At 41.1% G+C, this 275,386-nt stretch overlaps 22 protein-coding genes and 1 long non-coding RNA gene across 35 annotated transcripts; 11 read left to right on the top strand and 12 right to left on the bottom strand.

Moving 5' to 3' along the window:
* Positions 1 to 33,034: 33,034 nt before the first annotated feature.
* LOC6534261 (ecdysone-induced protein 75B, isoforms C/D) lies at positions 33,035 to 137,961 on the bottom strand. Of its 4 annotated transcripts, XM_015195044.2 has the most exons (7): positions 136,594 to 137,961; positions 134,342 to 136,472; positions 76,759 to 76,847; positions 52,802 to 52,946; positions 41,655 to 41,893; positions 37,341 to 38,352; positions 33,035 to 37,203 (listed from the first exon to the last, which is right to left on the bottom strand). In XM_015195044.2, the coding sequence occupies exons 2-7, from the start codon at positions 135,759 to 135,761 to the stop codon at positions 35,795 to 35,797; spliced, it is 4,314 nt and encodes a 1,437-aa protein (XP_015050530.1). In that variant the 5' UTR covers positions 135,762 to 136,472; positions 136,594 to 137,961; the 3' UTR covers positions 33,035 to 35,794. The 4 variants fall into 4 exon arrangements, with proteins under 4 accessions (XP_015050530.1, XP_015050532.1, XP_015050531.1 ...); XM_015195046.3 differs by lacking the exons at positions 134,342 to 136,472; positions 136,594 to 137,961 and adding an exon at positions 82,455 to 83,493; XM_015195045.2 differs by lacking the exons at positions 76,759 to 76,847; positions 134,342 to 136,472; positions 136,594 to 137,961 and adding an exon at positions 53,065 to 54,643.
* LOC6534255 lies at positions 125,343 to 126,777 on the top strand. Its single transcript, XM_002094901.3, has 5 exons — positions 125,343 to 125,761; positions 125,868 to 125,949; positions 126,008 to 126,187; positions 126,244 to 126,427; positions 126,574 to 126,777. The coding sequence occupies exons 1-3, from the start codon at positions 125,492 to 125,494 to the stop codon at positions 126,064 to 126,066; spliced, it is 411 nt and encodes a 136-aa protein (XP_002094937.1). The 5' UTR covers positions 125,343 to 125,491; the 3' UTR covers positions 126,067 to 126,187; positions 126,244 to 126,427; positions 126,574 to 126,777.
* On the top strand, positions 127,802 to 129,222 carry LOC26536016. Its single transcript, XM_015195048.3, has 6 exons — positions 127,802 to 128,187; positions 128,258 to 128,339; positions 128,416 to 128,605; positions 128,666 to 128,815; positions 128,881 to 129,013; positions 129,076 to 129,222. Exons 1-3 carry the CDS (start codon positions 127,921 to 127,923, stop codon positions 128,472 to 128,474), a joined length of 408 nt encoding a protein of 135 aa, XP_015050534.1. The 5' UTR covers positions 127,802 to 127,920; the 3' UTR covers positions 128,475 to 128,605; positions 128,666 to 128,815; positions 128,881 to 129,013; positions 129,076 to 129,222.
* A 7,369-nt stretch (positions 137,962 to 145,330) lies between the features above and the next one.
* LOC6534252 lies at positions 145,331 to 146,760 on the bottom strand. The gene is made up of 3 exons (XM_002094898.3): positions 146,222 to 146,760; positions 145,537 to 146,099; positions 145,331 to 145,483 (listed from the first exon to the last, which is right to left on the bottom strand). Exons 1-3 carry the CDS (start codon positions 146,718 to 146,720, stop codon positions 145,421 to 145,423), a joined length of 1,125 nt encoding a protein of 374 aa, XP_002094934.2. The 5' UTR covers positions 146,721 to 146,760; the 3' UTR covers positions 145,331 to 145,420.
* A 298-nt stretch (positions 146,761 to 147,058) lies between these two features.
* On the bottom strand, positions 147,059 to 148,970 carry LOC6534251. 5 transcript variants are annotated; one of them, XM_039373980.2, is made up of 4 exons: positions 148,424 to 148,969; positions 147,673 to 147,800; positions 147,238 to 147,594; positions 147,059 to 147,173 (listed from the first exon to the last, which is right to left on the bottom strand). In XM_039373980.2, the coding sequence occupies exons 1-4, from the start codon at positions 148,914 to 148,916 to the stop codon at positions 147,117 to 147,119; spliced, it is 1,035 nt and encodes a 344-aa protein (XP_039229914.1). In that variant the 5' UTR covers positions 148,917 to 148,969; the 3' UTR covers positions 147,059 to 147,116. The 5 variants fall into 5 exon arrangements, with proteins under 5 accessions (XP_039229914.1, XP_039229915.1, XP_015050528.1 ...); XM_039373981.1 differs by lacking the exon at positions 148,424 to 148,969 and adding an exon at positions 148,195 to 148,261 and having other exon boundaries at positions 147,238 to 147,575; XM_015195042.3 differs by having other exon boundaries at positions 147,238 to 147,800.
* A 101-nt stretch (positions 148,971 to 149,071) lies between these two features.
* LOC6534250 lies at positions 149,072 to 152,188 on the bottom strand. 2 transcript variants are annotated; one of them, XM_015195039.3, is made up of 3 exons: positions 151,661 to 152,188; positions 151,004 to 151,560; positions 149,072 to 149,268 (listed from the first exon to the last, which is right to left on the bottom strand). In XM_015195039.3, the coding sequence occupies exons 1-3, from the start codon at positions 152,154 to 152,156 to the stop codon at positions 149,197 to 149,199; spliced, it is 1,125 nt and encodes a 374-aa protein (XP_015050525.1). In that variant the 5' UTR covers positions 152,157 to 152,188; the 3' UTR covers positions 149,072 to 149,196. The 2 variants fall into 2 exon arrangements, with proteins under 2 accessions (XP_015050525.1, XP_002094932.1); XM_002094896.4 differs by lacking the exon at positions 149,072 to 149,268 and adding an exon at positions 150,808 to 150,937.
* A 2,438-nt stretch (positions 152,189 to 154,626) lies between these two features.
* Positions 154,627 to 162,756, top strand: LOC120321435. The gene is made up of 3 exons (XM_039373855.2): positions 154,627 to 154,689; positions 158,862 to 159,118; positions 162,628 to 162,756. Exons 1-3 carry the CDS (start codon positions 154,627 to 154,629, stop codon positions 162,653 to 162,655), a joined length of 348 nt encoding a protein of 115 aa, XP_039229789.1. The 3' UTR covers positions 162,656 to 162,756.
* A 1,833-nt stretch (positions 162,757 to 164,589) lies between these two features.
* On the bottom strand, positions 164,590 to 165,256 carry LOC6534247. The gene is made up of 2 exons (XM_002094893.3): positions 165,027 to 165,256; positions 164,590 to 164,880 (listed from the first exon to the last, which is right to left on the bottom strand). The coding sequence occupies exons 1-2, from the start codon at positions 165,097 to 165,099 to the stop codon at positions 164,612 to 164,614; spliced, it is 342 nt and encodes a 113-aa protein (XP_002094929.1). The 5' UTR covers positions 165,100 to 165,256; the 3' UTR covers positions 164,590 to 164,611.
* A 698-nt stretch (positions 165,257 to 165,954) lies between these two features.
* On the bottom strand, positions 165,955 to 184,693 carry LOC6534246. 2 transcript variants are annotated; one of them, XM_015195035.3, is made up of 7 exons: positions 184,133 to 184,693; positions 177,560 to 177,621; positions 167,942 to 168,104; positions 167,772 to 167,879; positions 167,539 to 167,703; positions 167,373 to 167,473; positions 165,955 to 167,137 (listed from the first exon to the last, which is right to left on the bottom strand). In XM_015195035.3, exons 3-7 carry the CDS (start codon positions 168,054 to 168,056, stop codon positions 166,676 to 166,678), a joined length of 951 nt encoding a protein of 316 aa, XP_015050521.1. In that variant the 5' UTR covers positions 168,057 to 168,104; positions 177,560 to 177,621; positions 184,133 to 184,693; the 3' UTR covers positions 165,955 to 166,675. The 2 variants fall into 2 exon arrangements, with proteins under 2 accessions (XP_015050521.1, XP_002094928.1); XM_002094892.4 differs by lacking the exon at positions 177,560 to 177,621.
* Positions 184,694 to 185,007: 314 nt separating this feature from the next.
* On the top strand, positions 185,008 to 185,889 carry LOC6534245 (probable 28S ribosomal protein S26, mitochondrial). The gene is made up of 2 exons (XM_002094891.4): positions 185,008 to 185,298; positions 185,375 to 185,889. The coding sequence occupies exons 1-2, from the start codon at positions 185,090 to 185,092 to the stop codon at positions 185,841 to 185,843; spliced, it is 678 nt and encodes a 225-aa protein (XP_002094927.1). The 5' UTR covers positions 185,008 to 185,089; the 3' UTR covers positions 185,844 to 185,889.
* Positions 185,890 to 186,023: 134 nt separating this feature from the next.
* Positions 186,024 to 187,751, bottom strand: LOC6534244 (DNA-directed RNA polymerase III subunit RPC4). The gene is made up of 4 exons (XM_002094890.4): positions 187,337 to 187,751; positions 186,898 to 187,277; positions 186,755 to 186,823; positions 186,024 to 186,702 (listed from the first exon to the last, which is right to left on the bottom strand). Exons 1-4 carry the CDS (start codon positions 187,567 to 187,569, stop codon positions 186,137 to 186,139), a joined length of 1,248 nt encoding a protein of 415 aa, XP_002094926.1. The 5' UTR covers positions 187,570 to 187,751; the 3' UTR covers positions 186,024 to 186,136.
* Positions 187,752 to 187,988: 237 nt separating this feature from the next.
* LOC6534243 (ATR-interacting protein mus304) lies at positions 187,989 to 191,062 on the top strand. Its single transcript, XM_002094889.3, has 4 exons — positions 187,989 to 188,758; positions 188,821 to 190,321; positions 190,421 to 190,600; positions 190,666 to 191,062. The coding sequence occupies exons 1-4, from the start codon at positions 188,114 to 188,116 to the stop codon at positions 190,887 to 190,889; spliced, it is 2,550 nt and encodes an 849-aa protein (XP_002094925.1). The 5' UTR covers positions 187,989 to 188,113; the 3' UTR covers positions 190,890 to 191,062.
* A 141-nt stretch (positions 191,063 to 191,203) lies between these two features.
* LOC6534240 lies at positions 191,204 to 201,929 on the top strand. Its single transcript, XM_002094886.3, has 2 exons — positions 191,204 to 191,347; positions 200,752 to 201,929. Exon 2 carries the CDS (start codon positions 200,778 to 200,780, stop codon positions 201,849 to 201,851), a length of 1,074 nt encoding a protein of 357 aa, XP_002094922.1. The 5' UTR covers positions 191,204 to 191,347; positions 200,752 to 200,777; the 3' UTR covers positions 201,852 to 201,929.
* On the top strand, positions 192,538 to 194,380 carry LOC6534242. Of its 2 annotated transcripts, XM_039375001.2 has the most exons (4): positions 192,538 to 193,106; positions 193,182 to 193,638; positions 193,702 to 194,098; positions 194,155 to 194,380. In XM_039375001.2, the coding sequence occupies exons 1-4, from the start codon at positions 192,676 to 192,678 to the stop codon at positions 194,196 to 194,198; spliced, it is 1,329 nt and encodes a 442-aa protein (XP_039230935.1). In that variant the 5' UTR covers positions 192,538 to 192,675; the 3' UTR covers positions 194,199 to 194,380. The 2 variants fall into 2 exon arrangements, with proteins under 2 accessions (XP_039230935.1, XP_002094924.2); XM_002094888.4 differs by having other exon boundaries at positions 192,543 to 193,106; positions 193,702 to 194,380.
* On the top strand, positions 194,977 to 196,593 carry LOC6534241. The gene is made up of 3 exons (XM_002094887.3): positions 194,977 to 195,367; positions 195,467 to 195,923; positions 195,987 to 196,593. Exons 1-3 carry the CDS (start codon positions 195,036 to 195,038, stop codon positions 196,401 to 196,403), a joined length of 1,206 nt encoding a protein of 401 aa, XP_002094923.1. The 5' UTR covers positions 194,977 to 195,035; the 3' UTR covers positions 196,404 to 196,593.
* A 36-nt stretch (positions 201,930 to 201,965) lies between the features above and the next one.
* Positions 201,966 to 203,157, bottom strand: LOC26535374. The gene is made up of 2 exons (XM_015195033.2): positions 202,571 to 203,157; positions 201,966 to 202,514 (listed from the first exon to the last, which is right to left on the bottom strand). The coding sequence occupies exons 1-2, from the start codon at positions 203,058 to 203,060 to the stop codon at positions 202,093 to 202,095; spliced, it is 912 nt and encodes a 303-aa protein (XP_015050519.1). The 5' UTR covers positions 203,061 to 203,157; the 3' UTR covers positions 201,966 to 202,092.
* Positions 203,158 to 205,508: 2,351 nt separating this feature from the next.
* LOC6534239 (neprilysin-4) lies at positions 205,509 to 207,828 on the top strand. Its single transcript, XM_002094885.3, has one exon. It carries the CDS (start codon positions 205,557 to 205,559, stop codon positions 207,648 to 207,650), a length of 2,094 nt encoding a protein of 697 aa, XP_002094921.3. The 5' UTR covers positions 205,509 to 205,556; the 3' UTR covers positions 207,651 to 207,828.
* A 7,489-nt stretch (positions 207,829 to 215,317) lies between these two features.
* On the bottom strand, positions 215,318 to 217,518 carry LOC6534238 (probable cytochrome P450 312a1). The gene is made up of 3 exons (XM_002094884.4): positions 216,620 to 217,518; positions 215,797 to 216,356; positions 215,318 to 215,726 (listed from the first exon to the last, which is right to left on the bottom strand). Exons 1-3 carry the CDS (start codon positions 217,246 to 217,248, stop codon positions 215,383 to 215,385), a joined length of 1,533 nt encoding a protein of 510 aa, XP_002094920.1. The 5' UTR covers positions 217,249 to 217,518; the 3' UTR covers positions 215,318 to 215,382.
* Positions 217,519 to 224,780: 7,262 nt separating this feature from the next.
* Positions 224,781 to 230,927, top strand: LOC6534237. 2 transcript variants are annotated; one of them, XM_015195032.3, is made up of 3 exons: positions 224,781 to 225,396; positions 228,891 to 229,065; positions 230,405 to 230,927. In XM_015195032.3, exons 1-3 carry the CDS (start codon positions 225,165 to 225,167, stop codon positions 230,589 to 230,591), a joined length of 594 nt encoding a protein of 197 aa, XP_015050518.1. In that variant the 5' UTR covers positions 224,781 to 225,164; the 3' UTR covers positions 230,592 to 230,927. The 2 variants fall into 2 exon arrangements, with proteins under 2 accessions (XP_015050518.1, XP_002094919.1); XM_002094883.4 differs by having other exon boundaries at positions 228,864 to 229,065.
* LOC120321473 lies at positions 227,479 to 228,857 on the bottom strand. Its single transcript, XR_005561103.1, has 2 exons — positions 227,799 to 228,857; positions 227,479 to 227,730 (listed from the first exon to the last, which is right to left on the bottom strand). It is a non-coding gene; the product is annotated as an uncharacterized LOC120321473 (long non-coding RNA).
* A 3,806-nt stretch (positions 230,928 to 234,733) lies between the features above and the next one.
* On the top strand, positions 234,734 to 239,404 carry LOC6534236. Its single transcript, XM_002094882.3, has 3 exons — positions 234,734 to 235,081; positions 236,346 to 236,559; positions 238,963 to 239,404. The coding sequence occupies exons 1-3, from the start codon at positions 234,874 to 234,876 to the stop codon at positions 239,120 to 239,122; spliced, it is 582 nt and encodes a 193-aa protein (XP_002094918.1). The 5' UTR covers positions 234,734 to 234,873; the 3' UTR covers positions 239,123 to 239,404.
* Positions 239,405 to 240,700: 1,296 nt separating this feature from the next.
* Positions 240,701 to 248,410, bottom strand: LOC6534235. 2 transcript variants are annotated; one of them, XM_039374357.2, is made up of 6 exons: positions 248,302 to 248,410; positions 245,756 to 245,956; positions 244,581 to 245,478; positions 243,828 to 244,402; positions 242,613 to 242,733; positions 240,701 to 242,463 (listed from the first exon to the last, which is right to left on the bottom strand). In XM_039374357.2, the coding sequence occupies exons 2-6, from the start codon at positions 245,851 to 245,853 to the stop codon at positions 240,961 to 240,963; spliced, it is 3,195 nt and encodes a 1,064-aa protein (XP_039230291.1). In that variant the 5' UTR covers positions 245,854 to 245,956; positions 248,302 to 248,410; the 3' UTR covers positions 240,701 to 240,960. The 2 variants fall into 2 exon arrangements, with proteins under 2 accessions (XP_039230291.1, XP_039230292.1); XM_039374358.2 differs by having other exon boundaries at positions 248,306 to 248,410.
* A 5,293-nt stretch (positions 248,411 to 253,703) lies between these two features.
* On the bottom strand, positions 253,704 to 272,101 carry LOC6534234 (cell death protein hid). Its single transcript, XM_002094880.3, has 4 exons — positions 271,222 to 272,101; positions 259,264 to 259,780; positions 258,276 to 258,594; positions 253,704 to 256,138 (listed from the first exon to the last, which is right to left on the bottom strand). The coding sequence occupies exons 1-4, from the start codon at positions 271,556 to 271,558 to the stop codon at positions 256,058 to 256,060; spliced, it is 1,254 nt and encodes a 417-aa protein (XP_002094916.1). The 5' UTR covers positions 271,559 to 272,101; the 3' UTR covers positions 253,704 to 256,057.
* Between the last annotated feature and the right edge of the window lie 3,285 nt (positions 272,102 to 275,386).

The following is a 275,386-nucleotide window of genomic DNA, read 5'->3' as shown; positions in this document are numbered from 1 at the left end:
CGCTCTGTCGACGACTGCCCCTCTCTGTCGCTCCGCTGTTGCCGTCTCTTTCTGGGCAATGTCCCTCCTGTTTTCGCCCTGTGCATTTTGAGTTATTTGCGTCGCTGCTGGCGTTTTTGAGTTTAGCGGCCTGCCGCATTTTCAAGGACGCCGCTCGCTTTTGTTTTGTTATTGTCTGGAGTAACTCGGTACCTTATAAAATCACAAAATAATATATATATAATAAAAAGCAAAATACAAAAAAAAAGTGCATTGAAATCAGAGAGTCAGACATTGGCACGGAATTTTAAATATCATTTTTTCCAACCAAATGTACTCGAACTTTGCATTCAGCTGTATGTTTATTTTCCAATTTTATTTCCACAAACTGAATTACTTTGCGACGTTTGTTTTTGCCTCGCAGCTTATTTACTTAGAATTTTATGGGCTAACTGATTTATTTGGCAAAATATTAGCAAATAACAGCAAGGTGAAGGTCGGCATGGAAAGTCCCCCGGCCCGGTACCAAACAACACATTTCTATTTATCTAATTAACAAAATTAAAATCAACAAATGCCACACTGAATAATAAGCGATAATTTAGCAAACAGCAAAAGCAGTCGGCAAACAGAAACTGGCATAAAAAACCGCCTCGAAAACAGCTTTGAAAAGAAAGAAGCACATAGGGAACAAAGTGAAGCTCACAATTCGGGTTTATGGCCAAGGTCAAGGACGCCCCATGACAATCAGAAAAATACGAGTATAGTACTCTGAGTCGGAGGAGTCCAATGAATAAGCGAACTCAACTGACCTGAAATGAAATCAAACTGATTATGGGCCAGTCTGACGTCTGACAGAATGTCGAAAGCGAGCGAAAGCCGAAAGAAAGCAGTGGAACTTTTTGGGGGATAAGAACTCTTCCACATTCTACACTTCAGAACTTGAAGATGGTAAGGTGTGCGATTCTCAGGACAAGCATTTGAAAATTAATAGTTATATTAATTTAATAAAAATATTAATATTTAATATATATATTCTTAAATTTCAATTGTATTTATATGCCACTGAATTCTTATCATAAGCAATCAGAAGAATGCACATGATACACATATGATATTGAAATAGTTTAGGGTGCAGCTCACTGAATGGCACTATATTATTTTATAACAATAAATAACTAAAATGTTTCGAGTTTGTAACTTTCAATTTGACAGATTTCGTGTGTGGCAGAAGTATTCGAAACACCTCCATTTAGTCACGACTCACGGGCATTGCTCATGCGTCTTGAGCTGCGAACTTGACATTTTCCAGATCAGATGCCGCCATTCCGAGCAGAATCCGCAGATTAGGCCGTGGCTCTTGGCCATTTAAGCCCGTTCAGCAGGGCGCCAACGTGCGGCAGACAGAGACGGGGATGGAGCATCAGAGTGTGAGAGTGAGAGGGTCGTTTCCAATCACACAGCGAGTCATAAAATAAAAGATCTGAATAATCAGCGCTGGGGGCTCGCTCGTGCTTTTAATTAATGAGCTGAACTTGGATGGCGGTGAGTAGTTTTTGTATCTGTTTTATTTTTGTTTTTTATTTTCCAAAGTCGTTGCAAAGCGGAAGCCAAAAACGCTTGACCAGCAGCTGTCGCTTATCGTTAATCGCTGTGCCGATGATCTCTTCTTTAGCCCCCCTTTGCCCCTCTGCCCCTCTGCCCCTTTGGCCTTTTGCCTTTTTGGCTTTTTGGCGCCAAGGGAAGTGGGCGCTACTGGGGGGCTTAATTGAAAGTGCAGACAGCGCTGGCTAAAGAGCAGATTCTAAAATAAAATCCAGCAGCGAGACACAGTAAAAAGGCATTAAAATGTATACAAAAGAAAAAGCAAAAAGCGCACAAAAAGCAAACAAAAAGCAAAGCCAGAGACAACAAAAATCAAATACACTGTTCAAGGTTAGGTTATCACATTGCCAAGATCAAGGTTACGTTTTTTTCTTTTTTTTTTTTTTTCCTTTTTTGTGAGACGGACGTTTGTCGATAGGTGTGTGTGTGTGCGTGTGTGTGTGCCTGCGAGTCCAATTGTGCGTCTGTGGGTGTGAGTATCTGTGTGCGCAGTGGTTGCCGTGCCAGACAGAACGTCGATAAATTCGCGAACCTGCAAAAAGCTTCTCAAGTGAAAACTGGCTCAGACTTAAGCAATAATTATAATTGGCTGCTGCTCTATGAAGGCCTCCTTTCTGCTGGATTCTAACATTTAGGCTCTTGGGATAAATACATCACTAATACTCTAATGGATACCTAATACCCTATAACCTAATGAAATATTTTTTAATGGATATCTAATACCCTATAACCTAATGGAGTATTCAGCCATATTTTTAATTTTTATTCCATTTTATATTACGTTATTCCAAGTTATTTTTAAAATGATCTATATCTAATGATTATATATCCAAATACTGCAAATTAGTTAAACATTTTCTTAGTTAGATAAATTTTAATAAGACAATTAAATCAGTATTTAACGGAATTAATGCAAATCTAATTGCAATGGTAATAGCCTTCTTATTAAAATAATAAACAAGTACGCACACAATATGTTTGTAAACTGAGCTGATTTAATTGTTGCTAAATATTTCGTCATACATATAAAAAGAAAAACAGAATATTTTCAGTTCATCCACACGGAGATAATGAAACTGATCATCTGGGTTTCACCTTTAAACAAGGAATATATAATAAATAATATTTACTCACTTCAATGCTCAAAATTAAAGTAACTTTTTGGTATTTTATTTAGCTAATTGAGCTTCTTTATATTTCATTAAATATATAGAAAAATAAAATTATTTAGAATTCTTTAGTACACATTTAAGTACACATTAACTTAAAAAACAATAATGGTTTTAAACTTAATACAATTTTGGAAAATTATCGAATTAAGGTGTTATCTGCAAACGAATTTGGCAAATCCAATCTGCGGCACTAAATCACTTAGCGCTTTTTGCCGATTATGTTAACGCTTTTAGGGGGCTAATAAATAATTTCGCTGGTTTGGCTGTGATTAATTGGTGGAGTCGTTGAGGAAGTTGGCCGCGATAGATGGGCTGTCCCCACCATCTGAAACTAAGGCTGTCACTTGTCATTGGGGGCCGAGGAAAACTGAAACTGATCGGAATCGGAATCGTAAATCGCGCTGATAAACAAACAAGCGACTCGAAATCGGAAGTGGCTGTATAACGGTGTACGGTGCATATCCATATGAATGAATGGCCGGCCGATCGAGAGGCGAATCATTGAGATATGCGAAGGAAAACTGGTTCCGATCATATCGAATCGGATTGGATCGGAATGGATTGGATCCGTGGGTCGGCCGTGATTCGTTTATGCGGGCGACTCTCGAATGCTTCTTGGCTCGCTTTTCCCATCTCGGCCAGCCTTCTGAGCCGATCTAGCCGATCTAGCCGCTCAAGTTCAAGCGCCCAACCCAAATCCGTTGGATCTCCGAGTTGGCTAGTTGGCCAGATAGTTAGATAGTCAGATGGCAGATAGATGGACATAAAGACCGAGGGACAGACCTAAGGTCAGTCGGAGTGAAGCCGAAATCGCTGCGGCTGTTTAGCAACGCCCAGATCCAAATATTGACGCTCTAAATACCCGCAGAGCCCTCGCAGTGCGGAAAAACCTTCGACAACACCTTGACTTCAATTTTCGGTGCGCCGTTGTTTGCCGTTGCTTGCTCTTGGTTGTTGGCAAAGTTGTTGCTGCAAGTATCGTTGTTTCTTGTTGCTGCTGTAGTTGTAGTTGTAGTTGTTTGTGGCAGTTCGTTTTCTTCTGCCGAATTCGTGGCCCCACCAAACTTGACCCAATTCCACGGCGCTCTTCATTGTGCGGCTTCAAGTGCCATAAATACGTGACCCTGACCCAAGTCTGGATCGGTCCACCAGACTGGGCACATTGATGGTTTGGGAGTGGGAGAGGTTTCACATATGTATTTCATTTGTAATTCTGGACAGGAGGCTGAAAAATATTTGCATATTTTTACAACTAGTTGTGTAACTTATATTCTCATAAAGTCTAAAGTAAAAGAAAGATCCATCTTAAGATATGAAAAAGGAACTATATCTGCTCTCATGATCACTAAGCTTAAACTTATGTGAATTTTACTTTTACAATGCAAAGTAATTTTCTATGTATAAGAGTCCTTCTTTATTTAAATTTAGTAATACCTTCAATATAATAAAATATATTTGCTATCTAAATATAGTTTAAATCATTATTTTCTGGAATGAAATTGATTCTTTCTCGTTCTGAAATGAACACAATGGCCCGCCCTTAAGTAAATAAGTAAATTTCCTAAAGATAAGCCCGGCAATTGATATCCCCTTCCCTGAGCAATGGATCAGATTTCAACTGAACTCATTTCCTGTCCCCAGTCCAGGAGTTGCTATCTCAGCCTGGGCTGGAGCAGAGGCTCCCCATCCAGAGGCTCTCCAGAATCTGCGATTCGATGGGCTGAGATCAACAAACCGCAGGCGTTCATTCCACCCAGCTGCCGTAAACAAGAGTTGACAACTCCGACCGGCGGGCGAGGGCTAACGTGTTTATTATTTTTATTTTATAATTGCCGCCAAGTGGCCGATAAGGGGCCGCTGAAATGGCAAAATGGCAAAACAGAAATGTGCAGTAAACAGAAACCGGCGGGCTAACCAATAGTAAACAAAGGGAGCTCCAGCTTCCTGGGGAGTCAATGGACCAACCCGAGATGAATTAGCTACTCGGCGGACACAAAGAAAATAGAATCGCTGGCAAGTCGTTTTCTATTTATGGCAGCTGAGGAAAATGGGTTCAATGCCTGCTTACAATTCCAGTTTGAGGGGAACTGCATAAGCGAAATCTGCATAAGCCCGAGGAATTATGCGGCATGAGGGGGAGCTCTGAATTCAGAATTCTGATTCCAGGTCCCATATCCCATATCCCAATGTCTGTCCCTGTAATTGCCCGAATAATTCTCATCTCAGCGCTGGAAAGAAAGAAGACGTGATGCGCATTCGAATTTCGAATCGCACTCAAGCCAAACGCAACATGCTCAACTGCTGAAGTGCTGAGTTGTTTTCATAACTCATCGCAAAGCCGCCGTAAATCACGCCCCAAAAAGAAGGGACCCCCCGGAGGACCACAAGTGCGGGGTTCCAAAGAAGAGGATTCGCCCAGATGAGCTGGTCTGATATCCTCGCCGATTCGTGCCAAGGCCAAGTGCCTCATGTCTCATCGCCGAGTGGCTCATCTGGCTGAAGTGCAGGAGAAACAATGTCTAGTACTTCTAACGATCAGTACGAGTAAATCCTGACTTATATATTTGTCTATATATCTATAAAAGGTATTTTAAACCAAGGGTAATTATATGCCAATATGACATATGTAAGAGTATAGATATTCTTTGTATTCCCTGTCTTATATACTTAGGTGCTTACATATACAGATAAGATTTCTGGCTGAAGTGCAGGAGAAACAATGTCTAGTAAATACTTCATCAGTACATTACATTCTTTTCACTTTTTGGTTGAGTTTCAACTTAAGTTAGGAATATCCAGCCCATCCAGCTTCCTTAGATTATTTTTGGCTGAATCCATAACAATGATGTTACATGGCAGAGTACCGAAATCTGACCACAATCTGAATAGCCTACGCATTTTGGGGCCGCCAAGGACAACTTGATTGAGTCGCCAACGTATTTCCGGCCGACTTTTGTCTTTTCTCTGCACTTATTAGCCGCTTCCTCTGCACCAGTCTCAAAAGGAAAAAAAATAAGTAAAATTTCAAAAAAAACGACCGCAAACAAAAGAAAGATCTTGGAAAATCAGAGGAGCAGAGCAGCTGGCAGACCATGAACTTTGTCGCTGACGTTGGCATTGCAATTCCCCATATTTCTTTCCCAGATTCCCTTTATTCTTTGTCGCCGATGCACTTGAAAGTTTGCCTGCTACCCCGGAGTTGAGTTTATTCTGTCTTGAATTCAGCGGGGGAATCAATGATTGTATGCAGTATCAGGAGTAATGATCGTATGCAGTACCAGGAATGTGAGATAGTCGTGAGTTGAATTTCTTCTCGTACTGGTTATATTACTAAAAAAGTAAGTAAGAGTCAATATATATTTAACATATCTAAACAAAAACATTACATCAATCCCTGCAATGAATTCAGATGAAAAGAAATTAGCTAAGATTACAGATATGTTTTGTTTATTAATATCAAACCGAAGGGCTTCTCGAATACCCCTAATCCATGAACGTCAACCGCAGAGCTGGAGGTCCCCGGGGATGATGGAATGATGGGATGTTGGGATGTCGGGATCCGCACCCTTGAACTGCCCATTGACCGCTTAATTAGGGCGAGTAAGTACTTTGTTCCGTCATGATCGCGAGTGCCCGCTTCCTCTGGAGATCCCTCGGCTCGCTTTATGGAGGACAATGCCCGTGGCGATCGGCATCTCGATGGTCTCTCCATCGGTCTATGACCTGACACGAGCGTTCACATTTTAATTGTGCTCTGCATATCATTTGATATTAAATATATACCCATTCCTATATGAATGTGTGTACATATGCGGTACAAAGAACTCAGCCATATGTATATGTATACATGAATCGCTGTGATTCCTCGGCCTTTTTCTTTGCCCCTGATTAAATTCAGCTCGATGATTAAACTTCCACGTATGCGCAAACTTTGCTCATTTCGCTTATTCATAAGAGTTCTACGAAGGTTCTTAAGAAGCTTTGCTGCCTAGAACAACGAGATGTGTTGGGGTTTTTTTAGGGGTTGAATGACTGACTCACCCCCTTATCTCCCATTCATGGTTATGTGAAGACTTTGAAAAGGCAACGCAATTTGAATAAAAATTGAGACATCACTTTTGTTCCAACCTAATTCTTCTAAAAGTCGGGATGAATTGGATATCAAATTATAAATTAAATAGAATTTCAGCTTTATGAAACCATAAAATGTGTTGTAACAAATTTGATTTTGCCCCAAAAGTTATAAAACTCCTTTATTCGAATATTCTTATATAATTAGCATTTGGAGGCAAACCAAATTCAATAAGTTATGGCTATAAACTATTGACTTTAGGGTATATGTATAAAGGTTAAAGAAATACAGTCACCATCTTCGATTTCCCATTACAACTCATTGATATTCAACTGATTTTCCCTGCGCCTCATTCGCTAAGCAAATGGAAAACTCAAAGTCACCCATGAAAACCCTATGGGCACCCCGGCGTCTTCCCAAGTGGTGCGCCCAGAAGTGGCGCTTCACTAATTTGATTCATTCTTATTACGCAGTCAGCACTCGACTGCACTTGACCCTCGGCAATTTGCGTCAATGTCAACGCCCACCCCCCCTCGCTTTGCCCACCCCCTCCTCACCACCTCGACGTCGATGGGCAATTACCGTTGTGGGGCAACGATTTCCACGATTGCCACGATTGCCGGCTGCAGCAATGACCTTGAACATCCAGCGCCAAACGAATGACCTTTCAATGCAGCGCACACTTGCCGTCCCTTTCTGGGGTTTCCACCCAACTGAACCTGTTACTAAAAATAAGCTCGTTGGAAAAGCTCGCCGGCTGAAGGTCAAAAAACCCACCCGGCTGTGGATGGCCACCCTCCCCATTTTCATTCTGTTGAAAGGGGCACATGCAGCGGCCGCGTGCGCAGGTTCAAGTGCAAGGACTCTTGCACCGCGAACCACCCCATCCTCCACCCCTTTTCCACCCCTCTTCCCAGCCACTCGGCCAGCTGTGACCTTGCCACACACCTCGCTGCATTGACGTACCGGCCACGGTCACGGCCATGGCCACGGTCACCATCGCTGGGGGCTGTGCTGCCAACTATGGAACTCGAAAAGCTGGCTACAGCTAGCGGTTTGGGAAGATAGTCGTAAAAGTGTAAAGATACTTAATACAGATTATCTATATATTATTACTTAATGTTTAATAATAATAAATAATATATAAATAAATAATTTAACAATAAAATTTATTACTTTAGCACTTGAAAAGCTGGCTACAGCTAGCGTCTTGGGAAGATACTTTTAAAAGGGTAAAGATACTTAACACTTTTGAGTGATATGCACAGTTTATCTATATAATATTACTAAGCTATTAATCGTAATTGTTTAATAAAGTCAAATTTATAACTATGACACTCGAAAAGCTGGCTGCAGCTTGCGTTTTAGTATGATACTCATACAACTGCAAAGATACTTAATGCTTTTTATATCTAATGTTACTAAACTATTTATAAAGTCAAATCTATGAAGCTTATAAATCTGCAAATGGTCGTTAATATCATCTAGAGGTCTTTTGTAATATAATTATGTAGTTCACCGCAGTTCGCAAACAGTTTAGAAAACTATTGCTCTATAATTATTGATGAGAAAACAATTTGCGAAAATATGATTTGATAGATTTCAAACAGATAAATTTATAGTAATAAAAAAGGATGTCCTACAACTTTTGAGACATCTCATAGAAAAGCAATTAGTTTATAACTCAGTTTTGGCTTGAGAAGAGCTATCGTGGAAACACTGCCCATCCAGCACCTCTTGAATCATCAGCAGCACCACTTTCTAATGGAATCTTGAGCCGGCCGGCCGCTTTGGGAAAGCTTTCTCATGGTCACCGGTGGTCGGCAGTGGCCTGGAACTATTTTTAAGCATTTTCCCTGCCCATTTTCCACCTCCACCTCCGCAGAACAACGGTTATCCACGTCTGTTGGCCAACTTGGGCAATTTATTTGATTTTAATTGAAACCCAACGAACTGTTCTGGAAAAAAACTCCTGTTGAATAAATGGTTTGACTTGTGGGCGTGAAAAATTGCCTATGATTTTCGGAACGTGGCGTATACTTAATTAATTGTTTTAGGGTAAATGCGGTACATTGAATGGAAGAAGCCGGAAAACAAATTAAACTATATAGCTATGTTTTATAGGTAGAAGAACGATTAAGTTTGAATTAGGTTTCTTATAAGATGTTGAATATATAATTTAAAAATATAAGCCATTAAATAAAATGAAAGTGGAAACATTCTTCACAGGAATTGTCCTAATCACCTAAACAGAACTTTGTAAAATTATACAAAATTAAATTATATAAAGGAATCATTGTTACAGTATTGATGAACCTTCAACTGAGAACGACTCTTACGCAATAAAGTCAAGAGCATCTGGGATTTTCGCCCACTACCACCACTTCACCTTCGCCCCCAAATTCCGGGCACTTATTTCCAAGAAGACAAGTTAATAAAACAAACTTTGACGACGACACGTGGCTTAATTGCATTAAAGGAATATAACTTTGTTGGCATTTTCCACACCAGATTCATCGGCCCTCTCCCCCCGCTTCCCCCTCTCCCCCGCTGATGGTGATAAAAAGCAGCCAAAGCGTCGTCCTTTTGTTGACCTTTAACGATGCCAAAACCTGGGCTAGATGGCCAAAAGAGAGTGGAGCTGCTAAAAGAATCATTTAAAAATCAAATCAAAGTCACGCGCCGCAATGTAATCAGCGGCCAGGAGGTGTGCGAGCGGGATGGCAGTGATGGAGTGCGACAGAGATGGGAAGCAGCAGCAGCACAAGGTCAAATGTCAGGTTGGCAGCAGGTGCGTAAGAAAGGTCCAGCTGCCTTCGACAATAAGCATCTCCACGCGCCGCAAAGTATGCAAAGACAACGGGGCTAGAGGCATAGGTGTGCGTGTGTGAGTGTGTGTGTGAGTGGGTGGGTGGGTGGCTTGCTATTGGCATTGGCAATGTCAAAGGCAAGGCGCGAAAGAGACAACAGCCTTTAACCTTGAACTTCACCGTTGCCAAGGCAGAAGCTTTCTGACGTCTCCCTCTCGCCGTTGAAGCTTTTACGCTAACCTTGCGATGAAAAGTCCTTGAACGTAGCGTAATGTGAGTGGAAATTTTTTACCACTTATAGGGCGGGGGATGGAAGCCACCCCTGTTAAGCTTGCGAAAAGAGAGAGTTCTCCCTTAAGGGGAGTGGCTTCTGGGGAAAAGCTTCGCTTGGGTTGACTGTACCTCGCTGGCATTGGGCAGCTTTCGCCTTGGCATTGCACGCTTTTGAACTTTTACCTTGCCGAGGCTCTCTTTCTGCGGGGTTACTGGCTCTCTTTTGCACTCTGCGAAGGCCGAGCGGCAAGTTTGTTGTCATTTCCCGTGGGTGGATGTGTGGCTAGTGGCTAGTGGGTGGTGTGGGTGTTGTGGGTGTTGTGGGTGGTGGCTGGTAAAGCTCCGTTTTCTGTTGCGCATTTCCAAAGTTCGTCATTCACCCCAGTCCCTTTCTCCCGAAAGTGGCACACGCAAATTCAATTTGCATTTCGAAATAAATGGTTGGGGCCAACTATTCTGCAAATGGAAACCTATTTGAACTATAGCCTACTAACCACAGTTTTAAACGTGGTTTTAATCTTCCTTTCACGCCATTTTGTTCCATTTTGAGAGCTTGCCTGTATCTTGAAGCTATTTGATAACCGATTTTTATGACTCCGCGATGGGCTGTTTTGTGAATGAACTGGGGAAAAAGCTGGAAAATTTGTTGGCCCAGTCAGTGACTGGAAGTTTAAGGGCGCAAGTGGTGGCAAGCCGGAACCCGGCCTAGGAAAACTTCCGCACAGAGCCACAAAGTCAGACAGGGCTATTTATAGTCCTGTAGCCCCTAACTCTCCTTTTTCGGAACCTTTTCCCCAGCTCGTTTTATTTGCACTTGTCAACTTGTTTAGTGGCCCTGCTGGAAGTTTCTAATTATTACGAAAGCCAAACCACAAAACTGTTGTCACGCGAATGGAGAAGCTCAACCTTGACCACCCATAACCTTGGGTGGTTTTCGGTGCTTTTGCCAGGGTGGAGTTCCAACTGCCTCGAACTAGTTCTCCATAGTCACTAGCCGGGGGGCGAGAAATTCTTATGATACTATCAGGCAGGTAAATGCTTTGTGGCACATTTTTGGAAGATGGTTATAATAGAATTTGCTTCCAATCTTAAGTTAAATATGATAAATACTAATTTGTTTAACAATTGGCTAGCTACTAAGTACTGAAAGTATATATTATAGTCATGGTAAGGCACTACTTGCAAGATGTAGTGATTTATGATATGGTACGTCTTCATAAAGTTTCAAAATTGATTGGAATGTAATTAGATGGGCTTTTCTTCATTATCCTACAATGCCAAGGAGCATTTTGAGAACCATAAATCTGCCTTCCTGCGCTGACTCTTCAGCTGGAAAACAGTTCGCCGAGGAATCATTAGCCAAGCAGCAAGACAAACATTTACATAAGACAGTGCGCTGTGGCATTAGCTTTCCGCATTTTCCGCTTTTCCTTGCCCTCTTGGGCGAAAAGTTAGCCGCATTTGGCAAGTATTATTTTTGGAAATTTGAACTTATTATCGATTCAATGTCAAGTGTTTGCCCTGAACTTCGGGTGCACTTGTGTGGATTCTGATTCTGATTCGGCTTCGTTGCCACCGAAGTCACCCCATTTTCCAGCTTCCTTCTCTCGTTCCAACACGTGTCCTGGCTTGGCGCTTCCGCATCCTGCTGGTGGTGGGGCATGGAATGCGAGGAGCTGGCACCGGAAAATGGGAGCGGGACTAGGTTCAGATTTTTGGATGCTGCGCAGTTTGTTGTTGCGGGTGGGTGGATGGCTTTCACCGCCCGCGCAACTTCAAGGTTAACTTCCGGTCCTCAACTTGCCCAATTTTCCTGGGCTTGTGCGGGCGCCACATTGTCCTGACTGCGGCATTATGTAATCCATTTCGGGGTTCCAGCTCCACCAGCTCCATCAGCTCCACCAGCGCCTACTGTTTTTCCTGTTTTCCTGCTTCCCTAAGTTCATTCAACTCGCGCTGCGGTCATAAATCTCTCATTTTCGCCCAGCGAATGGCACATCCTGCTGGGTCAACGACTGCTGGGTCGTTGCCTTCCATACATGTCCTGTTTTTGCTCCACCATCTCCACCAGCTCCTCCTTGTTTTCCATTTTCTACTCCCTATTTCACTTTGCTTTTCCACTGATTATTACTTTCTGGCGTGCTGTTCCCGTCCTCATGTCCTTGCCATTAAATTGATGAATTAGCGTTTACATATTGGCCAAAGCTTTCGAAATCCTCCACCACCTCCACCCCCTCAAGTCCTTTTCCATTAACATTAACTCGGAAGTTGGAGCTGTCTTTATTATTTCTATGTAAATGTGTGGGCTAGTATTCATGCAAATTGTTCAACTCTAGAAGAGCTCTTGGAACTGGGTAGGTGGATAACATTTGGTTATGTTTTGACCTTTGGGGTGACAGGTTATTGACAAATGTGGGTAGATAAGGTTTATGAGGCAGTGAACATTAACAAATTAAAATACATTTGTGTTTGACCATAGGCACTACAATAGGTTTTGCCCTAGAGCTGAAATATGACAACATTTCCAAGCATTTTTGATGATATTTCGATAGCAAACAGATCTTTGCCTCCACTTTTTTTCAACTTTTAGAATCTATCATTAGATTAGAATGATCATATTAAAGCCAACCTCCATTCAAAACTATATATGAGTTTTTATATAAAATGTTCTTATCCTTTTCTTCTCTCCTAGAACCTTGCCTGCCAATTCTTTTACATTGTTCACAGGTGTAAATAATCAAGAATTTGAATCTGAAATACCATTAATCAAAGAACTTATAATAAATGGTAATTTATATCTAATGATTACAAACTAAAAGAAGTACGAAAAGAATAGGTTCCGTGGCAGTGAAAATGAAATTTCAATGTCAGCACTAGAATTGTGTAGCCACTACCGAGTGATTCTAGCCGAAAGGTCAGGGTGAGCAAATGGAGCAAATAGAATCGCATATGGAAAGCGAAACAAAGTAGTGCTGAATGTTTACAAAGAGCGCTGAATTCAAATGGTGGAAGACCACACAATCAATGACCACATGGGACCTGGGAGCAGCCCTACCAATTCCCCCTGCCCACAGCTAATTGCGACTCAATTGTTCTCCGTCCCCTGGAAATTGTTTTGGGTCATTTGCCTGACCCGTGAGCACCGCTCGGCGTATTTAGCAGTTCTGGGTGCGTCATCATTAGCGCAGCAATTGTCTCAGTCGCAACTTGGGCGGACATCGGACATCGGACATCAGACATCGGACATTGGTAGGCGGTCATCGGTCGCTGGTCAATGGTCATTGCTCTGCCCCCTCCCAGAACCTTCCCAGAACCTCCCCTCCCTCCCCCTCTGGATACCGCCCTTCAAGTGCCCGCATAATGAGACTATATAGCCACTGGGTAATGTGGGTAATGGTCGCCCTGTCAGCTATTTTCGCTGAACTTGAAACGCCGTCATGCATTGAAGACGTGCAGCGGACTCGTTACAATAATACACAAAGCTCAATATATTCTAGGGAAATGCTCTTTCAAAAAGTATTGCAGTTTTGCTTTCATTATAGAAAACATATGTGCTTGGAGAAAACAAAATATATTATTATATATGGTAATGACTAATATTACTATTTGAAAATATTACAAAAAACTTGAACATAAAATTTCATTTAGTTAAACATATTTATTGTAATTTTTTAAAGCGCTTCAAATATGTAACAAGTATGAACTATGTACATATGTACCTAAAAGATACAATTTGTGATGTAAAATATATATGTATATCAAATTTCCTTTTGGCATTACTTCCGTGTGCTATGTATGAATAATGTATCAACAAATTAAGATTTACACATAGTTTAATATTTCTAAGAATATATTTATAATATAATATTTAATATATAATGTTTAATATTTCCCCTTAAGCCATTATTCTTTTATGTACATTTGTATTTATATACCTAGGATCGAATAATCCTTTAATAAAAAGCTGTACTTAAGTAGAATACATTTTCATAAATTACGGCTTGACATTGGAAATCTACTGGATGGTTATTTCTTAAAAGGGTGTCTCGAAATAATTCTTTCAAAAATCTTACATATTCATTTATTTATGTATTTAAAACTGGTGTTTGTTTACTCCAGATCTTCCCCATATATAACGAGACTTCCAGGAAACCAGTCCCGTTGTGTCTGCCGCATTTGGATAATTGCTGAAGCCTTGAAAAATCCACGCGGCAAACCGAGCGCGAATTACATAAAACTTTATTATGACCAGATAAACGCAAGCTTTGCTTCATTTAAGCGAATAAAAAACACACTCAAGTGGAGCTGCTCACAAAAAACAGACAAGGAAATGGTGAAGTAAACATTTTCGCCGGGTTCTGGTCATGTGCTCGCTGTGTGGTTGGTTCCCAGTTCCCGGTAATATGACGAACTTAACACTTGGTCAGTCCATTGGCCCATGTGCAGCGTGGGAAATGTGGAGGCATTTCGTAGTCGGGAATGAATTGAAATGTGGGTCAAATTCGGATTCATTAGAACTTGCCAGTGTCGCTGGCGATCGAGTTGTGTAGATAGGAAGTATCCAAATGAATACGACTTCCTTATACGAGAAAGATGGAGTTCCACTGAAAGTGAAACAGGTAAAACTAAAGTTAATCTCTGTGGCCAACATGCATATGTAGGTATTGTAGATGCAAGATTTTCAAAGGAGAGTTACATGGCTTTTATAAACAAGAATCATCATTTGTTGTTTAGGAATTCAAAGCATGTTTTATTCACTTTGCAAGAAAACCTTTTAAAATCTAAGCCTTATATTTTACAATATTTAAATTGCTTCAAAAAACATAAGTCATAGCATTCTTGCAAACATTTCTTGATCAACCCAATAATCTACTATTCAGTTCCCTTCGCCTGTTTTCAAAGTTCATGGCCGTGCCGATACTCATCTGAAGTGAGTAACCCGATACATTTTGGTCTCAAAAATGCAAGTCCAATCAAAATTTGAAGCCTAACTCCTGCACCTTGACTTTTCAGGCATCTGTTGCCGCTCTTGTGGTCTCAATTGGCTTGTTATCCGATACCAGCCCATGCCCTTTTCACCCTGCTTTGGAGATTTTCTCCGGCAAACGTTCACTGACCTCTTTCGGAGGCCGGAGATCCGAAGAAAGTTTTTAGCCCGAAAATGCGTCACTGCCCAAACAGAAAACAAGCGAGTGTGCCACGAAACTGTGAAGAGTGTTTCATAGAAAAATGATACATCATGATCGGCGGCCGATAAAGATCTTCATTAGTCTGGAAACACGGAGCCGAGCCCCAACTCCGAATGGAGACGGAGACTGGTGACTGCTGACTGGGTGACTGGGTGACCCCAATAGGCATTCAAATCTCTCGCTTTGCCTCCGCGGCCCAACTCTCACTTTTCGCCGATCGCAGCTGTCGGTGAAAATCATTCAAATTCGGAATATACATACATATGTTGAAGAGTCGGGGCCAGTTCAACAAACCCCATTGAACTCAATCCGGAGCAATGACACCTCGCCGGACCCTACAATCCGCACTCAAGCTCACTTTCTTTTACGTGCATATGTCCATCCCTGTCGTCCAAACATCTCCCTCTCGCTCTCCCTCCCTTTCGCCTTTCCGGGGCTTACGATTGGCTTATAGAGCTGTTGCCATTGTTGCAACATTTTTCACTTTCTTTTCGGGGATTGGCATGTAAATGCCTTTCTTTGGCGGGGTATCGCAAAGCCAACAAACCACCTATTCTAAGAAACTGTTCTATTTTATTCACAAAACAATATTGAGTTCATCCAAATCTTTAATCAATTAATATTATTTCGGATGTTTTAGGTTACACTATATATGATCCAATATTACTTACTACTAAGCTTAAATGGTTTAAGCTGCATATGGTTTTCAAACTGATTTCTCAAGTACTGAATGATATTGTATGAATTATTTTGTGTGCTTTAGGTTGGATTATAAAATATTATTTGCTTTTAAATATTTTATCAGTACCAAAACTTTGTTAATTTATACATTTAGTTATCTCTTTACAGAAGGATATTTTCCAATAAATCATAAACTTGCTCATATAGAGAGAGTACTTTACCTTCGATGATCTTGAGTTTGTCCCAGCTCTCGAGCTCCGTTAAGAGTTGTGATCGACATGTTATAGTTTTCTGATTGCTGGCAGCCGAAACGAGAGTTTGAACTTGCCACTGTTTGACAATGCCCCCAACGTCGCCGCCCCGAAGAAAGGAAAAGAAAGTGTTGAACTTTCGTTGGCTATGTCTCAACTTCTCGAGTCGAGTGGAGTGGAGTTCGGTTTCGTTTATTCGGTTCGTGCTTATTGTAGCAAACATTAAATCGCTTTTAATGGAGAGATGCAAAGATTTGGGATTATTCGGTTATTTTCTATTTTCGGCAGCGTGGCATGGCGTGGAAAATGAAAGCGAGGAAAATTGTCTTCGACAGCTGATTGGACTGTTAATCGGCATGGGTTAATTGCTGGCCTGGACAGCTGCCAGAACGCGATCCTAAAACTTAATGTCGCTTTAAATGTCTAGATACTTAAGCTACCTGCATGTCGGAGCGGAGCCAGTGAACTTTAACTGCCGCTCATCGATGACCGCGAGGGTCATTAAGAAAGTTGCCGGCTGCTCTGGGATAATGCAGATGGGGCATCTGGGATCTTGGATCTCGGAGGGAACCTCAAGGGCGTTAAGCGGGGAACAGGATGTCGGGACATCTTCATTTCCGTATCGGTGTCTCGGTTTTTATGGCCATCCTTTTGGGCCAACAGCAGTTGCAGTTTTTATGCGCTTGCATAAAGGCCTTTTGCTGTCGTCTTGCTTGTTGGCCAAGTTAAGCAACGTGTCACTGCAGTTTCTGGGTCAGCAACGAGTGAAAGTCACTGCAATCCACAAGGTGTTTTGCATAGCTGGTGAAAGGAGAGAGGGGCTGGGAAAATAATGTCCAAGTTAATCATGCCAATGGGATTAAACCAGATTAAATACTTAAAAAAACTCACAAGCTTTACAAGTGAGTACATTGGTTATACTAAGCTATAAGCTAATATTTTAATTATAAGCTTATAAGTTTAATATAAACTATAGATAAATACTATTTCACCGTACCTATATTCCTATAATGGGAGTGATTTAATTATAAAAATGAATGAAAACATTCCTCTTGGCGCAGATATGAATTTTCTTGAAATTATAATTACTTTCTGCTAAAACATTTCGGGTATCCAGTGCAATGCAATACTTAAAGGTTCTCGCTTGCCTGGTTCTTAAAATATTTCCCCAAATTAGCATTTCGCACTCGGCTCTTTGCAACCCCATTACCCTGAGTATTAATTAACCCAGGGAAAGGGCGAAATGAAGTACACTTTTACCAGGCGAATTACAAATTCTTGGTCTGCTTACTCCGCTCACAAATGAAGAAACAAAAGTGAAATGGAAATAAAAATAACTCCCCATATAACACCATTCCAAGCAACCACTTCTGGCATAATTAACTCAATTAATGGCAGAGCCAAAAGTCGGCTGAAAAGAAACTCTTATTTGCTTCTCCATCTCCCTTAATATTTTTATTTTTATTAAAGAATTCTGCAGCACTTTCCTTGGCTCCAAACGCTGATTTTCAGCTCGATTGTGAGTTTCTTTGCTTGCCGTTAAACTCTTGAACTTTTGGAGCTGCCAAAAAGGAGGTCATCACCAATCGCTGGGAATGAAAATTTCACTCTCATTATTGAGATGTCTTTGGTGATGGCTTTCATCAATTGTTGTCTAACAAATTGTCATAATTAATGATCGGGCTGAAAAAAAGCATTCAATATGGTTAAAAGTGAAAACAGTTGACAAAACGAAAGAAATTTGAAGAATTGTGGCCGGTAGAGTGAGCCAAAAGGAAAAAGACAAAAGTAATAGAAGAGAAAGAAAGAAATACACTTTCGCTTTTGCTTTCAATTTCATTTCAAACGGCGCCTCTGCCATCTCTTTCTCTTTCTCCAGCTCCATCTCTTTCCTGCTCTGATTGCCGGTCGCGCATGCGCAGAAACTTAATGCGCGGCACGAGTTTCCTACAGCTACATATATGCATATATGTACATCTGCATACATTATGTATACATTATACATCCGATCGGTCTGAAATGATATTTTCCCTCGTCTGCTTGCTCGGTCAATTGGGCTATGTAATGAACGTTGATTGCCCGCTTGAAAAGCGCGCTTCACGAGCATTTTAAAGACTAGATATACCAAGATGGGTCAATGAACTGGGAATATACATACATATGTAACTATTAAGAGCCAACTATAAAAAAAATGTATATGAATTTTAAACATGTACTTGAACAAGCTGCTTAAAATTATAGGAGTGGTGGACAATTTATGTCTGATTAGAACCAATTTTTTGGCTGGCTTAATTCAATTAAAGTCTGCAATAAGTGAGTTGTTAATGCCAAATATTTAACAAGAAAAAACACAATTCTATTTAAAGTTTACTATACTCCCAATATAGTATATTACAAATGTGTAATCAGAATCTACAACATATTTACGAACACTATGCTAATATCATACCATATGTAAAACTAGAAAGTTTTGGTAATGCAAGATTTTACTAAAAAAAAAAGGAAATACGACTTAAAAAAATTCTTAGTATTTCCGTTTCTAGGCCAGCAAGCGATCTATTTAGCCAATCTTTGGGAGCCAGCCGTTTTAGCCAAGACCTTTTGCCTGATCTTGCCGAAAGGCTAGCAGCACAACAAATTGTTTCATGTTCATGTTGATTTTCATGTTCGTGAACAGCAAACGCTTTTCAGTACGCGTGCATTTGAGGTTAATTCGCATAACTCATTGCAAAGACCCTCGGCGGCAATTATGAGGTTATTCAAGCACACACAGATCGCCGTTTTGTCGTTGTTGGTTTGTCGCGCTCGCTGGGCATTGAGCTTGGGACTTGGAGCTCATGGAACATGGCCAATGGCGCCGACTTGGCCCGGAGGAGCCGGCGGAGTGGGGCACTGCCGGAGTGGGTGTTTGCCCGCCTCGAACGTCACTTGCTAATTGTCTCTGACCTTTTTTGGCATTTTTTTCAGTAGCAAGGCACGCCGAGCGCATAAAAAATCGCTGCCAAATCAGCGAAACTAAAAGGAAATACACGTACGCAAAAATTCAAAAATTCAAAAACTCAACCAAAGAAGTCCAAAGCAGCCCAAAGAAACTGAAACCAAAAGTTGTCCCTCAATTGGGTTAGCAGACGGCGCTTTCGTTTCCAGCGTTCATTGACATTTTTCCCCATTCCCAGTACAGCATTTCAACTCTTACATATTTCTGCATGCAGCCCGTCGAGTGCAGCATGTGAAAAGAAAGTACAAATTTTGGTTCCGCTCCAGTTACGCGCAGTGGGGCTACTTATGGGCCCAGTGGAGCTAGTGGGGCTGGTGGGGCTGTTGGGGCTTGAGGGCCCTCGCCTTCTCTCTCCTCGCGAAGTTCAAAAACCCCGAAAGAGTTTCACTTTCGCTGTCTGCCGTTGCGCAGGCGCGCAGATACAGCTGGCTTATGTTGGGGCATTTTGAGTTTTTTGGAGCCAGGAGAAACTTTTGGGGCTGCGAAGCGCAGGTTATTGACTCCCCGAAATAGCCTCACGTGAGGCTGTGAATTAAAAATACAAACATTTATAATTGCTGTTCACTAACCGGCCGAAAAGCGGCCTAAAGCACCAAGTCAATTGGAGGCCAGCCGAATGAGCCGAGGATGAGTGCACTGCGAAAAAGATTACTAACCACTATAGGGATAGCTTAAAACTAGTTTCTGATATAAAAAATAATTTTACTAAAATGGAAAATTAAATAAATATTTATTAGGCGCATCAAATTAGTTTAAATCAATCTGTAAGCAGACCGAGTACTATTATTTCGTACATTTAACATACTTTGGCTTTAAACTACACATTAGTCTAGGATACTAGGATACATTAGTAAGCATACTTAGTATTTTGCAGTGTGATGACTGATCGCCCTGAACTTCTGTCATCGATGACTGCCAAATACAATAAGTACCGACTGAAGTTCAGTCGACAAGCAAATGTCGCCACAACTAATTCACAAATGGCTGGGCAGTTAACTGAAATAGGTTTCGCCTTGATTTAAGGTTAGTGCAAAGCAAAAATCATTTACAGTTTCGGTCTCGATTTCAGTTGCGTTTTGCTCGCTTCGATTTTGACATAAACAGAGACTAAACATGGCAGATTTTATGTGGGAAACCTCCAAAATATTTATGGCCGGCTGGCTCACAATTTTTTTTGTATTTGTATTTTTATTTCGCTTTCAATGTTTGCGATATGGAAATGGGGTCAGTTGCAAAAAGTCGCGTGCTCAGTGCGTTTTTCAGGGGCGCAAAAACGCGCGCGATTTTCAGCCGCTTTTTCTGCTCAGGGCTGACAAATTTCTCCTTCATTTCACTGGTGTTTCGGTTTCTGTTGCTGTTTCGGTTTCGGTTTCGTTTTCGGTTTTCTTGCAAAGTCCGTTGACTTTCGTTTTCATAAGCGAAAGTGTACTCCATTTATTTTAAACTTGCCTTGTTTTTGTTGCATTTCTTTCGGGCCAAACGGGTTTTTGCGCCGTTTTGCGTTTTCTGGGTCAGCGAAGAGTTTGAGTGTGGAAAGTGCTTTTTGTGGGGGAAATGGAAGCGAATGTCAATTATTTGATATTTGGACATTTGAATTATCGCTAGAGGAAAGGGAGTTCGAGTTGAGTGAACTCTGGGCGAGAGAAACTCCGGCTCGAATGCAAAGAAAGTGAATTTCAGTTGCGATCTGCACACACAGAAATTGGGTCGTACCAACCTGGTTTTGCTTTTTACCCCTCCCCTTCTTGCCTTCCACCTATTGGTGTAACAAATTGATGGCGCTTAGAGCCGGTTAATGTCGTTTATTTTCGGTCTCAGCTTTTTGTTTCTTTCAGTTTGCCGGTGTGTTGGACGTGGCACAGCGAAAAGTGAAATTATCTTATTTATGAGCGTTCAATTTGATTTTCATGCACTCGCGCTTAAATTATCGTACGCTTTTTCGTGTATTTATTGGCCTGGCCGCAATAGTTAATGGCTAAATTTGACAATCCCCCCTACTAGTACTCATAAATGTTGGGTTTCTCTTTTGAACTGATCAGATATTATTTCTAATGTTATTAAGATTTAAACGTATACTGTTTGGAAACATTACCACATTTGTTTTATTTCCTATTTATGTGGCTAGCTTAAGTAATCTTTTTCTCTGCTTTGTCAAACTTAAGGTGGCTGCCCAATCCTTTCTTTATTACTTCATGATGACAAGTGCAGGGACTTGATAAATGGTAAGCTTTATGGGATGAGCGATGGCCACCATTTACTGCCAAAATCCGGCTCGGGTTTCCACTCCTCGCGTCCCAGAAGGCGACCTCAATTCACGCATAAAATCTGCAATCAAATGTAAATAGGAAAAGCTTATAAGCTCGCCGGGCTTCAATATTGGGGATATAAAAAACGCCGAGCTTTGCTCAGGACCCAAAAGGAATGTATTTGCGGCAGGCTCACATCATCGGGGGTGGTTTCACTGGGACAAAATGGTGCCAAGGATGGGGAGTGTTGAAGACATTGTCACGTATACGCCGCGTATGCCAGCAATTATGTATGTAAACGAGGGCATTTCGGTGGGCCGCATTCGAGTTAAACAAAATAAACCGAAGGTTACTGCGCCTAATAACATAAAGAGCGCCTTGTGGCAGGAGTTGGAGGAACACTGGAGTTGCCCGATGCGCAATTTCATCAGTTGATGAGTCAGTTGATGGGCTGGGGCCCCACCATTATGTTGGGTGGCTTGGGCGTTGCCCTTCGAAGAACCCCGCCCACTGCTTATGAGCGCGTGGGCTAAAATATGCAGCCTAATATCAGGTAAAGAAAGGTTATTATTTCGGTGCGCCCCACCACTTAACCACCTTACCACCCAACCACCCACCCATCAATCAATTTTCTGGCCACCCAGCACCCACCCACTTGTGTCCATTGTCTGTCTGCCTCTTACTACCCACTCGCTCGCAGTTCAAGGTCGTCGGTATCCTCATTACCCGGAAAATTAGTTGGGCTGCGCCCAGTGCCTTTCCCTAAATGCGTCGCAGTCCAGAATGCCTCAATTCGGCTTGGGTCAATTTTCCACCACATATTTCTCCACACAAAAAAGTTGTGTTTTGCATAAGTACTTATGTTATATATATAAATTCCGCTGGCAAATACATATTTTATTGCGGAGGCCATCTCACACATTTTGTGTACTTGCGAGTCCCTCGAAAAGCGCATGTTATGATTTGTGCCACAGTAATTTCGTTTAAATGGTTTACTATGTGGCTGAATGGCCATTATAGTTTTATATTTTCTCGCTGTGCACTGCTCGACTAGCTGATAGTCTGTAATTATTTAGCGTAGGCGTTTACAATGTTTACGGCGCCATCATATTGTTGTGGGTGTTTTCAGTTTGTGCTCGGTTCTTTTCGGTTTTGGACTGTCATTATGGAGGCCCCATTAAAATTCCTGTGCGCCAATTGCCACTTCTCCCGAAATGTCTGATGCATTTTTAAGGCGCAATGGGTTGGGCTGCCACGCCCCTCCAAGGGAAGACGCCTCCGACACACTCGAAAATGGGTTTATTATGTTGACAGGCAATGCAATTTTCACTTTCCGCAAGACGACGAGCAGTTCGCTATATATACTTTGGTTTATTGCTTGTTTAAATAATAGATCATTGTGGTTGTCGTTCTGAACGGCAGCTTAGAACCTGATCCTTATGATATCTATGTAAATTCTATTAAGATATTCTATATTTCATCACCATATAGGTATTTGTTGCCTTCATATCGATTAATAATTGAAAACTCATGAACTTTCCGCCCTATAATCACGACCGACTCTTTTCATGTTTATTTTGGTTATGTGCAGGTATTAATTTGAATAAACCGAAGAAAATCTGAAGGATGTCAGACCCCAGTAAACTCCTCCGACAGGCTATGGCCTTATAAATAAACCCATTCGTCCTTGAGCTCCTCGAGCTTAGGGCGCCGCCCTCTTTTATGGCTGCTCCCACTTACCTCCCCCGCCGCCCTTTTCAGAGGGACATTCGAGAATAGAGGATGGCAACCAACTGTTGCCACCGATAAATGACTGGCGACAGCCGACACTTGGGGCTGCCTTTTGGGGCTGGGCAGATAGGAATTGGGGATGGGGATACGGCGCCGCCTGTCTCCGATCTGCGCTACTTGCCAAGGACATTGGAGCAATAAAAAATGCGCATACTATTTGACAGACTGAGGCTTCAAATATAGAAATGGAAAAGGAAAAGGGGCTTGAAAGAAACAAAAAAAAAACTGTAAAAAAGGGGAGAAATATAGTAAGTAGGTGGGTGTTTGGCCCAACGCCGCTATTAGCAATGCAAAGCTATGGCAAACATTTTCAATGTCATGGGTCTTCCATTTCTTACCCATTCAGGAAGTGCTGTTCAATATGCCAACGTCACCCCTTCTATCCAAAATGCCTCGCAGCGACATTGAATAAAATGAATATAGCGATCACTTGATCCCCTAGAAGTGTTTAATGCATTCGAAGATCGAGTGCGACAGGAAACAGTCAATGAAAAAAATAAAATGAAACAGTTACGTATAATAAATAGAGTTTAATTTATACCCCCTGCCAACAGGGCGGTGCGGAATAATGTGGAATTTATTGTACAGCCGAGGACTGATTTGCAATCGATTGAATGGAGCTGAAAATAAAATAAAATATTCGATTTCATCAAGGAGCTGAAGCAATTGTCCTAGGTCCGATGAAAGTGCTTATACTAATGACTTTTATCTTCCTACAAATTCACTAATTACTCATTTTTGCTAGCACGGAAAAATGATTCAAACCTCTTCTAATTCCCTATAACAAAGGTTAGTCACTGCAGAAATTTGTATATTCCCTCCAGAACAGATTTCCCAATTACTTTCCGACTTTTTCCACACAAGTGTTCCTACACAACTTGGCATACAACTCACGTCGCCAGATGATCATAAAGTGTCTTCATTTATCAAGGCAACCAAAGCAAACAAAATCCCCCACCTTCGCAGCGAATCAATAATCACCGTCAAAGTATCGAACGTAATAAGAGACTCGAGTGGCCGAGCGGCGAATTTAAATATTTATCCCAGCAACCTCAGATGAAATGTATCTGATCCCCCACTCGATGCTTCGTTCGTTCGCTCATGAACTGAGATTTTATGCGTAATTTGATTTATTTTACATAGCCGGAATATAGAACTATAATTTCGCATTTTGCCATGTGCCAGTTCAGAACCGAGACATAAGTGGCCTTCGCGTTGCATAAGTTGCAACGAAGGTCTCGCGCTGGAAGTTACAACAAGAGAGAACGCTGTAGTCGAGTTTCTCGACTATCTGATACCCGTTACTCGGACGGGAACTCGACTATAGCGTTCTCTCTTGTTTTTATCAATTTTTTTGCGGGGTGCGGGGTGCTGGGTGCTGGGTGCAGGGTGCAGGGTGCGGGGTGCGGGGTGCGGGGAGTTCATATGATTAAATAAATCAAATCAAATAAATCAAAACAATTTTCAAAAGTGTGGGCGTGGCAACATGGATCGACAAACTTGCGCTGCTTCTATGTCTCTGGAGTCTGTATGCTTAATCTTTCTCGACGTTCATACGAACAGACACACGGAGAGACGGACAGAGGGACGGACAGACGGACATGGCCAGATCGACTCGGCTATTGATCCTGATCAAGAATATATATACTTTATATGGTCGGAAACGCTTCCTTCTGCCTGTTACATACTTTTCAACGAATCTAGTATACCCTTTTACTCTACGAGTAACGGGTATAAAAATACATTTTGAACATTAAAACATTTTGCATTTGGCCTGAGCGGATTTCTGCCTTCATTACCAGCACATGCAGATGATATAGTGAGTTCCTAAACTTATACAAGTAAAGTTTCTAACAGCTCCTCCTTTATCCCTGTTTAACCCTTATCAATAAAAGGGTCCCTAGACTTCACATTTGTAGTATAAAACTGTAAAAACTTTGTATTGTTATACCCGTTACTCGTAAAGAAAAAGGGTATACTATACTCGTTTAAAAGTATGAAACAGGCAGAAGAAAGCGTTTCCGACAATATAAAGTATGTATATTCTTGATCTGGCCATGTCCGTTTGTCCGCTCGTCTGTCCGTCCGTCTGTCCGTATGAACGCCTCGATCTCAGGAACTATACAATCTAGAATGTTGGGACTAAGCATGCAGCTTCCATTTGCTTCCAAGAAAAATGTTTTCATATTTTTTTAATTTTTAATAAGTCTTGTAAATTTCTATCGATTTGTCAAATAGGTATTTGCTACGCCCACAAGCAGCCCAAAACTAAAACTAAACCAATTTTTTTGTTTTTATTTAATTTTTTTTTACCGATATTCCAGAATATGATAAAATTTTTCGTTAGCACTTCCACTACCTGAGTATCGGGTATCTGAGAGTCGGGGAACTCGACTTTAGCATTCTCTCTTATTTTTTAATTATCAGAGAGCACATTGTCAAATTGTGGTAAGTGTGTATATTCTGTATGTGCCAGAAATCCCCATTTCCCTAAAAGTGAGGAGGGGGATTTTTAAGCAGCCCTGATATTCTAATTTTATTGCCTAACAACTACTATAAAGTACAACATCAGCAGATTCGTCACTCATTTGTTTCGTTACATTGACTTGAGTGATAAAATACTATAGAAAGTGAAGAGGGATTGTGAAGAGGGATTCCGTGCTATAATTCTTTAAAGTTTTAAAAATACTTTAAAAAAAATATTTCTGACATTTAATTTAATAAATGAATAAAAGCTTCTAATAAATTGATTGGTCTTAAGAAATTTTAACTTATTGTTTGGTAAACTAATATTTTATCTGCTTAGCTATGTTCTTAAATTTCAGGCATTATTTTCCCGATTTTTTTTTTTTGGATGGACGTTGTTTCATCATTCGCCTTTTGCTTTTATGGCCAGCTCTCAACTTTGACCTTGAGTCCTCGAATTAAAATGGAGCTCTGTGGCGATGGACTCGCCCAGTCCGGGATTCCTCGACCAAATGCGACTCTCGTAAAATGCCCTCCACAAAATTCCCGACGCAATTTTTATATCTACGGAGGAACAGAGGGCGAGCTGTAATTGTAATTGTGTAAATAGCAAACCGCTCCGGGTTATTGGCTTGTGTGGGTTTCCGTGGGGCTGGAGCTCGTGTGTTTTGCTTTTGCTGCTTTTCCATGCGGTTGTTTGCCTTGGCAGCCGACCCCCCAAAAAGGGGGGATGTTTGCGCGCGGCGCCCATGTTTGCTTAATATTTGTAAAATTAACTGGAATCGCCGCAAGGGGCAAGTCCAACAGGACTGGCCACTTGGTGTGGAATTGTTATTAACTGCACTCCGGCGGGCAGCTGAAGGAAGGACGAAGGAGAACTTCAGTGGCTCTTGCCCAACAATGGCTCTTTAATTGGAGCTTACTTTATTAGCAGTATTTCTAGCAAAGAAATCCGTTCAACAATTAGGAAGACCAATATTTTCCATTCGAATATGATATTGAGTAAAATTTAAAAATATTTCCTTGCTATTATTATCTAATGCAGACAATGTAAGCCCAACTCCAAAACATTTTGCTTTCTTCTTTCAGATAGGACCAATTCATAACCAATGTCCACGCTTGGGACTCCAGGACGGGTATTGTTGAATGAGCGTAGGAGTCGCATCCACCGCAAACGCAAGAAACCAGAAAAGGAAGGGGCCGAGCTGAGGTCTCGAATTCCCGAATGTGCGCCACGTGTAAATAAGCAATCAAGCAAGTCAAGCACCACCGCCCACCCATCCTGCGCCCACGTGGCAGGATGCCACGTGGCAGATAGCGGGACAGGAGCGGGACAGTGGCGAGAATAGGTATGTGGCAGTGTGGCAGTGTTCGGGCTTGAGTCCCGGTCTGGGGACTGCCGGAGGGTCCCAGCTGAAACCGCCAGGCATGCAATGTTATTGTCAAGGACATTTCAATACAAACCACGCGTCGTATCTCGTCGTCGCAGTCGTCGAACCCCGAAAGCCCTTCGCCCAATTTGTTTGCCAAGCACTGGGTGTCCTTTTCTCCTCGCTTCTGCTCTCCCAGGATGCTGCGGCATTGCCTTTGACCTTTCTGAAGGAGATTTCCCGAGCACTCGATGTGGCTGCTCTGCTGATTGCACAAGGATGAATGAAATATCCACGGGGGATAAATTGGGCTAATCGCTGGAAATAGAAACCTAACATCTTGAACGGAAAAAACCTCTAATCGAATTCAGTTGATTATTTAGCAAAGTAAATGTTTCATATTAATGAACTTTCTTTATTTACTAAATATATAACTAAGCTTTAAACTATAGAAAATATAATAAAATTTATGTTAACTCCTATTTGGATGCCTTAAATGTTATCAGTGATGCAAACATATATGTATATATATTTCATTCTTTTGTACTTTTGAGCTCAGCTGCAAATAAGGAAACTCTGCACCGCAACACTTTTCGATTTAGTGGAAATTGCCATTCGGTTGACACAGAGGCGCAAACATTTTGAAAAAGCCAAGGAATATCGGGAGGATTCCTAATTCTGTTTACACTACTCAGCAAGCAGCGAAAACAAATCGAGGGAAGTGTCTCAAAATAAATTTGCATAGAATCAGAAATCACTTAGCCACCACACACGCCGCCCAAGGAGTAAATGTGGGCATATAAAAAGGAGCGCGTGTCGGTAATAAAGTGCGAAGCAGAATAAGATGAAAAACCGGGCGATGGAAATGATGGGGAGGGGGGGGGAGGGGCGAGGGAATGAGGCATGAAAAGTAAATGGAAAACTCGGCCCAGGGCGGGAGGACCTTTGACCCCGTGGGCAGGCGCGTGCAACACTTGTCAGCGTGACCTTGCCAGCTGTCAATGCCATTCGGGCTCCACTCGTGCTCCACTCGTGTGGAGTGCTCCATCCACCGTGATCCTGTTTTGTGTAATTTGCGCGCTTAGCATATTTTAAGGCACTCCAAAGTTTTTGGCACATTTATTGTGTTTGCCTCATCCCCTTCCCCTGATTTTACGACCATCCCCAGCGGAGGCCATCAAATGCTTACGCGGGCAACAAAGGGTTAACTTGGCCTGCTGTCGATGGCAGGCTGCTTTTGGGATCAAGTGGGGTTCATAGAGGGGTTCAAGAGGATGTTCATGGCAACCTGTAACGTTATTTTAAAGTACAGCATTGGTACTCAGGGTGAACAATAGTCCGATTTTCCTCATTACACATATTGCCTACTTTCGGCTTATCACATCTCTTTAAATGCATCTAGAAAGTTAATCGGAATCGGTGTTTTAGAGCAATATATTTTTTTTTTGTGGTAAGCGGTATATAAAAGAATCGCTTTAAATGTAAATATTATAATAACGAATTTAAAGCTCTCAATAATCGCAGTCTGCATGACGTAAAATCGCATGTTCTTCAGGACCACAGAAATTTAAACTCCAGGCCTGTTAATTTTCTTCTTAATTTTTCCTAGTTCGATAAGCTTAGCAGAAAACGATAAGCTTTGCAGGAAATTCAATAATATATATTACAAATCATTATAATTTCCTTTAAAGTAACCCACTAGTTTGCCCTTTCCTGCCTATATGAGCTCATTTTAAAAATCGCCTGATAATCTAAGGTCAACTGAATATATTTCATACTTTTAATTCAGTCCCTGTGAATCAGTTTATAAAGAAAGCAAATTACTCATACGCCACCGATACCGCTGCTGTTTTCCTCCGCTCCTCACTCTCTCTCTCCCTCTCTCCCTCCCTCTCTCTCTCTCTCGCTCTGTCTGGCCATCCGCTGTCCCGCTTTTCTGGTAACTTGTGTTTGCAATTTCCATTATGGTTTGCACGGGTGGCATTGTTGTTGCGGCCGTCGTTGACGCTGGAATAGTTTAAGCACAATTTAGGTACAGTTTACGTAAAGTTGAGATACAGTTTATGTAAAGTTTAAGAACCGTTTAGGTAAAGTTAAGGTACAGCTTAGGTATAGTTTTGGTATAGTTTTGGTACAGATTACATACAGTTAACATGCAGTTTAGGTATAGTTAAGGTACAGTTTAGGTACAGTTAACGTGCAGTTTAGGTACAGTTTAGTTAAAGTTTAGTTGTAGTTTAGGTAAAGTTCAGGTACAGTTTAGGGCAGTTTAGGTACAGTTTAGATATAGTATAGGTATAGATAATATATTCAAAGGTGGAGTCCCAGAAGTTTATCTGACCCCGAAAAGTACTATTTTATCTGTATTGCTGTCTGCTCGATGTACAGCTATAAACTATTAGGGTGTGAAGATCAGGGAGATAGTATCGAGTGGACATCCAACGGACTGTAAAGGGTGAATGAACTCTGGGACTTAAAATACGTAACACTTATAGCCCTAGTTGTGGTTTCGCGCCATTAGCGTGCCTGCCAGCCTACGGAACTATTAAGTTACCCCTCCCTCTCTCCTCCCAGATCGATTCCACGCACCGTAATCTACGAACCTTTCGCAGTGGAAAAAAAGCACTGTCGCCAGGCTGGGGAATACATAAATCGCCATATTTACGCACCCAGAGCCCAGTAGAATCGGGCACGAAGCAAAGTCCCCCGGCAAGTTCACAGGCTGGCCCCTCAAGGACAACTCGCGCATAATTCCAAATAAAATGTATAACCATTAGGGCGATCCGTAGGGGGGAGGAGGAGGCAGGGGGCAGGGGGCGAGCGGTTGGTGCTGAGCACGCGGCACATAAATGAAATTTATTATATGCTGCGCAAAAATGCTCCATACATTTGCCATCGAATTTGCCATCCGTTGGCGGGAATTTTCGCCGCCTTCTGTTCAAGGCTCTTGTTTTTGCTATTTGCTATTTAGTCTATTTATTTGGTGCGAGTGTGTCGCCGTCTCTGTCCCACTCAGGCTGCTCCCTAATGCCCCCACGGGAATTTATCAGCAAAGGCTTAGCGCCAAAAAAAAAAATACGCGAAAATCCAATAAGAGTGCGTAGACTAAGGTTTAGCGACTGAAACCGGTAATACCCTGGATGTGTTCTTAATACTTCACTTTTTTGATGGCTTCAAGAACAAGGTACTACCACTGCATTTTTCACTATGGGAATAATACTACTACTTACTTTTGAGGAAATCTTGTTCTATTTAAAAATTAAATTAAAAAGATGAATTTTTTTTCTGTAAGAAATTTATTTCCTTTTTTGTAGTCAAAAATAAAACAAGAGAGAACGCTATAGTCGAGTTCCCCGACTATCTGATACCCGTTACTCAGCTAGTGTAAGTGCGAAGGACAGGTTTCGCGGTTTGTGGGCGTTAGAGTGGGTGTGGCCAAAAGTTTTTTGGCGAATAGATAGAAATTTACAAGACTAATACAAAAATGAAAAAATATCAAAACATTTTTCAAAAGTGTGGCCGTGGCAGCTTTGGGCGGTTTGTGGGCGTTAGAGTGGGCGTGGCAAAAAGTTTTTTTGCAAATCGATAGAAATTTTCAAGACCAATACAAAAATGAAAAAATATTAAAACATTTTTCAAAAGTGTGGGCGTGGCAGTTTTGGGCGGTTTGTGGGCGTTAGAGTGGGCGTGGCAACATGAATCGACAAACTTGCGCTGCGTCTATGTCTCTGGAGTCTGTGTGCTTAGTCTCAACTTTCTAGCTTTTGTAGTTCCTGAGATCTCGACGTTCATACGGACAGACAGACGGACGGACAGACGGACAGACGGACAGACGGACAGACGGACGGACAGACGGACATGGCCAAATCGACTCGGCTATTGATCCTGATCAAGAATATATATACTTTATATGGTCGGAAACGCTTCCTTCTGCCTGTTACATACTTTTCAACGAATCTAGTATACCCTTTTACTCTACGAGTAACGGGTATAAATATTATTTTAGATATGTGGAGATATATAGTATTAAATGTGCTGAAAATCTGAGAAAATAGTGTTAAACTGAACCGAAAATGTTAAAAAGCAATAAATTATTTAGTTGATTGACTAGGACAGTTAGAGTTGGATTTAAAATTAATAAATCAATTAATTATTTAGTTGATTACCCAAAAACACAGAAACAAGCAATTAGCGTTGGATTTAAAACTCTTTTTAGTGAAAACTCGAATGTGGATGTGGTCGTATATACCCGAAAAGGTAGAACATTTGGAAAAATGCCTAAAACCAAAGGCCTACGCTGACGACAATGGTTATGTGGAGTGCTATGGGGAGTGATAGAGAGAGAGAGAGAGAGAGAGAGAGAGGTGCGGGTGGTGCGAGCGAGAGGAGCCAACAATCAGATGCGTACGCACGCGTACAGTTCGTGGGGAAAGGGGGTGTGCGTGAGGGAGCGGCTAGGGGGGGGCGGAAACGCGTTGAGTGAGTTTTTTTATTTCAGCGCGTGCTCTCATCAAGCGGTACCCCCACCGCCGCCCCCCGCAAAGCCGCCAGCCCCTCGCCCGTTCAATCATCTGCTAGAACTTTGCTAATTTCGTCTAATCAGCTAACCTTGAATATTTGTTTTATTCCTTTTGCCCCTCTTCCATCCCGCGGGTGTGTTTATTCTCGTTTTATTCTTTTATGTTTTTGCTCTTTCTGTTTCGTTAGTTGTTGTTGTTGTTGTTGTTGTTGTTTCCTTTCTTTTGTTGGAATTTGCTCTCTGGCGCTGCTTCTTCTACGCGCGAGTTGTTATGGCCGCCGTTGTTTGTGCCTTAATTTATTTAAGGCTTGTTTTATTTCAAGGTGAAATATGCGCAAATAAAAATTGCCGCACAATATATCGAAAGAAAATTGCCAAAAATATCAGGCGAAAGGTGGTTTGGTTCTTGTCGAACGGCAACGAATGCAGCACACCCTATAATTTTCGAACGAAAGTGTACCTTCTCTGAACTTTGAGCAAGGAACATGATCAATGTAAGTTTAAGGATATAGAAAAAGTTATAAGTACTTGGATAACTTGTTTTAGTTCCTAGATTAAATAAATATATCTTAAAGATTATTATTAGCTCCTTATTGGCACAAAACCTGTTTGTAGAGTATCAACGAGTTGACTGCTAGATTGGAGAAGAAGGGGAGCATCAAATGACTGACCCCCCAGTGTCGCACACACCCCCAGAAACCACCCCTCCGCCTTTCGCCCCCCGGAATGCAGTGCATTGCAGTGCTTCCTGCTTGTCACTTGTCGTCTGTCACTCGTTACTCATACGCCACCGGGCGCACACTAAGTAAATCTGTTGTGCTCTTTCTGTTTCCTTAGCTTGTTCTTTTTCTAAATCAAATTCCGCCCCGTCTCGCTGGCTCCCCCCCCCCCCCCCCCCCTTCGCTGCCACCTCTCAGTTGGCTTTGACATTGACTTTGAAGATAACGAGCCGTGTGTCTGTATGTCAGTGTGTGTGTGTGCTCAAGTGGCTCTCGCTCACACGCTTAAAATTAGACTACACTCACACTTCTCAGCTGCTCTTATCGCTGCTTTGGGGTGGTGGGGCGGTGGGAGGCGAGCGGGATGAGTGTCTGCCTATCGCTGGCATCGACCATTGTTATCTACACGCGGCACTCACGCTGCCCAGACGCGTTAACCAGCTAGAACCCCTCCCTGGCAACCCCTTTGGCCAACAACTACAACAGCGCTGATTTGATTATTTCGGCAAATTCATTTCGCGACTCTTATCGCCTCAAGGTCACGGGCAAAATTCCAAAACACACACACACACTTGCCGCCGCCAACAAAGGCCTAGGACAGACAGGCGCGACATTGAAAATAATCGCTATTCTCGGCAGCCGCAAAAAACGTGTCTGTGTGCGTGATAAGCTATTGGCGCCTACGGATATACTAATGAACGATCGCCAAACGATGAGTGTTTCCAAGGGTTATAAGAATGGCTGACATTGTACTTGGCCCTTGGTGATAGTGGTGAAGAGCTCGGCAATTTGCCCATTTTCTAAATAAATAAAGTTAAAGGGGTCCAACGTATTAACTTGCAACTTACGTTTCTGCAAAAAACATTACCAAAGTCAAATGAGAACACAAGCGATTGGTTTTTCATAATTTTTGTTGATATATTTTAAATACTTATTTTCAATATTTTATTCACATATTCCATTCTGGGGGGTTTTCATTGTGTTTCCATTTAAAACAAACTGTAATATTATGTTATTTCACAAATACAAATTTTCTGTCAATTTTCATTTTTATGGAGATTTCATCAATTTTCGGAACATTTCCTCATCCTTTCGTCTCATTCTTCACATATTTTTTCGATTTTTGCCAAATTCTCATGTTTAAAAACTCTTTTTTTGCCGCAATTTGATTTGTGACTGTCCTTGAAAATATATTCATGTGTATATATATATATATATATTAATAGATATTACTCATACGGTATTTCATATGCCTCAGCTGGAGTTGCCTCAAAGTTGCATTATTCTTCTCAATGTTTTAGTTTCTATTACTTTACGTTAAACTCTTACGGCTGTTTACGGATACGTTTTACATATACTTTACGTTACGTTACGCTTAATTGTCGCAATTTCATTGTTTCAGTTGTCGCTGCCGTCGTTCGGTTGGATTTCCCTATCAGAATCCATCACCAATTATCATTATCATCATCATCGTGATCATCATAAACACCCATCTGCATCATCGCCCAATGCTGAGATAGTTTTTACATAAAATATTCACTTTTAGTTACACAATTACAATATTCTGCTGTCGTTTTTCTGGCTAAAAGTTACGGACAATGTTACATACACCTACATACTCGTACATACATACACTCAGACACCAAAATCGTTTCATCTACGTACATATGCTGGCGTGTATATATAAAGTCAATTATTGAAGTGTGATATCTTTGTTAATTTCGTGGTTTTTGGTGGAACCATCGCTTCCTTACGCTGCATAAATTTTAAAAGAATATAATATATCTTGTAGATTTCCCCTTCTCTTTGCATTTTTTTTTTTATTTTTTGCCAACGTTGACGGTTTTTGCTTTTACACATTTTCCTCAGTGGCTCGTCTATACACATAAAATTGTTGTTTATTTAATTGTGATATAAATACTTTCGATATAATTACGTAAATTTTTTACAGCACGATAGTCAAATGGAAAATGAAATCAAGTGAAACCGAAAATCTTACCATTCCAAAAGCAAAGTAACGTAAAACTGAAAATTTTAGGAAAAAGTGTTCAACTGAAAAAAAGAAATTGAAATGAAAAAACTTAAGAGGCTTTTCTTTTGAAATTTTTAAACAAATTTTTTATTGATTTGACAATACAAATTTCTGCGCCAGTGTAATTTTTTGCTTGTTTTTTGTTTTTTTTTTAATTGTTTTTGCATCTTTGTTTTTTGTTGTTGGTTTGTCTAAGCATAAAAATCGTAATTAATTAATCATAATAATTAATAATCATAATAGTACAGCATAATTAAAATGTAATTAATATAATAGTTTTGTTGCTACCGCAAGTTTTCTCTTTTCTTTTTTCTGTAATATAAAGGTATACTTTACTTTTAAATAATATATCATAATTTTTGTTTCTTGTTTTTTTTTTGTATTTTTCGCTTGGTTTTCTAAGATGCCAATCAAACATTGAATCTTTTAAGCATAGGTTTCTTCATTAATAATTATGTGTATTTATATGTACTTTAAATATGTTTTTGTGTTTAATTTAACATTTAACTATGTACACAACAGATATATTTAACGTTGGGCTTCTCTTCTTCATCGTCGTTTTACTGCTTGCTGCTAAAACTTTAAGCATTTTGTTTGATTTTCAATTACTTCGTGTTTATTTTAATCGTATTTTTTGTGGTAGTTTTAAAATTAGAAAACAATATCTATTCCACTTGATTCTTTAGCATAGAGAAGAGCTTTGTGCCAAAGGAGAACTCAGGAATACGGATAGCTAGTTGGTCAGATAGAAAGTTCGATAGGATGGAGGGAGGGGGGTGGTGGAAAACTATAACAAATTCATAAAATTAGTTAAATTCATAAAAAATGAATCGTTATCAACTTAATCGTAGTTAAAATTTGTTGCAAACTGCACTTCAATTCTGCTTGGAGATCGCACAATAAAAAATTTCACACACATTGTTTTTGTTTTTAGGTATTTAAAAATTTAATAATAATAATTTGCAGTTTTTTCAAAAAACATCCAAAAAAGCAAAGTAGTTTTGCTCCAACTACAACTAAAGCGCTAAACATAGTTACCAATAAACGTAATTAATATGTACAACAAGAGCTTAAAACTTATAAAACAATCAGGGGTCCAAAAACGTGTGGGGGGTGAGAGGGGGTTTGAGGGGTGGGGGGGGGGGGGGCGTGGGGGCGTTTTCGGTAGCAGCTGAAGAAAAGTTAATGCAAAATCAGAGCGCTGCCTTGGGTTTGTTGGTTTCTTGCTACGTTAAAGTTTAACTGCTAAAATATATTTATGTTTTTTCTCTTTTTCTGTTTTTCTTTTTCTTTTGTAATACCATTCAAGCTTGGGTTTTTTGTTGTTTGTTTGTTTGTTTGTTGGTTTTTTCTTTTTTAAATTAATAACTTGTAGTTGTTTTGTTTGTTGTTGCTTTAAATATTAGTTTTAAATTGCATGCATGTTGGTTTTGCTTTCAAACTTTGTACACGGCTCAATTAAAAGGTAAAATAATTTAATTCAACTCCTGCCGATCCTTAATTGATCCTGCTTCCTGCTTGCTGCTTGCTGCTTTCTGCATCGCTAAACTGCCACTGCCACACCCAGTCTCTGTCTCTGTCTCTCCCACTGCTCCGACCTTCCACCTACCTCCGCCCGCTCTTACGCCTCCAGCATGACCTTGTGCACGGCGGCGTTCAGGCCGGGATTGGGTGAGGCCACACTCGCCGGCGGACTGCTGCTGGGCGCCGGACTGGCCACCGCCGACGGAGGACCGCCATTGGAGGCGGTCACAGTGACGTCGGCGGACAGCGTGGGATAGCGCTGAACGGCATTGGCGGCGGCCACCAGAGCGTGCAGCTTGCTGGGCGGCGGCGTGGGCGACTTCTTGGACAAATTGAGCGGCTGCGCCGAGTCGGCAATGTCCACCTGCAGTTCCAGCAGGGGCGTGGCGCTGCTCGATCCCGAACTGGAGCTCGCCGGCGCACTGGTGCCGTTGCTGGTGGAGTGCGGCGACTGGAAATACTGACAGCTGCTGGCCGAGCTGGAGCTGCAGTTGGAGGATGTGGAGGAGGAGGACGAACTGGAGCTGGAGCTGGAGCTCGAACTGGAGCTGGAGCCATTGCTGTGCGGCGACACGGACTGCTGGCGCTGCTGGCAGGTGGTGGTGATCACCGAGCTGCTGCCCCACCGCTGCTGACTCTGCACCGCCGATGGCGGCGGTGTGGAGCTGCTGCTGGGACTGCGGTTGCCCACGCCATTGGTGGTGCTGCTGGCGGCCGTGCTGTTCTCGCGCTTCAAGTAGTTCTGGATAATGTCGCTGCGCTTCATCTGCTCGGGCGTCATGCGCGGCTCGGCCATGAGGGACTTGGCCAGCACCGAGTGCGAGCTGGCCATCGAGGCCTTGGGGCTGCTGCGGGTCAGGTGCATGTGCAGCTGGCTCTGGGCGGGATTACCTGCGGCGGCACTGCTCGCCGTTGGCGGGGGCGTGGCCACACTGTTCGGCACTGGACTCTGCCGCGGACTGCCGGCACTCAGGCTATTCGAGCCGGATGTGGAACTGCTGGCATCCGCCTCGGCGGTCTCGAACTCGCGATGCCGCAGGGCCCGGAACTTCTTGTGCGGCTTGTAGGCCTCGTCCATCAGCGAGTTGGTGTCGTACAGTGGCGGCGCCTGCAGCACGCGCTTCAGCACGGGCATGTCCTCCACAATCTGCCGCTTCAGGTGGCTGCTGGTGGAGGGCTGGGGCGAGCGTACTGGTGACACGGCCACCACACTCAGCTGCGGATGCTGCACCACCTGGCTGTGATTGGCGGCGGCATCGCTGCAGTCCAGCGCATCGTCGACACTGGAGCGCGGACTGGAGCACGAGGAACTGCCCCCCGAACTCACCGCCTTGCACTCGTTCTTCTCGTTGCCCGACTCAATGCCCGAATCCGTGGGCGAATCCAGCTTCCTGTAGCGCGCAGCTCCGGCGGTCAAGTGGTGGTGCAGTTGTGGGTGCTGCTGCTGCTGCTGGCACATCGCGTGTGCGCCGTTCAAGTTGCGGGAATGCGCATTGCTGAGTATTCCTGCAAGAAATCAAAAAAAATAATTTCAAATTAAAAGGGGAGTTATAAAAACGTATCTCTACTGTTAACTTTTCATTATACTGAGAGCAATATTACTACTGATTCGATTGTATATATTCCATCAAAAGATTACTCACCGATCTGCTGCTGCTGTTGCTGCTGCTGCTGCTGGTGCCGCACAATCGGCGTGATTGTCAGCCCGTTCTGGGTGAGATGTGCGTGCGAGCCCACGATGTCCATGTCAGCTGCTCCGGAGTCGCCGCTGGAGCCGGAGTTGGCCCGGTTGCGCAGCGGACATCCACCGGAGAGGGTGGCCGCCAGCAGAGGAGCCGAGCTGGCCAAAGCCGAGGGCTGTTGCTGCGGCGGCGAGGGCAGGGACACGCCCTGTGGCTGTGAGCTGCTCGGACTGCCGTAGTCGAGATCGGCGGACTCACTGCTGGAAACCGAGCCCAGCGGACTCTTGGCCGCCTCCACGTCCATGGCGTCCGCCCAGCTGCCCGAGGGCGACTTGTTCTGCTGGCCATCGCTGTTGTTGCCGTCCTCCATGGACCACATCTGCTGGCGCAGCAGCTCCTTGTGCTCGGTGCGGAATACGACCAGTTTCTCGGTGTGCAGGGTGCTCAGGGTGCGCAGATCGGGCATCGTCTCCAGCAACTTGGCCAGGAACTCCGGCTGATCGGGCCTATTCTGGGCCACAATGTACTGCAGGCAGCCCTTGAGCCGCGAGTACATCTTCTCAATGAGCTCCAGGTTGCGCAGACCGGGGCGATCTGGCGTGATCAGAACGATGGCGCAGAACAGGCCGATCTCGGCATCTGTCAGGTTCATCGAGTTCATGCGCTCCGCAAAATTGAAGGTGGAGTCCACCAGGAAGCGGGCATTGGCACCGTTCTGGATCGCATCCCGTCGCATCACCTGGCCATTCAGGCAGATGATCGAGTTTATCGACGAGTCGAACATGCAGATCAGGCGCACAAACAGTGCATCAAAGAGTCCCGCCTTCAGCAGCGTGAACTTGTCGTCCTGGGTGAGCAGCTGGAAGCCGGGTATCATGCCGGCAAAGTCGATCACGCCGCGAATAACGTGCGCGAAACGCTGCGAGAACTCCTGCTCCGATTGCAGTTCGGGGGCGGGGTTCAGCGGACAGGCCTGCAAGTGGAGGAATCAAAGGGTTAAGGGTTAGAAACTAGCTAGTTTAAACTGTCAAAAATGCAGTAACCTACAGTGACTATCCTAGAAGTTGTCACAAACTTTTCCTATAACTGTTGCTTTCCCCGCACCCCATCACCATCACGTCATCGCTTATTTCACACGCGAAGGTCAGCGAACCTCCCCTCCCCCTCCCGGCCCACTCATTTAAATCAATAACAATAACTATTTGTACTTCCGCACGCCCACCACGCCAGCTATCTGCCATCTCTCTCTGTCACTCTCTGTCTCTCTCTCTCTCTCTGCGAATGTCGCATTTCCTTAAACGCCGCTGGAAGCTTTCAAAAACATAGAAAATAGAGGGAAAGCTTCGCCTACGTCAGCTGGCCGGGTTAGTTTTTCTGGTTTTAGTTTCTAGGGGCTGCTCTCCCGTTATTCCCACCCCCCATCCCCCACCCCCTCTGTTGGCTACATCCCCTCTGTAGCCAAGAGCTTTTGCCGCTGACATTAGCAGCCAAGGTCGACGAACTAGAGTTCAAGGTTCCGCATTGTGTGCTGTTACTACTCGTACATGCTTGTTTTTCTTTTTCCTGCTTTCGGCGCGTGTTTTTCTATTTCGCCAGCGGAATGGGGTGGTGCTGGATGGGGGGTGCTGGATGGGGGGGTGGTAAGTGGGAAGTGGGAAGTGGGAGGTGCTCCGCGTCTAAGCCGAGCGAATGTTCATGTTATTTCGCCATTTGGCTTTCCGGGTTTTGAGTTACACGAACATGCGCCAAGTGCCCCAGACAGCGAACGTGCCACCCCACCCCACACCCATCCACCCACCCACTCCCCCTTCCCTCCCACCATGCGCACTATCATCATCTACACACCATTGTTTTCAGCGACTTGGATTTGAATTTACGTTTGATTTCATGTGTGCCACTGCTACTCGCTTTTTATTTGCTACGTTCTGTTTCAATAAGCACACGATGTGCTGTCTGCCGCCAAATCTTTTTTCTCATTCCGATTTTCATTTGATTGACCTTGAAAATGTGTTTTCTTCGCGCTAAAGGCTATAGAAATTGGCTCGCACGCAAGAGAGAGGGAAAATAGCAGCCGGCAACCGGCAAGCCAAGCGATTTTCGCCACATTTTCTTTTTGCCGGCGCTTTGACGTCGTCGTATCATTTGATTTTCCGCCACGAAAAAATATTTCTCGTCTGCGCAAAAGCGGAAATAGTTTGCGAAAATACTAATGACTATGTGTGTGGGGGCTATTTATGAATCGACTCCCTCTGCCCGAATTTCCTTTCCATATCACAAGATCACATACCATACTATACCATACCATATACCATCCCATCCCAACCGATTCGATTCGATTCGCTTCGACCTTCAATTGGCGTTAGTGTGGCCTTGTGTTTTTGCCAAAAATAATTCGCAGAACTCTTGTACCGACTGATATGGGCGGCCAGATTGAATAATCTCTAGGGCTAATCGTTGTGCTAGAGGAATTTCTATTTTGGTTCCGAATTCTGAATTCTAAATTCTAAATTCCGGATTTGAAATTTCGCCGAGATCGTAGCGCCTCAACCTCACCTTGCACCGCCGGCGAATCTTCCGCCTTCCGTCATAAACTGAATTGCTGACATTTTGCATATTACGACGCTGTCTAATGAACCACCTGACAATTTTACAGATTGCTCTCACTGTATCTGTATCTGTATCTGTATCTCAATCTCTAAATGTATCTGTGCATATGTAGATACATTGCAGTTTTGTGACGCCGTTTGTCTGGCATTCGCTTCCTCATACTCATGACATTTTATGCATATTTTGTTGTGCCATTATTGTTTACTCATATATAGTGGAAAATATGAACTGCAAACAGCGAGAGAGGGAAAGAGGGAAGCGGATCCGCTCATTTCGTTCACTCCAAGGTTAAAAAATAACTCGCTACAAGGTCGCTGTTCTGTACTATAGAACACAGGTACATATATAGTACTTCTGAAACTCATTTCGATCGCATTTGATTTCTTTTCTTTCTCTCTTTTCTCCTCGAAACACCAAATCGAATTTTAACTTTTTTAGCCTTGTACTTGACTCTGACTTTGTGTTTTTGCCATTTCTTTTCGTTGTGCTCGTGTCGCTTTTAAATATTTTAATAATAATTTATTTAAATGGACAACGCATGTGTCTGGCCCGCTCTCGCCCTCTCGCTCTAATCCTGTGCTATCCCACTCTTTCCCACACTGATAGCAGCCCGTGTCTATATGTGTGTGTGTGTGTGTGTGCTTTCATTAATAATGACGCTACGCTTGACCTTGAGCTTTAGAACTTTGTTTGTGTACTTTGTTGTTGCCGAGAGCCGGGACACGTTTTTTATATAGCACTTTTCTTTATCGCATTCGGCTGTGGTATGTGAAATGATTTTTTCGGGCTATTATTTACAGCGCCGCATCTGTACTTCTACTTCCTCTATCTACACATGTATTTTCCCCCACCCCCCCGGTGACGACGTCGTTTTGTAAAATAAACAAACTGCGGAATTTACAAAGTAAGCACAAATACAAACGCTGGCTAGCATTCATCATTCGGCTGTCAGGGGAAACGTCATAAATCTGACATTGACGCGCTGCTTTTCGTCAAGAACTTGACCCCAAACTTGCCACTTCAATGGCCACGTTTGGAGGCCCCGCAAGAATCGCCGAAGACCAAAGACTATGAAAGAGTCTGAAAGAGTCGTTTGTAGACGCGTCTACGTGTGGCGTGCAATTTCCTGGTTTAGAATCGTGCAAACAGGTTCACCTTGGCGCATGACTAACGCCGGCAGTAGGCAGTAACCAGTAAGCCAGTAAGCCAGTAAGCCAGTAAGCAGTAACCAGTAAGCCAAGTTGCCAGTTGCCAAGTTGCCAGTTGCCATTTGGCAGTGAGCTTAAGGCAAAAAGCAGTTACTAGCTAGTTGATATTGTTTTGCTGATCGATCTATGCATGTCAACAGAAGTCGGCGGCCCGGAAATGTGACTTCGCCTACGCCGTAACCTTTGGCGGTCTATTAATAATTATGTACTATTTATTATACGATACGATACGATAGTCGACATAGGGCAGCAGCTAGACATTTTCATAATTTTATGGCCAATGCTTATTTACGATGGTGTCTGTAGATGGAGTTGTAAAATCGCTATGCTTGTTTGTTCTACTTGGTAATAAATTAAAAACACTATAAACCATATTGTAATGATTTGTTTGATTTTCCTACTAGCTCTTTAGTAAATTCTATCTACACTTCCCATTTTAAGAACTTGAAGTAAGACTCACCAGAAGTGTGGGCATGGAGTAGGAGGGGCAATCCCGCGCCCGCTGCCGCATCGCGGAGACCTTCTCCTTGGTGAACTCGCAGGTCTCGAGGTGGGCGCGCAGCACGGCGGCGAGGAGGCGTGGCTGGTCATCCAGTTCGGTGGCAAGGGCTCGCTGCTGGCCGCGATTCTGGGTGCTCTGTTGCATGGCCGCCAGGATGCGCGCCTTTTCGCGCTTCGGCACGCGTCCAAAACGCACAGCTGCAATGGGAAAAAAAGAGGACATATTCGTTTAGTTTTCGGCCTTGTAAGCGGTGCTTAAACCTAGACTTGAGCATACAATTATGTGCCCCATCAATTACACACTTCACTGCGCTGCACTGTGCAGCAGGTGCAACGACCAGCTGTTGTCCTGCTGTCCTGTTGTCACGCAGGAAGTTCCCCGTCTGCCCCTGCAACTCACAGCCCTTCGAAGTGGGTCAATGCCTCAGCTGCCTCTGCGTTTCTTCAGTCTGTCAGTCTTCGGTGTTCAGTCTGCAGTGCTCAGTCTTCAGTCTTCAGTCTACAGTCTTCTCTCCCCTGTTACACTTTCTCTTTTTTTAGATTTTTAATTTCTGCCTTTGGCCGCAGCCGAAAAATTTGTATGTGGGTGAACTTTCACATTTCACCAGCGAGAGGAGAAGAAAAAAGGAAAATAACAGGCACATTTGCGGTCACGTTTTTCGCACTAGAACCAAAAGGGAATCAAAGGGGAGTGCAGATCGATAAAAGTCGGTCGAATTGTGGCTAATCAGGAGAGACAAAGACCTACTTAACGTGTGATTTGTTCATTTAACAAGTTTAAGCTACTTCTTTTTCTAACATTTCATTTTTTAGAGTGCCACTTAAGCCACTGGCCATTTGCGAGCAGCAAACAAAAAATCTGACAAATGTTTGGCCAACTTTTCAATGTCAAAAGAAATTTGCACTCGCACAGTTTCACTCCGGCTTGCTGGCAAAAGTGAAACAGCAACTCAGCTCGGCTCTTTAAGTGATTTTTCACCGCTTTTTCCAGCAGCCAGCGAGAGAGTGTGACCCACTTGCCGTGCAGCGAAATCCAGGCCAAACGAAATGGAAAATGAAGTCTGCGCAGGCGCAGCGACGAACTGCGCGTAGAAATTAGAGCGACGCGCCGCAACGTCCAACTTTCCCGTGCGGAGAGACCGAAAAAGTTGGTCAAACATGCGATATTGTTGCTCCGCTCTTTCGGCTCTTTTTCTTGTTGTTTTTTTCCTATTTTGTTGTTTTTTTTTTTCATTTAGAAAATAGCAACGCAACGCTGCCTTCGCCGCAGTTTCGATTCAAGTTTAAAGCTCTTCCGCGGCAAAGAAAAAAAAAATTGTTGTATGTTTTTAAACGAGGTCAGCACTTCAATGGCGCTCGCTTTTGGTTGATGCTATTTGTTTGGAGGCATCGACAAGAAAGGTAAAAAAAAAAAAGGTAAACACAAAGCGAATCAAAAGTGGGGAATCTCAGAACGCCAGCCTGCATTTCTCTGGGAGTTTGGAGTTTGTTCGACTTGATCTTTTTTGAAAACCGAAAGCTGCTGGGTGTTATTTTAATCTTGTTCAACTCTTTTGCTGGCCAAATCGGTGTCAGTTGGCTTAGGGAAATTTGCTGTTTGCTGTTTGCTGTTTGCTGTTTGGCTCTTTCACTTTCTAACTTGAAGTTTTGTGCGACTTTCGGTTTGGATAACTTACGCGCATTGTGATAGTTGACGTTGCCTTTAAGTATGCCCTTCAATATCGGGAGTTCTTCGCCCATTTTTGTGTTTTCTGTGTTTGATTTGACAAAATATCTTGACTTGGTCACTTTTCCCTTGGGGGGCACATCAACCACTCAGTTGAGCTTGCTCATTAAATATTTTGTATATATTTTTTTTGGATAATTCTTCTTGTGGTTTTTTGGTTTTTGGCACACACACAGCTTTTTTTTTTTTTGGTTGGTACTCAGGTACATGTGTACATATGGATGTTTGCTTGAGAAACTTGTTATCTTCTTTGCACTTTATCTCGGTTAAATATTTTAATTAACTGCTGTTTTGTTGTGAGAGGAACTTTGTTTGCTTGCTTTTCACATTGATTGAATTTTTTTGGAATATTTAGCAAATAAATTAGTTGTTGGTTTGGTTTAATTTGTGTGTTTGGGCGCGTAATCCAGAAAGACGAGTGTGTAGTGGTGGTTGGGGAGACTTGGTCGACTTTTCTTCACATTAACAATTGCCTTTAACATTCGTTGGCATTAATCAGCATTTTGTTTCATTTAATTCATTTAATTAATTTTAATTAATATAAATATTGTTGAAGTTGTTACTGCTGGCAACTGCCGCACTCGCGTTGTGATTCTTGGCTTATTTCGGATCCCGCGGATCGCTGGCTAACATGACAAAACTCGACAAGGTCTCGAACGCGACTAACTGTAAAAGCCAAAGCGCGTTACGAATATACCCAGAGTGCGGAGCGGTACGCTATGCTATGCTATATGGTATATGGTGTATGGTATCGGATTTGCCCGAAATCGAGGAGAGCGAACCTCAACTGCGGCGACTGCGACGGCGACTGAGCTTCGGTCTCAAAACAGAAACGGAAAACTGAAAACGCCGCACAAAACACAGAAACACACAAAAGCCGCAGAGGCAACGACCAACGGAGCGGAGCAGTCGTAAGAGAGCCAAAGAGCGGACTTAAGAGTTGCAAAAGCTCTCTGTCAGCCCTTGTTTTCATTCTCCTAGTGTTACTGGTGATAAGATGTGTAGCTCTTGCAATAACTAAGATTAATTCTGAGTTTAACCGATAAATTCTTTAAAATAATATTATAACGTTATAATATTTGGTGCCATTACCATTTGCTCAACGTTTGAATTATAAAATTTGTGTATTTGCAATATAATATGACTTTCTCAATACCTTTTGTAATATGCACATTTCCTAATTGCTCTTCAATGTATCGAAACAATGACCCACCCCACGCACAAAGCAAGTTCAAGCGCTGATAAGCTTTATGTGATAAGCTTGCCCCAACAGCTCCTCTTCATCTTTTTTATCGCGGCAAATATCTCATTTGCTGCGGCACAAAAGTTCAACAAACCCGAAGAGAAAAATGTAAGAGCAACACTGACTCTCTTTGGAACTCTTGAGCTTCGCAGAGCTTTTCACCACACAAGAGCAAATGCAAGCTTTCGGCGAGCTTTTTTCGCACTTGTAATATTTCGCACACTGTCATTGTACACACTGCGTATGAGTGATGTGTGTGGAACATTGCGCATACGTCTCGTTGGCAGGTGGAAATTCTAGGATGGAGGCTGAGGCCAGTAATGAGTTTGTTAAATCAAGCTTGATGACTTCGCGCCTGAGTGGATAATTTACGACGCCACTGGCCCCGTCTGCCAGTCGAGGGTTAAGCATTGAGTTTGCATTTAAATGCAGATATTTTTTCTACTCTCATAGCTGACTCACTGCGCTGATCATCGGCCACTGACGTAAGTGTTCCAGATTGTTTGTTTATTCAAACTCTGGCTTTGTCATCGAGTCGGTTCGGTTTACCCCAGCACACACACTGGTCAATGAACTTAGCGGCCCGAATGAGGCCACAAAAACGTAACGAACAACGAGCAACATTTAATAATCATTCCGGCGATGCGACGAAAGTAAAAGTGAAAGTTGTTTGCCTCTTTTTCGGGTAGAAATTTTCGTGCGTGCCGTGGAAATGCAAGCAACTGGATTGGTCAACAGTTTTGGGTAGGCCTACAATGGTTGCATAACGCCCCGAAGGTTGGGGCTAAACATCGAACCCACCAGAAGGCGGAAGGGCGGAAGAAGGAGAGACAACTGGATTGCAGTGGGGCGAAGGTGGCCCAAAAAAACGAAACGATTGCGATGTGATAACAGGCCGGTAATTTAATGGGCTTATTTATAATTACATCCATTGTTTCGCCATGCTCAAACTGGGACTTTTTTCTTTCTTGTCTTGTAATGTAAAAATTTGCTTTTAAATGAATAGTAGAGTAAGCTCCACTTCTGAATCTCTCATCTTTCATTTACAATGCAAAACTTATATAAGCGTCTGCTGCGGCTCGAACGGAAACCAGTTCAATAGCATCGCCGTGGTCATAATTGACATTCACAATAATGTTGGCAATTAAAAGCCAATTAACAAGTTTCACTTTCACTGCGACAAGACGCGACGTCAGCCCCATTTAGCGCCGTGCCATCCCAAGTGCCTTGTATCAAGTTGCTTTCTAAACGCCAGTTGTTTATGCTTTCTTGTTACTGTTTGGGCATTTGCGCGGCTCACTTCCTGAATTACGGGGAAATAATGATAATAAACGAAAGCCGAATACCGAAAACCAAACTTGTTGTTTACGAGACACTCGAGTTCATTGCACCCACCGAGCGGAGAAAGAGCGAGAAGAGAGTGCGGTGGGTTAGGCCTACTTTCGGCTGGGGAGGAAGGTGATTCACAGACACCTTTTGGATGGCTTTACGTAAAGTCACATAAGCGACACAATTGTTGTTGCTTTGGTTTCTTGGTTTTTCGTTTTTGGTTTTTGGTTTTTGGCTTTTGGTTTGCTTGCGTAAGTTGTTTACAACGCGATCGAAGTGGAAGCGTGTGGAAAGAGCCACACGGACAAACAAAGGGGGGCACTCACAAAAGGAATGATATATACGAAAGAAAGCAAAGGGGCCGCAGCGAACCCCCAAATAATAATATTAATAACAACAATAATAATAACGAAGCCATCATGCGTTTGTTTTGAAGTTTCTCGAAAATCTCCCAAGACAAAGAAAGCCCCCGCATAAGCAAGCATTTTATTTTCATTTTTATTTTCGGTTTGGAGCCTTCGTTGTCGCCGCCTTTTGTGGGTCATGAAAAATGCCTCAATGAAAATCGCCGGGGAGGTCGCCGCCGCCTATAGCGGCGCACAGCATATGGCGCATAGCACTTGACATCGCTCGGATCGCTCAGGGTAGAGCAGACCCTGTGCCATATTATTAATTTTACATGAAACACGAAAAGGTCGTGCCTCGCAACTCATTTCTCATCGATGACGATGACGGCGAACAAAAGGCGAAACTCGAACAAAAGGCATACAAAAGCGGGCTCATTAAATGATTGTGTTTTTTGCATTATCACATTACGTATTAACTAACTGATACCTATTTTAGCGATTGCATTCTATAAAATCTACTCAAGTAAACGGATTGAAAGTTTGAAAAGTAGCCAGCATAATATGCATATATTTCCCAATAAATAGCTTTCCTTTCCCATCCCTGACCTCTACAATTTCGCTCAGTAAACAGCCAGCTTGTGTACAAGTTCAGAAATTCCGAAATTATACCCCAACCCCCGCGCGCGAGTAATTGAAATTGGGTCAAGCTGATCTGCATCTACGCGCATTTCAAGCGAACGGACTTCAAACGCATACGCAAAAATAATTCCATTTCGTGTCTAATCATTTTCGAATAAATGCGCCCCAATGCCGTCGCAGTCGCCGCTGCGGCAGAGGCGAATGACCGTGCCTGACCCAAATAGAAGTCGCTGCACTCGGCGACAAACTGCAAGCCCCCTCCCCCCCCCTCTTCACTGCCCATCAAGCAGCAGTTTGAAACATTCGCGTTTCGCTCAGCCTCTGACGTCGTGCAAAAATTGCAGCCGAACGAAACGAAACGAGGCCGAGTGCAATGAACAGCATTCAGCACACGCGCGAAAGAGAGGGGCATACGCTGGCAGAGAGAGCGAGAAAGAGAGGGAGAGCGAGAGAGAGAGAGAGAGAGACGGCATGCAAATGCAGCTACGACTTCGAACAAGTTGCGACTGCTCGCTGCTGGATGTTGCAATGCGAAACCTTCGAGAAATTTTACAAGAGTCGTTGAACTCTGCGGCTCGGTCGCTTAACTGTGGCCCAAACGTAGCAGCAGCAGCAGCAGCAGCAGCAGCAGCAGCAGCAGCAGCAGCAGCAGCAGTGGCAGCAGCAAGAGCAGCAGCAGCAGTGGCAGCAGCAACTGCAACTGCAACACCAGCAATATTGCTGCAACATTGCTCTCTCGCAGCAACTCTCCGCATTTGAGAGCTGGAAAACTAGTTTTTGGCGCCGAGGCATTGAAAAAAGCGAAAGTACATTTTTTATTTCGCCCGCTCCTCCGCGGCAAAAAATCTACAGATGCAGATAGATGTGTGTGTGTGTGTGTGTGTATGTGTATATACATATGTGTGTGTAAAGCTCGGCTCGTTCGCCAGACGAACGCTCTTCGTGGCGCGAGGTAAATGAACCTTTTGAAGGTTCAGCTTGCGTAGTAGGCGACGCCAGCGTCTCGTGTAAAACAAGTTTGTTACGTTCGCCGTTGGCAGTTAACTCTTTTTCTTTTTCTCTTTCTCTTTCTTTTTATTTTTCTTTTCGCCTCTTGCCAGCCTTGTTGTTTTCTCAGCCTTTCGTTGCGTTGCGTTTCGTTTCTTTCTTCGATTCGCTGCTTTTGGCGCTCTTTTCTTCGCAATTTCACCGTTAACAACTTTTTGTGGCTGCCTTTCGTGCGGCAGGTGAAGGCAGGCAGGCAACGACTTTATGTAACCAAAGCCAAAAGCCAGGAAAAAAGCAAGCAAAAGCAGCGTCATCAGGCGGCCAAAAGGCAAGTTGTCAAGCAGCTGCCGTTGCCGAAGTATTTCAAAGTATTTATTCGCTGCTGTATCCTCCCTTTTTCGGTGATGGATGCCACGCGTGAAATGATTTCACTTACGAATAGTGGGTAATTGTATAAGCAACGCAGTAATTGGAAGCAAAGAAAATTCCAGAAAGTGCTACCTTAATGAAAAAAGGTTACCAGCAGTGCTAAATAAAGTATATGTTTTGTTTGATCAAGAGCTAATTATAGTGCCAAACATCTAGAGGACTCACTATGTTAGGTAGTTATTATAGTTATTAGGCTTTACCCTTTCGATTGCATTCACCAGCTGCAGAGTACCAAAGTAGCCGACCCCACCAACTCAATGCAGAACCTCACCCACAACGTCATCATTAGCATTTTGTACTTGAAGCTGTGAACTGTGAGCTGTTCGCTGTTTGCTGTTCCAGCGCCGCCCACTCACGCGCCCACTCTCATGAGTCGAGTCGAAGGCTCCTTGAACTGCTCCAAGTGTTCAACTCCTACCAGAGGCCCAACCCCAAAAGCCCCAACCCCTTTGGTCTCTGGTCTCTGGTCTTTAGTATCTAGTATCTGGTCTCTGGTCTCCTTGTCCGCCTTGTTCTCGTTGTTATTGTGAATTTCGTGTAGCCTCCAATATTATTTTAGTCAACAGCTTGCCATGAGTATCTGTGTGTGTAGCACTGGCACTTTAATGTATTTGTAATTGACCTGAATAAAGTTCAAAACACTCGCAGCGGCGAGGCAAGGCGAAATCTACATGCATGCTGTTGCTGTTGTTGCTGTGTGTGTGTGTGTGTGTGTGTGTAGCCTCAAAATAATAATGATTGCGACAACAACAGCAACAACGAGCGTGTCGTAGCTGCCCGTTTATATATATATGTATATATAAATTCATGTGTGTGTCTATATGGAATAAATGCTGTGCCTTCGATAATTGACAATTGTTTGATTATTTTATGTGCCTTGGAACACAGCAGCAACTAATTGCTGGTACGAGTAGGTGCGGTTATCTATTTGCTTCACGCTTAGTTGTCAGGCAGCGATTTTGATCGGCATATATGCAAGATATACAAGATACACAATACAGTAGCGCAGTTAGCTAGTTATGTATATTTATTATTCTAATCTCCAAACATTTTGCGATCGACCTCCAGCCCAGTTTTTTCGCGGGCTTTGGGCTTTTGGCTTTATCGCGATTCTCGTTCGTGTCGCATATTTACTTTCAATTTGCCTAACCTCGCGCTAATTTAAGTTCATTTCAATTAAAAGCCAGCATGTGTGCATGTGCATGTGCATTTGCCAGCTAGCGAAGAAAACTAAACGGCGACCACAAATAAATATATATGCAATATATACGGAATATGAGCGTATGGCGAGAAAAATCCAGCGATTTATTGTTTCTACTTTTGTTTTTGTTTTTTTGCTGCCATTGGACAGCCCACGGCGAACTAATAAATTTCCAAGCAAATCCGCCAAATCAAATGCAAAACAAGAGAGAACGCTATAGTCGAGTTCCCCGACTATCTGATACCCGTTACTCAGCTAGTGTAAGTGCGAAGGACAGTTTTTGGCGGTTTGTGGGCGTTAGAGTGGGCGTGGCCAAAAGTTTTTTGGCAAATAGATAGAAATTTACAAGACTAATACAAAAATGAAAAAATATCAAAACATTTTTCAAAAGTGTGGGCGTGGCAGCTTTGGGCGGTTTGTGGGCGTTAGAGTGGGCGTGGCCAAAAGTTTTTTAGCAAATAGATAGAAATTTACAAGACTAATACAAATATGAAAAAATATCGAAACATTTTTCAAAAGTGTGGGCGTGGCAGCTTTGGGCGGTTTGTGGGCGTTAGAGTGGGCGTGGCAAAAAGTTTTTTTGCAAATCGATAGAAATTTACAAGACCAATACAAAAATGAAAAAATATTAAAACATTTTTCAAAAATGTGGGCGTGGCAGTTTTGGGCGGTTTGTGGGCGTTAGAGTGGGCGTGGCAACCTGAATCGACAAACTTGCGCTGCGTCTATGTCCCTGGAGTCTGTATACTTAATCTCAACTTTCTAGCTTTTGTAGTTCCTGAGATCTCGACGTTCATACGGACAGACGGACAGACGGACAGACGGACGGACAGACGGACATGGCCAGATCGACTCGGCTACTGATCCTGATCAAGAATATATATACTTTATATGGTCGGAAACGCTTCCTTCTGCCTGTTACATACTTTTCAACGAATCTAGTATACCCTTTTACTCTACGAGTAACGGGTATAATGAGCAGCGAAATTCAGTCAACGACGAGTGTTGTCTTGTCTTGTGTTGTGCACATTGTTCGCTGTTTACTATCGGCACTCGCACACACACACGGATACGAATCACGCACACAGGCGCAACCACCTTCACTGCCGAGCGCTGCCACTGCGCTGCGACTGCGCTGCCCATGGTGACCCAGTTTCGCTGCACGTCAGCGGCGGTCAATGAACTGAGCTGAGCTGAGTTGGGACGTATTTTATTTGACTTTTTCGAGGGCGAGGGGGGCGGGCGCTTGTGTGCGCTAAATTTCGGTTTCGGTTTCGTTTTCATTTCTTGCGTTATTTTCGTGTCTTTGCAATACCAAAAGGGAAAAACAAAAAAGCCAAAAATACAACAACAAAAATACAAAAAAACAACACGAACAGCAACAAAATGGCGCCTATTACTGGCGAAGAAATTATGAAAGCAGGCGAAATGTAACGAAGTGAAAAAGAAAGTGTTTCGAAATGGCTTCCAATTATATTTTGGTTTTTTCCAAAAAAGTGAAAGTATGCAACGTTTTCTGCGTGATTTTTAATAAACAAAAAATAAATTATTATTTCGTGGCGTTTTCTAGGTCAGTCCCTCTTGTCTTATAACTGTAAATTGTTCATGTTTTTTTTCTGTTTCTGTTTTTGTTTTCTGTGCTTTTCTGCGTGTGTGCGTTTTATTTTAATTTTCCTTGAGAGATAAGGCAACCGGCAGCGCAGTCGCAGTCGCAGTCGCAGTCGGCGTCGCTTAAATAGCACACGGTCATTTTTATTATAAACAATTCGAAATTTGTTGCTTTGCCTTTTCACATTGTTTTTCTTTCATTTTTTCGATTTCATTTCATTTTATTTCATTTCATTTTATTTCATTTCGTTTCATTTCAGTGCTGTTGCCGAGTTCGAGTTTGCTGTTTATTTGGTTGACGGTCGAATTTTTGTTCGGTTCACATGGCTTATTTTTGGCACTAGCAGAACTAGTTCAAGGATTTGCTAAAAAATTATTGCGCTCAGCTCTAGGTTAGTGGCTATTTAGTGGCTATTTAATGATGGCATTAAAATGGTGACAGCAGCCAGACCGCATTAATGTTTGTTGCTTGTAAACAAGAGCATAAAACAAGTAGTCAAAATTGATGGGGGTATGATTTAGGATATGATTTCTTCATAAGCAGGCGTTGCTAAACAAAACATACAAGTCAAAATGATGTAAATAGCTTATTATTTTGACCATACTGCATATTTGTGTCTGCCTAGATTTCACTTTCCCATTGCCTCACACGCGCGCTCCACATTCGAAAAAATGTCAAAATCTAATCCATCAATTACAACATCGAAGGCAACAACAAATACTACATATTTTACACAAAGGCCGCGTCTGCGTGCTGCCTACAAAACGGCGTATCCCCCTCTCCCTCTTCCTCTGCCACGCTAACCCCATCTTTTTCTCTCGCACACACACACATACGCATGAGCCACTTTCGTTTTCGTTTTCACTGCAAACAGCAAACATGGCCGCCCAGCGAGAAGTCAATGAACGTGGAAAAGAGTGCGAGAGAGTTCGAGCGTATGTGTGTGTGTGTGTGTGTGTGATGTGCTTTCATAATCGCTGGCTATTTCCTGTAAATATTTTCCGGGCTGTGAGCTTAATTTAAACAAATTATTACAAAACTCAATAATAACAAATGCAGTCAGCGTAACGAGAGGAGCGTAAGAGAGAGAGAAAGATTGACAGAGGAGAGCCCGGGGGGAAAGAGATGGCGCTAGCGCGAGAGACACGATGGCCTCGCTCTGCTGTCTCCATTATGGATTTGGGTTAAGTGCGTTCATTCAACTTTTAACACCATTTCGAAATGGCGCACACTTCTCACTCGCCGTCAGCCTGCACTCAATTCATCATGCGGGTGGCTTTTGCTGCTGCGCGGGGAAATTGTTTAAACAAAATAGACAACTTTTACTTTGCCGTGAAATCGCGCCAAGCGAAATGTTGCAATACAGCCACACTCACACACACACACACACACACTCACATTCATTTCGTTCATGGCTGGTCAATGAACTCAGCGCAGCCGAAGGCACTTCGTGTGGCACTCGGCTGCGCTCGTGCAAAGGTGGCTGCTTGAGTTTGCATGGGTTTGAGCTTGATTTCATTTGGCCCATACTATCAGCTCTCCCGCAACCCCCTCCCCCACTTGATATTTGCATAGAAAAGGTGGCAAGGTACTCACCATCGCGACTCATGCCCACGGCAATGCACTTTTTCAGGCGGCAGTACTGACAGCGATTGCGATTGATGCGCAGAATGCTGCACTGCTGGTTCTTGGTGCACGGGCGATACTGGATCTTTTGCTGGATGGAGCGGCGGAAGAATCCCTGTAAAGATGCAAAAAAACAGTACACATTAGCCACTGATAGTCATTAATAATACATCTTTATAACCATATACTAAGAGTAAGAGTAAGTAAACTATAATCCCCCACTCGCAACCTACATCGGCATCTTCGTTGGCTGAAACGGCGGGCGTGCTCCTCCCCGTGGCACTGGCACTGCCACTGCTGTTGCTCAGCGCCGTGTCCAGTTTCTCGTCGAACTTCTGGCACAGGTAGTTCAGCTGCGAGGAGTCCAGGCGCTGGTGATGCTGCTCGCACAGCTCATCGTCGCAGCCCGAGTCCTGGGCCTCGTCCATCTCCTCCAGCTGCTGGTCTTCGCCAGCGTTGCAGGTGCAACAATTGCCCGCACTGGAGTTGCTCGAGTTGCTCATCAGCGAGCAGTTGCTGTCGGAGCTATCCCTTCGCTGCTGCTGATGCTGATGTTGCAGCTGTTGCTGCTGTTGTTGCTGCTGTTGCTGCTGCGTGGCCACAACCTGTTGTTGCTGGGACTGTTGGCGCAGGAGATTGGCGATTTCCTTGTGGGTCTGCGCCGAAAAGGGACTATCACAGTGCAGCTGCTTCATGTTGCTAGTGGGCATGGCAGCTGGCTTCGCCTCAACTTGCTGCTGCTGCGCGTTGCTGCCACCGGTGGTCTGCTGCTGCTCCAACTCGCGCTGCTTGAGCTCCCGCGCATAGCGTATCTTCTTCCAGGGGCACTGATACTGCTCGTAGCTGCTGTCCTCGAGCGATGTGGCCGCCGGGTTGGCATTGGGGCAATCCTCATCGCTGTTGGGGCAGTCCTCGTCGATGCCCGACTCGCTGTCATTTTTGGCGCTCAGATCGGCACATGGCTTTGGTGTTGCTGCTGCGGGTGGCTGCTGCTGATGTTGCAGTTGCTGCAACACTATCTGATGCTGCTGCTGCTGTTGCTGCTGACTAATACTATTTGTTGTCTGGGTGTTGTTGTTGCTGTTGCTGGTGGTTGTCTTTACTAGTGTTGCAGGTGTTTGTTGTTGCTGTTGTACGATTGCTGCTTCGTTTTTCAGTCTTTTGCGTTGCGGTTGCTGTTGCTGCTGTTGTTGCTGCTGCTGTTGCTGCTGCAGGTAAACAATTTGCTTGGGCGTCTGCTGTTGCTGCTTGATGGGCGCCGACTCCAGCAACTTGACCAGCGCCGAGTGTTGCTGCTTCAGCTGTTGGCTCTTGGCCTGCTGCTGATGCGGATGCTGATGCTGATGCTGCTGCTGTTGCAGCTGATGCATCGGCTGATGTTGCTGCGATGTGGCGACAATGTGCAGATTACCGCCGCCATTGCCCGTCAGCAGCACTATCGTTGTTGCATGTTGCTGCTGTGACTGCTGCTGCTGCTGTTGCTGCTGCTGTTGTTGCTGCTGCTGCTGCTGCTGCACGGCGGCAACCTCTTGCATTGCACAAACCATATTTGATTTAGAGATTTAGCTTTTTGGCTTCGAAATGACACTTGAACTCTCGATTGTTGGTTGCTCTACGATTTGCTAATAAGGAACATTGCACACTTCACTTTGATCTCACTTCACTGGCACCAACAAAAATATGCGATATTGCTATTTGCTATTGAACATTTGTTGCTTTCGCTGTTGGCTCTGCTCTCTATCTCTTTCGCTCGATGCTTGATCCAGCTGTATTACTTTTTTGCTTGATTTTTCGCGCGCTTTTCTTGCTCTGCACAACCGCTGCCAACGACGAGCAATTTGCGAATGAAAGCAGCGTCCACCAGCAACACAAAACGACCCAGAGCAACACAAGCTGAAGGCAGCCGAAGTGGCTTTTTGGGCCTCGTGTTGCTTCGGCTCGCTCTCTTGCTCTCTCGGCCTCCACTCCCCACCAGTGTTCCCCGTCTACCCCTCCTTTCGCCCACTCCCACTGATGTTGCTGCTGTCGTTTTGTGTTTTTGTGTGCCAACTGAGGACGTTCACTCCAAAGCGTCGACAGCGACGCCAGCGTCTAACAATAGATGTTGCTGCGGGGATTGTCGCTGCTGTTGCTGCTGTTGTTGCTGCTGCAGTGGGGGCGCCTGGTAAACAATTCTTCGAACACCCACGCGACACTCTGATTTCTCAGGTAGCTCAGGTATCTCAGGTAGTTGCTGCCACTGCCACCTGACTGATCAGCATTGTTTGATAACAAAACAGAGGCGGGCTACATAGTTCGTTCGTTCGATTGTGCCCCATAGATTCTGAGCGCGCGTATTGTGTTTGCTCATGTTTTGATAAATGAGTGACAAATAAGATTAATTGATATGGGGGCTGGCTGAGCCATCAAAGCGAGCATGACAGGCCTAAGAGGATCTCAGATCTGGAACAATATTCCCGAGCGCTTACGCTTTTTGGGGTCAGCTAAAACCGACGAGGGGATGGGGTAGAATTTCCAGAACATTCTCAAATGCTCGAGATAAAGTTGTGCGATAGTTGTGTGACTATTTAGTTGGACTATTTAGTTTGACTATTTAGTTTGACTATTTGTAGTATGAAAGCAAAACACCCAATTTATATAAAGTGTGCAAAGAGTTATAATGTAGGAAATTTGGGATATTTTTAGTGGGCGTTCAACTACACTTGCTGATTAACAAGAAATGTGCAATTATTTGTTAGCTTAAGAACTGACAAAATAAGACTAAGCATAACAATACTTGTATTCCATTTACTTGTGTGCTAAATAAATGTCTGAGCAGCTGTTTCTCCCAGTTCTTAGATACTCTGCAAATATGACCCATTTGGGGCGGCACTCCCCGCCTAATTAACGAAGTGCAAACAATTTGCTTGAGTAAATATTTTTGCCGCATTGAAAATCGCATATGTCAATCGCTGGCAGTTCGATGAACTCGACACTTTCCAACCAGATGATTAAACAATTATATGATGTATTAAATAATATTTTGTGCGCCTTCAGATTTTTTGGGGCCAAAAAATGCACACAACTTGTGTGTCGCAGTCCCTCTCGCTCGCACACGAGCTACGTAACCGAAAAGCCCCAAAACGTTAACGACGTCAGCAGAGGCAGAGGCAAAGCAGCGAGCGCGGGAGCGACTGCGACTGCGACAGCGACAGCGACTGCGGCGGTGGTTCAGTTCAACGAACCCCGCCATTGTCGTGACCCACATTTCGGTCAGCCACCTTCGAATGTGGAGCTGCGAGTGAGAGGCCAATGTGTGCGGGAGCGGGATGGCGAGCGAGCCGAACGGAAAGGCCGAAGCCGAACGAACTCGAACCCGATCCCGAACGAAGTTAAGAGAGTGAGCGAGCTGTGCTCTCAATGCATTTTGCATGCAAATTCGCTTGCAGTTCGGCCAGATATATGTATGTATATGTACCTTGGTATGTCTGTAGGTTTGTGCGATTTTTGAGCTCTGGCGGTCGGTCAACGACACAGAAACCTCAGGTGGGCCTGGCTTTAGCAAGGGGGGAGGAGGGAGGTGGTTGAGTATGCACACATGTATATAAAACTGTCGAAATGCGTTCAAGGAAATATTTGGCAATTAAAAATTTGCACAAATTTTTCGCAAATTTTTTGAGCAGAGCCTGCAATCTAAGCTGCAAAATCAGGGGTCATTGCACTTGGGTTGGGGGTGCTAAGAGATTTGCGCTCATTTTCGTACGCGTTCGTTTCCCCTCCCCTTCTGCCACTCCAACTCCCGCTCCTTCGCTCTCTTTCTCTCTCTCTCTTCCCGTGGCGTGGCCAAATGTGAATGAACTCTGCTCGCAAAGCGAATAACAAGTTTCAAAAGAAAGTGAGAGCACTTCGACAAACACACATAGCCATAGCCTGCTCTCTCTCTCCCTCTCTCTTCCCACTGTGCTCCCCGTCCCATCGCACCCCCCTCTTTCTGGCCGCCCCCCTTTTTTTTGATCCGCAACGTCACTTTATAATTCACTCTTTGTTTGTTTGTTGGATAATTTCTTTTTCGGCTCTGCTTTGGCACATTTTTGCTGCTGCTGTTATTTCTTGTTATTTGTTGTTAATTTTTGTTTTTAATTTTTTTTGTCGGTGGGCTCGAGTTGATTTCATGAATGGTTCTATGCCGCGGGGGGTTTCTTGCCGTTTTTGTTTATCTTCCTGCCAGTGTTTTTTGCTGAAGCCGCCTACCTGTTGGCACGATCGCCGCCTCGAAAACTGCTTGACCAAGATTTCTGTTCTGTTTCGGTTCTTTGTTTTGCTTGGGGTGTATTCCTTCTCTTTGGGGAGGGTGCTACCGTCGGAACTTGACATCAATTCGATCGTTCGATGGATCGATGATGGATCGATTGGTCGCCCCAGAAGAGCTGTTGAGCAGGTCCAAAAAAGCTCGGCCACTTGATGGTTGCCAGGAGAAAACGGAGGAAAATGGAACGATATCGTGGCTGGAATTAGCTCAAGATACTTTTGTATCTACGGGCCGATTGAATGTTCAAGGGACTTTAAAGTGATGTTTCATAGGAAAATTAAAGCAGTTCTTTTGTATTTAGGTTATCGTCTCAACTGATCTCTACTAAAATAGGTATCCCCAATCAATAAAATCCCTCAAACATAAACAAGACATTCCATTCCACAAACTTCCCCGAAAACCATTTGGTAACTTCCCGAAAGATCTCCACTTCCTTTTGCTCTTTCTCCCCCATTTTTTATGTTCTGAGCTGCGTCAACCGCCCACACATATTATTAAAAAACAACTCACACCGCCACATAAAATGACTCTACCTAATCTCCTGTCATAACGTCGATCGTTTGTTGGGCTTTCAGAACTCCGTCGACCGCTTTTCTCCCAGCCCCCACCACCCCTTCTTCCCTTTTGGGGACTCATGCGATGCGTCAGCAATTAGCACGTGCCCGGGTCTTCAGACTTCAGTCTTTAGGCTTCAGTCTTCAGTCTTCAGACTGGCACTTCAAATACGATCCGGAACTTTATGGCGCTTCGCAGTTCATTCAACGCTCGTTCGTCAAGCTCGTTTTGAAGTTTATTCGACAGGGGCTCATAATTCAGAGAAAGATTAACAGGCAAACATTACTAATGCGAACTATTCTGGGTATGGAAGGGGACATTTCAGATTTGAGGGGCTTTAGTGCTTAAATGCCAATTAGTAATCAAATCGACCAGATTCATTAGCTGTAAAAAAGCCAAACTCGATTTAATTGAATATATTTTAAGTTAACTATATCTGAGTTAAGGAGGCAACTTTATCCAGAAAACTCAAAAAATGTTTTCCAAATTATGCAAACAGTGATTATTTTTTTACGAATTTTCGTTTTTAAAGCATACTTTTTACGGTTACTATTTAGCATTACTTAAAAGGGCAAAATCTAATTGATGAAATCAACATTTGCAGAAATTAAAGCAGTTGAGAAGCTGCCAAAAATGTTAAATGATGTGTAAATAAATGATGTTCGAATTACAACTGTGCGACCTGCGCCTGGCCACCCATTCAGGTCAGGGGTCAACGCTCCCAGCCACCAAGGATAATGCCGCCTCTCTCTCTCACTCACTCTCCCTCTTCCTATGGCCTCTCTTTCTCTCCTTCTGGCGTTATCCTGCTGTTCTAGTAGTAAAAGCAACACGAGGTCAGCCGCACGTAGGCAAAAGGGAGTACTCTCACCCTCTCGCTTGCACTTGCAATCCTCCCCCACAGAACACCCCAACTCACACACACACACACACACTCAAACACTGTGGCCTCGCGCTCATTGACGTCACTTCTGCAGTCGCTGGCTCTGCTGCGGCGCTGCTGGCGCTCAGTTCGTTCAACCCGCTGCCTTCATGGTCGCCTTGCAATAGTTGTTATTGTGGGGCACGTTGCTGTTGCTGCTGTTGCTGCTGCTGTTGCTGCTGCTGCTGCTTTTGCTGCCAGTCTTTGTGTTTGCATTTGTATTTGCATTTGTTCTTGTATTTGGGGCGGAATGTGGGGGTGGTTTGGGCGGCAGTCTAAGAGGTATGAGGGGTATGAGGAGGTTGCGTGGCCAGGAACACGTTTAGTTAATTCTAGAACAAGCATGGCCAATCGAATACATGTCCTGATTTATTGAACTAACAGGCGATCATTATGAATGTCACAAAGAACGGAACATTAAGCAATACATTACAAATTTATTATATATTAATTTTTATATACAATAGCTAATGTTTTAACATATATTTTTGTAGTATAAGCTAGCTTAAATCATTAGAAGGCACTACCTCTTCCCTTTGAATAGATATAATTAGCAAGTAGATCGATAAATTCTCATTAGGTCGTAATCCCTGCACGTAAATCAACATAATTAAGGCATTTCGTGTGGCCCAAAGTAATCCAGATTACATTCGATTTCCAGCTAACCATATTTAATGTGTTCCCACACGGGCAAATAAACCACAAATGATGACAAATCAGAAGTCAACAATGTAAACCAATATTGGAGCTCCGGAATCGGAGCCACGACAATAAAACGGAAATACCTTTCACATTTCACATTTTGCGCCAGCGAAGGGCAACTGCTGCCGAAAGAGAGGCACATAGAGGCGTAGAAAGAGACGGGGCGAGTGCGAGTGTAAGGGACATTGCGACAGCATCTGAGCTCCCGAAAAAGGCAACGAGAAAAGCAAAACACCAAGGCGACCGACAATTGAGGACATTGCACTGCAATAACCTTAAAGAAAATGGTATCAACAGAGCGGGAGAGCGTGAGAAAGAGGAGAGGTGGGGGAATCGGAGAAAGAGAGCGCTCTCTTGACTTGGCGCTCAGCAAAATGGTTCTTTTTTGCATAGGCAATCTGCATATGTATGCGGGGGTGGGGGTGGAGGGGATTTCTATTTGTGTGCCTAGGAACAGCTGCCCGCTGAGAAGAGGGCTCTGCGAAGAAGAAGAAGTAGAAGAAGGAGAAGAAGAAGAGGCGGAGAGGAAGTGACCTCAGGAAGGAAATGCATTGCATTTAATTGGTCGAAATGGCCAGGTGCTTACACGACCACCTGGTTGCCATAGAAATTGGCCAAAAGCAATATGAGTCAGAAGCTTGTCAGGAAATAAAAAAAAGTACATAACTTTTTAGTGCATATAATGTACCTAGATATCTAAGGTTAAATGAAAGAATTATCTACTAAACCAAAAATCCTTCCATGAAAACCATAAATTACGAAAGTAAAAGCACTGTACATGTGCCTATACCAAAGGGTTCGGTGATCCTGCGACTCACTGATTAAAAACTCGTCAAAGGACTCTGTGGCAACTCAAAGGCAATGCAACTCCTCTCGCTTTTGCAGTGATTAGTTTTCCACTGAAGCATTCTGAGGCCGAAGTGGAGCTCTGTCCTTTAACCAGGCCAATGAACTCAAGGCGAAAAATTGGCGCGCACTCTCTGCACAGAGGGAAAAGGGAAAAGCGGGAAAAGCGGACTGCTGTTGTGTGGAATGAAATGGAAGACACCTGTGCCCTGTCAGACGACAGAATGCTGCCCACACAGACCCAGCCCACTTTTCACTTTTCCCGTGTTTTCGGGGGTGGTTGGGTGGTACGGGTGGTTGGGTGGTTGGGTGGTTGGGTGTACGGTTGATTTCAGCAGTGTCTCGGTTTTGCTTTGACCCACTTTCAGTGCGTTCAACTCTCGTGTAGCTGGGGCCAAGAATCGAGGCGAGAACCGAGCAAAAAACCGAACCGGATGCACGGGTTCGGGGGTTGATTGTGGAAGTACACGAAAATTTTTAGGGGTTACGCTCCGGGTGCAACGAAAGTGTTTGCCACCCGCCCTCTTCGCCCGGAAGGTGGGTCATGTGACTCCGTTTCTCTGACTGCTCCGGTGGCTCTGGGGGCCTTCGGATTCCGGATTCCGCAGCTGGAGCAATGACCGCAGCTAGCCAAAGTTGAAGGATAAATGCCGCAGAGGCAGAGAGAGAGAGCACGATGGCCAGGACAGGAAGTGTCCGTGTCCCCCAGCTCATCATCGCTCCATCTTTTGTTAAATAAGTTTCGGGCATCGGTGCTCCACATTCGCTGCTTCTCATATCTATATATTCGAATATTTATAACCACACATTTCCCGCTTTTGCCGCGGCTAGTTCTGTAGTTTTTTCTCACTACTTGTTATTTTTTCGGTACTTGTCTCCCATCCATGTATGTATTCAGACGTGCGTCACGGTGTGCGAGAGGGACGGCGAGTGCGAGCAGTTCAATGAACTCGCCGCAATTATTTTGCAATTACTTTTGTGTGGTTTGGCCTTTGATCCGATCCATCGATAGATAAGCTCTAAGCATTAGAACACGCCTGGTTAAGCTTCAAATCAATTTTGCTCGGGGGAGGTGTCGAATCTGGGATACCATGGCTGCTAATGTACATACATCTGTACATACATACATATGTACAAATGAAGTTATGAGGTTGCGAAATCATGATTATTCACCACCTTTGTATTTGAACATCAATTTTCACATGGTGAAGATAAATCTTTTCAGTGTAACTTTGTAGTTCTGCTACAAAATATCATTCTATATTTTCTATTATTGTGAAGGGTTTAAAAGTCACTCATTGAAATGAATTAGAAGGTGTGATGATTACTTTGATTACTTCTGAGCGACAGCATTATTAAGCACTTTGTTTAGCAAAATGAATTTAAATTTACCCCATCAAAGTTCCCTCATTACCCACTCATTTGGGGCCAAGTTGTTCTGCAATTGACGCAAGTGGAAACACTTTTCGGCGCTCAAAACAATTATCTAGCATTATTGCGCGATTGTTATTTGGGTCTGGTAGCAGGCAAACAAAGGTAATCATATACATATACACAAAAATAGAAAAAATAGAAAAATAAAAAAATATCCAACAAAAAAATAGACAAATAATAATGCCAAAAAGCTCAAATCTAATCCAAGACAAGTCAGGCAATTGCGGCAAATATTAAAACAGTTGACCAAACAAACACTCGCACATGGGGCATGAAACCCGTTTCGGAGACCCACGAAAAAAAAGAGAGAGGCAAGGTCTTTTGCGTGCGACTGCAACAGCAGCAGCAGCAGTGCGAATCTAACTGCAGTTCTGCGCAGGTCGTTGCCATTTGGCAGAGCGCGAAAGAGACGGGGCTAGGCTGGCTGAGCGAGACGGGGCTATCAGGTGATGACGGCCTCAAGCTGACCAAAAGTGCACTGAACTCTGAACGAAGTCGAAGCTGAAGCTGAAGTCAAAGCTGAAGCCGAAGCCAAAGCCAAAGCTGAAGCCCCTGATTCTACCCGTCCCTGTCGCCCACTCTTGCGTCCCACTCGCACTCCCACTCACGCCCCGTCTCTTTCTGGTTCCTTTAATGGCCCGTATTAATGTAATTTCAATCATTGTTTTCGCCTTTTTCGGCTGCCTGCGCTGTCATATAAATTCTTCAGCGCCGTTTGGCGGCTCTTTTAATGACTCACCCGAAATCCAGGCTTCCAAAAATGATCAAAACCAGCCAAAACGTAAGCTCACGTGCTGTATTTGGGCGTGCGTCGTTTTCTTTCTTTTTTTTTTCGAGTGTGCTTTGATTTTGTTTCAGTTGCAACGCATTGAGATCACTATCGCCATCTCACTCGGCTAAGTGGGCGCTTTAAATGCCTCCACTTGGAGAAAATATTGGCATAACATTTATAAAGATAATGTATAGCATCAGCTAATAACTTTTGTCTACATCGTACAAATCAATAAAGCTAATAATAATACTCCAAACATAACTTATTTATTTTTAAATAGCCAAAGTGAAGTCTATAAATTGAACTTTAAATCTTAATTAATTTATTTTAATTTAATGAGGTCAGCTTTAAAAGTGGTTAGTTTTTTCTCTATGTGTACCAGCGCACAGCTGCAGCTTTGACTTGGATTATGCAACAGCTTTGAACAATTTATGACAAAAGTCATTGCAAATTATTTTCAATATTGAGTCATATATGTGAGAGACTGCCGCCGCCGCTGCAAAAATGCAAAAACCAAAATCGCACTGCAGGAAGTGGGCGTGGCCCGAGTTGATTACGGTCTATAATTGAAATATTGAGTTCAGAGTTCTAGGCAGTTGGGAATATAGTAATTTTTGCCGCACAGCCGTTCATCGAGATTCGATCTTTATCGATGAGATTTCGGTGTCTGAGCAAATTATATGGAATTAATCAAATTCGCCCGGTTCACCAAAAAATTTCGGTTGAAAAACAATGGCCAACTGACTTTATTAGGAAATATTGCAATGGCCGCATAAGTTGAATATAATATTTAAGAAATATTACATTTTAGGAATATGAGTGTGGATTTGATAGTGCAGACGGCGCCTGCACATTTGTCCAACTTGTTGAGCAATAATAACTCGGTTGTTTTTAACCAAATATTATACTTGTATGTACATAAGTGCACCTTAACCAGTCTACTTCTGTACCCAAGTCCGAACCACACAATCGCTTTACAAGTGGGCGAGATGGCCAAGTTTTCCAAAATTTCGAGAACCGAAATGCGAAATGTGGCCAACAAGATTATCACAGGCAAAAGCGCTGACAGCGCTTGTCCAATGGCAATAATTTATTTGATTAATTTATAAATTGCGTTTGCCCGACAAGAGCAACAAGAAAATTGCCCAGCAATCTAATGTGTGTTGCTGTGCACAGTGCTTGCCTATGTGTGTGTGTGTGTTGTGTGTGTGTGTTTGTGTGTGGACATGTGTCTTGATGTGAGTGCGATGCAAAGTGAGGTCGCTGCCGTTCAATAACCTCGAGTGTCTGCGGAGAGCCTCTCTACGCAATTGCAATTGCAGCCAACGAAGTCAACGAGCATGGCAACAACTCTACTACACACAGCTCACCATAGTGCCCCATAGAAGAGTGTGGCACACGCACACAGGCGCACTCGAGGCGCTTGGCAACACACAGATACGCACGCACACTCTCGAAGGAGGAGCACTAATCGCTCGAGTCCGTTCGTCTGCAATTTGGTTTTTTTTTGGCTTTTTGGTCGCTTGTTTGCGCGTTGCAGTTGGTATCTAAAGTGGGTGGTATCCCAAGAATGCATTCCCATTTCAATAACTTACTCAGGTGACTTATACTTCTACTTAAACAGATAACACATCGCTCAAAGGGAGTGTGGAACATACCTGGAAATACAAAAGAAGAACACACCATTAGAGTCAATCGATTTAAAGTATTACAAAGTATTTAGCAAGGGCAATAAAATACAAAGGAATAAATGATTAGATAGTGAATTTCAGTTTAATCTCTCTTCATCTAAAGGCACTAAAATTAGGTTAGAGTCCCCAGAAACTGCCGGAATCATCCAACTAACCAATTAAACGAAACTGAATACAAGAAAATGCAATTCAAGCTAACCCAGCCCATCCAAAGCTGAGCTGAATTCATATGCAACTAGCCTAGTTAGGATCTTTAGAAATGAAAAAACCACAGAAAACACAGAGCCCAATTAACAACGGGCAATCTTATCCGCACCATCTCGAGCCATTTCCACCATTTCCACCATTTGAGGTACTCAATCATAGAGAACCCGCCACTTATCAGAACTCCCATCAAAAGCGAGAAGCCACTGGAACTCCGCACGGAACCCTACAGAAGTGGAGAATTAGAGAACTAGAGAAGTGCCCAGCCATGGAACTCTGATTCCGAGCTGCACTGGGAACCCTCTCGACAGGCTGGCACCACTTCACCTGCCCATTTCCAAGCCAAACTCTTTGCCACATCCCCGCGATTCCTTGGGCAATTAAAGCAAATCAAAGCCCACAAAAGCAACAAGAGCTGCGGCAGCAACTTCATATGCACTACGCTCGTTTGGTGTTAGTCAGCGTTGGTCGTTATCGCATTTCACAATTTTAGAACAAGCACACGCGCACACTTGCACACTTGCACACACAGATACGCGCGCACTCGCACACAGATGCACAGTTACGGCACACAGATACGAAAACGCAGCAGGCGGCGAGTAACTAACCTAACCCAAGCTAACCTACGCTAACCCAATTCGGCGGGTTCAATAAACCCCACCGCAAACGAGCAGGCGGGGGGAGTGAGGGGGGGGGGGGGGAACGGGTTTGCTTGGGAGGGGGGAGAGGGGGGTGCGGTTGGGGAGGGGCATGGTTCTTGGATTAGGGTACGCCCCCGTCCACGAGCACATTTCTAAAATATAGATTAGCTGTAAATCCTCAAGCCTAATCAGTGGGCATTCAAATAGAAATGCACCGCAAGAATCGTGTGCTCAAGACCAAGAATCCTTCTGCAAATAAGCTGTTTCTGCTTATCTTATATAAATATATTTATTTAGTTTAACTGATAATATTCCTAACTTGTTCAAATACCTATCACTATGCTTTTGCATTCATGAACTTCCTACACATGATTTTCTACAATATAAATATTTTCTGCTTAGCATGCCGCTGCTCGTATGCTCAGATTAGTTTCTTTTTGCTATTCTTATTGCTTCAATTATTTTTTGCAGTGTGCCAGCGATATTTCTAGACTTCTATAATGACATGCATGCTCTGTTTTTGGTCTGGGCCCGAGTTCTCCTCCTCAGTCTCAGTCTCAGTTCTGCGTTCTTTGGTGGCCTGCCTCAACTAGAACTTGCTTGACTTCGCTGTTTTGCCTTGCTTTTGCTGTGCTTTTGCCGTGCTTTTGCTTTGCTTGGCTTTTCAGTTGAGTTCTGTGCTGTTTTCTGCTGTGCTGTGCTGTTCTGTTGTCGTTTTTCCAGCGCTGTTTTGTCGTCGCTTTTGAGCGGCAGCAGAGTTTTCCGCTGGCGGCGGCGCCCCCCAAAGTTCAATGCACTTGGTATAGCGGCATATTTTGCATTCGTCTCTCTCCCTCTCTCTCTCTCTCTCGCTCTGTCTCTTTCCTTGGCTTTTCTTGCGACTGCCTTTTACTTGGCAGCCGTTTTCTTATCTACTTCGGATGTTCTGTGTGACCCACAACACAGGCGAAAATGCGAATGCATTTGCCGAAAAAAAGACTCCTTTGCATTTCGCTCGTTTTTCCCCTTTTTTTTCTCTTTTTGCCACTTTTTTCTGGCACATTTGTGCTGTCGAAATAATTGCATTAATGACACACTCGCACACACACTGGCACGCACACTTGCAGCGAGAATTATTATGCTTGTCACTTAAAATTTTGTAGGTTCTGTTAATTAAAAGCAATTAAAAATAGTCTTCGCCTCTCAAGCGGATTCCTGACAACGTCGCGTCGTTCTATTCATTTATTTTTCATTTTTTGGCACTTTTTCTGACAGCTCTCTGACGGAAACACGAATTTTAGGCATTTGAAAAACGATTTGTCGCTGCACTTTTATTATTAGATGAAATTCGTGTTGGAAAACTAGGGAAAACCAGAAAACAAGTGACACAAACTTATTGGCGGAGTATTTCTGTGGGCTTTACAAAAAAAAATGGGTTAGCCGACAAATTGATTGTTATGCGATTGTCTGGCGGAGAAAAGGGATTAGGAATTTCTGAAATATATATATCTACTTGATAAACCCATAAAAATAAGATCAAGTCATAATGGAATAAACTTTATTTCCTAAGAACAATTAAACACCCATTCAATAGTGAAAACACCTTAATAACTCAACTGGAAGCCGAGTTAATAGAGTCAATCAAATAATTGGAGTGCTTTGATATGTTGTTGATATGTTTGCATCGCATCGCAACGACTTCAATGAATTAATTGCGCTCAGGCTCAAGTTGAATGACTCGTTGCATGTGTCACCCACTTGAGAGCGCCGCTTGATTTTTCAATTTGTTGTCGAAAAATACAAATTTTCTTCGAACTAATGCCTATGGATTGGTGTCGGCTCGAAATTCAAATATCAAACGTAACAGACGAAGCCCCAGCGAAATCAATTGCGATTTTCCAATTTGAATTGTAAAGAGCGGCGCGGAGGCGAACAACGCGATCTTAATGCCTGTGCCTGGCCAGAATCGACGTGGTACGGGGTTCAGTGTGGTTCGCTTAGGCCTGGGCCCATTAAATGCAATTCCATCTACTTGACTGCGGTCCGCCATTGCAGCGAGTCACGTTTTCCCATTTCCACGAGGGGGAAGGGGGAAGGGGGGTGGCTCTGAATGTGGGGGCCTTTTGGACAACTCTGTTGAGGTGATTGTACGGGCTGGCTAACAAGGTACGTGCTGCGGATTTCTGAAGGCTGCCGAACGAGTTTCGCACAGCGCGGAGTACCGGAGTACCGAAAAAAAATCTATCTCAAATTGTCTTACATTCGATTTTTTCAGAGTCAACATAAATTACCACAGCAGGCTTGATCTTATTCTGCTTATTCTGCTCCGCAAGCTGCAACACTCCACTCGACTTGACATTTTGGCTAGGATTTTTTTGTGTTCAGTCTGTTGCATGTTTGAGGTTATGACAACAGCCCCTGACTGACATGAGGCGACTCCAATTCGACTCGATTCCATTCGATTCGACACGACACGACACCATTAAATGAGGCAAGGTGTTGTTTTCAAATCGAGCCTTAAGGGTCTCCAAGTAAGGAGCTATTTAGCTGCTAACTGGGAACTGAAGACTGGAGAAACAGTCAGGGAAAAATGCCAAACGTCGCCGAATGACATAATCGTGTGTAAGGACAATAGGGCCTCTTTAAAAATAATGAGCCGAAATATGGCTTTTTAATGATTGCACAACAGCACGAACTTTCCAAAACAAAGGACAGCTTTTTGCGCAAATCACTCGCCTTAACTAGCTAATACTATTATGCTGCAGTTAATAAATGCAACAAATATTATTTCCCGCCAACAATAGCATTGGAAAGCAATAAATAAGTTGAAGTTCCATGGCTCCTAGATTCCCTTTCGAGCCCCGAGTTCTGATTAAATGCCTCTAAACACAATATTACTCATACGCACTGTGTGCACGCCTCCGCTTGGCACGCCCATATGTGGCATACGGATGCCTCGGTAAAGCCAGCGAAATTATAAGCCAGCCCAGCCACACATTGTGAGCAAGGCAAGAGCTAAAATTCTATACGGGGCAGGGCAAATATGAGATTACTCATACGCAGCGTTGACCAGGCCAAAACAGCCTGTTCCACATTAAATGCCATAAAAATAGTGGCACCCAAAGGGGCGGGCCGACTGCACATACACATGCAAACACATTCATAGAATTTGTGACGGAAATGAGTTAGTGCCATTTGGCATGCCCCCAACCCACGGGGGGGGATGGTTAGAGGGGCGGGGCAGGGGGGATTGCAGTGCACACGCATGCAACGAAAGCGCGTGCAACGACTACGAAATCAGGAGAGTTGAGGGGGAAAATGGAAAATTCGAGGTGGTTCAAGGGGGCGGGGTTGCCCCGTGGCTCGTTGCTGATGTTTTTTGGCCTGCAGCACACAGCCGGGTTGCATAATTATCATGCAACATGCGGCAGTCGGCAGTCGGCAATCGGCGTGGAGTGCCTGAGATTTGTGGCCAAAACAAAACGTTGTTTAACGCCTGAGAGGGTTTTGGCCTCAGCGCCCCCCACCTCTCCAGCACTTTTCCAGCGGCAAACGGGAAAGATAGGCTTAGTCACGCACTTTACGCACAATTTTCCACGGGTCGGAGCCAGGAGTTTTCAATAAAATACAAAAGCGGACTTAGGTGGTGGAAGTGAGGCGTAATAAAAGTCTTTTTGGGTGGTTAAAAGTGATCATAAATCAGCGAAGATGGGAAGGGAAATATTTTATTGGTAAGTTTTGTAAGCGTAATAATGGGCATATAAATCAAATATTTGTTAAGGATATAATCAATATGGTATAACCTTAGGGAGTAAGTAAGAACTTCAAAGAACATCTAGTTCTTATTAAAAAATCTGAATTATGACCAATATATTTTCTACTATATATTTGTTCATCTATTAATTTAAAATGTACCTAATTCTTTGAATATATTTATTTATTATTAATTTCAAGTGTACCTATTTCTTTGAATATATTATTTCTATCATTACCTAATAATACTGTTATTTAGCTTGTTACTGCTCTAAGTACTTGTGCACCCGACAACTTCTTGATCCGCCCTCCATCTCCTTAACTGATTGCTCATTTCGTGCCACAAAACCCCACCCCCCCTAGCTTTCCCCCCTCGCTTTCCCAGGCTACTTTGTGGTCTGCCCGTGGGCCTTGGCTGCCTGGCAACTGGAAACTCACAGCGAAACGTGCGTGGCATGACCATTGCTATCAAAACCTGGCCAAAACAGTGAGTGGGAAGGGGCACTTAAGGTAGGGTGAGGGGTGGGGAAGGCAGGGCAGCAGCTGCGCTACTGGGAGGCAGTTGGAGCGGTCTTTGACCGCGGCCAGTAACAGTAACCGTTAGGTAGCCAGGTAGCCAGGTAGCCAGAAGGATTACGAGCTGCGGCGCAACGTTTGGCCGCTTGTGCGAGGTTAGTACACAAGCGGCGGAAAAAATTAAACAAAAAACCAGAAAATAAAAAAGAAAAAGAGGCAGCAGCGAAATCAGTTAAAGCTAAACGCCTGCCGGCCAGTTGCAAGGTTTTTCATTTTCTTTGTGGCTCTTTTTCGACTACCAAACAACAAACCGTTGCGAACTTCATTCCCCATTCGCTTCGCGTGCTCAAGCAACTTGCATTGTTACTACCGCGGATTCCGATTTGGATTCGGATTCGGATTCGGATTGGATTGCATTGGAGCGCTGCTTGACTTGGAGGTTGGAGATTGGAGGTTGGCTTTTGGCTGTGGGGCATGCTTCGTGCTGCTTATCGCGCCTCAAACTGCGGCGGCCACATAAATCAATTAGTTGGGGAGGAAGGGCGCACATTTTGTTTTAGGGATAATTGAAGGCCTCTGCAGGGCGGTACTTACAGTGAAAAGTGGGGGAATTGAGCGGAGTGAATCAAAATCAAAAGCTTACCTGCAAAGGAAAGAAGAAATTGGTTAGCAAAAATGTTGTACCACTTGGTAGGCTACTTTAGACTAAGCTGCTCCTACTGTTTAAAGTATCTATCTTGTAGAAGGGTTTGATTTACCTTTATTCCACCTTCTTTATAGTTAATTACCTGCAACTAAAATAAGCCCAACCCCGAAACTTAAATACCAATCATTTGCCGCCGAATTTCCCATGCCAAAAGTTCAATTAAACAAGCAAATTAAGTGGTAGCAACAATCCTCTGCTCCCTTAAACTTAATTGCGGCCCAAAAGAACGATTCCCTTGGCGGGCAATTAACGAATCGTGAGCCATTCCCACGCCCAGCAATCCTGGCCAAGATGGCACGCCCCTCACACACACACATAAGCACATAAATAAGGCGAAAACGGAGCGCGCAGAAACCACATAAAACTGTCAACGGCAAAATGTCAGATGGATTTTTGACTTATGACATAAGACAATTATAGCCAAGGTGCAGCCGTCGAGCATTGAACCCGCTAGCCGCCGATGTTGCAGTTGCAGCAAGCATCTAGACCTGCCTAGATGACTACTTGCCACTCGCCACTTGCCACTTGCAACATGTGATCGGGGTTCGCGTCTCGGCTAGCGCGGGTTTTTCCGCGCGAAAAGTGCATTCAACCCGGGCTGACTGACGTCAACGTTTTGGCTTGGCAAAGAAAGCAGAGTCAATGCACTTTGTTGCAACCACTCAGCCTTTCTCCCTCTCTCTCTCGCTGTCTCTCTCTCTCTTTCTCTCTAGTCAGCGCTGTGTGAGTTGCGGTACTTTCATTGCTCACACAGCTAGCAAAAATAAAGCAAAGCTGCAGAAAAACTCGTTGCGTTTGTGGCAAGTTCGTTGACGTTCTGTTCTTCTGCCCCTCTGTGTGTGTGCCACACAGAGTGTTCTAGAATGTTGCCAACCAACTGGGAAATTTCCAGCTAGATTGCAGCGGAGAAAGAGAAAGCAACAGCTAGTGCATGTGCATGTGCAACATGTAGCAAGCCAAACAAAAAGGCTGGCCAAATGTGACAACGGATGGCAAGCGATTACGCAACAGAAGTGCAGTTCTGCACAGAGTGTGGGAAAATAGAACAGTTTGTTTTTTAAATTAATTTGAGTAAAAAATGTTTATGAGTGCCTACTTTATAAAATGAAGAGCAGCATAAATCTTATGACATTCTAAGGCGCAAGAAAGTGACATAATTTATGGGGGTTTCATTTGTTTGCAAGAGTCATAATTTGCCGAATATTTCTGCCTAATATTTCAGCTTTTCAATTAGTCGCAAACTGAGAACTGAGACCATCCTTGAACATTTCAACATTTCAAGCTGTGCCTCCTCCTTTGGGCCCACAAATTCCAGTCTAAACAAACACAATATTTTGGGGCACCAACAAAAGGAGCAACAGAAGGAGCAGCAGCTGTGGAAAAGTGAAACAAGCTGAGCCGCAAGCCAAACAGCACCCCCGAAACCAAAAAAGGGGTAAGTAACCTCGAGTGAAAGCAGCGACTTTTGCCAAGAACTCGAGGCGGGCGAAAAGCGCGGCACGTGGCACGTGGCACGAGAGTCGGGGCGAACGACTTATAACTGGGTCAGCAAAAGTGGCTGCTGTCCTCCACTTTGGGGGTGGTTCAGGTATATGTGGTATATATGTACATATATATCCATTTATACATATGTATATCTGTGTTTGCTCAGCCACTCAAGCAAACACACACATAACACACACTCGCCTCGCATTTTACTATCGCTCGTAACAGAAGGGAGCTGAAAATTGCATTTAGCACAGCTCGTAGTGGAGTTGCAGTTGCAGCTGCTGTTGCAGTGGCAGTTGCAGTTGCACGTTCTCTTTGCCAGAAAAGATAAGGCCAAAGCCCAAAGGCCGCAGAGTGGTGGGCGTGGCAGCGGCATTAATTTGCTCGCCATTTGATTCTGATTTCAGCGTTAATTACTCATTCGCCGGAGCAAGTAAACGAATTCGATTTGGCCTTGGCTGAGCATATTTACTAGTCGAGTAGTAGTCGAATAATTAGTCATTTGCATTTTAATGGCTGTTTTAAGTGCGCCTCTGTGTTCTTGGCAGCTTTTTATATCGCTGTTTCGAATTGCACAATATTTTCGGAGGGAAATGCTGTTTTTAAGAACTTTGCTCAACCTTGCATAAAACTATTTCGAATAGCTTTGTAATGCTGTTATGTGACCCAAATCCTTTCGCTTGGTTACTTATTTTTTTTCAACTAGAATGTGTTACTATATTCATTTTAATTTGTTATTTAAAACAAAAAACAATTTCGCGTTCGGCAGCGCACTTTCAAAAGCTCGCAGCTACAAGTCTGAAATATTTCGTTGCATACTTTTGTGCTTGAAAAGCGCACAGCTCGATCGTAAGATAGACACCTGACGCTAGATGGCGCCAATCGCATGTGTAGACACAGATGTAAAATGTATATAAGTGCGCAATGTAAAATATTCAAATGATCTGGCTGCGAAAACTTGATGATGGTGATTTATACTAATGCTAAATCTTAATGATAATGAAAATGATTTTAGTGCCAAATCATTAGTCCCTGAAGTATATTTCGACTTTACTATGCTAAGTATGTCCTATTTTAAAGATAGCTATTTTAAAGTGTTTACTAGCCATTTAATATGTCAGGATTATTGTTCGCTAATATGACTGCATATGCACATATCTACTATCTATCTAGCACATGGAATCGCCGTCTTTGAGCTGCCGTGTAACCCAAATAGGCTGAGGTTGTTGACCCAATTTCTGCAAGGTGCATTGAACTTTTTGTGGGCAGAAATGCGGACCACAAAACGTCACTAGCGATGCGTAAGCGAAAGAGAAAGAGAACGGGAACGAAAAAGAGAGTGGGAGAGTGTTTTTGCATCGTTCATTTTGCACGAGTGTTGGTTGCAATAGTTGTAAAGTGGAAATGTGTGGGAAATCTGGAGCTTCGTTTTAGCACAGTTATGCGGTTGAAAAGGAAGCAAAGCGAATGAAGAAATTGTTCATATCCACTAGTAATGCATTTTCAATAAATAAATATTATTGTTTGCGTGCAAATGAAATTATTACATTATCTTAGGGTCTTTGACATGAAAAACTTCAATTTTAGACATAAGAGCAACATTTTGATAATAAAAACTGTGTTAAATACTAGTTCCAATTAGAGAAAAATGAACATGCCAAGTTAACTTTTAACAATTCGAAGAATAAATATTTTTGTGTTGCTGTATCCAATCTAAGACCCATTCGAAAAGGAAATGCATTTTCTAGAAATTTCCCTGGAGAGGCGCAACCTAAATACGAATAAATAGCGCCTCCCACCCCAACTCCGCATCCCCGTCCCCGTTCTCCACCTCCTCTCCTTTTCGTTTATTCACCCTCGCCACACCTCGTGCTCACTCGCACACACACACATTCACACGCCTAGACGAATTCATGCAACGCTGCGTCGCTGTTGGCGTCGCTGCCGACGACGACTGCGACTGCAGTCAGTCGTTCAAGTGCATTTCAGAGCATTAACCTTTGTGTCACTGTGTGAGTGCTGTGTGTCCTAGCCCAACAATCACAAACGGAATCACCGCTCTCTTACTCTCTCTCTCTGTCTCTCCTGTTTTCCCTGGCTTTTCCTTTGGTTTCCCAATTTGAAGTGCAGGCAAGTGAAAAACCTCGAAGCCAAATGAGAATGAGAATTGAGGTCTCCCGTGATAAAATCTTGGAAATGACCAGAATATGGGTATAAAGAATCTTTCTCCCCTGATAAGACCATCCAAATGAAATGTCTTCTGTTTATTTGGGGAGTTTGCTTTTCTTCCCTTCTTCTTGCCTTTCTTTCTTCGAGATTATCAAGTGCATTTGGTGTTTGCTCATACAACAATCATTATCTGATGAGTGCTCTGAAATTGGTGCAGGTTAGGGTCTATGAAAAATTAGAAACATCGGTGGAGGGAGTAAGAAAGGGGGGTGGAGAAGAAGGGAACGGCTAATAAGCCTCTTCACATATAAATATAATAATAATACAAATGCTATGCCCAACATTTACTGATTATTACGCTCTCTCTCTCTCTCGATTAAATGCAATGAAAATCCGACGAGAGAGAGCGCGAGAGTAATGCTCTCTTCTTTCTCCGCCTCTCCCTCCGCTGCTTTCGCGTGGCCTATGCTGCGTACGCTGCTTCTGTTTCTGCTTTGACATTGAACGAGTTCATTCACATTTGCTGCACGCACACAGCTGCAGCGCCACACACACAGATACTCGCACGAAAAACTACACGAAGCATACACAACAACCGCCGAGGCGAAATGGAAACAGAAAAATAAAACGAGAGCCACAGCCAAAGGCAGCAAAAAAATGGAAAAAAAAATAAAGAAAAAGGAAAAAATAACACACAAAATTGTATGCCTGAGTGTGGGTAAATAAATAAATATGCTAAATAATGTGGAAGGAATAACAAACAAGTTAGATAATAGGCCCAGAATCAGAAATAAAGAAAGCTGACCACCACGACAAAAAGTCCCCCGGCATTTTATTGAAAATTAACATCCATTTGACTATTCCTCTTCGCACGCTCCTTCGTCGTGGTCCCTCAAAAAAATATAAATAATATCACCTGCCCTCTATTATTTTTTTAGTTACGAAATCGGGAATTGGGTCATTAAGGCAGCAGGCAACCAAAGTGTGAAACTAGTTGGCCAAGGATAATGGAGTGGGCTCAGAAGAGGTGTGAGTCGTGTTACCCATTTTCGTATCTTTTCTAGAAGAAGGTATGTGTATTTTTACTATTCGCCACAAAGTGTGGAGCTACAGGGAAGTGTATAACTATCAACCGATAAGTACTCTCTCTCCCAATTAGCTATATACATGTATATCATGAAAATGCAATAATGGATATATTTTTTAAAAGTTCTCACCTTGAAAGCAATAAAACCGTAGACCTAAGAAACCTAAAAATATACAACATGCTCTTTGTCAAACCTTTTCCGCCATAATTAATCAGCGCGTAGAACCCTTAAGCGGCTCCAAAACTATTGTATAAAATGCGACCAAGAACAAACGAGTTCCAAATAGAGACTCAGTTGCCAGGTCGCCAAATGAGTCAGTTGGCAACGAATGAAGTCATTCGTCAAGCTCAAAACGCAAAAAGCTCTAAAACAAAAAGGAGAACACGAAATCCAAGAATCTGTCTCTGAAATAGAGGTCAATAGACAAGACGAAGGTCCACCGCGCAGATCAGGTAGGCACACAAGTCTCAAATCCACAAGCCACAAATGGACGGGGCGGAAATATCAGCCAAAATCAAGCCGACGCACCACGCGGCGTATGAGCAATGCGCGAAACTGGCTTCCTCAAAGGCAGCGAGCGAGCGGGATGGCAACATGCGTGTGAGCTGGAGGGAGCGAGAGGGCGTCTGTGGGATAACCTTGAACTTCAAAAAATGCGCGAGGGAAACACAAATTCGTAGGCCTAGCTATTCGGTTAAGCATATATTTACATTCACATAATAAACATATAAATTAGCACACAACAAAAGAAGTTCCAAGAAATTCGAAAGGCCGAAAAAACTGGTCCAAAGTCAATGAACCTCTGCCTCTTCCTTTGCAGATCCACTCGAGGTGGACATACAGTGAACATTCTACAAGTTAAATAAAACATTTATCTTTAAAGTTTAAGATTAGAAATGTTATATATTTCTTGTAAGTAAAACTAGAGCGAGCTTCACAGTTTTTTCCTACAAAATTGATTTAGTTTGAACTATTTTCCTAACACCTTTGACTTTCTTCTAAGAGTGTCAGTTTTGGAGGGATCACTGTGCTGATAATGTAATATTTTAGCAACGTTTGAAATTTCAGACGCGCAGACAGTTTAAACTTTCGAGGCAAAAGCAAATACAAGGACCGCCGAGGGCCAGACGTGCAGAAAGGGACGGCAGATGGAGTGAGGGAGCGAGAACGAGAACGGGAACGAGAAGGAGAAGGAACCTCGGCTGGCTGTTAACCCAATTCAAGGACGTCATTGAGACATTAAACCCGACTCGCTTGCGAAAGCCCGAGTGCCGGCGAATATAAGGGAATAGGGCAAACTACTTTGCCAAGGTTGTGCAGAGTGGATATAGTGATGATCGCGTGACACGATCCCCTAGAGCAACTCTGCCTAATTGAGATGCCCTCATGCGAGACACTCATCTCTGGGATGGAGGGAACAATCACTGGAACGATCACTGGACTCTGTCCAGAGCCGCAACTCTTTGGGCGAATGAACTGGCCGGCATTTTCAATGTCACAGACGACAAAGGGCGGCAAGGCAGGCTTTAAAAGCAGCAGGAGCCCAAGGAGAACACTGCACAAAATATTCCAAATATTTAATTATATATCCCTATCCATAACTTGGTTAAGCTTAGCTTTATACTTAGCTATATTGTATCAAACAAAATAAACTATATTTATATCTATTGAAGTATCTATTGAAAGAAAGTCTGATCCTTAAAATTCAATAAGCAACGCATTGCATTGATCGGTAATTTGATTTTGCAGTGCAGAATGAACAGAATCGCTCACAAAAGCAGCTTTGAAGGTTTCGTTCTGGTTTGGTGGTTGCTTTATTTTATTTTTTTATACTTTCTGTGTCTCATTTGTTGTGCCCAGGACCGTGTTGTTGTACATTTTGATTTATTTTATTGCGACGCAATTTAATGCAAGGACAATTCGCCAGACGACGCAGGTTTTTGTGAAGGGCATTGGGCCTGTTGCTGGCAGAAAAACAACCCTGGTAGTGAGTACGTAATTCCTGATCCCTTTTTTCCCTGCCAAGGAGGTCAATCGAGTTCAATGTCAGAGCCGAAGTTTGGTGGTTGAGCATCAAGTTGCACGTGGCGAGCACACTTTTGAATTGCCACCCCCGCCGGTGCAGACAACCCCTCTGTTCCCACATCAAAGGATAAATTTCTGGCGAACTTACCTTGCAACCCTCGCAGGAATGCACGCCGTAATGGAAACCGGAGGCCTTATCCCCGCAAACGCGGCACAGCACTGTGGTGCCATCGAATTCTGCAAAGAGAAGATGGCAATTTGCGATTAATACCCAGAAAATAGCATAAAAGATACTGAAATGTGGAGTAATGGTGGGGTAATTGTGGTGGAAAATGAATTTCAGAGTATTGAATATATAAAAGGGGAACACAGCAAGTTTTTTAAAAATATCTTTCTATATTTGTTAATTGTAACTGAAGTGTTGAATATATATTTAATCTTCATTTGTTTTAAAGAATCAAAAAAAAGTTAGAATAAATGTATTATCCTTGGCAGACAAACATTCAACAACTTTCATTATCACTCCCATTTCATAATCGCACACCATAAACAACCAGAAGAAAGTGGCCGCAAAGTGTACGTAATACTTTCTTCAAATAAAGACGAGGCAATGCCAATGCCAAGACGAAGAAAGCAGCAAAACGAAATGGGCAAGACAACGAAAACTTGTTGCTGAACTTGAGCTCGTTCTTGGCCAGAGAAATGTTACGTAACTTTCACCGGCGCGCCAGGTAAACAAGAAAGGAAACAGGCGATCAGACCAGAAGAAAGTAAACAAGAGAGAGAGCACAAGAGCACCAGAGAATAAGCGGCGGAGAAAGACTTTCTTTTGGGCGGAAACAAGTTCTGGCGGCCGAGAGAAAGACTTTCTTTAAACAGGTTTTGTTTTGGTTCCTTCTTCATGTTGAGGAAGCTCCAAAGAAAGTCTTTCTCTCGCCAGTAGAATATCTCCCTCTCTCTCTCTCTTGTTCGTATCTCATTTTGTTCTTTAGTACTTCCTCTTTTTCTATAGCAATCAGACGCGCCACGCTTTGTAAACAATTGTAAATGGCAAACAATGTTCATGATCTTCACGCTGCCATGGCCATCATCGTCATGATCATGATCACGATCATGAGCAACTTGTATCTGTATCTGTTACTTGCGTTTTGCTATTTCTGTGCCACACTCACACACACACACACAGCCAGCATCTACACGGCTGCAATGCCGCCAAGTTCACTGACATTTTGCTGTGCAGATCGTTGCACTTTTGCATCGTGCAGCCACAACAAAAAACAGGCTGCGAGGAGGAAAGAAGAAAAGGGGTTGCGTGTTGCACTGATCTCTGGCACGCCACTGACTGAGTTTGCCTCAAGTTTCTAGACCGAAAGATCGCTGCATGCTGATAGCCGATACATTTGCGTTCAACAAAGAGTGCAGATGCGTGGTGGTCTACATTTATGTTTGCCAACTAATTAACCTGCACATGAAGGGGTCTGTAATTCTATGATCAAATAAGATCCAAAAGATATTTAAACTCTAATTGATTTTGATTTTAAAACCAGATCATTTACCACTCCGTCGTATCTGCTAGTCACTCAAATAGGAAGCAAAACACGAAAACATCTCATTCATAAGCGCGTGTCTTCCGTATAGATAAAGATACAAAACTATCTGTAGGACAAGCAGCCGCAATTGAAGTTCTTATCGCAGAGGAAAGCTAAAAAAGGTGAAAAACAATCACAGCTGGCATGTTTATTTGAACTTGAAAAGAACCATCCCACATTTTGTCTTTATTTAATAAAATATTGTGCTTGTGCTCGGACTTCCTTTGTGATGATTGTTTTGTATTTTGGGGATTGTTTTTTTTTTTTGGGGAATTTCGTGGCACACATTTAAAAATAATTCATTGCGGGCGTTAAGAGAATAAAGAATGCCACGTACTGTTCCTATCTCCCTCGGACTCTGTCTGTGTTTCTGTGTTTTTTTCCTAATTCGGAACCCATTTGAATTCGGAATCGCTTGGCTTACGTCATTGGCACATTGTGATTTATATAAATTTAGTTTTTTTTTGGCAAGAACTTGCATTCGTAATAGATTCGCTCACGGATTACCAAAATTCTCTGTTCTGTAAACAAAGGCAGCAAGGTCAGTTCTCCTCCCTATCGCTGTCTCGCTTCTGGCCCCTCTGACCCTCTCTTTCTCCTCCTCTATCGCTGTCTCATCGCCTTGGGAACTTTGAGTGAGTGTTTGGTTGGTTGGTTGGCATTCGCATTCGCTAATCGGCGACACGTGTAATGCCTGATAAATATTATTATTCTGTTTTTTCGGTGTAACAATAACCCATATGAGGAAGGGAATAGTTAGGGATAGTTCCCTACGATTAAGGCATGTGTTCTAGTCGAGCTCTTCTTCGCAGTGATTCAGAGGGGAATATGAAGTATATAAAAGTTGAATTTTATAGTTTTTACTGTCCACATATGATTTGAACTGTGTGATTCAGACGGACAAGAATTTTAATAACACTTTAAATATGCCTGAAAAGTTTAACAATTGCTTATTTTTATTAAAAATCGGCGATCTGCGGAATTCTAGCTAACTGAATAATCAGACTGCCAAATCCATGGGAATTATCTAATACGCACCGCTCACACGCACACCAATGCGCGCAGGCGACCTTGAAAGTTTCATTCACTCCACACGCACACAGATGCGGCAAGGGGCGGGCGTTTTGGGGGCGGGGGGTGTCTGCCTGCGAAGAGGTGGAACGGGCACTATCAGCGAAATGCTAGAAATAAGCCAAACAAATGGCAGCTCCCCTCACAAAAAAACACACACCCCACAAAAAAGCACACACACTCACAGTCAAATTTTCGACTACTCAAAATATTTATTAGCACGGGAGAGAGCGAGAGGCAGGATCGCAGAAGATAGAGAGCGAGAGATATTGCCATATTGCCAATGTTCTGTTTCTGTTTCTGTTTCTGTGTGGGTAACACAGAAGAAAAAAAAACTACTAAATTAAAATTTGACATTGAAATTTTTGCCGCTCTCGTTCGCTCTCTTTCGCGCTCAATCAATAAAAGTTTTGCGCGTGCAGGAGGAAGCGAGAGGAAGCGAGAGGGGGCGAGAGAAGCGTTCTCGCTCTGCCCACAAACTTCAATGCGGAAATGTACGGACAGGTTTTTCGGTGTTTCGGCGTTTCAGTTGCCTTATTTTAGCGCCAGTTCAATGTATCGTTCAATCAAGTCGAGAATAAAAAAAAATTTTATTCAACTTTTTCGTCAAGTTCAAAAAACGCCACTGAGGTCAGCCCAAAATGAGGGATACACCTTGTAAAGTGGGCGCGTTTTTAGTCACCTTCGCTGGCAGCTCATTGAATTAACAACTGCCGCCTAAAATTGCTATTATGCAATGAGATATTTTCTGTATTTTCTGTTATTTTTTGTTTTTGGCGGGACTGGAAATTAATGACCTCCCAATGAAACAGAATTTTTTGAAAAATGCCTTGCACCAAGTGCATTGATCTGCGTGCTTGTTTTGCTTTCGAGTGCCTTGTACTTCGTGAATTTATTGAACTTTTCGGGGTTACTGATCGAAGGCGTGGGAACATTTACTTCAAAATGAAAGTATTTAAAATTGTTATATTAAACATAAAAAAAAACCTTTAAAAATTCCATCCTAAATGTCTACACCAATTAGCCAAAAGTAAAAGTCCAATAAAAATGGGCAAACAAATTATTGGCCCACAAATAAAATGCAAAAAGAAACACAAAATTCGTTACTTTCGATTTGCGGATGGTTTTCACTTTCAGGTCTTTGGCCGCTTAATAAATTTCTAAAATGCACAAATAATTGTGCCAATAAAAATAAACACGATCGGAGCGAAAATCAAATGAAATGAAAATGAAAATCAAATAAAATAATACAAATAAAAATAAACATACAAATAAAAATAAAAATCGAATAGACTAAACTTTCCAAGTGAGCAAAAGTTCAAGAGCCGCCTACGATATTCGAAAAGCGCCTGCGAAAAGCGAAGTAAGAAAAAAATGAAGCACAAGACAAATAAATTGCGGCAAGGCGAACTTTTCTTTTGGACAATTGTAGCGTTGCAGCTTGACTTTCACCGACATTCGAAAGGGGCGCAGGGGCGCGGGGGGTGGTGGTGGCACAGTGGAGTCATTAACCCGCTGCTATGTAAAAATGTCAAAGAGACTTAGACCCGGTTTTGTATTTATTTTTTCCATTTTTTTTCTTTTTTTTTTATTTTTTTTTGCCCGTAAATTGGCCGCGCATGCGCAGTCGCCGCGGTGAAAAGTGAATTTGGCTCTGACTTTGGCCAAGTTAAGCTGCAGTTGGCTTTTCACTTTCGTTTGGCTGCAATTGAAACGCGAAACTTGGCAAGCGGATGCACATCGACCCGGCCAAAAGCGAGCAAAAACACCAACTAATTCATTTGCGAATGCGAAAAGAAATCCACCGATATAGCGATCCAACGATCCGCGATCCAGCTATCCAACGATCCACAGGGTAGCAATGAACTTGGAAACCGACTTTGTCATCGCGCCATCTCCTTCGCCCAGTTTTTCACTTAGTGAAATGCAATGCCAACACACAAACGCATAAATAAATAAATATCGGTGGCATGGGGAAAACACACACTTTTGCTAAGTAAAGCAAATAATGGCAACGGCAGTGGGTGAGCAATGGTGGGGGATTGGAAATTGGAGACATAATCGAGACACATATAAATATCGTTTTGGTTTTCACTTTCGGCTCGACTCTCCTGCTAGTAAGTGTGAAATTCAATTTATTCGAGGCGTGTTGCGGCTTAAGCCGTGAATATGGATATCACACATTTATTGGGACTTATGAGTATGTTATAAAATCATTATGTTTAAGCCTTAAGATCCCAACATATTTTCATCTTTATATATATGATTATGAGGCATATGAAATTTACCATAATTCGTATAAGAAGCATACCCATTTCTTCCATGGCCTTCAACACCTTGGGATCGCCTAACACCAAGACCTCAAATAATCCCCGTCTACTTTTTTTTAAAATCCATTAAAAAAGATTAAACGACAATCAATACGATGCCCTCTATAGGAAGAACTACCTTGACTCGATATATTGACTCGAATCTCTATGCGGACTTGAACCGGTTGCTCATAAGTGCATTAACTTCCTTTAGTCATAAAACAAAAGCCTGACATTGCCACTACAGTTATAATTTCGGTGAAACAAAAAAAAAAAAAATAATAAATAAATAAAGTGAGAAAACCCGATGGCGAGCGCTCAAGTTAATTGAACTTACTTGAACTCGGTGCTTAAACAGTGAATGATTTCGGATGCGGAACGACCTTGGTGACTAAAACTGACTCGACTAAACGGCGATCAACGCACTGATATAGATAATTACGTTGATAATGATGGTCACACGATTGCTGGACTTGTGTGACGTCACAGTAATTTGATCAGGCGCCACCTCGCAAATTTCCGCCTTGCCAGGCCAATATTCCAAATGCTAATTGGCGGGGGAAGGTCAAAATCGAATCAGATCGGTAAACAGGAGATCGGATTTTCTCTCTTTCTCGCTCAGATCGAATATACTTCATTTTTTTTCTAGATATAGTATGTATACCGGCGTTTTATGGTTTGCATACTTTTGGTTTTCAAGGTTTCTCGTTCCGGCAAACGGAAGCCAAGCATAAGAGTGCTTTACTTAACGAGATCGATACGGGTTTCTTATTGGATTCTGATTCAAATGAGTTAAAATGTATTTCTTTTTAACTTTAATTGATATCCTGAGACACATCCAGTAATCCCTAACTTTACTAACTCATAGAACTCACCTATGTTGAGTTCTGGTTCCCCCTTCACCGAACTAGCCACAGTTGTATCCATAACTGGGTAGGACTTGATGTACTCCGGAGTCTGGGGCCGCGAATCCGCCGGCACCACCGCAATGCCACCCGGGTGGTGCAGACTGGCCTGCGGATATCCGTGCGGATACATCGCATGCGGATGTGGGTGGTGCTGCAGGTGATGCTGCTGCTGCTGCTGTTGCTGGTGTTCCTGTTGTGGGTGGTGGTGGGGCAGGGACTCAAAGTGCTGGGGCATTTGCTGCTGCTGTGGTTGCTGCTGCTGCTGCTGCTGCACCACTACAGTGGAACCATCGGTGGTGCTGACGGCACTCGATTTGCTGACAAAGATCACGCCGCTGTGGGGCAGCTTGACGGAGGAGTTGGGAGAATTCGAAGAACTGGCCATGGTCACACCTGTGGGTGGCACAGTATCCAGATCTGTGACAGGTGCTACCAGGCTCCTGAATTCCGGACTGTAGCTCTGGGCCATGCCCAGTTTGCTGTTGTGCTGATAGTACGCCGAAACGCTGGTGTTTGGCGGCAGTTTCAGGGCATTTTCCAGGTGAGAACGACCTGTTACGCCCAATATGGGTGGTGCTGTGGTGCTGGGCTGCTCTGGAGCCGGTGGTGCGAGCATGCTGGCACTAACTGTGCTGCAGATCACTGAAGTCTTGGCGCTATCCGAACTGTCCGCGGACATTAACATTTTGCTTGCTTGGGGGCGTTTTGGCAACACTTTTCAGGGGCAATATATTTTTGGAATATTTCTGGCAAATTTTTCAATTGAAATTTCCAGCCTTAGGCATAGTTTTGGTTTTTCAAGCACTGGTAAGATATTATTTTATCCTTCGCATTGAAGCTTTGTATCTTTGTATCTTTTTTCAAGCTCTACTTGGGCCAAGTTTACATGTTTTATTCACACTGTTAAAAACTATTGGAATCACTTAATGGGTTATCCTTTTCCAAAGGGCACTCACTACACTGCTAAAAACTCGCGACTCAAAGTAGATCGAACGAAACGAATCAAAACGAAACGAAACGAAGCGAGGCAAACGAAACGGAACGGAACAAGCGGAGCCGACGATCTGCGCGCTGCGAGTGGCAGTTAGTCAATGAAAGGAAAATCAACATTCGCGGCGGATCTTGTTCAGTTTTTTCGGCCAGCCGAGCGTCGACGTCGGCGCTCTCCGCGTCGCACTCTCTCTCGCACTTGAAACATGTGCTGCCATCCAGCCAGCGAGTGCGAGCGGGAGCGCGCGATCCCACAGATACGGCGATTATGGGCAGACCAGTTCACGAACTCAGTTCATGAACTTGCTGTGTGCTCTTGAATGGTTATGCTTATGTTTATGCTCTCTTATTTAGATAATAGTTTAACATAAATTTGTTGCCAAATTCTTCGCTTTTCGATTATAGATTATAGATATAGATTAGATTAGAAAAGACACTATCAAGCACTCCATGAACTGATTTCACGAAATGGGGCCCCGCATAAACGCACAATAGTAGTGGTGTGAGCCAGTGAGGGTGAACAACAGCTGTGAGAGAAACACATGTCGCTCGAGCGGAGAGCCAAAAAGAGTCCAATCCACCCCCTCACCCGCTCACCATACCCCTCCCGCACACGCTCCGAAAAACCCCTTGGATGGAGTTCAATAAAACTTCGACGGAGTGAAAATTTATGAAATTACATGCAATTAAAAATTATATCACTCACAGTAATGAAGAATTCGGATCCGCGCATAGGATCGTTGACACTCAGTCGTTGACACTGGGCGGAACACATGTAAATCAAATATTTACACGGCCAAAAGGCAATAAACCCTGCTGAATGCTGAATAAACTTCGCCTAGGTCAATGCTAAATTGATTTCCTGGATCGTTGAGCCACGTGTGGTTGAATTAGGAGGCCCCCCGATAACCCCGCCCCTTCCCTCCCTGCTCCAACACCACCAACCCACACCACACACCCCACATTTGACCCATTCAAGGCTAGACACTCGCCATCTCACTCGTCCGTTCCAAAAATAATCTTTGACTGAGTTTTCCTTGTTTCCATTTTCATTTCAATTTTTCTACTTTTCGGCACATTTGTCGGCGGGGGAAAATTTAACACATTTTCCTCGGCAGGCGGGAGGGTTTTGTTTTTCTTTTTGGAATACGACATGTTTTTCTCCAAACAAAAACAGAAAGATATTCCTATTTTCTCATTCTTTATGGGGGTATTTTTGTGGGAATGTGGAAATTGTTTTGGATAAATTAGCTGTTAATACCCCTGTTTATTGAACGCAATTGACAATGCATCTAACACTAGTTATATATACATACATAGGGGAGGAAGTAATACTAAGACGATCTCTAGCTATCTTCAATTGCCATCTTGATAATGAGCAGATTGTTTGAGAACTACTGGGTGCACAGAACTTCAATAGACTGTATATGATACAAATGCGGATCATGCTTTTTTTGGATTACCACCCACCTCCGTCACCCTTGAATCGAGGGTCTAATTACCTTTATCCCTCGGCTCTTCGATCACTTTCACATCGGTTTGCTGACGTTGATCGTTGATCGGCCACCGGACTCCGTAATCAGAGACTCGAGCGGCATAATAATAACAACAAAAGCACATTTTCCTTCAGCCGCCAGACCCAAACAAAAATAAACATTGAACTTCCTTATTAATGCAATTTCAATAATGACAACAGTCCAAGGCAGCTCAAGAGTCAAGTCCCCGGATCCGCGAGTTCGAGTCTGGAGATGCGATGGTATATATGTAAGTAGTATAGTATATAAACGAGCAGACAAAACGAAAGTGGAACCTCCGAGGAGTTCAGATCCCCAGCCAGGGGTTCAAGTGGGGGTCAAGTTCAATGAGGGTGAACTCTCCGAAAAAAATGTATTATTATCAATATTCGGGAGATGCTATTCTCTTTTATTAGTCTTCAAGGGACTCTGAAGTACGTCTGCGTTGTATGAAATATGTACGTATATACTCGAATATATATATTTTCTTATCAGCATCATGGGAATGCCCGACTGACTGAATTTACATTTTCGTCTAAAGGCAAAGGGGACAGGCCCTCTCTCTTATTTGAATATTACGTTCTCAATGATTCATGGTTTATCTGTTATGATGCAGGTATTGGAAAATTCCATCTTTAAACGAGGAAGCACTGGGGTTTTTAAGAGATACATCATTCGAACCACCAACCTGACCATGTTTCTAATGACTACATTTTTTCTGCCAATTTCCAGAGAGTTTCGCCATGTCATGATCTGGCCCGCGATCACTGCTCGCGATCGTGGGGCGAGTGAACTCCTTGGAAATGTCATTGGCTTTCTCCCCATCCCATCTCGCCCCATCAATCCCCACCCCCATCCCCATTCCGAGTTGTATCTCGTCGCTCTCCCGTTTTATGTTGCGAATTTCAGTCCGTTTATCAGTATGGTGTATGGTATATGAGGCCTGGCTGGCTGTTACTTAGTCACTTAGTCACGACAGCTGGATCAAAGTACTCCGATAAAGAAGTGTCCCTGACGCAAAACTCGCCTTCAACTCTCCGGCGAACGGCGTACGGCGTACAATTGACCGATAAATTGAGAATGAGGGCCGCACGCACATGCCAGAGAAATGGATCAATGTGTGCGGCATCAAATTTATATTATTTTACTTATTTTATTGTGCTACGAGCACGATAATCATTGACAACTGTTAATCGGTTGACGGAGAGGTTGAAGGCTTTCATGCTACTGTGATACGAGCTCCCCTGATCAAGTTGAACGACTCTTTTATAAATGTTTCCTTGTGCACTTTGTCGCTGGCTTTAATTTGCCAAAAAAAAACTCGAGCTCGCCATTGCGGGGGTAAAGTAAATACGACAAAAAAATAAAAAATAAATAAAAAAGAAACTTCCCCGATAAGTTGTTAACAATTTGGGCAAGTAGATTTCAGAACTCCGAAACCAGTTCCGAATTGCGTAACTCCCCATTCTGTCTGTCTATCTAACCGTCTATCCGTCTATCGCTCTTTGGTTTATCTATGTGTTTGAGTATCTGTATCTATATAATTAACGCACAATGAGAAGGTGCGTGAGTCCGTCCGTCCGTCCGCGTTCATGAACTCGGTCAATTTGAAGGCCAACCATTTTGCGGCTTACGCATTGAAAATGTGTGTATTCCGTCTGTGTATTGTTGTTTTTTCCCTTTTTTTTCGCTTCAGCTCTGCCGAATTTTTTCATAGTGATTTTTCGTACTCGAGCAATTTAATTTTTTTGCGTGGCTTCTTTTTTCCGGCACTGTTGTTCTGGTAGGATTGTGTCGTTGATTACGCATACTTTTTGGGCCCGTTCATGATGTCATGGCGAAGGGGCGATGGGTACAAGAACGATCCGAATGTATGCATGATATGTATTCTGAAGGTTGCCCCCAGTGGAGGCAACAAGGGATCCTAACCCTATCGCGATCGAAATTGGCGGCAAAATTGGACTGGCAAAAATATCTGATTTGATAGTACACAGCAAAAGTATCTAAGTAGCTCAATTACGACAAAAGTTGAAAGTAAAATAAAGTTTATATAATTTAAGTTTGCACTTAATGGTTAGGATTATACATTTCTCCCAAGGCTCTTCACAAATATAGTGCAATAATACGCTATCTTATCGCAGGGTTCCACGTAACATTTCCCAGACAGTTTCCCCTTCGATTACCAGGTAACTCCCATTAGCCTGTGTAAGTACAGTACAACCCCCTTAAGTTCCTCGTTCACGTGTAAAAGTGATATACACTGCAATACGTAATATTTTTGGGGCAGAGCCTATGCCATAATGGTCACTAATCAGACCGTGTGTGTGAGAATTACGAGTACAGTGGAACAACATGCGCCTTATCGACGTAACCAGCGAGCAAACTTAAATAATAATAATAATAATAAACCCTCACACACACACTAATGCCGAAGCAGTGACAGTTAGTCTCTTATCGGTGAGTCTTTGTTATCAGCGTCGAAACCGAAATGAAGGTCAGCAGCACAAATTCCTGGGCCCAGAGTGCTCTTATCTCTGTTCCTATATGTCCGTCTCTCTTGCACTCTCTATCTGCGTCTCTTTCTCTGCGCTTTGTTCCTCCGCGTCACTTTTCCGAATACCCTTTGCAAGGAGGGTACCATGCATATATGGTGTATATTTATATTGTTAAAAAAATTAAATTAAAAAAAGTGTTTTAATGCTTAAATTTTAAGCGTATGTATAGAAAGACATATTCTTTTTAAATAATAATAGAAGGGTATATTTCGTATGAAAAATACTTATTGACTCAGAACCATATATGTTGCCCATGTTGTGCCTGATAAAAATAGCTAATAGAACAAGTAACAGTGTGTGGGTGGCAAGGGGGGGCAGCGGGTGAACAGGTGTGCTTATCAGCAGTTGATTTCTATTTATTCCGGACTCGCAGTATTTTCGTAGTTTTTGCAAAAGGTTAAGATTCGATAAGGGTTTTCAAGGTCCACGACAGCTGATAGTTCGGGTACAGTTACATAATCTATGCAATGCTTTCCCTGCCCACGCTTTTTATTAGCCAAGGTCGTCAGCATTTTTGCCCAGAATTTTTGCCCAGAATTTTTGCTGGTGTGGTGTTCTATGTGTCTTTATCGCGGGTTGGGAACTGCCAAATTCGAAATATTATAGCCACATCTTGACCATGGCCTGGTCTCAGTTTGTTGAACTGCTTTCCACCATTTCCACTGCCACTTCCTCTTGTTTGCACGAACCGAGCAATAGTTATTAGTTTTTGTTTGCTGCATAAACAATTGGAGCCGAGTGCCAAAAAATATCAAAGGAACGATATGTGTTTAGACTTGCAAAATTTCCATGCGCTGTGAAAAGTTCACGAATGCTGAGGGGAAGGTCGAGAGGTCAAGCTTTGTAGTATATAGAACTGGAGAAAATGTTATATTCAATAATATTCAAAATGTACTTGGCAGATATCTAAAATTTGCGTTTACTTAAATCGAATAAAAATGAAATGACAACCAGCACTAACTCGTATTTTCCATTTAGCCTGATCTCTTTGGGTTTCCTGGTTGCCGCTCCAAGGAATTTTCCAGAAAATGCTCCACCGCCTGATGCTCCACAGCATTTTCCATTTCCCCATTAAATCCTGTATACATTTTTCCACTCCCTCTCGTTTCTTTTCTGGTTCTGGGATTGTACTTGAACTCGTTTCCAGACCTCGTCTTCTGCTGCTTCTTGTGGTTTATCTGCTTCGTGAGAGATTCGAGTCGGTTCTTTTCGGTGGTTTTCTAATGCCGCCTCGCCTGGCCTCAGCTTTTCCCCATTTTCCCCATTTTCCACTTCCCATTGTTATTGCCTGCCGACATGCAAGGGCAGGAAACGCGTTGCCTTATCGGCGCAGGGCGGGGTGCAGTGGAAATTAATCAAAAGTGCCTTGGGCCAGACGCCTCCACTTCAGCGATCCATCCGATGCGATGATCACTCAACTCAACTCAACTCGAACTCGAACCTCGACTCGCTTCAATCAAGGCGCATTGAACGTTCAATGATCTATCCCAATAGCAACGCGCTCATGCCCGGCTTTAAAAAGTGAACTCGACATTGAAAAAAAATATAAAACCGACACACACACACACACACACAAAGCAGGCCACATCGATAGTTACATAGACCCACCAGCAAGACAGGGAAAAGAGGAGCAAAGGCATGGACGTTTGAAGTACCCTCTAAAAAGTTATAGAAATAAACACAATATTTATTTTATGCTTATCAACAGCTTGGTAAAAGTTGTTAGATAGATTTTGCATCATTAAAATTATTTGAGTGGAATAGAATTTTATTTATAGCCTGTCTTATAACAGTATAAGTTGGATTTGTATGAAAGTAGTTCCTATGTCTAAACAAACTTGAATTAAACATTTGCAATTTAAAAAAGAATATACATATTTGTATCATCCAGTGCACCATCTCAATGTTCTACCTTAAAAGGTACAAGGCAAAGGCAAAACCATACTACCCCATAGGTACAGGTACAACAGACGTTGGCGTAGAAAAAGAGAGCCATGGAAAGAGATAGAGCGTGCGGCGAGCGAAAGAGAGAGCTGAATCTGTGTGAAGTTCAAAGCCACTGCACCGAGGCTGAGATTGCCACGATCCCCTCCCCGGTGCTCCCCATGCCCCCCATTCCCCCCGGTTGTCCCCATGCCAGCCACTTTCCAGCGATGTTGATGTAGGTTCGTTTCGGTTGGCATTGTTTTTCTTCTCTCCTCTGGGGAGGCTGCACTTTTGCTTTCCCGCTGCACAGATTTTCGCCGCCGTTGTGTGTGTGTGAGTGTGGATCTTCGGATTTTTCCACTCGCAGCGGATCGCTCATTGAGGGTCTTTAACCCTTCGGGCAGTGCAATGCACTTTTCCCCTCCCCACCGCCTCTCGCACTCCCCATCCCCTATCTCCTTGCCGACCGTACGTCTTGTGTGCAATTTTTTTCTTCTTGCACATTCTTCTCTGGTCGCCGTGGCTTTCGCATTCGCAGTTGCAGTTGCAGTCGTAGTCGCATTGGTATCTATGCCTAGTTGCGTGCATTGACTCCACACACAGATACGCACGCACACACCCAACTGAAAAGTGCAGCGGGGTGGGCGGGGGAATGGCTTTACGACTGCTTACAGTTTTGTAACTGTTATTGAGGGTTACTCGCACTCCAGTAATGCCGCCAAACTGTGGAGTTGCACTTTCGAATATTATTCATATTATTACAAATTATTTGATTAAGGCGTCTAATGGCGCACAAAATGATATATGGTTATTTCAATCTTTGCAATTGGCATACATAAAGTAGTAGAGTTTAGAGCGCTTATTTGATGATATCATAATAATATCAATCATAATAAATATTTTATATTTTTCAGATCTTATGTATATTTTGCATATATTTCGTTTATTTTTAAGGTTTCGTAAGCTTAGATCTTATATCGTTTTATAGCTTCAAGCCCTGTTTTGGTGGGAAAATAGCCAGGCCAACAGCTCCGCTTTCGCACCCCGCAGCTGCAGTTTTAGTTCTGCGCCACTCCCCTCCTCCCTCCCCCCTCCACCGATCGTGCTTAGTTTGTCTGATAAGCTGCGCAGTTTATTGACTTGTCTCGTGGCCTCTCACTCTAACGCGCGCCACGCATGCGCACAGTTGGCCAAGTTGAATGCACTTTTGGCCATGTTTTGCGAAAATTGGTAATTGCCGCACGTGCTTTCTACGATTATGCCAGAGAAACAAAACCTTAACCCCGGCTATCTCTCTTTTCTTTTCCCAATCAACCTCTATCTCTCTGCCATCTATTCGCATTTTCCACTACTGATGTTTAATTGGCAATTTGCACTTGGTCGGCTCGCTGGTAATAAGCACTTGCACAGGCCTTGAATTATGGCTTTGCATTCGATATACAGATAGATTCGAACGGTAGTTGATTGGAATAGATACTTGGACACTTGGCAGCAGAGATACACAGATGCCTAATGGCCCACCAGAGGGTTCAAATATGGCGCAGAATTTCATATTAAGCGATGATTTATGAACGACTGCAAAGCAAAAATGGTGGTTTAGCCTTTTATATACTGCCTAAAGGTAGGAAACATATGGCAAGCAAAGTAAATTATTAATAACATAAAAAAAGAAACCTTAAGTAGTTCAACTCATTTCATAAGAGTTTTATATAGGATATGAATCATGTTATCATGTTATGTGGTGAAATAAGACTTTACATTTATACTATGTTCCTTAAACCCCATATGATTTGTCCAGTTTTAGATGAGAACTTCAGAACCCAGACAGAAAGTTCTCGACTTAGAAACCCTTTCAGTCTCTTTCCTTTCTCTGTAACGAATCTTTTTTCTTTGGGCGCTAAGCCTTCGCCACTTGACCAAATCGAATCGAGCCGAAAGGAAACCGATCAGACCACATTATTTGATCAAACCACTTTTTGGTCAATAGGCTGGCAGCTGCCGCAGACCGTGGCATAAAAACAGCGCACACAGATTGATATCTCAGTCGGTAATAAGTGCAGAAAAGCCATAAAAATAACATACCCACACAAAAAAATAAAAAAAAAATACGAAAAGAAAAGAAAACAAACTCGAGAACAACGAAAATCAAAAGTCAGGCACAGGCACAGAATGTATATATATAAACCGATGTATATTTGGGAACGTAATAAGATTATGCGATATATGGCGGGTAAGATGAAACTTGGACTTGGACTTGACTCCAGTGGAGAAACAATTCGTGCGAAAGTGAATGACCTCCATTAACCGAAGACTTCGCTTGTCTTCTGTAGAATTGTGCGTTCTTCGCCGCCGCGTCTTCCCACTTCTTACTTCTCATTTCTCAATTCTCACTTCTCGTTTCTTTCGGAAATTCGCAACCCTTTTTGGCTGTCTCTCTGCGCTTTTTGGCCTTAGCATAATAATTAGTGAGACAAAAAGAATATACAGGTATACGAGTATAATAAGAAACTGGGTTCCTGGACGTAGAGAGTACGCATAAGACCCGAAATTGGTCTGCGGTTCGGGGTTTGTCGGGGAATTTGAAACCTGTTTGAGCACCAGCACATACGCCTCAAACGTGTTTAGCATAATTTTTTCGTATCGCTTTTTTTTTTTTTTTTTTTTTCTGCGCCTGCTGACTGATAATTTATGAATGCGATGCGATGCGATGCGATGAGCGCCAGTGCCCCCTTCCCCTTCCCTCGCAAACACAAGGAAGTGGAGTTTAATGTACTATCTGGCGGTCATAGAACACGCCTGAAAGGTATAACCAAGTGGAGCTGTGGATAGAATCAGGTGGCAAATCGATAGCCTAGCGCTTCTGGTTTCTGATTAGATTATGGCCAAGCAGGAAGAGGCGAGAGGTCGAGAGACCCTTGGGGCTTTTGAGGTCGAGTGTTTGGAACTCCGACCATTATGATTATCACGAGAAGTCAAGGCAGTTCAGGGGGTTCGCTGATCGCTGGAGAAGAAGGAAGGGTGACAAGTTGATCGGCAGGCGATTAGTGAGGCAGTGGGTTTAGATCGGCAGTGCGAAGAATTCGCATAGAATGTAGAATTCTGCTCATCGCTTAGCCAGAAGAATGCTCTGGAAACCTTGACGCTTCATCCGGTTTGCTAAATACGATACAACCAATCTGGGCAATATAACTAGTATTTATATTTACACTCAGAAGAGTGTACCTGTTTTAGAAACTAAAATCAATCGTGATTTTTAATAGCTTTAGGTGTTGCTTATATTTATTTGTTTGAATTGCAAATTAAAGGTGATCTCTTCAGGGAACCCAGTTATATTCGAGCACTTGAACCAAAGATATCTTCTATCCACCAACTGAACGCTCCACTGAGTGATCTTCCCCCAATTACCTGCTTAGTGCCCAGGTCGCATTCCCCGACGCCCCACCTCCCCCTGGACTTTCGATCGGCGGTGCGGTGCCAGGCACAGAAGTCAAACACCCCGACGACCAGTGTCGAGATTGTTCAGAGAGTTCGTTATACTATGCCAGTGCATTGGCGCTTTCTACCACATGCACCCCCCTCCACCTGCCCCCTTTTTCCACGAGTCGGTTTCCCCTTTGCAGCCAGCGATCGCATGCAAAATAGCGCGAAAAAACTGGTATGCAACTGCAATTTGCTGGGGGAAGGGGTCGCAAGGGGGGTAAGGGGATAGGGGGTAGGGGGTAGACGTCAGCTGATGACGTTGCCAAGTCAAAGAGAAACCCCCGTCCACAAACGCCCCACCTGCACCCCCTTTGGCAATTCCCATCCATGATTCAGTATGCGGTGAGTGTTGTTGACTCGGTCGACGATCGCAGGTCGCTGCACTCCCTTCCCCTCTCACTGCGATTTACCATGCCCCTCTCCCACTGCGCTGCACTGCGAGAAAATTATATTCAATCAATTTAAGCCATGCAAATTGCTTAGCTCATATGAAGTGCATAGTTAGTGCACACGAATGTAATACACACTTTAGCTATTTTCCATTTACTTGTTTTACTTAAACTCAAAACGACTTTTGTTTTGTTTACAGTGCACTAAAACTCATTGGAGCATTCGAGTGAGTTTGGTGGGCAACTATGCTAGTGATACACAGCAGCAAATTGGAACTGGGAACTTGCAACTTGCAACGGGCGACTAGCAACTAGCAACTAGCAACATGCAGCATGCAACGACTGCCACGAAAGTTGACTGACACCTCGATGGCAGGACTTTAACCCACAGCAACCCAAACAAAGTGAAAATGCTGCTCGGAGTCGAAGTTGAAACTGGGAAATTGGGAAAAGGGGGGAGAGATGCATTTTCCACGTGTTGCACGAACAGCGGCGCAAAATTGGCTTAGTTGCATTTTTTTGTGAAAGTTTTTTTCGGCATTTTCTTCGATGGTTTTTTGATAGTAATTTATAGTTTATTAACTTTATGTACCGAGTGCATTGACTGGAAATTCATGTGGGGGCCCAGGAAAATCTACGGCACTCTCTTGCGTTTTTCTTCTTTTGGAGGTCATTCAAATGCCGTGGGTGGCAGTGAAAGTCGGCTAACGCTGGACAGGATTGATGGGTTGACTGACTTGTGGGCAGCTGGAAAAAGTGGAGCTGGCTGGCATCCTAAAAGGGAGAGGAAATGGACGGAATGCCAAGTGGGTGGTTGCCAAGTGGGTGTGGAAATGAAGGCGAGATCTGCAGTCTTTTATAAATTAAATGTATAAAAATTTGGTAAAGGCAGAAATCAAACAAGGATGTGAGATTAATAATGTCTAATTGGCATAGTGACCAACAATTTGATAGTTTAATCAATTGAAGTAAATAGTAAATAGTTGTAAATGGTAAAGGTTGCTTTGCATAAATGGAATAGATTTAAATGAGACTTTAAGATCTTGGATTAATTATTTTAAAAGATATCTTAAAATTCCATATACATACATATGTTAGCTAGACTTTTAAGTCTTTTAGACTTTTAATCTTTTTTTAACAAGCTCTAGAAGAATTTGTACTATGAAGTTTGTGCCTTTTTCCAACATTTTCACGATCACTTAATGCGCGTGATATTTTATTAGCCACTTCACATTATGAGCGTTCTGTGGTCAAGTGACTCAATCTGGTCAAAGAACTTGTTGAACTGCCAGATTCTAGGAAAAATCATATGACAGTAGCATAAACCCCCAAAAGCCGAAAACCCCCCCAAGCCCCTCACTTTTAATCCATTCCCATTGACATCGACACCTTTTTGGCGTAGAAAGAAAACAAGGTGAATAACAAAGAAATGAGAACTACGCAATACGAAGACGGGGGAGCGGAGAAAGGCCGATACAGAGGGGGGGGGGGAGAAGGGGGAGAACGGTGGGTAGAGAGAGGAGCAAACATGGTTGCCCCACCACCGAGTTTGGACCGTTTGGAATTTTGTTTATTTGGGACAAGTTCACTGTCGGCCAGAAGAATCCAGAAGAATTCAGAAGACTGATGACTGGTGGGCTGAGGGGACGGGAAGAGGGGCGGGGTGCAGTACCCCTTTTACATCAACTCCCGTCCCGTAACGTCCCGTTTTTCGTTTTCCTTTACGCTCATATTTGTTTACAACTTTTGATTTTTTTCGTTCTTTCGTTCTTTCTTTTTTCCGGTTTCTGTTTCTCTTTTCGCGGCACTTTGCTTACCTAATGACTTTCTACTTTTTTTTCCTCCTTATTTTTTTTTTGGGAATAGTTTGGGAATGGGGCTTATGTAATGGTCTATTCTTTTATTGTTGTTTTGACGGCCGCTGTCTTCGGCATTTCGGAATTACTACGCCTGTTGATGTTGACTCTTCTGACTGTTGACTGCGTTTTCGTTCCACACTCGATTTTTTCGTAAACAAAACTTGGCCAGAAAAGGGAAGCGCGAAAAGAAATTGTCCATTAACGGTATTTAGCTAGAGAGGCTTAAAGAACTGCGCAAAATACTAAGAGGGCAACTTTTGCCTTAGGTGGCCAATTAAGACCATAGTTTACCTGCAAATTATGCCAGGGTGTTCGATTCAAAGTGGCGAATTAATATAGCGGAACAGCCAAGTCTGTAACTCAATTGCAAAAGTATTCTTACTTATATATTATGGTATTATATAGTCCTTTAAAATCAGAAAACCAACCAATAATCTAATTAATCCAACAAAATGCATGCCATTTCAGTGCGAAAACTCGGTTTCAGATTGAAATAAGTTCTAAGTAGTTAAGAGACCCTTTTTAACCATTCACTTGTAATTCTTTCAAATTAATGGGAGGCTTCTTCTTGGGCTTTGAAGGGACAGCTGCAGTTTCTTTACAAAATATACAAGCGGATGCAATTTGGATCTTATCGCCGGTACGCCGCTTTTGGCAACCCAATTAAATGTGCGTGTGTGCCCCTCCCCAGAAAAAGAAGCTTCTGCTTCGAAAAGCAAACGGGGCCAGGAGTAACAAACAAACAAAAAGCACCAGCTAACTCCCAAAATATTGCTTCCTTTATATGCTTTATGTATCATTATCATCAGCGCGAAAAACGCGCAATAACAATGAGCTGCTCCAAAGGCAGCGCAACAAGTTCAAAAGTATCTTTTGTTTCTTTTTTGGGGCTCTTATTTTTGTATCTTTTTCGCTTTATTTTTCTCGCGTTTTGCATTCAGAACAACACGGAAAGCGTTTAAGCAAGCGACACAATTTGTGTTGCAAAACGTCACAGCAGAAAAAGTGACGAATACGCCAGATAAGCCGAAAGAGTTGGCGAACTGCAGTCTTCTGGCAGAATCAGTTTGTAGAATCAGTCGTTTGGCAAAGGGGATCTATAATAACTATGTAGAATCAGTTGTTTGGCAAAGGGATCGGTATAATACTTGTGTAGAAAGTCGTTTGTTAAAAGGGGTTCTATAATAATTATGTAGAATCAGTTGTTTGGCAAAGAGATCTTGTGTAGAATCAGTTAAAGGGGTCTCTAAAACACTTGTATATCTTGGTAGTATATTGGGGTGTAAACTCCTCCAGCTGCACTCAAAATATCCCCCCTCAGAAATCGCCGCCCCTGCACTTTCTCTGTTTGTTTTCGAGTTGCACTCGGCGATTGTTGTTTGCCTTTCAGCACTGCGCTCTTTCGCCTGCTTTGCACATGTTGCGGATTCATTCGTAAACGGGGTGAATGTCATCAGGATTGTGATTGTATATTTTCCCCAACCCGGGTCAATTGCCTCTTGGGTAACTCATGGCACTTCATTCGCCAGTTGGCGGCAGTTGAACTGCTGACGAATGCGATACAAATTCAGACATTTAGTAGTGGCTAATGTATGTATTTATTGCTGATTGTACAATCGTGACGGTTCACAATTGCGAATCGAGAACGAATGTAAGCCAATGCGATAATTATTACGATTGCGGTGGGATATTTTGCTCTGATTAATATCCCAGCCCCACGCCGATTGAATTTCGCATTTTGGTTTCTGGAGATAATCTTATGAAATGTGTGGAGTTAGAGAGTTCACTGACAACGTGAAGGGACAAAATGAATCGATCGACACAGTTAATGTCTGGAGAAGTTCACGAACCGATCCCAATCCCGATCCCAATCCCGATCTCGAGTGAGTCACAATGGGAAGTCAGGTTGTTGACATTGTTTGTGGAAAGTGACTGCGGCGATGAGTATGTGTATCTTTAGATTGAAGTGCAATATGTTTGCATAGGATTATGAAAGTAGCTAAAGTGAAAGATTAAAGATTCTTTTCTCCAAAAGAGTCATATCATTTCTAGCGTTTCATTTCTTACTCGAAAAAAAACAAATGCTTTTCAACCATAAATTTCCATTTCACGCAACATTAAAATCCTTGTGAAAATTGCTAGTCCATCCAGTATATTAGCATATATAAAATAATAAACAACTGAATCAAAAGCCATCCAATTTGGATTTTCCTCTCTGCTTTTCCAATTTTCAAAATTTCCCCTGCGGCTCAAACTGTGTTTTCTCTGCGTCGAACAAAAACACAAACAGCTAACTGCAATCAACAACTCAGAAGCCACAGTCAAAACAACAACAACTATAACAACAACAACAACAACAACTTGATGGGACGGACAGCCATTTGTAAGTCAACGAACCAAGAGGATAGGCTATAACAACAACTCGAACAACTTCAGCTGCAAACTTGAGCCGCAGAGTATTTATCTATCGTTTAGTCATCTCATTTTATTTGATTTTCTTTTCGCACATGGGCGAATGTGCGAGTGAATGGCCCATCAGTGTACGTAGATTTATAAGAGCCATACATACGTACATATGTACGTACATTTTCACAACACCCATACATTTTCACCGAAGACAACGTCCTTGCTTCAGTTAACAACAACGACAGCGACAACGACAACGTTGTTGGCAAAATGACGCTGCAAAACTTGTTGTCGCTCGTCGTGTTGTCATTTCGACGATATTGTATGGTATACGGTGTATGGGTATGGTGTGGTGGTATGCCTCGTTGCTGGGTTAGTTACCCCCAGCGCAATGGCAATGAACCAGAGAACCATTGACCGACCGGAGAAAGACAGACGATGCCGATCCGCTGCGCTGCAACTTGCAACACGAAGTCGACGCTGCGCGCGATCGTTTCCAGTTTGGCGAGTTCGCCACTGCAGTGAAACTGGTTCTTTCGCAGTCAACACACAATTTGCAACACGACGACCGCAGACGACGCAAAGTGCAATGATCGCAGCGAGGCTGCAGATCGCAAGTCGCCGATCGCAGATCGCAGATCGAGTGGCTTTTGCCAAGTGGAGGTGGCCATCTGGTGGGGATCTCAGGGGGGATCTCCAAAGTGAATGCCGGATTCAGTGGGCAGTGACGATGACGTTGGTGGGACAAACAAACAAACAAACAAAATGCTTGGAAGGGGAATAAGTAATATGCGTCACTGGTGGCGTGGGATTCTGTGTGTTTTTTGCAACCAGACAAGCCTTTAAATAGTCAAATATGGAAAAAGGAGATCGCCACAGGCGGTTGTAAAAGGTTGGCAGGAGAAAGGAAGTTGCAAGTCTTGGGTGGAAAGTGTGGGAGAAATTCAAAGTCAATTTATAGTGATACATGTTTATATATAAATTACTTTCATAGCAACGACAGAAACTATTCAATGCTTACTCAACTGCTGGCACTATTTGCTTTTTATAATTTAAAATATTTAAAATATTTGGAATATGTTTATATGCTATGTGTATAGAAGCGACTGTTGCATTTCCACCTTTTCTAATACCCATATAGTATTAAGTACAGCAAATTTAGCTTAATTTGATTTTACTTTTTGGCTTGATCTTGATTCTTGTGTCTGAGTATTCGACTTACAAGTATTATTGCCTAACCCAATCGCTTTTGGCTTGGAGCTGCGATCACTTCTTAGACTGCCAAATCTACATAAACCAACTGATGTTGAAAAGCATACATATATGGATATCTTCTTGCCAGATCAGCAGTTTGCTAGCTCGGTCAGTCAGTCACTCAGTTTCAGGGAGCAGCAGAAAATGCTTTTGGCCAACTCAGCTCATAAGCCAAACCAGAAAAGCGAAAACCGGGCTGAAAAGAAACCGCCAACAGAAAAGTCTCTACCAAGTGCTATGCATCCCACTCTATACCTCCTATACCTCACATTGTGGCCGTCTCTTTCTGGACGCTTGTGGTCGTGCCGAAATTTGGCAATGAACTTGAAACACGTGTAAGAGGTATGAATAATTTGGCCAAGACAAAGAAACGAAGGAGCGCTCAACGCAAAGAGTTGGCCAAAAAGTTACGGGGAAGGGCGAGAAGGGAAGAACGTCTTTTGTAACAATTTTGCATGATTTACGAAATTTCAGGGAGTCTCTTTCGTTCCGCCCCGTTTTCGTTCTTTTCTCGCTGTCCGGGGTTTATTGTATTTTTAATTATTTTCGGCGTAATAACCTAGATTCGTGGCATCGACCGCCAGCAGTTCGGAGTCCGAGTCCAATTCCAAGTCACTTGGTCATATAATTTTTACCTTTTCCCCCATAATGCTTGTTTTTCTTCAGTTCGCCTTTTTTTATCTACGTTTTGCATTTTTTTCTTTTTGGTTCTTAACTTAACAGGGAATGAAATGTTTTGGTGTTGCAGAGCTCTTTATAAACAAAATATCACGCTGAAGAATTATGCTAATATCTACAAATAATTCCATTTGTAGTTCATACTCCCAAAGTGGTGCCCCAACTCAATTTCAAACGAAATTCAACCACAAACTCTGTAAAATGTCATGAAGCAATGGGACTCGTTCCAAACCCACAACAGGTACCAATAAAATTATAAACGTGGAAAGCGGGGTAAATTGCGGCAAGGCTATCGACTGACAGTTCATTCATCAACCAAGCCCACTGAGTAGAACCTTTTGAGGGCTACGCCTACCGTCTTCTACCTGCCTCAAAACCCTGCCTCTTCGAACTGGGAAACCATAACCTAGCGCACTTAGAAAACAGGCTCGCACACATCCCAGATACTTCCAATCAGAATAGAACGGTACCTGGCCCACAGGCACCTGTGGCACACGAAATTAATGATTCCACCGACCACTCCTCGGATTCGAGTTTGGATTTGGATTCGGATGCGTTGGCATACCAAGTGAGCTCCTCGACTTGCCACTAAAGGGTAGCACTTAGTTTCGGGGTTTGTGTCACTCACCTGAAATGAAAGGAAACGGAGGAGATTTATTAGCCAACAATTATCGAATAGTACAATGTGAGGGTAATGAAAAAACACGCTGTTATCAAACCCATTCCAAGGGCTAACCCCACTCCTGGTTTTGGATCATTTCCGCGTTTTTTGGTATGTATGTATGTATGTTACTTCTGATTCGGAATAGGTATAGGTATATGACCGCTCCAGGGGCAACAAATATAGCCAAGTGCGCAAAAAGCCCTTGCCAGAGTTCAGCGAGCCCAGCTGTGTATGTACATAGTACATACATATATCCGTGTATGAATATATTTACAAATGTACATATGTCTAATTTCCAACAGGTTAAATATAACTAGCCTTATCTTATCATTGAAATACACGTGAACGAAATAGATAAACATAATCGTTTGGATATGCGCTAATATCGGGTAGTGTTTTGTACCATGTGCTAGGTGGATAAGTCGTAAAAAGTTTATAGTACTGAAATTTAAATTTATATTTCACTTAAAAATATAATTGTCGAATTTATAAGATTTTAAAGTGGGTTATGAGTTATATCTGCTGAACTAAATACCTTTTATCTTTTATGTAAAAACTTGGTATATATTAGATAGAAAATAAATATGGACATAATGGAATAAGTGGACATAATTTCGACAGGAGGAAAAATCGCCAGCATCCAAGGCTAAATCGAATGGACGCCGACAGATGGCGCTGCGGGGGCAAACGGCTAATCGCGTGGCCATGAGATACAATTCCTTATTTTTAGCCTCTCAGATACAAATTGCGTTTGTGCGTTCGCCGAGTTCACTCCACTAGAAAAACATTGAAAATATTCAGACGGACAAAGTTCTGCTTTTAAGTGCGCGCACAACAATTGTTTCGGGCAGGCCAAAAAAAAAAAAGACATTTAGCTCTCTATTTTAAAATGCGTGTGCGGGGTTTTTTTTTTGTTTCGGTGCATATGTATGCGTGTGTGCGTGATGGTCTCATTTTCGGTGTACATACACAGAAAATTATTTCGAAGTTCAAGGTCAGTAAACTTGCTACGCACACGCACAATGGGCAACGAAGCGAAATAAAATAAAATAAAATGGAACGAAACGAAAAACACGAAACGAAACACGAAGTGCGGGCAGCACCCGAACACCAATACAATTACCAAATGATCTCTCTCTCTCACTAACACACGCAGCGTAACCATCTCTCTCGATCGCTCTCTTTGCGGTTTAATGAAACTAGAACGATTTTCGAATGAGCTGCTCTCAGGAAGCGAGATGGAGATGGAAAGGGAGACAGAGAATCCAAGAGGGGATCAAATGGAAAGAAGGAAGGAAGGTGAGAAACGCAAGCCCCACATCCCAAAATAAGATATAAGATATAGAATGTATCTACGAACCTTTACCACTTTAAAAAAAATCGTATAATAGAATAAGATAAATTATATAATAGATATTTCTAAATAAAAACCGAAAACCAATAAAAATTCCTGTTGTTTTAATAAAAATAATATTCAATTCAAACAAATATCTACGACCTTATTGTTTTCTTTACAATTCCTTTTCTTTGTACAACTTTCCTTTTGTTGAACTAAATTCGTATTTATCCTTTCCATGTTCTTTGTATCCTTTATAAGCATTGTGCCCCAGCTGATATGCCCCCAAAAGGGTATTACGATCACTTGAGTATAGGAAATAGTTTGAAACGATTGGAAACTTGTGCGGGTGTTAAAACGATATGATTTGTTTGAGGCCCGAAATGATCTCTGATGATCTTATGCGCGAAGAACCAGTTTCGACTCTCGTTAATTAACGAAATAATCTGCTGGAAACTTGTTCAAACAAAACTTCTGTCGATGATCGAAGAGTGGAGGCAAAGGCCACACAATAATTTGGCATCGAGAAGGGTCAAAACTCGCTGGGAAGGTCAGATTTAAATGGTGGCTGGAATCATTTCCTATCACGATCTCTTTCGCATTCTTTTTCAATTCCAATTCGAATTATAATTATAATGTATACTGGCACAAAAAAAAAACGGAAAGTTGTTCAACGACTTTTTCTTTTTTCAGTTTGGTTACTTTATGCCATTACTGATAGCATCTCTGCTCTCCGAAAAATTAGAAGTAACACTTGAAAACTAAGCAACAAACCAAATACATCATGGGTTCTTCTTTGGTGATGCTGAAATCAAAAGTTGGGATCGCAGTAAGAACTCACTTCCTCTTTGCTTTCTTTCCCCAGCTATTGCTTTCTTCGGTTGTGCTCTCTCGTTCTTTCTCTTTGCTACTTTCTTCGCCTTTCATTCGGTTACATAACGTGGCCATGGCCTGCTTTCTTTATTTGGCCAGCGTCTTGGTCAAGTGAAATGGGTTAATGGGCATTGGCATTTCACTGGGATTGTTTGTTTTGGTTTTTGAGGAAAGTGAGATGGGAAAGTACGTTTTCAAGTGCATTCTGTAGTCATTCTTTGGTCTAGTTTTTGAGCTCTTTGGTGTTTAGGTGATTTGTAATATTTTCTAAAAGATTTTCTATTTTCTTTAATTTTTCTATACAAAGTATGAGAGTTATTCAAGATATTATCTCATTTCCAATTTTAACATTATTCTTAGGGAAGTGTGTAGATACTAAGAAAACACAGTACAATACATAAGTTCTACAAAAGTATGGGCTCAAAATCCACTTTTGTATCAAAGTTCCTCTCAAAATTTAGGCAAAATGCTGGCGAATCTCGTTTTAGAATTTGTTAGGCTCTCAGTTCTAATGATAGTTGTTAGATGGTTTATTGCTAATTATGCGAGTGCGTGTGCTTTGCCATGATTAATATGATTAGGAGAGTCTGAACTGATGACTGGTGATGTCATTTGGCCAACCGCTTTTGGAGTTAAAAGGTTCCAAACTGCCAAACTGGCAAAAGCCTATTAAAAATTATGAGAATTTTCGCAGAGTCACATTTGAGGCTCGGTTTTGGTCGAAGTTAGACAATCGTAATTCGCGCAATTAGGCGAGTTCAAGTAACTTTTGCTTAGTGCTTGGCTTTGGCCATGTCATGGCTCAGTTGCCAAGGGGCCAAAAGCGGCTCCAACACCCCTCTTTCACGCTCAGCTGTGCGTTTGGCATATTCAAGTGTCAATTACAATTGCCTCAGGGGCGCAAACGAATAAAAAAAAATTAAATCCGAGAATTTAAATGATTATACACGGCGCGAACGCAGGCAGCATTTAAAATGCGTAGAACGAACTTGAACTTCAGCACAAAAGAAGGAGGAAGTCGGCCCGAAATATCTACGAGTTATTACCTAGCGCGAAACTGAGAACTCTAAACCCAAAACCCAAAACGCAAGCAGAACCCAACCCAGCTCGATTTCAAAGTCAAGGGCTAAGGGGCGAACGTGTCCAAAATGCTAAAATGCCCTGCACAGATATGTTGTATGTATAGGTAACCAACAAAATAGTGCCCTAGAAACCGGGTAGGGGGTTTTGGGTTTTGGGGGAGTTACATACGTGGCTCGTGTCACGTTGGGCGCCATTTTGTTGGTTTGTAGGAAGCTCGGAAAAAAACTAAGGAGAAATGAAAGAGCACTGAGCAAACCGCTTTGGATCAACTCGAATTTTATGCGGGCAACATTAGCAAAATAAAAAGAAATTATAAAAAAAAAAATAAAAACACACACACAAAGAACCACAAGAAAAAGCATAGGGAGAAGAATACGCACCAAAAAACGAACAAGAGGAAGACAGTGCAAAACCGAAAACCAAACTTTTTTGGCATAAGAAGAGAACTCACCAAATAATAAAAATGTCAATGTCCGAACAACCTTGAAAGAAGCCAAAGGAGAAAAGCTGCCACACGAAGAACAGAGATATTCGGCGGGGGGAAAAAGAGGGCGGAAGGAGAAAAGAGAAGGGTGGAAGGAGAGCCAAAGGTAGAGCGTATCGCATTGAGAATCACTTAAGTGTAAGGGCCCAAACGGAATTTGCAATGCGCATAAAGTTCCCATCCAACCCTAAAAAAAATTAAAAACATCCAATCCAAATAAAGGGTTTATGCATCGCCTTCGATCAAGGCAATTAGAATTTGAGATCACTTTGACGGATCGCCACGCAATTGAATAGAAAAGTCTAGCATATATAAAAGAGATTGCTAATGTTAAAAAAACAAAAGGAACCTTAATCAAATCAATATTCTAAAAAAATTATATTGGTACAAATACAAGAAGTAAATATTAATTACATATTCAGCTTAAACTATTGTAGCTTATAAATAAAATCAAATGTGGTCATAAAATTTGATACAATATGACAAAGAAAGATTACTTTACTTTATTATTGTTTTATATTCTGTTTTTTTTTTTATACCAAACAATTTATTTTTAGTTAAACTGCATTAATTTTCAAAATCTAATTAACGAACATTTCATAAAGCTTTTTTGAAATCAGTGCTGGCGCCCCAAGCGGACGGTATCAGCAACTCGAAGCTTTCTGAAGAAGATAAGTATCCGCCAACAACCGCCAGATGGCGCCGCCTGCTAACCATCTAGTTCAGTTGAGTTCAAGTATAAATTCGTTTTACTATACAAAATGACTTGGATTTTCAAAAATAAATAAGTTTGTTTGATTAGCAGAAAAATAATGACTTCAGCTTTAGCTGGCTTACTACAGCCCGTAGAGCAAAAAGCTCGAGAAAAAATATTTACAGTTGCTCTTTGACGTCACTGCAGATTTGAAGGAAAACCGAAATTGAGTTCATGAACGTTTGTCGACTTCAATTTGTGCGCTATGCTGGGCGAACAAAAAAATATATATAATATGCACATGGCGGGAGAGGGACTGAGAGAGGCAGAGAGAGGGGGGTAACAGTCGCCACATGCAACGAGGTCACGTGCAGTTTGCTTGGCAATATGGCGCTCTACACTCACAACCTCACGACGCGATAGCGAGCGGCTCTATGAAAATGCACTGCAAGGTTGCACCCCCCTCTCTGGCCCACCGAAACACCCCGCAGCCCCCACACCATCCCCTTTTGCCACCTAATTGTTAGACAGGGCGAATGAACTGAACTGACCCGCTTCGCAGTAACCTCTAAAAGTACTCTCTGTGTATTTGTGCGACTTTTTTGTCTGCTACATTTGAGATTCTATTGAAAAACTACGTTCAGCCTGTGTGGGCGGTTGGCTTTTGTTAGCTGAGTTTGGCTTGTAATAATTAAAAGTATTTATGGATTATGATTTGGGCGTATTGAGGAATTGTAAATTTTTAATTGGATTTAGCCATTGATTTTATTTGTCTGATTCGCTAATTGTCTTGTTTTATGCCAACAAATTAAATATTTTTTTAAAAATAATATGTTACTCAAATTAAGTTAACATTCTGATTTAATGTTAAAAAAGATATTAATAGATCTTTTTAATTTAGCAATATTTGGTATTGAAATTGTTTTTAAAATATTTATTAATAGCATATTGATAGTTAAGTCATATTTTAAATATTTTCGAAAACAAAAATTGGAGTTTTGCAATATTTGACAATATCTGTTGATAGAGTTGATCGCAGTCTAGCAAATATTGTTTTGAAAATAATTTTATATTAAAATAATGTATTGATTTTATTTTAAAATAAAATAAATAGTATAAGGTTATAGTGAATTTGGATCAAGGGATCTGCTTGCTTTAATCCTTCAGTTCTAGGTGTGAGAAAGAGATAGCTGCATAGCTCTAGCTCGCTCTTTTGCTGCCATTTCCGTTCGCCATAGCCAAAAAAGCTTTACGCTCTAAGCTTTTCCCGCTTGTGAGTGTGTGTGTGAGCGACACACAAATTGAGTGCAAGTTCAACACACACACACACACACACACAGTCGCGCATCTATGACAAAATCCGTAGCTGCAGTTTGCTGCCCGAGTGTGCGTGTGTATCTGTGTGTAAATTTAGATCGAGGCTATTGCTTCACAATGCTGCTGGTGCATTCAACTCGCTGCGCAGCTCGGACAAAGCGAAAGGGGGGTTGGGGGGGTGGCACAAACGACATTAAGAAAAATTATGTTGAATTTATTTATTGCATAGAGCGCAGCGCTGGCCTCTCTCTCGATTCAATTGCAAAATGCAAAATGTAAAATGCAAATCGTGTGGGACTGAGGCTCGAATGTACATCGGACATGGCACCGTATTCCGCAGCCGCGCACATTTATTTTTATGAGTTATTTGACTCAGTTTCAGCGGTGGCAAGGTTGTGGCCCACTAGAAACACTGGGGACAGGTGAAGAACCTCCGATGACATTCGACTCGACTCGACTCGATCGAGCGTTTGATATTGTGAGCTGGGACTCAGTATCGCCTAGCTAATTTGTTACAACTTACATGAGCGGCGTGAGCCGAGGAATTAGAAGCGTGATTGATCGATCGCAGTTGACTTACCTGAAAGTAAAATAAATATTTGATAAGTAATTGAAAATAGTTTCAAGGGCTGTTTATATATTTAGAGACTTAAGTAGCTCAAAATCAAGTCTTGTCGATTTATAAATTATTATTTTAATAATCCTCTATTAAGACGTAATTTAAAGGCTGTTTTCAAAGGACAGTCAGGATATAGTACCTTTACTTAAAACTTATTCCATACAATTAATCTTTGATATATATATATATATATATATATATATATATATATATAAGATACAGCGAGCACCCGAAGTTCATTTACTTATGCTAAAACTTATCCCATCCAATTAATCTTTGATCTTCAATGCAACCGCCTCATAAATCAAGCATTTCCCAACACGTTTAGCCTTCGCAGCGGCAAGCTGAAAACTTTTAAGCCATCCGCTCACTCTTGGCCAGCGATGAAAACAGTTAAGCAAATTTTCATTCAGGGGCATTCGTACACTGGCACAATGGGAGCACAGCAGCCGCGAATGCAGCGCGAACAGGAGCGGATCAAGGTGCAACGGTGGCAGCAGCAACGCTGCGGTGGTGCCCCAACTGGGCGCAAGAACCGGGCCAAATTGAAGGCCGGACATAGGCCCAATGCGACCGATGCATTTACCCCACAAAACTGCGGCCCGAGAGCGAAAACTGAGGTACATACACTCCCTCTCCCTCTCTCTCTCTCTCTCTCTCTCTCTCTTAGTGGTGTCCACGTTGCGTATGAGTAATACGAGTTTTTATCCCACTCTCTCATGCTGTCAGCATCAAATGTTCTTCTGTCTGCTGCGGCTGACAAGCAAATGTGATTTCTCAGCAAACTACCATATGCACCTTGAAAGGATATGGAACAGAAGTTGTTATAAAATCAATTGTATTAATTACTTAAACAATTAGCGAGAATTATACAATTATATGAAATTACCATCAAGTATACGCAGTGTTTACAAACGAACTCATATCAAAACCTATAGAATCGTGCCCCAAAACTGAAATTGGACCCGCCTGGCGCCCTTGACACCCCCAACCCCTCGCCATCTGTGTGATCCCCCCAGCAAACGCAAACGCAAATGTTGGCTGAGTGAAAAATAAAGCACAACAGCAGAAATTTATTAGGTCATATGGCTGGCATCATATCGCCGCGTACATCGGCGGTAGCGATAACAGAACTAAGCACACACGCGCACCACAATCACACTCACACACACACAGGCACGCACACACACACAAAACATAGTTACAGATAGGGGCAGCAATGAAAAAACAAACCCGAGCTGAGGCAGGTCAATGAACGCCATGGCAGTTCCAAGGCCAAAGCCACAATGCCTAGAACCCCAGACCGAAAAATAGAGAGGGAGTGCGATAGGCGAGAAATCGGAGCGAAGCGTGGAGGAAATGAGAGAGCAAGTATTGGGGAAAGCGGTGGGAGCAGATGGGAAATGCCAATGGGTTTTCCACACATTAATTGATTAGCGTACGTATAGGGAACTAACTCATAAAGGAAATTCAATTATCCCAGCGTTTGGAATCATTTGAAATAGTTTGGAGAGCGGAGAGGCAGTTGCAAAAAGAGGCCAAATAAACTTTTACTACGCCGGCAACTGTCGGCACGCTTATCTAATCTGCAGTAAAACTTAGACACATTGCAAAAAATAAATGAATAAAGAGCGCTAAAATCTTATTTCAAGCACGGAAAAGCCTAGACTTTAATAATCAAAGAATAACTTTGTAAGATTAAAGGAAGGCTATTGCCCTAGTTTGAACTGATCAACTTGTAAAATATACATATAAATATATATTATGCTTAAATGTTGTTAGTTTAAATAAATCAAATAAGTATTCTCAAAAAGCTGCATAAAACTTTAGTTTGCTTCCATCGCATTTACAAAGCACCATACAAATATCAGAAGTCACAAGACAATCCCATTTGTTCACAAAAAAATTGTCACCCAAGCGATTTGTTCAAACGCAAAAACCTAATATTGTCAGTCATAAATCTCTAACTGGCAACCGACAGAGCCGAAAAAAAAGAGCGGAAAATATATAAATTCAGCAGAATAAATGCCACAAAATGTCAACAAATGGCCCAAATACTTGTGATACTTGTGGCACGTGCATGTGTCTGTCTAAGACACCGAAGCCATTCACTTGCACCAGTTAGTTGCAAATGAAATAAGCAACATTTAGGAGCTTCAAAACTAAGTGCCAGCCCGCAATCTTTGTGCTTTTTATGAGCGCTATCAATTGAAAGCGAAATTCACTTTCATGGCTCCCGGTTCCCCCTCTCCCCTCGGCGCAATGTGCCCCCACTTTTGGCCAAGTTCAACGACCGCACGAGTCCCTGGCCTAGATTTTCCAACATCAACGACAGCAACAGACATTGCTGATATTGCTAGTGTGCTTTTACTTTCGGTCACTGTCGGATTCGTTCGGCTTTTTGCGCTGCTTTCGGCTTCAGTTTGATTGGCGCTCATGGAATAGGCTGCCTCACTCAACGCGTTCATGCTTTGGAATTTGAGATAATGGGAATAGCTCCAGAATACAAAAACTTGTTAAAATAACAAATTATTAACAAAAGGTGAACTATTTACAAAACATATAGGTGCTCTGGAGCTGCCAGCTAATGTCAGTTATATACCAAACATAGCCTACTTTTAAGGGTACAATTCTGAGATTTCCAAGGTATTGCGCAGCAGTTTTGAAAACACAAAATAATTTACTAAAATGTAACAATAAGTATAGCTGCGTTTATATATTTTTATGTAATATTTATAATATATTTTTAAAATACTTTTATAATTTTTGGTACAAATATATGTATACATAAGTAGTATACTGACCTATTACTACATATACATATTTGTTATGTACTATTGAAAATAGAAACTATTAATACTTTCTCGTTCTAAATTAATATAAAAAAAATTTTAAAAATTATTTTATTGTCTTATATAGCATAATAGTTAATATTTAATTTTTCTCGCAAAGGTTTCCTTTAAGTTTTCGACAAAACTTCTTGTTACGATAATAACAAGCATCGCATAAACGCTTATTCGTTCATCAAGATTCTCTGCTACGCATTTTGATGCCCAGCATGAATATGTAATCTAATTGTGCGGCACGTATTAATCATAATTTGCAAATGCATAAAGAAATCAGCTCATGATGTGGCCAGCCAATAAGCCAATAAAGTTCTTATTGCTCAAAGTCTGGAGAAAAATCCCCTGGCTAAGATAGTGAAAAGGCAGCCCACAAATGCGATTTGCTATCGTCATGACGAACCTGCCTCTTGTTTCCCCCACTCAGATTGTTGCGTTTGCTTTTTGTTTTTGCACACAAGGAAAATTTAGGTTAATGAGTTCAACGACCGCTGAGGAAGCGCCAAAAATACGCGCAGTACATGGAGCCAATAGAAAAGATAGACAGAAAGTGAAATCATGTTGTTCGGGACTGGGAAATTCGTTGCCGCTTGTGGATGAGCAAGAAATGGGAAGAGACTTTCGACATTCAAGAGGTCGCTTTTTATGTGATTCTAAGTAATTAAATAAGTTAGCTTTTATGTAAGTTAAGCTTAACTATTATTCTTCCTAATGCAAGGATGAAATGAAGCTCATACATATTTAATTTAGAACCATTTGAAAGATATATTTGATATTAAAAACGTATTTCATAAATAAAGATATTCGATCCTGCAAGATTCTAAGTTTGTCAAATTCCCTAACTAATTTGGAAATCAAAAGAATTACTACCTACAAAAACCTGTGCAAATCTTCTACACTCATTTGCACTGCCTGTACATCACCATACAGATATATTCATTATATCTAAGGATGATTCATTCACTCACCAGCTAAGACTCGTCCGATCAGACGTTCAGTATCGTCAATGTGTTTTGCCTGGGCAAAGAGATCCTCCCGACTGCCCACTGTCATTATGTTTGATTGCCGTTGAAGAGGAGCTTGGCTCGATGTGTTTGAATGTTCTCGATTAAGTTTGATTTACAAATATTTGATTGGAATTGATTGATTGATCTATAAATTTGCTAGGATTTGTACTAGTTATTTTATTTAGTTTTATTTTAATCTATTTAAGGCTTTTATGGCACCTTTGTGAGTGTACAATTCGTTTAGCTAACTAGTCTAGTTTTGGCTATCAACTTGCTGTTGTTTTTAGTTTTAGCATTAAAAAACTTTGATTAAATTTCTTATGGAATATTCGTGTGCACAGATATATCACAAAGTAGCAACCAGAGCAGCGATGATGTAGGATTTTTTACGTGTTTTATTTTTGGCCAAGTCTTTATGCATTTTCATCTAATAAATGCCACCATTTGTTTAAGCATTCTCTAACTATTTAACATTTAGAAAGACTTATCACTCTCTCTCTATTTTTATGACACTCGGTTAATTCTCAAAAAAATGGATATATTTTTGATTTGTGCTTTGGCCGTTCAGAATTCACGTGGAAATGCCGAAAAGTTTGGAAAGAGATTTTTGAGCGCCGGGCACAGTCTCAGTGTTCAGAATTCGGTATTCGCGCAGCGAGCGAAGAACGCAGAATAATAAGCAAAACAACAAACGCGGGGCGCCAAAGCCGAAATGCAGAAGCAGAAAATCGCAAGTTTCGCTCAGCTGTTCGTTCGTTCGGTTTGTTTTTTGCTTTTTTGGGGCCGGCCATGTGGCTACAGTTTGTCGCACTGCTTGCTTGGAGCTTTACACTGCTTGCATGTGGTGATATGGAAGCTTTGGCGCGTGGATTTAAAACTCAGTACATAATATTGCCAAAAAATGCCTTTTTATATTGAGTTTGTGAATCGATCTTGATCAACTTTGATAGCAGCATAAGTACAAGAAATCACTACTTTTTCTGCATATAAAATAATGCTAATGAAAATCTTGTTTTCTAACTTAATATATTTATTAGAGTCACAAGCAAATAAATTGGTTAACGTGTGAGTAAAATTCTTTTGCACCCATTTTTATAGATTATTTTATTCAAACGAGTTTGCAAATGGTTATTCTAAAGTTGTTTTATTTTGTGCTCATTTCAGCTCCAATCAAATTAACTCATTCTGTTGAACCCCATTGATGACGAACGTTCAACCAAATGCGAAACTATCAGATTGTGGCCGCCAGAACCAACAAGCGATTTGGGGAATGCAGCAGATAAAATCCTCGCTTGGTAACAGAAGCTCCAAAAACGTTGTCCTGCCTCACGAGGGCCCAAAAGCAGAAACAGCAGCAAAAGCAGAGCGGGCCAAAGTTAAATGAACTGTGAAAATGCCAATGACAGAAGAATTATTCAAGGCCGCACTGACGAACAGCGATACGAGCCAAAAACGAGGCGTGAGAAAGGCTTCGGCGATGGCCAGTAGCAACAGCAACAACAGCCACAACAGCAACAACATCAATACCAACAACAATGGCAACAAAGGCAAGTAGAACTACAGCGGAAACCACTCAAAAAGTTTCCTGAGAGCCGCAACAGAAATGCCTGAAACCCAACTTGCGCTTTCAAAGGAAGCCCAATTAAAAATAAAAATTAAATGATGCTTTCGTCTGCATAAACTAAAATAAAACCTTAAATCAATGCACAATTATAAGTTGAGAAATTGACTATCTAAAAATTTAAAATACACACAGAAGGGATTTTAGCAACAGCAATAAATAAGAATAATTACAATACATATAAACTCTTTGGTATCTAATTATTGTTTAATGGCTTGAGATACTTCAAATTGTTATTTGAACTATTACTGAAAAAAGAGCAAATATTATGACATAAGACATAGAGCTACAATTAAAATTGCTTAGCCAGACTGAACAGCAATAGAAAGTAATAAATGCAGGAGGCACACTAGCAACATAAACTGCATTCAAGACAAATAGAATAGGTAAGTGAGCGTCTGTGGCTTGTGCAACGCGAATGCGACAGAATCCTTGAGCTACATAGGGATTGTCCTAGCAGCAGCTAAGCCACCTCCATTTTCCGGCAAGCCGCGTTTTCCTCCTTGGGTTTTCCAGCCACCCAAGAGTGGCATTGGGCACTGTAGCAAAATGTCAGCGAACGCATTTGAACTTTTCATTGCAACCGAAACGGTCCACGTAAGTCGAGGGAGCGAACGGGGGGGGGGTGCCATTATATCCGCCCACTGAGGCCGTGCCTCTGGGTCTGCCCTCAATTCGGATTCGGCTGCCATGTTGCACAATCCCGGCCAACAGCCAACAGCCGCAGCCAGCGATTCTGTGTCGTTGCACGGGTTCAGGGTCACTTCGCGTTGCACTCACTTGCCCAGCGGCAGAAACTGGGTGTGGGCTGAACCACTTGGGCTGCTGCGCACTGAGAGAAATATTCGAAAGTAACCGGTTCAATTTATCTGCAAACTGTGCAAGCTGGCAGCCAGTTCATTAGAAAGATAAAGATATATTTTATTTATCATAAATGAGGTTCAAGCGTTCATTTGCTATGACTTATAAATGGGTCCTTTGTTTTAAATTAAAAGAGTTTTTAAAATAATCCAACTTAGCTAATATCTCTGGTGTTTTAGAAATACTTAAAACAAGTACGCCAAAAGTATGCTATAAATATATTACATATTATTGCATACTTATGGTAAGCAAAGTCCTGAGATTATTGCAATGCATTGCAATGATTACTCATTATCAAGTTGAAAAACAATTCAAGCCTTTGAATAGTGGAACCAATGTTTAGGTTTTCTAAATGCAGACTTTGCATAAGTTGTTTAAATTTGTATCTGTGTAAATTGGCCGCCACTAGTGCTCCATTAAACGTGTTAGGCGCCAAACGGTGTGAAAATAAAAAGCACTTAACCCACCAGCAATTCGCCGCTGATTCGATTAGGCCAACACCGTTGAGAACTGAGAATCGAGTGGAGAAGGGGTTTATTTTGATGGAGAAACGCACTTTTGCTGGAGAATGGAAGGTTGCACGCTGTGCAATGTAAAACAGGCAGCGAAAGGCAAACTTTTAATTAAATATAAAAGTGTAACTAATTAGTTTAAGAAACTTTTAAAGGGCAACATGTAACTGCTATGATTTCAAGTGATCAGATATTATTGCACTGAGTTCAACCCAATTAAATTAATTTTAATTTGTGGTAAAGACAGGATAATTGCCTTCGCATAGAACTTTCCCTGATGGCCCAGACTCAGAAATTAACCGCAACCACACACAAGTCTTCTGATCCGCTGACGTTGTTTCCCATGCACTCAACCTCTCACGAAGCTCAGCAAGTCATGCATATACATTTATAGAGCGCATAACCTTCAATGTCTATTCAACTCTCGGGGAAATTCGTCCAAGGACATGAACTGTGCTCACCCCCCAAAGCAATTCGACTTCATGCAAATGGCACAGAAGGCGCCGATAAATGGTGACCCACCGTTTTATCACCCAAAAACCCCCTTTTCCCAGTCCTTGCCACCTACTAAACGATGTCAAAGTGGAAAAAACGAAGGAAAGATAATAGTAAAATTTTAATTAAAACCGAAAAAACAGCAATGCAAATGGCTTCACAAATGGCCATCCGATGGTGCTTTCAATATGTGTGTAAGGATTCGTTGCTGCTTCGTGTGTGTTTGTGTGCCATGTCATTGTCCTGGATAAAGTGCAACGACTTTGGCCCTTCAAAACGTCACGAAAATGCGTGAAAAGCTCAGCAAAGCTTTGAGGTGACTGAAAAGCTAAGAGTCTTTGTTTATCAGGAATTTAGATATAATATAATAAAATCAATAATATATTATATGAACTAAGATAATGTTTGTGAAGAATGTAAATAATAAGAACAGAAAGGACATTTTTAATAATTAATTTGATATGATATATTGATCATTAGGCTAACAAATTAGATCTCAGATATTATGAATCTGTGAAATGAAAACATTTAATTACTTTTTTTTTCATTTATCATTCTATAAGCAATATATATAAAACTTAAAATTAGAATTAATAAATCAAAAAATCCCCACAGATATAATTTATTAAATGCTCCATTAATTATTAGTAAATAAGAGTTGAAATAAACGATGCATCCACTTCGTTAGAAGAACTTTGATTTAAATAGATACATGTGTTACTATTCATTGTAATAATTCTGATAGGAAACGAAACGCATAACTATAGTCTCGATTCTCCAAGCGGCAGACAACAAAAGCGGGCGACAAAAGTTGTTCACACTCGCAACCACAAAGAGAGAGAAAGAGCGAGCAATATGGGATAGGGGGTGGCTGTGGGCGAGAGTGTGAGAAAGAGAGTGCGTGAGTGTGTACGGCACTCTCAGATACAAACGCACAAACACATATACACACTGGCACACAGGCACACATACCACCGCACACTGGGACAGCACTTGGCCCAGATTATTTTGAAGGTCGCGTATTATCGACGGTCGTTCACCTATTTACTCGGCAAACAACAACAAAAGTAACAAATACGAAAGCGACGCCGACGTCGACGTCGACTGCGGGTGGGCTTTTTGGCTGTTTTTCTCTGCGTCTGCTTCTTTCTTTCACATGTATACACTATGTTTGTAAATTGATAAATGTACTGGTATATACAGTGAAAGCCTAGAAGAAATGTCGTTATAATTGCCATTTAAATCTCCTAAAAATCAAATGCTCACTAAATACGTAACAAAAGATTCCATTAAACCAAGGTACTTATGCAGTAGATTAACTTTGACTTCGAAATATTTTTAAAACTTAAAATGGACAAAACTAATTTAAGAAGAATTTGCTAAACATATTTATAGCCTTTAAAGAATGTGCATATTTGTGTACTAATTTGATATCAATGTTGTTATTATGAAAATGCTTTCATTAAGTCTAAATATTGTTGATAAACTGAGTGTTTTTTATTTTCTGCTTCTAGAGCATCTACTGTAAATATTTCGGCTTGCTTTATGTATATCGGTGTGTACATATTTTCAACGCCAGCACTCTCACATTATGTGTATATTTAATCAGCAGTTTCCACGAGTGTGGTTGCTTTTGTTGTTGCCGCAGCGCGTGCGACATTTGTTGCCGTGTTTATTGGGAAAGCTCTCCGAAAGGAAGCGGGAAAATTATGCGGAAAAGCTTTGCGAGGAAGTATTGAGGCAGTCCACAAACATTTCCACACACACACACACACGAATATGATATTTCTAATTTTCGTGTGTATTTTTTTTTCCTGCTAATGCGCATTAGGTGAGCCAGCGAAAAATAAACAAAACGCCCCACAAATACCAATACACTTGGATTGTTGGTTTTCAATAAGCTAAAACATATGTGGCACCTTAAAATTTTAAGTGTAATGTGGTCGTTGGGTGGAAAATCTGGGGGTGGCTGAAATATGTCTGTGGGGGCGCTTATGTATCTTCCATTTGCAAAGTAGGCCGACGAAAGCTTGTATACAGCTAGGTCATTAGGTCACAACTGTGTGAGCGAGATGGGGATTTTACAGAAAATGGAAAGTTGAGAGCGGCATTCAGTTTAAGCAGGAAGTGTGAGAACACAAGGATAACAAGATACAAATATATTATTGACATTAATAGAATATACTATGTATGTATTTACAATATAAAAATTCCTTACATCAATAAAAGATAATCTCTAAACAAAATAATAATAATAACAAAGGTCAAAGGCTTCCAAGCTCTTAATGAAATATAATATCAAAATAATATAAACCAAATAGTTAGAAATAGAATAACATATTTTGTATTATTTTATTAGGATTTACAAAAAGTATTAGGCGGAAAGCAAAGCTAAGCTCTATATAAAATAATAATAATAATTATAACGAAATATAATTTAATAGTCCTATAAGCCAAATATAATTGGAAATATAATAACATATTTAGATTATTATGATTTACAGGAAAATATTAAGCGGAAAGCAAAGCTAAGTCAAAACGTATGTTGTATTCAGGACACCTTTTTAAAAAAAGCAAAAATTGACAAAGTATTTGATATGCAAAAATATGTATATCTGCTACAAGTATATAATTTTTGAAAAAGTGAATGACAGACAGAGTTTCCAAGAAACTTGGAGCCTGGCGGACAGTAAGCCCCACTCATTGATTCAGGCATAGAGCCAACTTTTCCATCGGACCCATAATAATAAGAGTCCTACAAGTATTTCCTTAGCAGAGGAACAAAGTGCTTTCATTGGAGAAAGTCGAGAAAGGAGGAGAGGAAAATAAAACAAGTGAGAGAAAAAAGGTCTCGGTGGGCCAAAGAGGCGTATAAGTTATTTTTAGCACAAGCCAGGAGAAAGGGCCTAGCCCAATAGGCTCAAACTTGAGGCTGTGAGTGGGAGGGATTTGAGTGGGTGGTTGGGGGGGAGTGGGTGGACAGCCCAACAAACAAAGCGGCTTATGTAGGGGGTTTCGACTTCGCCTGAGGGGATTTGACACATTGACCATGAATTTGCTTTCACCATGAATTTGGAGTGGTATGAAAAGGATGTAGGTGTAATGTAATGTAACAAAGTTATGCCATACATATAAAGTAAAATAACTTTTAGATAAGCATATTATTTAATACATTATTTTTCACAGTGTTAATGTAGCTGGAATTTCTGCGCACGTGGGTAAAAGAAAATTTGTATATCCTGTCGCTGGGAAATGCTTTCCGCATAAAATCATTTATCATAATTTTAAAGCAAGCAAACAGCTCAAAGTCCTGTCAATGCAAACAGCAAATTCAATTAAGTCAAGAAAAGTGAGCTATGAATGAAAACCATTTGAAACAGAGAGAGACAGAGAGAGCGAGCACAGCGAGCAATTTCCACGAATTGCTCCATTAATAACACTAGAATTAACCGAAAGGTTACTAAAAGTCAAGGCCACCAACGAAATTCGACACATGCCCAAAAAAAGCGAAAGAAAAGCGCAGAATGGCTGGAATGAGACGGAGATGTGGGGGCTGCAAGAGCGATAGAGATGGCAAGCTGCCACATTGACAAAGTGCTAATGCGTGTGAGAGTTATGTGCCGAATTTATAGGCCTCCTTCTCGTGGAGGTGGCGGCCATCAACTTGGCTAACAGCTCACCACCAGGCCAGAACCGAACTTAATGGCTGTGAGGAAACATTCCGAGCCATAAGCAAGCGGAAAAGCCGAGGAAAAACGAGCAGAAGTTCACGAGAAATATTTCAATTTTTGTTTCGGCCCAGTAAACGGTTAATTAAATGTGTTGCTACCCGCAAATTCATACAGAAATAAAGTTTGGAAGCGAAGCCGAATATAAACAAGAACTAATGGTGTAACTTGCTCAAGGTTAAGGTCGCTTCTGCTATTTAACGAGTGTGGCTGGCAATCCATTTGAATGAGGCGCTATTTGCTGGGGATTATGCTGGATTAACAGCAAAGTAAATGAGGCTTGCATTCTATGCTACATTCTAAAAGATGTTAAGGAAAAAACGGAGATAAATTAACCATTAGTAGAAAGGTCGTGTTATAAATATTTCATGAGTAATCGTTAGTAACTACCAATCGTATGTTACAGCATTTTCTCTAACCATCTCATGGAAGGTTATTAAATCTTTTTAAATATTTCAGTCTAGCTTTTTAATTTTAGGTACGATATCGTAAGAACCTATTAATGTCGAATAAAACATAAAAAAATAATGTATAAATCTGTTGATTAAAATCTAATCTTGCCCTTAAAAAAAGAAAGAAAACGTCGTTTTTAAAACCCAACCGATCTAGTTCAATTTCCTATCTACATGCCTGCTGCCATCTATTGCCAGATGGTGGAACCACAACAATTTTGAAAAATGCAACGAGGAAAAGCTTTGGCGCACAATTTTCCAGTTGCATTAGACAAAAGTTTTTTTGCCAGAAAATCGTAAAAGTCCGAAACTGCAGCGGAAGCTTTGCTGATGCGCTTGGGTTGCATTCGCAGCTAAAGTTCGCGAACGAAAGCTCTACAAAATACGTAAATGCAACTATTAGAATTAATACTACAAACTAAAGGCAACCCTGCAATTAGTGAGAGATGACAGGCAGAGAGACTTGGAGCCAGAGATGAGAGCTTTCTGCACTTCTCTGCAGGTGAAAAGCCACAAGTTGCCGCCAGGAAGTGCAACAGTTGCGGCTGCAAACAGCTGTTTTAGTGGAGAGTGTACAAGTAGTTTAAATCAATATTTAAAAATTCTAAAAAGCAACAAAATTGTTATTTTCTTTAAAGAACGAAAAATATGAAATGTGGTAGTAGCGAAGAATTAAGAACTAATATTAACAACAAAACTAAGCTGAATGAATAATATCCGCGTTGATATGCTTGAAATTCTTTTAAGCCCTTAAAGACTTAGGAAATAATATATAACAATGTTTATATTGAAATAGAGTATAGAGAGAATGTGTCACAATGCCCTTGTATGTGCTACACGTGCAGTGCAGCCACATCCTTCGCCAAGGATCCGACATTGGGCTGCCCTTGATCGCCAGTAACCTTCGGCGCAGGCGAGAGAGCTTTTGCCCTCGGAATGCAAACTGAAAAGTGTGGAAATGTAAAATGTAGAATGGGCAAGGAGCAGGTCCTTGCCCAGGGGCAAATCTAATTGGCTGGGAGGCAAGACGGCAAAGGTAAGACCTGGCTTAATTGCCAGTTAATTGACTTTGAGTGGCATTAACCGGCATCCGAGAAGGACTTACATTTAATTGGACTTGGCAGTGGAAACACGAGGCGTTTTTGGTACATACCTGCAAAGAGAGGAGATGGAATACGAGATTAGTGGTAAATATTAAATGTGGGTCAGTTTATGGGGTCAGTTTATGGTGGGTTGTCTTCGGTTCGGTCCTCTAAGATTGGCAGACAGAATGAATGCGCCGAGAGTTCCCCAACTTTTATCCGCTTGTTTTGCACATTTTTCCCCATTTCTGCGCCCGGTTTTTTGTGTTTTTATTGCGCAAAGCGCACATGCCAACGACCTTGACCATCACAATTTATTTTCATTTTACTTTTGCCTCCCTCTCTCGCCTGCGCGTGTGTGTGTGTGCCTGTGTGTGTGTGAGCGAGAGTGTGGAGCAAGTGACACACATTACGTAGGTCCCATTTAGTCGCTTACACAAGACCTCAGGCAAGGCCAGCCTCCTCCTCCCACCGCCCCCACCCAATAGTTCCCTATCTTTTTGCGGCTGTTTTGTTATTATAATAATTTCTGATGATGCCCCCAAGTCACGCTGGTTGGCAGTATCTAAAATGCGATTTTAGATTGGGCCAGTAATTATCGGGCTTATTTTGGTTGACTTCTAAACATTATTTTTAGTTGCTACTCGGAAAAAGTAAATAATAAAATAAAAAAAAAAATTTTAAAGAATAAAAAATGAAAAAAATAAAAGATGAGGGTTTTAAATATTGATTATATTCTTATATATTCTTGATTAAATTCTTAAAACATATGTTGGGCCCACTAATATTAACTACAAAAATTGACTTAAAAGTTCATAGGACTGTGTTCAATTTGAATAAACCAATATATTAATGAATGAATACATCTTATAACCCGCTTAGAAAACAATTCGCATGATAAATCTGCTGTCAATTAATTATTTGTAGCTAATTCTATTGAGATTTTGCTTTCCCCAAGCGTGCACCTGTAATCCCAGCTGCCCACCTGCGCCAAAGTCCCTCAATTATATTAGAATACTTAGTGCGGAAACTGGCGGTCACCTAACCAACAACGGCATATCGAATTGTTCGATATGCCCCGTGCCCAGACACAAAAATATTCATTTTCAATGTCGCAGAGCAGACGACGAGTGGGGAAGTCTATGTATACACATATGAAATAGAGTAATGTAATGTGGCTGATGTCAATACAGAGCTAAGGGTATAAGCTACGTCAGAGCACAATTGATGATTGACTTAGTGAGTGAGTGAGTGAGTTTGCGGTGGCAACTCTGGCAGCACAGTGGGCAACCTGCCAAGGAAATTACTCAAGGCACGGAAGTGAGCCAAGGCTTCTCATCGAGTATTTGCCCCAAGCGAAATTTCGCCATAATAAATGCGATAGACGATAGAAGGAGAAATTATGAAAGAGCTTTATATAGATTCAAGCCAACTGAGACGGATTGAATGCGAAAAGCCGTGGAGCATTGCCTTAGTATAAGTACTAGAGTAAATCCTGAGGATGCACGGTAGGAAAAATCAATGTTTATTGCTACGAGTGCTGGTAATTGAAGGAAAATGGCAATTATAAGTTGACATTGACATTGCTTATCACACAAAAAACACGCACACCCATTGAGCAAAAGGAGGCGAGGAGTGGAAGCCAGTCGCTTTTGTCCTTATCCTCGTCCTTGTGCGTTCATTATACAATCCGAAGAGCACGCGCCCAGGCCGTTGTTGCTGTTTTTGTAGTTGTCAACGCATGCACATTTCATTGCCATCTTGCAGTCTACACACACACACACATACACAAGTAACGGAAAACCCCACCACCCACATCTACACACAACCCACAACACGGCCTTGACCACCAACAAGGACTTGTCAATTTCAGCAGCCGCAAACGCAAAATGTAGGTGGGAATAAAGGAAAAACAAACGTTTTCACAACAAGGAATAAACTATTTGAACAACATTTAACGACACCTAACAAATAAGCCATTAGCCAGTATTAGCAGCTGGTTATATTAAATTATTAATATGATTTTATATTGTTATTAAATTACAAACTCTTCACTTCCCCGAAATTGAGTGCAGCTAAATTGCATTTGGGAGAGGAAAAGTTTTTGTCTGCTGGCACAGTTTATAAACTTAATTTTGATTCCAAGTTACGAAAGGAAAACTCTTAAAACTAAACTAACTATTTATAATTTAGGATTCTTAGAAAATCAAGCGACTTAGCTTAATTCGTTTATTATCAAATGAATTTTATAAAAGAATATAATAAAACATATTTTTAAAAACCAGGCAAAGCACACATACGTAAGTACAACTTTCCCATTAAAATTGAAAAAGCATTCCATTATTCATCAGAAATCGAGTTGCAATCAAATCGGTCTAGTTTATTTCCATTTCACATGTGGTTCAATGACACCTGTGTGGTATCTCAACCGGACTCAACCGATGCGATATTGTTTATAAGAAATATCCAATCCAAGTTTGGCGTGACACACTAACCCATATATATGGGGCGAAAGTCTGGGGAGCTGTAATATTTATGATCCCGTGGCAGGGGCAGAAATGTCAAGTGCTTTGGCCCTGACCTGACCTCCGGCACAACGTCGCTTGCCCACGCCATAACCCCTATAGCCCAGCCCCTAACTATTCAGAATCGAGAACGAGAACCCGGCAAAGCAACGCAACAATGTATAGTGGAAAGCCATCAAAAATGCCAGCCCCCATTCACCTGGGAGATTTTAAGTTCCCTTTCTCCCGCTGCCGGTAAGCCCCCTATTCGCCCTCTCTTTCTGCGCTGCACTTGCTCTCTCGCTCGCTCTCGGAAGTAGTTCGGAAAATTTCATTGCCAGCACATTCAATGTCAGGTTCATGCGCATCGCCTCCAAATGCAAGGCAAAGGTTATGCAGCAGCACTTGCAGTCCACCGAAGGGCGCACGAGGTTTGGAATTGGGTGGGAAATGGGGGGTGAATTGGGGGGCACAGGGTGTCAAATGGGGGGTGGTGATGGGCACTGGGTGGTGCCCCGTTCGCCTGTTCTAAGGTCACTGTCAAGTGGCAATGGCAATGGCAATGGCATGTCCAAGGATGTGCCATTTAAGTGGCGACGTGTGCGGTCTTTAGGTATTTGTTTGGGTTAATAAGGTTCTAGATGCCCGCTTATCAGCGGACTTCAAGAGGCTCTGCATTGGAAAACAATCGATTGAAACTGGTAACTGAGCTAAATACTTGGTTTATATACCATTAAATGCCAATAACCCTTACCAGCATGCTGTGCTAACAAAATTTAATGAAAGTGTTGCATTTTTGCTTGGATCTAGTGCTGAAAGAGAATGGTTTCTTAATTGATTGTGATTGATAAGACACGCAAATAATGCGAACTATTAAATTTCGAAATAAAAAGAACCAACAGTATTAAGTTTTGATTGATTTTTCGTATTAAGACCAGTCTTTTGCATAACTAAAGGACTCTGTGCGCGGCATATAATTAACTTCCATAAATCATATGTTGTTTTTAACCCAGTTATACCCTCCAGATTGCACTTCGTACCGATAATGCCAGGGCCAAGAGCTAGCCAAAGACCCGAAGAACAACAACAATAACAAGAAGAACTAGTAGAAGAACGACAACAAATCGTGTTATTGACCTAAGTCAAGGGCACTGCACTTGAGCTATATCTCCCGGGTCGGAGCGAGATGGCAATAGCATATATAGCATATAGCATATGGAAGGGAATGCAGATTGCAGATTGCAGTTTGCAGATTCGAGTACAGCCGCGAAGCGAATCGCAGCTAGTTGTTGCAAGTTGCAAGTTTCGGGGTGGCAGAGGCGATCGAAGGGGCTAAACAGAAACTGAGAACGTTTTTAGGCGCGCATATAAACAAAAAGCAGATCACAAGAGGGAAAATGTATAAATAGCGCCCCCAAGTCCCAAGCGTGACGCTATATAGACCCCTCCATTTCCCCTTTTCCTTCGGGCCAACCCCGCTCCTTTGGTATTTTATTTTTAAATTTTTGCAGTCGGTGATGTTGTTGTTTTTGTTGCTTTTGTTGTTGTTGTTATTGTTGTTTGGGTGAAGTCATGTCGTTGACAATATCAAGGCCAGCCCACCTACCAAACCAAAGTTCCCTTGCACAGTAAGAAAAAGATTTTGTATAATTATCTCAAAAAAAAGGGCAACAAAGATCTACAGAGTTATTCATTAACATATGAACTTTTGAACCTTTTGTTTAGTTCGCCTATAATTACAACTAATTAGTTTATAATCTTTTGAGTAGTAATACAAGTAATACCCCTCAACAAAGATCTATGAACTATGATCAATATTTAATTAGATTTATTTTAGATTTCCTATAGGGCAGGTTTTGCTGTGCACTTCCTCTTTCCCTTTCCTGACTCATGTGCTGACTCTTTCTGCACCCCGTATCGCCTTCTCTTTACCCCTCGCTTGCGTTCCTCGCGATCCACAAGAAGCCAACGACTTTTGCTTGTAGGTCAATGGCACTTGCCTGAGAAACTTCTTCGTGGGCTCCCCATGCAACCAGTTTATATACTATACTTTGCCGATCCGATCCTGCTAATAACCAGACGCAACCGTCGCTGTTCCCCTCTCTTTTCGCTGTTGCCGTCCTTCTCTGTCTGCCCTACATTGGACCTTTGGTTTGGTCTGCTTGATTTAATGCTCTGCGATGGTTCTGTGGCCCCTTCCCTCCACCTCGATTTTGATCTTTCCAGGCTCATTTCTTCTGGCTCGGACTGTTCTGCATGCCTTTGTTGTTACCAAAGTTCAAGGTCTTCGATTTATCGTTTCTGTCTCTCAGTTCTTGTTCTCGCGATACTTGTTCTTGAAACAGCGCTGATTCGAAGGCGAAGATGCAGGATATGAGTGGTTCAATAAAGTTTTCTACAAACCTCAATATAAATTTCATAATAAGTGCTTCTTAATGGGTCGATAGAGAAACAAAGACATATTAAGTAATCCAAGTGCTCTATTTATACAATATGCAATTCTTCAAATTAAATAAATTCCTAAAAATAATAGTTTAAAATTTAATCAGAAAGCTATTTTTATTGACTCTTCGCTTGCAGGGTATTATTTATATATTTTATATGCGGCCCTTTGTCAGCCGATTTTCCCTCTCTCTCTCTCAGCAGCTTAGCTATCTCGCTCATTCCCTTCCTGTTGTTCTGCTTTACTGGCCAGCTTAATTATTTAACTTGATTCGAGTTTTTTATGTATGCAATACTCTGCTGTCTGCGCCTTTTTTCGCCTCTTTTTTTTGCACTTTTGATTTTTCTTGTTCACTCTGCGTTCTGTACTTTTGTGGTGCATTTAAATTGACTTTGAGCTTCACTTACTTCATGTAATTAAGACGTTTCCGGTTCATGACCTAAATGTGCAATTCAGGGCAACTGCCTGGTTGCCCCCCAGGGATTTTTGGGTTTTAATGGACTGGTGTTGATATTTGCATAAATATTGGAGATGCCTAGTCAGTTCGTATGGAAAATTCCAGAGGGAAACTTAAAGTTAAAATCATTTTTATAATATTACTAATAACAATCAATTCTGTATATTCAAGTTCTCACATAATGTTGTTTTATCACCGGAAACTAAGAGCCTTCATGCAATAGAAAGAGCTATGTTTTGAGCTATGCTAATGATTCACTCTAAAAGAGTTTTCTGCGAAGCCCAAACAAAATCGACCTCAAATTCTACGTTACCTTGAAAAAACACTCCGATTAACGTCTGAGAAACCGTCTTCTAACCACGCAGAGATGATTCAGATCAGATTCAGTTATGGGAAATTAAAAGCTTTGCGCCAACTGACCAACTGACTCAGACTTTGAAATGTTCACAACGTGACAATGTAATAATGTGGAGAGGCCATTAGTTGAACGGTAAAAGTGAAACCAATACTAACAAGGTTGAACAGGTTGTAAAAATAACTGAAATATACTTGTAACTTTTCCCAGTTTAACTGCACTCTATTGCATTTCAAAGATAAATGCTGTCTAAATAGTAATGCTTATGTTACAATAATACAACCAACTTTGTATACTTTGTATATTAGCTACTTTAGGGATCGAAGTGAACTTATTTTTATCATTCGTTTCGACACAAATTACACATTTTTCAGATCAGTGTAGTCCTTGAAGTTGTGTTCAATAGAGTTCATTGTTCAATACAGTACATAACGAGTCGGTCGGTCCAAATTCTTACTCACAAAACAAAATTCTACAGTATTTTCTTCCAAAATAATTTTGAAAATTTTCAACTAGCTTTACGATGTGTTGTAAGTCGTGTGAGGAACAACCAGCTTCATGCTGCTCGATGTTCTATGCATTTTTCTGCATGGGAGTTGGTTTATTTACGGGTAGCTTTGCGATGCACAATGTAATCGTATCGGAACAGTCTATTACACTTATGGATTGGTTTCTGCATATGCATGACGCTGATTTTACGGAAACCCATCTTACGATCATATACTCTTTCGATTTTGTTTTTGCCCTTTCGTATGCCATCGCAGGAGTTTGTTTAGCGTGGGGATTAAAAAGGGTAAGCTCAGGTCGAGCCAATAATATTACTATTAGAACCATTTAAGTAATATTAGAAATATATATAGTAGAAATATATATAATATAACATTTTTATTTTTTTTCAGAACTCCAAGGGGTTTATTAAAGCTGGAAAAATTTTAAGCTATTTCTTTCCAATATATAACATTATTTATGTATTTCCATTAGGTAAGTGTAAAATATTTCTTTCAAAAAAATTGTATTTATATTTTTCATTTCCATATAGTTGTACATATTGGCTGTGTCATCAAATTATGCAGACTCTTAAAAGAAAATTATGATTAGAGTAATTGGATATTCGAAAAACCTAATGGATGGGACTGCAAAATTGAATGTCACAACAAAAATAAAAAGAAATATATTTATATATATAATTTTGGACTAATTTAAGTTTTTCCAACAGAATGTAAGTGCATAATTATATAACTGAAATTATTTATTAATTTTTCTCCCCTCGTTTAGTTATACGTGGTAAAATTATGAAGCAAGAAAAAATAGAAAATTATTTTAAAGTAATTGGTGGTAATTCGTAGTCTCAGCCGATGATCAAAATTGACTTTACGCAATAAATGCAATACATATGCTTGTTGAGTATTCGAAAAGATATATCCTAACATATAATACTGTAGTCTTTTGTTTACGGCATGTAAGTGCTTCATTTTTTGTTAAATACTTGAACATATACCCGTTACAAGTGTGCATGACATTGATCAATGCAACCAAAAAAGCGTGTAACGGGTATCTAATAGTTGAATCACTCATGCGCTAATTTCTCTTCCTTTCTCGATTCAGTTTTACTTTGTAAAAATATTCAGCAATATAAGGAAAAGGTGAAAATTCAAAGTGATTACGAATCGGATGGACTGAAATCTGCAATGCAATTCCAAATTTGTATTTCAAGACAGCAGCAAACAAATTTAAATCCGAGGGAAATTTTTTGTGGAATTGTATACCAAGATAAATGGCAATTGTATTAAAATAAATATTTTCGAAAAACTCTTTGGCGTTCCCACTTTAAGCACTATCAAGATTTCAGGACTGCTTTCGGAGAATTCATTGGAGATGTCTGTTGTTTTTGACCATAAAGTGATTTTATCTGGCCAGCGTCCCTTCTTGTCTGCAATCAAGTGACTATCAGATACCTCGGTTTGTTCAGCTGGTCGGAGTGCGAACGAGATTTTTTATTTGGCATATCTATATAAATTGGCAATAAATTTAAAAGACTAATAAACAAATTTAAAAATATCAACATGTTGCTAAAGTTTGGGCTTGTCAGTTTTGGGCGATTTGTGGGCGTTAGAGTGGGCGTGGCAACATCAGGAATCAAACGTGCCAACTTTCTAGCATTTATGTAAAATTCCTAAGACCAAGGCGTATAATAAATATATTAAAAAGAATTTATACTAAATCTAAGCAAAAGGATACCTAGGATCTGAACAAATAGATACTTCTTCAGTTTTAGTATACTCTTATCCCTAAGGGTCTGAGATTAGATGTAAATGCTCAAGCGAATGGCGTTATAGTGGGTTTATTTAACGGGGATTAGTAGTAGTATTTTCAACAATTCAATGGCATGAAACAACAATTCTTGGACCATGAAAATGTTGTTTACCGATTGACAAGAGGATGTGAAAATACTGAACTTGGCTAACTTAAAATCTGCGGTGAAGGTGCGATTTGTGCGGGTAAAAAAATAAATATCTAATAAAAATCGAATAGGTTCGGGACAAAAAGGATAAGTATGTTAGCTCCAATGGGGATAGATGTCCTTTTGTCAACTGATTTCTATAAATCCAGTGCTCCGGAATATGTATTAAAATATGTTTTAACAGCCAAGTCATATAAGAACTCCAAAGACCTTGACTTATTTCAGAACAAAAACTTCTTTGGACAATAGCACCAAATTGGTGTAGTAGTTTTAAATTAAATTAAAAAAGTATTTAGTCTACTAAGCATAAACTAAGTAGGCATCCCAAAATTAATCAAATTCAAGGATCGTCGTTGCCTACGAATATTATTTCATTACAGTTTTTGTACTAACACAATCCAGTAACACAATCTTCACAGGTCGGTCCCTCAAAATTTGTTTCCAAACAAAAAAATTCACAGTATTATTATTATATTTCAAAAAATTTGACTATGTGTAAATCGTGTGAGGAACAACCAGTTCGATGCTGCACAATTTTCTACGCAGCTTTCTGCATTACAAGCGGTCTCTTTATGCTCTTGTTTTCGATTCACAATGTAGTACTTTTGAAAAGCTCCATAACAGTTTTGGATTTTTATTTGCATATCCATGGTGCTGAAATGTCTCCAAAAACTTTCACCGTCATTTACGCGATGGATTTGATTTTCGGCATTGTGCATCTCATCGCTGGAACTTTGCTAGCTTTTGGAATCAGACTGGTAAGCAAAACTCCTGCGAATTCGCATAATATCTCTATAAATTGGTAATACTTGGTTTTTTTTATTGCAGAACTCAAAGGGGGTTTTCCTTGCTGGAAAAATTTTAAGCTATTTCTTTCCAATATATAATGTACTTTATGTATTTCCATTAAGTAAGTGTAATATAAATATAAATGAGCATTATTTAAACTTCTTTATTTCAACCGCATTATTACTTTCCCGATTTAGTTGTACACATTGCCGCCGTAGCAAAATTATGTAAATATAAAAATGAAAACTTTAGTTAATTTAATTGGCAATGCAAGCCAAATGGATCGGACGGGATTAAAATTGACTGTGCAGCAGAAGAAGAAAATAAAAATATTATTCAATTTTGGAACAGATTTAAGCTATTGTTTACCAGTTATGTTACCAGCATGTGAGTACACACCATTTAGTTAAATAATTTTTGCTTTTTTTATCCCAACACTTTTCCCAGATTTAGTTGTATGTGGTGAAATTATTCAGTAAGAAAAAGCTTTTCTTCGAATTAAGCCTAATTATGATAATGGTTTGAAATTCACTGTGCACGATAAGGCGAATATTTATTTTTATAGAATTTTGGAAGGAGTTAAACCAAATGTTGTTTGTAAGTTAAAATCGTATTAAGCATTCAATATTTTAAATTTTATTTTATAAATTTTTTTTGCTCAGATATACGTGGTAAAATTATGCTGCAAAAAAGAAGGAAACGCGTATCGATATGCACGGAGTGCACAATAAAACCTTATAAACATTTTTATTGGGTTTGGAACAGATTTTGCTGGCGCTCATTTGTTTACACCATGTAAGTGCTCAATATTATTGTCATATTATTCATGCATTGATTTGTTGACTTCTTCTATTCAGTTGTACTTTGTAAAAATAGTCTGCAGTATGTGGAAAACATAAAAAATTCGAAGTGACTACGGATCGTATGGACTAAAATTTGCAATGCAATTCAAAATTTGTATTATAGAGACAGCATTACACACGCTCCAGCAATCAAATTTAAAACACCTGTCCAACATGGATGTATTTTTGAAATTACATGCCAAGTGAAATATAAATTATAATTATATAAATAAAAGGGCTTTCTAGCAATGTTATGAAACAAAAATGCAACATATGTATTTCTGAAATTACATACCAAGTGAAATATAAATTATATTAATATAAATAAAAGGGCTTTCTAGCTACAAACATACATATGTATGTATGTTATCTATGTTATCACATCTCTCTGTTAGTCATAACATATGTTCTAACAGCATTTTACTCGAATCGCGGAGAATGCAATGCCAGTTGGCAATCATGGAAACTTCGCGCTGTGAGGACATACCGCTTGGGTGTGGGATTACCGACGAGGCCTTGCAACTTGGCCTAGTGCGATACCGTTATGCAGCCTCAGATTCAATGCGATTGCAGCGGTGTGGGCAAGGGCGCGCGGGGGGGACGGCGATAGCTCGATCGCAGGCGGCACTCAAGTACGTCACTCATACGCCCCGTTGCAACTGTAATCAAATTCACTTTTCGCTAATTGTTGCCGCCGTCTCGCTCGCTCGCTCGTTCAGGAAATGTTTTAGATTTACGTTACGCCTGCACTTGCCAAGCCCCCCTCCCCCCTCCTCCCACCCGCTGACCAGAACCTATACTTACATTTTACTTTTTGCATTTTGCTTTTAGCTTTTCGCCTTTTGTTTTTCCCTTCCGCTTCTCAATGACCTTGTGCTTTTTTCTAGCATTTTTATTACGCTCGCCCACTTGTAATTCGCATTTTTATACAATTGCACATTATATATTATATTTGCTTTATTTGCATTTGCGTTTGGATTTCGTTAATGTTGTTGTTTTGTTTCGATTTTTGTTGCTATTAGAACAGGTTCTGTTGTGCTTGGTGAGGCATTTTTATCCGTCAGATACTTTTGTTTAACTGTTTTATTTTTCATCGCTGCCCGTTTATCTGTGTTTGGTTAAGTAACTGAAAAATCGCCATAAGCAGACTGGACTTGGCGTGACTTTGTGTCAATGTTTTGTTGATTTACAATTGAATTACAGTTGAATTAAGCATAGTTCAGTTAGTACAACAGTTATAAATCAATCGGCGCTGGAGTAATTATGCGAAAATCATTGATCGTAATTCAGGGCCATTGGAAAGGAATTTCATTCGGAATAGGGGAATGGGATTATTAAATAATAATGAGTACTTTAGTATCATAAACATTTGGAACACAGTATAGAAATTATACTATATAAAGCATTATAAAATAATACAAGAAATGAATGTAAAAATTCATTGCTTTAGTTATTATACTGCATAATACTTCATGTTAAATTCTATAATATTTTAATTGTCTGATGGCATAATACTGTGATTAACGCGCATTTCCCATTACTTTGTGGTTGTAATTGATCATTACACCTACTTCCAATCAATGTTCAATTCAGTTATGCCACATTTGCACATTAGACACTATGCATTGAAATGAAATTAGTAACAAGTACGAGTACGTGAATTTATTATTAGTTTGTATAACCTCAAGGTCGAAAGCCCTCAACCCATCACCTCCCCCAACGCCGCATACACTCGCAATTTCAGCCGATTCTCAACGTCGATCATTGATCGGTTTCCACAGGCCATAATCTATATATTTATTCAATGGCACATGGTGCAACTAAACCTTAACAAATTACGCGTTTCCCTTTTATTCTATTAAATAATATAAATGCTGGTGCTGCGAGCAAAAATCAACATTTAGTTTTGCTCTTTATGGGTGTTATGTAAGGTAGAGCGCAATTTCACTGGCAAGGTCGTCGGATGACTGAGAGACTTGCCCAGGCAAACCGGAAAAATAAGTTAAAAACACTGCTAATGACTCAATCGAAAGTTGGCCAGAACCCAAATAGGCAAATGCGTTTGCTCTTCACTACAATATAGGCCAACCATTTTGAACGCTAATCAAATCGAAGCTGGTAATATATTTGTTTATAAACTGATTCAATCAATTCAATGTCAGATCGATAAAAACATTATTTTTGTTAAGCAACAAAATATGATATTCATTAGCCAGGCAAAAGCACTTATTCAAAGGCTGGTATAGAACTAGTTGTCAGCAGGTGGTCTACCGCAATGTTTGAACTGCCACTTTGGATAACTGTTTGCATAACACTGTATACTAGTATACTAGTATACTAGTTCGTAAAACCGTTTACACAACAGTTGGCTAACTCCAGCGCTTGCAAGTTATTTCGCTTTTAAAACTGATCTGTTCGGGTTGAGGATGCAAATAAATATACAATTTATATTCGCCCTTAATCGCGTTTTATAATGTGTTCTGTAATCTTTGCTGCACTTGAAACGATCGGTAATCCCTCGACCTGGGAAATTAAAAGTATTTGTGGGGCGTTTAATACGAAAATGGTTGTGCAACACAACAAACACCTTTAGGGGCAAAATAAAAATCTATATAAAAAAGAACGTTCTTTTTACTGAATATTTTTATAAATACTAATATTTATACTGTCATGTATTATATAAGGGTAATAAAGCGTTTATATTTTACCCACATTCTCCGCTCTTAGAGTTTCGCTTTCCCATGAGTGTTTATGTGCGCCAATTGCGCCTGTCACTTGCGCAAAATGATAACAATGGAATAAAAATACATTCCATGAGGGCTATGGACATTTATGAGTGTTTTACTCACACACACACACACACACACACACACACACAAGTGTTGACCCAATGCTGATATATGTGATGCGTGGAGCTTAAGGTCTCGGCTTGGTTGTGGCATTGACATTGAAAACTGAAGTGCCCTACAATCGAGCATATGCGACAGAGCCAGCAAATGGGAAAAACTAGGTAATGGAAAAGTGGTAAATCGGGAACACTGAAATCATTTCCAAAACCGATGGCTCGGCGTGGAAAAAGGCAAACAAATCTATCAAAACGGTTTGGTTGGCCTTGACTTTTATTTGCTCAGCTCGCCGACTCGTTTATTTATTAGCCAAGCAAAAAAAAAAGGAGAACGGCAAGAAAAAGCAGCGGTAGTCCAAGAAATCAGCAGCTCGCCCGACTCTTCATATAAGCACACACGCTCGTATACATTGTATAACTAAGCGTATCTTGGGACATGTGCAAAAATAAAATAAAAAAAAAATAAGCAAAAAAAAAACACAAATCTCAGCTCAGCCAAATGAAATCATTAGAATACCAAGAGCTCGCAGCCCGAAAATCATTCTCAACTGTCACTTTCATTCGTATATTTCTCGCATTCGCAGAACAGGTTACCCGCTTAGCTGGAAATCCCGATTCAAACATATGATTTAACCTGACTGAAAAAGCACTGGTCACATAATCGCACTACGCTTCATCGTTTATGTGGAAAAATAAACAGAGAATTGATTAATTAAAGTTCTGAGGCAGGCGAAACAAAACAAAACTGAAAGTGAATAACTTATGAAACAAACGCACCAGCACTCTCATTAATATCAAAAACGAACACTGCTTCATGGAAATGCCGACAAGTTGTGGAAGTTAAAAAACAAAAATTCTAAATCACTATAATTAGGTGACAATCACGGACATTAGTTTAAAGGTGAATTTGCATACAAATGCCACTCAAATATGGCAGTAAATAGTATATAGAATGATGATCAAAAGGCTCGTTGGAAATAATATTTAATTTTAGTGCATTACAAATTTGAATACCAGTTGAATAAGCCTTTGTTTATATTTTAAGCAATTAATTGTGAATATCTTGTCTAGACTTCAGAAACCTGAAAAACAGAAGCGGCTAAGTAAAATCCGCATTGCAAATTGCTAAGATGGCAAGTAATTCATAAAAAGCAACCGAATCAAACAATCAAACAATGCAGATTTTGCATATATCCCATTTATTCGCAATTTCACCAATATATTTATAGTGCCAATTCAGATTCAGATACAGATTCGGATTCAGATACGATACCAACAAAAGTCAGACATCGCGTCAGAGGAAAGCAGAGAAGCAGACAGAGCGGCAAGTTTATTCCAGTTGAAGTTCAAGGTGAGAGAGCGAGAGAAGCAATTGCTGAATACACACGAAAATCAACAACAATAACAGATACAGATATGTATAGGAATATATAGCATATATCTCGCAACCTTGGCAATGCTGAAAGTATGTCGTGAATGGCAGGGAGAGGGTGGGTAGTGGGGGGCGGGATTATTGACCAACCTCCGAAAACAATTTCAATTTAAATTGATAATTAAATTTAAATAAAAATTCAGATTTGAGGCGCAGCACCGCATTGGATTGGCCACAGTCTATATGTGTAGATGTGAATATATCATTCCGAAAAAGCAATCCTGAATTATGAGGTAATCCAATGAGTTTGTGGATTTGAAACTGAAACGTGTAATCACACCACGCTTGTGCACTTAAGTGAATTCTTCAACAGACTTTCACATACAGCTTGATTAGCATTATCATAGGTAGTTTCCCTGAGCAAACTATTGACCTAAAACCGCACTGCATTCCGCTTTTAAAACGTGCTTCATTATTCTATTTTAGTTGGTTTTGCTGGCTGTAGAAAGTTAAATTACTCATATTTGTTTTGACCTTTTGGTTTCAGCATTACCGGTAGTACCATTTATATCGTATGTATGTGCAAGTAAATGTATCATGTGCAACGCCTAACTGTACAAATAAAGCTATACTAACTGCTGCTCACAAGCGATCGCATTTTAATTTCCTAGATGCCAAGCTTGTTCCACTCCTACACTGAGCTACAGAGTATCTTTGAGTTTTCAGAGATATAAATTAGGTTGCAACTCAAATTTACCACTAAATTAGCTTCAGCTATTATTTAGTATTTGATGCTATTTGTTACTTGAGCATTAATTTTCCCATCTAATCTAATCTAATCCATCTTACCAGATCGATTTTCCCATTTCAATTGCAATCTTCATTTATCTCAAAAAATACCTTAATAGTTGTGTAGTCCAGTGTCCCTGTATTTGTGTATTCTTGCGGTGTAGGAACCTGCCGGCCGTTTATCCGACCATAAAGCGATCGACAAGTGCCGCCAGGGTCAACGGGTGGCTGGTTTAACAGTTCGAGTGGCTTGTCTTGGGCCGGAGACGACTTACCTAGATCAGGAATGGAGCTAGACGGCTCCTCGCCGTTGCTGCTACTGCTGCTGTTGCTGCTGCTGCTGTTGCTGTTGCTGTTGCTGCTGCTCGAGTTGCCGCTGCTGGAGCTGGAGGCGTGCTTGACCTTGGGCGGCGGCGGCGGCGGAGGTGGCCGCATCACCGAGTTGCCCAGGCTCGACTGCTGCTGTTGCTGTTGCTGCTGGTGTTGCATGTTGCTGCTGCTGCTGCTGGATACCACGGGCGTGCGAAAGATGTGCGAAGAAGAAGAGGCGCCCGATCCAATGGCCGATGAGCTGCTGCTAGAACTAACGCTGGCGATCACATGCTGCTGATGCGACTGATGCTGCTGATGCTGCTGATGCGACTGATGCTGCTGATGCGGCTGATGCGACTGATGCGACTGTTGTTGAAAGTGATTGGAGGCGATCACGTTGACGTGTCGCGTGCTGGTGCTGACCACAAACTTCCGAGCCGCTGCCGTCGGTGGTGCCACACCAGTGGAGATGTATTGCTGCTGCTGCTGCTGTTGTTGGGGTGGCGGTGGTGGTGGCGGCGGTGGTGGAGGCGGCGGCGGCGGTGCCAGCGGTGGCGTCTGCCGTTGCTGATATTGCTGATCCATATAGGCGGCACCACCGCGCCTGCCAATCACCGGGGACACGGGCGCCGATCTGGAGTGGTGGTGCAGCGGTGGTGGCGACACCGAGTGCCGACGCGCAGCAACCACCACCGTGGCTTCATCGTACAGCCGGCCATCGCGGATCACGCGGACATGCTGCTGCTGCTGCTGCTGTTGGTGGTGCAGCGGTGGCGGCGACTGTTGGCGCTGTGGCTGCTGCTGCTGGTAGTGGTGCAGGTCGGAGGGACTGGCCGAATGGCGGCGCGACAGGTGCTGATTGGAGGGTAGGGTGCGGGTGATGATGATCTGGGGAGTGCCCGAGGTGGTGGTCAGCAGGGCCGTGGTCTCGGGCGGAGCGGATCGCGATGCAGCACCCACCTGCTGTTGGCTGTACACGTGCTTCATGCCACCGCCTGTGGAGCTGGTGGCTCGCTGTTGCACGTACTCCACGCGAGGCGTCAGTATGACCTTCTGGGTGCCACCGGGCGTGGTCAGACCCGTGGGCTGGCGTGGTGGCACAGTCTGCACCTGCACGTGGGTGTATCGCTGGGGGGTCAAGCTGTTGCTGCTGGTGCTGCTGCTGCTGTTGCAGTTACTGCTGCTCGGCTCCCGCTCCATATCGCGCTGCCTGTCGTTCTCCTCCAGATGCAGCATCTCAAAGTCAATGGGCTCGGTCTTGATCAGTTTGGAAGCCGATCCGGATCCGGATGCGGATGCGGAACCACTTCCTGATGAGCCTCCGGATGATGTGGCAGCCGCTGCTGCCTGCACCGCCTCCATGCACTTGAGTTTCTTCAACATGATGTATCAAAGTAGGGATAATCGCTCAAAAATATCAATCTGTCTTAGATATATACTCTAAATATGCTGTATGGAAAGTTGCGTTTTGTTTTCTTTTTAGTTGGATTTGATCCTGAATCACTTTTGCCTCACTTTCTGCTGCCTTTTATCCTTTCCGCTGCCTAGCTCTTATTTTAAAATCAGTCTCTTCTTCTTAACGCTTGTTTTGTTGCTGTTTGTGGTATTTTGTATTTTGTATTTAGTTTGCTTTGTAATTTGTTCGCTTCTGCTTTTGGATTATCAAAAATTTGTTTTGTCAGCCTTCAAAGTTGCATGAAAAAGTTGTCCTCTTCTTCTGTATTCTATTGTAATCTAGAGAATTTGTTGTTGTCCTTAGTCCTTACGTTTAGCTTAGCGTTGTTCCTATACCTGCCCACAGTTGCTTGATCATTACCATATGTCTATATATATATATATGTATATATACTTGTATCTGTTGTATTCTGGTTGAGGCTTCTTCCGTTGACGATGAGATGAGTTCGACTGAGTTCGACTGAGTTGCGTTAAGTTGAGTTAGGTTGGATGATCTCGTGCTGAGATTTCTGAGGCTGATCCCGAGTCTGAGTTCGTTTTAGTTGCTAATAATACTTGATGGCTTATTGTTTGCTGATTTATGCTTCGCCTGATCCACAGCAGCGTCTGAGTATGTTTGTAGGTATTTCTTTGAAGTAGCTGAAAGGGATTAAACCTATTACAATTACGCCGAAAAGCACATATCTCTTATAGTTTGTTTACATTCCAAATAAAAAGAATAATATTATACTTCATTGTTCAAGATACTTTTTACACTTACTTTTTTGCAAATTGAAGTATATCGCTCGATTGTTTGCTGAATTGATTGATGTATTGATTGATTAAAATCGTATCGTGTATAAGAATATATATTTAATGATCGTATTAAGGTGTGTATAAGGTTAAATCTTAAATTTGTTTGTTTATAAATGGATTTTAGTGTAATATATTCACTGCTTAAACTATTTTATTATTTTTTAAACAACACGATTCACAAGATTTATTATTATGATTAGTATTAGTAATTTTATTCCAAAAATATATGTGTTTATTTGTATAGATATTTCTTAAGATTTTGCACATGAAACACAACGCTTTTTTTTGCCTTTTTTGTTATAAACTTTTAAACCTGAGCATTTACTTCTTTCACTTTGTTTTCAATTAAATTTTCGTGTTTATACTTCCGTGTAGTAGTTGGCTTTTTTAAACACCTCTAGAAAAATATACGTTAGTTAATTTTTTTTTTTTTTTAGTTATTTTTGTTTGTTTAGGAGCGTTGTGTGAGTATGTTTGACTGCTTTAAGCTCATTCATTGGGAATTTTCACTTTGATTGCAATTTGATTTACTTGGTTTTATTGGTTTTTGTGGTTTCCGGCTCTTACACTTGTCTCTGTTGGCTTTTGACCTTTGTGCCAGGCAATCGCTGGTTGAATTTGTTTATTAGGAACAACTTATTGAAGCACATTGCGAAAAGGTGACGAGTAAGATGATTTCGTCGGAATCGCACAGCTGTCTTAGCGATATCTCCGATTATCTGGCATTAATGCTAGCAAACTTCTCTCCTCTTTTTTTTTCGTATATCGTGTGGCCAACAGCTGAGGGTCGAATTCGAGTGGGTGGTCGGTTGGTAGCAACAGCTGGGCGCACGGGAAGGTCGTTTTCCGTTTTCAGGGCGGAGTAGCGGTAGCAGCAGATGCTATTGGAGGACTACGGTTCAAGAACAAGGACGAAGACGAGGTCGCGGTCGAAAGGGGGAAACGGGACAGGACCCAAGCAGCTGTTCGGCCTGCACAAGGACAAGGACGCTCACGAGGCGCTACAGATACGGATACGATACGAACACGATACACGGACACGGACACGGTTACGGTTACGGCCACGGCCACGGCTCAATGTGGCAAACACTTGGCGCCCTTGACAATGGGCTCTCGCTTATATAAGGGACCTTGGCGAGCGCCCATAATTATTGCACATTTCCCCGATTTATTCGCACTTTATGTGTATTTATTACAATATTTTTCAATATATCTCTTTTGAAATTCACGTTGAGAAACTTCTTCACTCTCTGCTCGGCCAGTGGGGCTTTGTTTAATTGCTAGAATCGCGACAGGTTGGAGTATATTCGCAACCGTTGCGTTGGCCGTACTTTCTCTGACTGAAACGGCAAAAGCTCTGAAAGCCAGAACAGAACCAGAAGAGAGCGACAAAAAAGGGAGCGAGGTTCTCGCGCAAAAAGCTGCACAATGAAAGTGAAAACCGTATGAAAAATGAGAGAGTCCGGCTGCACAGATGCGAAGAATTCGAAAGCGAGAGGCTCGCAGAGAGACAGAGAGAGAGAGAGAGAGAGCGACTGCGTACGAGGAAGCTGGGGCGAAGAATACGAAAAGCAAAACATAAATAAACAAAAATAAATGCGAATGAGCCAGCCAAAAGAGAAGAGCGCACACGGATTTTTCTTAGCTTTTTTTCTTTTTTCGTTGGGGGGTTAACAAATTAGGGAATGGGGCAGTGTCGAGGGGGAGTTTTTGGAGTTTTTTGTGGCTAAGGGTTGAACACACAGGGGTTGCTCGCTACCCATTCGGGGTTTCACTTAACGGGACTCAACTTCCGTGTTTCGGTGCGTATGAGTAATATGCGTGCGGAGAGATTTCCACGGGGTTGCGTTTTTTGGTTGGTCTGGCCCACACTGGGTTATTTTCTCTGGGTTAGGGCAGGGTTACGCATTGAGGTAGGTTCGGGGTCTGCTCGTAGTTGATGAATGGAGCCGTGTTGCCAAAAAGGGAATAAATGAGTTTGGCTTGGGGTTTGGGCGTTTATGTGTGGAAGGGAGTTTGCGAGTGTTTCACCTTTTAATATAAATATAAACATTAGAATGGATTATTTGTATGTTGAAGATAATCATCTCCTTAATTATCAATAAGCATGAGAACTTGAACACTACATACGAAATATTGTTAACATCGCTTGCTTTCACCTGTCTATAACACGAAATCAGAGCAATCATCTGACATTGTCAATAGAAATGCATATTTTTTCGAAGCGCCATGAGATGATGCCTCATGCCCCACAATTCCCTGTCTATTCGATGGCGGCCATATAGCGGAAGCTTCCGCAAACGTCAGTGGGGGAGACCTCCACGAAAATGAACGGAGACACAAACGCTAGGCGCCGAATGAACCGCTATTTACAAACGAGCAAAGGCGATGACATTCAGTGTGCAAGTGTGTGTATGCACTCGCGTGTTGCGTGTGCATGGCAACATTCAATAGCAGCCTAATCAACAAACAAAATGCAACCTCACGAGCTGCAACCATGTGGAATTCGTGAGAATGTATTTAAATAAAATGTCCTTAGAATTAAGGGTTTGAGATTTTAATTATAATTGAAATAGTAGTAATGGATTACTAGTAATGATTATTTGTTTATTATTAGAGATAAACTGTTCGCAAATCTTATTTCATACATATATCTTATTAGATTCAATTATATCTTCGGGTGGAACTGAAATTTTACTTATCACAAATAATCTATAATACTAATGAAAGCTAAGCTCTTAATCGCAGTAAATTAATTGATCAAATTCAACGTTCCCTTTATGTTTAATTATATTTTAAAGATTACACATTTTCTTCAAGTGCAATCGCACACATAGACAACCAACACAAACGCACACCACAGCACGAGGCGGCAATATATTGACCTTAACACTGAACGACATCGCACACACTTGCATTGCGAAATAAGAACTTGAAATGGAATAAATCGAGCAGGAGAGCAGTGCAAATAAAAAGAGAGCGCCGAGAGAAATAGAGCACGAGTGTGAGTGCGAGTGTGTGTGTGTGTTCAAGTTCACCCACACCAAGGCGAGGCTAACAGAGCGTCTACAGTTGAGCAAGCAGCGCTCTGTTATCGTGCTGCAGATCCCCTGTTAGCTTTCCTCCTCTGTTTTCTGTTTCTGTTTTCTTGGGGTCTCTGCATTTCTGCGGAGTTGCCGGGGGGCGTTGGGTGGTGGGTGGTGGGGCTGCGCTCTGTTTGCAGGGGGTGTGGCTCGCCTCTTATGAGGGTTGCAACTCCAGACGGAGTTTCATCTGAGTGGAATGAGTCAGACTGCCGTGGACTGGGTCCAAAAAAGGAGCTTATTCAGCAGGAAGGATAAGGGCTATCGAGTTCGATTTTTTTCACATGCCCATTAGACTTAAGCATCTAATTGGGGGCTTAGTTACGCCTGTACTTCGAGAGTGAAAGGTCAAGCGGCCTTTATACATGGTTTTATGCAAATTAAAATGATCACTTTTCTATCTCTTACTTTCGTAGACGTTATTTTGTTGCTGTTTAGCTTAGCAAACCGCACATAAATCCATTGTAATCATTTTAATTTCCTTTTAAAGTCCATTTTTAAAACACTTTGTTAACTCATTTATATTGTATACAAATTTTAGGACTTTGTTTTTTTTTCAACAATTTCACATTCTTGATTGTTATATGTTTTACGAATTTCCTTCGTGCATTTTTTTACCATTTGGTAGCATTTCCATGCAAATTTATTGCACTTGATATAAGCATTTTTTATGAGTTTATGAGTCACCTAATGCTTATATGTATATGCTCAATATCGTCCAGTTATGCGCAGTAACATAAAGTTAAATAGGTCTCAACATAAGTTTGCCTTTTGATTCAATTTGTTTTACACCAACATATGCGCATTTCATAAATCCAATTTACAAAGATTTGCGTTATTTGAATTATTTGCACAAAATAATATGTTTCACCATATTTTTATATGTATTTTTGGTTTTATATTGTCACAAGTTTAAATTTTAAATTTGAAATGAAGAACTATATGGTCACCAATTGTTTGCACTATTCTGATTGTGTTTGAAAGGACTATCCTTGAGCTTCCCTTGATATTTGTGATATGTATTTTACTTATTCATTAAATTGGCATACAAAGCTCACACAACACTGCCTTAATCCAATTCACCACGTACAAAGAGTCCACTTATTCGGACGCATCACGCAGATACTTTCAGCATCCGCATCCAGAGGATTGCTTTTTATCCCGATCGAATTGTGGTACTAACAAACGAAAGTTAACCGCCGATTGGTAAGACCATTGCGCAGAAGAGGAAAAGCGCGACAGAGGACGAAACGCGACGGTGACGGTGACGGTGCGTTCCACATGACGTATTCAAAATGACTGAGACCAGACCGAGACTGGACTGCAAATTTTCGCAAAAGTGAAAAATTCTACTTTCAATATGAAAACGAACTGCGCTGTCGCCGTTGCCGTCGACGCCGACGCCGACTGCGCTGCCTGGGCGGGAGTTGTGCAGCGGCAGCGGCAGCGCACTGTGGGTGTGGGTAAGGTAGGTCGTGGTATGGGAATGCACAGTGGCTACAGAGAGAGAAAAGGGAGAGCACCATCACCATCACTGAGAGTGATAGCGAGAAAGAGCAGAGAGACTCTTTGGCTCTGGCGGCCAAAGCCAGAACCTGCAGCGAATGCAGAGAACAAAGCGGAGCAGAGAAGTCAATGTACAAAGCAGATTGGGGGTGCAATGGACGCCGAACATGGAACTCAGGCGCGGACGTGGACGTCGCCACAGTGGGTGCCCGCTAGGTGGGAATGAAAATAGGTGATAATTGTTCAGTTTAAAAATAGTAATCTTGGGCAAAAAAATGCCTAACAATTTCAAATATGTCAATATAATTTATGTTATGAATTTTAAAATTTTCAATACAAACACAATATTAGGAGATCCTTAGAATCAATACTAAGATTTCGTTCTCAGATCTATCCAACAATTAAAATGATTTTGATAAATAGCATTCTACCCTAAGAATCAAGATAGAAAACATTTAAATTAATTCCATGATCCTTTTATTTGTATAATGGAAGTATGTAAGCTGTGCTTCAGAAGGATTTCTCTCATACCACAAAAGACAAAAGTATATGGAAAAAAGTTCTAACTTTGAAAATTATAAAAAACCAATACTGAGAAATATTTGAAACTATTAAAAACTAATAAAATTAGGAGCTATTAAAATTAAAATATATTATAGTATATATCTCATGCATTCATGATCTGAACTGTGCCACATCTTGGAGATGCACTGTACCGGGCATGCGAAGCTTATATCCATGTTTCTGACGTGAACGGTATATATCGTGGTTCCCGCCTCGAAAGGACTTGCCCCTTCTGCGTGCTTCTTTTGGGGTTGCAAAGTTTTGGCATTCCGGGAGTTGGTTGTCGTAGCACAGAAATTAAAAATAATTGCAAAAAGTCGCCGAGTGGGTGGATTTCGCCGGGCTTCTGATCCTGGTTCGCGGTCCCTGTCTGTCTGGAGTTGCAACCCCTCGGGCAACGAAATGAAAGCAAACTTTAGACTCTGGCACTTGGGGTGTGGAAAGCGAGTGGGAATCAAAGGGCCGTGAGACGGAAAAGGCGAGAAAGGAGTAAGAGGACAGGCGGTTTCCTAGACACTCGATGGGCTACTTTTTGTTTGGTAAGGTCGGTCCCAGCCAGAGATACTTCCTCCATGAGCTTCGAGTTTAGCCAGCTTCGGGGGTTGCACTCTAATGGAGTTGGCTGCCATTGTCTTTCACGCTGTGGGGTAAGTTCCAAGGGAACGCAGCACCTTGTAACCTTGATTTTCTTATTTGCAATTGTTGTTGACAAGACGGTATTAACTTCCAAGAACTTATCATGCCTGTTTCGGACAGCTTTTCAAGAAAACTCCCCTGGCATAGAGGATAACGAAATGCATTGTCTACTATTAGTTAAAGGTTTAATCGAAACTCTTAAACTGCTTTTTTACTATTTTACTCAATTGAATACCGATAATTATTGTTTCAAGTTATAATAGTTAGACAACTAAATTATATTTAATGCGATTTAACCTTGCTAGTCCCCTCGCAGAGTTTAGATTCATTTTGGAACAGAATATGTCCCCTTGTGGACCTCCAAATGCAGCGAGGGCGTTGCATTGAGCCACTGGCCCTGGCAGCCATAAAATAGTAGTGGCCAAATATCATGGTCAAAGACAGCGTCGTGAAATTTGCAACTGAAATGGCGACACGTGGCAGGGGCAACCAGACGCCACCCTTGGTCCTTTCAAGAGGATGGCCCCGGCAACCCAAACTCAATCCAGCTCAATGCCTCTCTCTCTCTCTATCTATCTCTGCATAGAGCGAATGTGCAAAGGCGCATGTTTGGGAGCTGCAACGATGCACTTGCCACACGGCTGCACGAAGGTTAAAAGAGTTTTCAGGGGCACTACGAGTCTTACTACTGCTCCACCGGGCGAGGAACAAGGACCAAGGACCAAGGGCAAGGACACGCAGGCATGCGCATTTCCGCATCCGCAGTCGGGTCCTTGGCTCTGGTTCGGTTTGGTATTCGCATTCGCATTCGTATTCGGATCCTTGGATAGAAGTGCCTCATTGCCAAGGTCCCAGGCGTGGGGAATGCAGTGATGCCCACTAAAGTTCCTGTATTAGCTTGCGATGTATAGCTACTGAACTATAGAGCGAAATTACATTTGTCCTAGCACTTATTTGTTTAATACTTCGGAGATTAAGGCATTAAAAGGGTGTGTTATCATTATAAGTTAGGTATTATCCATTTAAAATGTAAATAACCAATTATATATTTCAATGAATTGCTTGTTTTACCCCCTTTTCACAACAATAGCAGACATGGTTACATTTTACTCTACAGTTCGATGCCAAACTCCTGCAAATGACATTGAGTAGGTGGCAGACACAGGCGGTTAAAAACATAGTGAGTGAGGGGGAGGGGCAGATTGATTTCAGGGCTGCACTGCACACTGCAGTTCTTTTGCATTTCCATGACAAATTGTAAGCTGAATGCAACCGATGCAGCGCAAGGATATATGGCACACACGTGTCACCCACACTCACACACGCGGAAATTCGGCATTGCACCAATGGTCATTAAAAGGTCACACACAAGTCCTTGTCCAGATCCTAGAATGTCCTAGAATGTGCACATATATGACACGTTTTAGTATTATCATCATCATACAGCAACATGCCACAATATCAGATCAACATACTAATAGATAATAGATTTACTAATAGATAGAGCTATCAAACGATTTAATTAATGGCCCACTGTGCAAATGTAAATAAAGATAAAAAAAGAAAAAATTAATCATAATTATACTAAAATACGTATATCTAAACGACTTTACTATAATTTGTTTTACAAAGAATTATTAGTGTAACATATCTTTTTATTTAAAAATTATTGGATCTAAAAAGTGATGAGGCTCATATATAAAATCTTTTGTTAACGACTTTTCTCTATAAATAAACAATAATTAATGCATATATTTTCTACACAAGCAGGGTATATTTCTGTGATAAAAACTAGTAGGCAAATAAAGATACAAAAACCATTGTCTACGCCAATTAGTAAAACTGTTGACAAGAGCGCATAAAACGAGTCCGAATTTACATAGCCCCAAACTAAGCAAAATCCAATATCTCGGGCCTAAGCCAATTTTTGGGTCAATGTGCGTGCATTGAACTGATTCGGCCAGGGAGCCAAACCGAAAGCCAAAGCCAAAGCCAAAGGCAAGTCAAAGCGCAAAGTGGCCAAAAGTGTGCTAAAAGTCACTCGCCTCCAGAGGGGTCATTGAGACTAATTTTCATGGGGACCCGCAGAGCAGGAGACAAGGAGCTGTATTCCCAAGGAGGGTGTATTCCTCCTTATTTATGGCAGAGGAGAGGAGCTGCCGTCGGGTCGGTGACTCAGCGGCCATATTTGGGTTTAGCCAAAGTTTATTCCCTTGTCTCCCTCAGAGCTCCTCCTGTTTTTGCAAATATAAAATATTTTGACATTGTAGCCCCACTAAAATAATTGCGAGTATTACAATAATATTTTAATAACAATAATCAAAGTATTGTTAATTACCAATTTTGTTTTCGTTGAAACTGAAAGACTGTACAAATATAAATTAATTTATAAAGTTGCTGCTGTAAATATTTCACTTGTTTAAAATACTTTCAAGTTTATTTCATGAAAGGATGTCAAGCTTTTAGATAACAGCTTCAGATTGCCTACATACTTTAAATTTATTACTTATTGATGCCTATCCTGTTGTATTTTTTGAACCTGCAGCCAGCGAAGGTGAATCATTGTCCCATAAGCTCCCACTTTGGCCTCCTAGCGCCCAACCACCTGATGAGTAAGCCACGGAATTTGCGGCCAATGTTGTTGAACCTCCTCGGGACATCGGCCATTGCACCTGACACGCACTCCTGGATGGAAAGGACAGTATGGAAAGGTATGGGTATGGGTTACAAGTTCAAAGTTCGTGTGGTTTTCGGATTTGCTGGGGCATTAGTCATATTGCTTAACTTGTTTCGAGGGCAGATATTTGAACTCAGGTGCCACACAAATAATTCAAATCTGTTTCGTGTAATAAATGTTTGGCATACCCACATTAATATACCTATCCTAAATACAAAAGACAAAACCCCTCATGATTTTCTTGAAAAATGTACATATATTTTATTTTAGTATCCTAACATTAACATTTGCTCAGTGTTGATTATCATGGCCTTGGAAAGCGAAGTTCAGGGGAAAAAATCATACAGATAGTCTAGAGCTATCAACTCGGGATTAGAGGTCCGTGGAATCTGAAAAAATTTGAATAATAAAGTCCGATTATTTCTCATTTATTTCCACTTACTAATCGGCGAATCCATTTCAACTTGTCACGAGCATAAATAATAAGATTAAAGGGATCCTCCTGCTTGAAGCCTTTATCCTTGAGAACTTCAACAATGGAGGACACAAAAGCTTGGTGAATGCTGATATCCGTCATTGGTGTAAGAAAGACACGTAACTTTGGACATGATCGAAGTACTTGGAGAAAGTTGTCTCCATCAAATGGAGGTGGATGGCAACTTTCATTCAGCTGCTTAATATTCACTCCGTTCTGCAGAATAAACCGTAACAGGAGGCCTTCAATGTGGCAGTTGGACTTAATCATCCCTAAAGTTTTCAGCTTCGGACACTCGGGCAATTCCGTATAAATTTCGCAGTTGCAAATTTTAAGGAACTCCAGCTCTGGCCAAATCATCGAATGTGGCTGCTCTGAGGGCCTTATAGTTATGTTCTGCACTGTCAAGGAGCGAAGGCTTGTGAGTTGTGCACAAATCTCCAGAACATTCAAATGTGAATCGGGATAATAGAACTTATTATGTTCGAGCACTAGCTCCTGCAAAGCTAAAAGCTTTTGAATCTGGTACACTAAATAAAAAGCGATTTAATTACTTGAGTGCTAAATGTGAAGTTGAGTTTATATAAAGAAAAGTATTGAACATTTTGATTTTATGTTTGTATTAAAGTTTGTTTATTACTAATATATTTACCATCTTTGTTAATATTTCCCCTGCATATTAATCTTGTCATATTGGTCATTTCTGCGATCGCATCAAAAATCTTTTCTGGGTTGTCCGTGAGTATAGTAAGTTCAACTGATACCAAAAGTTTACTCATTTTCAGCAAGAAGGACTGCACGCTGTCACAATTCTCATTGCAAACATCAATTCTCACCGACTTCAAATTGGGACAATGCTGCTCAATCGACTTGGCAACGATATCACTCCATGGGAGGTCCCAGTTTTTTCTGCTGGAAAATTCCTCAACAGTCGATCCACATAAGCTCACAATAACCACCCACATTTCGGGCGTTTGTCCGAAAAAAGATTGGAGCTTTTTGTAGGCACTGCGACTGTGGAAGGCAAACGCTTCTCCCAGCTTTTCATTCACCTGTGCCAGTTGCAGTTTATCCACAATGCTCTCTAGCTTCTCGAATATCAGATCGAGGAGCTCGAACGGCAAATCGGATATCGTCCGCTGGTTTTCCATCGCAAAGCTTTTCGCCCGAGAGCGAAATGCGAACTGAAAACAGCAGCAAGAGCATCGACTAGCTGCAAATGCAATTGAGAGGGAGAAAGCAAAGCTTACTGAGAGAACTCTCCACCCTCCAGCTCTCCATCAAGTGACATTCCATCCAATGAGTTTAAGTTTCGAATTTACTTATAACCATTGAATGTTTAATGTAATTTGAATAAATTATTATCTCTAATGATGCTACTTAATGACAATAGATACAAGCAATTATTATTATTCAGTTTTAGTTTGCTTTAATTAAAGAACAAATTAAAACTAAGTTTTACGAATGGTACATCGTTCTATACAGGTTATTTAAGATTAAAATAGATTAAGATTTATTTAGTTTTCTATTATACAATTGGCGAGTCTCTAAAACTTGTACAGGTAAAGTGTGTGAATCACTTCAGGATTAGAAGTCCGTTGCAACTGAAAGACAGAAATGAAGAACGAAAACTGTGTGTGAAGTAGGCATATGGTAGAATCCACTCACAAATCGTCGAAACCATCTAAGTTTATCTCGGCAGTACAATATCAGTTCGAAGGGTTCCTTCCGCGTTGATACTGACTCCTTGAGAATGTCCACTATGGAGGTGACAAAGGCTTGGTAGATTTTGATACCACCCATTTGAGTGGACAATACTTGCAATTTGGGACAGCTTCGCATGACTTCAAGGAAACTCCGCCCATCGAATGGTGCCGGTTCACAGCTTTCATCGATCTCCTCGATATTCCTGCCGTTCTTCAGTATGAAACTGCTGACGTATCCCTTGATTCTACACTTGCAGAATTTGATATATAAGGTTTTCAGCTTCGGACAATCGGGCATCGCTGTGGAGATTTCACAATTCTGCATTTTCAAGTCTTTTAAGTTTAGCCATATCATGGGATGGAAACTTTCTGGCTGAGATATACATATATTGCTCACAGTCAAACACCGGAGATTTGTCATATTTCCGCAAATTTGAAGAAGATTAACTGCTCTACATCTGTATCCTCTGCCTTGATAGACGAGTTGCAGCTCCTCCAGATCAACCAGTTTGCACAGCTGATTAACTAACAAAAGTGGACAACATACATATTGAAATGTAAGCAATTAATATAAAGAAAATAATTTAATATTTATCAATAATGTTTGACTATTTATTACTGCTTTAAATAAGACAGCTTGCACGCCAACAACATAGAGAGAGAGAGAAACGCAGTTCGACTATGTTATACCCTCTACGAGGGAGGTGGAGATATGCAAGTACTTAGTAAATCGACTTTTCCTACCATGTGTCTTAAGGGTTTTAACAATTTTAAAAAGCATAAGTTCTTGTAGTTTAAACGAACATATGTACAAATGGATGAGCCTGAATAGATCGGACTAGTCTTGAAATCCTAGTTAGGAATATATATACTATATAAGATCGGAAAAACATGAAAACAGCAAAACATTTTTACTTACAATGTAAAATAATCCGGACGGGAGTCAAAACAAAAACACGAACATTAAGCTGATAGTTGTTTTGTAGCTAAAACGGATAAATATGTACCGTTTGATATCGACCGAGCTTGAATATAAACAACCGCTTATCGTATTATATTTTCTTCTATACTCCATTAACCCATTAAAGCCGTGTGAAATGAGAATATTACACTATTACAATGTCGGGTGGCTATCTTAAATGACGTACCTCCTCGGTCTATGTATCCTTCATACAAGAACTTTTTCAAGTGCTTCAGCTCCGCCACGGCATTAAGGATCCTCGGCGATTGGCAACTGTCGTTGAGCTTCAGTTCAACCGAAATTAGTGAGTTTGCCAAGTTCAACAGGAAAAATTGCAGGCTGTGACTGTTTCTTAATGAAGCACTAATGTTCACCGATTCCAGGTTGGAACAGTGCTTCGCAATCGATTTGGCCAACAGATCGCTCCAGGTGTCTGATCCACAGCTAAATTCCACAATCGACGGGCCACAGTTCGCCAATAGAACGCGATAAAGCCGCACCGGAAAATGTATTTTTGGGGAGAACTTCTTGAAATCACTGCGGCTGTGATAGGAAAACGCTTTTCCCAGATACTCATCCACCTGCGCCAGTCGAAGTTTGTCCCTCAGATTTCGTAGGTTACTAAATATTATATCGAGCACTTCGAGTGGCAAATCGGTTATAGTCCGTGGATTTCTCATCGCAGGCACCCATGCCCTCGACAGCGAAGGCCAAACGAAAGACTGAAGCAAAACTGATGGGAATGGGAATGGGAATCTTACAGACCTTCGATTGAGAAATGGGAAAGGAGAGGGAACCAAGGAACTAACCGTATATTCGAACAAACTGTGCAAAATTTGTAAGGTTGTACTTGGCAACTATGAGTATTTATTTTCGGTTTTTTTTTGTAATAAGTTGATAGATATACATTGTCGTTTCAGTAGAATTTACGCATACATTAAGTTGCAAATCTTAAGTATATTATTGACGAGATTCATCATCTTCATACCTCTTCGTCAACCTTATCAACTCAGCATTTGGTGTTTGACGGAACTGAAGGTAAAAACAAGTCAAAATTGTATGACTTACATACATTATTGCACTTACCAGTCGTCGAAACCATTTCCATTTAGTTCGCCTACAAATAACGTTGTATTACTGTTCGATATTTAATTTCAGCAGGGCGACCAATTTCTTTATTTCGTAAACTGAAAGAAAGACTTTTAAAAATTAAACTCTAAATAAAGTCCCAGAAAAACAAGAATCGAAATGTACGATTTCAGTCCGATGCTTTTTTAGGGAACACTAATGTCTTGTTGTCTAGTGTTTATATACCTTTTTTTTATATATGCACCTTTTGGCGTTATGCTACTTTTTGATAATAAGAATGAGATTTCCGTCTACAAACTACAAATAATTTCAAAGAATAACCATTTAAAATGAGCTTTCCTGAGATCACCACTTTAAAATTAGGCCATGCAAGGATTGCAATTTTAAAATGCCTTATATTTTGCTATTGAAAACATACCGTTCTCGTTAATAAATCCTTCAAGCGTAAGTTTTTTTTAATTGTGTCATTTCACCAACAGCTTTCCATATTACATAAGGAAATCGATATCCTTGCTTAAGTGAAACCGATAATAATAATTTGTTCAATTTCACAAGTAAATTTTGTCACTGGGCCTATTAAGTCGAACTACTTTGACAGATTTGAGACTAGTGCAGTGTTTGCATCGAGCATCGTTCCAAAATCTACCATTTCCGTCGAAAGTTAAGTCCTCGATTGTCCTGCAACAGCAACGATTCTTCTGACAACGAGCTTTCGTAAGGCCTATAAGTCCGGAACTCATTTCGGCTGTGACAAAAGCTTTTGTGAGCTTTTCGTGAACCGAGCTAGCTGCTGTTTATATACCAAATAAGTAAGTTGTTTAAATATCAGATCGAGCACTTCGACCTTAAAATCGATTATTCTCCGTGGATTCTCCATCACAAGCTTTTCCAACAATTCGCTCTTGTTGTTCGCTCTTGCGAACTGAGAACTCCTGGCTAAGTGCATTTGATAAAATGAGACATCCATTCGCAAACAAAGAGAGGAGCGTAGAAAAGCTTTTGCACATATTCTGCTTACTACATTACTACATCTCAGTGAACTACATTACTATTACTGCCCATGCAGAGGCATTAATCATCGGAAATTCATTTTGCATTTCTTCATACTAATTTCAATTCTACCCAATTAAATACCGCCATTTATTTGAACATGTGAGAAAGTTTACTTTAATTTTCGAACACAATGTAAGGAGTGAAATCTGATCTTATGCATATATGTATATGTATGTATGTATATATTGTATATATATACTGAATATCAGATTGATAACTGAAGAAAAATAAAATCCTTTTGATTAGAGTTTGCTGAAAATACCTAGATTTCTTTAATTTGTTAAAGAAATTATTTTATTATTATCGCTATAAACTAATTATTACAATATTTTATATTTTAATTTCCTATTGAACGATCATAAGGCTTACTAGCTCTTAAGCGGAATTTTGAATTATTGTACTGTTGCACCCACTAAAATGAATAATAACAAAATGGATTAATTATTGTTTTTTATTTAGAAGTATTGTGTTTTACATATAAATTCATATGTACATATGTATGTATTTACTCTGTACCCTCATACAAATCAATCAAATCAGCATCGGGAGTGCGAAGGTGCTGCAAATATACGATTTGTATGTACTTTGGGTTATACCACATAACTTATTGCGTTCTTGCACTTACCAGTCGTCGAAACCACTTCCACTTTATACGCCTGCATACGACGAGTTCCAAAGGGTCCTCCGGCGTTGCTCCATTTTCCTTTAGAATTTCCACCATAGCAGACACATAGGCCGCGTAGAGCTTTATAAACTCCATTGGAGTATATAGACAGCGCAATTTTGGGCAGGCGCGAAGCAGGTCCAGAAACCCATTGCCATCGATCGGCGGAAAGCATCTTTCGTGCAGTTCTGTGAGATTTTTTCCATTCTTAAGAATGAACTTCAGGACATAGCCTTCGATGTCACAGTTTGGGTATTCAATACTTAAGTATTTGAGCTTTGGGCAGTCTGGCAATTCGAAGGAGAATTCGCAATAATTGAAGCACAGGTGTTCCAAGTCGGACCAAAACGTGGAACAAGGCTCATCATAGGGCAATATTTGTAGCCTAATTAAAGTTAAATGGCGCAGTTTCTTCAGTGATGCACAAATTCGCATTAAGTCCACAGGAGTTTTACTGTAATGTGTAATATCTTCGAGGCTCAGCCTCTCCAGGGCAATCAATTTATCCAAGTGGTGCACTGAGAACAAGTCCCAAATAAAGTTTAACATTAAATATTAAAATAAAAAAAATATTAAAATAAAAAAAATACTTAAATAAAAAAAATTAAAAATACTCACCATTTTCGTGCATATATCCCCTAAAGGAAAATTCCTTTAATTGCGTCATTTCACTCACCGCACTAAGGAAGGTAGCCGGAAAGTGATCTTGTTGGTTTATTTTAAGCGATATCGGCAAGCTTTTTACATTTTCCAGGAAAACGGGCAAGTTTTCCCGATCAGACCGATATAACAGTATGCGTACCGATTTCAAATTGGGACAATGCTTTGCCACCGCCGTCAGTGCAACACACTTCTCCAATCTACCACATCCCCCGTAGATAAATTCTTCAATCGTGGCGCCACATTCCCGTATAAGAAACTCCCACAAATCTAGAGTTAGCCGTCCGTCGAGCGTAAGACTCCTAAATTTGTGGCGGCAGTGAAAGGCGAAAGCTTTCGCAAGCTTCTCGTGCGCCTGAGCTAGGTAAACTTTATATTTTAAAAATTTCAGTTTTTCGAATATCAGATCGAGAATTTCGAATGGCATGTCGGTTATGCTGCGTTCGAAATCCATTACGAGCTTCTGCCCCCAGAGCAAAACGCAAACTGAGAACTGAGCCAGTGCTCTCGCTGAGAACTGAGCAGAATGCAACGGTATAGGTAAAATCGGAGAGAGAAAGAGAGCAACCGTGAAAGCTTTGCAGTCTCAGCACGTGCAATCTAACAACCTGTCCTTAAAGGATTAATTATGATAATGATTTTCCATGTATCGTATCTTATTTGTTGTAAGAGCTAATGGTTTGTATTATTTACAGATTTATTCAGAGCTTTCTTTCGCTTTTTTCACTGCTCTTTTACTTGGAGAGTGCAGTGCACGCTGATGTAAAAAAAGCTTTTTTCGCGAAAGACGGCTCTTTGAAATATGAGCGTAAATAAACCAGAGATTGTCCCACTTCTGGTTCACTGTCCTATAATAATATATACAAAAAACGGAATGACTTACTATGAATCATATTTGTAATAGATTGGTAACTGGGGTAGATAAATTAATCTGCAAATTTTGTATAAATACGACGTACTGTGACATCTTACAATTCACTATTTATAACAGAAGAGATTCTTTGTATCCTTTATTATCCTTTATGGTAAGTAGTTCTTATTGAAGTCAGTTTGATATAACAATATGATGTCTCCACTTCAACTCGCATTTAAAGCCAAGTCCCACCGCGGTTGCCCACTTACTTGGGCACTTACTTGGACAAAACATCAAGCTTATTCTGCCATACGATATAGACTACAGTAATTACTCTGTGGTAATGCACCAACCCTTGGTTACACCTCTGCTTTCAACTGCCTGTGCCCAGACATTTGCCCTCCTTCCGCACCCAAAACATTCGCTAGCATGCAATGTTGCAACATCATAATTAAAGCAATTTTAATTAAACTTATTACTTTGTTGAAATGCTCGGGCTTAAACATATCACACGCTGTGTATATTTATATGTGTACACTTTTTTCGCAGTGTATGGCTGACACTTTTGATGGCAGTTGCGTGATAAGAGGCTACCAGATGAGCCGCTGACGCAATGCAGTGCAGCATGGAGGTCAATAAACCATCGAAGGAACGAGGGAACGGCGTAAAAATTCACGAGAAAAAGGGTTGAAAGCTCTTACTGGGGATAGCACTTGGGTTTTCAGCTCGAAAATTCGGGGTGCATTTTAAATAGAATGCCCACTTGTAAAGCTCGTTATGCGATTAACAAGTTTAATATAAACGAATAAATGTTACAAAAGTAATATAAACAAGTCTTTTATATTTAAAGCATAAACTTACACATGATTCTTAAACAAAAGTTAACATTTATTGAAGGGAAGGAAAAGATCCTTTAAAAAACACATTCCCCAAAAGAATTGGGCACAAAACAAGAAAAGCAACCGTTCTTTATGTTTTTTGACAGTCCTGTTAGCTGGTTCTACTGCATGATAATTTTTCATTCGAACCACCCACTTTTGTGTTTTTGGGAAGTGCAGTAAGTAATAGGGGTTGTAACTTGCATATTTGCCACTTGCAACTGTGACTCACCTCACCTACTTTCGACTGTGGCAGTGGAGTGGAAGTGCGAGTAGTTGCACAATGGGCTGGCTGAAGTGTCTTTTGCCACTTGCAACTTTCTCCATTTCTCCGGCATTAGCGCACACTCTCCCTCCAGAACTTTCCCTGCGACGAAGTCGGGATGAAGAAAACCCAAACCCGCCCAGCAGGTTCTTCTGCTTCTTCTTGGATAATCTGTCTAACAACTATTGTGCGCCCAGGTGAATGCAACTAGTTTTTCCAGCACTGGGTTTTCCAGAAAACTCGCAATGGCAATGACCCAACGGAGTTAGCCTTGAATCTGCGGCAAGTGGAAAACCAGTTAATGGCATACGAAGATCAACTGAAGGTTTTCCACCAGCCAAAGGTAGAAGAATGCTCCGCAATGCCTCCATGCAATTGAAAAAAATATCCAAAAATTGTATATACATATAACTTGCAAGTCTAGATGTGAATCTAAAAGAAAATGTGAAATTCGGAAGTCGCAACCAATGCAATAGAAGTGCATTCATTAGTGCAGCTCCATTATCAGAGCTTATGAGTTAAACAAATTAGTATGGATAAAAATTTGACGATATTAACCATGCCCTTGGTCACTTCCAGAGCAGTTGAGGCAATAAAATATGCAATATCCGGCTAACATCTTTATGAGGACCTCGTCTCGGCGCAATGACGCCAAATGAGCTGTCGTCACCGAAGCACCACCAACTGCTGAAAGTCCCGGCGCATTGATAAGACAACTTTTACTTTAGTGAGCGGTGGTGAGCAGCAGAATTTTCTAGTTTTCACTTGTCACACAGAACGGACGGAAGTGTGGGTTATATTTTTTTTCTATTTTATTTTTTTCCCTTGTTTCTGGGTGCGGCACTTTCTAATACCCAAGCTGGGGCGACACAAGCCGTTCGGATGAGTCAAAAGCGCGAAAGGGACCCAGAAGGAGCAAGGATGAAGGATGAGGTTGCGGAGTGCAGCAGGAGCCGAGAAGCGAGACTCCTGGGAAAACCTAGGGGTATGGGTAGGTCAACCACCAGACATTGAACCCAGCACTCACACACACACACACACTGGCGCACTCCAACTTCCGTTGAGAGCCAAGCGAGAAACAGAAAGAGCGATGGGCGTGGGGCGATGGGGGATCGCAGGCGTTGGGAGACTCACACGCGAAAAGCGTGCAGCACGTGAATGGAGCACAGTGCCCAAGAGAGACAGAGAAAACGAGAGAGAGAGAGAAGGAAGGCGAAATTGGAGGGAACTGTCTGCCGCGGCGGGCGAAAGAGAACACAACATTGGCACCTTGGGGACCGAGTTTCGAAATACCCTGAAAATCATTGAAAGGTATAAAAACTCGCCGTGATTTAGGTGTTTATTAAAGACAGATGGTATACTGTGTACTAATCAATTAGTATACATTTAATTCAATACCTCTTAAAGTATTTTAGAACTACACAGTCAGTCGTACACATTTTTTGTCGGTTTTTTTAAACATTGTATTAACAAAATCATTTTTCACAAATAAGTCTTTTTAATGCCACACTCCATTATTTTCATGAGCTTAATTATTTAATATAATGCAAAAAATCTCCATTCTCCGTAGATCCTCACGCACATATAAGTTGATATTTTTAAAAATGTTATAAAATATTTTCGCTTTATGCGATCTGGCGCTCAAGCCATTTTGAATTTAAAATAAAATTACTCAATTATTTATCAAAATAATACTATTCAATTTAAGTTTCCACAGAGAAAGAAAGAGTGACAGCGATTCCCATAGAATTCGCGAGTCCAGAGATAACCAATATTTACATTTTAATATGTCGATTGATTAAGTGTTTTGGACATTTACATTTGATAATCCCAAATTAAAGAATAATTGATTAACACTTCGGCTTTTTTGAACTGATTGTCCAAACTAAAACCCCTTTTGAAAGAGTATACGAAGAACTGGGGGAACTGAATAACATCGCCGTTGCCTAGCTTCGTCGTCATCGTCGCTTTTCGCATTTCGCAATTCGCATTGTGCGCTAGTTTAGTGGGTTGAGTGACACAGACACAGTTTGCGGCCAGAGCGAGACGGATGTTGGTGCGAAAGAGAGGGCAGTGGGATAAGAGAAGGGGCAACGAACAAGTTTTCAGTTGCGGAGCAGGAGGCACTGTTGCGATTTTGTAATCGCCAAAGCCAAGTGTCGTTGCAGGGCTGCCACACTGTTGATATTCTAGTCTAAAATCACCACATTTTAGAGGATATAATACATAACGAAGTGGAGATCCTGATTTAAAGCTAGCACATTCTTGTGTGGATGGAAATGGTAATTAAAAAATGTATTAAACCGTGTGTTTGATAAGTATGCTACGTTTTTTTATGTAGTGTAGCATAAGACGCAATTTGCAAATCCCTTGGTAAGTTTAATAGTTTATATTTTATTACTAAGTAATAGGTAAATCTCGGACACTCTCTGATAATACCAAAAACGTATATGTTTTTGTTAAATTACTTACATTGCAATACAATTCGCTTTTGACTTAATGATCTTATAAAGATAAATGGATTTTTCCCATCTGGCAACTTCCGCACCCATGCCTTATCAAAAGGCTGACGAAAGGGGAAGACTGGCGAAAAGCGTGCACATAGAAAGCAAAACAGCCAAGCGAAAAAGAAAAGGAAAAACCTCCCAAACAAGCACTGCAGTTCTCCAGATCCCTTTCTCTCTCCCTTTCCCATTGCCGTCTCTTTCCAGCGCTGTCTCAATTTCCAGAGCCGAGCTCCCAACTCCCCCCGTTCGAGTTGTATGTCGGGATGTGGAGTATACCACTAGGATGGATGGATAGCTCACACGGGTACGGGGCTTTTCCTGTCTGTGTGAGCGTGCGCCTCTGTGTGCGTGCGCTGCTGGGCGAGTGTGCGTGTGAGACGAAGCGAATCGAGTCGAGAGTAGAGTAGGACAAAAGGGAGACACAATTTTGGTAGCAATGACCTTCACCGCGTTGTTCAAGTTGTCGTGGTTGTTGTTGCTGCCGCTGCCGCTGCTCCAATGCACACACACCAATACACATACGGACATGGATATACTTGCATATGTGTGCACACACAGACAGGAACAGCAGTTGCAGATAGAAAAAGAGAGAGAGAGAGCGATAGAGAGAGAGGAAGGCGCAACGAATGATGCATGAGTGCAGATGGTTGCGGATTGTTTTGCTGGTTGTAAGCGGGGGGAGGGGGTGGCGGCAGCTTCGTGCTCTAGCCGCTAGGTGACGCGTTCGCTTTTTCTCAACCTTAAAAGCACAGAAAAAAAAGTGATCAAGAGATATTAGATTATTATTTTATTTAGTTAGGGATTATATGGATTATGCACCATAATGTAACAAGCACATTCCATTAAACTAAATACACCATTAATTATAGAGCGAAATATGTATTTTTTAATACAATAAATATGTACTTACATTTGGTGTTATTTTACATAAACAGATAACTATATTGATAAATAGGAAAAATAGTAGTTCTGATTTTAAAGTTCTTGAACTAGCTAGCTTATTTTTGCAGTGCAGCCACCAACCTCACAATGCGAACTACCGCTTTTCCTGCTCGCTTTCCACTGCACAAATTAAACGTACAAAAGATAAAAGTGCTTTTGTGCTGCCATTGAAACTGGAGTTGTGTGTGGAAAAGGGCGACTGGTGGGGTGATGGGGGGCGCGGGGTTTGGGGGCTGAGGGTGGTGAACCTAGCGTAAACTTGACACTGACGTCGAATGCACTCCACTCCACTCCACGCCACCCGCCCGCTCCACTTTTCCCACTCCTTTTGCCCCAGGGCGCGGCCCGTCGCTTTTTGTTTTCCTTCTCCTCTTTCAACCGAGTCTTGCCTCGTTTTTTCTGCAGTTTGTTGTGTTTATTTTCATTTTTTATTTATTGTTCTTTTGTTTTTTTTTTTGTGAAAATTGCTCAAGTGCGACGCAGTTGAGGGGGGAAGGGCAGGGGGGCTTGGCACGGACTTCGTGGGCTGGCTGGGTGTTTAACTTTTGGTATCATTGACCTGGAGTTCTGCAGTTCTGGAGTTCTGCAGCTCTGGAGCTCTGGAGTTTCGCAGGCAGACAAAAAGAACACCCCCACATTTCGTTGTGGGTGGAAAAATGGGTAATGGGTTATTGGGGAGGGAGAGGGGAGAGTTGACGTCGGACGGTTAGTCATTGTGGACGCCATTTTGGAAAATTTGTCGCAAGTGCATACAAGTGCATAAGCACACAGACACATGGCCAAAGGGGATGTGCTACACACACACATACATATATTTATGTAAACACACATATTTGCCGTTGAGCTTTTTGTTTCCCCCACTTTACAATAGGTTAGTCTGTTATTGTTCTGTCTGCGAGGATTAAAATTCGTCCATGTGCGCTTGTTTTTATATATATCTCCGTATATGTATAATATATGGGAGAGCACATGGCGTATGTATGGCAAAAAGTTTTCGCTTTTCGTTGATTTTCATTTTAATTATGGTGTCCCTTTTATTTTTATTGCAACTGATGAGTAAGTTAGTTAAACTGTCACATGGTTTGCTTGGCGATGGGATTACTTGATGACAAGTTAAGCACAGTGCGCATGTTAAAAGTGGGGTGAATACTGCATATTTAAGTAGCCTATTTGATTTGGGGAAAACTAGTTAGCATAACAACAACAATTTAAACATAATGATATACTAAGTGCAAATAAACAAATACTTCTTCAAAAGGCACAATGTTTACATGTGGATCAGTGTCATTTGAAAGCATTTAATATATATTCTATGATCTACATATATATTTTAAGTACCTATAATAAAGACAATATTTAAAAATTTATTTGGAAATTGACTACTTGTAATAATTTTGGATTATAAAGTGACTCCTTACTCGAACTATACAACTGAATACAAGTAAAGCCAGGGCAATCTTATTTAAATCACGTTTTATTTAAATTTACTCCCAATAAAGATATAAAACCTCTATTTTCTTTCCAAAAAACGTCCATTCCTTTCTCCATTATAAAGTGCACAATGTAAATTGATCGATTCAGCAGGTTTGCTCGCCAAGATATCCATCCACATTGCCTTTGCTGCGTAAAGCCCATTTAGTTCTTCAAATAGCAATTGGAAAATGCCCAGTTCATTCGCAATTCACTCATTTGCAATTCAAACTTGTTTTCACAGTTACTGCTATCCGAGTGCAAAACTCAGCTGTCCATTATCGTTGGGCATCTGTCCTGCAATCCACCCCACTGCCACCTTGGCCAGCAGATAACTGATGAGTACACAGATGGGAAGCCGGCAAATGGAGCACTCAATGGACTAGGCCAATTAAAAATCCAGCTCAAGCTCAGCGAGTGCAGCGTAATCATCATCATGGACATCATGGTCATCATGGGCATCATGGGCATCATGGAGCTGGGCATTCTGATGGTTTTGGTCTGCAAACAGAAAGGCCACGAATGGGTCTTGGTCACACAATAGAAGCCTGTCAATGCATAACGTAATCAGAAATGGATTTTCATGCAGGCCATCATTTCATTGGATGCCTTGGGCCTATAGGCCATTTTATACACAAACCAATAACAATTTAAAATCAATTATTCTGAGAGTACCTGCAGTAATAGCCACACTATATTATTAAGGTATTATAAAATAAATTATTATTATTTTTAATATTTATGATCAAAGTTAGTTGTTGTTTTATATTTAATTAGATCCAGACAATAACAGTTTTATTTATATTGTGTTAATTCATTACATTTTGTGTTAATTATTTCTAAATCAAGTTCAAATACTATGGATATAAATATGTAAATAGTGAGTTGTTTGCTTCGAAACAAGGTTAAATACTATGAATATAAACATTTGAATATATAAACAATATTCCCAGGCCACAGCAACTTCATATGCACCCCAGTACTCTGTGCACCAAATGCTAGGTGCCTCCAAACCCCTCCTCCAAACGAGGCTGATGAATGCCAGACCAGTTCGGATTGGGGGAGCAGCGTAGGGCGTATCGGAGAAGGGGCTCCAAGGTGACGGTGCAGGAAGCCGCTGCGAGAAGCACCCAGAATGCCATGGCCAATGCCATCCAGGCGCAGTGTCAGTGTCAATGCCAGCAGACCCGACCTGAACTCAACTGAAACTGGGTGAGAGTGTGGGAGGGGAACCCGAGAACCAGAGAATCGCAGAACTAGGGAGCTGGAGCTGGAGAACAGGAGAATCGGAGGAGCGGAGTGGAACCACCTCGGCGCTGTGGAATGCAACAAAAGCTAGAGGCACGACTCCGACGATTATGGCGTCGGCTAGCGACTGGAGAGGCCATTAGCCCGAGCGATAGGCTCCTGGCTCTGGGAGTTCAAGGGGAGAAGATTCCCAGCCAGAGAGAACTCTACGGTAACTCTCTCGCAATGGCCACATATCAAAATCTCTGCTTTTCTCTAGTGACGACGCCTGCGCTCAAGGTTCTCCGTTTGGTTGCGATTTACTGGTGCTGTGCAATTGCAATTACCGCGGAGTTTCCGAGTTGCACTATCTTGGATTCAAATGATGGCTAAGATTTGGAGACAAGAAAGTGCATAAAAATGGGAATGAAATGTAAAAATGCAGCTTTAGTATTTTTGCCTCTTTAAATTAGATCAGAAGTTTGCTTCGATCTAAACCAAGTCAATAGTACACTATTACGAATATTTACTTCATGGTTCCATTCACTCTTCTCTATACAACATGTACTATACCTATTGCTATACAGAGATTTGATATCGCCCAAGAGTACTAGAAATTCCAGCATACTAAACCAAGCTTCGCGTCCATCAAATGTCGATGACGCCCTTGAACACACATGTCCCTGATGGATCCGAGCTGACAGATTAGCCCACCGAAAAATTGGGTGACGTACTGGGACACAGAGAGAGTGACCAAACAATGGCCAAGGCCCGAGTTCTGCCAATTAGTCTGATGTGAAAGTTAACATTGCATTCCAAGCTGATTGGTGGAGCAAAAGAAGAAGGGAAACCAATGCGATGATTGAAAACTTACCCACAAATTATGCGCTGGCGAAAAACGTGTTTGGCTCACAGAGCCGGGAACTTGGGACTTAGAACTGCGATTGGAAGCCGCACTCAACGTTCGTCGACCTTGCAACTCGTTCTGCACATTACGCGTACTTATTTTTGTTTTCCCAGCGATAGGTGAGTGAAGCAAGCCCCATTAGTAAATGTGCAAAGGAGCACTGGATGGCCGATGGCAATATACTTTGTTCAGATAGCATCGTCGCCGGTCGGCTGGTTGTTGGTCATTGAACCGCCAGCCGGACAAGTACTTTTTATTTAACCCCCAAAAAACCGGAGGCGGAAAGCTCCAGTGCCGAAAATACATATCCTGGTGCCATAAGTTGTAGTAGATTTCCCTTTCTGCCACTGTCTGGCCTCTGTGCTGCCAAAGTCTCGGTACAGTTTGCCCCTTCGTTGGACATATTTCTGCTGGCAGTCTGGCTCTGATTTGCCACTCCAATCGCAGACCTCGTTCTCTGAGTATAACTTCAGTTTCTGCTGATGCTCCACTACCCCAAAGCTTGGAAAAGCAAATATAATTCACAGTCCTCTTGTTGGTGTGGGTCGAACACAATCGACTGTGGATCTGCCCTGTACTGATTTTCTAGCTCTAAAGAAAATTCCTGAAGGTCCTCTAACTCTATAGACCACGAGCGCCATCTATGGTTTAAAATTATTTGCTGCCTACTTTTGTGCTGATAGTCAATTAATGAACTAGTAACTTAAAATGTAGTTAAAATAATTTGTAATTTAAATTACATAAATGCCATAAAATAAAATTATTTAATCAAAGCAAAATCTTATTATGCTGCTTATTAAAAACTCATAGCACGGTTCATATGCTGAATTTCCTTAAAACTGCAAAAATAAAAACTCCAGACGATTAATTGCAGTCCACAGCTGCTGTCCTGTCCAGCTCCACACTTCTTCAAAAAAGGAAATGTGGGGAAAAGAGAAAGGACATAAAGGGAAAGAGAGAGAGATACAGAGAGAGAGAGACGGCGAAAAAACCGAAAAAGCATTTCGTCGTTTTTAGCTGGCACGAACAGATCAATGACCTGCATTTCACAGCCGGAGACACAATTCAATCGATAAAAGTGAAGAGTTGGGGCACCAGCTCACACAGACACTGCACACACACACACACACACACACACCACACACATACACACAGCAACGCACTGCATACACACACTGACACAGCGAGGAAAAAACAACATGGCGAACGTGAAATATGCAAGCTTCCTGCAGGAAAAGCCAAAATGGCAGACAGCATGCGGCGAACGTGACGCAGTGCAGACTGTTTGATGGGAGCGCGGGGATGAAGGGGTGGTTCAAAATGGGGGTAGTGGGTGGTGGAGTCCTGATGGGTGGTGAGGGGTGGAGGCGGCGCTCTAGGGGTGGATGCAGCCGCAATGGAACTTTCTAAATTTTCTAGAACATTGGCAAACAGGAAGAGCGAAAAATGTGGAGCGAGAGTGAAGCTCGAATATTTTATTCCATTCAATCAAATCGAGGAAGCCACGGGCCAAAAGGCTGATTAAAAATTGAGCAAAATGGGGCGGGGAAACAACACTATCCTGGCCACGATCCTGCCGAGTTCCGAGTTCCCAGACAGACAGAGGTGGACGTGGCTGGTAAATGAAAAGAGGGGTCACCATCGAGTGCAGTATAGCGTTAAATAAAATGAATAAAATAACAGCAAACATATTCATATAGCAACAACCCCACAACAAACACACAATCCACAATCTATTGCCGGTTGTCTGAGCCACGGTCCTTAAACACCCCCGAAATCCCCACGTTTCCCCCAGCGAACTGACCAAAATTTAGACAAAGGTAATGCACAAAAGTTTTTGTCAACTTTTGTTTGGGGGGTTTATCGTGGGACTTACCTCCTTTCTGAGAGTTTTTCGGGGTTGAAGACGGCAAAACGGGAAATTAATGATACTGCTCAAAACGCACTTGACTTGCCGCGCCTTATGATTTTTCTGATTTTCGCAATCTGGAACAGGGCAATGTCAAATGTTGGAAGGGGCTGAATGGCAATTTCACTTACCTCAAACATGTTTCTTTTCCGTACAAAATTCAATAGCTGTTCATCGGATCGAAGCCGTAGAAAATAGACAAGCATATTACTATAAGAAGGCATATTAAATATAAAATGAGAAATCCAAAGATGAGGTAAAAGCAGGCAGCAGCGATGAGTATCAACATTATGTATAAAAACTATTTAATTTGCATTGAGTTGACTTCACGGTGATTTTGCAATCACTCTGATTTTTCCGAAAGGTGATACATTTGTAATAATCTTAAGAATTTTGATTTTTATTTAAGAGCAAGACGTTTGATTTTCTTCATTGTTATTCTGACATTTGATAAGAGCTCATCGATATCGATGTCTATAGACACAGTAGTGAATATTTTTAAGATGGGGTATTCAAGAACTCTTATTTTAAAAACATATGATACATATAATTGCATACTTTATTATTTGCCTACATAAATTACATTGTTTAGTCCAAAATGTTATGTAGTTAGTCTAGTTTGATTAGTTTCTTCAAATGAAAATAAATTGTAAAATTCTTCTTATTAGAAAACATTTTCTTTTATTGCGGTATTAAAAATATATGCATAGAGTGTTCATCATGAACAAACAACGATTCGTAGATCAGAAATATAATACAAATATAGACACAGCATTAAAATTAGATGGCTATCTCGAAATAATATTGGGAACAAAGAAGTTATCAAGCGTATCTTTGTAGTGCCTGGAACATTGCGTTTTGTGTTATACTTTGTAGGTGGTTGAGTAGTAAGTGCCGTTTTCGAATATTCATCATACCACCCGTGGACCCCGAAGGAATGTAAGTCAATTAGCATTACTAACACACTCCCACGCCACATTTTTTTCGGTATCTGCGCCATGCTCTTGTTGTTGTCGTTGTTGCTGTTGGTTTTGATGTTGCTCCTCGAGTTGCGCTCTGAAATGAAAACTGCAGCGAAAGTCTGGGCATGGAAAAAAGCGAAATTTTTTGCAGTCGTCCCGAAAAGTGCAGTCCTGCAAATTGGAGTCATCCAGCCAGGATGACTCTCTCTCTCGCTCTCTCTATTTTCCTATCTCTCTCTCTGCCAGGACTCTGAGTGGGGTCCTGCTGTCTCTCCACTTGCACTCCATCCCAGTCGCTCCATCTCTGTCACTTGCAGACACAGACAGTTGGAGTTTGGGCATCGCAAAGGGAGTTATGTTCGGTTTTTGGGGAGTTGTTCTGTAGATTGGGATTCTACTGTCTGGGCAACTCCCTGCCCCAAACTGCCCGAAAACACGGCTTCAAACTCGACGTGCAGAGTTGTCATGACAACCAACCGATATTCCGGAGTCCAGACTGGGTGTTGCGAAAACCGGGCCCTCGAAATACGAGCAAAATATCCAACTTCTCCCCCGAAGCGCAATGGGTCAGTGTACAATTATTTTGTCAAATAAAAAATCAGCAGAGAGTAGGTTGCTGTGGGAGTTATAGGCGATAAAAACTGAAGTGGCTGGCCAAAATGGAATTTATTGCTGAACTTTTAATGCACAATATGCGAAAAATAAAGAATCGTGTTTTCTAAGTTTGAATTACTAATTTCCAAAACGTATAATATTATTATTCATATAAGTTTAAATAATTGTTCTACATTTTAAGGGTACTTTTTAAGAATGTACCATTAAATACTGTCTAAAGATACTTTTCACAGCTTTTTGCACCCACTCACGCCATCTGATTCCTTTTTTGTATATTATCAAGGGTTTTGATTGGTCCCTTGGTGTCCCTTGTTTTTAACATTGTAGAATTGCCCAGTAAAAGTTTAATAAATAAATTTGATTTGGTTTTCTGTTTATTGGCGTTGTTGTCCTCGCGGTGGTGATGTTAATATCCCGAAGTATCCATCGCCCATGTAGATCTGAGGTTCAGCGGGACCAGTGCCATCTGGATTGGTCTTCCAAGTGATCGTGAGACAGGGCTCCCCTGCTTTCAGATCCTTCGAGGGTAGTGTGATGTGATAATCCTCGGCATTTCCAGTCCCTATATTATGTTTGATGAAGATAACCGGTTGTTGAACTGCAGGCAGTTGTTGATGCGTTGCTTGTTGTTGAGATGGATTCACTGGAAAATATACACTTTTTGAAGTAAGATTTTTGTTTATCTTAATTTGTTGATAGCAAGAGATTGATAACCTTTAGCAATCACTTAAAGGAACATAAAATCATGTGCAACTCTGAAATAGCACAGAGATTACAAAGTCGACTTACATGGTTGGCTCCACGCGCAGGCAATCAGCAGCGGACAAAAAGCCAGAAACTTGTGCAACGCCTCTGATTTCATAATTTATTTATATGCGGTCTATGTGGAAATATAAACAAATACTGTTGTTGTCTGGCTTCCTATACTAGATGCAGCAGTTCCAAATTATCTTTCGATGACGACGACGTCCTCACTCCGAGCAGTCTGAGCTCAAACTGTTCGATCGTCGTAGCAACTCGGGATTATTGCCGTTCTTCCCGCCCTCTCTGTTCTCCGGCTCCATCTACCTGGTATTCACCGAGTCTACTTATCAATTTTTCCTGAATGAACAAGATTTATTAGTAAACAAAGCTGAGCGCTGTAGCATCGATCGATTGAGAATCTGGAGCTGATAATCGCATTTAATCTAATGAGAACAAAGGAAAAATCTCTGTAGTGGCCATTATCAAAGTATTAATCACTATGGGAAGATAATTTTATATAGTTCAAAGAAATAATTTACATTCTCTTTTCAGGGAATAAGCTGGTTATTTCGCAATTTTAAGGGAAAGTATTAATTTAAATTTGCTTCGTTTTTAAACATGTAACTGTTGGATTTAACAGTCCCCACTTATATTAGTTTAACAGCGAACTGCTTGAATAACTGCTTGTGTGGTACAGTTTACTGCTTCGCTGGCACGAAGCTCTTGTTAAGCGTACTGCTTGTGGAACGTATGTAAAGCAGGAAATCCACTTCAAACGGAAGTGGATGCAATCTTGCATTTATTTATTTCTATAATATTTAAGTTTAAAAAGTTCAAATATTTCACGCAATAAATAAACTTTGCAACAAATATTTATTTTATTTTTTAATTTATTTATTTTATTTCCTTAGCTTACGAAGAAAAACATGAAACACATTTTTCAATTAAATTACAAAAAACTAAACAAACAAGCTTAGCAATAAATCTAAGTGTCTTTTATAGTGAAATCTTAGAGCAACAATTATTATTCAGTTAGCTTGATTAACGCGTTAAATTTAAAGTATTGCTAACAATAACATACAATTATCAAATTTAATTTAAAGTCGCTCAAGTACGCCTTGACTTAAACTTAATTATAAATAACAATTTGTGTCATTTTGATGTATTTTGTTTAATGTATTTTACAAATGTAGCTTTATAATGCTTACGTTTACATCTTTTCCGTTAAATAAGAATATTGCAAATTATTTATATTTGTAGGTTGGTGTTCCAGGGTTTTCTTTCTCTAGATAATTCTTTCCAAAGTGCACGGGACTGGGGCGGGTCTTAAGGGCACTTGGGGGGAGGTACTCGTACATAGAAACTGAAATACTTTTTTAGACTTTCAATTCGAATTAAATACTCTTGCCTTGCCCGTGGACGGAAACCGTTGCTTACGAAACAGAACTTTTGGCCTCGGCCGATTGAACTTAATGCATCCTTGTTGGAAGACAAATGAAAATAATTCTCAATTTTCAGTTGCAAACTATCAATTAATTAATGAGGGACAACTAACAACTACATCTTTCCCATCTTAACATTTCTTTGTGTCTTTTTCGCTACTGTACACAGTCTTTGTATATTTTTTTTGTTTTGCTTTTTTTTTCTCGTTTGCTGCTTGTTGAAGGGCTTAACTCTAGTTGGTTGAAACCATCTTACACCTCGGTGCTGTGCGTCTGAATGCGGACTTTCTTCACGCTTCCGTTGCGCCGCATGGGTGGCGAACTTCCGGATCCAGAATAGCCCGGATTTTGAATGCCTAACGTTGGATCCGGCCGGGGTCTCGGCTTCTTCAGACTCGATCGCAGTGGCGAGCGTGTGACCGAGTCGAGGGTGGAGCCATTGGAGACGCTGGTCACCGTGGTGCTCATGGAGGCCACACTGCCCGCCGTTCCCGCTCCATTCCGGATTCCGCTGTAGGGCTTTCCGGAGGCGTCCGTCACCGAGACGCCGTTGCGACTGCGCGGCTCCTTGAAGCCCGGATTGTTGAACGTGGTGGCACTGCCCGGAGATGAGGCATCCAGCGCCATTGTGGGATCTCCGCCGGGGCTGCGCGAGTAGATCACATCGTACAGGGCGGCCACGAACAGCGAAACGGTCAAAACAATCGCCACAATCTGTAAAATTAAATGAAAGACGTTATTGTATGAATTACAGTAGTTGTATGGTATAAAAGAGTGAATTGGATATCAATCATTCCTACTTTTAATACCAGCTTTTATGCTTAGTAATAATAAATATGAATGCAATGCGAAACCTTGCTAAAAAGTTTTGTTTTGAATCCATCATCGACCACACATATAAATGTATTTAAGTTTGCCTGATCATTGTTCCAACAACTCCATTAATCACCTGTATATAGAATGAAATGCCCCGCGATATCTTGAAGCCAAAGCGTTCCTGCTCGTCAATTTGCAGAGCAAACAAAACCGTCGCTATGATGGCCAGTACACCTGGAAATATATATAAATTAAATAACATTTCCTTATCGTTCTTAGCCAAACCCATGTGCACTCACCGCCCAGCAATGCCAGCATTAACTTCACTATCACTAGAGTTGTGTAGGGCATAACCACCTTCTCCCTGGATGAGATCATCGCGTGTTGAATGACCGACAGAATGCAGAAGATGCCCAGCACGGCTGAGCTGCCAATGGCCAAGAGTCCACTGACAAAAACTGCATCTGCAAGGGAAAAGTATGAATTTATTAATTATCAATTAATATAATATAAAGAAGATTAGAGTACTTACTGCTTAACCTAAACTTAGACACGTCGTTGCCGCATTTCTCGCGATTATACGTCAATTGCTTGCAGACCTTAAACGGTCCAAAATAACCTCGATCGAAGTCATAGCCGCCTGTGAATTTAAAAACGGAATTAGATTACTCAAATTAAAGTGTGAATACAGTGGGCACTCACCCGATGGACTATCGTAGTAACCCCAAATGGGTATGCCAATGGCCACAGATGCCAAGGCGAAGCAAACAAAGCCCAGACAGGTCACCCCAGCAGCATAAAGTGTCGACTTTGCCATGTTTTACTGTACAGCATAACGATAACAATGCAATTGAGATCCAACGAGCTGAAAGAGAAAAAAAAAAGAACAGACGTTAGCATTCTACTACAGACACTTGTTTAAATAATCATTCTGCCAAATTGTGTCAAATGTCTATTGACTTTGAGCCACATTTGCGAATCCAAACGAAAGAAAATGTCATTGTCAAGCGCATCTGAAATGCGAGCACGACGATAAAGTAGCTTAGCTGTTCCCCGAAAATCTCCTTATATGCATTAGCAAATGTACTTATGGTGGAACCACCCACATGTCGTACATGCCATATCCCCACCCATTCGAGCACTTTGTCTCCTCACGAACAATTAGATCCCATTCATACATAAAGAGCTACTTGCCGCCGACCTTGAGATTGCATAAAAAAGGCCAAGAAAAAATAATGCTTACGCAGAGAAATATCTATCTTTGTGTAGGTCGCACTCGCATCTGTATCTGTATCCAAAAGATACACACAAGCTCTCGATTGAGTTTTTCTCAGTTTGCCAGTTTGCCAGTTTGCTTGTTTTCCGTAAGCCGATTTCAGCAGCAAACCAAATTCCTCTTACATGTGATTAAAATGCTATTATACAATTTTTCTCGAGTATCTATATCTACCACCAAAGGCATGTTTTACACGAGGAATGCCAGTTATTTTTTGACAGCTCTCAGCTAATTGATGAGCTATTAAAGACCGTGTGCAAAATTAGCTTTAAAATGACAATTGGTCTAATGATATAAACAGGGCAGATACTTTTATTAATAATTGAACGTTTAGGTAATTTGATTTAAATGGAAATAACACAGAATGGAGATTATGTGGTAATGGAATACTTTAAAGTGTTATTAGTAACTAATTGAGCACAATTACGTTAATGAAAATATGATTAAAGAATCCATTCAAAAATCACACCTTATTAAATAAATAAATTCATTTAAAAACGGAAGCTATTTTTAGTGATTTACCAAATTTTATATATGTACATAGTTCGAAAGTACCTTGTTTTGCATAACCACAGTGTAAGTTTGCAGACCTACTTTACAATCTTCATTTGTCATTTGGAATCCTCTCAATATAGGTATATCTACTGCAGATCTAGACGGTGAATGTCTGCTACCTTCATGCTAATAAACTTAGCAACCTTCTCAATGAGCCACTCATACCACACTCCTCTCGTAATGGCATCACTAGTATCACTTGCAAGTAAGTCGAGAGTCCTCAAGTCGAGAGACCAGAAACGGCAAGAGATCGCAGTGCGCATTGAAATGCCAGAAAACAGAAACTGGAGACTGGAGACACCCTCTGCCCAAGAAATCCAAATGAATCCGAGATGAGGTTGCCTCACCTAAGCAACTGGGCAACTGAATTGGAGTAGAGACTCCGATTCTGACGATGCCTGCCAGACACTGTTTGTTGCTCTTAGCGGTAAATGCAGAAAGGCGAGTCTGAGGGAGGGGAATGTGTGCCGCCCGTCTTGAATTACCCCAACGAATGCCGCGAATGGTTCTGCCTCTTGGCTCGAAAGTTGGCCAAGAGGAAGGCTTGACTTTGCTCGCCGAATTGGAACGAAGATCTCGAAAAGCCGCAAAGAATGGTTCTTCCGCAAAGAATGGTTCTTCGCTGCTAGGGAATTGGGCAAATCCCATGCAATAATATCTTTATTTATTGTTGAGATTTAGAAAATGTAAAGATAATTATATGAAAGTGCTACTTATTACCACCAATGCACTCTTAAAATCGAATATCTGCTTGTTCTGGTGATTTTCCGGCTCTGGTTATTCTTCCACGTTCTGTATCTAATCCTTATTTATTCTGCAACTTTGTTGTGCGACTAACAAATGGCAGCCAACCTCAAGATGCAATCTTGGGCCGCAGCCCAGCTAAAAGCCAAATCAAGAGGCACAGCCAGGCCAAGTCAAAGTCAATGGAATGAACTCTTCTCAATTGTGTCACGATCTTCAACTTGCATAAATTTCCCGTCGGTATAATCCCATCCATTTCCCTGCCGATCGCCCACAAGACTCGTCGCGTGGCTTCTTTTATTTTTGCTCCATCCTCGTTTTGTGGCCATCACATCGCCGATCGTGTGTAGGTGGTCGAAAAGGTGGAGAAAAGGCCCAAAGCGGTGTTTGCAACCGGCGACTGAGTTATAAAGCTCTGGGCCACTTCGATTGCCCGGCTAAGAGCGTGATTCAGAGGTGGTGTGCATATGCTTATATGATTTACACGCCGTGCGTTGGTGTCAGGAGAGTACAGTGTTTTTCAAAGCCACAATTTAACTACCATAAAATATGTGTATATATTATTAGTAAGCCTTTATGAAACTGTCAGGTTATGTTAGAAAAACCTGAGAATGATTTTAACATGGAAGTATACTATAAGGAGTTTATGGTTAGAAGAAAGACAAAAGGGGAAGCTTTGAATGAATAATAAGTTTGCAGTAAATGGAGAATTCCTAAAACTCATGGGGCTGCCACTTTAAGTGGTGGAAACCCACCAGATCTGTCGATCATGGGGCATGTAGCAATAACCATGAATCAAAACTGTAATTTGCAAAATATCTTCGTAAGAAAAGTACCCAGAAAAGTGCTAGATTTAGTTTATCTAACTTAAAATTGAAAAAATATTTTATTATGAAATTTTCTTATATGCAAGATAGCATTACTATTATTTAAGGTAAGCCCAGTTCCTATTTATATATTCATATATTGCATGTATCCAAATGTGTGCTACTTTTTATTACAACAACCATCAAGGCATTTTGACTTAACACGAAAGCAGCACCGTCAATTGCCGTGCTTGGCAGTCATTAATCGCGACTTAGTCACCCCGTTTCGACTTATCTCTGACACAACTGCAAACTTAAAGTTCAACCCGTACCTCCATTAGCATCTCAGCCGAGGGAAATCAATTAAGTTGGGAAAGGAAATCCAGGCAAATAAAGCAATTTAACGCTGATCACAAGGGAAAAGAAAGGCCAACAACCTTCTGAAAACCTTCTGTCCAGACCAATCCACTCCAGACCCGAGACCCGATACCCGAGACCCATTAGCCTCACTCACTTAACCAACAAAAGTGCCAATTTTTCCAGACTTAGGGCCAGCGTAGCGCAACCCAAATAAAAGGGAACTTAGACTAATGAAAAGTCGCTTTTCCGCGGAAATTGGGTCACCAGTGGGAGCGAGTCAGCCGGTCGAGGAACCCAGACAGGAAATTTACTTCAATTTGTCGGCCCAACTGGACGGGGATCGACTCGCAGGTCTGCAAATCAAATGGAACAAGAGAGAACGCTATAGTCGAGTTCCCCGACTATCTGATACCCGTTACTCAGCTAGTGTAAGTGCGAAGGACAGTTTTTGGCGGTTTGTGGGCGTTAGAGTGGGCGTGGCCAAAAGTTTTTTGGCAAATAGATAGAAATTTACAAGACTAATACAAAAATGAAAAAATATCAAAACATTTTTCAAAAGTGTGGGCGTGGCAGCTTTGGGCGGTTTGTGGGCGTTAGAGTGGGCGTGGCAAAAAGTTTTTTCGCAAATCGATAGAAATTTACAAGACCAATACAAAAATGAAAAAATATTAAAACATTTCTCAAAAATGTGGGCGTGGCAGTTTTGGGCGGTTTGTGGGCGTTAGAGTGGGCGTGGCAACCTGAATCGACAAACTTGCGCTGCGTCTATGTCCCTGGAGTCTGTATACTTAATCTCAACTTTCTAACTTTTGTAGTTCCTGAGATCTCGACGTTCATACGGACAGACGGACAGACGGACAGACGGACAGACGGACAGACGGACAGACAGACGGACGGACAGACGGACATGGCCAGATCGACTCGGCTACTGATCCTGATCAAAAATATATATACTTTATATGGTCGGAAACGCTTCCTTCTGCCTGTTACATACTTTTCAACGAATCTAGTATACCCTTTTACTCTACGAGTAACGGGTATAAAAACGTGTCGCGGACTCTCTCCTGCTGCCTCTCACCTTTCCACCCCTCGACTCACATTGCCCCACCTGCATAGCCCACCTTTCTGCTATTGATTTTCCACCCAATCGCTGTGGAAATATTGTTTGATTTTAATACCGTGGAATAGGTGGGTACCATCTCTGGATCTAAGAATACAGCTTCGTTTACTAATGCAAAAATTGCTTTGAAGAAAAAAATATTTTTTGAACACCCATGCTGACTTCTACTTATAAAAAAAGGGATTGGAACTATAGTAAATCCATTAGCAAATGCTAATTTAACATATATAACATGTTGAAAGGGATATCCAAAAGTCCTTAGATCAGATACCACGTTCTGAATCGTGGTTAGTTGGCAACGCGAGTGAAGAGTTTTCCGTACCGTATTTTCCTTCTTTTGTTTATGTTTGGGCGCACTTGTTGCCATGGCAAAGTGCAAAACAGGCCACAACAGCTGAGGAAAAGTTTGCGCCGTTGCCTTGGGAAACTGTGTAAAATTGGGCACAGTGGAAATTTAATTTGGCCAGCGGCTCCTCTTTTTTTTGGGGTAGTAAATACACTTGGCAAGCCAAAGTCAAGTGAGGTTAGAACTTGTCTTAATTGAGTGACGGAGCAGGCGGCTAACGAAATTTGGGGTTATTTTCGCAAATTAAATTGGGGTTGGCTAAACGAACTTTTCCTAACCGTTAGTGGGATGGAAAATTAAAGATGTGCAAATTGTAGGTGCTTCGCTATTTTGTGTTGTACTTGTCATTAATTCTATTTTCATTTGTGCTTTTTAAGATACCAGTTATTTGTAATTACTTGGCTATCTAGGCACAGCCATTTCTCGTCTTAAATAGATTTAAGAAAAAGGTACGCAATGTTTCCATTACAAAGAGTTATGCCTTACTTAAAGATTCCAATGCTAAATTGTACGATATGTTAAGATATGCTAGCGGAAGCGAAAGAGAAACACATTTGTAGTTTATTTCCGTTTGAACACAAGATCTAAAAGCTATTTAAGAAGCTCCACTTTCTGGGGAAAAGACTGATTCCCAGACTCCAGCAATCCCATTTATAACTTGGAGAAAGAAAAAAAAGATAGATCTTGGAAATGGGTCAGACTTGTTTTAAGAAATGGAAATGTGTTGGCTCAAGCTGTTTTCATCTCTGTTGTCATCGTTCCTGGTTGCTGGCTTCATAATTGCCGTTCTTGTTTGATTTGCGGTTAACACATTTGACTTCGGGCTACCAGCGGAAGCTCCCGTTCGCTGTCTCCATCTGGATCCCTATTTCCCGGTCGCTTGGCGGAAGATTTTCACGTCTCGGTGAATTGTGAAAAACTTTTACTTGGTTGCCGCTTCTTTAGACACTTCATTTCTTTTTTTTTTCTTTTTTTGGGTGAAAGTTTTTGTCTAACAAAAGCCCTATACGCTATCTATATGCTGCGATCTCGTTCGGTCGCACTCAAGCATAAGTAGTTCAGTAAACTGTCAGCGTTTTTCTGCTTCTTTTTCTATACTTTTCAGTTAGTATTTATCTATCGTTATGACAAGCGTGCAGCATGTTGCAAGTGCGACAAGTTGTGCAAACAACAATCAAACTGCCAACGCCCTCGAAAAGTTGCTAGCCATCCCTTACACTGAAAAATAACTAGCCATTTAAATCAGAAATAATTCGTTACAAGAAAGAAACAAATAAAATCCCATTTATCCGCGAAACATTAACAAGTATCATCTTGGTATAAATTTACACCATATAATTACTATATTCTCTGGATTTAATGTGTTTATTTAATTCTAAATAAGTAGCAAATGAATTTTGGTCTTGTGTAGCCAATAGCTACTAGCCATCCCACAAAATCCTCCCGTTTCCCAACCGCTTTTCATATGTGTGTCAGGCATTGTCATTAGGCAGAGGAAAAGGGAAGGAAAAGTGGGCAGGCGTCTCTGGTACCAACACTGAGAACAATTTGCTCTGTGGCCAGCTGTTGGTGCCCCACTTTGCGCCCCACTTCGTTCCATCGCTTTCATCATCCCAACCCCCATCATATTTTAATGCCACCACCCATGTCGTCGTTGTTATGTTGCTGCATGGACAAAATCGCTATTTACATACATGTGCTGCATTTTACATGAAACGGTTAACCATCTTTCCTTCTTGGCCGTGTCAAACAATTAAGCATAATTGCTGTGAGGCAGGCAACAAAAAGGGGGAGGTGGGCGGGGGCGAGGGGACAAAGGGGCATGGCTTGGGGCATGTTTAGTTAAGTCTTAGGTTTAAGTTTTAGTTCGGGGTAAGCTCGAATGTTTATTGTCTAAACAAGCATGTTCCAACGTTTTACGCATTAACTCAGCTTCGTTACAAGTCAAGTGAGTCAGGTTGTAAACAGGGTTTCTTATTTATGACTTTGTTGCATATTCACGTACGGCTTAATTGGAAATTCAATGCTGATATAGTAGACTATTTGAAATGAAACTAAGAGTAGTTATAAACAAGTTACCATTCCACTCCATGCGATTGATCAACTTTAACTTGCTCATGTAAATTATTATATATACAATGAATTGGAACAAGATTAATACACACTTCCATAAACTCACTATTTTGCATAAAATTTGATATATCTTAAATTAATTTACAATAAAGCGCAGTTTCGCCACTCCTCGCCCATTTGAAAGTCTTCACTTCCATGGTAACACAATTTGATCTGCTTGAATTGCCACCCAAGGCGAGACTAGCACGTTCTCTACTCGTATAATGATGATGGCCCATTGTCGTCTATTCATTTAATTTGCTTGTGCTAATTTCTCGCATGATACGGCAAAAGTCACACGAAGAGTCAACAGAACCGAACAGATTGAGGAGCTGGGGCTGGGGATCGGGAATAGGGGATTGGAAAGGGGATATGCCTCGGTCGATTCAATAAAGTCATTAGCTAAAGTAGCCAATGCATCGGGGACGATGCATCGCCGGTCCAAGATGATAGTAGAATGGAGCGGCTTGCAGCTTGCGGCTCACTGAATTGGCAAATGGAAAGTGCAACGAGCCAGCGGCTGATGCTGCTGCTGTTGCACTGAAAAAAAAACAATGCTGGTCCCATGCTGATAAGGAAAATTTTAGTGCATCTCTTTATTCCTCAACATCTTATCATAGATTAGAAATAATCCAGGTGTAACAGTGAAAAACTTCATTGAAAATAATACTTGCTTAACATTTGAAGTATTTTAGATTACTGTTAGTATCATAAATTAGATGATTTTACGCTTTTGAACACACAGTATGTTTTAAAGGCGAAACTCTATTTATTGAGGGTCTCTTGAAATATATGTTTTAAATAAACATATCATAACTCAACATACTTTCTCAGTGCGAGTTGCCGCAACTCACGCGGTTCTTGCTGCTGATGTTGCAAGAACGACTCGTGTGCATGTGTGTGCACATTGTTAATGGCTGCCGCTGTCAGTTAATAATTCTGCGTGCCGCTCACACGCCCCAAGGCGTTGCCAACTAACTAACTAACTAGCCAACTCCCAAAGATGGCCCGTTATCTGGCTGGGAGGCGATTTATAGTCCAGAAAAAGCGGAAGCCATGGGATTTATGTGGATAGCGAAAAGCACGAGGAGGTTCCCAAGAAGTAATTGCCATTTATTTCGCTTAATTCGGCCTAAAGCAAAGCCGCTGGCTAAAACTGACAAGTCGAAAGTATTATTTAGTGGTTAGCATATTTGCTTTCCTCATGACAGTAACATATTACAATATTAGAATCATATGTTAAAGGGGAAAAGAAAGCTAGAAAGGAGCGTTACAGATTAAAAATTTGTTATGTTTTCCTCCATGACACTTACTTATTTGATAATGAAAAAGTATTTTTTAAGCACTGCTAATTTTTTAAAATACATATTAATTGTGTTATGTTAAATATCAGTTCACTAAACACACCTTTCCCTTATTTACTCGCTTCAATTTACTTTAGAGCAACACAGACCTTCTTCAGCTTTATCAGATCAATTCGACACTTGCAACTCCACGCCAATAAATAAATAAACAGAACAGAACAGAACCGAAACGCCTGGTACCATCGGCTCCCAGAGGCTCCATAAACTGCTCAGATGGATGAATGGCCAACTGGCACTCAAGTGTGTCTGGATTTGGTTTTGGGTTTGGGTTTCCAGGCGAAAAGTGCCCAGCGATGCAGTCGATAAATCACGTGCGCTGCTCATCTCAAAAGGCGACTGTGATTGTGATTGCGATTGCAAAATGCAAAATGCAAAATGAAAATGCTGTTTCCAGGGCTCAGACTTTTTTGGTCGACTAATTAAATAGGCAAACGTTTTGGCCAACTAATTAACAATCAAGAGCACGTCAAAGCGGACTTCCATAGAAGCAGGTGCCATTAAGCGAGGGGAGCAATAAACTTTTTAGGTGACCTGAGGGAGGGCTTTCTAGCATAATTAATGAAAGTTATTTCGCATAAAAAGCAAAGGTTGAGCGACGCATAACTGAGCGTGTAGAGCGATAAAAATATTTCATAGCCAAAGTATTCATAAATTTCGCCAAGCATCCCACTCAACAATTGACTACTAGACAAGTTTCCCTCAAGTGCAGATACATTTATACATCCACGAACTCCCACATCAAAATGGAATTAACATAAAGCTAATCAGTCGCAGATATTGTTGAAAAACAAGTTTTCATTGTCCGTAATGAAGGGGTAATGAAGCCAAAGGTTAGCGAAAAGAAAAGCCTCTAATGAGGCCGCCGCAAATACTTCAATCGTAACTTGAGAATTTCTAGCTCGACTAAATGGCCATTGAATAGATGGGCATATTTAAGATGTATCTTTCGGTTGAGTCATGCGAGTATTGCCGATCGTCTTTTGGCCGCTGCCCTTTTAATGTAATTTAATTTCTGCCTCATTCCAGTTGGCAGTTATTGAACCGGCTGCTGATGTCTCTCGCTCGTTCGTTCATTTATTTATGATTGTTTTGTTCAGCACTCGCAGAGATCAAGGGTGTATTGTGTCAATAATGATAATTTACATTATGCAATTTGTTAAAGTTGAATGGAGAAGCCGAAGTGCAATACGAAAAATGCTTTCTGGTTTTAGGCTCTATATATATATTTTGCTTTGTTTTAAGGAAAAGCATTTCTTCTTTTGCAAAGTTTCTTATTTTCAACGAGAACCACGCGGCGTATACATAATTTTACAACTTTATTATGTAGCAAGACCAGTTTCTGTTCATTTCATTTGCCCCTTGTGCATAAAAATGCGTTTAAATTAAAAAGAATGAGAATTGAGAAATACAAGACCGAGGCGGGCGCGGTTCAGGTTAACAACCTTGACCGCGAATTTTTATGAAGCCGAAGAGTGGGGAACCTTCTTTGGAGTGGCATCAAAGCTGATTCGGCAAATATCTCGTGTTCTCGGTAAAGAAAGCACTAAAAATATTCATATGAAAAGCGTGCAAAAGTGACTGTTAACAAACTGGCTAACTTTATAATTAAAGAACTGGATTCTCTGGCAAATACTTACTTTTAACTAATTTTGTGAATCCATTTCAATTAGCGAAGCCATGGCTCAAGGAGTTTCCCTTTCTGAAAGGTGCAGCAAACACAAATCAGAGATTAGAATAGAGTTGTTTGCAATAAAGAAAACCAATGAGTCAGTGGGATTTGCCAGTACTTCATTGGCTCATATGTGGTTCAATATTTGCATTGCGTATGTACTTTTCAACAAACGTGGTTTAACCAGGCTATTAAGAAAATTAACTATTAAATCAATTAAGTCACACCAAGTAATAACAATTTCGTTTACAATCGACTGCCGTTAATCACTTCCTCTAATTAAAAGATAAGCTTGAAACGCAACTTCACTAACAACCTTTGCATCAACATCGAGTACAGCAACAATTACTTAAACTCTTATCATAAACAGGGAAGGGGAAGGGGATCGACCATCGTGCCTTGAATCGCCGAGTTAAAATTGGATGACAATTACCCCAGAGACCCGGAGAGTCGAGCAAGAAAATTTCAACGAAATTTGTATGCCACTTGCGCAGCAGTGACAGTAGTTAATGGAACCTGGAACCCCCTCGCAACCGCTCGCCTCGACGCCCCTGTCTCTCAGATGCGTGAATCACGTTAGTCGGCGGCGTGACAATGGGTGAAACGCAATCAAAAGTACTTAAAAACCCAACCGAAAGTTGACAGGCATCCAAACGATTCGAAATAGCTTCGCTGATGGCTTTCTAATTTCCTTGTGCGTCTTTTCCACAGTGTTGGGCAAAAAAAAAACACTTTAATTAGAGACTTGCAGTTCACATGAATTATAATTGACCCCCAAACAAAAGCGGAAAACTAGGCGAGCAAATTGTTGTCGTTTCTTGTGGTCTCTTTGTGTGAGTTGTTATGTGTGTTATGCAAGTTGGAGCATTTAGTCTTGACCTCTCAAGCAATTTTGATTGAGCAATTGGAAACCACCCAAAAAAGAATTCCAAAATTGTCGTTCAATTTCGGGAAAAGGCGAATTTCGTAATGAAAGCTTCACAAATTCAATGAAAATTGATTGTCTTGCATATGCAGCGGCAGATTTATGGTCGTTTTCAATAGAAATTATTCAAATCTTATCAAATTATTTAGAACATAAAGTATATACGAAATTAAATTTATGATAATTTTAAATTAAATGAACGTACATACATTCTTAACGTTGCATGCTTAGAAATTATAAGGAAAGCATTAAAATTAAATCATCATTACCTAAATGACTTAGAAAACTTACTTCTGATCAACATGCGAGGTATAATATTAGTTAAAATGGTAAACGGAAGTGCACATTGCAAATGAGGGTTTGTTTGTAGCAATGCTATAAAATTGGTTGTGTTTTAAGAACTATTTTATTGGATTCATTAAGAATTAAATATGCAATCAAAGAGTAAGCTAGAAGCGAGTGGATTGGAAATGATTTTTCCATATTTGGAATAACTTCTTATCCCTCAGATATGTTCCAAAAATGGAACCAGTTGTAGAATTTGTAATTGTCCTAGGTGGCCAGTAAATGTTCCGTTCATGATTTACATTTAAACTTTTTTGAAATGTTTCCAAGCCAGAACCCGATGTTTTGGCAGTCTATTAAGTTGAGTTACCAGCGATTGGAAAAAAGTTGAGTGCTGCACTTTCGCTGGAAGCCTCACCCCGATTAATTGGAAAAGCTTCCGTCTGCCGCAGCTCACTTTTCATCTAATTTCCTGTTTGACAACGCCAAAAGCAGTTTCAATTTCGAAACGAATCAATGCGGTGGGTTCTGCCCCTCTCGTGCATTCAAACAGCATATAGAACGGAAAGTGGATTCATGTAATCAAAGTTTACGCAAAACCCTAACAAAAGACTCGCTGAACCACATCCTCCGTCCAAAAAACGAGAGCAGCGCACTTAAATAGCTGCATAAATTTCAATTAAAATGCAGCGAAATAAGAAAAATAACAACCAGACTTATGCCGCTAATTTGTAGGGAATGGGCCCTTTGAAAGATGAAGCAATCCATTGCAAACTCAATTAAAAGAACACTTAATTACGCATTCAAAGTGTGCGAACGTGAGAGCAAGAAAGCGGGAAAGAGACAGGCATAGAACACTTGTAATGGGGAATGCAATAAGTAAATTTGCATAAGACAAGCAAAAGTTTGGATTGACCGTGAAGTCGAGTGCACAGACAGTGCAGTTTTACAGTGGAACTGCATCGGAAGGTAAGAGATTATCTTGGGGCACTGAATGTTGCTGTAATATTTGCTAACATTTTGAAACAATAATTTCAAGAGCAGAAAAGGAAGATGCAAGCTAGAACCATCACTAACAAAATCTATACTTGTTTACTAAGTTATACAATTCGTTCATTTATTTTTATTCTAGTTCTACAAACTATGTATAAGTTGCACTTTAAAATTAACAAGAGGTCAAAATGGAATGATATTATACACCTGGTGCAGACCCACTGTTCAATAACCAAGGCTTGTTGGCTGCTAACCCTATCTCTATACCTTTCTCCTTCTAACCGACTTCTTCTCTCGCTCTTCGCAATGCACGAAAAGCTGACCACGCAAGTGTGACGTCGCCAGTTGTTGTTGTTGCGGCTGCTGCTGCGTCTGCGCAGTTGTTGCTGTTGTATCCAACGCTATTTGGCCACTCAACCAAAGCTCCCCATTTCTCATTTCCCACTGCCACGCCCCTCGTTGCCCGCCCCATGCGACAGACGCCGCCCTGCCCACATTATGTAAAGTTGAAAAATCCGATAGGCGTGGTCGCCAAACAACAAACAAAAATTCTTTAACACGCATGCAACTTGGACATGTTTACTTTTTTAGTCTGTTTATAGAGATAAAAAGCTAACATATACAACTATCAAATTTTGGAACATGCAACATTTAAAACCATTTTATTTTATAAATCTGATAAGAAACGCGCATTGGTTTTCCTAACTAAAGTTAGTGTTTAGAAATATCTTATTAGGAAATTCTGACCAAAAAGATATTTGATTCCTTTGAACTTGTTTGTTATTTTTTATATGTAAAGTAAAAATTAACAATTTGTGATACATTTTTTTCTCTGTGCAACAAAGCCAATAAGAAGAAGAACAATACCAACGACCAGTTTTCAGTTTTTAAGACATAACGGTGCTTGACGTCACCTACTTTTCACTTTGGATTTTGGTTTTTTGGTAGATGGAATACCTTTTCTTATATGCGTGTGTGCGTATGTGCTCCTCTAACCGTTAAAACCGGTTTTCCTTTTTGTTTTTCTTCAAATTTTCGGGCATTGAAAACGAAATTTATTTGGTAATTCAGTTAGAAGAAATTGAGAGGAGAAATGTTTGGCCTGTGGAGTTTTGACCGAGTTTTCATTTCGATGGGGAATGAGCCACAGGTTTGTAGTTGAGTTAGATATAATATATTCATACACACAAAATAAAAATAAATTATTTTTATTACCAGTTAAATATAATGCAGCCACTCTTTAAATTAATTTAGGTAATAAAAAAGCTTCTAATGCCTACAAGAAGAATAAAAACATTAAATAATAACGATATTTTTCAACGACTTCAACTTTAACCAGTTTCATATAAACCAATTTGCATATTAAAACCATTTACCGAACCACTGCTCAAAACTTGATAAGTAACTTGAGAGATAAGACGACCAAACGTGACCACCACGAATCGGAAAAGAAAGATGAAACCAAATGAAAACATTGGAAAATCATTCGTAGAAAACGCGTGCCAGGGCTAAGAAAAGTCGAGTCTTGTAAAAAGCCCATAAGAAAACGTGGTAGAATATGTATGCATATACTTGATCATAGTTATCACCTTTGATGTAACAGGATTTGTCACCATGTCACTAGCAGATACCTTTTACTCTGCAAGTAAATTTGAAATGGCTTTATGTTTGCTTGTATGGAAATCAAGACTGGAGAATCAATGATCATGACTAATAAACACTTTTTTATGTTTGGATGTTTTTCCTCAAACCAGTTACATAAGCTACAATACACATTATATTACTTTACTAGCAACGAGTATCTAAAAAACCGAAGATATGTCTACCTTTTCTATATAGAAGATTGCTATCTCTCTTCGTGAGTCTGGTATTTAATTATGTCTATCAGAAATATAAGTTTATGCAATTCTGTTGACTATAACTTCTTAGAAGAGATGTTCCTCAATCAAGACTTTAGTATATCTTCCTTAATTAAACAAGATTTCTATTGTATACAAGCGAACCCTTTCGTATTCCTTTCACGTTGCCAACTTCGATTGTTTATTATTTTATTTGCTCTTGGGGGTGCAATACATAAAATAGTGTCCCTAAAATAGACCCAATGGCACAACTCTGTCGTGCCTCAGAAACTTTTTATTATCCCAGTTTTATGAGCACGTAAAACGCTTGGCTAGAAATAAAGTGTTCATTGAGCAGGCGAACTCTTTTGCTTACTTTGGGCCACAGATAATTTTACGTGGGCATATCCCACCTCGAATGTCCTCATTTCTCTTCCCTGACTTCCCTGACTTGACTTTTCGTCCGCTTAATAGGTCAACTCGGTCAGGATTAGGTCACATGGGCTGCGCTGCACCCACTTTTCGGTTGGCCAAAAAGGCCAAGTTGGTAATTAAATTTGAGGTCAGTTCGTCAGACGAGTATCTAAATGTGGCAGGTTGCTGCCTTTGTTGTCGAGTTGGCCAGAAGCTCTTATCTGCGAAACCGAATTGTAATGGATTCCCTTGCGTGTCAGATTGTCATCATTTGCCTGAGATCATCAGAAGGGAGTCGTAAATATAGTTTGTCAATCTTTCGCTTGGCTGCCCGCTCTGATGGCAGGCAAAGATTGTTAAAAAACACACACGACAGTAACCAGGAAATATACTTCAAGTTAGGGGATTTATCTTTCAGAGCTTCAGAGCAATTTTCTCATTTTATTAGACTCCAGAAAAGGGCATACTGATTACTGTTCTCGAGGGTTTTTATCTATGACATCAGCACATGGAGTTATTGACCCATCTTGTATACCTTTATTCAATTATCACACTTCATAAACTTTTTTAGGTTGTAGAATATCCATTACCAAAATTGTAAGCAAACATTTAATACTTTATTAAATTATTGAGCTCCCAAGCATGTACTTGGAATTTCTAAACTAATTTCTTGCGTTAGAAGGCAGTTAAAGTTTTATTTTTAATTTCACGACTCGCTTTTTTTGCCCCTTAATTAAGTGCAAAACCGCACTGCGACAGCTTGTGACAAATTTGCTGTTGTTTTTGCTTTTGCTTTCAACTTGCTTTTCTACTTGCAACACGGGCAAGAAGGAGAACTGTAATTTGGTTTAATTGCCTCACAACATTTGCTAATTAGGTTTTACAGTTGGGGGGAACTCTTATCAGAATTTGCGAATGTTCTCCAAGCGCGGAAAAAGTTTGCATATTTAAGTTGAAGTCAGTGCCCATTCCCCAGATTTCCCTTATAGCCAACACCTGCTGAGCTGCCGTGACTGAAAGTCATTTAAACTGTTTTACTTGCCAATGTTGTTGCTGCCGCTGGCATAATTATTTTTATACATATTTTTGTGTTTAGCTTTTCAAAGAGCTGCGTTGGAGCTTGGCAAATAAATTAGCAAGCAGATTTCAAGGCGAAACTTTTGCCTTCTGCGCCGCGTAGTGCAGTGCCCCGAAGTTGCAACTCTTTTCGGAATTTTTAATGAGCCCCGTTGATAAGCCAAACGGGGTTATGTTGGTGGGAAAATAATATATGCCGCAGGAAATTACTGGCTTGAACAAGTTCATTTTATTATTTGAAATGCAACTATGGGTTTAACCGTATTTCGTTAAGAAAGATAACTAACTTAGATATTTTTGTGTTATAAGATTGAGTAATTACAAAACTAATTGTACGTTTTGAAGGTCACTCTTGTATAAAAATGTCACTCAAAGATTGGAGTATGAAGCTAAAATGTATTTATATAGTAATTTTTTGTTTTCTGCAGTAAAATAAGTGAAACAAAGGAAATCAATGGATAAGTAGATTGTCTATATATGTAGATACGTATCTTAAAAGTACATTCTTATCGTGCAACATCATTGCATTCTTTCTCTATTAATCTTGTCTGAATCACGTTTTTAGATACGAAATCTTATCCCACAAGCTGGAGAATGTGAAAGTAAACAGATAGAATAAGATGAACATTCCAAAGATTTGATCAGTAGACTTTTAATCGTAAAAAGAAGGAAAATAAGAACGCCTTAATGTGTTATTCTAGGTACTGAACTAGGCTTAAAACAGGAAAATTCCGAACAATTGACCAATTTTTATTTATTTAACAGAGAAAACTAGAACTTATTTATTTCGTACTGTTCTAGCAATTGGTCAAATTCGATATGCAAATTTGATCGTCTTATAAGAATTTCCAGCTACGAAGCAATCCGATTCGATTCTGTGCGTGGTAAGCGGTTGCGATATATGAGACACACATATGAGACAATATTTACAGTCCAACCAGTGCGAATTGCCATTCCAATCAGAGGTAAACAAAAATCAAAAGCCAATGTGAAAAAAATGCCAACAAACCTGTACGAGTTGTTCGCTGCCGCTGCGCTGCTGCCGCGCTGCTGCCGCCGACGTCTGCGTCGAGAACTTCGGCTTTAAAGCTCTCAGACGGAGTTAATGTTGTTGTTTTTGCTGCTGCTGCCTTTTTGCATGTGCAAATCGAAAGAGAGCGAATGAGAGGGAGCGATGGAGCCCACTAATACACGCGCGATTTGACAGGTAAGCGAAACACGGCGCAAAGAGCAGATGAGGAAGAAGAAGAGGCAGTAATGAATGATCGTCGCTTTAACTTTTTGCTTGCATTGGTATGCGTGTGTGCATTTCTGGGAGTTAACGTTTAACACTTTTAGCCTTGGAAATAAATATATTCATAATGCACTTTCCACACTGCTCCTAACTGATTTACATAGCTCTCCAATAACTAACACTATTTTTAAACACGCACACACACACTTTCAAGGCGCGCCGGCTGCGCAAGCCACTTTTGTTTTAAGTTAGCCCACGTACAAGAGGCGAAACAGCGAAGTCCGTAGCTCGGATTTTAATGCGGCCAGCGCGGCGATATATCGGCGACTGAGTAGCAGTTACTTTTCGTACCTTGCCGTCAAGTTCACCTGGCCGAAAAGCTTTTAAGCCCGAGCTCAGTGCAGCGCACTTGTGAGAAACGCACTAGCGCGTTGGACATCTGGCTATTTTCACGACAAATCTGGCGGGACTTCAAAATTTGCACCTCAGGATAAATATTTCTACGGGAATTCGTTACAAAAAATGTTAAGCAATGCTACATGATCTAAGATGTAACTAACAAAATACGTCTACGCGAATTCATTAAAAACATCTTAGGCAATGCAAAGTTGAATAAATATGGACGGAACCAGCTATTGAAACGCGCGGAACCAGTTCATCGACAACAGAGTTGCACAACAGTTCAGCAGCGGCGAAGTAAAAAGTATTTCTTTTAATTAAACTGCGTTAATAATGCTGCGAGCGGGTTGCCAGCTGCTGACGCAGTCCACCCTGCCCACCGGGAAGACGGTCGGAAATAGCTTCGCCCTCGAGTTCGTCCGCTGGCGCAGGAAACCGCGCTGGCTGCCGGTGGCCAAGAGCAAGATGTTCCGCGTGCCCGAACGCAAGAAGCAGTCGGAGGAGGAGCGCACGGAGCTCATGAGGCTCCACAACCAGTACAAGTAGGTGCACCAGCGCCAGCTTCTGTTCCTCTCTTCTGTTATCTTCATCTAACTTAATTTCAACTTCTTGTTTTAGAACACAGCTTCGCTCAGTGCGTCAGTTTCTGAGGGAGGAAGTGGTGCGCCATGAGGAAACCTCCACAGCGGACCACATCGTGCTCACTCCCGAGCAGGAGGAGGCCGTGTTCCAGCAGTGCGTGGAGGCCAACGCCGCCTGGAACGCATCAATAGCCAAGGAGCGAGACCAGCGACTGGCCAAGGAGCGCGAGGAAAAGGTGGCCTACGTCCAGGAGCGACTGGAGGCACGACAGCTGCGCGAGGAGGAGCGCAAGGAGCAGGCCAACCAGCGGGTTCTGTTCGAGATTGAGCGTTCCAAGACCTTCATCACTAGGGAGACCTTGGATGCAGCCATTGAGACTGCGCTGGCCAATCCCGTGGACCACAACTTCGCCATCGATCTGGCCGGGAATCTTTACCAGGGACGAAGCACATCTCAGCTTCCAGACGCCACTGGCGAACCCAACCAGCAAGTTTTGAGCAATTAATCAAGTGTCTAAGTTTTTTGTTACATTAAAAAGCTTTTTAGCTAAATTTTGTTTATGGGATTTATATTTCATATCCCCAAGCTGCAAACCCGATTTTCTATGCTCAATATCGAACCTTTTAATGTTCCATAGTTCGAGAACTTGGTCGTAACATTGGTAAAACACTTAAAAGAGCAAATCTGTATTACAAATATCTATATTTTACGTTTATATACGTCATTTAAGATAGGAATAACTTAAGCTTAGGCGCAGCCTATTTACAATATTACATATCTACCATGGGGAAGTGGGTGCTACGTGCTCGGTACTGGATTCGTTCGCTTGGATGCCGCCTCCTGCTGCTGGAAAAGGTGCACCCAATCTGGAGTGGCCTTGAGTTTGGCCTGAATGGGTCCCAAATTGATCATATTTCCACTGCGTTGCTCGCGGTTTGCGGTCACAGACATGAGCTCCTGCAGAAAACCCGGATCCAGACCCATATCCAAGTCGAAGCGTGTGTCTCCCAGTTGGAGCTTTACACGACCGGACTTGTACCTCAGAATCTTGCCGATCTGTCCTTCCTCCAGCTGCCGTAGTATACTACCCTTGGGTCCGTTTGCGCAATTCGCTGCAGGACTGGCGGGTTCCGATTCACTGGTGGCCTGATGATCTGCTTTAGGTGGTTCCGGATCTTCGGAATCGTCGCCCACACAGGGCAACACATCTGGCAGTTGCATGAGAAAGATCTGCGATTCGCTGGAGTCCAGAAAGTTGCCAATGGTGCGCGGATAGCGACCGTACTGCAGTGGTGGTTCCTCCAAGCTGGCTGTCTGAGCAGCCACATGCAGCTGTTGCAAATGCTGGGCCACTGCCAAAGTGTCTGGAAGCGAAATCAAATTAAAATATACCAATTTAAAGGTGTAGGACCTTACCCTTTTGTGTTGAGGTTGCACTGGCGTCTTCTTGCTTAGCTATCGGCGTCTTTTGGGTGACCCAGAGTCCTGGCGATTATAAATAAATAATGGATATACATTTCTTCCGCCTGCGCGTATTACAAAATTAATGTAAAACTTACCCTCCTTTAACAGGATGGGCTTGAGTGCCATCTCAGTCTTGTTAGCCTCCTCTTCGCTGAGCTCGCCGCCACTGGCCTCCGATTCGCCCAAGAGCTCCTTGATACGCTCGGCCTGGCCCTTGTCGTCCTTGCGATCCACGCGTTTCCTGGTCACAGCCACCTCTTCACCGCCCCGTGCATATGCCGTTCCATTTCCTGTTGATCTTCGCACATGAACATCGCCTGCTCCTTCGGAGAAGAGTCCCTGGGTCTGGATGAGCGTCGAGTTGCCACCGCCAGCGGAATTTCCACCTCGACCACGTGTGGCTCCTGTGCCGTTGCCACGTCCACCCCTGCGGCCGCTTCTCGGTTGCGTGGTGTCCTTGGACGTCTTGACATTGCTGTGATTCATATGAGATGATGTAAAGAAAGATTCCCCTTGGGTAATTCAACTACTCACGCATTTTTGTTGCGCACAGCATTCAAGTTGGGTGCAAAGACCTTTTTGCTGGCTGTCCCAGCGCCACGCCCACCGAGGGTTAAGTCGCGGGCGGGCGTTAGCCTGGTCATTCCGTTGAGCGTCTCCAGTGGGCGTGCCCCGCCCCCAGACGGACCATTATTCGTGGTGGACCCACTGGCTCCACTGATGGACGAAGCTGCTGCTGTGGTGACCGTCATCCGCTTCGCTGGCATGGCGTTCCATTCGCGCCGCCCGTCCCCTGGAAAGTTGGACCGAAGTCGCTGGCCTCTGATTTCCTCGTTAGTTCGTTGGTTTTGCGCTAGAATTCCCGCAGACTTCTTTGATTTTCCTTTGAGGTTAATGGGAAAGCTGAGTCGATACACCACATGCCGATACACCGTTGTCGATAGACTTCAGTGTTGCCAGATGACATTCGTTTTGCTCATCATATATCGGATTTTTGAACCGTGATTGTAGCGGGCTTCTATCGGTTATTTTGTTTGACAAAACATATAAAGTGATCAGCATTGAAGTATAAAGATAAATAAGAAAGATAGCTAACTGCTGCAGTAAGCCCCAAAGCAGTTTATTTATATGCAACATTGATTCGATACATCATCTCTATTTGTGTAGTGCAATCGATGCGAATCACCTAACCATCATCCATCTGGCAACGCTAGCTAAGCACAACATTTTATAAACAAAGTAAACCGGCAAAATCATCTTCCACCTTCCATGGCCAAAAAGTAACAAGTTATAAAGCAAACCGGAGGAACCATGGCCTCCAAGCGCTTTTCTGCCATGAAGGACTTCGCGCGGAGCAAGAAACCGCGGCTGGATGTTAGCGTTACCCGCGGATCAGCGCGTCCCAGTCCACCAAGGAACAACTTCGATGGAATTCTCTGGGACGACGATGACGACGTCATCCTGATGGCCACCCAGCTGGCGGAGGCGGAAATCGAGGCGGAGGAGCGGAAAAAGAAGGGCGGAACAGAGGTGGACATCATCGGCCACAGCGAGGTTACCTTCAGTGAGTTCGCACCCACTTTTCAGGGCTCCACCAGCACACAGCAAATGTTTCCGCCCCCACCGCCGCCGCAAAAGAAGGCCACTTCTCTGGACATGGATGCCATTTTCGGGGATGATGACGATTTTGATTTTCTGGCCGTTACCCTCATCGACAGCGAGCCGCAAAAGTTGCCGGCGCCGGAGCCGAAGCCCAGCACCAGCAAGATCACTACCTCCAGCATCAGTGTTCAGCAGAAAAAAACGACCATGACCATCAATGCTACACAATCCCGCCAGCAGGAACATCAGCTAAAGTTCCTCATGGATAGGATCGAAGCCCTCAAGCGCGACAACGCGCAGCTGGAAAAGAATCTGGGAGACAGTAAGGAACGCAATGAGATCAAGTCGGGTGAGGTAAGTAGAACTATAAAACCGATCTCTTACAGAAACTAACCAAATCATATTTATTTCCCCAGGTATCCTTACTTCGTGATGAGCTAAAGCACTTGCGTCAGCAGCTGCAGGCCAGCAAAATGGAAAAACTCGCTTTGGCCGACGAAACGAATCGAGACTGCAACAAAAAAGTGGCGGAGGCGGCCAAGCAAATTGCGGCCAAGGACATCGAGTTGAAGATCAAGAATGCCGAGTACTCAAAGTTGAAGACACAGCAAAAGGCCCATGAAAGAAGTATGAATTCCAGCATGATCAGTTTTCAGGCTGCACCGGATCCCTTGGAGAAAAGGTCCTCACTTCGCTTGAATAGGCTTAACATACACAGATCTGTGCCCGGACTGAAAACCGATAATGGCAGTGTGTTCGAATGCAGCGAAGATGAGGAACAGACTAAGAAACGGAGAAACCTTTTTGAACTGGAATTGAAGCAACTGCTGCTTTACTACGCTCAGCTGCAAGCGCAGCCGGAATCTTTGGACAACCTCCTGCCAAGAATACTCAAATCGGTCGGCAAGGTTTTTACGGAGTTTGCTGCATATGCTCAAAGCTTGGACTTCCCACACAACTGCATGTTATATCCCTACAATCCTCACAACCTAGAAGAGGAAGTTCATCGCATTTCCCTCTCTCAGCAGAGCAGTTTGTATGGTAACGAAAAGGCTGTGCCGTTGCGTCGCTACATGGCTACTTTGGCTTTGATTTGCCGGCAAGAGGAAAGGATTTCTAGAGGTCTGCTGGAGTGGAAAGAAAATGATCTGGGACTGCTAGAGATGGCTGTGGAAGCTATTATAAAACTGGGATTTTCCTACGAGGTCAGCAAACATTTTGGGTTGCTGGAAGCCTTGACTTCCCTCCTAAATAGCCTCCTGCAAGGATATGGCCTTCTTCAACATAATGAGGAGCTACTCTTTGATCTGCTTAAGCAGCTCGTATTTACTCGTCCCAGTCCATGGGTTTTTGCTGAGCTTAGCTCCTGCCTTTTAAGCTGCCTTCGACACCCCCAACTTATGCTTAAAATGTGTGTAAATAGTCCCAAGGACTGCTTCGTGTCGGATCGCGTTCGCTCCGTTTATCGATTTGGGCCCGACTCCTGTTTGCTTCAGGTCTACGCGGGCTTACTCGAGCTATGCTTCTTTAGTGAAACTCCTCTGCGGCAGGACTACTTTCAGTTGATGCTCAAAATCGGAGGAAATCATGTACGCTTTGCTTTCGAGTGCTTCAAGAACCCACCGGACTTCATACTTGAAATGCTGCCGTACTTTGCGGATGATGGCGAAGAGGAGTCCAGCGATGGTACTCTGATGAAAACCGCCACCAGTCTGAGCTGCAGCTCCACAGCAGCCGTGCATGGATCGGCCTCCAACGGCTCGACTTCAGCGTCCGTTTCGAACTTGAATCAAAATTCAAATTCAAGTACAACGCTGCGCGGCAAAGGCTGCGAGTGCTATGTAAAGTTGTGCCTCAGTGCGGTAACCATTGTCTTTCAGGTGATGCACCAATGGATGCTGCACAGCAGGAAGGCAGGTGTGTTTGCGCCTTCATACTATGATAAAATTAATCTCTAAATATTTAAGTTTAAACCGCACGGATGAATAATAAGAATCACTATTATCACCTATATAGGTACCGAAGAAGTTGGCGAGATTTCCCGCATCGCGGTGCACCTTCTGTCCCTCGTCTTCCATGAGTACTACCTCACCTGCCTGTTCCGCGACTCCGAGGAGACGACCAAACACTACCTCAGCCTCATATGCAACTGGTGGAGCGAGCATGCAGACCTACTTGGCTTTCAGCCAATACATTGTAAGTGAACTATCAACGTTCTATATTTTTCATTACTAACTTCATAAATATGTTCCTCCTTTTAGTGCGCTTGTTAAACCAACTGGTTAAAGCCCATTTCATGCTAAAACCCCTTCACCTGGAGGCAAAGCCTAATAATCCAGCCAACGACCTATCCGAATGGAAGCGCATTGTCAAGAATGCGGATGCCCAAAAGACTGCGAAGTCGGCTGTGACAGTTGATCCTAGTAAATTACTCGACACCGACTTCTTTGGTGCCCTTAAACGGGAGGAGGACACCTTTGAGTAGTTATAATTTGCTTAGTTATGACATTATAGTATTAGCTTTAAAGTTACTAGTAGGTAAGATATTAATTTATTGTGAAGTTTCAACTGGTTTGTTAACAAATTGGAAAAAGCTCATTGCACAAATGTGGAGTTTTATCTACGCATATCTAAATACAAATTTGTAATTCTCACCAACTGAGCAGTGTTTAAATAAACCGCTTATAATCGACTTTGATGTCAATAAATAAATCGATAGCAATATATCTGTTATTGGTTCAACCTATCGCTCCGAAGGAACTGGATAAATCAGCTGATTTTGCTCAATTTAACCAGTTCAGTTCGCACGGAACTAGTTTGTAAGCGCGATGCTTTTCTTAATTTTAGAAATATTTATTATATTATAATATTTTAAACCTGTGTATATAGTGCATAAAAGAATGTATTCTGATTAACACAACTAATCAACTGGAAATTACTGTGGTAAGTGTGATTCAATACAAATGCCTATATCTGTTGATTAATTAAAAATTGCAAAGGTTGGTGCAAAAGCACAATTAAATTACATTCTCTAATAATATCTCTATCTCTCTATATATATATATCCTTATAAGTATAAGATATAATTATAAATCGATCATGAAACTGAACATCATGGAAAGTATGTTTTTCCGATCTTGCATATGTATTTAACATTGCTTTGTTGAGAAGGGGTAGGGAAGTAAGGGGTTGTCACAGAGGAACATATGTTGATGTACCAATATTTACATATGTATATGAACGTATGATGTAGGATACATATATGTATGTACATATGTAGTACGATCCCTCGCCAATTTTATTCGAAACAAGGGAGAACGCGATATTCGAGTCCCAGACTATCTGATACCCCTTACTCAACTAGTGGAAGGAGAAAATTTAACTTAGACAGTTTTTGGCGGTTTGTGGGCGCTAGAATGGGCGTGGCAAAAATATTTTTGGCAAATCGAGAGAAATTTACAAGACTAACAAAAAGAATCTCATAAAAAAAAGATGTTTTAAGCACTTGTTTATCTTAAATCATATTTTGTTCCTTTACCGTTATTTTCTTTACATCATCCTTACTTCAGAATAACATCTAAGTACTTAAGCAGTCACTATATTTTCAACGAATTAATTTGTAGAACACAAATTCAGTGAGCTTGAAATGTGATCTTGAAAACTTTTCCGTGAGATAATCTTTATCAACGATATCATAACTTTTCTAGTAGCATATCTTGAATATGTTCCATGTAGTTGAACAAAGTCCAAAACAAGTCGGCTTATGAAGCAATTCATCCCCGTATGCAAAATTTGTTTTGACACGGAACCGAACCTTAGGGCCAGGGCTCCACTTAACTAATTTTTGTAAATTCTAATTTTATGTTGAACCACATAAAATTCCATTTGGGGTGTTTTTATCAAAATAATATTATTTCATTCCGCAAAGCAATGTTCTCTGAATCTATACATAGAAAAGTTTCTATATCACGGGATATATCATATTTTTATTATATTACATTTTAAAAAAATAATATTTTTTATTCATTATTATATCCAAGACGGTATCTTTTCTCTTTAAAAACGCTCAAATTGCGTCTTGAATTGAAAAACTCAAGCATTTTTACAGGTTAAACCCAAATTTCATATAATATATTACATGTGACTATTAAATATGTAAGTGAATGGAACCATTTCATCAATGTTGAAATGTACAAGAGGTGAGAAAACTGAAGTGAAGACTAAATTGTTTTCTGTGCTGATCGTGCATGCAGTGATAAAGACAAAGTTATATGATATGCTATGTAATTAAGAGGGAACCCCAAGATAATGTGTGCACCGTTTGTGAGTTCAGTCGGTTGGCGAGGTTTCCTCAGAAAAGTCGTATCACTATGGAGCGGGAAAACTACAGTGCGGAATATTTCGAGAAAGCTTTGGCCAAAGCTTACGGTTGTGAAATGCTTCGCGTGGAGAACTTTCACATCAAGGCGGTGAGCCAAGGGGGCGAGAACTTTTGCAGCGTCATCTACCGGGTGGCGTTGGACTTTCGCAGATCGCCCGTTGGCGCCCTCGAATCAGGAAAATACATTCTCAAGGATCTGCTGCCCGCCGTCGCTGCATTCCGCACCAACGAGAAGGATATGTTCGAGTTAGTCCTGCCAGCCATGTCAGCCATTCTCGAAGGAGCGCCAACGGAGATTGGCGAGCACAAGCTGAGCGCAGAGTAAGTTCAACAGTTTTCCTAAAAAACTCTGGGTGTTGAACAGCCGATTAAGTGTACTCACTCTTATTATTGAAGCTGTTTGTTAATCGAGATATCTGCTGGAAAAGAGCTCTACATCCTGGAGGATCTGGGCGCCCTGGGATACGGATCCATTGACCGCCGTCAAGGCTTAAGCCTGGAAGAAGCTAAGACTTGCGTAAGGAAACTGGCTCAGTTTCACGGTGCCTCCATGGTTTTGAATCAGAACCAACCTGAATTGGTGCAAAGGCTTGCACCTTCTCATTATGCGAATGGATTGAATGATCGCTTAGCCCAGGCTATTATGTTGGGGGGAGTCGAATATGCCGCAGAAGTGTTTGCCGATGAACTGCCAGAAATATCAAGGAAAATGAAGGCTCAAGTGCCAGTCGCATATACGCAAAGGATCCGAGATGTTGTTGATCCAAAGCAGTCATCGTTTAATGCAGTTATCCATGGCGACCCCTGGATAAATAACATAATGTTTGATTCAGTCAATAAGAAGGCAACACTTGTGAGTACAAATAATCGATAATAAACATCCAACATATTTTTAACTTTATTTTTCCCTTTTTAGGTGGACTTCCAGAACTGCTTCTGGGGCAGTCCGGCCATAGACCTGTATTTTCTTTTTTACACCAGCCTAAAGCCTGAATTACTGCAAAATAATCAAGATGAGCTCCTGAATCACTATTTTGACAACCTTCTGGAAACCTTGCGGCATTGCGGCTTTAAGGACACACTGCCCACTTTTGGCCAATTAAAGGATGAGATGCAACGGTGTTTGTTTTATGGTTATTACACCGTAGTTTGTGAACTGCCCATATGTTGTGCTTCCCCAGAAGCAAGTGTTGATTTCGGGATTCACACCATTGTAGACTCGGAAGCTATGTTAAAAAAGCGCCACCAATTATTCGCCAGCGAACGAGTGCGTCAGACCATAAAGGCCACTCTGCCTATGTTGGATCGGGAGGGTATATTAGAAACCCCCTAAAGAAGCTCCTCTTTATACCTTGTTATTTTATTACAGTGTTTGGTCTTGTCAGTATTTTCTATGGAAAGCGGTTTTTTTAATTAGTTTTTCGAATTTTTTTAAACATCACTTAAAAAAAGCAAATAGCATTCTTACAAACACTTTTAGCTAAACATTTTGATGTCTTTCCTTATTATTGTAATTATTATCTTTACATCTTCTTTACGTGCTAGTCGTTAAGAAGTCACTATATTTTCCACGAATAAATTTGTAGAACACAAAATTTGTTTTGACAACCTTAACAGATTGGACCCCAAGGGCTTCACTTAACTCATTTTTGTAATTTATAATTTTATCAAGTGGTTCAGTTGAACCACATATAATTCCGCTTTGTTTGGGCTGTGCTCACCAAAACAATCGTTTTATTATTTAATTCCACAACGCAATGTTCTCTAGATCTACACTCAGATAAGTGTCTTCATGGGATAAATAAAAATTTTATAAAATTATATTTAAAAAAAAATTGTTTTTCTTCCAAAATTGCCTATTTATTCAAAGAACGAAATCTACGGCTTTATTTTTTTATTTCGGTATGTTTTCTATTTCTAAAGAGCTCAAATTAGGTTTTGAATTGGAAAAATTAAGCATATTTACATTATATTTACATTATTATTATAACAAAATTTTATTTTAAATATTACATGTGACTATTAAATATGTGAATGAATCCATTTCATCAATGATGAAATGTACATGGTGTGAGAAATCTGAAGTGAAGACTAAATTGTTTTCTGTGCGATCATGCATGCAGTGATAACCACAAAGCTTCCTGATATGCTAGCTGTAATTCAGAGGGAACCCCGAGATAATTTCGCAACTAGTGCCCCATTCGTGAGTTCAGTCGGTTGGCGAGGTTTCCTCAGAAAAGTCGTATAGCTATGGAGCGGGAAAACTACAGTGCGGAATATTTCGAGAAAGCTTTGGCCAAAGCTTACGGTTGTGAAATGCTTCGCGTGGAGAACTTTCACATTAAGGCGGTGAGCCAAGAGGGCGAGAACTTTTGCAGCGTCATCTACCGGGTGGCATTGGACTTTCGCCGGTGTCCCGGCGGCGCTCTAGAGTCAGGAAAATATATTCTAAAGGATCTGCTGCCCGCCGCCGCTGCGCTGGGCACAAACGAGAAGGATATGTTCGAGCTACTTCTGCCAGCCATGTCATCCATTCTCGAAGGAGCGTCAAAGGAGATTGGAGAGCACAAGCTGAGCGCAGAGTAAGTTTCACAGTTTTCCGAAAGGAATCTGAAGAAATTCTCCTTCTTTGGTTACTTCGGTGTGGAAAAGCCAAGTAACGCTTATACTTTTGATTAAAGCTGCTTGCTGGTCGAGATATCTCCTAAAAAAGAGCTCTACATCCTGGAGGATCTGGGCGCCCTGGGATACAGATCCTTTGATCGGCGTCAAGGCTTGAACCTGGAAGAGGCCAAGATTTGCGTAAGGAAGCTGGCCCAGTTCCACGGTGCCTCCATGGTTTTAAATGAGAACCAACCGGAATTGGTGCAAATGCTGGACCCTTCTCATTATGCCAATGGATTTACTGATCGCTTCGCCCAGGCTCTTGTATTGGATGGCGTCGAATATGCCGCAGGATCTTTTGCCGATGAACTGCCAGAGATATCAAAGAAAATGAAGGCTCAAGTGCCAGTCGCATATACGCAAAGGATGCGAGATGTCGTTGATCCAAAACAGTCATCGTTAAATGCAGTTATCCATGGCGATCCCTGGTTAAATAACATAATGTTTGATTCAGTTAATAAGAAAGCAACACTTGTGAGTACAAATAAACCGAAATAGGCTTCCAAAACATTTTTAACTTTATTTTTCCCTTTTTAGGTGGACTTCCAGAACTGCTTCTGGGGCAGTCCGGCCATAGACCTGTATTTTCTTTTTTACACCAGCCTAAAGCCTGAATTACTACAAAATAATCAAGATGAGCTCCTGAATCACTATTTTGACAACCTTCTGGAAACCTTGCGGCATTGCGGCTTTAAGGACACACCGCCCACTTTTGGCCAATTAAAGGATGAGATGCAACGGTGTTTGTTTTATGCTTATTACACCGTAGTTTGTGAACTGCCCATATGTTGCGCTTCTTTTGAGGCAAGTGTCGACTTCGGGGTTCACACCTTCTTAGATTCGGAAGCTATGTTAAAGAAGCGCCACCAATTATTCGCCAGCGAACGAGTGCGTCAGACCATAAAGGCCACTCTGCCTATGTTGGATCAGGAGGGTATACTAGAAACCCCCTAAAAAAGATCCTTTTTATTTCTTGAAGGTTTTTTGAATTAGTTCTTGCTCTTTTTAAAAACAACAGTGAAAATAAGTATTAATATTCTAACAAATACTTTTAACTAGGCGAATTCATGTCTTGCTTAGTTCAATTAAAAAGTGTATATGTTGTTTTTAAAAGATGTTTGAATATAGTTTTTTTTCTTCATTAGCATTCCTATATTATTGATTAATGGGGGTAACCCCATCCCACTCTACTTATAACCAACTTTTTGCTTGAAGGAAGAAACACAACTCGAGTGTTGCTCTTTATAAATACATTTGTTGTCTACCAAAGTTTCTGGCCAAGATTTACGAGTGTGAGTGTGTGATGCATGTGCCTCGGCTGGCTGCACTAAGAGCGATAAAGTTCTCACCTCCATTCCGAACCACCTCCTTGCAGCTAAATATGCAAATCGCCTGCAGTTATTCTTAGAAAGTTGTCAGCTGCCAAGTGTAAGCCAACTCGCCTCCAACTGAAGCCAAGCGAAGCGCATCGGGGAGCATATAGAACCAAAATCAAGGAGGAATATCGTGAAGGAGCGTGGTGGCCAAAGTGCATTTGACGCCGATGTAACTTCGAACACTCATGTGCTTCTTTCGAGTGTTTATAAAGCAATTTATTGCTATTGTTCAAAAGCAGTCAACTTAAGCTATTATAAGCTAGACTTTGAAAAGGGAAACCTTTGCAGGAATTTATTTATCGTGGCAAACAGAGTATTCTTTGTTTTTACATAAGCCCATACTTAGTAAATTATATTTTTAAGTAAAAGCTTTCCCTTAAAAGTGTTAAACACAATTTTTAGACCTATAACGCAATGCATAATCCTTTGAATTACATAAATCGGTTCAACTGTCGGTCAATTACCATTTCTCCCCAGCTTTTACCAGTTTCGAATCCCCATGGGTAAAATGTAAAGCTTAATTAACATGGAAAACAAACACGAAGGCCCAAAAGCAAACAGAAATCTGTCTAAGGCTGCCAACCAGTCGAAAGAAACTCATAAATCAATTTTGAAATGCATTAGAGACAGGTAACTTGCCGCCGTATTTCCCCATTCCACATTCCTCATTCCCCAATTTGGCCAAGGAAATGGCTTCGATCAAGTGACTGCAGTATTCCAGCAACTCGAAGGGGTCAACTTTCTGGAGCTGGTCAGTGGCCGAAAGTTGCAGCAGAGTCAACCCCCAAGAACGAAATCCCAGCCCCCTTCGTCACCTATCAATTAATGTGTGTGTTTCTCCAGTGTCATGGTAGAAGTTGCTTCCTTTGCTTTCATCTGGGGTTGCATTTACTTAACGCCTCGCCTCAGCACTTAACTTCCGTTTCCTGTTACCATGTGCAGGGGAAAGGGGCTTTGATTCAGAGTCTGCGACTTTCGGGCAAGGCATTTGCAACTAATTGAAAGTGCAATGCGATGCTGCAGAATGCAATTAATGCCTCGAGGCCCTGGGAGGCCAGTACTCCCCACCACGCACGTCTGCAGACGAGAAGTTGCATTCGAAACCGAAATGCACACAAAAAACGATGTGCAAATTAAGATTCTATGGGGGTGCTCAAAAATAACACAGCAAGTTCGAGGATGTGAGTGAGGTATTGATTTTAGGACGAGTCTTGTGTTCCATACCCATTAAAATTCTAGAACCTTAAAAAACCCTATTTAGAAAAACAATAGGATTGTCCCAAAACTTTAATGTGCTTTAATCTTTGCATCCTCGACACCCTCACCACTTTCCTTTTAGTGTAGCGCCTGAATAACTTAAGAAACTTTTATCAATTAGCTGCCAACTACCCGGCGTATGGCTCATGCTTGCGAAATTGTGGGGCAAAACAATTAAAAGCAATAAATTTGCACAGGCAACCATAAATCAAAGTCCGATCATAATCTCAGCCCAAGCAAATAGAGAGAAAAAGCCAAAAACGAAACTCGGAATTCCGCCCGATTTTTCTCCTCCTTTTCCAAAAAGTTGCAATCCAAGGAAGCCCACCGCAATCCGGGGAAATGGTCGCTTCGCTTCGTTTATTAATTGTACAACTGTCTCCAATCATAATTAATGAACTTTGGCACATCCTCCGCCGCAAACTCCACATATCCCTTATTTCGAGGGGAGTGGAAAGGCGAAAACCGAAAACCAACACTGAAATATAAACACAAATGTTTTCCTTGGCACACCATAAATCTTTCATTTGGCAAATCTCTGTGGGCCTTTCCGTTCACAATTTGAGTTGCTCCCCGAACTATTTTTTTATATTTTACTTAGCTTAATGGTTGGCAGTATCAATTAGACACATTAAAGGATCTACTGGATTTCTGTGCTTATTGTTCAGGAAATATTTTGTTTAAACTTAAACTAGAAAATGATTAACAAAATTATCTGAATATTTCAGCTTTGAGAAGTAGAAGAAGAAGTAGAAGATTATATAATATTGTTATGTTTACTTTTATTATTATAAAGTTTATTATTTATGTTGTATACTTTTCCTTATATACAATACTTTATTACAATTTCAAGAAATATATTTCTTGCTCCCCAAAATTGCGAAGACTTCCTATTGAGACTCAATGACTTGGTAATTTCAGCCCGGGAAAGCGGAAAATTACATATGCAAATCCCTTATAATTATCAGCCAAAATCTTAGGAGCACCACATCCCCTATCTGCGACCAAAAAAGCTAAAGCAAACATATAAATTGCGATCATTTTTCATTTAGCTTGGGCTTTTCTTCAGCGCCACTCATCAGTGGCTCATTTATCAACGATGTCTGCGAGTTTGCGATTAGTCAGTTAGTCATTTCGAAGCCAAATTTAAATAATTTCAAAGTGATGACAAAAGCTTTTCCAGCTATGCGAGTAATTATATGCGCACATGGCATCCAAAGAAAGGTTTGTATATGGAAACTCCACGGATTAACACTTTCACGGGAACGGTTTAAAGATAAATGAAAGCATCATTAGTCATTGGCCAACCCCACAAACGCCGTAATCACATGTGTCCTCCACAATTTTTTACATTCCATGCCAGAAGGGGTGGGATTATATGTGATTAAATCCTTCAGATACCCAAGTATTCATATGTAAATTCTTTGTGGCAGCGTGTGACAGGTCCTGTTTCTAGTCCTGCAACTAAGTACTTTCAGTCTTTTTGGTCCATTGTGTGTGGCAAATTATTTATTGGCCATCATTACTTTGATTACATGAGGCTTTTTGTAATTTTGTAGAAACACTTTTGAAATGGAATATCTGTTTGGAATTGACAATTCCGTCGGGCTTCGCATGTGTATAATTTTAAACTTTTAGTGAATGCTTCTTATTTGATTACTAAAGTAAATTATACATCACTTTTTTCGGGGAAAAAGCGAATTCAGTGAAACTTTTTATACCCCTTACGTTACTCGTAGAGTAAAAAGGTATACTAGATTCTTGTGTGTTAGATGTATCCTATTTTGTCCTGGCAAAATAAGAATTTTATTATTATTATAATCATTGCCATTATTTACTAATTTTAAACTGGATATAACCAAATCTGTATAACCAAAATAGCCTAACTAACTTAAATAAATGTATAACCGTTTCATCATACAAATTTTCCTGATATAAAATGACTGTGAAGAGCTTTTGCAATTTGACAAATCTCTTTTTTTTTGCGTAAAAGGAAAGAAATCCTGCGCTATTTTAGATAAAATTCTAATGACATTTTCTGGAAAGCGGTCGATGCCAGCTAACTTTTATGGCTTCAGCACAGCCATGGGCCAAAAACTAATTACCTCGAGCGGAGACTTTACATGGGAGCTGAGACAACTTTTATGGGCGGTGTGGTTTCGGCACTTTCAATAACATTTTTAATGTCATTTTGCATAGGATTTGAATACGGCAATCGATAAAACGGTCTCTTTCCAAACGGGTAAGGTTTTATGACACTTTCGGTCTGAGCGAGTTCAGGCGGAAAATTTGTTGGCCCATAAAAGTGCAGCGTCGTCTCTTAAAATGGGTAACACAAATTATTCATAGTGCAGTTGCCCTTATCCCTCAACCTCGATTCACTACGTCATGTCTTGGTAATATAATAAAAGTAGTGTGGATTAAAGTTCCAGAAAATTTATTACAAGAAAGTTACTGCGTGAAAAAGAACATGCATTTCTTTAAGCGAAACTCACAAAAGATACTTTACCAAACTTAATCTTATATAGAAAAATATTGATTGATTATATTAACTTCAGCATATTTTAAAAAACAACTAGGCAAGTTTCATATGAATACTGCTAATTATTTTATCTGATTTATTCAATCTTTAGTATTCTTTCTAATTAAGTATAGTACTCTATTTACAGCCCACTTTTGAATTGCCTCCTACAACATGCGACCCAAGGATCACCCTGATCTGCACTTCGACGTGATTCCCAAGCTGTACGATGCCCATTCCAAGGTGATTCTCACGACCTTGTGCAATGTGGATGAGCAGCTCAAGCTGCTGCCCCGCCGCTTCTGTCGGATGTACACCACTCGGCCACTGGCCAACCAGCTGCTTCAGTATCTGCAAGCCCGTAAAGCGAACGTTGTGGAGCAGGACTTCCATGTGGTGGAAGAGGGTCAGCCCTTTGCCCTGCTGTTTAAGGACGGGAAACGTCTGGAGGGCATGCTATGCTCTGGAAGTCATCTGGGGCACAGCCTCATCTTGCTTATCCGGCGGATGCAGGATAACAGGCTGCTGAACTGCTACTCGGCTATGAGACTCGATAATCTTGGTCGTCTACTGTGCAACTCCGTCTTCAACTCTTGGATCATCCAGGGAATCGAGCAGCTGTATCTGAATCTCTCCTCCGTAAATTTGCCGTTTGAGCACATAGATTTTGATGAAATGGCTCATTACATAGAGGAGCACAGAGCAAGGAATGGCCAGAGCGTGGTGCATCTGAAGGTGCCAAAATTTGGCTACGAGGAACTGTTCTGGAGACTGGCACACACGACTCTCCGCGGGCATATTCATCTAGGCGAACACATGGCAAAGAACTACGAGTGCCTTAGCACCGATCTGGAGAGTTTTCGCGACGAAAGTTATGTACCAAAGATTTTCGTCAGCGGTTGCCCGACGGACTTTAATCCCTATCAAAAGGTGGTTTCCCTGGATATCAAAGAACTGAAGTGGACGCCGACTCCGACCAGGATGCATCTTCGTCAGCTATGCAGCCTCCTGCGACCTCAACATATCCAGGGGATTGTCCAGTTTCATACGGTTGGCATTGTGCCGCCCATTCCGTCATTCCTAAAGGTCTTCAAGGCAAACCATTCACCAAAGAGCGATGCAGTTTTACCAAGGATTACGGGTGAACTCCAAGCAGGACAGGCGAAGCAAGGACTCTATCGCGATTTTCGGTCGAGAAGGGCCTTTGAATTTGTGAACGATGGCGACGAAAGCAGTAGTTCGGGTTAGATTAAAGTATATCCCTATTTGAATAAGTAATCATGTTTATGTTCTCCCTATTTGAATAAATAGTCATGCTCATTTCTACTACATGGTTTGTTACTAAGAAATATGAAAAGCACGAACATTTCTCAGGGAATTTATTTTGCTCTAGCTCGGCTCAGTGCCCCAGCTCCTAAAAATTTAATTTATCCAAACGCTTGAAAATATAATATATAAAAATAAAATGTATGAAGGAGTTCGCCTTGTATTAATTTGTTTGATCAGTCAATGTCTCTTCGTCCGACCAGGAATCGGCAAGTCGCTCGAAATCATCACTGCATATTTCTTCCTTTACTTGAAAGGTTTTAAGATCATCAACCGCATCCTGGGATTCCTTAGTGGTTTCAGAATCGAGTGGGAGCTCCATTTCCTCAAGCTGCTTTTCGATTTGGTTTTTAGTTTCCTTGGTGGCTTCAGAATCGAGTGGGAGCTCCATTTCCTCCGGCTGCTTTTCAATTTGGTTTTTAGTTTCCTCGTCGCACTCATTTAAGGATTTCGTGTCTAATGCATCCTTGGTTTCGGAAGTGTTTACTTTGCTAATTTGAAGTTGCTTTTTACATTTCGAAAGTTTTAGAAATTTGGAAAATTTCATCTCACACAATTTGGGTATTGTAAATAGCAGAAACAGCCCTGATAGTTGAATGATTTTTTAAATTTTTTTTTTTTTTTGTTAAGGATAGACTTACCCAATTGGCAAATAAAAAGATAGTTAATTCTCTTTCCAAACATGACAATTAAGAGGAGTATACCGAACAAAATGAATGATTTCCAAAAGCGCTTTAGTATTAATACTTCCCGTAGATTATTTATGAACCCAACAGTTTTGGTTAAAAACAGGACAAATTGTTCGTTAGATAGCTCCACGGAGAACATTAAGTCTGTGTCAAGATATTTCTGCATGTCAGTTCTTTTAATCAGACGAAGGCACCAAACGAAAAAACGGTACCCCATCGATATGGCCATGATAGTCAAAGCCCATACGCTCACCACGAATAGAGCAGACTCAGAAAAAAGATCATAAGTTATGGCCTGTAGGATTACGAACACAAGCAACGACTTTTTCCAGTTGCGCCACAGGATCAGCTTAGTTATTCCCTCGCATATGAAGCTGAATTTATTTTCACTTATTTCCATATCGGATGCAGAAACTGGAACAGGGCTCGGATTTGTCGCCATATTATAATCGATATTTTAAGACTTTTAGTACTGAGAAAATATAGAAAGTGAAAAACTTGGATACGACTGAAACGACAGTAAAGTATTGGAATACTAGATTGGATTTAGTCTTTATACCCGTTACTCATAGAGAACTAGATCCATTAAAAGGCATCTATTAGGTGGAAGGAAAGTATAAAATATATTTATTCTTGATCAGAACTACTAGCCGAGTCTATATAAGATGCCGTGTCCGTTCGTCTGTCCGTCCGTATGAATGTTTAGAATTTTGCATGCAGATTCTAGGGACGCAAGCTGACAAATATTATATTATATCTTAACTGTAATTTTCATATGGAAATCTGATAGTCGAGGAACTCCTATATTTAGTATGTAATACGACGTGTATTTCAAGAACCAACCCAAGACTTTTAACCGGTTAACCCTTTTAAGCACCTGTTACCAATTTCCGTCATCGGTTTTCATCATTCATTGAACTATGCAAATTATGTGAACTAAATTCGTATGTATTTTTTTTCGCTTGAGTTTCTAAAAGGGGTTATTGCAGATACACAATTTGATTCAACAAGTTCAGCTTCATATTTTATTACTCATACCATAGGCAGATCATGTTTTTGAAAATTACCGATTACTGTGGTCGCACAGTTAAGTCAAACAGAACGCTTTTCAAGATCTCTTTGTCACAGCTTTGTTCGCGTTTGATCCAAACCGTCAACAAGGTCTTTTATTCCAATTCCCGGAGCAATCTGGGCAAATAATTTTGGCACGAGGTGTGACCAACGCCCATTGAGGGTGTGGTTAATGGCACTCAGCCTTCTGTCTCCCAAGTCAATCGCTTGCCGATTGATTTGTCAAAGGCATTACGCTAATATTTTGGGCAAATACTGGAAAAAGTCGCTGGGCCACTGGCGTCAAAATGACATCGAGTGGTTTAACTTTCCACCCTCAAGATTCCGGAAAAAATGAGTTTAGGGAGGGTAGAGAAGAATGTTAAAATCCGAGTAATTGAAATGATTTGTTCAAGTATCTAAAGGTTTTGAGGGCTCGGAGTGGTTTAAGGAACGACTTACGTTTTTTATTAAACGTTTTTAGAACGATATAAATTATATTTTAAATTTTATTTTAAAACAGGTAAGTATGAATATAAGCATTTAACTTTTACTCCTGCCAAAAAACAAGACTTTTAGATATTACCCCTAATCCTGTTTAAAAGTCCAATTTTTATACCCGCTACTCGTTGAGTTAACGGGTATACTAGACTCGTTGAAAAGTATGTAAGAGTCAAAAGGTAGCGTTTCCGATTATATAAAGTATATATATTCTTGATCAGGATCAATAGCCGAGTCGATCTGTCCGTATGAACGTCGAGATCTCAGGAACTATAATAGCTGCTCCAGTGCCATAGACGCAGGGCAAGATCATTGACCCATGTTGCCGATGATTTGATATTTTTGCATTTTTGTATTAGTCTTGTAAATTTCTAATCTAATTTAACTTGAAGAAAAACTTTGCCACGCCCACTCTAACGCCCTTATCCCGGATACGACGGGAAATGTGGCGGGATTGATCTGGGGCTAATTTCCGCAGCTGAAGTCGTAGAAGTTGTCGCTTGCATCCGCGTCCTGCAGCATATAGCTGCTCATCTCGGCGGACTTGGATACACGCATCAGTCGCCGGACGTAGGCGGTGTCGTTGTCCTACGAGATCAGCTGCTCCCGCTCCTGGATGCGCAGGTCAGTGGCAGGCTGACCAGTTAGCAGGTGACCTCGACCACTTCCGACCAGCTGGCGCAACAGCAACCAAAGTTCTCCATAGCGAACACTCCGAGAGCGACTGAACCCTCTCGGACCCACTCTCTGCGACTAGAATTGAGATTAAACTGCACTGAGAGATATCTGAATTCACCCGCTGGCCCGATTTGTACTTGTAACCATGTATCTTTGCCTATTTTATTCACCGTTTCAATATGTTTCCATGACATATTTTATATTTTTAAGGTTGAGCTGTCACGCCTATAAAATAATGTAGGCTTGAAATTATTTTCAGTGCTGCACATTGCGGAAGCGCTGTTTCAGCTCTTTCTTATCACCCGCGCGGTCGCTGATCCCATGCTACTATCCCAAGTTAGAGGGGAGTGCGTGATTGGAATACAGTTCACGTCATGGTGTTATAACTGGGTGCAATGCTAAGGTCACTTAATGCCGTCAGAAATTAGTACTAGCGGTTAATTGCTGTGCTTTGCATTTTATTAAAGACGATAGAATTTCCATTATATACTCTGGAATAAATTTAAAAGCTAAGTAAACATTTAGCATGAACTTCTAAGAGGTCTTCCCATGTCTGAAGAACTATGCTCAGCCCCAACTAAGTCTAGTTACCACCTCTAAGCTGAAAGAAGCAATAAAGCGATTAGCCTAGGCTCGCCAATTCTTTTTTCGGCAATAGATTAACCACACAGTTTATTCAAATATTTCATTTCAAACGAAGCACAAGACGATGAAATTGCTCTACATTTTGATTGCTGGCCACGTCCTAAGTGCGCTGGTTCTAGCGGCCCCCACAGACGAGGATGCATTCCACCAGGACACGCCCTACATCAAGGAGCTACTGCGTCAAGCCAAAGTTGCTGAGATCGAGAGCTTTATGGACCAGAAGGCGGATCCGTGCACGGATTTCTACGCATTCTCCTGTGGCAACTACAAGCGCATCAACTCGGCTTTGAACTTGCAGAAGGGCACCTCCGGATTACTAGACACTCTGAGCAACGGTCTCAACCGGAAGATATTGAAGATGCTCAACAAAGCCACCGATACCCACGACACTCCGGAGGACATTCAGGTGAAGCACTTCTTCAAGTCCTGCCTCCGGATTAAGAAGCTCAACTACAAGGAAAAGCTGAAGCAGATCATTGGCGAATTTGGAACGATGCCGGTGCTCGAGGGATCCTCCTGGCACGAGGACGACTTTGATTGGGTGGAGACTACTGCTCGCATTGGCCACCGATACGGAATTGCGTCCATTATACGAGTAGAAGTGGGCACGGACGTCGTCAATAGCCAAAGAAACAGTATCTTCGTAGGTGAGCAGACATTCCCACTGGAAACCCGTTCCATGTATGTGGACAACGACATGGCCTTCTACCGTCAAACTCACCTGGGTAGAATCGAGTTAATTTTGCAGCGATTATTAGGTGTTGAGATGGAGTTGGCAAAAAAAACGGCTAAGGAAGTGTTTGACTTCGAGGTGGACTTGGCCAATGGACTTGAGGACAAGGAAGAACCCGAGGACCCAAAAGAAAAGATCGAACTTCTGACCGTCGCTGAATTGCGCGAGAGATATGCCTCCACCTTCGACGCAGAGCAATTCATATTCGTGAGCTTGGGAGAGGAGATTTCCGAGCCGATCTACGAAGTCAATAGGCGTTATCAGCGAAATTTGGTCGAAGTGATGAGGCGTACGCCAAAGCGCACTGTTGCCAACTATATATTCTACCGTCTGATATGGGAGTTTATACTGAAATTAACTAAGGCTTCGGAAACGATGCAAGAGCCCTGTGCGTACTACACCAAGAAGTACTTCGCCAAGAATCTGGACAACATGTTCTACCGCCGATACCAAAACGAGCAATCCTCTAGAGAAATTGACAACATGTGGCATCAAATGAAGTCCAACTTTAGGGAGGCCTTGCTATCCAGTCCGGAGCTGGATTGGATAGAGCGATCCACTCGAAATATTGCCATCGCTAAGTTGGAGGCCATGACACTGGAGGTCAATAGCTACTCTAAGCAGAACTTAACCGAGGACTTTGCGGACCTCAATTTGCAGGGCGCAGACTATGTGGAGAACTTGGGCCAGGTGCTGCAGCTGCGTGCCAAGCAAATGCGGCAACTGCTTTACCAGCCGGCGAAACCGGCTGAACCAGCAGTAATGTTAAGCTTTAGTCCGAGCAACGACGTGTTGCAGAACGCCATCAAGCTTCCGGTGGCCATGCTGCAGCCCTACTACCTTTGGTCCGAGGTCTATCCGAATGCGGTTATGTTTGGAAGCCTGGCCTCGCTAATTGGTCACGAGTTAATCCACGGATTCGTAGATAGAGGACGACAGGTTGATGACAAGGGAAACATAAGGGATTGGTGGGATGAGAAGTCCAGCAGCAACTTCATGCAACGAAATGAATGCTTCACCAAGCAGTACGGCAGGTATGTGTACAATGGAATCCAGCTGAAGGAGACCACCGACCAGACGGAGAACATTGCCGACAATGGAGGAACCAGGCTGGCCTACGCAGCCTACCGGAAGTGGTTCGAGTCCCAAGTGACAAATGGCACGAGTGTCAGTCAGCTGCTGGCCAAGGAGTCACTGCCCAAGCTGCCCTACGCCGCCAACCAGCTGTTCTTCGTCAGCTTTGCGCAGATCTGGTGCAACGATGTGCATCCCCTTGCGAAGTCCATGCTGGTATCTGCCGACGAGCACACGCCAGGAAAGTTCCGTGTCATTGGAACCTTGTCCAACTTTAATGAGTTCTCCAAAGAGTTCAACTGTCCAGCGGGATCTGCCATGAATCCCAGCGAGAAATGCATGCTTTACTAGGGAATGTGCAGGTAAAAGCTAAGTTGTGCCACTTCGATTTTATTTGTTGTTAACTATTCACTTTGTGAAGGATGGGCACTTGAATAATACATAGTTATCTTATCTTATCCCTTACCTTAACTTGATTTATATATTCATGTTGTACAAATAAAATTTATATGCGCCTATATACAATAACATATTAACTTGATCGGAAAAGTCATATTTATTGTAAAATCATTATGGCATATAAGCAAAATGTGGAGAATCTGCTTTCGTTATAAAAGAGTAATCAACTACCTTGACATTAATGGAAGCACTCACGTGAGTAAAACAGTATGCAAAAGCCTTAGATAAAAGCACATTTACTTTAACACCTTAGTGAAAGTTATATACAAAAAGTATTGACTTATTTCTGAGGTAATTTTCCGCCTTTCTAAAGAGTTAGTCAAATCAGAATCAAAACAGAATCGCAGATCCAAATGTAATTATATAGAAATGAAAGATGTTTGCCTTTATCACACAACTATAGCATATCTACAGAAAAGATTGTAGGCAGGTTAATGTAGCTCTAATACAATAGCCACAGTGTATGATAATGCTTGCAAGTAACAATGATCTGATACAAATTGGCGAGCTACTCGCAATCAGCAGTGAGCAATAGAACCTCAGAGTTTGAGCTCGACTCTGTGTCAATTTCTTTAAATATGCAAAAAAGAATGTTGAATGTTTGCTGAGTCGAGGAACTCTAATATGGCGATCTCTCTGGTTTCCATTTCTAATAGGCACGTGTTCATGCCCCACCTGAGAGTACTGGAAAATGTTCTTGGTTTCTGTCGCCTTCAATTAGAATTACTGGAATTAATATGCAAACAGCAAAATCGTTCTATTTGCATCATGTACGAATGCAGTTTAATTAAAGCAAATTCCCCCATAATGCTCACATCAGGACAACATGCACAACACAAGCTGTACAGGATATTAGAATGTTTGACAAGTTGTCAATGCATCAAGATGGAAAGGACAAGGAAGAAAATTGGCACGAAAGTCTTATCGTTCATTGTGAATGTAAATTAAAACAAATACACATAAAATTACTTAAAACTGCATACAGTTTCTTTGACTGCTGTCAAAAAATGATGGCCTTTTCCATGCAAGGCATGCATAAAATATAGAAAGGTCTCAAGTAGTCTAAAAACAACCTGAAAATCTCAGCAAAAATTCTTCTTTCTGCCCGATAAAGATGTCATACGAGTTCGGCTTCTTCGACGTATTCCCTTCGACTTCTTTATGGCCAGGCGACAATGCCAGGAATTTCTTGTATTAAAATCGAAATGGCCAAGGGCCAGAAATCCACCCCAGACATAGACAATCGTATCTCTGTGCCATTTGGGGGAGTGCATATTTGGGCTGGCTCCTGAGTTCAGGCCGTGTCCTTACAGCTGTCAACATGTTTAATTGAAACTGACACTCAGTGTCATTTTATGTACATTGCCATGCGTTGCGTTACCTTAACTGTCACTGTAATTCGACTTGGCCAAGTTCAGCTCCATTCATTTGGGGAACATTTCGAAGGGGAGTGTTGGCATGTCTCCCCTTTTCGGGGGTCACATTGCATTGCAATGCAAGCTGCTTCTTTTGGCGCATTAGTTAAATGTACATCCTTGGACTTCCTTCGAATCACTCAACGAAAGAGTGAATCCTGCTTGGTTTTAAGGAAAAGATGTTAAAACAAATTATATTGATATGGCCAACAATGCATTTAATAGTTGTGCTTAAGTGCTTTTTCTTTAATTTGAGTTTTTGGTAAGTTCTGTAAATATCATATTTTTTAATTTATTTATTCAACTCATTCTTACAAGATGATACCTAATTTCCTGTTTTGCATTTTTGTCAATTTAATACGCTCTTTATGTTGTTTCTACTGGCAGTTCTGAGTGCTGACTTCTCTGATGCCCAGATCCCCTTACCCTATCCCCATATCCATTCTCACCATTCATTCCCATCTGAATCAGAAGAACTTTAGCCCCAGCAACACTTCAGCAATATCCCCAAACGCAGCCAAACTGTAATTATTATTGCTAAGCTCAGTCGCCTCGTTTTCCTACGAGAAACAGAGAAGCCAGCCCTCATTTAATTGCAGACTAGCAAATACTCAAGATATTTTTATGCAGGCAATTCGTATTTTTTCCGTTCGGGGCTTTTCCGCCTTTTCCGATAGGGGAAAAGACAGCGGCCTCTTTTGTTTTCGTCACGGACGAGTGGCGAAAAGCAATCACGGCAGCTCCTTGCCGGGAAAAGCAGAAATATCTTTCGCCGCATTTCTTTCTTTATTTACCTTTTTTGTTTGTGCATTTTTGCCGGATGTCTTTTGTGTTATTGGTGAAATTAGAATTTCTCATTAAAATAAGTGTTGGCCGAGGGAGCCGCTTGACTTGAGACATTCAAGCGTCTCCCACGGCAAGGTGCTCGTCCATGGCAATGGACTTAAGTCCGAATTCCCATTTTCCCCCTCGCTTTTTGTTTATGCATGGTCACTCATTAGTTGAGCTTGAAATCTGGCTGACAGAGTCTGGCATTTATATTTGTATCTTTATTTGTTTCCCACCGAGAGTGGGGTATATTTTCAGTCCTAATGGCTTTTCTATCCAATTGTGTACGACTCCTTGCGAGTAATTAAAATGGCAACTCTTTAACATTACGCTTTTGGACGTTTAGAGTTCTTATTCATCTTCAAACGCGGGTTTATTAGAGGTCTAATGGGCTTAAAAACTGAAACACTTTGCGGTTATTTAAGGGTTACGAAATGGAATACTTTTAGGCACTATTAAATTAATTTCGGTCTGTTAGACGGATTGAAACTCTTAAGTAATTTACCATCCTTTGAGGATTCCACCCTTTTTTCAGACACAAGAAAAAAATTCATTTTGGTAACTGCTGTGTTGATGACATATGTCGGGTTCTGCAAAAGATATAATTGATTACTAATAACTTCACCCAATACGGATACAAATAAAGTGAAGCAAACACGGAAAATCTCCATATTGTAATTTAAAAAGTTTACAATTCTTGATAGAGAAAAGCATTTTCCTGGCATTCTGGGGATTGAACTGGCACCTTTGCTTTTATGCGAGCCAAACTTTTCGTTTGTCCAACTTCATACACCCTGACCACACTCAATGCACCACATGCACATGCATCCGTATCCGTATCCGTGGAAATTTGATATGGGGGGCTCAACATTGTTGCTGCTTCGGTGTTTGAAGTGCGGGCAAAAGTTTGAGCTTTGAACTTTGGCTTGTTACATTCAAGTGGCTGCCATGTATAAATGTTTGGTTTCCAGATCCACAGAACTTTATGCAAAACACACAAAACTTTACTGAATATGAGTTCGCCCAGTTTGCCCGGCTCTGTTCTCTGTTTTCTGTTTTCTGTATTCTGGTTTCTGAATTCTGTTATTGTTCTGTGGCTGGTTGGAGTTTTCGCATCATGTGCTGCTGACAAGCTGCGTAATTTCCCCTGTCTCGGGATCTGCAATAATATAGATAAAATACAATTTCCTTAAGCAATTTTTGTTTTAATTAATTCTGTATCACTATTTTTTGTGACTCCTACGTGCCCGGAATTCTCCCGCTTCTGGCTTGGCTTCTGTTTAATGTCTTCACCAAAACAAATTCCGCCCCCCGAGGGACTGCATTTAATTTTTCCCTTCCATTCGCTTTTTTTCAGCTTCATTTCGTTGCTTGCCGTGCAGTGTAATTAGCCACCTTCTGACCAAGACAGCTGCTGTTGGTTTGCTCCTTATATTTTGGTGCTTTTTTCCTATTCCCGGCGGTGCATAAAGAGTTTAAGTTGACATTTTGGACCAACAGTTTGTAATTTTCTTACCCCTTTCTAGGCGAGCCATTACCATTCCTTCTCTACACTATTTCCTTACTAATTTCTTGCCTTTGTGCATTTACTTGCAGACTGGTTAATTACATTAGCAAAACGGTTGCGATTCTGCTTTGCATTTGGCAAATTCTCTTTCGGAATTTCCAAATGACATAATAGAAAGGTAAAACTTCCTTTAGTATTTTTTGTTAACTTCATTTGACCAATTTGGTCAGTGAAAAATGTTAATTATACATTTACAAACAACGTATAGGTAAAGAATAAATATTTACCCATACTTTTATCCCAAAACTCTAATAGATTTCCTCAGCGATTGAAGTTATTTTCGCAAAAGCACTTTAAAGTAACATTAAGCTTAAGACAATTTAATGGCCCCGCATTTTATTGTAACTTTATTACATCTCCACATGCTCGATGTAAGTGGATGCGGAAAATTGTAACACGTGATTCAATTTCGTTGATCAATTTTAATTGATTGCTTCAATTGGCTTCTGTGCAAGAGCCTCCTCCTTATCCTCGAACAACTGCAATGCCATCCAGATTTTTATGTTCATAGCCACTTTATTTGTAGCTTTTTCGTTCGGTTTTGGCTGCTGTAGTGTTTTATTTTGCCATTTTTATGCGTTTTTAATGTGTAGCAGTACAGCTACTCCTTTTATTTCCTGCCCTTTTTTTTCGCAACTCGCTTGTAATTCGATTCGTAAATGTATTCCAACGGATTTTTATGCATTTCCACAGTAACTTTATGGCGCTATTGTTCGCATATGGGCGTTTGAAAGCCGCCGCCCCCATTTCACGTCGTAAACGTGAAACTTTTCCGATTTAATGCCTATTGGTGAGCCTTAAAGTATGCCACACTAATTAGCATATGAGCTGCGGCCAAGTTGGCCGCAAACTTGCAGCTTATCGCAAATATGCATTCTCAAACCCCCACCGAGGATCCAGCAGCAAATTGGCACCATCCATTAGCCATTAGCCGTGGGGCCGTCGTAAACCTAGGACAATATTGACATAATCGACTTTCAGCAGCCGAACGACCAACCGGCGACACAATTAAACCACAAATGAGGCTTAGCCGTAGGGCAATGTCACCGGTGCCGATTACTTCAAAGTCGCCACCCCATCCACCTTATGGATTACCACATCCCATGGAATCCCGAAACCCCAAAACCCCAAACCCCATCACACATCACTTGCCCATCGCTCACCTCAAACGACCACAATTCGGAGGGTTTAATTTGTTTTCTCATTTTGGGGCGTCGACTGGTTTACTTAACTTGAAACAATGAGAAATGTGAATTAACCGGAAAGCGGCAAGCAAAACCACATTTGGTCGTAAAAGTCACTTTCTTATTTACTTTGAATGCATTTTACTTTTAAAAAATAAATCAGTTTTTAGCGAGTAACAGTATTTAGAAGTTGCCTTGACCTTTAACTGTTAAGAGAAGCAAATTAATGAATCAATTTTACCCCCTTTTTTATACAATTGTAAAGAAATAACTTTCATCGTTTTAAGCAATTAATTAAACTAATACAAAACACACGATATGGAAATCACAACAGGATAATATTTATTCGAAGTGCCTGAAACTTGCTAAATAAGTCCAAGTCAGGCCAAAATAAAATGTATACTGCAAACACCCCCATACTTTTGAATTTATTATAATTAAGAACCCTCGCCTGGGGCCCCTTTTGAGCATTAAACATTGACGATGGCCACGCCGTGAATTATGCGCCATCATAAACTTATGCACGATGTACAGATGCTGGACATAAAAATTGTGTAAATGAAAACTGCGCCCAGTCAGCAGCAATAAAACATTGCGTCTAGTCTAAACCGGGATTAGGATATGGACCTGGATTTCATATCGCCTTAATGGGCAACGACACCCGGAGAAAGCCACCGTGAAGATCTGCGAATTAAGATAAAGAAAAATATGACAGCTGACACTAAAAAGGAGAGACACCAAGTACCAAGTACTCATCATAATTAAAGCCGCGGGGTTGGGTCGCCATAAAAGCCTGGAAGGATTCATATGGATAATTAAGTTATGGCGGGTGCCAACAGAAGGGTTAAAGTCCAAAGCCTCCCCCTCCGCGAATGCAAACCCAATAAAACGATCGTAAAACTTTGGCCAAGCACTCCAAATTTTTGGGAACACGTTCCTTAGGCGCATATTTTAATTTCAAGATGGATTCTAAAAGGACCTAAAGTGGCGGGGTGCTCATAAAAGTTCAGCTGGACGTCAATAAATGTGCGTTATCAAATGCACTCGTTTCTTGACAAGCTTTTGGCATTATTCAGATACAAATTTATTCAGTTTCGACGTCAGCAAGCATTATATCTTTTAAAATGAAAGATTCCGGGTTCAAAACCAAAAGCCGGTTTAGCTGAAAATTATTTAAATTATGTAGATAATCGAAATTTGTGCAGTGAACCACTTATTTATTTTGTAGTGCTTTGACCTGACATTTATTTGGCTTATTGATTATTTCATTTAAAATAATTTATGTTTAAAAAGATAAGCTTTTGGCCATTTGAAATTAATGTATGTGCTATGTTGGGCAATAAAATGATGCATTTTTGCTATCAAAATGAATGCTTGGCATTTTGTAAATAATATTAAATAATTAATTGCAGCAAACTCTTTAAGATTTTCTGCTGTAACTCATCAATAGCCTAAAGTTCGTTTTCCCTGTTTAGAAATAGCTTCACTTATGCATTATTTCTTCATTGATTAAAATCGATTTGGAATGCTTGGAAATTGGCTGAAATCGCTTCCTTTTCCAGTGTCAGTCTGCTATAAAGCAGAAATGAAAAGCAACCCACCCCAAACTCGCACCACCAATCAGCCACCGAGTTCAACAGTCTTCGAAGTTCGAGGTTCAAACCCCTTCTGCCGGTTTGAATGCCAGAAACGTATCAGTATCAGTTGGCAGATAGAACAAACTTTTATGCGCTTGTTAACAAAAGCGTGAAATTCAATGCCCGGCACGAGCTGAAGAGTATAAAAATAAAAGAAAAATTTACGACAATGCGAATTAAACTTGATTTTTATTTAAATAAATTGCATTTTATATTCCGCCTGATCCCGCGCCCCCGTGGCTGCCGCAATAATAAGCAGGCAAAGCTCATAATTTGCACCGGAATTCGATGATGATGCCGGCGGATAATGGGAACTCCGTGGGAGTGGGAGTGTGTGTATTTCACCCAGGATAAGGCAGGATAAGGCAGGATATGGCAGACCGAGTGACTGACTGGCGACGGTTTGGTGGCTGCTTTATGCATTTTTATTTATTACAGCGCCAGGAAATGTTTGTTGATTTTCCGCTGCTCGGTTGCCACAATAAAAATCCACGCCAGCCAGAAATTATTTTCTAGACGAACGCGCCCTGCTTAAATCGCATAAAAACGAGCAGGCAACAAAAATACTCCAAATCGTACAGAATTCTTTTTAATATATCATTAAAAACGGAAATGTTCTACGTCGCAATGAAAGCCAAACGCTTTGAAAGGATCCAAGTGAAACCAATTGATAGGGGTCTTTTCTGAAAGCTTATAATGAGTTCGAAGTGGAAAGGTCTTCGTAAATTAAACTTCCTTCAGAAATGCCTGATAAAAATGCTTTAACACGAATGTGCTATCTGTTTGATTGAATTATTAAAGAAGATCAAACTAAAACACAGCTGTAAGCAACCACAAATTCATTTAATATGTATCCTTTTGGCCAGTGTGTTAGCATACTATGAATAATATCCTCGAAAATACACAATTGACTGGCATGAGCTAAATGTATCTATACTATTACCTAACTTTATTGACAAACGTATTGGCTAAGTGAAAAACTGCTGGCTAGCCTCAATCTAGATGTTTAGCTCTACATAGATAGGGTTCAACGGTATGGAGGGTGATCACAAAGTTCAGCTTCAGCTTCACCTGTCGCTCGCCAAGGGGCTCGAACAGGAAGTTCCTCAGCAGGTGGGCTAGCACCACTTTCAGCATCACCATGGCGTATCGCTGGCCCATGCAACTCCGCGCCCCCGTCATAAAGGGTACGAAGGTGGTGGCCTCGATTTTGGGCTCCGCTCCACTCGCCCAGCGATCTGGCTTGAAGACCATGGGATCCGGGAAGAAGTCCTTGCAGCGGCCCATGTAAATGGGGGAAATGATTACATCGCTGCCCTTCGGAATGAAGAAGTCATCTAAAGTCAAAAGGGGGACAAGCAAAACCATTAAGATATTAGTATATAACTAGTATTTAAATGCACTTACTAACTGTGCAGTTGGCTGTGGCCTTTCTGGCAGTGAGTGGACCTGAGGGATACATCCGCAGCGTTTCCTTGATGCAAGCCTCTAGGAACTCCAGCTGCCGCACCTGCTCCATGGTGATGGGTTCACTTTTGTCCTTGCCGCACACCGACCACACCTCCTCGCGACATCGCTGCTGGTGCTCCGGATGCAGCGTCATGTTGTACATGAAGAAGTTGAGCGTGGTGGCCGTGAGATCGAAGCCCCCGAATATGATGGTGTCCACTTCCTCGCGAATATCCTTGACCGACAATGGTTTGCCATCAGGACCCGTGGACATTAGCAAAGTGTCCAGAAAGCAGTGGGTTCGCTTGACGCCGTCCAATTCCGCATCATTAGTCTGGTAGTTGCGATTCTCAGCATCCTCATTCATTTCATCCATTCGTTTCTGGATAATGCCCTCTGTGAATCCGTGAAGCGTTTTAATCAGCTCCTGTTCCCGCTTGTAATGCGAGGTGTGTTTGAAAATAAACGCGTTGCGGTAGAAGATGTTCTTCAGTCGCTTATCGATGATCACAAGGATTCTGTAGGCAAACGAGGATGGGTAAAATCACTTCTGATAACTATTAAATATATAGCTTCTAAATATCTATCAAATATGCAATCAGCCATCTATAATTAGTTATGCCATTTTTATTGAACGAACCTGTTAGCTGGCGCTTTTATATCTCCTTAAATGTTTGTTTTCTTTAATTAATGTGCTAAAATGTATGACTAATCAGCCCGTATTTGCTGATTAAAAGCAAACCAAGTTGTCTGTTAGATGTTACACGTGTAGTTTACTTACGATTTCACAGCATCGAGGTAGTCCGATTTGGCGTTCGACTGCGAACCCACAGAGACTCCGAGGGCCGTTTCACAAATAGTGTCCAGAGTGAAGCAGCTGATCAGTTGCAGGAAGTCAATTTCCTCGCCGGACTCGGCAAATTTCTGGACATTCGAGAGGAGAATCCTCGACTGCTTCTCGAAGACTGCAACAAACTGCTTGATCATGGTGTAGTTGAAGGCGGGCATTACGATCTTTCGGCGATGGGACCACTTCTCGAATCCACTGGTGAAGAGGCCCTCGCAGAGCCAGTTCTCAAATACCCTGTAGTCGTTGGTCTTCTGCAGCAGCTGCTGGGCACTGCACAGTGCCTGGATATCCTTGGGATTGCAGTCCACGAGGTAGAGCTTGGTGCCCATCCACAGTTTTCCGCGATGATCCTTCAAATGGTTGGTGATCATTTCGGTGGCCCGTCGCAGCGGATGCGGCCCCACCAACTTGGCCAGGATGTGCAGATGGCCAATGAAGGGCAGGGCGGGGGGAGCTGGCCAATTGTGGGTGAGCCGGTCGATCCTGCTCTGCCGCTCGTAGACATACAGCAGGTATAGGGACAACGCGATCAACAGCAAACCGAATCCGAGCCAGAACATTGCGACGGAGGTTCTAAAGAGCAACTGCCTCGATGCGGTGTCGCATCAAGCGTTTTAAGCGGAACACAGACGCGAAGATCAGACAGTTACTATGGGGTCACCGGACCCGGGGGTCATAAAAGTTGGGTAACAAGCGAATTTACACAAGAAAAAAGCAACCGAATCGAGGCACAGTGTATAAATTTAAAAAATAGTGTACTGTGTACTACATGTTTCTCACAAGTTGTCAATTATCGTTCTCAGTAGAACATTGTGATTATTGCTTCGTTTTTGATTTGTAATAACATTTGTTGAGTGGCCTACATGATTATCACTTAAAAGGGCCAAATATTTTCAATTACCGATGTGCATTTTATGACTTTTCACTTGGCACAAGCCTATTTCAAAACACAATCATATCTTTCAAAAGTTGAATAGTAATAGAATTTATTAATTTGGCTCTACAAATATAAGCTATACGCGGTACTAAAGGAAATGCTCTTTATACACATTTGACAACTTTTAATAACCACTCTAGGGTGTTCTCTTTTTTTCGAGTGCAGAAACTAAACGATCTTAAATATTCTGCACTGGTTTAGTATTGTGCAAAGCGCCGATTAAGAGCAACTGTCGGGTCGGCTGCGGTATTAACACTGCGCATATTTATTTATACGAATTTCGTACACCCCAATATGTATATATTATATTATATCCGTATTCAAATCGATGTGGCTGCGAAATTGAAGTGACTCTTTCTGCTCGCCCCCAGTCGCTTAAGTACTTAACATCGGGCATCGGAGATGTAAACAATACGTTGTGAATCAGAACCGTAGAATTCTAAGTCGGATTCGCAATGCTCTTGGAAAGCAGTGATAAGTTCTTAAACATATAGTTATTTTATTTTTAATTTGCAGTTTTATTATATCTTGCCAGATGAGTTTTATAATATCATCAGATGATACGAAAATAGTATTTGGAAACTATGCACCAACAAGAAGTTGCCATCAATATTAGTCATTTTTCAATATCACTAACCAAATAAAACGTAAAGCAACCGAAGTACTATATTGAAAAAAAATATTAGCATTTTCTTAAGCATTATCTTTATGTGATTATTACACTAGTTTTTTATTAGGCAATTTACTACGCTTTTTCAAAAGTTGAGCTCAGAGATAGAGGCATTTTTGTACTGGGTCCAAGTCCAACAACGTAACATCTCTAAACTCAAGATTCGTCGCGCCAAAATTCGTAAGCAAATACACTACAATTTCATCGATGCTGCAGGCTATTACCTTTTTGTTTAATTTGCTGAATTATAATTTCGATTGTACTTTTGTCGATTGCATACCAATTTCATAAAGCTCATAAAACTTGACGAATGATTGCGTTGGGGCCACCCAGTTATGGGTATACGTGGAGAGAAATTGTGATTTCAATTTCCTAAAATGTTGCAAATAAAGATGTAAGAACTTTGCGTACAGAAAGAACCTTGATGTAGGAATTACAAAGTGGATGGACCTGGGAATTAATTAGTTTCCTTCCACAACAATTGTCATAAAGATGTGTGCTTGGAAATATGCCAATAAAAATATCAGAACAAATAGAGTTAACGAACATGAAGTGAATATTCATTGAGTGAAATTAAAAAGCTAAGGACAAAAAAAATGGACAAGTGCCGAGCTTTGACTCCCCCACATTAATGGGTAAACAGTGTGTCATATATGTCAATTATAAAATATCTGCTTTATTTTCTTTATTACGCATAGAATACACATTCATTAAAATTTGCTTTCCAGTTATGAGAACTTTATTGTGATTGTCATTTAATACACTCTTCAGGAGTGTGTGTTGTTGGTTTTCCACTCGACCAACTGCCATTCAATTGAAATATACAAATAGTGACAGGTACAATAACTAAGGTAGTTCCCCTTCCCTATGCTTACACTAATTAACACGAAAAAAGTTTTCAGCCGACAAAATACACAATAAAAGAACAAGAGTAATTGTAATTAAAGCGGATGGGACTGGGTTGCAATTAATATTCGCTGGTCAACATTGTATACAAAAATAATTCATCCTTCACTTTTCTACTTATTTATATATCTGGATATCTGTATGTTTCAGTTCCCTTCTCTTCCGGCATTGCGGAAATTTTTATTTAAATGACACTCGTATGATTTTAATTAAAATAATTTTAGTAGGCTCAGGTTGCAGATGTGTATTCACGAAAGGAAGCATAGCAAAGTGGTAAGCTTAAATAGTTTTAAATAAGAAGTTAATTATTAATAAAGAATAAATAAACTGCTTGAGATCCTGCCATTAAATTGTTATAAATAAGAAATGGGTAAACTTAAATAGTTTTAAATAAGAAATAAATTATTAATAACGAATATATCATATCTTTGAGCTTTTATCATCATAAAGAAGTTACTTATAAATATTATTCATGAGAAAATGCAAAATTTGAAGCATACGTTTAGGTAAACTTGAACAGCGCATAACGTCTTTATAAACGCACCTTTAAATTCACAAGTGAATAGTAAGATCAAATGAATTGGGTTTGAAGTAGAAATAAAATGTGAATTTTAAATATAGTGTTGATCTGATCTTAAAATTCACCACAGCGCCTATAGAAATTCAATTCAATGCCTCCGCATAATCGCGGATGCCACTCAATGCCACTAATCGGAACTAACTGGACAAAGCACGACAATGGCCCTTTGAAGTCGAGGCGAAGCCCAACAATTGCGTTCGCGTAAATTCCTTATCTAATGGACGCCAATAAACAGTGATCCCCCTGCACACGAACAGTGCGCTTGTAATGCAGTTATGCACCTGACAGGACCAAGAACATTGTCTCACATGGAAATTAAAAGTGATGCGTGGCCACAAAAGGCGGTTTAATGGGAGGCTTTAATAGGGTGAGTAGAGAAAAGGGGTTTGGAATGGGGCTGTACAAACTAATTTGAGTTTATGCAGCAAAGTGTTAGGCATGCTGATGAGTACTCTTTATATTGCTAAATACAAGTATTATAGCATTTTGTACTTCAATCCCATCATAGAATTTAGAAAGCAGCCAGCTCACTTGTCTAATTATACTTTGTATTTATTTATGTATTTATTTTAATCAAACGACCAAGGGCACTGCAGCAAGAGTATTTGACTATCGATTGCTGGGTATTTTGAGCATTCCCTCATCATTGTTGTTTGTGGGCCTCGGTGTTCTGTAATTAAACTGCAAATTATCAGCCACGACACTCACACATGTCTCGACCACTCAACTGAGGCATTTCCAAACACCCATCCACCCACATGCACCACACCCACATACACATAATTATGCAGACATTTCCAAGTCGAGGACGAGGAAGCTGGAGGGACCAGGGGAAAAGGAGGCCGTGGAAAGGACCGCCCAGCTGTCACTTTGTGTTCTGCTTTTGTGTAAAATTTAATTTGGCTACATTTAATTATTGTTTATGTACGGCTTGTCCATGTCGCTGTCGCTGCCATCCAATATTGTCATATTATAAACAATGATAATTTGCCAAATGCGAGGCGATTGGCTAATAGATATCTGCCAGTATCTCCATCTCTTGGCTAAGGTAAGCCGAGCAAAGCCCAAAGGGCAACCGCAAGTGGGCGAAGGAATACACCTTAAGAAAACATTAGGTTTTTGTTAAATATAGAGGAAGTATTTTGCAAAATGTACTTAACCTAAAGCAATGGTATTAACACTATTTGGTTACATTTATATACAAATAAAACAGCAATTAAAAATATTAAATTAGATAAACTCGCTTAGATGAACAATATGTTTCTTTTACTTTTTTTGTTCCTATTTCTTATTATTTGAGTTTAAAAATAATTTAGCTAAATTTGTATTTATAAATTTTTAATGGTGTATAATTCTTGCACTAATCGCATGTTGTGTCAACATTAATCGCATCAAATTTAATTTCACAATTAAATGCAAAGACGCGACGTGTTTAGCATAAATTAAGCGGCCTGTAAATGGAAGCCGCGGGCGGTGTCCTTCACTTCCGCTCCTGCTCCTGCGGTCCGCGTTTATTTTTCCGAGGTGTTTGAGGCGGTTTCAGCCGCGACCGCCCATCCTGAGGCGGTAAAAAACGCGCGCACCACCAAGACTCGCCGGCTGCTTCCGTTTCCGTTTCTCTGGCGGAGTTTGGGATCTTCAATCGGTTGGTGTTACGTGCGTATTTATTGCTTCGACTTAATTTAATTGACAGCCCAATCTAAGGCTTCATTAAGCTCGGGGAATTAAATGTCTTTCATTAGCGAATGTTGATTCAATTAAATCACTCTGGCTCTTCAAAGCAATTAAAGTAGTAGTAACAATACATAATCACCTTCAATAACATTAAAGTTTTCTTTACTAAACAATAAGTTTGTCTATTTGATTATAATATTTAATCAAATATTTTTCAGTGGCTTTTATTCTTATACACAATACTTCAGACGATAAATTTTGCCATTGTTCCATTTGGGCACCATAGCTGGTTATAAATAAATATAAAATTGATCGATTCAATAAACTTTCATAAAAGTCGATTGTTGTATCTTCATTGTCAGTTTAGCAATGAACCACATTTGAGTTGCGTTCTATTAAGAACTTGTCTCAATATGTTCCTATTCTTAAAATCAGTTTCTTTCAACTAATTGTACAATTGTCATGCTGAGAATTCATAACATTGGTGTAATCCTCAACAATTATTATTAAAATAAAATAAACTTCTACAAAATGCCAATGGTGGCACAACTACTATATTTTTAATTTTTTAGTTGCATCTTCTCTCAGAAGATAATACTTCAAAACCCGTTTAGCTCGACTAAATTCACATGCAGCATTAAGGCTGCAATCTCACTTCTTCTTACCAAAACCTCTAAATATTCAATCTTGACTTTTATCCCGATCAAAATGATGTGCCAACATTTCGCATTTGGCCGAAGAAACCTTAAACTTAATCGGCCCATCAGAGCCAAAGGTGTTTGGCGGCTTTAATAAAGTAAAAAAATAAGTTTAAATTACCTTTTTTTAAGCCGTATGCTTGGCTGCCCCGCCAGTAATGAAGTCTTTTTTCTCTCTTTTCACGTCGGGCTTATATGGGGTTTTCGATGTTCAACCTTCGAGGCGCAAACTGTTTTTTATAAACGAGTACTTGCGTTTTTCGTTCCACATACTCTTCTTGGTAATGTAAAGCTGTTGACTTAAAAGAATGGATTTGGTTTATTTTATATTACTATTTTTTGAACCTTTTTTAAGATTTTAGAAACCTTTCTGCAATTAAAATATATGAAAGTTTTTAACATCAATAGGAAATACTCTTTAATACATTTATATTGCATTAAGCTCTCAGTAAACTTTGAATTAACATTTGTAGGGTATACAATAGCCTACTAACTACTTTTCATTTAATTGTGTTGTTTTTTGGACAGGGCGTCGTTGCAACTGAAGGACAGCGGCAACTGCAATTTGAAGGCAAGCAAAACAAATGAATTCTGGGAGCTAAATTCAGCTCGCAGTGAATACTTTTTGCAGCTGTTCTGAGCGGAGTTTTCAGTGGCACAGACAACTCCCAATTACCCATTACTCGAAGCCTCGACTTGCTTTTTAGTTGCACTTGAAATTGAAAGAAGTAATATTCTTAAATTACTATATTTTTATTTTAATCGTCTATTAAGATAATTTGTCTCAGACCATCATATTCAATTTGATTTTAATATTTTCTTTGGACTTCTTAACAGATTTCTAGAATTCCAAGCGATATTATTATTCTTTTCCTAAGTAAACACGTTTCTTTTGTTTAATTAAAGTAATAAATGTGAGAACTAAGTAATTTGGTCAGTGGGACCCCCTTTTCATTTTTACTTGGCCATTAGTATTGGGTAGTTGGTCAACCTCAAGATTTGCAGTTAGCAGTGGCAGTTGCCTCGACTTCTCGACGGTTGCACTTCGCTTGACTGCAATTTGGCCAAGTTAAGCAGGGGAAAAAGTTGTCGCTGTTCTTGTTGTTACCTTTAATTTGAGTACGTTTCGCTGTTGGTTTTTATCGTGCTTTTTTGGGTGATTGTTGGCCACGGCTAAGTCACGTTCCGATTGCGCATTTATCGCATTTAACTTGCCGTCCGGTTGGTTAAGTTTCTTGGCCAAACGATCTCCCTCCATTCGGCGACTCCTTGTTTTGGCCATTGCAACATTTGGCTGTCTGACATATACACGCAGTCAGTCAGCTGAGTCCGGTGCGCTTTTATTTTATTTTATTTTATTTATTGCTGCGTTGCATAGTGGACATCATGAGTGCAATCATAAATCTGTCAGCAGACACTCGATGACCTTTCTACCTGTTCGATAAGCACTCGTTTTGCAGCTGTCCTGGGCGTTGTAAATCAATAAAATCAGAGGAAGTTCCCTAAATGTTTACAGGTCCACTGAGTGGCCTACGTGACGGGCACGCGACTGACTTCATCAGTCCATTAGTAAAGAATTTGTCTGTTATGTTTGGTTATTCTTAAGTGATGGGAGTTTTTGTTACCTTTTATGGTTTCAAAATCCTGGCCGATAATATTTCTACGAAGAACACATGCACACACAATTTTCGACGGTACCTAAACACTTGACGATCCTAAAAATATGGGAATCGTAGATACCTTAAAACTAGTTATAAATACGTAAGCACATGTTCTGCATACTTTTGCATGGAAATACGAGAGGTGTCTACCACATGTTGGAAGTGAGAAACGGTTTTTTCTAGGCTAAAAATAACATTAATAAATAAAGTGAATTTAAACTTACCGACACTCAGATAAATCCTTTGTTAAGGACAGCAATTGAAATTGTATGTACATATTGTACCACTTTGTTAAACAGAAATTTAAATATTTCTTATATTTAATAGAATTTTTTCCTAATTTTTTACTCTTTTGGAAATCATAAACTTTTTTCTATACTTTAAAACGATAGTTTTATTTATATTAAGCCTGCCTTGTGTTGTATAGATCTTTTATTTCATTTTCAAAAAATTCAGGTGCAGAAAATGTATCTTTCGTTGTTTTCCCTCCAACAACTCGAGGAATTTCATTAGACAGGTCGCCAAACTAAGCTGGCCATAATTCCCCATCTGGGGTCATTAGCACGCTCGGGTAATCGAACCTGTGCGTCGCCCAGCTTAGTATGAGTAACTACGGTGGTACGTGAGTTAGTAAGTGACTTGTGCGCGGCGTTCGCCTCAATCAAACCTTTTCTCAGCCGACAGATGGACAGCTGTGGTTGCCACTGCCCGCAGACAATTTGCACGAGCGAATGCCTCGGCACAGTGTGTGCTAAAAGTCGCCGCACAGGCAGGTACTCCTCTCATTTCGAATTCTCTGAGCATTTTCGAGAGCCTCTCTCGAAAGCAGCGGTACCTGGGCCTAAGCCTAAGTATTGCTTGATCCGGCTCTCCGGCTCTGCGACTCTCTGCGCTCTTTCTCTCTCCCGACCAGCTGATCGTTTGGGCCTAGCTTTGGTGCTACATCTTGTGCCCGCTTTAGTTCAGTGGCATCACAACTTCTGGCCGAATCGGACGTACCGCTGCACTCGATCGACTTACCGTGGTACCTGTGGCTTTCGCGTGTGTTACCTGTACCTGTATTTCGGTTTTACAGTTACTAACGAGTTATGTGCGCTTGAATGCCAAATTTAATTGCCGCTCTTTGCATGCTCGTCGGCAGCAATTTGAAAACGTTTTCGTGGAGCGATTAGGAAACTACTTTCGTTTTCCCCCCAACTTTCCATTTTCTTGCTATCCAGCTTGCCATTGAAAAAAGTGTCAAATCCCAGGTACTAACCACCCAAATCAGACAACATACATTTGGAGAGAAAAAAAGTCGTGAAAAATATAAAGTTGCGAAACGCGTGTGAATTGATCGATTTTCGTATTATGGCTCTCATGGACACTGCCTGGCGTTGTCGCCTCATGATCTTCGGCGTCGTCTCGCTACTGCTTGTGGGCGATCTCTTTGTATACGGCGGCGGCATGAAGTCCAACCACCCCACTCCCCACTCGGTGAGAGCGGCGGGCGGCGCGGGGGCGGCAGGTGCCCCAACGGGTCCGGCGGCTGCAGCGGCCAGCAAGTTCCAGGCCAAAAACGCCGAAATCGACATAACCGAAGGTTAGTTTTGCCATACACCCCGTCTTGCTTTTGCTGTCTTACTATTTTACCATTTTTCCATTTTACACTGACAAAATGTTTTACTCGCCAGGCGTCTTGGCATTGCCAAATTTTTGAGCCCCAAATTTGGCACTTCAACATAGTCGTAAAACGTGTTTAATTCTTTTTGTTGGGCTCAAATGGTATATACCTAAAGCGTAAAATCAAAATATTCAATAGATTTATAAAAAAGTGTAATTTTAGACCAACTTGGTTTAATCGCATTTACCAAAAGCATATATTGCAAATTAATCTTATATGAATTCGTTTACTTGTGCGCTTATACAGATAAAAAAAAATATTAATAAAATATTAATAATCGTTTTTTGGTTCACTTAAAATGTTTTCAAAAGTAAAAAAAAGTAAATTAAAAAATTAAATTTAATTTACAAATTCTTTTGTTAATGTAAAGTTTAAAAAAATATTTAATTTTTTGTTCCTAGTACATCAAAGCCATTACTTAAATGTTACTTGTTCGTAAGCGAAAAATATATAGGTATATCACACAGGTATCGAATGTATTTGGGCCTATCAAGGTTAATTTCGCTTTATAAATGAATGCTTACTTATAAAATGCCGGTGGCACGTGTAAGCTTCAATTCGGATTTAAATGTTTAATTACGCTTTTCGTTGGAGGCCTGGTAGGTGAAAACCGGAACTGAGCACGGGGAGACTAATTGGGGATTGTTTATTACACACGTGTAGCTGAGCTCTGAAAAGTTATTGGTGTCGATTACAGAGTACATCAACATTTTTTTTGGTTAAATAGATCTTCCATTTGGAATACATTCTTTAATTGCGTTTTCAACGCGAGGAAATCAGTACTTTGTAATGAGCACTTTACGAAAGAGAAATACATTAACTCCTAATGATGCGGTTATTAGGAAGATTTCTGGATACTTCTTGATATATTAAACAAAAGTTTTCTAGGAAATGTTTTGAAAAAATTCCTATAGCTTAAAAGTGTGTAGCATAATAAACAGATACTCCAGACAGCAAAAGTTTCCATTAACTACAAAAAAGTCATTACGCTTTTTTATGACCCAGCTTTTAAGAAAAGCGACTTCATTACTTGCGTACTTCATTTGAATTGCTGAAAACATGAGAAGTATTTGCTACTTGGATAGATGTATTAAGCCTGAACCTAAAAGAAAGTAGCTATTTTGTTTAGCTTAAACTTGGCATATTACGCTTTTGCACAAGTCTGGAAATTATTCAAACAATCGAAGTTCATGTTCAATTCGATCGTTAAAGAGCTCTCAAAAGCGATTCGAATACACTTCTTCGACGCTCTCCACTTTCTCGTTGATTTGCATACACAATATTAAGCCCTATCATATGACATAACATTTGGGCATTGCACAACAAAAGTCGTGGCTAAACATGAAACCGGAAAAGATACTCAAACGAATGTGTATAGAAACAATAAAACCTTAATAAAATCAAAGGAAAGTCCACGGTTTCAGCATTTACTGAAACTACTAGAAATTTAAATTGACTCTCATGCATGAAAATACATCAGCTTCGGCATTACATTAAGTATTGAAGGTTTCAATGTTTGGCTGATATGAGTTCTTTCTGGCTTCAAATTCATCCATAATAAAGACTAAAATATAATATAAAATTATTGCCGGCTCTCCTATCAATTTAAGAAAGCATTTAACTTTAACAAGATGCATTTATAGAAATATAGTAAGTTTTAATGAATGTATTACTTAAGACACAACCTCTGTTACTTCACTTGATCCCATTTAACCAATCTGTATGTCTCCATATGCTTCATAAGCCAAACCGCCAAACCTTTTCACAGTTCATTAGGACAGCTAAACCATCTCCAAGTCATTGGAAGTTGGTATTTCTTTTGTGTTTCTTCGAGTGAAAGTGGAAAAATGCCAGGCAAATAAACTTGACGTAATAAAACCCCAAGCGAACGACAAGTTTTCGCTTTGCATGTCGAAAGAGGAGGGCATTAAATTGCATCGCAACTTTCCCAGAGAGCAGCAGTTCATTAGCGTGGGCCAAGTTCAAAAGTCGGGTTAAGAATAGGGTTTTCTCTTTATATTCCACCTTTTAGCAGCGCTGTCTAGACAATGTGAATATTTCCACACTAGGTTCATTATTCTAGTTTGCTCACTCGAACAGGAAGTGATGAAGCCTTGACTTGTTTTGTGATATTTAATTTATCGATCTAAGCCAAGTCACTGGCTTGGGTTTGGGAAATATTCTGCCATATAGTCGACCACAACCGGTTCCGGTTCCAGACGTAATCCATTCCAACTGAAGAAGTTGTTTGAGCTGGAAACGAGTTCAACGGAAATGGAGAGTGAGTTGATATCTATGATCTTCGGTGTTTCAATACTCACGTTAATCGCTTGTAAATGCTACTCGATTCGACTTGTATCACGTGCCCTTCCAATCTTGATCTGAATTGAAAATTTTGGCTTCTTTCCACGTCTTTCGCTCTTGGCCACAAACCAAAAATAAATAAAAAGAAAGAAATACACTTTGCTGCAACCTTTAGCCGATGAATGCATTGCGTGATAAACATGTCGAGCTGGCAGTTCGATTCGCATTTATTTCCATTCAATTACGTGCACTTGGAACGCAAATCGATTCCACCGAGGAGACACCTTAATTGACTTTATATCTGTGGTAGCGCTGAATGATGTGAGTTTTATGCATTTTAAAAGAGCCAAGTTTAACGTAACTTTTAAGCCAAATTTTCACCAATAACATGATATTAGTAACATAAAGATTCAATTAAGATTTTCACACCGCATTAGGGTTTTCAATAGGTTCCGCATTCAAAGTTCAAAAGCCGACAAAACCAGCTGCCTTAGTTGGTAGTAGCATAATGAACATGCGACTGAAGACCATAATTAATAAAACTGAGCGTTGAATGACTGAACAAATATGCAAAGTAAAGTTCAACGCATCGACTTGTCCTTGTCCGGGGCATAGAATCGTGTATACAGTGTTGGATGAATTCGCAACAGCTGAGCGACCCCATATAGCCAAATAAATATTTGGCTAACTCACCGCTGTGCACTCAAAAAAAAAAAACAGAAATTCGCTTTGTTTATACGCTTTCCACACTCTCAATTTCTACCTATACATATTTGCCTACCTGCATATTTGCTCAATTGTTCAATTTGTTGCGTTTTGTTGACGCTTTGTTCTAAGCCAAAGTCGTAAGCCATCTATTAGTCATTGTTTGGTTTTAGCCTCAGATTTGGCAACCTTGGAGTTGGGGTCTCCGATCTAAACGATTTGCGCAGTTCCCGAAATTTAAAATCTTAACTTGAAAGCTGTTTGCTATGGAAATGAGCGCCAGCGAGTGAAACACAAATCCCAAATGCCAAATCGGATAAAGCCAGCCCCCTGATTAATACACCTACATACCAAACTTAATTGTGTTTTGATTTTAGAGCACGAATTTAATGAGCTCTCCGCAGCGGCTCAATCCCTCAAGCCGGGAATGGCAGTGGTGACTGGAGCGAGTCTGAAGACCAAGTCCAAACTCACGGATACCATCAAGGAGTCGTGTCTTCCCAAGATGCTCTGCGAACTGGCCTCCAAGCCGGAGTACCAGCTCAGCGAAAAGGAGCGTGAGCTGCTCAGACTGATCAGGTGAGTGGAAATACACTGAGGGAAATCATAAAAATCTATATACCAAACCAGAAAAAGGGCTTATAGTGGTAAAAGTGGTAATAACAAAGATATTCAAAACAATGGTAAATAGAGTAGTTGTCAAATGGTCTAGTTTAAATATTGAGTTTGGCAGACATTGTTGTTAGCAGCAGAGTTGATTTTTTTGCTAATTTTCTAGTAAAACAACCACCTAATATTCAAATTTAAACCATTGTGGTTGTGATCCTTAGCTTTCCTACTATCAGACGCGTTTTATATGCATTTTTGCAGTTGAGTTACTGTTTCTAAAACAGCAATTAAATAAGCAAACACAACAAGCCGAAATGTCAGCAAACACATGAATTTATAAATGTTTTAAAATGTTTTTGAAACCGGTTTGTGATGACTTGCACAAAATACTCGTATCAAAGAGCATTAGCATAAAATAATGTTAGTTTTCAATCAATAATAAAGCTTGTTAGAAAAGCAAATAATGAATGCGAAATAAGAATAAATAATGATTCAGTTGAAAAGAAATATTTCCAGACACAATAGTTTAAAATAAATCTTTTTAATATAAGACATAAATGCAGAGCTATAATTCAAACGTTATTTTTTTCGTAGAACATTTTCCTAAATTGAAAAAGTTAATACATATAATATTAATATTTATCGATTTTATGCATTATCGTGTATATATTATGCCTGTTAGGAATCTGAACGAACATTTGTCCGTTAAGTGCAACAAGTAGAACCAGTTAGAGCTGAGCTACCAAACATTTGCATGCTGAGCGATTACGAAAGTTTCCAAACGGGTTTCGAAGGGTTCGAGTTTAGCATTCTGCCATTGCAATCCATTAAATTCATATTGAAGTTGCTGCACACCACAATTAAATATATATCTATGCAGTGGATTATTCAATCTGCGAGCAAAGTGCAGAGCTTAGGGAAACAAAAGCGCCAATTGAGTTAGCTAAATGGGGCAAATATTTGAGCCCCGTCCAAACTCGTGGATCAGCAGTCGTAACCTACCTCAACTTCAGCTGTAACCTCGCACTTGAGACGAAGGTGAGGCGAAGCTAATGTAAAAGTCAGGCCAGCGAAGCAATGTAGAGTCAGAGTCGTCGACTAAATCAACAGCAAGGTGAATGGCTGAGGCATTCTAGAATCTAGATAGGCGAAAAACTACTGAAAGCGAAACTTGAACAAACTCCAAGCACACAGCCAAGCGAAGCGTGAAATGATAATGGCTTATTATAATATTTAACATTTGCTCAGTTGTGTGTTGTGTTTTTGGGCTGCAGAGAAACTTCCGTCTAATGTGCCTCAATATTTGCAGATCTCCAACAATGCCCTGGATGATGAACATGCCGCCCAGCAAATGGTATTTCGCGGCCCACATGGGCGAGCTTATGCGTCACACCAGCGACAATCTCAGCGGTCCGATGGGATGCGCCAATCTCTGGCCAAACTGCCCCATCAGCTCCAAGAAGCTGATGAAGCTCAGCTACAAAGTGAGGGCCTAGCCACTGGATCCGCACCTTAAGTATTAGGATGTAGGCCGCCTCAACTTCTGTACCATATGTCTTCACCATTCGATTTAGCTTGTAGCTATCTTATAAGCTACCCTATACACTACCTTGTAAATTACCTTAAATTTAGATTAGACCTTACTCCCGACTTGACTGAAGTGACTGTAGAACTGTAACCTCTTGTATCCGCATCTTCTGGCTGCAAGTCTTAGGTAGCTTGTAATTACATTTAGTACGTGTGACTAGTCACGATCTGATTTAGCGTTACGCCTAGTCGTAAGTTGGATGCTCCTGTAATTGTTAATAAATTACACTGTGCAAGCTCCCTAATTGTCTGCCTTAATCCATCTTAATTGTTGCCCTGTCACCTTCGCGCGATTTGTGAAATGACTTTGATAAAAACTAACACTTTATTCGGGCTACCAAGTTCATAGGTGTGCGGTATTTGTAATTGCTAGGAAGCAATCGACCTGCTGGCAATGAAGTCGTATTTTTAGAAATAGTTATGCAATGGAAGTTTGCCTCCGTCATCGAATGTGGCCATCTATTATTGGAGATTTCTCGTTTCACTGGGCGGAGTTTAATTGGCATAGCATTATGCGACTTAAAGCGGTATATCGCATGCTAAGTCTAATAGAAAATCCATGTTTTAAAATATGTTGCCTAATATAAGTTGTGCGTTTATGGTTGAAATGAAAATTAAGTAAAGTGGGTTACAAATTTACTATAAAATAGAAATACAGCTGCTTTATATTGGAAGAAAGGTAATGTATTTAGCGGAATTGCACTTATACATATATGGTTGTGTAAGAAAATACTTGATTGTTATTCTACGCCAGTAACAACTTCACACTGCTTTCATACATTCCAATTTGTTATTTTGTTGCCCGAGCCGATAAGGTAAGTAAATAGTCAATAATTTATAATTGTTATTTGTAGATAGTTCAAAGTAATTAACCTTTGTTTGATTATTATTAACACTAAGGCTTTTAGCGCATACTTTCAGGCGCAGTTGCAAATTTTTACCACACACCTTGAACGAAAATTAAACTAAAAACAAAGCTGAACATTTAAGTGCACACTTTATATGTAAATTCGATTACCTAAATGGCATTGTGCAAAAAAATTAGAATATATTTCGCTTTGTTTACAATTGTTTCTCTGATCAATTAAGCATTCAAAGCACAAATTTCAGAAAAAAACAAATGGACATTCGGGTGAAATTGGCGAAATATGACAAACATATTGATGGGTGAATTAAAAAAAACTCTAGAAAGTAAACAAAAACAAGAAATTATTTTTAGATATTTCGATTATTCATAAATCAGTCAGTGACACGAGGCAATAAATAAACAAATCCATAGAAGGGGAGTGAAAACGCGAATTGAAAATCGATTCCTAATTGAAATTCCAATTACATACGCGCTCAATTTGGCAACAAATTTAGCCAGAAATTGCACAAGGAGTAAAACAATAAGAGTGAACACATATGTATGTACATATTCGTAATATCAAACAGAAATTGGGTCAGATTTGTTTAACTGTTTCAGCATTTTTGTTGTTACGCTAGTTGCGTGTATGTGCCCAACTTTCATTGTTTGGCTTGGCCCAAATTTCATGTTTGGTTAAAGCCCGGCTCAATTTCTGCTTTTGGCCTGACGTTTGACAAGTTGTTTGTCTTATGCAACCCAGCGGGGGGTGGCTTGGATTATGGGAGGAGCAGTTGCACCAGGTGCAATTGCATTGTCCCAGACTTCTTTCGGCGGCTGGTTTCTTTCTTTCTTTCTCTTAATAATTTCCGCATACTTGGCGCACCGAAAATGAAAGCGAAGATTTGGCAGTGGCTTTACTCAAACGAATCTTTAATACTCTTTTTACCTTCAAAATAAAAATGGAATAGTGTACCAATATACCAATAGTATAGCAATAAATATTATTAGTAATACAAATGAAATAACACTCATATGCAAGAAAATATTTGGTGTAGCTTTACACAAACGAATCCTTAATACTTATTGTACCTTCAAAATAAAAATAGAATAATTAACGTACAGAGCAATATACCAATAATATAACGATAAGATACAAATAATAAATATTATTAGTAATTCAAATTAAACTGTAATGTAGGCTACTAAATCAAACATTAAGCATCCCGCAGGATGCGCATATAGACTCAGGATTTTAAGTTTTTCCCAAACATTTTAAATCATAAACTACCTTTTTTTGAAATAATATTTTATATTCCGCGTCTGTTTTACAAAGAAATCTCTTCGGTTAGCATTGATACTCAAATACTCAAAGATAGAGTGTTAATTCACCATTTCGGCAAAACTGGAAAAACTCGAACATTTCCCCAACTCCACAAGCTGCATTTCCCAACCTACTTTCCTGCTGCACATCAAGAAATATCATAACCGAGGAGAAAATCAAATGTACGGTAGATGTGCATAGATGTAAGGCACACTTTGCATCAGTGACGAGGAAAAATCACATTTTCCGTAGCGGTAGTTGGAGCGTTAACAATCCAAGTGCCGCTTGCGAGTGTTTACTGTGGATTGGATTACGATTGCGTAACTCCGGCGACGGCTACGTGATCTGGTCGAAGTGTTTTCAAACGGGTCCCGGCAACTTGGCCAACTGACTGATTGAACCACTCCTCGATGGAAAGAAAAAAACCACTTTAGTGAATTATTCTTATGATTGGAGGCCTCTGCACAGTTATTGAAAATGGATTTCCTTTATGCGGATTTGATTTCCTTACTTCACTTTTCTCTGAATGTTAACCTGGCTAGGGACACGTGCTCCATGCCAGCGATTGATAACCGATTTGGCAAACACGAGCATAGGCATTCAACTTCAATGGTGATAATTAACTGGGCCAACAAAGCAAATGGTGAATGGCGGGATTGGCCAAGCGGTGTTAGATGTGTCCGTTTATTGTTGGAACTAGTTCACATTTTTATTAAGTGAAATAATTGATCTAAAATAATTAAGGAGCAAATGTTAAATGTTACCATTCCGCCACCAACAACAATCCTTTCATTGACCTCCTAATGAAAATTCTTCATTTTAAACACTTAATTTTATTGCTTGGCAAGCGAAAGCCGCTTAGAACTAAACTTTCGACTGTCTCCCGTTTTGATTTGTTTCACCTCAAGTTTTTACCTGATGCTGGTCGACCAACTTGGCCCCTTGACCCTCAACCCAGGCTAATCTAGGCAAAACCAATTGCTCAAATCACTTGCTCGCCCATTTAGGAAATCTGGCCATTTGTTCGCGGGACACCCGGCAACAGCTCACCTAACGGAAATGAGGTAATTGATATGCAAGTCAAGCGCCAAAGCCAAAATAAAACCACTAACGTAAAGAGCATGGAAGGAAACACCGAAGAGCCAAGTGCGAATGCCAGACATTTGCCTCAAAGGTTTCATAACCCCTCATAATGGCACAGACGATGGGCGAAACATATGCCCGACTTTATATAGTCGCTCGACTTTGGGGACTCCAAAAAGAGAGAGAGAGAGAGAAAGAGAGAGGGAGAGTAGAGCCTAGGCTGCGCCCTCCGCTTGGTGGGCCTCACTTTCACTTGCTGGTCTTTCTTCGGCTTCCGCACGAAACTTGGTCAAAATGCAAAACAAACTTGGTTGGCAAAAAAACGCGAAACAGGCAGTGGCGTCGAAACAAGGGGCTTAAATGCAATTATTTTAAAAAGGGAAAATTTTTAAAAATGTTATGCTGAAATTCAAATTTAATTCAACTTTTTAACTGTAAACTTCTGTACTGAAACATATTAAATAATATATACTTCCTACCAATCGCTATAGTAAATAATAATGAGAAATATATAAGTTAAGGAATATGCTGCAATCATTTACCCTTTAAAAAACAAGTTTTTCATGAGGTAATAATTTGACTACCCCCTGGGAAATTCCCCAGCGCCTCTGGAGCCAAAAACCCACACTGGGGAGTGTAAGCTTTACACAACAAGTGATTTCTGGGGGCCTACACTTGAGGTTCGGCCAGCGACTGTCGGTCTCCGCTGCTCTTTGTTTACGTTTACGTTTACTTTGGAGTTAACGTTTGTTGTTAACGTTGTTTTTTGTGCGGCGCTTTGGCGGCTTTAAGCGGCCGCAGGTCGCTTCAGTCAGTCCAAGACTTTAAGCGCACCAAGTCGCCTTCGCCTGCAGCTCCACTCAAAAAAAGCCGAGACTTTCGGAGACCTGCCCATATAGTGGAGTTACTATTACGATATATTACCCAATAGTCGGCGGCCATGAATCTGCGCTATATCTGCACTGTGACTCTCGTGCCGACGCTCTGCGTGCTGCTGGTGCTTCTGCTGGAATTCGTGGAGGAGGGCCTGGCCCAGAATGCGGATCCACTCTTCGAGCTTCCCGTCCAGCTGGTTGGATTTCCCGTAATCGTGCTTTCCGTCCGCCTGTCCCAGTTCGCCAAGAAGTTGGCCTACTCCCTGAGTCCCAGTAAGTTTGGAGCCCATCGCAATAAGCTCTTAATTCCATCGCCCATCGAGTGAAAGTTAAAATATTTTGTGCATAAATTAAGTGTTTTGCATTGTGTATATCAGTGCAGGAATTTTATGGAGAAATTTCAAAAATTTCCAAAATTAAGCAGTCGAATTTTTGGGCATTGTTACATTGCACTGAATGAAGAGGAGTGGCTTGAAATAGTAATTATGGGTAAAACACTAAAGTGTGGCAAAATACCTCTATAATTAATCCACATTTCTTGTGGCCAATTATCTTTTGAACGCTTTTTAATATCCCAAAATTAAAACTACAATTTGAGTGGAAAAACGAATTAAATGCAATGCTCACCCACATTGTGCTAAATAAGTAATAATGGCGGAAATTTGATTTTAATAATATTCTACTTGGGATATTACAAAGGCAGCTTTATTAAGTTAATCCAGTAACTAACCCTTTGGTTTACATTTGTTTCATAGAACAATGCGATTAGATAATACCATTAAAAATGGTTTTCATTCCTTCATAATAATAATAATAATTTATGTACCCTTCAGTACTTATGTATAATGCAAAATGCAAATAGGTTTCATGGTACACTCTGCCCATTGGGGCATATCAACCCATTTGGTAAATACATGTCCACTGCTGATTGTTGTGACTTGTTGCTCATTGCTTTCGACGGTAAAAACCTGATCTGCAAGTGCGATGACAAAAGCGGCTGCCAACTATCGTGCTCGTCCACTTAGCCGACAAAATGTGAAATGGGGTCAAGGCTGTCTGCAAGCCAGTGGCTTCAGCCATACAAATTGCCACTCCGCCGAGCCGGAAACCTAATATCACAGATAGATGTGGACAGCTGAGCCGATAAGCTTTTGGCATGAGTAACCAGGGAAATACCCCGAAACTCCGATAATTATCCGAACTTTTCGGACAACTTTGAAGCTCAGCCGAAGAAAGTTGGTGGAGGGGGCAAAATCAATTTGCAAAAGGGAGACAAGTAAAAAAATGTTATTAGTTCAATAGCCTTTGAAAATTATGCATTTAAAGCTTAATTAATAGTTGCCATGTAGGAAGCATTCCAATTGGAGTTTTGTTTATTTATAATATAATTTATAACAGTTTATTAATTTCATTTATCATTTGAGTAAAGTTGCCATATCTACCCCCCCAACTGCTAATAATAATTTTTAAAAGAGAATTTATTTATTAAGCGAATCAAGGAAATAAATGTGAATAAACGTGACTAATTTTCGACCAGGTACATATAGATCTCGCAGCAGAAGGGACATCGCCCATCCGCTGGCTCTCGATGCTGAACTGGCTCAGAAACAGATCCTGGGTGAGTTCGGACCCCAAGCCTGCATCCTGGAGGAGCCGTGCCGTGTCCACGCCTCTCGGTATTCCGGCAGCTCTGATGGCCGATTCCCCGACGGAAAAGCAAAGCCACATGCTGCCTGGTCGGAGGTGTTGAGGTAGGTTACAGATTCCAAAAAAAAGGAATTTGCTACTACTAACCCAAGAATTATTTAGTTATTAATCAAACGCATGCATCTATGGTGGTTGCTTTAAATATAATATTTACTTTTTACTAATTTAATTAGTTCACATACTCAATATACTAGGTGATAAATAGAATCCCTTTCTGCATAGATTGAGTTTCTTAAAGTATGCGTTTTTCGTATATGATGCCCTGAATTTATGAATACAATTTGCTAACCTTGAATTCCTTAAAGATGTGCTTTTCATCCCATTTATCATACCCTTGTCTTAAGGAAAACCAAGAGGGTCCTCGGTGTAATCAGCGCTTTCGAGTACTTTTCCCTATTCCTGCTCAAGTGAAGCGGCGCTGACTTTATGGCAACTCACTCAACTCAAACTGGCAGTAACAACTTGAACTTCAGTTGGATTTGGTTCCATTGCTGTTCTGCGATTGCATTTCTTATGGCCACGTTTGTAGTTTGGCGCTGCTGCAGTTGTCATTTGGCAAATGAATGGCTTGTTTTTAGCTAAAGCAAAATGTTTTCCAATCAATTTTTATATCTCCTTGTTGTCGCTGTCTCATCCTGGAGTTCGCAGTTCGCAGTTCGCCGTTTGCTCATTGTCATTGGCATTGCTAACTCATCTGTGCATAATTTAATGTAACCCAGGACTCCCCAAGTTTAAAAGTGCATGTCACGAGTTGGACTCCGACTTTGGATTTCAATTTGTAAGTTTACATAAATTTAGTTTGGCTTGCCAGTTCCTGATGAGTTGGTTGCCCTCGCAGCTTCCCATTGTCATGGTAATGCTGGAAGACATCAAGTTATTCTTCTCACCCGTCAAAAGTATCCAGATAACCCCTGCTAACTGCTGTGATTCATAATTAATGCGCTTGTCAGCAGTGCAGTGTCTTCCTTGATTTTTTCATCGGGGCTTTTCCGCAATAAAAGAAAGGAAGCTTGGCTGGTCAGTGGTAGTAAAACATTTTTACTGTTGCCACCAGTTTTCCATTTTGAAATACTCGCATTTTTAAGGCGTACAAGACGAACAAAGGGCAGCTTAAAGAAAAGCTTCTTAGAACGGCCCTTTGGCAGACGTGTCGTATGCGTAACATTTTCTCGTTTGGCCACTCTCCATTTATTCTATTTAATATTTTGTGATATCGCAAAAAGGTTTCCACATGCATCTGACACTTTCACACTTAATGTGCAAAAATCTTCACCCTTCATCCCAACACCCAAAATGGACAAAAGTTGTTTGGCCAACGTGTCAAGAGCAAATATTCAAAATTATTTTTGAAATGTTCGTCTGTCTGAGCCCTCAGCCCTCACCTTCATACCTGACCTGTCCTGACCTGAGTCTCGAACTGAGACTGGTTTTAGTTTTTGTTTAGTTTTCGTTGCGCTGCAAATGTAATTGGCATTAGAAGAAGTTCTCTGCAACTCGACGTGTTTTGTAATAATAAAATATGATTAAAGTTTTTGATTAAATTTATGAAAGTGCCCAGTGGGGAATGGCATGCCAATGCCGGCTGTCCTCCAGTTTTGGTCAGTTTTCCACGTCTCATTGTTTTTGCAACCCGCTTGATTTTCCGGAGGGCTGCTGCAGATGTGTTTGTAACTGAGTTGATTAAATTATGCCACTGCAGACGTGTGAAATTCGAGCTGTCCATGGGTCCATAGGTGTGAAGCGAAGGGTTCTGCGGCGGAGTGGGATGTTATCACATAGTAATCAGAAGGGTCCTGCCCGAAAAGGCCACATATGCAATTTTGTACAGAATGGAAAAGGGAATTTAGTACATATATTTGTGCACTTTATAAATATCTAAGTTAGTTACCAGGGATAACTTTAATGGAGAAGTATGTTAATACGTTTACTTTACTTTGTATTTTGCTGATTAGAAAAGATTATTATTCACCTGAATAACTTTTTATCTATCCATAGCTATAATAATTTTCTTTCCTTTTATATATCGGTATATTCTAAACTAAAAATATGATATAATTATTTCTTTTTACAAGAAATATTGATCACTGAGAGTAAAGCCCGGAAGAATAGTGACTTTAATCAACCGCAACTTTTTCCCTAGCTTGATACACAACTGCTTCAACTCATTACCCCCTTATAAGCATCATTCAGTCCCGACCATTATGCAAATAACCCAAGTGAAACCCACTCCCCACCAACACACACTTTGCATTGTGAAGGAAAACTCTTCCTTTGGGGCTGCTGTTGAAAATTGCTTTTGTTTTTAGTTCAGGGATGGAGCCTCTGTTGTTATGTGTGCATATTACCCACTTACTTATGAGTAATTATTTCTGTAATCCGCTTTCCGATTCCCCTGATTCTGCCTGGCTTGACATGCAACACGGATATCCATATCCAACGGCCAACAGGAACTACAAAGTGCAATCGGGCGTCAGTGGGATGAAGCAGTGGTACCTGCTCTCCCTCTTCATTGGCGATGCTGTGCGGGATGTGCCGCTCTGCAAGCATCTGGCCAAAAGGATGCCCTGTCCAGGAGTCGGACCTCTGCCGGCGCCCCAGCCACGATGAAGATCTGCTCGGTCGGTTCCGCCTCCTCGGGGGAGGAAGGGAGCAGCAGCAACCGGATGGAGTCCCCTTAGTCAGTCGCATCGGACATCTTTGTTAATCATCCATCTCTCGGCACTCACATCCAGCATCCATGTGCTGTCCTCGTACACCCCATCATATTGTTGTACTTTTAGTTGATTTTAAGGGTTTTAATTTAAACGAACGCCCGCCAACAGACGTAGGCGCTTAGATTTATGAGTAAGCAAATAAATAAACAAGCCAGTTGCAAAAAATCAACCCAAATTTGTGTGTTCCTATGCCGGGACATGTCTGGAGTCCCTCAATTTTCCACTCGGACAATGCATTTCCCATTCTCCATTTTCCCGCCGCCGAGTAAAGAAGCGCAAAATTGATACGCCAAAAAGCATGCAGCAAAAAATTCGGGCCGTCTGCAACGCCACTCGCAATTTGTTGACGCAGGGCATTAAGATGCAGGGGAATGGGCTTCCAAAATACCCTGTAAATGGTATGGCTGCATCTGCATATACATTAAAGATAATTCCTACAGATTTATTGTTTATTAATATGTAAAAAAGTGGACAGTTGGTATGTATTATTTAAAAGTTTAAATTTTTAAACTACAATATCTGAGTTTCCTTTTTCAAGTCCGTCAAATAATCAGAATCAGATAAGCAATCAATTGCATTTAGCTTCACTTTTGTTTTTAACCAAGTATCATATAGTCGTCGTTTTCTTTATGCTATTTGATTCAAAGTTTTCTTTTCGTACTCCCGCTTTCCTCTTAGAATAGCAAACCAAAAAACAAAGGGGGTCCGAGTCCCCAAACACAAACCCCAACTTTGAATCCCCAATCCCGTGTTTCCCATTTATTAACTCGTTGCATATGGTTTGCATACAAACGGCGGCTGCTGTCGGCGTCCCGAGTGCTGTAAATAAAATAAGACGACAGCAACTGCAGCAACAAATGTCGCCGGGAGCTTTCCCTTTTCCATGGCAACGCTGACAACCCTGACAACCCTGGTCGCCTGGGCCGCCGCACAGAAGTATGCTGCACTTTTTGTGCACTTGTGAATTTTCTGGGTGATTTTCCTGCTGACAAACGCTCGACCATTTGGGAAAACGCTGTCGGGTAAAAAGAATAAATTTATTTGAGGCTGCTCCTAGGGGCTTCAACTAGAATTGCATTGCACTGAATTCATTTCATACCCTGTATATCAAGTGGAGGTAATATGAAAATTAAGACACGTATTAAATATAAATAAATAAATACAAATATCAGATAGGCACACAGAGACTCTAGGAATCTATTATTAATAATAAGAAGAAATTTATTCATACTCATATGTCTTTTTATGTGTTTGACATTTTAACGAGGGTATTTTCTATTTCACCTAAATAATCTGAATAAATGGTGTTTTTTGTCATTTTTCCATTTCCATTATTGTCCCGGTTTATCACATTTAATTTTTCAAACGTATTTCTGCTTGCCGCTAGATTTATGCGACAATTCCGCTGGCAGCGGAATTCACTTGTTGAAACAATGGTCGCCGTTGGAGAAAGTAGTTCTTTTTGCATACGCTCGGTTGATTGAATTGGGGTTTATTAATAAATAAGTGTTTAAAGAGTTAAATATTTACAGACTTATGTGACTAAGTGGTGGCCTGCCTCTGTGTGGGTCTTCAAAGTTAACCCATAATAACAATAACTTTTATAAACGCAAGGATAGGAAACTTAGACAATACAAATACAAATCAACGCTGATCTAGTTAAAAACTTATCGATTTTGGAAAATTATGTACAATTATATATTTTCTAGACCCATTATAGAGTCACTAAGGCTAACCAGTTTTAAGGTACACCTTACTGCCATCTGGGCGTATGTAGTACTCGTTTACTCCCTGCGAGTTGGTGACATAAATATTTTTGTCATCTTCGTACTGGGGCTTCTTATTTTGACTGCTTCCATAACGATTATCGCTGATGTAGTTTGCATTGGGATAGTTGTATTGGGGTCTCTCGTTTGTGGGATTCTCGAAGCGAACCGTGTTTCCCGGCATGTATTCTCCGTAGTTCAGGGTATTGAAGCCACCCTCCAATCGGTAGTGGTTCTGGGGCCTATGCTCATTACTCACCACGAAGCGATCCTCCTTGGGCTCCCCAACCTCGTTGTATTCATAGGTGGGTGCATAGGTGGGCCGATTCAGGATCTTGCCCTTGCGAATGTGCTGTTCATAGTGATCGGGGAAGATAACACGAGCTCCTCGCTGCGGAGGAGCTGCTTCATCGTAAACTGCATTTGGAACAGGACTCTCATCCTTAAAGGACTGTTGGTTATATTGTGCCTCGCGAATACGCAGAATCTGAGCCTGCTCCCTGAGGATTTTATCTTCCCGAAGTTTCTCCCTGCGAACCTCCTCTTCCCGGAGTTGTTCATCTAGGTACTGTTGTTCCTTGATTTGCTCTTCCCGGATCAGTTCTTCCTTGATTTGTTGTTCCCTGATTTGCTCCTCTAGGATTCTTGCCTCCCTCAGTTCAGCTTCCCTGAACAATTCCTCCTCTCTGATCCTTTCCTCTTCCAGTCTCTGCTCGTCCAGATGTTCGTTGGTATCCCTAAACACAATCCTCTTCCCTCTGCGCTTATCCACGCCCAAGTCCGATTGTGAGAGGCCATTGGGAAGCACAACTTTCCATCCATCCATGAATGATAATTCCTTGCCACGTCGAACATTTTCAGATGGTTCATCGCGTTCTACAGGAAACTTCAGTTTTCGTTGCGCAGCATCCCTGTTAAATTCCCGAATTACATCCGCTGGGGTGGCATCCGGAAATCGGATAGATCCTTCTTCGAGTTGTTCTTCGCTTTGAATGTCCTTGAAGTTAACAACCCGACTTTCTCCTCCATCTTCGGGGAACTGAAGGACTCCTATGAGTTCTGTGTGCGCTTTGGCAGCTTCCTCCTCTTCATCATCCTGAAACTTCACCAGCTGACTCGTTTGAGTGTCCAGGTTGTCCTCTTCGTCATGGAAGTCGACATCCGAATCGATGCTCCTCCTTCTCCTCCGCTGGTACTCCACTCCGTTTAGGTATTCGGATAGCACCTGGGTAAAAAAGCTTCCGATTCCGCTGGTTATATCCGTGGAGGGACGCTTGGTGGGACGCGGTGCTGGTCGTGGGGTGGTGTAACTTTGACCTCCACCACCTCCTGTCAACGCAGAAAGAATGCTAAATAGGGATCCCGATTCGCCTTCTGCTTGCTGGGAGGCCACTGGTTTTTCCTCTGGCTCACTGAAGAACTTGAAAAAACCGCCGCGATGGTTGTTTAAGTAATGAATGATTTCCATCTGTTAATAAAGACGTTTTTCATGAGTAGGAAAGAAGGAAAACATTTAAAGCAAAGTAGAAGAGGTGTAAGCAAAGTAAAAGTTTCAAGTAATAACAGTTTATCTTATTTCTTTGGCTTACAAATTTTCTATAACTTAGGAATACTCACATCATTTTTGGGACATTTTACGTAGGTCTGAATGCAGCTTTTCTCCCCACCACTCAATCCCAGAAGGGCAGCTCTTCCGTAAATGAGAGCAGGTGATGCCACTGGAAAGCCAGCGAGGAAACTGCAATTAAAAGTTAAGGAAATTAGTTATTATATTCTAAGACTTTAAAGTAATTTTTAAAATATCTTTCTTTAAGTTAGGAAGCTTAAAACATGTGTTATATACATTAATTTACATACGTCTAATGAGGGTATTATGTATGAAAGGTAAAAATGCTGTTTATTAATATTAAGGTTACTCCTGGGATAGATTTGTCTTATATGAAGTTTTTAGAGTACTGTGTGGAAAATCATTCTACAAAACTAAATTCAAGCTGCCAGAAAAATTATATCCCCCTTATATTTATTTTCTTAAAGCCTAGCTAGATGTTCAGTAGCTGCTACTATTGAACAATGATAGCTACCCTAGAATCGCTCGACTGGCAGGAATATTTCACCCCTTAAGCTTCTTCTATAGTTACACAAGTAATGCAACTCCACCTGCCCTTTGGACTGTCTGTAGGCCGCTTATAAAACTTAATTGACTCGAAGCCAAGAATTTGCCAAAGCCAAAACAATTTCAATTTACAATGGGCACTATCGCAACGCCCTTCCCACTTCCCATTCTCCGTGGAAAATCCCCACCAGACGTAGCTCATTTAATGGAACAATCAATATGGTCTGCAAGGCAGTAATGAAGTCTAATCCCATTTAACGCTGCACCACAGAACCAAGGTGCCCCCATCTGCCTCAAAATGCAAATTTAATAATATTTACTCACAACTAAAGCCCCCTGCAAAATGGGGACCTGTCCCATTAACACTGAGAACAAATTCTACCATAAAGGCAGAAGAGGTGTATCATAAAATGTTTTAAAATAATATTATTAAGTGATCTGTCTTGCTTATATCATAGCAAATGTCTGATTTAAAGGACAAAAATCTATTTCACTAAATAATACATTAATAAATATATTAAGTGAGTAAATTATATCTACATATAGTTGTATAATTGGTAAAAGTACAAATTTATTTATTATTGAAAGTTCTATAGATAATGATCAGATATAGATTTTGTTTCTTATGAAAAGGTAATAGGAATTTAGGAAATGCCTTTTACATGATTGGTTATTTCTCGCAGTGCAACCAGTCTGCGCTCCCACCCTGCAATACTCACTTGGTTATGGCCGGGGAGGTAACGAATCCGGGCAATTGGCCACGTAACGTTTGACCGGCAATCATCTGGCAGAGCACCTTGGGCACGCACTGCAAATCGTCGTTGCGAGCGATGTTCTCCAGTGCCCTAATGAGCTGTGTGTTGGGCGGTCGACTTGCTCCCCCCAACAGTCCCCCGGATTGCTGTCCTGCTCCGCCTTGTGTGCCGGCGAAAGCGCCGAGGAGACTGCCTAATGGGCTGGACGACTGCGAGGACGCGGAGGAGGGGGAGGAGGAGGAGCCACCGCCGCCACCCAGGAGGAGATTCGTAAATTGTGGCGCGTACAGCGAGGCCAGGGTGGCCAATCCGCCGCCCACTCCGCCGCCGGAGCCACCAGCCGGTGACTGAGTGGCAGGACGATAGATGAACTGCTGCTGTGGCTGCTGGAAGTGCTGGGACTGCGGTGGTGGTATCTCGCCAATTTGGTACTCGTAGTAATTGTGTCCTGGTCTGGGCCGCTGGGGTGGTCCTGTCGCAGGCCCTCCTGCTCCTCCGTTCTGGGGGTAGTACTGATAGTTTCCAAACTGCGGCTGAATCTGCACGGAGGAAAATAAGATACTGATTAATATAATATTAAATAGAATATTTTTAAATATTTAATACTATGTAGTTCGTTGAAAATATACCAAAATCTATTACATTTTATTTTGATTAATTCATTTAGTTATTTTGCTAATTATTTCTAAAAATACTTAATACTTTTCCTTGGTGTACCTGGTTTGGATGCTGTATTTGTGCCTGCTGTGGGTTTGGCCGCTGCGAATAATTATCGAAGTTGTTTGCATAATTAGACGAGCCTGGAGGTGGCACTCCACCTGCTCCAACTGCTCCACCTGCTGCTCCTAATCCTGCTGCTCCCCCTCGATTTGGCTTGATGTCTTGGCGTTGGTACAGCGGTCGCTGCTTTGGCTGCTGGGGCACAAAATTGGAAGTTTGCTCGGCCGCATAGCTGGGCGGTGGGTAATCATGGCTATCATAGGAGATTTTGTGAGCGGCGGTGGTGGGTGGTGGTGGCAGCGAGGGCGGTGGCCTTGTGGGGCGTCGATACGAGGGGGCGGGGCTTTCGTCGAAGACGTAGCCTGGTCGCTTTAGATATACATCCTCCACGTGGCCAGGATGCTGCTGCTGTTGCTGTTGCTGGTGGTTCTGTTGGTGACTCCCCACCAGCAGGGAAGATTGCACAGTATAGACCTGATCATCTTGGACTGGCTGCTCACGTTGATATTGAATTATAGGAGGCGGCGTGGGTGCGTAGCCATAGTTCTGCTGGGTGTACGGATCCAGGTAGCTAACTACCGGCGTTGTGGGCAGCGGAGTGCTCTGAAACACCGGGTGCGACTCCTGGGGAAAGGAGAACTGCTTGTCCAATGCCACCTGCTGTCCCGGAGAACTTGGAAGTTCGTGCTTGTAGTTCGGTTCCAAATAGCTCGGCGGATATCGAGTGTATCCAGACTGGGGCATCACGTCCGAGGGCGTGAAGACCAGCATTTGGGAGGGTCTAAATCCTCCGCCCGTTGTCACTCTGGCTGAAGTTTCGGGAAAACTCTGAGCAACTGAAGCTTCTTCTGAGGGAAAGAAGTTTTTCAGCTTCACGGATATTTGTTCTTCCTCACTGCAAAAAAATAATGAGTATTAAAGTAGTGTCTAACAATATAATTGAAAAGGATTTTTCATGCAAAAATAAATGCTACAAAATCTAAAAATAAGTCAAAACACATTTCCTAATAAGTGTGTAGTTTAATGATAGTTTTATGGAAATTAGCTCTTTTTTGTATTTATTGGAATAAGGATTCCTCTTCGAAGTGAATTATTCAAAACAAGGACATGAAAAATCCTTGCAACAGAGGCTTAGGGACATTTGCATAATCAGGAGAGCTCAATCAACTTACCCGTTGCCATTTCTTATGCACGACACGTCGAGGACTAATGCGATAATTAGAATTGCAATTTTCCATTGCACACTTCGCGGCTCCCATAGCAATTGCATTTTGCGGATGGAGTTTGAGGAAAATGTGGAAAATCCCGCTGCTCACGTCAGCGATTCATAAGCTCAAGTCAAACTGTCTTCGCACGTCGCCTAAAGTGGGAAACTGGAATGGCGGAGAACATCATAAAAACTTGCTGTCAAACTCAAACTCAAACTCAAACTACAAAAGAATTCGCGCAATTTCCGACGACTTGTGCTCGACATTTTCTTGCTACATTTGCACATAAATTTATAGATTTACCACCCACTGTTTTTACCCCAGGACTGCACATTTGCATTCATATTAATGCAATTCTCACGTGCTATCCGCCGAAAGGAGTTTTCCCAGCCGTCGACATTTGTTTAATTCGGTTTTTTATGATTGCGCCGTGTTTATGCAACCGCACGACTTCCAGAAATAATCGGATCCCATCATCTTCAGTCCCGGCGAACCATGCAAAATTATTCGGATTATTGTCAAGTTTTATTTGGCGGGACGCTGACAGGCCCTAAAAGTTTAATGCCCACAGCGATTTGGTTTCTTTTTATACTCGGCTTCTATTAGGACAAGTGTCTGGAGTGCATATAGCCAAGTTCTAAATGGTCTGGTTGTGAATATACTCTTTGCCAGGATTGTTCTTTGTTTTTTGTAAATAAGTTAAAAGTTAGAAGTTATAAGTCATAAACGTGCGTAAGTCATAAAACGTTATAAATACAATTACTTAAGGACTTGCTGATAGGAAAGTTCGTATTGAGGCAGTTTACCTGTATCTATGTTAATAAATAAGCCATATTAATGATTTAATTAAAGCTAGGCTTAAATTTCAATGACTTATTAATTCAGGGGCTTTTTAGACTTTAAAAAGACTTTCATTCTCATTCTTAATACCGATTTTACACATCACTATTTATCAATCAGTGAAAGTGTGCCTTGTGTTCTTGAGCCATACTTTTCTTCGCTACATCTTCTTTCACTTATGGATTTCTTTGGTTTTTGGGACACACTCAGTTATTGATTTGGGTATTAACTCTTTTTGTCTTCTGCAAACCGTAAATTTCACCATAAAATATGCACAGTTTGTCGCCTTGTTCAGTGCGTCATTTAGCGCTCTTCGATTTCCATTTGCATTTAAAGGGAGTCAAGGTTGCTTTACCAGACCCAGACATTGAGTGTGTGGTCGGTAGTCGGCAATATAAAGCACTTTTTAAAGATGACGCACAGAAAATTTCGAAAATATTTGGTTAAAGTCTCACTGGTTTCGCAGCATCTGTGCCGAGTTAAAAATATATTATTTATGTTTGTGCTTGTGCGATATAAAAACAACTCCTATGCCAAATGTCTTGTTGAATATAAAATTTAAATTCCTTGCAATTGCGAGCGGAGACGGGCAACAGACTTTCCCAGCAGTAATTGCAGCCAAAAATTTTATGATCCCATTCGAGGGGGGGAAAGATATTGCGGGGATATTCGGGGAAGTACCAGAAAACTGCATTTGCCGCTGGCTGGCGCCAGAGGGCGCTGCACTAAACCGAAAGACAGCAGACGGCAATGGAAGTTTACAACAAGAAATGGCAGCTAATGTTAGAAGGGGCGGTCGACTGCAGCAGGTGCAAGGATCACAAAATGCACATCGAGGGGGTGGCCAAGGAGGGGGAGGGCGAAGGACACCGACAACGACAACGACACCCAAAACGAGAAGGCGGCGACACGAAAGGACACTTTACGCTCGAGATGCGTTCCAAATTGTGCGGGCAAAGACGAACACGGATACGAATGCGGATGCGGATGCGGATATGGCGTACGTGTTGTGAATTCTTTGGGGAAGTATCCCCACATCTTGTCAAATTACATAATCCACTCAACACGCCTCCCTGCTCCAACGCCCAGCAATTAGCTTTAATGTCCAAGGCGTGCTGAGGTTCGATTTGAGTCTTATTGAAGGACTCGCACAGACAAAAAATTAAATCAGAATCAGGATAAGGAGGTGCATATTCTTTGATGTTTCAGAGAGGTTGTGGGTTTTTAGAGCGTCACACAGTTGAAGCTTTAAAGTTACTTTTTATATATTATTTCATTTATTTTCTGTTTATTTGGTTCACTTCATTAATAAATCTAATTTCAGTATATTTTTGTATTTATCTCAGCTTTGAATTATTTGTAATTGATTGTATTGATTGTTATCAATGCTAATTTTATTGTGCACCCAACAAGTAACTGCTTTTTGTAATGCCATTTTTGCGCAATTCTTTGCTGCTTCCAGTTCAATCCACAATTCCACAACTTTCTTTTCTGTCTTCCTGGCTGGCTGAACTCGAAAATTGCCCAGCTGCGTTTCTAGACACAATTGCTATGCTTTGTGTGCGTTTTGAATTGCTACATTTGAGGAGCTACATGAGGGGCCCGGCTTTTGATTTCGATTTGCACACTTTCGGTTTCGATTTTCGCCGTGGGTTTTTTCCCCAACTTACTCACTGCACTTTTGTGTTTCGACGCTGCTTCTTTTTCACCGCGTGTCTCAAACGAAACTGAAAGCGAAATTCGACTCGAAACTGGTTAAGTTTTGGGCCCAAGCTACGCAACAGAGGACGTAAGCGTTGTAAAACTAAAGCTAAAAGCTAAATGCCAAGCGCAGACGATTCGACGACGACGTCTTTCCGGCTTCAAGTTCGGCGATCGTTTGACACGCGACGCCGGCGCAGAAAAGCTACCAGGCCATTTCTCTGCAGATATGTACATCCCGTATATACATATATATAAATATATACATTATAGTTCGGAAGAGAGAGCTCCACTACCACTTAGATTGGCCAGGTGGATAAACGTTAACGGAGAGCTGACTGCTTGCTAAAGGAGAGTGCAGAGAAGCTTGACCAGTTGGGTCTCTTTGAAGGTCAATGGTTTAAAGGTAAAATGCTAAACAAAAAGGTTGGGCTTTCCCGAAGAAATATACATTTAAAAAAGGAATTTCAGGCATGCTTTTTACAGACGCAGTTTTAATTATCTGATTAGAAGAGCAGTTGTAATAATACACGGTATATAATTATTTGGTTTTGTATTACACTCATTGATTTGGTCGAAAAAAAATTCATAAAAATAACCTCTTCTTTATTAGAAGTATTTTCATTTATGCTGAACGTCTGCTAAATCCAATTTCTTTTTAAACGAATTTGTTAAAAACCTATTTTGAGTTTGAATATAAGTATTTATAAAGCTTTATAATATTTCTGCAAACATGGATAACGAACCACTTTATTATTACACCAACCAAACCGATGTTTCAGTATTTAACTCTAAGTAGATCGTTCAACTCGGTTACACACGGCGTTATCAATTACAATTACTTAAATCTGCATTGCACGGGCTAAGTGGCGCATTTGTTACACTTTTCGAGTGAGAAATGATTGACCAACGAGGCAGTTGGCCAGACAAATGGCTTAATTATAATGGGCCAAAAGACAAGAGGCGACCAGCAAATTGTCGGCCAGTCTGAGTGAAAGTTGAGGCACCAAAGAGCAAGCGAAGCAGCTATCAAGCAAACCAGCTAACAAGCCCAACAGCCCAAACTGAACCCAACTGAAACCGAATCTGAATCTGAATCTGACTCGAGTTGAGTAATTTTCTGCTCTAGTCCCCCCAAAAGTGGCTTTCTTTTCCCATCCCAGCTGTTGGTAATAATAATTTACACTTTTTTATTGCTGCTGAGGTAACGCAGCATCCACGTTCAGTTATGGGGACAGATTTGGCGGTCAAACGAAAGCAAAACCAAATATCATCCAAAGATCGTGGGCTGTTCCCCGAACTGAGTCCCAACTCACAATCTGTGCCAATGTCTGTCATTCAACCCGGTTCGCTTCTCTGTTTTTGCCAGTCTCGCAATTTGTTTACATTCGGCCGAGTTATGCAAAAAGCTCGAACTGCCTTCTTCGGGTCATGATTGATGAATGGCAAGGCGGTGGATTTTTATATCCGCCTGTGGGAGTTTTTGGGTGTGCTGGCCGACCATGAAAGGTCGTCGATGAGTCGTCGATTTGTTACTTTGGTAAAGCCCAATATAGCAATCATAGGTGCCAGGTAGGTCAAAATAATAAGTTACTGAAAAAAGACTGCTAGCTTAATGCTTTTGGGTAACAAATGTTATTCAATAATTATTAAGATTAGTTATTATACATTACAAGCTTATTAAAGCATTTAGATTTTTGATCGAGTTACCAAACATTTTTTTAAACAGTAAATAAGTTTTCATAGGCTTGGGTTGACTTCTTTTCCGGTAATATTTTAACAAAAAATGTTGTTTTAATATTTGTACAACTATTTGACCAACCCCATTTGTTCCATTTGAGTAATTAAATATACACAATATAACAATCATAGACTAGACAAAGCCCAAAGTAATCATCATACAATTAGTGGCTAAAAAAAATATGCCTACAAGAATAAAGTCTATATATATTAATATAAATATGTTGAGAATATCAAACAAAAAAATATGAACCAAATTACTTATGCATGTAAAAAGCAAACACGTAATGAATAATATTCTTGCATTATAATTTGTATTAATAATTTTCCTCTCGCTTAATTGTAAAGTGCACAGACGCGTGTAATCGTGATGCTATGAAAAAACCTTCGGCTGACCCATCATCACACGTGAGCTAACTTGAATACACATTTCCCGGGATAGTAAAGAGACCTAAATGGAAAGTCGGTACTGCGTATTTAATCAAAGGGGTCCTGGCTGCCGGTTTGTGTAAAGAGGTTCTTGAAATTATTATGAAATGCCTGTTGGCATGCAGGAAGCCAACTTTGCCTGAAGTTCGAGCCATATTCCGACCGTGCAAGGACCTAGACAAATGACCACTTATCAACGTGTAATGAAATATGGTGCATCTGCTGCCATAAAAGACAGCCCAGCCCCAGTTGGCGCCTTTGTCCTTGGCTGGTCAGCCTTTTGTCCTGCGCTGGCATGTCGTATGAATTATGTTGATGGCCCCCACACATCCCACCCCTCACAACTCCACCGTGCGGGTCTCATTTATTACATTTTGGCTTTTTGACAGATTGCTAAGCGTAGTAAGCGTTTCCGCACTAATTTCCGTGTCCTGCAACTATTCGTTGTCGTTGTCTGGTCGGGTTCGTGCACTTAAACAAATTTGTTAAGCTATCTAAAATAGAAATGCTTAAATCATCTTATACTAGCGAGGGAGAATATTGCATTTCTCTTTACAAATTTAATTAGTTATATAAATACCACAGATTTCTATGACATAACACATTCTTTTCACAGTGTAAGGGGCCAGCATTAAAAGCCAAAAGCAAATTACTCATCACATCAACGGTCAGCAAGGGTCTGCTGTTCTGGTGGCTTTTTATTATGTATGCCATGTACAGGGATTTTAATAAATCGTTTGCTGCCATCTAGTATCTACCTACTCGTCTCTCGTTGGACATCCTTTTTGGCTTGGATTTCCTGGCTCTCTGGGTTTTTATTAGTTTGTCAATAAAGTGCCAAAAGACGTTGATTATGATCGTCGTATATTGCCGCTCTTATGAGCCATCCAGCTGATGGCCTGCAGGCCAGTGAAATGTATGAGTTGTACTCATACCATTTGCCAGATACTCGTACATATTAGATTGTTGATTTCCTTCTTTCCAAAGTTTCCTCTACATCCTTCAGATACTTGTCCCCGAGCCTTCTGCTTTTCTATTTCTAGCCTTAGCTTAGCAAATACCAAATGGCTTAGACAAACAAAGTAAACAGACTGGTTTTAGAATGCAAATCAAATTCTGGCATCTTAAAATGATACAAGGAAATTGGTAAAATGTGAAAATAGTAACTGTCTCATATTATTTAATTGAAGCAAACTTTTCCATTACTGGCTAAGCAAAGATTTTTGATACACTTTAATAATATGTTCGCATATTTGTGTAACTAAAATATATGGCAAATTGGAAAGCCTTGGGCATTAACTTATTATTGATGAAATATAAAATATTGATTCTTTTCCATTTCCTTATCTTGAAAACCCATTCCAAATTAAGATTTGAAACAAGTGAAAATATGTGTGGTAAAATTCACATGTTCTGCAAGTTTAAGTGGTATGGGAATTACATTGCAGACAAACGAGACAAGTTTCTTACATTTGTGTGCATGTTCCATGAGCCACTTATCCACATTCAAACCTGTGGCTCCTTGCGAAAAAGGGAAGGATTTGTCCTCCGTGTGCACTTCGTATAAATTTTTAATGCATTTTTGCTGGCCGTGTGTATCGCACAACGAGGGTTAAGCTACTCGATGTCTGGGAGAGTTTCTCCTTTAATGAAATTAACTTTTTCTTCCTTCCACTAAAATGTGAAATAAGCAGATGCCTTACACTCTCAATGAGTTTTATTTATAATTGAATTACTTTTAAGTGGCTTTCAAGTGGCAAATAGTTAAGCAGGATACAACTTAATTAAAACGTATGAAAACATTATGCTAGGGTAAAGAAAACTAATTGGGATGCGGCAATGTTCTGGGATGGTAAGAAAAATCAAGTACAAACATAAAAGTAACTTAAATCGGTTCTCCATCGTATTTAAAATAAAGTACAGGGAATAAGTTAATATTGTTTACTTTACCTTCAGGACTTTGCAGTACTTCTTCTCCAAAACCGCAGAAATTCGATTATGTTTAATTTGCAAATTGACAGTCGTAAAGCACACATGTATTTAGCTTTAATTTATTTTAATAATCATTTTAATTTGCGGTACATTTTTCTAGAGGTCTTGTCCCTTTCCATAAACTTTATCAATGATGACCATTCATTGGCAAGCTTTTGTTTAATGCTGTTGGCAGGTGTCGAACCGAAAAGTAATTATCATAAATAGAGGACTGGGCCTGGAGATATTGATTAGTTTTGTTTAGCATTTAATTGAAAACTTGTAAGATTTCCAGGGCAGATTTGCGATTAGCAGTCGCTTTGTAATGTTCGTTCAAGCGATTCGCACACGCGTCTAGTTTCAATGAAAATATAATTTTCTGGTTAAATATGCCGTTTTGATTGACACTTGCATGTGTCCGTCGTGATTTAAGGCGGAAACGGATGTCATGACCGCTGAGCCTGAGGTTTTTGGGTGGCCAGGTTAACATAATTGCCCAGCCGGGTGCCGCGTTTCATTATAATCGCCATCGCCTGCTTAAGCCGCTAATAACACATCATTTTTGCGACCAATGTGGCCCAGTATCCCGTTACCAAGTCGCGTGGCGCGGCTGCAGAAGCAGCAATTATGGCCATTTAATCCGCAGCCGCAATAGGAATAGAAACTACAAATTGGTTTAGGCTTTCGCCTGGTTATTTGCCGTCCAAGTGACCATTTAAATCGAACAAAAAGATCTCCTCACGCACACATCAACCCTGAAAATTACAAAGGAGCTCAGTTTTTCAGGGGAGGAGGAAAACTCTCTCACACGCAATGCTTCCGCGATCTGTTTTCATGCCTGCCTGAAAGTAGGCACAAAAATATTTTCCCTATTCTATGTAAAATGTGTTGCAATGTAAAATATTTCAAATATATTCACTTACTGTAAAAAATTTCAAATATATGTATAAATAAATAGGTATTTTCATACATATATGTGGGTCCAGCCTAATTAAATAATAATTATGTTTAATTTGCCCGAAATTTGGTATGAGTATATGAAATTGCCATAGCGTTATAACTATGTAAAATGGGTTGCAAAGTAAAATATTTCAAATATTTACTTACTTATTGGTTATAATAATTACGTTCTTGAAATGTGGAATGAGTATAGCTGATATAACTAAATTTTTAGATATTAGCTAGCCATTTATTCCATGACAGACCATCAAATCAAAAACTAGCTTTTAATTTTTTCAAATATTTTTTTCTTTTTATTTTCATTTGTTCCGTAAATCTTACATAATATTTATGCGCTTTTATTTCATTTACACATACACATAGATGTATTCATATATATAATTTTTGTTGTCTTATGAACATATTCATGAGATCAGTAATGATATTTATGTATATATTAAAATATTACAGCATAATATAAAATGTACAATTAAACAAAGTGCTTTCTGCTAGCAAATCACTAAACTACAACAGAAATGTTTCTTAAATTGAGTTGACAAAATTTCAGAATCAAACTTATCATTGAAGTTACGATATATGTATAAATGTATAATATGCGAAATACACGGGTTCATAGACAATTATCTGTCACTGTTTTGGCACCAAACAAAATTCTATACAAAAATGGCATTTGATTCTGTGATTCGAACTGCGCTATATACAAGGTCGAGTAAAGATACTTAAATTAAAAAACGGATTAAGTAGCATTGGGTCAAAAATATAAATTTCTTGTGTTTCATTCTGATTTTTTTCCATTTGCTTCGTTTTTCTTTAACTTTTTGTTCGAGTATTTATGGCAAACCAAAAATCTGTACGACTTTTGGGCGCAAGGCCACAAAACTTTACCGAGATCATCGTGAAAACTAATTAGCAATAAGCAGGGGATAAAGCAAGGATGGTTCCTTAGTTCAACCCCCTGCTCATTTGATGCAAACAATTTACAAAAATAATTTTTCATTTGGGTGTGGTTGGAGTATTTCTTTGTTTTGTGGTATGTCAAATTAAGATTGATACATGTGAACGCGAAAATAGTCTATTGTTTTGCTGGGATTTTTCCGGGACTGGGTGATATTGGATTGGATTTGATTTGATTGGGACTGTCACTTAGGCTACACAAATAATATTGCTTTATATACAAGTAAACTTGTGTCCGAAGACAGCTCGATAAACTCACTAAACCGACTTAGACATTCTAAGATGTAGAACTAAAACGCTTGGCGAACTTAATTCTAAGCTTTTCGTTAATTTTTGTTTATGTTTCTGTGTTTCACTTTCTGCTTTTTATAACATTTCTCATTGTAAAAAACGGTTGATGTAATTGTATTGTATAAATCCATGAGATCAATGCGATTTTTGGGAATTGGTTTTTCTTTCTTTTTGATTGATTTTCTTAATATTTTCGCTATGTTTGCTTTCATGTCACTGTATTCGATTAGCATTGAAACGCCCTGGAAATTCTAGCATATAGTGAAAATTGCCTATAAAATATGTTTTCCTCATCATTTCTTTTTTAACTTTGGCTAGCTGCGGAGATCAATTTTCATTAATTTCCATTGTGAGAGATCATTAATGTGCATTCCAAAAAAGACTGTGTGACGAATGGGAAAACTATCTCTCTCCTGGCCAAGTTTCAATCGTTTTGCCATCAACCTCCTGGGCGTGGAGCTTAAAACTATTATATATTGTGAGACCAATTTGAATATGATGATGAACAAACAATGACAAAAAATATTACAAATAAACATAAATCATAAGAAATTTAACTAAAATAACATGACATAAACCGTAGACACAAAACATCACAAAAATGGCATAAAAACTATATACAAAATTAATTTAATGATTTTTCATTCATTTTTTTTGTTGCGTTTTTTCTGCTTTTGTTTCAACAATTAAAGCTAGGTGTGTGTTTCTTGTGGACTTACGTTTAAAAAATTCTACTAGTTAAACATATTTAAAATATTTTTGTTTTTCTTGCAATTCGGAATTACAAATGCGAAGACATTGAAATTGCAGTTTACTTTGTTCTACAATAGACATCATTTTGTTTGTCGCTTATGAAAATGCAAGTGTGGAAATGATTAAATGCAAATCAAAGATTATCAAAAGTATCTCAAAAGTGGCAGTTTTCTTTTTTGCTTATCTCTCTCTTTTTGTACTTGTATAATTTGTAAATATCTCTCAAAAGGTTGTACAAAAATATGCATCAGCAAAAAATAAGTGTGTTTTGAGTCTCTTGCCAGTCTAAGAGTTTTCATTACTTTGAGCAGTTTAGATTGTTATCTTTCGTTTGAGTTTAGAAATACAAATGCAGTTACCATAGACAAACAGAATATATTGTTCTTGTGTCCCGTCAACCTTCTTAATCTTAGGCATACACATACATATTTCTCTTCGTGTATGCTGGCTGTTTGCGTATCTAACCATCCATTTACGAATTAATGACTTTCTGCTTGCGATCCTGCAGTTCAATAAATTCGTTGCACTTATGTACGGTATTACTAATGTACTATGTATAGATCGGCATATGTCTTAAGGGCTAGCTGATTTCACTATAGATTATTCGATTACACGACTCCCGCGCTTTCATCGCGCCGCAAAGAAGCCACAGCCCATGGCCAAGACGAAAACGGTCACAACAGTTGGCCAAGTGAAGCTCTGTGGTTTCTGGAAGGAGAATAAAAAAATTACATTTAGTTATGTTCAGGTGCATGTTAAGGGAGAAATATAACAAGTTACAATATAACAAGTTGCTTTAATACAATGTTAATGAACCGCTCGTTTAAGAAATAGTTCCATTCCAACCAATAGCTCCCCTGTGCGGCATAAAATATCTAAAACCACACACGTGACCGAACCAACCCCTCTTCTGAACCGTAAATCAAGCGAAACTATTGACTGTCCAGTACGGCGGATGAACTTCACTTCATGAGTTCATGTGGCCTGACCCAAATGGGCGGTCAACTTTTGTCCGGTCACTGGTGTAATTATTTTTCTATACAGCGCACTTGACTCCCCCCAACCCGCATCAATGGTTTTATAATTTACACCATTTATTTGTCCAATACTCCACGCTTCACTGGTTGCAGTGCGGCACGTGTGAATGATGAGGTGGTGGCACTACAACTACTACAACCACCAAAAATCCAACTGACCCCACATTTATTATGCAAATTTGCTTTTCTGCTATTTTCGCTCGAATTTTGGCTGTATTTTGATAGGACTATTGTGGCTTCTTTTTTGCGGTTAATGGTATGAAAGGCCATCGAGCATGTGGCCATATTTTGATTTGATTTTTGGTTTGAGTGGGAGAATAAATGATGTTGAAATGCACACCATAGTTGTTCATTATGCGCATAAAATGTGCTTTATGATGTCAGTATCTATGAGTTTAGTGGAACATTTTAATCCTTGACCTGTAGGTACAGGTTGTCAGAGGCTATTATTTATTTTTGGAAATTCAATTAAAAGCGGTTAGCTTTTATTCCCTTTCCTCACTTATAAGTTTTCCATTAGAAGTCCTGGACTGAACTACAGTTAATTAGAATAATTGAAATGCATTTACATTTGCAGAAGCTCCAGCTTGCACGCCTGTGCCTTTCCGATTACGGAATTTCTCACGCTCTCATTTAGCAGCTGAGTGAGTCTCGGATAAGGCCGAGGGAGCTGCTCTGCGAGTATATAGTATACAGTAGCTTCCCGATCAGTCGGCAGTCGGCTGCTTCCCCAAGGATGAGCCCCCACAAAGCGATGCGCGATAAGAACGGGCAGACCAGAGCCAATATGAATTACAATAAAAACAAATCGCAGTGAATAGGAATAATATATGTTGTATACAAGTGTGTAATGTAGGACTGAACTGGACTGGAAATGGTGGTATCAGGTCTGAGTCAATGTGTGTGTCATGCGATTGCGATTGAATTTCTTCAAGTTTGCATTTCTTTCAACTGCGCAGGCAAACGCGCAAGAAACTAAAACTAAAAAACGCGACGCGTAAAAAAGTGAGCTCAATGAGGGCCGATACACAAAGGCTCGACTTAATAAGGGGGGGAGTGGTGAGGAGTGGGGAGGGGCACATGTGGCTATATGAAGGCGCCTGCCTTGATTAACATAAAGCGGAGACAAGTGACAAGAGCGACTCTTTCACTCCGCACTGCGCAATTAATTTTTATCGCACATTTAGCATGTGCAAAAGTGTTATACATGCCCGGGCCGCACTCCACTAAATACAGATACATTTGCAGCGCGTATCGTATCTGCATCCGAATCTGCGACTCCTTTCGCGTACCGCAATTTGTCATTCCTTGGCGCGTATTTTTAGCACTACTCTCTAGTTGAGCCTTTGAAAAATGTTTGCCACGTGCCGCGGCTTTGGAGGCACGAACTGCCAGCAGATGTGTGAAGTCCCGAGTTAATGAACTCCCCAACTCAGATCCTCTTGTTATTCTAATTGCTGGATGGTATTTGGGGGACTTTAGCTTAGAAGGGGCCTGCCTATATGAAATATTTTTAGGTAATAGCTCTCTTTAGGTATAGATAGCTCTTTTGGAGTTTTTGGCAATTGTAACTACTAACAACAAAATGTATAAATAACATGTTTTCAGTTGCAAGTAGTTTCTATATCAAAGTTTGATAAGAGTATCCCTGAAAGGCGATGCAGATCCCAAGTTTATTGAACATAAGATTAAGTTGGGAAAGAGTACAGATTAGCTCGTTTTGGGCAGTGATGCTGATCATGCGAATCGAGAATACCCCTTTACTATTTGTATAATGCATTCTAGTATAGCTAATATAGGATTCTTACCTTCTTCTCTGCCTTCGCCTTCTGCCGTTCCCGCTCCCGCTCCACCTGTCGCTGCTGACTGATGTGGCCATTGGTGGCACCGCTCTCCGCTTGGGAGGCATTGTCCGGCTGGCTGTCGGTATGGCAGACTGGATTATTGCTGCTGGTGGAGTGGCTATTGGAGCTCTTCTTCTTCCGGGGCGGAATACGTCCATTGAACTCCTGCAGACGCTCCCGGCCGGCCGTAAAGTTGTCGTAGCGATCGCCAAACTCGTCCCAAGTGGCCTCATGATCGCTCTGGTACTCGCGCTCATCCTCGCCCGTCGAGGTCAATCGCTTGCTGTGGGAAGAGACGCATAATGGGCACTATAAATATCGCTGCACATACATATATGTATGTAGATGGTTGACTTGGGAACGTCATGAGCAATTATCAGTCGGTTCGGATTCTGATTCAGATTCGGATTCGTATTCGGGTTGGGGATTGTATAGCACTATATGCTGCTACTTGTGTGTGCGCATAATCCAGCGACAACTTTGCGATTTCATTAATTAAAAACTTGGCGTTGTGTCATGGGAATTGGCAAAGGGGGCGAAAGGTGTCGAGATTGCGATGAATAATCTTGCTATTACACTTGGTACTTCAGTTTAAATTAATTTCACAGCCCGCCGTGTATTTTTATTCAAGATGTGTCTATATGTGGAATGCATTGGGAGTATTAATTTAATATCAATGGCAATGAATTAACTGTTACGATTTATAACATCAACAAGAGTTCGTTATGGATTCTTTCTTGAGTAAATTCAAGTAGCCAAGTTTATATTTATCTCTAAATAGGATGTATTGCATATACATTCATGTTGGTCTAAATGGCATGTGCTCATCATGGTTCGGAACTTTCCCGTCTCATTCTGGAGGCCAATCGATCCGAATCTGAATTCCTGTTTCATTAGATTCGCACCACCCAGGCAGTGTATCTTGTGGCACCCTGCATCGCTGGCTACTCACCGTCTGGCCGCATCCGACTGGCTGCGCTGCAGGCGCATCTTGGGCGCCACTGGCGCCGATAAGGGCGTGGAGGTCGATGTGAGGGGGCTGTGGAGGTGGCCGTGCCAGCCGAAGGCCGCCGATGAGCTGGAGGTGCCTGCGCTGGCCGTGTTCGGAGTGGGTGGCGGCGTGTAGGCGGCGTAGTAGGTGCCGCCCATCCCGAAGGGAGCGGAGTGGTGTGGCATCATGTGCGCCGACTGCTGCGGGTAGCTGTGGCTGCAGTGCATCGGCGGCGCTGACTGCGGTGGCATTGGCTGCGGTGTCGATGGCGCCGGATACGACGGATGTGGCTGCGGCTGCTGCTGCCGGAAGAAGTTGTACTCCTCGCCGGAGGAGAAGCTCACGCTGGTGCGGGGGGTGCGCGGGTGGGGATTCGAGTTCGGATTCGGATTCGGGTGGCCGTGCGGAAAGAACACATCGCCGCCCGTGAAATTGCAAGAGGGGCTCGGCGGCGGCGGATACTGGAAGATTTGCGGGGCTGCAACGAAAGTTAAGCGAATAACAATTTAAATACAGTGGGCACTCAATAAGGAAATCAAACTAACTAACTAAAAAAAGTCTTTAAAATATTTTTGATGATCATTTTGATGATGTACAGTTCGCTTACGTATACCTATAATAAAGATCAGCCAACAATGGATAAAGTAAACAAAGGCGGCATTGGCCGGGTCTGAAATCAAGTCAACTTGACTCAGTGACAATGTAGGGAAGTGTCTAAGGTCGGGGCGCTGCCAATCCCATTGTCTGGCCAACTGCCACTTAGCCAACTGACTGTAAGGCCCGCCGCAATTATGGCAAGTCCTCTCTGATCATAAAACCACCCATAAAACGATCTGGTAGCCCCTACCAGTTACAGGCTTCAGTGCGCAATAAAATAAAATATCTTCTGCCGGTGCAGCAGGAAACCACATAATGCTGTTTTTAAGATAAATGCACCTTAAGTATGTAAACTGGATCGTTGCAATTTTTAATGGCTTTCGGCTGCCTTTGCTCCAAGGCCCTTAATTAAGTAATGTGGCTTATTTAACAATAAAACTATCCATTTAAAGGCTTGCATCATAAATTTATATTGAATATTTAAAAAGATATCTAAGAAATACCATTAAACTTCCTAAATACACCACTTTGTCGACATATTGCACTTCTGATACATATCCATAAACAATGGCCACTAATACTCAAGTTATTCGCAGCCTTAAGTATCTTATAAGCCGCCTGAAGATACATTTGTATCCGAGTTGTTTACACGTCATTGCCAATTCTCGTGCTCACTTGGCCCAAAGTATTTTCGTTTTTTTTTTTGCTTTGTATCTCTAGCAAACATTGCCAAGAGGGTCTACTTGAGTGGCCCAACTTGAAAAGTATCTGTATCTGCCAACGAAATCTTCCAGCTTAGCATCATTTATGCATGTAACGAGACGCGTATCTGTATCTGCTATTTGACTTGCAGTTGTATTTCAATTTTTGTATTCTCCTCCCTGATTTTTTTACTTGCGATTTCATGCAAATCGACAACAAAAGCGTTGATAGGTAAATGCGCTGCCAAGCTGGCCACTTGGTATGCGCATAAATTGTGAGCTCCCCATTAGTTGGTTGGGTGTACATTTTCATCTGTATGATTTCTTAATGTTTATTTACTTAAAAAGCCATTGGCCAGCGACAAATGATTGATTGTAATGCAAAATTTATACAAATCGCCAGCAGCCGGCGGCAGAAGTACGTGTATCTTTCCGATTAGCAGCCAGCAAGAACGATAATTGACCGCAGGGAATGCCCGACAATCTACCCGATACATCTATCCATTCGTCTGTGTATCTGTGTCTGTCTTTCAGCCGCTTTGCAATGTCGGTGGTCAGTGTGCAGATACACAATAATGTCACTCACTGTCAACCTGCAGGCGACTAATTTGCAATTTGACCCATTAGCCTTGAACTCGAATCGAATCGAAACGAGCCCACAGCTGTTGCATTTGCAGTTTCAGTTGCAGTTGCAAGAGCGCAAAAAATCTGTATTTAATTGCGGGCTAAGATCCGAACCAAAGCAAACGAAACCGAAGCGAACCGAGACGAAGCGAAGCGAGTTGAAAGAGCCACTCCTTGCCGCAGCCTTACCATCTGTATCTGTAAGATACTGCCAGGCATTTGAAACTAGTTTGCTATGTAGTTTGCTGGCTAGCAGCTGAGGCACCTCACGTGCGCTCACCGCGCGCCATCGTAAAGTCGCTTTTAACCTTGAAAATCTGCCAGCTTTTGCTTCAGCATCAGCTTCAGCCTCAGAAACGAAGCGAAGCCAACGGCAGGGATCATTACTGCCTGGCCAACTTATATAACTAGCCATGCAATGACGATGTTTGGTACACACGGAAAAATACCATCGAGTGGAATATATATTCATGAATGTCCAGTCTATGTATCCTGCTCATCTTCTTTTTTCTCGGTATGCTGCAATATATTTTTTAAAATCCCAAATATGTCTTGATATAGATAATTTTATAGTAATTTGAATTGACTTTCCTCCCCGTATGAAATTGAATAGCTTTGGACAAAGCCAAAGCCCGATACAAGTTTTATTACAAATTGCAAGTAATGTAAAAAGTTATTTATCTCACAATTCGTTTGCTTTCTCATTTACATTTTATATATATTTTTTTATTCGGTGCTGGTGCAAACTGTAAGTGTTAATTAAAATTATCTAAGTGATCAGATAACGCATTTTTTCCATGGATTACTAACTTGTGATGTAATCTTAGATTAGAACAAAACGTTGTTAAACTATTGCTAACAATGGCGTATGCTTTGAGTCATTTTTTCGCAAAAAAATAACTGTAGAAACAAAACTAGCCGCGATTAAATGATATGATAAGACTTTTTCTTCTGATCGCTGAATAAATTCGTACATGTGGCACCCCATAAAGATAAGTGTTTATTTAATTGAGTCACGCATTGTGAGGGAAAATTTATTTTCTTGTCAGTAGTCTTCCAGTGGAATACTGCTTTCCGATTTCTGTGATATATTTGAAATGTTGGGTGGCTTTTCCTGGCGGAAAAATTCAAGGCGGGCGATGCAGTAGTTGTTAGCACTGCAGTTGTTGGTGACGAAACGTGACCAATTGTTAGGAGTATTGTTTTTATTCGAACTGCTGCACTCGCTTATACATATTTCCACGGGCGACAATATGGGCAAAATGTTTAATTGAATTACGAGTGCCAGTCGCATCTGGACATAACAACGGGGACTGAAAAAAATGCAATTATGTGTATAATTCACTTTAATTCACCATCGGTTCTAGGCGATGTTGCAACCGTTTCTAAGGCCGCTGGGCAGCAGCTGACAAACATCAATCAGGCAAAAGTTTAACTAAGCAGAACGCCTCAGAAAAAGCTCAAGAACAGCCCGGAGGCAGCGGAAAAACGTGAAAAATGCCTCGCTTTAGTTGCCACACAAAAGAACAAATCGTCGTCGGCAACGTTGAAATGCATTTTTAGTTGTGCCTTTGCAGTTGATTGCATTTGCAGTTGCAGTTGCAGTTTGCTGGCTGGCCCGCTGGAACCCGCAGCATATGTTGCTCATTATAACCTTGAAGTGCTGACTAAATGCAAAAAAAAAGGAAAAAATGTGTAAGAAAACTACACATAAAAATATACTAGAGTCACCGCACTGCACGGGTGAGTATGAATAAATACGAGTACGGGCTCGAGTGCTCGTATCTCCAGCAGTCCAACTCGAACAATTGCGTCGCACTTAGGAATCGGAATCAAAATCGGTATCGGGGGCTAAACGAGTTTGCAAAGTGCGGGTTCTATAACTTGGTCAGTGGAACGGAATGGGAAATGCCGTATGGATCGACCAGATATCGGGGGAGGAAGCTATTGACAAGCTGCGATAAAGGAAGGAAGTTGTGTTTAACAACCTGACCTGTGAAGCGGAATTTCTGTTAATAATAAAATTACTTATTTCAATCAGTATTAATCTACCTTATTAAAAGTAGAACATACATAATTGACAGCTTTAAAATGTAATCTCAAAAACCATCTAATTTGCTTTTTAAGAACATACGAGTATGTAAACTTGAACTCCAGTTAAAACTGACACAGAAATCATCAAAGATAAAGTGTTATCTTCAATCTATCTGCGAAGTAAACAACATTGAAACACAACGTGACGAATAAATCCTACTTGGATTCAGCGAATAATCTCATGTTTCCTCTTTGCCATCACAAATTGCAATTTCTTCTTCCAAAATCTCGAAACCTCTCGAAAGCAAGCGGCAACTTCACTTGACATTGACATTTATTGATGAATATTTAAGTTAAAATTTAAAAAATGAAAACCAGAACCGAAACCGAAACAAGCTCAAGATGACAGAACAAAGAAACACTCCACACCGAACTCCAACTTGGGGTTAAGCAAAGTCCCAGATTACAGCATGCTATGCCCCTCGGAGAGCTGAATAAGTTGGCCAAAAAATGTGTGTAAACTCATTTTACAGTTACCACATAACGCCCACACACGAAGAGGAAGCCCAATGAGCTGAAACCACAACCAAAAACAGTAAATAAAAATCCCACAAAAATTACATTTGAAGTCGAAGTCGTTCATTTAAGGCGATTTGTCGTCTGTCACGATGCGAGATTACTAATTTGGTTGGTCAACTCGAGTTTCACTTGATCGTCTGATAGTCTGTCACCTCGATTTAATTAGGCAACAGCTGCGGATGTTTTCCCCGCACAATCGAACGGTAAAATTGCTCATGGCCAAGGCAAGTGACTAATTAATTGATCTTCAGGAAATTGGAAGAGAATTCCGAAAACAATGCTTCGACTCCTGATTAAGAATCTCTGTGTTCTGGCTTTTCTATATATGACAAAAGATTGTTTTACAAATGCCTTTTTTGGCTTTTTGCACAATTCGATCAGTTTTTGTCTCGAACTGCATGTCAATCAGGTGTCGATCTATGTACGAGTCTCAATCTACAGATCAGAATCCCGCTGTTAATGGCCAATTTCGGTAAGCCGCTAATTAGCCATTTGTGGAATGCGAGAAGTTTTTGAAATAAGGAAATATCCAAAAGAGAGAGGTGAAAAATATGCGGAAGCTAATGACAAATTTGGAAATGTCAAATGATTCATGTAAACAGAAGGAGAAAGTTCTCGTGAGATGTTGTAAGGATGATTCTTACCATGGCAATTTAATTAACTTGCGTAATGTCGCGATGGCGGGGAGAAAGTTTCTTTGTTTGATGATTTGGCAAATCCCGATTGAATCAAATTCACGCATCCATCTTGCGGCAATCCAAGAATACAAATACAATTTCAAATACAATCGCAACTCACTCAGTCAGCAGAAATGCTCGATAATATAAACAAAGGTCAAGTCTATGAAGATATTAAGTCCCATATCGTCGGCAATTATAAATCTAGGCTTTGATGATCCAACGCAGTCCAGTTATGTTCGCATCTCAAAGCGTTTAAAATATTTTTAATCTTCTCGCAGCAAGGTTATAATATAAAGAATATAAAGAAAACGGGGCCAGCAAACACGCAAGCAATTAAAGCCAACATAAAGCTAATATGCAAGAATTTAATTAAATATTTCAGGAATTAAGAGCCGTTGGATGAGCCGACTTTAAGGAATGAGGAAACCCTTTGAGGGACAGCTGAATGGAATTCCGAAATTCTCCCACCCACGTCGCATTTTCATTCTTTGCCAATCTCCATGAGAGCTTTTTCTGGAAATAGCTCAAACGCTTATCACGACAGCCCAGCTAAAACCAGGGAGAATGTGCAAGCTGCTCAATATTTTATCAGCGACAGACAAATGCAATTTTTCAATTTCCTCTCTTCACTCCACACAACAAAAGGAAAACAGCTTAAAAGGCTATAAAAAGCCAAAGGAAAATCAGGCATAAGACGCTATTCCCAAGGAACTTATACGATGCACATCGATTGACAGGAAACTGAGCGAAACACAAGTCGTTGGTCTTTGCAGTTGTTTGCATATTTTCCGGGATCCAAAGGATTTTCCGGAAAATGGCGAGCATGTGTTTTGTGACCAAGAGGAGCGTTTAATAATGGTTTGGGAAAACAGTAAAATATAACTAGCTGAATCAGCTTGAAGAAGGATCAAAGAAGTATGAAAACGTCTTAAAGAAAATGTTCTACACTGGAATTGGACTTTCGAGAAGTTCTGAGTTTTAGTAATAAAATTAAATTATTGGTTATCAGTAAATTGCTCATGATTTCTTATTTGTGAAAACCATAAACAATAGCCTGCGTATACAATAGTGTGTATGTTCTGCGAACTTCCGCACTAAACTATGGCTTAAATGCCATCACCACTTAAGCAAGTTTTAAGCCTTTGCAACAGCAAAATGCATTTAGCAGTTGATTAAACCGAATCTCCGCCCAGCACCACGCTGCAATTAACAACGTAAATGCGAAAATTACAATTAAACAATAAATAAAACAGTACGCCAGCATTCGATCAGATGCAACGCAATTAAAATAATTAAAAAGAGAGAAAAAAAGCAAAACTGCAGCCGCAAAACGGCAAACTGCACGTCTCAACAGCAGCGGCAAAAAGTTATTAATAAATGAATGGGAATTGCATATGCGACTGGGCCAGACTGGCTGTCTTCGCTGCGTCATCCAATCCACAACCACTCGGAGCTTGCGTGCCCGTAGGGTTATCTATACTCGATCCACCGATGTGCCCCACCAACCCACCAACCCACCAACCCACCGACACACAAACCCACCGATCCACCGCTCCACTGAAACACCCACCCACCGACTGGCTTTGGCGTACACAATTACACGAGCTTATTTGTTGATTTAATTGTCGTTTGGCACTTTGTTTGCACTTTTAGTAAGCGCATTCGATTTGTTTATCAAATAAGTTGATATTGATACTCAACTCGTGCAGCAGACAAATAGGAGGGGCTCTAAACAGAGTTCATATTTCAGTATTTTATTTACACTGTTGAACATTAAGAATCGAGGCTTAAAAAAAATACAATTGTTGAACAATAAGAATCGAGGTTTAAAAAAAAATGTTTTTCTTTTAAATAATATACAAAATTGAGCTTTAGTCTTTCAACGCTATTAAATCACTATATATCACTATAAACCACTATTCTGCCTAGTTAAAGCTTTTAAACATGATCTCCCAGCGCTCTTTAAAAATTTCAAAGGAACACGCGAAGCAACATTTTCCCTTTGGGAATCGGAGAACACCTTCAACGAATGTTCCTTTGAGAGCTGGCTCATCGCGAGGAAAATTTGAAAGTTAACTGGTGTCTGGAGCCTTTGCCAGCTTGCCAATTATAACAAGTAGCCAGGTATGATGCCTGCCGTCTGTTTTTGTGCCGAGGAGTGGAGTGTATCCTGTTCTTAGTTTTCCGCCTTTTGATACATATCCTTTTCCACTTCTGCCTTGAGCGTGTCGCACAAGTTGCATTGTCCTTAGTTCCTGAAAAGGAGTCGAGTTGTCAGCGCAGATGGGGTTTTTGCCCAGCTTGTCTAGGCTCAATTTCATAACAAAAACTTGAGCACGTTCTATCCCTAACCCCCCACCGCCCCCGAACTTAACCCGAACGCCTCAGTGCAAACAATTTAGCACGGCCTCAGCGGAGACTTAATCAAAAGCCAACTTAGGGATCCTGGCAGACTGCCGTCTGAGCCCGATTCAGCCGTGTCCCGTCGCTTATAGTGGCTCAAAAGTGTCAAGTTTATATTCGCATTCAGGTAATATTTTTTCTTATTAGGCAAAGTGCCTGGCGGGCATTTAAACTTGAAAAATGTGTAAAGTTCATTGCGCTGAGTGGTGTGAAATGTAAACAAACTGGAGTTGTTATTTTATTCCTAGCTGACAGGCTAAATAGTTTGATAAATCTGTAAAAAACTTGCGTAATTACGAAAACCACGAATGTCTATAAATTTGTATAAAAAGAAATGATATAATAGGTGGAAATATTTGACAATCCAACATACTTATAAAATAAGTGGTATACCGTTTGTATAATAATTTTTTCCAAACTTTTGTCGTAAGATGGAAATTGTGTTTCACATCTGTTTCAACCAGTTCTTTGTTCACAACCTACTCTCAACTTTTATGAGCAAATCATTTTTGAGTAAAGACTTCCGATTCGATTCGATTTGTCGCAGCTGCTTGGGACAGCTCATCAAATTTATGAAAGCAGTAAAATCATAAAAACTGAGCTGTAAGACAATATAAAACTTAAACGAAATGTAACAATTACAGACGTCGCAACTCAATAAAAAGCTACATCTGTATGTATTTGTAATGGTAAAATAAAGAAATCCAAAACAAAACCAGAAGGAAACCGAAAATCACGGTCAATGTAAAGGCGAAGCCGTAATAGCAACGAAAAATGAAAAAATTTAAATAAAGCAGGCAGAGAGAGAAACAGAAAAAGCAGTGCAAAAAATATGCAAAAAAAGCCTTGTCTCTACGTATAAATCAGCTTGGCAACAGGCCAAACAAATCGAGATGGAAATGACGATGATGAAAAGCGGAGGCAAGTCCTCCTGTGCAATCCTTCTCCCATTTTCCTGCCTCCTTTGGGATTCTGTACGTGGAAAAAGAGGAGTTCAAAACTTGCGGTTAATCGGAGCCCATGCGCTTCCTCTCTTTCTCCTGGTATGTCTCCCTCTCGCTCTATCTGCGCAGCAGTCAGCTGTGCTTTGTTGCCAGGCAGGATGCGGCAGGAGTCGCCATTTTTGCCGCCATTATGGCGCCTCTTTTACCGTTAGCTTCGACAACGGCATCCACGAAGTGGCCGAGCAAAACAAAATGGTTGAAAATGTCAAGTGCGGCAGAGACGCCGGCCGCGAAAAACAACGCCTAGCAGCAGAACAGCTGTTGGCAACAGCAAAAAACAAGCCCAAGCCAAGCGAATGATGCGAATTTGCAAGCCAAAGCAGAGCGACCAAAACGGGGGGATGGAGCACGGTGGGAACAGTTGTGGGCAGCCGTTTCGTACTCCGCACTGTACCTAGGTACACATTGCTATATATTATAATATCAATCTAGGTTAAAAACTTGACGTTGAACATAAACCGTAAAAGTCCGACTAACTGCACATTACTTTGTGGCGTTTATGGGTCTACACTTTCTTGAATATGAATCTTATAACATCTATTCAAGTACCTAACAAATAATATGTACCTATTCCCATCCCTGATCAGGGAACCACTGCTGTCATTGCACCTTTTGTTGGGCGCCATTCGGAATGGGATGCAGGGTGGGCTTTGGATGCTTAATCCTCTCCCGAAAACAAAAGGCTCCCTGCCGCATTTTTTGCCTTTGGTAGGGAAAAGCTCTGTTGGTATTTAGGAATTTTTGTCGGGGTTGTTTGCGCCTCGCATTTTTAGGCTTTTAGGGTTGATAGCTGGCTGATGACTAAGCGCGTTTGTGGCTAAAAGTATTCCGTGATTTTCTGCCTTGCATATGTATGTACATATAGGAGTATTGCAAAGCTGGAGAAACCAGGAACAAGGGTTCTCGCTTCTTGGTTAACTACAGTTTATCCCTTTCTCGTTTCAAGGGCTTTAAGCATTGTTCACTAGTTTCGGGATGTGTCACGATTAGATAAATTATCCTCTTGAGTGGCTAACTGAAGCACATGATCGGCATGCGATGAGTAGGGGCTTACATGTAGTTCAGGGAAATGAGATAAGGATGGAACATTACATTTGATGGGAAACTTTCGTTCTCAGAGCCTCCTTCAAAAGTTATGTTATCTTAACAAAATAAAAGCCTTGCATTTGCATTTTTACTTGACGTCAGCTTTTGTAAGTCAACAAATATCTTTAAATTATATTATAGACGAAAAATGATTGAAACGCCCAAACGTGACTCACTCCAAGTCCGAGAAGGGAACGCTGTTTTTTCTTTTGACCAACTGTTGCTGACAGCAACAAAGGTAACAAACCAAATAAAACAGCAAAATACTATAAAATAACAATTCGGTTGTTCGGTGGAACCAAAGAGCGCAGCTGGCAATCATCGACAGCGACAAAATCTATTATGCAAAGGCAACACAAAATTAAGGAACGCGAATGAAAAACCGCAAAGTAAACATGAAAAGCGCGCGCGCGCAAAAAAAGAAAAACAATGAAAACTGACCGCACTCAACGTGGCCGAGCACAAAAGCTACTTAAACAACCGTTAAGTCAAACACTTTGCAAATGGCCCACACCCTCAACCCGTTTGGCCCCCTTTGGAAAATTGGCAAACTGGAAAACTAGTTGCCTAAGGTCAAATGGCGTTTAATAATTTGGGTTAGTCGAGTGGTAAGACATACGAGCACTACGCTCGAGATAGATATCTTGCAGATACTCAGATACACAGGCACACACTCGCTCAAAAGTCTCAAAAGTAAGACATTCGACTCGAGTTTGGCGCGTGCCAATTAAACGTGCTTAGCTCTGTGCTCCCAGCTCTGTTTTATTGCCGTTGGTTTGTTGTGTTCCCCTGGTTTCAGCCAGGTCTTTATTTTCTTGCTGGTCCAGCAGTCCAGCACACGCCCAATTTTTGCCCAGATATACGGCCAATATCGCATGACAGCCAACTTGGCAGTTGTCTTGCATCTGTATCGCTGTTTCTTTCTTAGAGCTTAGCTTAGCTTAGATTGAATTCGTGGTTGGCGGGAGATTTATAAGCCTAGTTTGGGTGATTTTGAACGAGGGAAATCCATCTTAACGTGATTTATCGAGCTATTTACCGCCATTACGACTTTATTTTCAAGTGTCGGTAAGTATAACATTTATGAAGAAATGTGAATAACATCAGAAGATTTGCTTTGTAAGATCAATACATTCGCCTGAATGTCGAGTATGTCTTATCTATCAAGTTATTCATTGAAACTTGATCCAGTAATTCCCTTACATGTTTGTTTTTTTGCATTTTTGTGTCCAGTTCCCTACCCCAATCGAAACTTCTCAATTACTTTTCAATTTTCCCCTTTTTGAACTTGTTCGATTAATTTTTATTGAATTACCGCTTTTTTTCGGCTTCCTTTCGAATGTGGCCGAGTAATTTGCCTTCCGCTCTGACTTTTTTTTTATTTTTTTTTTGCCCTGATAAGCTGACAAAGTGCTGACCATACACAAAATATATAAAAAAAAACTGGGTAAAAGAAAACAAAAACAACCTGGATGCAGTTGACGCAGTTACTCGAAACTGGATGAGTCAACAACCTTGAAAAGTGAAACTTGCACAAGGGGAACTGAAGCAGTTAACAAATAACGTTACAACTTGGCTAATTGCTGACCCATTTAAAAATGAGAGACACCCTCTGACCAGTATTGTTCTTAAGAGCTTTGACTGGCATATTCGTTTTAAAAAGCAATAATCACGAAATAATTTGAACCTAATCAATTTATAATTATTTTATCAGAATCGATTGGTAGTCTTGTATAAAATAGACAAGGAATAAGTTTTTAGTCCATATATACTTCGATAGATTCTAAGCATTTTTGAAAATATATGAACAGTTTAAGGTAACTTTTTGGAACCGTTTTTATTAGAGACGAAGAATAACACACGTTGACTTTTGCAGCTTATTCCGGGCAGTTAAAAAATAAAAATAAATCAACAAATTCAAATGCAATTATCAAAAAACGATCGTTTTTTTATGCCACAGCTTTCTCGTGCCTTTGTTTATATTTTGTAAATCTATGTTATTCTGGGCATTAAAAAGATTAAGGAAACAAGAGGCAACTTCCTTTACATTTTGCAACTAAAAACACCGTATATGTAACGTAAATTCCTGCTAATGTTCCCCCTTTTGTAAGTATTTATAAATGTATTTGAGGTCAACGGATTTACAATCCTTTCTAACCACTTAATTCTAAGGTGCTTAAGAGTGGAGAATTGAGATCTTTGTAGACTTACCGCTCTGCTGGCTCTGGTACATCCTGACCCACTCGTAGAGGGCGTACAGCACCTGGTCGGTGGGCAGTGGAGACTGCATCGGCGTCTGCGTGGCCGACGAGGTGGTGGTGTTCGGCGATTGCGAGGCGGCGCTGCTGGCGCCGTCCGAGGATGCGGAGGACGAAGACGATGACGAGGCCGAGGAGGCGGAGGCCGAGGACACGCCCGAGGAGGAGACGGAGGAGGATGCGCTCGAGGGGAGTGGGTGGTTGTGGGGGGAGGAGTTGCCCGAGGCTCCCGATGAACTCGACGCTACGTCATCGGCGCCGCCCTCGGGCAAATAAAAGGGCACGGCCATTGTGCGGGTGTGTGTTTGGTAGTGTGTGTGTGTGTGTGTGCTGGCTTCCTTTTTGTCCTTATCCGCTTCCTTCCTTCCTGCACTTTGTTGGCACTTTGCTCTTCTTCTGATTGTTCTTCGCTGGTTTGTTTTGCTTTATATCTTTTTGTACAACTTTCGGTTAGAGTTCACTTTAATTGATTTTGTATTTCTTGTGCAAGATTTTGAATATTAGAAACTTTTTCATTTTTCGTGCAGTTTTTTTTGTTATGGTTTGTTTTTTATCTTTCTTGATTTGTCAAACAACACTCAAGTCAAGTTTTCGCTCGTTCAGTTAGTTTTTCGGATTCTTCTGCGTTTTTCATCAAGCTTTTTCGTGTTTAGAACTGATTTAAAAACACAAACAATTTTTGTCACGATGATTTTTGTTTTTTTTTACTTCGTTTTGTTTTTTATTCTTTGCTATTGCTGTTGTCAATTGGGGAAGAGCACTTAAAACGTGTCGCAGACTCAAAGAATGAGGGCAGGAAACACGTCTTACTGGCTCCGCGGCTAAAAATGAACTGTTCGCACTGGAGCCTCAAACTACGGCAACAGCGCCTCTACCGCGACGTCGGCAGAGCGGCGGCGTAGGCGCGCAACGTAGGCCGCAGCCAGTGCAATCTCAATCTCTCTCGCTCCCGCTGCTGCACATGCACATGCATGCAGGTAGTTGTGAAAGGGGGAGGGGGTGGGGACACACGAGAGAAAAAGTATTAAAAAAATCCCGCTCTTTGAGTACCCTTTAATAGCCGAGTGAGGAAGAGTTTACTCGTTCTCTTATAAAGTGCATCAAGGAGCATATTTAAAATAACTAGGAGCTTAATATCATAAAAATTTAATTGATTCTTTTTTACATATTGAAAATAGTGCAGAAATATTTTTATATCGCACTCATAGCCAAAAAGCAATATTTTATATTTTTATACATATAAAGATTCACAGCTAATGAGAAGGGTATGTATACGTTGGTACTGTCAAATAAAAGTTCTTTCTCGTTTCAACTGAGAGTGAGTGGGCAGGCTGTGTGCGTGTGTATGTGTGGGTACACAAAGATCTTGTTGAGCAGGTAAATTCAGAAGAAGAAAAGTCAGCCGACTGCGCTGCCCAGCGAACGTCAAAGCAAAACAAAAACTGCAATTGTACAACGCTCTTTGCGTGTGGTTGTTGTTATTGCACTTTGCTCTTGCTTTTCGGTTTTGATTTTTATTTTGCTTAAAAAAGAGAGCGGAGAGCAAAGCGTTTTTAAGAGGCCTTAAGACCGGAGTAGAAAGAGTATGAGAAATGGGAGTATATTCTATGAGCGGATTAAAAAAGTGCAAAGTGTAGTAGAAAAAGAGGAGTTATTTAGACAAAGTTTGATTAAATTTTCAGATTCTTAAATACTTTGAGAACGAGATCTTCAGTATTTTATATTATTTAATTATTTTATTTTGAAAATACCTAAATTTAAGGAACAACAATATGATGAAATATTGTGATCTTTAAGCTCCGTTTTTATTGGTAAAATGTTTATGCTGACAATGGTTAGTGGTTTGTAAATTGTATTTAATAACTGTATTTATTTGGGTATTGGAACAATGTTATAGACTTTTCAGTTGAAGATACCGATATTCATACAAAACATTTCTTAATGTTTTATCTAATATATTATATTTTTAATTTGGTTGTTGGCTATATTTAATCAATTTCACCATATATCAAAAATTGACTGTGCAACATGAAAAACCAGTTTTCGCTCTTACTCTTGTCTTCCCCTGCATCTTCCCCTCTCCCACCCACACATCACACAAACTGGCTTTTTCCTCTCCTTTTTACTCTCTAGTTTCTTCTCTTTCATTCCCAACTTTGCGCGCCAAAACGCTTGAAAAATATTACGAAATACGCGTAAAACACTTCTAGGCTCTTAATGTAATGGATAATATGGTTAATTATATGGATAATATTTAATGTTCACAACAGCCATTTATTACGTCTTTAATACTGTAGGATTATAAAATGTTCGTAATCCAATTGAAAACAATTTAAATTATAGTTTAATAGCTCAGATTTCAAAATAAAAGAGGCCCGTCCTAAAATCTGTGCCGCTATTTAATTTAGTTTTAATATACATTAGTACATAGTACATACAAAGATAGTAACTTGTTTGAATCCCTTAAGTGATTACTTCAAACTGAAAGATTAAAAGGCTTTCAGCCCAACATGATACCTTTTTTTTATGTACATTATACAAACTTTTTTAATTTAATAAGCCACGAATAATTGAGTTCAAAAATATGCCGATAAAGTGCGATAACGATAAGCTAACGACGACTTGAAGAGATACATTTGTACATTATGCAAGGATTTCCTCAGATGACGAAATTCAAGCACACTCTTGCACAAAACAGCATAAAAAACATGAACATGAGCGAGCATGCAACAAGCGAAGAAGTCCAAAGCAAAGAGAACTAAAGTAGGAGGAGGAGTGCAAACAGGGATTAATCAGAAAAGGGGCTCGATTTTTGTGATTTATTCTTTGTTTTCTCTCAGCTTTGCTTGTGTTTTTAGATCGGGATTTTTTTTATATTATTTGTATATCTTTCCCGTTTGCAACTCCAATTACTCGAGGCAGTGCAAAATAAATACAAAATATTTGGATACGAAACTGATTAAGCGTAATATGAGTGCAATGTGTCGTCGAATTGGCTGTCAGTGTCCAGAAAAAGCAAAATAAACATTAATGTGCCGCTTTGCGAGCGTGTGGGTGGGGGTGTTTTGAAAATGCTCGATTGATCAGGCCATTTAAAAAATGGGAGGGGTTTTTAGATAACAGTGTTTGCAATGGTGCTGATGAAATCAACTGAAAGCACCGTTGGCGTGTTATAATTCCGATAGCACGCAGTTTTCAGCAGCATAAAGTCAGTAGCGCTATATTTAATACTTTTTTAAAGAAGTTGTCTAGCTTAAAGCTTCTGTGCAGTTTTTAAGATATTTCTTTATACCAATATATATTTCGCTATAGAAATTGAATTAAAGAAATGTATATATTTCAAGCATAAGTAAATAATATTGTTATAATATAAAATTTATAAAAATGTCCTACAAAACGAATGTAAGATAAAAAGTATCTTTAGATAGATTCCGAATTTCCGAGTCTGAGAACACTTAAAAAGTCTCCAGTCCTATCACAACAGAAGTCCCACAAATCAACTCTCCACGCGATAGAGCCAAATCAAATGGAGTATGGAGAAATACAAATACAAATTAAAAGACTTCCCTGTTTGACATTTCTGGGTCAGCGACCCAAACAAGCTCCACTCTGTCCGTCCCGCTCGCTCTGGTGGGCAACCCCCTTAACTGGGGCCCAGCCCATTTTGCTGTTGCTTTTATTATTATTGAATATGATTATGTGGCACGCTGCAAAAGCGAGCGTAAATTATTTATTACACAATTTCTGCAGCCCAACCAACAGCAATGAAAACAAATAAATTTCTGCACTCAGCTTGCGTTTACTATTATTTCTGGCTGGCTACGCAAAAAATTGTGACGAAAACGCCGCCGTTCGCTTCAATAAAAATAAATAATAATTCATATTTGCCCTAAGTAGCAGTTGGCAGCAGCAACAACAACAATAATAACAACAACAACAAAAACAACAATGGCAATCAATTAGGAGGCTAAACAACAGTAAATTGTGCGCCTGCGTAGCAGCAGGAAGTGGAAGCGAGACGGACGATGGAGCAGCAGCAGACTGTTCTACACAAATTACCGTTAAATTAAGAGCTCGCGTTCGTCACTTAAGCGGGAAAGTTAACGCGCAGACAGGGA

The sequence above is a fragment of the Drosophila yakuba genome, chromosome 3L, assembly GCF_016746365.2.
Source record: "Drosophila yakuba strain Tai18E2 chromosome 3L, Prin_Dyak_Tai18E2_2.1, whole genome shotgun sequence".
Lineage (NCBI taxonomy): Eukaryota > Metazoa > Arthropoda > Insecta > Diptera > Drosophilidae > Drosophila > Drosophila yakuba.
This window is presented reverse-complemented; position numbering and strand designations above follow the sequence as displayed.

Excerpts from the sequence above, each read along its gene's own strand:
- LOC6534255 (XM_002094901.3), top strand. The coding sequence starts at position 125,492 with ATGTGTTGTAAGTCGTGTGAGGAACAACCAGCTTCATGCTGCTCGATG. Across the intron at positions 125,762-125,867 it reads TAGCGTGGGGATTAAAAAGG|AACTCCAAGGGGTTTATTAA; the intron begins GTAAGCTCAGGT and ends ATTTTTTTTCAG. Across the intron at positions 125,950-126,007 it reads TATTTATGTATTTCCATTAG|TTGTACATATTGGCTGTGTC; the intron begins GTAAGTGTAAAA and ends ATTTCCATATAG.
- LOC26536016 (XM_015195048.3), top strand. The coding sequence starts at position 127,921 with ATGTGTAAATCGTGTGAGGAACAACCAGTTCGATGCTGCACAATTTTC. Across the intron at positions 128,188-128,257 it reads TAGCTTTTGGAATCAGACTG|AACTCAAAGGGGGTTTTCCT; the intron begins GTAAGCAAAACT and ends TTTTTATTGCAG. Across the intron at positions 128,340-128,415 it reads ACTTTATGTATTTCCATTAA|TTGTACACATTGCCGCCGTA; the intron begins GTAAGTGTAATA and ends TTCCCGATTTAG.
- LOC6534261 (XM_015195044.2), bottom strand. The coding sequence starts at position 135,761 with ATGTTGAAGAAACTCAAGTGCATGGAGGCGGTGCAGGCAGCAGCGGCT. Across the intron at positions 76,848-134,341 it reads TAGCTCCATTCCTGATCTAG|AATTCGATGGCACCACAGTG; the intron begins GTAAGTCGTCTC and ends TTCTCTTTGCAG. Across the intron at positions 52,947-76,758 it reads ATTCCTGCGAGGGTTGCAAG|GGATTCTTCCGCCGCTCCAT; the intron begins GTAAGTTCGCCA and ends GCATCTTTACAG.
- LOC6534252 (XM_002094898.3), bottom strand. The coding sequence starts at position 146,720 with ATGGAAAACCAGCGGACGATATCCGATTTGCCGTTCGAGCTCCTCGAT. Across the intron at positions 146,100-146,221 it reads GGGAAATATTAACAAAGATG|TGTACCAGATTCAAAAGCTT; the intron begins GTAAATATATTA and ends CTTTTTATTTAG. Across the intron at positions 145,484-145,536 it reads TGAAATGGATTCGCCGATTA|ATTCCACGGACCTCTAATCC; the intron begins GTAAGTGGAAAT and ends AAATTTTTTCAG.
- LOC6534251 (XM_015195042.3), bottom strand. The coding sequence starts at position 148,916 with ATGAGAAATCCACGGACTATAACCGATTTGCCACTCGAAGTGCTCGAT. Across the intron at positions 147,801-148,423 it reads AGGATACATAGACCGAGGAG|TTAATCAGCTGTGCAAACTG; the intron begins GTACGTCATTTA and ends CACTTTTGTTAG. Across the intron at positions 147,174-147,237 it reads TTAGATGGTTTCGACGATTT|TTGCAACGGACTTCTAATCC; the intron begins GTGAGTGGATTC and ends TCTGTCTTTCAG.
- LOC6534250 (XM_015195039.3), bottom strand. The coding sequence starts at position 152,156 with ATGGATTTCGAACGCAGCATAACCGACATGCCATTCGAAATTCTCGAT. Across the intron at positions 151,561-151,660 it reads GGGATATATGCACGAAAATG|TGCACCACTTGGATAAATTG; the intron begins GTGAGTATTTTT and ends ACTTGTTCTCAG. Across the intron at positions 149,269-151,003 it reads GGAAGTGGTTTCGACGACTG|TTCCGTCAAACACCAAATGC; the intron begins GTAAGTGCAAGA and ends TTTTACCTTCAG.
- LOC120321435 (XM_039373855.2), top strand. The coding sequence starts at position 154,627 with ATGAGGTTGCGGAGTGCAGCAGGAGCCGAGAAGCGAGACTCCTGGGAA. Across the intron at positions 154,690-158,861 it reads GGGAAAACCTAGGGGTATGG|TTACTGCTATCCGAGTGCAA; the intron begins GTAGGTCAACCA and ends TTGTTTTCACAG. Across the intron at positions 159,119-162,627 it reads GGCATTCTGATGGTTTTGGT|CTCCTTTCTGAGAGTTTTTC; the intron begins CTGCAAACAGAA and ends CGTGGGACTTAC.
- LOC6534247 (XM_002094893.3), bottom strand. The coding sequence starts at position 165,099 with ATGAAATCAGAGGCGTTGCACAAGTTTCTGGCTTTTTGTCCGCTGCTG. Across the intron at positions 164,881-165,026 it reads CTGCGCGTGGAGCCAACCAT|TGAATCCATCTCAACAACAA; the intron begins GTAAGTCGACTT and ends TATATTTTCCAG.
- LOC6534246 (XM_015195035.3), bottom strand. The coding sequence starts at position 168,056 with ATGGCAAAGTCGACACTTTATGCTGCTGGGGTGACCTGTCTGGGCTTT. Across the intron at positions 167,880-167,941 it reads TTACTACGATAGTCCATCGG|GCGGCTATGACTTCGATCGA; the intron begins GTGAGTGCCCAC and ends TTAAATTCACAG. Across the intron at positions 167,474-167,538 it reads AATGCTGGCATTGCTGGGCG|GTGTACTGGCCATCATAGCG; the intron begins GTGAGTGCACAT and ends ATATATTTCCAG.
- LOC6534245 (XM_002094891.4), top strand. The coding sequence starts at position 185,090 with ATGCTGCGAGCGGGTTGCCAGCTGCTGACGCAGTCCACCCTGCCCACC. Across the intron at positions 185,299-185,374 it reads AGGCTCCACAACCAGTACAA|AACACAGCTTCGCTCAGTGC; the intron begins GTAGGTGCACCA and ends TTCTTGTTTTAG.
- LOC6534244 (XM_002094890.4), bottom strand. The coding sequence starts at position 187,569 with ATGCCAGCGAAGCGGATGACGGTCACCACAGCAGCAGCTTCGTCCATC. Across the intron at positions 186,824-186,897 it reads GCCCATCCTGTTAAAGGAGG|GACTCTGGGTCACCCAAAAG; the intron begins GTAAGTTTTACA and ends TATAATCGCCAG. Across the intron at positions 186,703-186,754 it reads TGCAACCTCAACACAAAAGG|ACACTTTGGCAGTGGCCCAG; the intron begins GTAAGGTCCTAC and ends TTTCGCTTCCAG.
- LOC6534243 (XM_002094889.3), top strand. The coding sequence starts at position 188,114 with ATGGCCTCCAAGCGCTTTTCTGCCATGAAGGACTTCGCGCGGAGCAAG. Across the intron at positions 190,322-190,420 it reads GCTGCACAGCAGGAAGGCAG|GTACCGAAGAAGTTGGCGAG; the intron begins GTGTGTTTGCGC and ends TCACCTATATAG. Across the intron at positions 190,601-190,665 it reads TGGCTTTCAGCCAATACATT|TGCGCTTGTTAAACCAACTG; the intron begins GTAAGTGAACTA and ends TCCTCCTTTTAG.
- LOC6534242 (XM_039375001.2), top strand. The coding sequence starts at position 192,676 with ATGATATGCTATGTAATTAAGAGGGAACCCCAAGATAATGTGTGCACC. Across the intron at positions 193,639-193,701 it reads TCAATAAGAAGGCAACACTT|GTGGACTTCCAGAACTGCTT; the intron begins GTGAGTACAAAT and ends TTCCCTTTTTAG. Across the intron at positions 194,099-194,154 it reads GCCTATGTTGGATCGGGAGG|TGTTTGGTCTTGTCAGTATT; the intron begins GTATATTAGAAA and ends ATTTTATTACAG.
- LOC6534241 (XM_002094887.3), top strand. The coding sequence starts at position 195,036 with ATGGAGCGGGAAAACTACAGTGCGGAATATTTCGAGAAAGCTTTGGCC. Across the intron at positions 195,368-195,466 it reads GAGCACAAGCTGAGCGCAGA|CTGCTTGCTGGTCGAGATAT; the intron begins GTAAGTTTCACA and ends TTTTGATTAAAG. Across the intron at positions 195,924-195,986 it reads TTAATAAGAAAGCAACACTT|GTGGACTTCCAGAACTGCTT; the intron begins GTGAGTACAAAT and ends TTCCCTTTTTAG.
- LOC6534240 (XM_002094886.3), top strand. The coding sequence starts at position 200,778 with ATGCGACCCAAGGATCACCCTGATCTGCACTTCGACGTGATTCCCAAG.
- LOC26535374 (XM_015195033.2), bottom strand. The coding sequence starts at position 203,060 with ATGGCGACAAATCCGAGCCCTGTTCCAGTTTCTGCATCCGATATGGAA. Across the intron at positions 202,515-202,570 it reads TCTTTTTATTTGCCAATTGG|GGCTGTTTCTGCTATTTACA; the intron begins GTAAGTCTATCC and ends TTCAACTATCAG.
- LOC6534239 (XM_002094885.3), top strand. The coding sequence starts at position 205,557 with ATGAAATTGCTCTACATTTTGATTGCTGGCCACGTCCTAAGTGCGCTG.
- LOC6534238 (XM_002094884.4), bottom strand. The coding sequence starts at position 217,248 with ATGTTCTGGCTCGGATTCGGTTTGCTGTTGATCGCGTTGTCCCTATAC. Across the intron at positions 216,357-216,619 it reads TACCTCGATGCTGTGAAATC|AATCCTTGTGATCATCGATA; the intron begins GTAAGTAAACTA and ends GTTTGCCTACAG. Across the intron at positions 215,727-215,796 it reads CACAGCCAACTGCACAGTTA|ATGACTTCTTCATTCCGAAG; the intron begins GTAAGTGCATTT and ends TTTTGACTTTAG.
- LOC6534237 (XM_002094883.4), top strand. The coding sequence starts at position 225,165 with ATGGCTCTCATGGACACTGCCTGGCGTTGTCGCCTCATGATCTTCGGC. Across the intron at positions 225,397-228,863 it reads CGAAATCGACATAACCGAAG|AGCACGAATTTAATGAGCTC; the intron begins GTTAGTTTTGCC and ends TTTTGATTTTAG. Across the intron at positions 229,066-230,404 it reads GAGCTGCTCAGACTGATCAG|ATCTCCAACAATGCCCTGGA; the intron begins GTGAGTGGAAAT and ends CAATATTTGCAG.
- LOC6534236 (XM_002094882.3), top strand. The coding sequence starts at position 234,874 with ATGAATCTGCGCTATATCTGCACTGTGACTCTCGTGCCGACGCTCTGC. Across the intron at positions 235,082-236,345 it reads GGCCTACTCCCTGAGTCCCA|GTACATATAGATCTCGCAGC; the intron begins GTAAGTTTGGAG and ends ATTTTCGACCAG. Across the intron at positions 236,560-238,962 it reads GCCTGGTCGGAGGTGTTGAG|GAACTACAAAGTGCAATCGG; the intron begins GTAGGTTACAGA and ends AACGGCCAACAG.
- LOC6534235 (XM_039374357.2), bottom strand. The coding sequence starts at position 245,853 with ATGCAATTGCTATGGGAGCCGCGAAGTGTGCAATGGAAAATTGCAATT. Across the intron at positions 242,734-243,827 it reads ACCTCCCCGGCCATAACCAA|TTTCCTCGCTGGCTTTCCAG; the intron begins GTGAGTATTGCA and ends TTTTAATTGCAG. Across the intron at positions 242,464-242,612 it reads TAAAATGTCCCAAAAATGAT|ATGGAAATCATTCATTACTT; the intron begins GTGAGTATTCCT and ends CTTTATTAACAG.
- LOC6534234 (XM_002094880.3), bottom strand. The coding sequence starts at position 271,558 with ATGGCCGTGCCCTTTTATTTGCCCGAGGGCGGCGCCGATGACGTAGCG. Across the intron at positions 258,595-259,263 it reads CAGTCGGATGCGGCCAGACG|CAAGCGATTGACCTCGACGG; the intron begins GTGAGTAGCCAG and ends CTCTTCCCACAG. Across the intron at positions 256,139-258,275 it reads AGGCGAAGGCAGAGAAGAAG|AAACCACAGAGCTTCACTTG; the intron begins GTAAGAATCCTA and ends TTCTCCTTCCAG.